The 245,331-nt window shown below is 38.0% G+C and overlaps 2 protein-coding genes across 4 annotated transcripts; one reads left to right on the top strand and one right to left on the bottom strand.

Annotated features, from left to right (window-relative positions):
• The first annotated feature begins 17,775 nt into the window (after nt 1-17,775).
• Spt5 (Transcription elongation factor subunit Spt5) lies at nt 17,776-128,550 on the top strand. 3 transcript variants are annotated; one of them, XM_083133169.1, is made up of 22 exons: nt 17,818-17,846; nt 24,330-24,424; nt 26,856-26,947; nt 31,064-31,375; nt 33,057-33,292; nt 34,217-34,357; nt 38,149-38,383; nt 39,925-40,015; nt 49,801-49,925; nt 64,708-64,891; nt 69,357-69,577; nt 70,549-70,802; nt 77,883-78,078; nt 79,750-79,875; nt 86,222-86,438; nt 90,472-90,590; nt 91,984-92,095; nt 94,842-95,009; nt 108,729-108,854; nt 109,373-109,537; nt 116,380-116,495; nt 128,116-128,550. In XM_083133169.1, the coding sequence occupies exons 3-22, from the start codon at nt 26,873-26,875 to the stop codon at nt 128,347-128,349; spliced, it is 3,453 nt and encodes a 1,150-aa protein (XP_082989295.1). In that variant the 5' UTR covers nt 17,818-17,846; nt 24,330-24,424; nt 26,856-26,872; the 3' UTR covers nt 128,350-128,550. The 3 variants fall into 3 exon arrangements, with proteins under 3 accessions (XP_082989294.1, XP_082989295.1, XP_082989296.1); XM_083133168.1 differs by lacking the exon at nt 24,330-24,424 and having other exon boundaries at nt 17,776-17,846; nt 128,116-128,549; XM_083133170.1 differs by lacking the exons at nt 17,818-17,846; nt 24,330-24,424 and adding an exon at nt 17,852-17,906.
• Nucleotides 128,551-130,740: 2,190 nt separating this feature from the next.
• On the bottom strand, nt 130,741-204,035 carry LOC145996261 (glycine receptor subunit alpha-3-like). The gene is made up of 9 exons (XM_083132687.1): nt 204,031-204,035; nt 199,157-199,248; nt 193,155-193,222; nt 189,365-189,597; nt 165,945-166,027; nt 165,375-165,500; nt 164,147-164,348; nt 155,941-156,163; nt 130,741-131,114 (listed from the first exon to the last, which is right to left on the bottom strand). Exons 1-9 carry the CDS (start codon nt 204,033-204,035, stop codon nt 130,881-130,883), a joined length of 1,266 nt encoding a protein of 421 aa, XP_082988813.1. The 3' UTR covers nt 130,741-130,880.
• Between the last annotated feature and the right edge of the window lie 41,296 nt (nt 204,036-245,331).

The raw sequence follows: 245,331 nt of genomic DNA, 5'->3' as shown, positions 1-245,331 counted from the left end.
AACAATATCCAGGAAACAACAAAAAAAAGTTCTCGAGAAATTTGTCTAACCCTTGAGAACCAAGAAAATGTTAATGTCAATCTATTTTTATCTAACTAACTAACTCTCTAGCCTTCTTAAATCCAAAGGTTTATGGTGCAGCAACACAGGCCTTCCATCTGTCCCTATACTGAGTCAGTTCTATCCACTATCTATTTTAAACTATTTTTAGGATTACGGTATGCAATGTGATGTTCCCATGTGGCCTGAGAGGGAGGGCAAAATTACGTCCCCCAGCAGATAGAGTTTCATCCCTTTATAAAAGTAATAGACATGCTACTGTATGGTAAACACCCTACTTTTTGAAGGAAAACACTCTTGATTAGTTTATGTTGTTATAGTAGATATGCACACATTTAGTTGTTAATTATTTTACTCTGATGCCAATAATTTCTTCACTGAAGTAAGACTCGAAATTAAAAAAGCAGAAGCAGAAGATGAATCTTCCCCTCACAGAGTGCTCAGTGTTCATTATAATATCAATTCACGTCCTGTTTCACCGTTAGGGAATGCAAGCTGTAAGTAAGTAATGTAAGTTGCACTTATAAAGTGAAATTTGATACTTTAATGAGTGATTTCGTACTTCATCCATGTTAAACACCGATGCAAAAGCTATTTTGTTACAGATTTGAGAGAGATTGTCTAGTAACAGGCATGGATTCAATTCCTGCCAAGAGAATGACACAGTTACTTGGATTTAATTTTTAAGTCCTGATTAGGCTATCTGATATACAAGCAGGTTAAAATATATATCTCTTCCTATTTGCCTTCATCTTTAATGTCATCTTTGCGCCTTTTTGGATAATGACAAAAATGTCAAAGCCAGGATTCAAATGTGGAACCTTTGGTGGTAAGACTTTGCATCAACCACCCAACCTGTCACTCTATTTATTACTGTAGAAAATGCTGTAGTTCCTGTGGTGGGCGATGTGCCCAAGGGAGGAGGTCGGTAGGGGTCATAACCCTCCCCCATTGGCACAATATTCCTAAAAATAAACTCAAAGGGAGGAAAAAGTTCTTAAATTAGAAATGACTAATTAAAAATTTGTATACCCACCCCTTTCAAAAATCCTGAGCATGCCACTCAGTGCATATCATAAATAACTATATGTATAAAAATATATATATATAAAAAAAAAACAAGTTTCTGCACAAGTAGTGACTCGATAGGGCTCTTGAAAGGGGAAATGAGTGCCATTTACAGAAGCACCCACTGCTTCTTCCCTTCTCTCCCAATATGCGCCACCTTGCTCCATAGATTCCTGGGACAGAGCATAGAGTTTTGTTGATGTTCTCCAAAAGTTATTTTGAAATATCAACTCGAGAGTAACATGAATTATTAAGAGGAAATGCATTTGAATAGTTTTATCTTGTAATTTTTCCATGTCCTTGTAGAAGAAAAACTGCAACTGGGATTCCAATCAAAATGTGGAACCCTTTCTGGACATCCACCCACATCCGCAGACATTTGAAAATAATCGTACCAGTGAAGATCTCCTTGAAGATGAGAGCTCAGGTAATGATATTTGTGCATTTTTAGGATTTCATTTGTTAAAACCTAATTTTCATTAAAGTTATTAGCTGCGAAGATAGTGGTTTCATACAAGTATTATTTAATCTGTGCCTCTCCATTAAGTAATACTATCTTACTGAAAATTCTTGTTTAGAGTCAATCCATATGAAATCAACACAGCCCACAACCTGACCATCTCCGATTTTCATGAAATTTGGGAAGTTGATACTATGCATGGAACTTAGTAACTATGGAAATTTTGAGTCTCGTGCATCTTGTAATTGTTAAATTATTCAAGGTCAAAGTTCGCATAAATTGCCCTTTTTGAGCCTGCTTATCTATACTAAATGTGCTGTAACTCCGCCCCTATTTCACCAAGGAAGCTCAAATAAAGCTTATTGTACAGGGAATGGAACAAGCTTTCCAGTGATATATAACAAGCCTACCTTTGGATAAAAATATAATTTTGTCACGTGACCTTGATATTTGACCTTGAATATCTCAAAACATGTCATCACCAAAAATCGTTAAAAAAATATATTTGGTCCCTCATGCCTTACTCTAAAACATATAAAAAAATCATTGTGGGACTCCAATGGGATCAGAAGATACAAATTAATATGTGTAACTATGTGACTGATAAAAGCCTCATTACATGAACTATGAACACCCGTGCTCACGCCGGGATTCGAACCAGGTACCTCTGTCGTCTTGGCGCACTGTGCAATGCAGAGTGGATGATCCAAATAACGTACACTCTACTGTCATAACAGTGCCGATTAGTAATTCAGACTACTGTTTATTACATCTTGAAAAATGCTGATAAACATTTTAAAATAATTTTGTCCAGAGACCATTCGATGTTAAGAGTTTTCAAATGAATGCTAAACATTTCCATTGACACAATATTAAGTAGTTAGATAATAATGAAAAAATACAATAAAAAAAAATAGTTTTGCAGGTTAAGTGGTAGAGCAGCCACAGCCTGAATTTCTACCACGAGGACTTCACCAACTTATTTGACAAAATCTGTGTTGATCTTTTAGTTCCTAATGCACATTGCTGTTCGTGCGATAAATTATACAATGCAGTGGCCATTAAGAAGCAGTATATTTGAGATTGGTAAAGTTACGTCAGTCAATATTGCTTATTGTAGCATCACATAGCACGAGTTGCATGAGCGCGAAGAGCGAAGAACCAGGTAGGAATTCTAACGCTGTTGTCTGCTTCAGAAGGTAGAAAAGGTCATATGAACCAATGAAGGTCATGTGACCTTGTACGCTGGCGTACGAGAGAGCATTTACGCGCATGCTGTAGAAATCGAAGCTTTCCCTCGAGTAAGGCAGCAAGGAATATACAGTCCTGTACGCCGAACCTGCTCGGTGTCCAGCCAGGAAAGGCATTGAAAAAGATGCTAGAACGAGTGTTGAGAGTGGAGCGTTGCAAGCGGATCGTGAAACATAGCTATTATAATGCCATGAAGGTCAAACATATATGAAATTAGTCACGTTTTACTTTATAATCACAACATTTAAGCATTTTTGAAATTTTAAATCTGGGAACGCCGGGCGTACTATAACGCTACGCCACTGGTCCTGATGAGATAAACTGAGAATTGAGAAGAACTGAGATAAATGAAAATTTGAGAAAAAGTGGTTAGCACATTGCGCTATGACGCCAGAGGTCCCAGGTTCGAATCCCTGCCTCAGCATGGATGTTTACGAGTGTCCATTCATCACTTTCATCATATCATCACTCATCTCCATCTTCGCAAATTAGCCAAAAGTGGCACAAGCGAAGTAAAATAAATCAATCAATCAATGTAATGATAACGTGGTGACTGTATTGAGCATTTTTTTTAAAGACATGGTTATCAAATATGTTTTGATTGATTTCAAACACAGACCCATACAGCACAAATCTCCCAGGGATATCCATTAGATATCCACAATGTCCAGATCAGATCCATGGATATCCATTGTATGTCCATTAGATATTCCTTTCTGGATATCTAATTCTGGATATCCATTGGATTTCTATAGGATGTCCAGAACTGGACATCTAAAACTCAACATATTCATAAAAAAAAGGCTGGCTCGTGAGATAAAGGGGCAGATGCCAGAATTAGTTTTAGTTTTTTTCTACCCCTGGTTATGATTGTCATTATACAATAATAACTATTATAAACTAATGGATATAAACCAAATTTATTGTTTATTATAGTAGTATATATTTGGGAAGACTAGATTCGATCCACAAAATGAGAGAATACATAGCACAACTGTTTTTCATTATTATTATTATTATTATTTTTACATTTTATACAGTTAGTGTTCTGAAATACATAGTCTATTTTGGTACTAACTTTTACATGCAATAGTTGGATGGAGATTTTAGTCATAAAGTTTGTGTTGTGTGAACTCTCACATAAGATTCTAATTTATGCAATTTTGAAAACTGTGGAACCATTTTTCTTTGAATTAATGGTAGAATATAAAGGCATGTTTTCAGTCAGAATTTTAGATAAGGGGATATTTCCCCGTATACATAGAAGGGTACAAAATGGCCTTAAGTGCCGATGCACCCAAAAATTTTAAATCAATCAATCTAATTCCTGTATTTTCCACTAAATATTTGCAATCTAACCCTGTTTTGTACTTTGGTTATACTGTTGGATACTAATTAACTGAATTTTGTTTTGATTATTAACAATAACAAGCTTTCTATTTTTTGAAACTGAAATGAACGATGCCAGTTTCCAGCATTAGTGCATCATTCATCTACAGCACCGCTATGGGCATCAGTGCAACAACTGCAGGAACCATCACTCTTGTGTTTACTTATTCATTGAAAATGTCCACATTTTCATTCATCCCTGTTGGAGGCAAGAAAAAGTGAAACTAGGCATGAGCAGTTTATTAGCTTTAAATACATCATTGTCAGCATCAGTTCGAACCTCCCTCCTGACACCCATGGTCAAGAATTCAGAACACTTAGATTTAGAATTAGAAATTCTTCATCCATGGGCGAAGTTAAGCCTGTGGCTGCTCTACCACTTAACCTGCAAAATGTAGTACAATAAAACAAATAAAATAAAATACTATTATAACACAAGTATTCCATTACATTTATCGCTTCTAAATATTTCAGTAATTGTCACTCTAAAAATATAAAGACAATTTTACTCATTCACACACATCAAAATGTTCATCTTGGGTTCAAGCCTACTCATTATTTTGGTTTATGATTTCAACGTAAGCATGCTGAATCTAGTCATGAGGCTCTGTTCCTGATCATCTAGAAGTACATTTGTTACTACCTTTTAAAGCTGTTGTATGTCGCACATGCAGTGGCGAAGCGTGGTGTCGCTGGAAGGGTAGGCACAGGCGTGTAAGTTCGTGTTGTTATTGGTGAGGACCTTTAAAGTTATTTTTGAAAATGTTACAACATATTCTTGCATCTGTCAACGTACCTGAATAGTAACGCTTGATGTGTGCTAACTCATAAATCGTATTTCATGATTTTATTGTAAATTGATGCTTTAGATGTCATTCGAGTGGCAGTCCTCAATGTCCTGATGGCCCTTCTTTCTTCCTATGTTTGGTAATAGGCTCTTATGCGTGCTTTTGTAGCATTCCAGAGTAATATAAGTCATTATTCCGCTTTCTCACTTCACGCACACAACAATGAAATCCGACCCCCCCCCCCCCCCTGGCAGGGTGGTTAGCACATCGCGCTACAGCACCAGGGGTCCTGGTTCGAATCTCATCCTGCACATGGATATTTCTTGTCAATTTCATCATATCAACACTCTTCCCCATTTTCGCAAATTAGCCAAAAGTGGCACAAAAAGCGAAGTAAAAAAAACAATCAAAGAACAATAAAAAAATCAATGAGCGAAAAGAGAAAAACAAGATAAAATATAACAAAAAAACAACAAAGCAACAGGAGTAAATCGAGAAACTAACGAAAACGCAGAACACTGGGAGAGAAACATTTTTTTCGCCCTCGGAACAAGTTGTCTTTGCTTCTACCTCAAATTCCCTTTCCCTTCGTTGGAAGCCCAGTTTGTACCGTGTGTCCAGCATTGCCAACCTCCCAATCAGGAAAGGTGTGCTGATTAATCTCTTAAATTTTGCTAAATGCAACTAAATTGTGCTCAGATGACTTAGGTCTTAAGTTCATTTTATGCATCTATTTTGGGGGTAGTTGTGACGTGAACATGCGTTGTTGATTAGTTAGACAATATTGGTAATTTCCTCTATTAAATTAGTTACAATGGTTTAACCAATATAACGCTTGAAAAAGTTTGAGATAATTTGACGACTACAAAAGGTGGCAGCTTGTTTTATCTGTGACCCCAACTTTCTAGCAATTTCCTTCAATAAAATGTTTCTCGTGAGCTAACTAACAAAAGATAAAGAAAATATGAAAAGAAGACGGTGGACCAGATGTAGCTGGATCGGCATGCTATCTTTTGTTTGAAACAAATAAGATTTGAGATTTTATTTAAAATTATTTTTGCAAAATATATTCCTCTGATTTCAATTTATCGGTCTCCCAGGGGCGCATGTTTATAGATGTCAAATAAGTTGGTGAAGTCCTCGTGGTAGAAATTCAGCCTGTGGCTGCTCTACCACTTAACCCGCAAAACTATTTTTTTTATTGTATTTTTTCATTATTATCTAACTACTTAATATTGTGTCAATGGAAATGTTTAGCATTCATTTGAAAACTCTTAACATCGAATGGTCTCTGGACAAAATTATTTTAAAATGTTTATCAGCATTTTTCAAGATGTAATAAACAGTAGTCTGAATTACTAATCGGCACTGTTATGACAGTAGAGTGTACGATATTTGGATCATCCACTCTGCATTGCACAGTGCGCCAAGACGACAGAGGTACCTGGTTCGAATCCCGGCGTGAGCACGGGTGTTCTTTGTCAGTGTCCCTTCATCAATATCATTACTCATATTCATATTCGCAATTAACCAAAAGTGGTAGAAAAGCGAAATAAAATTAACCAAATTAATCAGTAGTTGGATCATCCACAACAATTTGTGCAGAGGCGCTTATGATTCAGGTAGGTTTTTAATGACTTGCGTCATGCAGAAAGGTATAAAAAAAGGTATAAAACACCAGAGTTCAAAACATTTTTGGCATAGTAGGGCATCTAATTTTCTAGCTAAAACATGCATGGATGATGTTTTATTGAAAACCCAGCTGACTTCAGGCAAATAAACAAAACCTGTGGCGACTAATACCATAAGTAAATTATTAAGCAAGAAAGGGCCGACCCATCCTTCGGACTTGGCGTTCCCACCCGAAATGTCTATGCTACGCCACTGATCAGGACAAACACAAACATCCATGTCTTACCCGGTATTCAAACCTGGGACCCCTGGGTTCCCAGTGTGTTGTGAAAACCACTCCGTGACGGGGTGGGCACCTTATCATTAGAAAGTGATGTGATGTCAAAGTTCGACTTATATGACATGACTAAAAAGTTTGATACACATAAGGCGAGAAATTGTAAGTATGAAAGGTAAACTATATGATTCTTGCTTTTATGGTATTCTTCCTGTTCTCCAGAGGAGTTTTCCCACTACGTTAGTTAACAAAGCCATACGAAATGTTCATAATTTTACAATACCAATGAGAATGTGTGAAGATTGCATAACACACACACATTTATGTAGTAATTATATGGATATACACATATACAAGGTCACCGACGTCAGTGATGGAGGAGTTAGCACAGCACGCTACGACGCAATGGCTTCCGGGTTTGAATTCCAGGTGTTTTTTGGGACTATTACTTCATAAATTTAATCTTATTATTCAGCCTCATCGTCGCGATTAGACAAAAGTGGCACAAAAGGGACACTAAATAAGAAGGTGACATTTTGAACCACCAACTAACTTTCACAGTGTAGAGGACGACAATGCGAACAACTTCCTTGATAACCATTTGTTCCTTCCACTTCAGACCTAAAAAATAGCTCAAAAATAGCATTTTTAAAATCCTGCATGCTTGCGCTCATGCATCTAGGGGAACCTGTCCTAAAATGACATACTGTATGGAAAAAATGCTGTAGCAAGTGTATTAATTGCAACTCTTTGTTTATTTTTTACATATTTAGAACTCAAAGCATTTCCTTTTATATTGTACAGTTAAAAATAATATATGTTATGTTTTGTGCTCTTTAAAAAGGTTTTTTGAAAAATGCAACAGTGTGTCATTTTACCTGAGGTACTTAGATAAAATGACATACCCATTTATAACACGTAATTGAATCTTACATACCCATTCATATAACACGTAATTGAAACTTTTTACTTGCATAAATCGCAAGTAAATGTCCTTGATGTCTTTGGTACACCAGCACACTCATTGTCCGCCCACATTGAACATTGTATGCACTTCAGCCATGTTTCCTTAGGTTTTGAATGACTGAATAAGTCGTTGTAATAGATGCATGGTGCATCGTCATCACTATCATGTAGCTCAGAATCATCATCGTCATTATCATCAAACCAAAGTTTAATCTTGGCTTGTCGAGCTGCCCGTCTTGATTCTAATAGTTTCTTCTCTGCAACTTTTGTCTTCACTTCGGTGAGATATGGGCTACCTGTTAAGACTTGTGGTCCCTCATGCTTCCTTTTTCTGGAGGACCTGGCCTGGGATGTAGAGGGTAGTGGTGATATGTCGATTGGTCTGAGCAATGAGGGTAATGAAGTGGCAGTTACAGATGTGGTACCACAAGGTGATGGCATTGCAGATGGCGGAGGAAAAGATTGTGCAATTTCGGTTACAGGAGTCAAAGCTGGAAATGGTGATGATTCGGCTGCAGTTTCAGGTGTATCAATTCCTGGCTGGGTCCCACCTTCCCAACGGCGGAAAAGTTGTTTGGTAACGACCCAATCGTTTATCAACTCCAACCACCTGCACTCTCCTCCGCAGCGTAGCCTGGGAATGCAGAATGTCTTGGATGCACGTTGCCAACCCATTTCTCCATTGTTTATTGCATTTATAGCACGTTGCATACTGTCCTTATGCCATGACTGTCTGTCAGTTTTTCTTACATACTCTCCAACCATTATTTCTGTAGCCTAAAATAATAATAAAAGAAAACATTTTCAGTCTGCTTTCCATAATATCTACAATAATTCAGTTGCAATAGTGATTTATTTAATAAACTGTAGCCATTACTGGTATTATTTACACATTGAACAACTTTCAACACTTACATATTTTACGCCTTGGCAATAATATAATAGCTATTAAATGTGTAGGTCCACAAAAATATTTACTCTGGTAAAATGACATACTATGTCATTTTATCCTAGTTAAGAGTATGTCATTTTACCCTCTGTCATAACCTCAAACAGGTGCGTAAATTCTCACGTTTATGAATACTTGCAAGATTTTACAATGGGTTTATAATATGCACAATATAACTAATTCCTTACCTTATTTATACAAATGTTGGCCCGCTTATTTTAATTGTAGAAATCTGGCATCAAACAATGATCACCTCAAACTTTTACAACTCCGTAGAATTACGCTCCTGTTCCGAAATCCTTTACACAATGGCACCGCCACTCACACAGGTTCTTTGTTGTCTACTGCAGTACACAATCAGAGACTGAAAAGTACTGCCCCTTGCGGCAGTAACGAGAAACTCAAGGTATGTCATTTTATCTGAGTATGTCATTTTAGGACAGGTTCCCCTAATTCATCGTTTCTACTAGCATTTTTTTCTGTTGATAGAGGACAGAATCTTTAGTAGCTGTGGAGAGACAGGAAAGGATTGCCCTCAGTGTATGAATATGTCTGAATAAAACTTAACGTGTCTTTAATATATGTCTGAATAAAACTTAACGTGTCTTTAATATGTCTGAATAAAACTTAACGTGTCTTTAATATAACAATAATTAGCAATGCAACCTTGAGCCGAACATTCAAACATGTAAAGGGTTTTACATTCCAAAACATGTAAATTTTAATAACCCTGGAAATTTTGCCCTCCTCCAAGTTACGCCTATGACGATAAGCAGCAATGCATGAATTAAGCGAAAGGGAAATCTCAGGGGGTTTTCTCCTGTCTGCTGGCATGATCCCGTTTACATGGAGTAAACGTATTTTTATGTTATTTGATAGAAAAAAATGATCATCTACGTATACACAAGACCAGCACTCGAAGTGGGGAGGGGTGTCAAACGCAGCAGGATGTTAACACCCTCAGTTGAACAAGTTTAGAGAGCATCCCGTTAGCTAGGACAATTTGAACTGTAAAAGTAACTTCCAGTTACTTTTGGGGTACATGTAACTGTAACTGAGTTACTTTTCAAAATGAGTAACTGTAACTGTTACTTTTTTTAAGCAAGTAGCTGTAACTGTAACCTTTTTTAAAGTAACTTTCCGAACACTGATTCAAGCTGTGTACATTATTCATCAATATATGAGCAAGAGGAAGTAGCTCAAGACAAGCCCTCAAGGATCCAAGGATCAGACACCCCCGTTCTTTAACCTCTCTTTCAGCTTACGTGGACTCTTGCAGTTAAAGTATCATGAATGTGTTTTGCAAGTGTCCCACTCCCACAAAAGAGAGGAAGAGAATGAAATACATGAGGAAGCAGAGATTGAGTGAAAGAGACTGTGATAGGAAGTGAAAGAGTAAGAGGAATATGAAAATGAGGGGAGAGAGAAAGATGACGAAAGAGGAATTAATTTTATTGTCAGAAATAATTTTTTGTTATTACACGATTAACATTCGGCCATTGCAACTGTCATTTCCGGATCCGCTACTGCTACGTAGGCAATGCACACTAAAGGAAAAGTGAAATGCGGTATTGAAGGGAAAGTGTTGGTTTGAATGTCAGTTTCTATTCAGCTGAGTGCAAAGTCAAAATTCTAGTGCACAACTGTTAGGAGACGAAATTGGTGAAAAGAGGGATACTAATGGGGATGAGTGATGATATGATAACATTGACGAAACTCACAATACCATGCCCAGTCCGATAATCGAACTCGGGACTCCTGGCATCATATCGAGGTGTGCTAACCATGGCACCATGGAGGTGATGTCGGTAACTGATTGTAGACTTGCAAGAAAAACTGTTAATATTAATTTTCAATATAAATGATTATTGATGAAGTCAAGAGGGACTGGAAGGCCTCAAATGTGGCGTCTTAGCTTCAATACAAAGGAAAGGACCATATTACATTATTACGGTACCTCCAGCAAAGTTCCTTGATGTGTTTGCCGCCTCCCTGGGGGGAACTAGGACTATTCTCTTTGCTTTATGACAGGAAGTCGGTAGAAAAAGCAAGGTGACAAACAACAGATGTGTCCCTGTTCCTTGTCAGCGAATTTGACTGGTATCAATCTTAGCTTGATGAACACATTTTTCTGAATCAAGATATTCAACTGTGTGATGGAGGAAACGTTCTTTTCACAAGTTTTCATAGCATTAACATTGTGTCATGTCTTGCTGTACCCGTTTGAAATAGGTTTCCTTTTTAATGTAGTCGCCGGTCTCCGTGGTGTAGTAGTTAGTACCGTGCGACGACCCCTGGGTTTGAACACCGGCCGCTTGAGCATGGGTATTCTTTGTGAGTGCCCTTTCAAAATTTCACCCTATCATCACTCATCCTCATCTCCGCGATTTGCCAAAACTGAAATAAAGCAAGTAAAATAAACAAAATCAATTTATCAAGATTTTTATGTAATAGGTATGTTATATAAATATATTAAATATATATTTATGTATATTTTTAAATTGTGACAATGTTTTATTTTGTATTATTTGAAAACGGAATAACATTTTTCCCCCCAGCGTAAAAAGTACAACAAACCAAATTAAAATGCTTTTTGCTCGTTTTTTAGAGGGCAAGTGCCTCCACTTTCCACTCACTACGTATGCTCTTTGGTCATGTATTGCCGATCTGCATTCCTCGTTTTCCTGAAAAGTTAAAGTAAGTATTTAGTCACAAAATAGGATTAAAATGAATGGCCCTGGTCAAAGCAAACTATTGCAAGTTTGATATCACCTTAGAAATGATGTCTGAACATGATAGTTGAATAATCAATGCTGTAAAAGTAAGATTTTTTGAAAAGACGATCGTCAACAACAGAAAATTTATGCAACCCAAAAAAGCTTAAAATTTGCACAGCACTTGTTTACGTCATTTGCAGTTGTGAACAGAGTGCGAAATCTCCGCAGGTTGGTGGGGGGAAGGAGCAGACAGACAGACAGACACACACAAATACATTATATATATATAATGCCATTAAATGTGTCAATTATTAAATAATCAAATTATATTGCAAAATATACAATATATTATATCAACTGTCCTTCATTCAAAGTGTAATTGCAAAAAGAAGATTTTTATGTTCTACTGATGCTATGAACAATGATTTGCCTAAGGAGGGGTACAAAAATTAAGAGACGTTAAGAAGATATTAGTTTCCTGTATAAATTTCACATATAACTGCCATAACGTGTTTTATTAATATATTTATATACTTCGCGGTTGCTAACGAAAGGTGATGAGAGAAGAAATAACAAGTCCGTCTAATTTCTGTGTTCTGGGGATTATAGTCGACGCGCTAGCTACGTTAACGAGGGGCTGGCTTTGAAGTCGACGGAGCACGCCCACCAGCTCCAACATCTACATCCACAGCACGGTTGAGACTCCACGTGGACTTGACGAGCGTAATGACAGCTGCGCCCATTGGCTGAAGGACTCTACGTGGAGTAGTCAAGCAGAATGACAGTTGCGCCCATTGGCTGAAGGTTGAGTGTGATTGAATAAAAACAACTCGCCCGCTATTTATCCCCACCCACGTTCGTGGCGATATCTCGCTTCAGATTTTACACGTTAACCAAGTAAACGCGTCAACTATACTGGGTTCAGTGTCCTTAGAGATGTGGCTCTTTGTTGTCCGTGCTTTGTATGTTTTCGATATTATTCCAGTCAAGTATATTCGAATCACAAACTAATTGTTTATGTTTCTTGTTAAAACAAAACTCTCATCTCGGAAGAGTTTGGTGGGGGGGGGGGGGGGTTCAGGACAAGATCGATGGTGGGAGGGAATTTCCCTCTGTCCTCCCCGGGATTTCGCACCCTGGTTATGAACCCGGTAAAAAATCATGCATAATAATTCCGCGCGATATTACTTTTATTTTTATAGACGTTTTTAATAACTGAAATTTTTCACGTGATATCATACTTTTCCACGTAGCTAACCTTTGTTTTATACACACACATTTATCGTCAAGAATTCGCGATTAAAATTATCCGATATGCCATCTGGTGAGATTTTCAGGAACCACTCCACGTAGGATACTTCGCTGTGTTGAAGCCGTTCAAAGCATCGGGAACATGCGAAAAAGTAATGTCTACTGTTAAGTTTTTTGCTCTAAATCGGTTTGTGGGTCAGGACAAGTGAAAAGCTTACATGTGTTTTCCATCCCGTGGTATCAACAAAATTAAATTTGTAAATAAATCAGGGAAACAGAACTTATTTGCAAGATTGGCATAACTGAAATGTGGCAAGGAAATTACGTAAGCTTGGAGGAAATAAATGAAAACATGCTGTTGCAGTTTTTTTCCCCAAAGAGGCAAGCTGGTTTAATAACAACACCGGATAATGATAATAATAATAACAATAACAACAATTTCATTGAGGCTATTTTCAGTCTTCATTGAAAATTAACATACTGAATGAAACAGCAACATTGGCATGTCAAGTATGCTTTTCTGACTTACCTTTATGATTACGGACATTAATTAATTCTCAAACTATTTTCGTCTTTGAACTTAATCGACTTGCACCTGTTCCAAATTACATACATAATACATTGTTTTCGAGAAAAGTGTTATATTCATAAAGAACAATTTAAAACTTACTTTCATGGCAATAAAATCATCTTTCCGAAAGATTATTTCGGAAAATAGAGTGAACAGACTCGTACATTCTTCGTAATTTCCTTGCCGCATTTCAGTTATGCCAATCTTGTCAATCAGTTGTTTTCTCTGATTTATTTAAACATTTCATTTTGTTGATTCCACAGGGTGGAAAACACATGTAAGCTTTTCACTTGTCCTGAACCACAAACAGGCCCGTAGCTAGAGGTGGGCAGAGGGGCAACTGCCCCCCTGAGAGCCTGCTTTGCCCCCCCCCCCCCCTGTGAAAAATACAGAACACATTCCTACCTGAAATTATCTCAATGATCTTTACAATTATATCATGTGTTACTCTAGCAACATAACAAAGACACTTATTGATTTTGTGATTTATTAGGGTGTATGTGATTCCGTATAATGTCGTATCATGGTTGGGAGGAGCCGGGGAATACCCTTCCAGATTCAGACTTCAGAAAATGATTTCGCAATTTTCAGTATCTAGAACAGTAGTCTTGTATTAAAGGTGCCTAAAGGTGTCGGATGTTGTTCTTGGATGTGTTGCTATGAACTTGGAACTGCTTAAATTTTTGTTTCCCAAGTCTACCTTTTGGTAATAGTGATTCATGTGGTAGAGAGAGGGAGTGGATATTTGATTTTTGTTACTTATCGTTGCTTTTCTGCCACTTCTAGCTAATCGCAACAATGAGTGATGACGTGAAATTGATGAAGATACACTCATAAACAGTGCCGCAACCACATGGGGGCAGGGGGCATTCCCCCCAACCTTGGACGGAAGTTCATTCTAGGGGAAGCAAACATTGTAGTAAAAAAAACAAGACTAGGAGAATCTAAGAATAGCAGTACAATTGGATACTCATGATGGAATTACTTTTTACGTGTTCCTTGCATTTTTCTTCCAGACGGCCAAGGACACTTGCAAGGGGCACAGAGGGGCAATTGCCCGCCTCCATTTCAAATTTTATACAAATAAAAATACATTTCGTAAAATTTTCTTGCTCGCTTCGCTCGCAACATCTGCTGTTTTTATAGTCCACTTCTGAGCCATAGCTATGGGGTGGCGGGAGTCGGCCCTAGGAGCCAAACGATCTATAGTAAAAAAAATGTTAAAGAGAATGCCATGTCGTCCCGTCAAGTTATTTGCGCCCTATTAAAACAATTTCTTTCTATGAAACTTAATATGAAATATTAATGATGACACTGTAATCCAAGAAAGTCATTCATCAATCAAGGGATTCCTATATTTGTTTGTCAGGTGTCAAAACATGTATTTCAACTATAATATAATACAATTCACACAATATTTTGCAAAGTGGTTAACGTAACCAGTAGGCAAACATTGTCTGTACTCTGTAGTGATGCAAGAGTCTCCCCTTTCAAGGAAATACAGTCCGTGGTGGACTAAGGGGCCCATGTTTTAATGTTTATCATCAAAGTGTAGATAATATGTAACCATTATTATTTAATTAATTCGATTTTTCTTGCATAACACAACACAATGGTGTTGTTGGATTCACGTTAGATTCCTTTGTGAGTAAAAGTCTTGCATACTGGAAACTAGAGGGAATCATTATGAAGCATGAATTATAAAGGACTCCCTTAATCAATTTTGCAGAGAGGCCCAAAGCTGTTGGTATACATATTAATCATCTATTAACATTATGGACCTGTAAATATCAAGTAGATACAGTCCCTATTAGCTTATTTATGCTAAACTTTATATTCTTTGCAGTGGCGTGCCCAGGATTTTCGAAAAGATGGGTTATGTCTACATTTTTAAGTAGTCAGTCCTCATTTTGCCATATTTTCCTACCTTTGACGTTCTTTGTTTTAAAATATTCGACCAAAGGGGGTATAACCCCCACCAGTCCCCCCCTTTGGCACGGCACTGATTCTTTGGCAATCTGGAAAGATCATTATCGAAATATTTCTATTTGATGTTGCTCGAAGTTTTATTGTTCGTTGCAGTTTCAATATATCATCCGTTTCCTGTTACTTATCCCTTTTGGGTGAGGGGGCAAGTGCCTCTGTGTACCCTGTTATATCTGCCAATGCGACACAATATATTAAGAATTGCCCCCTCTAGGATTGACTTCACCCCCCCCCCTACAAAGAATTCCTGGCTACGGGCCTGACCACAAAAAGATTTAGAGCAAAAAAACTGAACAGTATACGCTACTTTTTCGCATGTTCCCCATGCTTTGAACGGCAACAACACGGCGAAGTGCAGCGAGGTGTCCTGCATGGAGTGGTTCCTGAAAATCTCACCAGATGGCATATCGGATAATTTTAATCGCGAATAGCAGTGCTTTGAAGAATCAGTGCGTATACATTAGTTTCGTCTGCGTTTTCTGTGTTATTTTTGCCTATCATAATTAAATGCTTCGCTCTCACAGCTTCATCTTTGTTATAGTTCCTGCGATTCACATAGCATTCGCAATATTTAAAAATATCGCGTAATTTAAGCATTCCTTCCATACCAGCAATGACAACACACTGCTATTACGTACTATTACTGAATGTAAATAAACATTTATCCTACATAGAGCGGCCATATTGGAGGCGACACTAGCGCTCGTGGTAATTTTAATCGCGAATAGTTATTACAAAAAATATTTTTTCTTGTTTCATGTCTCGCAACCTCTAGGGCTATCTTATTTACAGAAATTATAATTTTAAAATTGTTGTTACAGTGGGCCCGTTCCAAAAGTCGCACGAGTTTAACGCGTTAAACGAGTTATGGTAACTGGCCGTTCCGTAAGTGCTTCCGTGCGTTTCGTGAGGTTCATTATGCTGTCCCAAAAGTCGCATTCCGTGCATCTCGTGCAAGAACGAAATTCACCAAACGCACGAGCCAGGAGGTTGGTTTGTTCGGTGAGAATCGTCTGCTACCTGCAGACAACGAGGGTGCATGATGGCTTCAAACTGCACTAGTTCGGGAATTGTATTATAATTTTAACAGAGAGCGTTATGAAGCAACATGCACAAGATGAGTGTGCCTCAACTGTTCTTACAATGTGATTAAAATGAGTAACAGTATCCGCAGTAGAGTTTATTTCTGTCAGAAGTAAATGCCTTCAGCTGGACGCCATGCGGAAAATTTTTATAAACAAAATGCTACGCCTGCGCTTTCGTCTAGAGCGTCCCATAAGTCTGTAAAATAACTGGTTTCACCAGGTTCACGAGCCCAGTTACTTTCGTTCGATTCGTTCGTTTCGTTATGACTTTCGGAACGCACCCCAAGAAAAAGGAGGACGAAAATACGAGGGCAGAATGTCTACTTAATACAATGAGAACATAAGTTATAAATTATCGGCAGGGCATAAAATCAGTCAGTGTGTAATAATATATATCATGCGTTTACGCACTTAAAACAGTTTCATTATAATTTTGGGAGTTTCTTCGATTCCTACTCCCGCCCTTGAATTATTATACATGCTCGCAACCAGAAAAGAAGGAAAGCATAGAGTAAAAATCTAAATTTTTGTATTATCGACCCATGGCAGCTAGAAATGAAACTACCCAAATGACGTCAAGTTTACTGTTCTTTGTGCATAAACTAGGGGTGTGCTGGATCCCGAAAAGTCGGGACCGGGATCGGGAAAAAAATTCCGGTCCCGATCCCGACTTCGGGAATTGACTTCCCGACTTTTAGGGATCCCGAGCAGTCGGGAAATACCGAATGGTCATTTTGAAAAGTTGTTAATTCTCGACGTTTTCTACATTGCAAATGTCTGTAACTTATCGGAAATGGTTTGTTTTTATTCCAGAAATGCAAAAACAATCACTTAAGTTGAAAATTACTTGTAGAATTCGAGATTTTCAGAGCTTCTGGAAATGGCGAATTTTTCCAGTCCCGAATATCGTGATTATAAATATTTCCCGTCCCGATCCTGTCCTGACCAGAACAATTCTGTCCCGCACAACCCTACCATAAACGTACTATATTTAGCTCGTTTTCGCAACCATTCCGTTGCGCTTTAATATATTAATTCTTAAGTTCAGAAGGGTGTAATTTTCGGAAACGTGTGACTGGCTACATAATCTTAAAGCTTTACTAAACCCATTTGTATTATCGATTTACACGAGAAATTCATACTTTCGTTGAAAATAACGTTTGAATAGCCATCTCAGCTCCCTCTAATGTAAAGTTTAGGGCAACCAAATAACGAACGAAATTATTTATGGACACAACAGGGATGCGCCGCCACCGGAAAGGTTTGGCGATGAACAGCCTCACTGTGTAAAAAGTTCGTTGTAAAAGTACATTGTATTTTATGTTGGTTACAGTCTGTGACTGTCACACGTAGTTACAGTAGACTGTGACTGTAATGCAGGAAACCTAAATAATAAGTAAGTGAATGTATTTGACATTCGACGTGAATATATTTTTTGAATTTGTGGTTTTACGAGGTAAAAGCAAATTTAAATCACAATGCATCTGAGTTGCTTATATTTAAGAGTAGATTTGTGGCTGAACGTATCTATAAAACTTATGCCAGCAAGACAACGTAATTGAGGTTTATTGTGCTTGAGTTTTAATGTAGCACAATATTGTTTCATGAGATGGCCAAATTGAAAGACGTTTTAATCAAGTTTTAATACGATCCCGCTAAAAAATGTGTTAGAAAATCGCGATTTTCTACTTTTTTTTTTGCAACTAATTGACTAATGTAGATGAAGTTTGTTGTCCATATATAATAGTAATTCGTGGACAATAATATTGTTTCATTTATTTGCACTGTTTTTTTGCAAGTTGCACAGGATTCCACATTCCTCTCCCTGCACTTTCACTAATAGTATGCAGGCAATTTTAATTTTTTATTCCTTGATATGTAGGGAATATTTGGTGTTTGGTCGGGTATGGAAATGTGGCTTCTGGATGAGAATGGACGCACAAAACTCAGGGTTCGTTCCGAAAGTCGCACGAGTTTAACGCGTTAAAGGAGTTATGGTAACTGGCTGTCCCATAAGTGTTTCCGGAGGCTGGTTTGTTTTGTGAGAATCGTCTGCTCCTTTCAGACAAAGCGCATGCTGATAAATTCAAACTCAACTAGTTCGGAAAATGTATTATAATTTTAACACAGACTGATATGAATAGAGTACGGTAACAGTAGTATAAGCCGGAGACACATTAAACTCGCTTGTTTTCAAATAAAAATCATTGCTACTTACCTCATATGCATAGCGGAAGATTTTTCAAGCTGGCGATAACTTTTCTCCATGAAAAACACGTTACTTTTAACATTATAATCATTTATTGGTCATTGCTAATTCGGCGGGCAAATCTTGACTTACGTTGTCTATCGTCAGCTGATGTGCAGTGTTTCCAAACTTATGAACCGATAAATGCCGCACAAACTATTCACAAAAGGTTTCTAAGCGAAAAGTCGAGGTATGCCTACGAGGTTAGGTTAGGCCTGTTAGGTTAGGTTCCATTAGCACTCATTTCACCCCTAAATATGTGCTTCATTATCTAAAAAATTCCTTAGTATGTTCAATTACGCATATCCGGACAACATCGGTTTTTCTCGATTTACTCCTTCAGGAAATTTTTCCTACCTTTGGGATTTACGTTGTTCAATTCCTTATAAAATAAGCTTTCCAACGATATATGACACGTATTCCTTAGGAAAAGGACGTAAACTAGAGTGTTACCTTAAATTGGAACAAAAAACCCTCTCACACGTCATCTTGTAAAACTACCGCGTGGTTGCTACACTGTGAGGGGGTTACATAACCGAACGCACGGAACATTTGATTCACGTAGTCGACGGTAATGGCGGCACGAGCTATCGCACAACGGAGATGCATGATTGACGAAAAATACCTTATTTACAGGCAAAATACGTAGCACGATTCTAAAAAACAATGTCTCCGGCTTCAGAAAGTCCTCAAGAAAACAATTCTGTAAGTACTTTCTCGTCTTTTCTCCTGTAAATTTCAAGAAATCCGTCTCCGACTTATACTACTGTTACCTAGAGTACTGCAAAGTCTAGATTTTGCCTACCCGTGCTGCTTGCCCCGCGAGATCAGGTTTACCTGCTCGCCTGCCCACGGCAACGAGTTGACTTGCATCTTTACCCGGGTTCCTCATCTTCAAGGTGCTCTGGGCTTACAAGGTAACTGGGCATTCAACAAGACCCGGGTGCCTGCAAAACCTGCTGGAAGGAAACAGCCCTCTGGTAGCGTGTCGCTCCAGGCGTTTCTTCACCATGTAGACAGCTGCAGCCAGTGTTGCCTACTTACGTAGCTCCAAAATCCTACGAAGTCCTAGGAGGAGCTCTCGCAGCTTTAAGGAGAATTTACAGTATATACTTAGCGATTTCAGTTCATTGTGAGCAGTTTTTATGTTATTGCCAGGAAATGCACACAATATTACAGCTTCATTTATTTAAATGAATGATCGGGCAAACAAAAACTCCTCATCGAAAACGAATTGTTTTTCATTACATGGTGTCTTAACCAGGCACGCAGTGGCACAACCACAGGGGCCAGGGGGCATTGCTCATTAACTTTCAACACAAATGAAGTCTAGCGGGGTTGTGCAAGGGGGCAAACATTAAAGTACAAGAAAAACTAGGCTAAAGGCTACTCAAGATGGAATTAGTTTTCATATTTTTGTTGTATTATTCCTTCCAGACGGCAAAGGGCATCTGCAGAAGGGAACGGAGGGGCAATTGCAACCCCTTGATTTCAAATTTTATGAAAGTAAAAAATATTAAAGTATATTATACAGTCTCATCAAGTTCAATGCCGTAGCTAGGGGGTAGCTGAGATCGGCCCTGGGAGCCGAACGATCTAAATTAGAAACGTTTTAAAACAGAGAATGCCATGGCGGCCCAATGCCATCATTGCTATCGATGTTGGTTTGTTATGAGATTGATTATATAATGTATTTAAATATGCATTAAAGAAACTTTGAATACGTACACAGTGTTAACATGTTGCATATGTATTTTCTTATTTTGCGTCGCTCTATGTTTCATATGTCGGTACTATTATCGTATGGGTGAAACACCTACGAATCATATATTTCGGACTTCTTTACATTGCTAACGTGTTGCGGAACATTTCTTAAGGCGAAATAATGCATTTCTAACTAAGATAATGTTTATTTTCTCTATTTACGAGTACTTACTGTTACTTGTTGTTTCGAATCTGTAACACATTATGGCCGTCATAGCATACAGGTTTAGGGGGCGTTCTGAGAGTGTTTTGTCGTTTTATGCAGTGGTGCAACCTCGTTCACCGGAAAATATCTACTTTCGTGCCCCTATTTGAAATTATGCTAATACGTCGCATTTACGCGTAGAACTTGTAAAATAACCTTGCGATTTACCACGTTCATTGTCCATACACAGCAATTCGGAACCATCTTTTTTTCGCAATTCGTTAATGCTCTTCCTTTATGCACAACACTCTTGCAACCTTGAATATTGACGTCAGACGAAGAATGCCTACGTGGTTAGGTTAGGCCTGTTAGGTTAGGTTCCATTAGCATAAATACAAAGAAAAAATAATATTTTCGCTAAGAGACGCATTACCTTTGTATTGCCTAACATGAAAAAGGTCTCTCCTGTGATGTCAGAACACAATGTTGCTAGAGTGTTGTGCGATAAGTGACACCCATTCGGGTCGGAACCATATTTGTTTCGTAATTCGTTAATTCTCTTCCTTTACGCACAACAATGTTGCAACCTTGAATATTGACGTCAGACGAGGAATGCCTACGTGGTTAGGTTAGGCCTGTTAGGTTAGGTTCCATTAGCATAAATACAAAGAAAAATTGTAAAAACAGCTCCCTCCTGTGACGTCCGAACACAATGTTGCTACAATGTTGTGCGATAAGTGACACCCATTCGGGGAAAATGGCTTGTTCCGAACTCGACAGGTGGTTCTAGTGAAAACACGGCGAGGCTGAAACACTGGCTACGGGGTTGTATCGTCTTAACACACGGAACATTGCACTCTCATGCAAAAAGCAAATGGCGGGAGCAGAAACAGCGTGTCGGACAGAGATTTTCGCAGAAAACAAAACGCATTCACATTAAAATGGATTAAATCTACATTCAGGAACTTCCAAAACGCTCAAGAAAATGATTTCCGTAAGTACTTTCTCCTGTAAATTTGAAGGAAATTTGAAGGAATCCGTTTTACCCATACGATAATGTTACCGCATCTACCCATATGTATTCCACGTAGTACACCCTGGACTGCAGACTAACGAGGCTCTGGCGACTGGCTCCATGGCCAGTATAATTTTGTTTGTGTTGTCCTGTGTTTTGTCCTTATTTGTGCTGAGTGCTCCTTTACAGCCTCAGCTTTTAACGAAAGTCAGAAGATTTTTAATATTTTATGATTTTAGTTCTGCAACGTTAGAGTTGTTATTTGTAATGATAAAGGGCTGGGCCCCGTATAATGTGACGGGTGCTAAATAGCCTTAGTGCTAACGCACCCAAAATTTTAGATTCAAATTCATGTTTCATATGTGAAAAGAAAATATTTTACATGAAAATTTTACATGCCGTATGAACATTCGGAATGCATTTATCATGCACTTTCTTTCTTTCAAAAACAGTTTGTGTGCTTGTTTTCCATTATTAGCTAATGTGAAATTAAGGTGTTGAAAATAAATATTTCAAATCCTTCGTTTCAAGCAACGGCGATTGTGCATCAGAGAGATATTTCTCTTCAAATATACATGAATTCCCGGTGAAATAGATTCCACAAAAAAGGAAATACCTCCACGAACTTCTAAATGCTACGGAATCTCATTTCCGTAAGTAGTTTCTTGTCTAAAAATGAAGAATTCGTTGGGATTGTATCGAAGTGTTACTCAGTCGCTTGTCAACGGAAAATACCTTGTGCCATGGGAGTGCACATCCTTACATAGGGTAATAAGTTATTTTTTCAACAAAATATAATGTTTTCGAAATCCAGACAGTGCTCATTCCTTGAAGGAAGGTTCAAATTTCGTGTGACAATGATTGCCAAAATTCTATGATAATTAGTCTTCCTGATAGGCAAATTTGAAAAACATCATAAAACAATCGTAGCCGTTACCTATTTTTGTAAAAAATTGACTGGCCAGAGCATCACTGAAATGTTTTTTAAGTATAATTTTTGTACACCATCTCAGTGCATGTGCACACACACACATACAAAAGCATTCAGATATTTGTTGATGGGAAGTGTACCAATTACAATCAGCAGTATCATGTGTGTTTATTATTAAATAAAAATGTACCACAAGTGCTATTGGTGGTTAAGAAGCACAGATTTGGCTTTTAAAATTTGAGACTTCATTAGAAGTTGTTGGAAATGATGTTCATATAATACAGGCAGTGATTTTAGGTACACTTGACCCTCTGTACCCCCTAGAGAAAGTGAAATATATTGCATGGTTTATGAAGATTTTGTTATTAATGAACGTTTTCAATTGATTTTAGCTCTTGGAAATGTGTTATTGTGAAGTAAAGTACGTCTGTTAACCTTAGGGTGTTACTTTACTGTGAAGCAGAACAGCCTGAAGGCTTTACGCAAGTGAATATAGCACACAAAACGACTTTCCACAACAGCAGCTATAATTTTACGTTGTTAGGTTTGATACTGATAGTTATTTTCGGCATGTTCTTTGGTTATTTTAATAATACATACAAAGGGTTTTGACTAACAACTAGTGCCGAAAACACTTCGAAATTGTAGGTTTTAACTTACGTGTGCAATTCTTTGGTATCAAATATCTCCGTTATCTCTTTTACATTACATAGAACATTGAAATCTGTCGATTTAAAAAAAAATCAACGTAATTTCTTGAGGTTGTACAGTGGGGTTATGATTTGGTCACCTTTCTTAAGACTTACTTTCTTGAATGCATGAAGTTCTGTAAAAATATTAAATAAAGTTACGTGACCATTCCCCATCCAGGATGAAATCTGAAGTATTATTTTTTACATGCATTAATAATTAACTCTTAGATGCCGAAGCTGATTTTGCAAGCATTTGCACTAATGCCGAGTGTGTTTTCAGCGAGAAATTTGAAATTCTGCATGCTTCTAAATGAAATTTTATATTTCCGGAACTAAGAACATTAGAGATACAAATGATACCTTGTTTTATTCAGTATACTTTGGGCTACAATCCTGATGGAAAAAATACATTTTCTGTAATCAGTTAGAAGAAGGAAAGTAACTTTTTTTACACTAAATTTGAAATTCAATGGACCCCCACGCAGGCTACGTCAAGATGTGAATCTCCAAAAGATACCCGCATAATGCCTGGTATTGATGTGGAAAAATGTACAGACTTATTGCTAATACTTTTTTTTTTTTAAAAAAAAAAAAACATATTCAATGCACTAATGCCGAGCATGTTTTCAGCGCAAAATTTGAAATTCTGCATGAAATCACAATTTTTCGGACATCGCCCCTGCCTCCCAAATAGTAACAATGAAATTAAACTTTACTTAATTACATACCTCTAGACTCGTGCAGAACTCAAAACATGTATCTCCAATCATTATCCAAGTTACAGTATGTTAAGAACGTAGAATACTACGAGAAAATGCCATCCTTAAAGGAAATACCTGCTGTGACATCCGTGTCATGGTCCATCCGTTAAGGGTTAAAGCAAGTCTAAATATCTTGGTAAAGTACACCTTCAGTTTTCATCTTAAGCAGCCTTGTGTTTTCTTAATTTCAAACTATTCGTAAGTAGGGTCCAATTAAACAAATGTTAAGAAAAGGTCAAGAATTTTAGATTAGTTATTTTGGTAGACACCCTGTTATCTTTAAAATACCATTTGTTTTTTCTAAATCTCAAACTTACTTCCAGACTCATTTTTGGTTCTCTGGATGCTTTCATTATACTTTGGTACAACTTTAGAAAATTGAAATTGGAACTCAGACCAAATAGTGTGTTTGATACAGGTAACTGAAAGAAGTTATAACATTTGCCATGTTTAGTTGCCAATTACAAAATTACACTAATCATGTTCTATTTTTTAGCACTGTAATTCAAAGACATGGTACCAACTTTCACATAACACAAAATGTAGCCAACTTTGTATAATGTAGTATAATCACATATTCTTCTTGTAAATGTAAATATTGAAGGAACTCTGATAATAAATAATAAAAATAATAAGTGTCACCTGGTAGCCACCAGCTCCCTACATACTTGTAGTGCTTACCAGTTATACATTTTGAGAAGGCTTTAATGTTTTATATCTTCTCATGTTACTCATTCTTATGTGATTTTGCTATAATATCCTGAGTAAGGCCTAATTTTGGTAATGTGTTTTATGTGTGTGTAATCCATTATTGTAGCATTGTATTTTAATGTATTGGCATGTGCTATGTTTTGTACATGCAGTAATCCTTGGGTGCAAATAAACTGAACTATACATGTATGTGTGTGTGTGTGTGAGAGAGAGAAAGAAGATAGATTGTATAAATGTACATGCACCAATCAGTTGTGTAAGAAGCTGAAGTTCTGTTACGTTATCAAATATAAGAAGATAATTTCATCGTGTGAGAACTGGAGGAACGTGGCACCAAATATGTGGTGTTGAGTGTTTCTTAACATATCTGCTAGAGTCTTGCATGATCAGTTGCAATCATTCGAGTGCTCCACCCTCGAGCATGCTATCATCTATTTGATTTTCATATATAAGATAGACTAAACGACATTTTAACATCATGATGATGTCTATGTTCACTTAAGTTTCAATATCACTGCATCTTTCACTTCACAGTACATATTTGAGGGTCCACTTCAACAGACAAATGATGGTTATACAGGGTGACACATATTGTATCTACCAACTTCAAATCACAATGGAAAGACTGTGATTGCTTGTACTAACTTCATGTAGTTATGAAATAAAAATATACACATAGTAATTTAATACAGTGTACAATACAGACATCAGTGCACCATGAAAATAACATCCTCTAAATGTCCTTCTGCTTGGATGCACTTTCGAGGTGAGGCAGGAAGGCTTTTATGACATGCATCTCAACATGTCCTGTGAAATAGCACATATTTCATGGCAACTGACAGTTCACATTACCCATGACCCTCCACTGTCTAACCTACCTCAGAATGGTGTGTGTGTCTGGAACGCGTGCATGGTGATGTTCATTGTTCCACCACAGTGCCTGGTAGAATATAAGTAAAGTGCTCCCCTGTGCTTTACACCATGCCATGAAGGGTATAGGTTAGACCTCACACTTTCTTAATCACGGCCGAAGGTGGGGGTGACGTGATCAGCACCATGCCCCTGGCCACTTTTATCCCCAGAGTTTCCTCCAAGTACCCACTTTATACGACGCTGGGTCGGTGCCAGAGCAGATTGAACAGGTGGAAAAAATTACGGCTCTCCCCCACCAGAAATCGAACCTGGGTCTCTCGCATAGTAGTCAGATGCCTAACAACTGAGCTACCGCAGCAGTGCCTGGTGCCTGTTTCAGTGAAGGCTTCCACGGTGTCTGCATCTGCACCGGACAACACTCCATGGTATACTAATTGCCCGACTACCAGCTCTTCTCGAATGTAGGAATCCTACGAATTTGCATTCTGGCAGGGTTGTCAACTCAAATTGGTAGATACATTATGAGCCACCCTGTACATGAACTGCCGGACTTCAAGTGTATGCCGTTCGATACACGGTGGAGACACACAGTGGTTCAGACCCCACTTTAAACTGTAGGTCCAGTCCCGATTAGCCTTACTGTGCATAAAGTGGGCTTGAGAAACCAAATCAACCATTAAGTTTATGCCACTCATTTTGCCTGGTCAGGTGCCTCACTTTGAAGAACTCTGTTTGGAGTGAGATTGCCTCTAAATATTTTTTTTAAAAAAATTATTTATAGATATGTCAATCTGAATCCATATAGAGGTCTCGAAAGTAAGTAGATACATTAAGAAACAATCTGCATTTTTGGAGTTAAATTCCTTTGGTTCTCACATGTAGTTTTTTTTAATATATATATATTTTTTTAACATATGGACGGGTTAAAGTTACAGTGGTGTAAGTCACTTTTTTTTTTTTTTTTAAAAAAAAAAGACTTGGACACAGGAACCAGATCTATATAAGTCAATTTGTTAACAGAAAATGTGGAGTACATCAGAGATTCATTCAACTGTGAACAGATGACAGTTTAAGGTCTAGTGATAAAGGAAACAGCTGTTGTGTTGATCAGCAGAGTGCTGTAAGTCGGACAGTTTTTTTCTTTTTAAAAAAGTGACTTACACCACTGTAACTTGAACCCGCTCAATACTGTAATTTTGAATCTGTCTTCAGTAATTTATGTAAAATTGAACCCATCTAATGAAACTTTTCTACATATTTTGCAGATTGAGAGTGTTCAATTATGTCAGATAGTGAAGCTAGCAATTTCTCTGACAATGAAAGTGAAGACAAAAGTTTTAAAGGAAATGATAGTGAGGTGAGCCTTATTCTCTTTGTTAATAGTTAGAATTGTCTGTATTAAATAAGATCATTGTGCCGCTTACAGAGCTATATTCACTAATTTGAGCAGAAAGAGCTTCAGAATCATCAAATTATTTATGAAAAATTTTGCACCCTGAAATTTACTACTTTACAGATATTAGGAGATTTATGCATTTATAATAGATTGATAATTATAATTATTAATTAAATTTTATGAAATATCTCATAAATGCAATTTGAATGCAAGAAGTTGCTATTTTCAGTGCAATAAATGCTGTTCTTTGATTATGTATGCATAAAAAAGATGCAATTTTTCCAACACACAAAGTTTATAATTTTTTGAAGCACTGCAGGACCAATGTTCTCCATGATGATGTTCTTCTGGTCGTCCCTGAGTAGGCGCTTGCACATGGAGAACCTTCTCTCCACATTGCGGGAAGTTATTGGTGCAAACTTAATGCTTGCAACTGCTGCTTGTTCTCAAGGCAGCTTCACACTTATCTTCTCTCCTTGATAAATAGGGTGTGTATTAGTGTGGAAAAGTAAGGGAAAGTCTTTGAAATGTCATGGATTTTTACTGTTTCTCCATAAGATTTCATTAGAGCTTCAATGCTTCCAGTTTACAATATCGTTGCCAATCATTGTGAACGATATATTCAGTTTGGAATATGGAAATGCGCTGTGCATTTGTGAAGTAATTTGAAAAATTATTAGGTGAAAAAAATGAATGCTGTAAATGGGAAAGATACTTTTGGCTCTTTAATACAAAGTGTAACAGTAGTTTCCTTAACAGATATTGCACCTCCCCAATGCTGGTATTGGAACACTTGTTTTTTTTGTGATTTCATTTGATTTCGATGTAATTTTTATTATTTAGCATCACCAGGGTGGCTACTCACCGGGAATTATACGGGAATTATTGGCTCCGGGGATTATGTGTGAATTCTACGTGAATTTTTCTTCGTAGAGGTGAAAAATTGCAACTTTCATTAATCCAAATCCCATTCAATTTATATATATTAATAAATGCCCTGAGGCAAGTTTTTCCCAGTTTAGCTTTTATTTTAATCGAGGAAGGAAAAATAAAGGATAGCAGCATGGAAAATAATCCATTTACTTTGTTAGTGTCCTTTGCACTATCTATCTGACTAGTGCAGGATAAGATATCCTGAAGTTGATTAGGTAAATTTGAATTTCAAGTTCTTTTAAAATTAAAATTTTTCGTAGGTTAGTATATCCCGTAACATTTTGGACTTACGTTTATAGATGTAATTCGAATTTGAGTATGTGAAATGGCAATATTCCATTTCATTGAATTAGAATTTTTAGATAAACTGGAATTGCGCAGACCCTTTATATTGTTAATATATTTGTGTGTGTGTATGGGGGGGGGGGGGGGGTAGTGGTTGTAATACGTAAGGCTGAAATTGAGAATACATCTGCTTGTACCTTTGAATTTTTGGAAAGTTCGCCTTAGAAACCTACACTAATTATGAATAATGAAAATCCATAGATTAAGTTTCGAAACCTGGCATTAATATGGACAATAGATGTCTTAGATTTTGATTATTATTGATTACTCATCAAAAAGAAAATCTTAAAAATTCTCTTATCCAACTTTAATAAACAATATGATATACAATGTACACTCAATAGATGTTACAAGTAAACTTTTTTCAAGAGTTGAGGTGTTGATAGGGATAATTGGCTCCAAGGGCCAAAATAGGCAATGTCAGGCACATTTACATTCACTGACTTGTTGGTGTGTCATTTCATTATGATGTCATTGTATGTCATTAATAGAGCCCGGAAGTTCAGGCATTTTTTTTCCGTTAAAATAGGCAGGCAAAAAGGCATTTATAATGTGGAAAATAGGCACTAAAAATGAAAAAAAAAAAAGGCAAAATAAACCGAAAAAAGGTACATTTGGAAGTCACTTACTTTTATCTATAACTTCTGGCAACATGTTAAAATCTACATTGGGAAGAGCATTTCAATTTTCTCCGTCTTGATTGCACACAACTAGGTGTTTTTTTAAGTTCTCAACATTCATTGATAGTCATCTGTCAGAGAGAATGTTTTTCATAATAGAAAATGATCTTTCTACTTCGATAGAAGTTATTTGAGCATACATAAAACAAGCTAATGTAGCTGGACTCATTTCGGTAACAGCATTTTCACCTTTTAGAATATCACAAATTGTTTTCAATTGTTTCAAGTCCTCATTTGCACTCACTACCCGTTTGCACTTTTCCACAACAGCTGATCCCTTTTCTCCTGGCACTTCCATCATCTGCTGCATAGATTCCTCGAAGATTTTCATGGATGTCTCTGGCAATGCACCATAATGTGCAACAATAAACTTGAATAGCACAGGAGTTTTTTCACTTCACGAATTGAAGCCGCTTCATTTTCTGGAAGAGCATCTATCATCTCACTGATTTTTTCAAGGTTGTTAGCATAATATATAGCTGCTGATATCCAGGTTCCCCATCTGGTCAAGACTGGTTGCGGAGGTAAACTAAGTTCAGATGAAACTTCCTGAAATTTTCGGGTTCGAGAGGGAGATTTCAGAAATATCTTCTTTGTGTTCGAAATCAACCTGTCCACTTCAGCAGCCAATCATGCACAAGGAAATGTTAACCGAAAGGCAATATCCTAACTGAGCATAAAATACTTTTTTCTCACACTTTTCTCCTTCAGTAATGTTGAAACATGCGCGAGTTCAATATTACTTAAATAAGGCAAAATTATTCACATAATAAACGGAAGAAAAATAAATGCCAACAACGGTTTTTGGGAGAAAAATAATTTATATACACATTTTTTTAAAAAAAATTGTCAAATTTCATTGAAAAAGGCAAAAAAAAGGCATTATAATTAAAAATAGGCAGTGGGGTCCTAAATAGGCAAAATGAAAAGGCTTCTAAAACATTCGAAACAACATAAGAAACTTATATCCGGAAAATTTTTATCAATATATGCAGTAGTTAAAAAGAGGCATTTTGCCAAACTTCCGGGCTCTAGTCATTAAATCCCACTTTACATGGAAGCATTTCCTTTTACATTTGTACTAGCATAAATGATTCCAAAAATCTTGTAGTATTTTTTAATGCAAACAGTACTATACACCCTGTACAGTTTCCTGTAACACCCTGGTTAGCATTTTGCAATTGTGGTGCGAGGCATGTAGGAAACAGATAATATATACAGCGCAAAAAGCACACCAAGCTACATGGTTTTCATTTAAAAATTAATTTAAAGAGGAAGGAATGAAATGTATGAGATAAAATTATTATTTAAGTAGTGACAACATGTAAACAAACTGATGCTGTACACATTTTTTTTTTTTCATAAATAACCATCAACCTCACCAATATATTGAGATATTTCTGTTCAAGGGCCACTGTCCGGTGTTTACAATGGAAATGAGTAATGTATTTTTCGATCCGTGCAGTGCATGCACTACAAAAATATATTTATATTTAAGCAGTGCCATTGGTTTGTACCTAAAACTGTTACCAAAAAAACCTTTTTCTTTCGATTTGATTTTTGTTATTTAGCCTTGTCGGCCGTCAGTCGGTAGGTACGCCCTGTGGCCATCAAGGGCTGTTGCTCCAGAGGTTACTATTATACAGGTGTTAGGGGGAGACCTTCACAGAAGTCAAGTTCTCTTCCACACTCCCGTTAACTCCAAATTTCTGATCCACTCTTAGCTAATCTTGAAGCTGAGGGATTAAAGTGATGAGCAACCCATTCCCAGCCTGGGATTCTAACCTTCGACCGTGACGTCTTAGCGTGCTGTGCTATTCACTCTTGTCATGGAGTGTGGCATCTTGACCTATGGCCGGTATGATTCTCTGTATGGCTGTGTGTGTGTTATCCTGTGTTTTGTCCTTTTTGTTTGCTGAGTTCCCCTTTACAGTCTCAGCTTTAACCTAGAGACAGTGATTTTAGTCCTCGGAGACATGTATAAATTGTAGTTATATTATGGAGCTTGGCCCCGAATAATGTGATGGGTGCAAACAACTCAAGTGCTGAGGCACCCAAAACTTTTCGATTGAATCAATCAAGCATACCCTGAATATTCTTGTCGCTGTCTCTTTTGCAGGCTGAGGGAGATGATAAGTCAGATGCAGGGGATGATGACAAGTCTGACGCAGATGAGCGATCAGAAGCAAGATCTGATGCTGAGAGGTCAGATGCGGGCGATGAGAGATCGGAGGCTGGAGATGAAAGATCGGAAGCTGGAGATGACCGATCAGATGCTCCAGATGACCGATCAGATGCTGGAGATGATGACAAATCTACTGCAGACTCCCACCGAGACGATGAAGCAGAAGAAGCCGGTGCTGGCGAGGAAGATGACGAGACGCAGGAAGAAGAGGAGGAGCCTGAGGGAGAGGACTTAGGCTCCGAGGATGTGAGTTAACGCTTACTTAAATTGAACATAGTGATATCTTTAACACTCTTTAAGCTGTTTTTCCAGGTGTTTGCATGAGAAATTCCACATTGTTTTAAATATGAATAGTGGAGTTGCAAATCATACCTCCTTTAGTTCAATACAGATTGAGCTATAAACCAATGTTTTAAAAAAAAATCTGTATCAAGTAGAAAAACAAGATGATCAGAAAAACTTTTTTTTGGGCAAAATTTCGAATTCAGCTGACCCCCCAGAGAAGCATCGCCCCAATGTGATAAGTTAAAAATGGTACCAACATGCTTCTGTATATGTGTTTCACTTGGACTGCCAATATTAGGCAATTGTTATTGCTAATTTTGGAGAAAAACTATCCCAAAGTAATACATGCCTCGTATTTAACCAACCAAAAGTAAGTAAATACTCCTTCCCCCAGTATACCCAGAATACAATTTCGCTTCAGTAATTACTAACGACTCAAGACTCATGTAAAGATCTGAACATTATGTGAGTCACAGTATGCACAAAAAGTCACCTACTATATGATGATGGTGACTGGTGCATATTATGTACCAGGTACACATTAGTGAAAATACCTGGTGGTACATATTTGTACCAGCTGGGCATTTCAGGGTTAATTGGAAGATTCCATTTCTTCAAACAATGTGAGATGTAGAATAAAAAAGAATTAAAATAGTGGTAGACAAACAGGATTTCCTAAGAAAATATGATCATGTTCATTGCCCATTTGTATACCTTGTTTGTGGAGTACCAGGGGTGTGTCCGTGTGTGTGTGTGTGTGTGTAGGGTTGGGGATGTACATACACAATGACACACCATGAGTTCACCAAGTATAATGACCTGAATTCAATATAGCATGCTTAAGTGAGTTTGTTAGGAACTTTGCTGGAGTTTTGAGGTGTTCCAGGTTCTTATGGTACTTGTAATGTGCAGAACAAGGATCTTCCATTGCTTACATAAAATGAAATCATTGTGCATAACTTGCAAAAAAAACATAATTTATTTTACACGTATTGATACCAGTGAGACACTGCCACTATTCACAATACCACTGTTGTTTGAATGGATGCTTGTGAAAAAAACAAACCTGCTAGGGTTCTTTTCCATTGGTGTAAATTGAGCTAATTTTCTTATTAAACTTATACAACAATTTATTCTAACTGGTAATTACTTCTTTTTGATCAACTCCATATTACTATGTGGGGATGTAACTGTACAAGGCATGTCCATTGGTAATAAAACGAGCAAAAGAAGTTAGTTTTACAAAATCTTTTAGCTCTGAAAATACTTACCTTGAGTTGTTTTTATACATAGGCACCCATGGTGTATGACGAGAGTATACAAAAACATGTCCATGCTACGATAAGTCCCTCAGTGCCATGGGTGCCTATGTAGAAAAATTGCTCAAGTTATGTACTTTCAGAGTAAAAAGGTTTTATTAAAGTAACTTCTTTCTTATGTATCCACGTACCTGTATATTTTATTCAATTAATTTTAATGATCACAGTCACCATCTACATCAGAACTTGAATTTATTGAATGAAATGAAAAGGTATGCAGATATGTAAGCATGTTTCATGTGCATATTAATATAATAATTCTGGTTGTGCCCGTACTCAATAGATGCATGAACAGTAAGATGATATGTTTTAATTTTATGCAGGAGGATGAGTATGATGAAGAGGAGGACGAAGATGATGATGAACAGCCTCGCAAGAAGAAGAAGAAAGATCCGCTGAAGAGTTTCTTCTTGGAAGAAGCCGAAGTAGACGATGAAGTGGATGAAGAAGATGATTATGAAGAAGGATTTCAAGAATATCAAGGTGTCAATAATGATATCGAGGAAAAGGGATTGACTGCACGGGACATTGAAGGGCGGAACAGAAGGGCACTCTGGGAGTAAGTAGCTGCAAGTATAATGCAGTACAATATTCAGTTTTCTATACAAGCTTGCTACATATTTTTTTATCAAAATATTTTGAATTAAAATTGATAAATAATGCATTGTTGTTTTTTTAATGAAGCTGAACAATGAATAATGAAGCTGATGATACTACTTGAAAATTGTAACGAAACAATAACATAATAATATTTATCAATATTATTGTGTAATATTCCACTGCAATTTATATGCATCAAATTGTTTAAAATATTCAAGAAAACATATCAAAATATTAAAATAACTGGTATAAAAACACAAAATCAAATTTTTCCACAGTGTCATTCCATGTCAAATTAACCAATGGCCTTCTGATCCTTGACATCTCGGAAATTGATACTGTAATTGGTAGTACCAGTAAAGTTTACAAATACTGTAAAATTTCAGATTTTTTGGGTGGGTCTTAATTTTTGAGTTATTGACTTTCAAAATAACAAATATCGCCAAAATTTAACATTCTGAAATCTTTCAACAGCTGTAGATCAAAAACTATTTCACCTAGAGAGCTCAAATTGCTGTCACTTCTGTTTTAAATGAGCTTTAATTTGAAATGACACATGAATGTGCTATTTGAATTTTTCAAAAGCTCAGAATTTTGTTTTTGCAAAATCTCAAAAACACCCCTCTTAATTTTTTTGGTATGTTTTAAAGACTTCAAGTCATTATAATCAAATAATTATTTGTGTGCCAAATTTCATAATTGAACGCCAATGGGTTCCGATGGAAAATTAAAGTTTTTGTATTTAAATGTGATGAAGTGCTAAATTTGTTGACTTCCATATTAAACCTGTAACAGTAAGCTGAGTGGTTGATGTTCTGATCTTCACATTGATTTATTTTATAATTTTTGGACTACAGATATATGAAAATCTTTGTTGTTTCAGCTTGTCACAACGAGAGGAGGAGATTGAAGATTACTACAGGAAAAAGTATGCAGATGACACGGCAGCTGCAAGACGCTTTGGTGATGGAGGGGAGGAAATGTCTGATGAAATTACCCAACAGACTCTTCTGCCTGGTGTTAAGTAAGTTTCAAACAGTAGTGATATATTGTAATAGTGTGCATACTAATCTAATCATTTAGCAGATAATTGCAGAAATATTTGGATTTGTAAAATTATTGGAAATGTTATCAGTAAACTGAATGGGTTCTCATAGATCAATCTGTGAGTAAAAAGTCACGAAATAGGGAATTTTGATAATATAGTGTGCCATGTAGAATTACTACCAGTAACAATTTAAAATATTTCCTAAACCAATAATGGTAGAATGATGATTTCTGTTTCTTTTTGTGGCATTACTATCAAAGTTTACCACTACCCATGCTGCACGTTACTAAACATGGTGTCTTTCACAGTGTGACAGAAAGTTGAATGCCATTGATTTGCTGAATTTCAGTCTCCGATTAGAGTGTTTCTGTCTTTTAAATTTGTGAGGGCATCCAATCTACACCACAAAAAAAGTCCTAAGCACACACAGAAGAATTAGGTATACATGACCTTCGACAGAGAATAATAGATGCTTGTTTATCCGTTACACCACAAATGTTGCAAATCACTTGGCAAAATTTCCTTAACAGTTTGGCAAAGAAGAGACATTTAAACCCACGATTGGTAAAGAAAGTCTTCATGAATTAAGTAATGATAATTGTATAAGATTGATTACTTTGCAACTTCAAAGAATTTAATTGTGAAAAGTACCACTTTTAAACATAAAGATACCCATAAATATACCTGGTCTTCTCCAGATGGTAAAACTCATAATCAGATAGATCATATTCTCACTGATAAGAGCAGGCATACTAGTATAAATGACGTTCGTTCACATAGAGGTGCTGACTGTGCCAGTGACCATTATTTAGTAATTGCTGAATTAAGAGAAAGACTCGTAGTGATATATCATAAGCAACACAATCTAAAAGTTCTAAAATTTAATACAGGAAATTTGCTGATGAAAGAATTAAGAAAGATTACCAAATTAAACTGTCAAATATATTTGATGTTTTGCAGGATTTAAATGATGATAAAAATATAAATGAAACAGACGTAAATAAGAATTGGGAGCACATACGTAATGCAATAGAATCAGCAGCTAAAGAAAGTATAGGATACCATAAACCAAGAAAAAATAAGCTATGGTTTGATAATGATGATACAAATCTAAACAATTATAATAGAATAAAGCGAGAAGTTAACTGCATGTTTAGAAGTAAAGAGAAAGAGAGTACTTGAAAAACAAAATTAACGAAATTGAGGCAAACAGCAAAAACAAAAATATCAGTGATTTATATGAAGGTGTAAATGAATTTAGAAAGGGGTGGCAACCTAAAGTAAACTTGATAAAAGATAAAGACGGTGATTTTCTAGCTGACCCAAGTGATATTCTAAATAGATGGAAGAACTACTTTAATGACCTTTTAAATGTTCATGTAGGAGATAAATCAGAAGTAAATGAAGTACACACAGCAGAACCTTGAGTTCCAGAACCTAACTTGACTGAAGTTAAAGATGCAATTAAAAGGCTAAAGAATAACAAAGCACCTGGCATTGATTTAATACCAGCTGTGTTTATTTAAAAATAGTGGAAATTTGTTAATATGTCAAATTCATTAATTAATTTGTTTAATATGGAATAAAGAAGAAATCCCTCAACAGTGGAAAGAATCCATAATTGTTCCTGTGTTTAAAAGAGGTGATAAAATTATCAATAACAATTACTGTCAACAACATATAAAATATTATCTAACATTCTTTTAACAAGACTAACCCCATATGCTAAAGAAATTATAGGCGATTATCAATGTGGATTTAAACGTAACAGATGAACTACAGATCAAATTTTTCACATCAGACAGACACTTGAAAAAAAGTGGGAATATAATCAAAATGTCTTATCAGCTATTCATTGATTTCGAAAAAGCATATGATTCGGTCAAAAGAGATAAATTATATAATATATTAGTCGAGTTTTGAATACCTAAGAAGCTTGTTAGTATGATAAAAGTATGCACCAGCGAAACAGAAAGTAAAATTCGTGTTGGTATTAATGTGTCTGACAAATTTACAATTCCTGATGGGTTAAAACAAGGAGATGCATTATCTCCATTGCTCTTTAATTTTGCCTTAGAATATGCTGTTAGGAAGGTAAAAGATACTAACGAAGGACTAAAATTAAATGGTGTGACTCAGTTGTTAGCGTATGCAGATGATGTAGACTTATTAGGGGATGATATAAATACAATTAAGAATAATGCTAAAATATTTTTCAAAACTGCTATAGAGATAGGTTTGGAAGTTAACAAAGAGAAAACTAAATATATGCTTACAGGCCTAAACCAAGTGTTAGGTAATAATCAAAATCTAATTATTGATTACAACTCATTTGAACCAGTTTCCAAATTCAAATACTTAGGAGTAATACTAACAAATGAAAATGTTATTAAAGAGAAAATAAAAAGCAGGCTTAATTCAGGAAATGCATGTTACTTTTCCCTTCATAAACTTTTGTCTTCTTGTTTAATATTCTAGGAACTAAAAGTTAAAATATACAAAACAGTAATTTTGCCTGTAGTATTATATGGATGTGAAACTTGGTCCCTTACATTGAAAGAGGAACATAAATTGAGAGTATTTGAAAATAAGATCCTTAGGAAAATATTTGGACGTAAAAGGGATGAGGAGACAGGTGAGTGGAGAAGGTTACATAATTTAGAACTACATAATTTGTATTCATGTCCAGATATTATTAGAATAATTATATCAAAAAGACTTAGGTGGGCAGGCCATGTGGCACGAATGAGAGAGGAGTTTACAGGATTCTTGTTGGGAAACCTGATGGTAAGAGACCTATAGGAAGTCCAAGACGAAGATCGAGGGACAACGTTGAGATGGACCTAAAGAAAATCTGTACGGATGGAAAAGAGTATATAGATCTTGCTCAAGATAGGGACAGATGGAAGGCCTGTGTTGCTGCAGCCATGAACCTTCGGGTTTAAGAAGGCTAAAGAGTTAGTTAGTTTCCTAGTCTAACATTACAGAGGAACCTCAATTTTATATTCCTGGATTTTACATTTTCCTGCATTATACATGCATTCAGTCTTGATGAGAAGTCAGGATGTTTGCTTTGTCTGTGGGATCATTATGGTGAAGCTTTTTTTTCCCCCTCCATATTACCTGTAATTTAAATATCATTCATTAGCTACTGAACTGGCTTTGCTTTAAGATTACATCGAATACTTGTGAATACAGTGGATCTCCAGTTTTAATTTTTTCGAATTATACATTCAATTCTCATGGTCCCAATAGAGGAAAGTGCTATAAAATTTTTCCGCATTGTAAGTTCTTTCAACTTGGTCCCCAGAAAAACATAAAATCGATATTTCACTGTATACGTTAAAATTGAATACAGTCCAAACTGACGCACATTGTAACAATTTAGCAAACATTTTTCCAGTCTGATCAAAGGTTATCACATTAGTTGTTATTGATTTTTGCATTATAGTTGAAATATTACCCTCAAGAAAATTTACTACACTGTTACGGACTTAACAAAATGTAATCTTCTGTGTTCGAAGATTCTGTACTGCTATCATTAGTTTCCTTATCTGACACGACGATGGGAAAATTATGCAATGAAAGATTGTAAACCAATTTTTGGACTGAGAAATAAGTCCTTTGAAATTCTGATTCACTTTCATCAACGTGGCAACTATCTAGAAATGTAAAATCCAGGGAAGAAAACATGAAGGTTACCCAACTTTAATATCTCCAGAATACCATATTATAGTACTTACCGTTTTGTTAATTGTTCACCCCAGGGATCCCAACTTGTGGATGGTGAAATGCAGGATAGGAGAGGAGAAGAGCACAGTGCTGCTGATCATGAGGAAGTTCATAGCGTACCAGTTCTCCAACGAGCCCCTGCAAATCAAGTCGGTTGTGGCCCCGGAGGGCGTCAAGGGCTACATCTATATTGAGTCTTATAAACAGACGCATGTGAAGCAGGCTATTCAGAATGTAGGAAACCTCAGGATGGGCCAGTGGGCTCAGCAGGTTAGAGATTTTAGATTTTATTTCATCACCTGTGCATACATTCACATGTTACCTGTAAGTTAACCCTAGCTTACCCAAGGATATTCAATTTTAAAAGTATGAATATTTTTATAAAAACTGAAAATAAATTACATTCTTCCATAAGGTTTTCCCAATGTTGTTGTATTACTTTTATGTTAATAAAATTATAAAGCTAATGTACATCGGAGGAAAAGTCACACGGTGGGCCTATCAACCCCCCCCCCTCCACCCCATCCCACATGGAGCAAATGTAACAATCTCTATAAATATTCATAATGCTCCTTTAATTTAATCAGTAAAACAATATTTACCTGTTACACTTGTATTTATCTAAAGAAATCTGTTTGGTTTTATAAACAGAAATGTAGGTGATTCTAATCCACTTGCAAACCACTTTTCCACGTTGTTTTTTGTTCGCAATCAATTTTGTTACCTCTGTGGTAAATGTCAGGCCCATTCTGTTTCATGTACAATTTACATTGTTCTCTAATGTTCTTCAATACATTTCAGCAGTGATCAGAAGGTTACATATTAAAAGTAGCTTAGCTGCAGCTACTCCTGTATGCTACTTATTACTTCATTCTTTTGCATGCAAAATTATACAACTGTATGAATATTCAAAAGAAGCCTTCAAGAGTTATACTTAGGTAATAGGTTCCATTATTTATTATCATACATGATATCCATGATTTGAGATATTTTGAAAGCAGTATTACCATCTCTGATTTGTTATTACTAGTTTTTTCTACTCTTGTTGCTAGTTTTAAAAAATGTAGCACCGCTACAGCTACAAATTTTGTAGCTATAGTACTGCTGCAACAAGTGGCATGCTACTTCTGACCACTGCATTTCAGTACGTTCGCTTGTCATGCAACATGCAAGTGTATGCAGTTATGGCAGCAGATATAAACATGTGAAAAAACAGAGTGGAGGGAATATATTTTCAGAAGGGCCATTACCCCTAAATTCCATACAAAAAAACAATCACCGAAGAATGTAAGGTACTTTTTATATTTATTTGTACAACAGCATATCACACAGATGTATCTATGAACAAAAACATAAGATGATGCAAATTGTCATGAAAACTCATATGTGAGGGTACTGATTTGGGTGCATGCTAGCCTATATGGTCAGAGTGAGTTCAGGAAACTACATTATTATTCTGAAAATGTTGTAGTTTACTTACGTTGCAACCAGAATTACTACTAATTTCTATTATGTAAATTTTTGCTTCCAAAATATGAAAATATGATGATCATTTAAAGGTATTCATAATTTCTTGGTAAAGATAATCATTCTAAAGAGACAATCCACAACCCTCTGTAATTGTACATTGAAGGATGAAGGAAGCAGTCATGTGTTGCTTTTCAAATGTCTATCTGAGAAAGGATACAGATATTGTCAAAAATAACCATAAAAAATATCCTTTGTGTTTGAAAACCTGTAATTATATTTAAACTTTATCATGTTTTTAGTAGCTGTGGAAATTAATTGATGTGAAATATTTGTTTTTGTAGATGGTGCCCATCAAAGAAATGACAGATGTCCTTCGTGTGGTGAAAGAGCAAGTGGGGTTGAAACCAGGACAGTGGGTTCGTTTGAAGCGTGGTATGTACATTATACAAAATGGAAAGTCATTTTAATTTCTAGCATTATCTCTTGTGTTAAAAATGTAGTATTCTATGGAATTTCCTGAAGAAGTACTTGGAAATGAACCTTAAACAGTGAAATGGGAAAAATAATCATCATCTTTTGCAGTTTCCTGCTTCTGGCTGGGTTGGTTTAGAAGTCAAGCCTCTCCATTTTTTCTGGTTTTCCACCACTCCTCTCCTCTCTTTCCATGGTGTTCCAATCTTGTCCTCTTCTCCTAACACTCCGCTATCTGCTCTTACCACCGACATCTTGGTCTCCCCCTTGACCTTATTCCCACTCCTTGTGCATTGTAAGCTCTTACTGGTAGTCTTTCTGCATCCATCTTCTTCATGTGTCCGAACCATCTCATCTGTGCCTGATCTACCCCGTGCTGAAGCTTCACCACCCCCACTGTCTGTCGGGTCTCCTCATTCGTTATTCTATCCCTTCTAGTCTTCACCAATATACTCCTTAAAAATTTCATCTCCACTGCCTGCATTTTTCTTTTGTCTTTCTTTGTCATTGTCCAAGTCTCTGCTCCGTACATAATTATTGGCACATAGTATGTGTTATACAGGGTGTCCAGCACCAGCACCGACACTACCAATAAGAAACTTGTATAACTAAGCAACAAACAGGTTTATTGACATGAGGTTTTTTTTCGTCCAAACAAAATTCTCTCTCCTGCCAGGTGTTTTCTAGCAGCACTGACAATCCTCCGACGCAAATCTTCCACATCCAGTACTGGGGTTCTGTACACATTGTCCTTGTCCTTTATGCAGCCCGAAAGGAAGAAGTCCAAAGGGGTAAGATCTGGGGATCTAGAAGGCCATGTGATGGGACCACCACATCCAACCAACGACCTTTGAGGATTTCACATGAGTGGCATAACACCACAATCTTGTTGGATCATATATCCTTCCGGTATCTGAGGTAAGGTAAAATTATCAAGCATGTCCAAATAAACATCTCCATTGATTGTTCGTTCAATAAAAAAGAATGGACCGATGACCTCTTGCACTGTGAGATCACACCAGACATTGATTTTCTGACTGACTCGTTCAACTTCTCTCACGATATTTGATTCTCGGACCCCCATATGCGACAGTTATGTCGGTTCACCCCACCAGATACGTGAAATGTGCACTCATCGGAGAACACCATACAATGAAGAAATTCATTGTCACTATCAATCTTGGTTAGGATACTGGCAGCGAAAGTGTATCTGGTAGGTAAGTCATTAGGCTTCAACTTCTGAACCAACTGTATCTTATAGGCATGAAGACGCAGTCTTTTTGGACAACATCATTAACAGTTGATCCAGGCATACCAAGTTCCCTACTTGCACAGTGAATGGACTTGGTGGGGCTTCGCTGGAATGTTTAGTGAATTCTATCGACATCAATCAGGGACACCTTTCCACACGATTTTTTCTTTAACAGTGATCCAATTTCAAGGAGAGTTCTATGCCAGGTTGTTACTGAATATCTTTCTGGTGGTTCCTGTGTAGTTCAATGGCGAACACTGGGGGTATTTATGATAGGCCCCCGAAAGTTCACAGCAGACGCCATTGCATATTTCCGGCACACATCGAATGGCGACACATTTCGTACGCTGGTTGCATGTGAAAACGGAAGGTGTACCGTGCTGCGAACACTCCAAGAAGGGGAACAGTAAATATGGCCACTGGTAGGATGAAACTGTTCACAGGTGGCCTGGCAGGTTGCTGATCCACAGGGGTGGGTCTCAACACATTTGGGTCGTTGACTGTACCTGGAAAGTTCCAATATGTGGTGAAGTACACTGCCTGGCCTTACAGAGCAAAAGGGGACGATGTTCATGCTTCTTCTTAAGGGGGTTAGAGTCGTGGGGGGGGGGGGGTTTGCTCTGTAAGATGACATTTCTTCTGATGTTTCTGACGCTGTTCCGATCCTGGGATGTTACTTGGAATAGGATTTTCGGTGCTGCTACGTGACATACACCGCTGAAAACCAAAGGAGGCTGGTGAGCTCCAAAGCCTTCAGGAATGCGTTCTTCTTCCGGCCTCAAAAAAATCGCTGGACTACTTTCGAAATTACTTGAACTCGTGGAATTCCCGAACAGGGGAGGAAACAGGTTGGACATGGGAAAAACTACATTGCTCTCAGTCATTCAATATTAAAAATATATAAAAAATGTGTAAAGTAATCGTCTTTTATAGGCAAGTGAAAATCATGAGTAAAAATAAGTAAAGTAAAATAAAATAAACTGCCCAATAAGTGATATAAAGTATAAAACAAAGTTTGAATGAAGGCTAAATAAAATAAAAGGCGGAAAATGTCATTTGACGCCTTAACACTGGAACACCATTAACATGAAAATATGACTTCATCAAAAGTAATATATGTATATATTGACTAAAGTATATATATAGCCCCTGACTTCTCCCAAAATATAAAATAATGTGCAATATAAAACTAAAGTTATGATATATCACTAAATGCCCTGTGTTGGGACATGATCAATATACAGTGAAATAAACGAAAATATCTAGAATTAAATATTGATAAATACATAAAAGTAATATGTAGATGGTATAAAATATATCCCCTGGTATCAGAAAAATAACCCGACGAAATCCATTAATATCATGTCAGAAGTGTCAAAGCATTGTAAAAATGAGGAACTGACGAAAAAAAATAATTACCCCAAAATTTGGTAACGTCACAACTGTTAAAACGGACCTAGGCACAAGTAAATTCGGGATCACTAAGATATAATAAAAGAGTAAATGACATGGCTCCAATGACGTTAAGATCATTAATTACGAAAAATACATAAAAATGGATGAATAAATCAAGGCGACATAGTGACGCACTGTTAACGCTCACTAGTCAAGGTTGGTTTGCGCTTTCATACGCCTGACGTATAGCATAAATAAACAGTTAAAATGAAGTTCCAAAGTAGTAATAGGATAACAGTAAATTCAAAACTGAAACTAAACTGGGTTATTGATTTAGAAAACATTTCTTGGCTATCTGTGAAGTAAATTTACGGTTCTGAGAATAAAGGGAAAAAAAATACATAAGGCATTGCGTTAAACAGAAAAGAGGAATAATAATAATGCTATAACCCGTCGTGGATTTTCTTCGTCACTTAGCATAAATGCTCGTCGCGTAAGAGATTACACTTGACCCATGACAACTGTAGGCATCTAAATCCACTCTTTTGAGTTTTTAGCCTAATAAGGTAAACAAAACTACTTTTTATGGTCGCCTTAGGAAAAAAAATTGAAACGGAACCGTAAATGAACATCATGACGCCGGGAGAAAATTATAGGATTTCGTATGATATTACTTCAACTAAAGTCTATGACGTGTGGGAGATTAAAATATAAGCACAATTACTCACTATTACCTACTTTACAAAGATTAACATGAAATTAATCTGTAAGAAGTAATTAAATTTCATTCGGGAAACTTTTGAAAATTCTGAAGGAACGAGAAAAACGCATAAATAAGCACCCTTGAAGAGACTCTGATTCTCACCTCGTTGGGAGGCTAGGAATTTCAGTGTCGACGCCACCTGAGTGTAATCTACAACAAAGAAAGGTGTCATCAAATTCTCTCTCTCCGAGACTGAAATAAGATATGTTTCTTCCGCTAACTCGAATGTGAAAATTTCCGCACGGAAATCTGGCGACTTACATGGGAGGAAAATCCTGGACTTGAGTCTTGCGACTGCACATATCCTGAGTTCGAAGGAACAAAAGGAAAACAACGAATGAATCGTGCTTTCGGTGCAGAGATTAAACTTGCGTGTTTAAACCTATCGTAAGCTGACGGAATGTAAACGTGATTATACCTAAGGGGAGGGCTTGATTGATTATACTATTCGCAATACTTCATCGTTATTTAATGAAAAAAATGACAACCAGTTTTGCCTTAATTTAAACAACCTTTTTAACTTTTATCGCTATTTAGTGATTTGCGATGCGATTAAATAACCACACGAAATCTGTTGAATAATGCTGAAGAGTGTTTATTTAAACATTAAGGAATGCCGTAACTTGAAATATAAATATCATAATATAAATACACATGAAATTTAAGGTATTTAAAATTCAAAGCTAGAAACGCAAAAGGAGGAATATTAAGCTATCCTTTAATAAATAGCTGAAGGAGACAATAAATATATGGATAATAACAAAAAAATCTCGTTAATATGTGAAATACTCCACGCCTTGAATACCGCTTACGTCTCGTTCTACTTTTCATTACAAGTTGGCTTACGCCTAACTATGGTGTTTTAACAAACTAAAAGTCATGCAGACTAAGTCATTCTTATGTCATTGCGCTACAATGACAGTGTCATTCCTCTTGCTACGGGTACCTCTGTGTACACAATTAATTCGTAGGGGAAGACGTAACCTTAAAACTAATGGAAGGGAGCATCACACTTACTACCTTGAGTAGCTGACATCATTGCTCCTCTATTCCTTAAAACATATATATAAACACTTGCGCACTCTTTTATATTTCACTACCGGTATTTCTGCTCGTACAACTAAAAACACCTATTATTAATCCTTAGCTAGAACATTGAATCAACGAGCGGGTTATACTCTAACCGAATGGTAGCGTCACTCTTACTACTTACGCCAGCGTATAGTAGCGGACATATAATTGCTCCTCTATTCCTAGAAATATAATTAGCGTTTCGTTTTTTCACATATTAACTTTACTTTAGTAAAAAAAATATTCCTTAAACAAGGTAAAAATAAAAATGCTCTGCGACTGACTCGTGTATTCTCTCGACTATCTCCTTATCAATTTGCACTACAATTATTAGTACCAAGCCTCCCATCTTTGGGGCGAGGAGATTTCAGTCATTTTAAATTACGAGTGAGTCGACCACTGATCCTTGTGCATTTCAAAACAATATACGTGATCCTCCTTGCGATAATCTTTAACAGTTTAACTTAAAACACATAAACACAAACGGCGTTACTTTTCGGATCATTAACAAGTTACGGTCTGTTTTAAAAATATATATGAAATTGAAACTTTAAAGGACTTTAATTAATTAAAAACACAATTAACTTCAGCAATACTCTCTGCTGTGACCCACTAAGTACACACACCATGGTGTGATTGAGTCGTATCGTTTATAGCCGAAATATCATAAGTTACGCACCAAATTTACGTTAAAAAAAAACCAAATTGTTCAAGAGACTACTGCAAAAACAAGGGTCATCAAAATCAAGTGCCACTTTCAAAATTTAGATAAAATCCTGGGAATTGATGAAAATTTCCCAGGTGGTAGTTCTGTCATAGCCATCAGGGCCTGACCGAAGGTACCGGGTTCGAGCGAACCACGGCGTTACTAGGAGCGGAATGACAAGGGCTCGTCAGTAGACATGCCCGGGCTGGCCAAATTCTGGGCAGAATATGACACTCGAATGTCCGACATCGAACCTTCCGGCGCGCGGAATGACGGACGTACCTTATGCCACATCGCACCGACGCGGAAAACCGCGACGAAGCAAGAGCGCAGAGCTGTTGCCTTATTGCCCGTGGCTACCAAAGGAAACATTCTATTTTCGTTTCCTCCGCATTGTAATGTGCTTTAATGCAGCGGGTGATTAGCCTATTGGGTGGGTGTGGTGGGTAAGGACTGAATTAAAGCTGATTATCCACATTAACCATCATTAACATTAAAACTGCGTGCTATGCAGCTTTCCCCAAAAATAAAGATTCGCGGAGAAAAAACAATTCTGACATGTCACTATTTAACAAATTTCAATTTTCATTTATTTCAGAGTGAAATAAATGAAAAAATTCCGCAACTCCACTACGTAGCGTTCCTCTGAACGCGGGGATCTTAAATAGGGATGTAACTTGCCCCTCCCGATTAGTACTTGTTGATGGTAGAGACAGCCCTGAACGGGCAGGTACAAATATCTAACTATTCATTAAAATAGACTCATGATTCGTTTCTAGACTGAAGAGAGCAATGCAAATGGCAGAATGGGTGTAGACTAGCTTACCCTGTTCGGTTTAGAAATAAGACCAGTAGCTCCTGCTTCTCCGATGATTCCAGATTAAAAGACCTCGTGTCGCTCTCATGCACACCTATTTAAACCCTCGCTTGGCCTCTCGTCACCTCTTGCCAAATTCCAGTGTTCTTACCATTTCCTGTAGAAAGCTTATTCTACACATTTCTGAGCAGGAGCTGACAAGGTCTGCCAGGGTCAATATTTCTTAATCGAACAGGGCATGGTACGCCTGCTGGTACTTTTGTCGAAACATGCTCTGGGCAGTTTTCGGAAACTTAAATTCTGCTAACCAATAGCAGCATTCGACTTTTTGCTGCACTGTAAACACCATTTCCACACAAAACAAACGCATGAGAAAATTCCGACCGAGTGAATACGCAACAGGCTAAGAAATGAACAGGCACGTTATCGCTTTCAAAGGACTTGCATTGTTGCCACTGCCACTATAATAAAACTTGTTGAGTTTCTCTGTCTTTTAAAAAAATCCGCATGTCAATAAACTTGTTTGTTGCTTAGTTATAAAACTTTCTTATTGGTAGTGTTGGTGCTGGACACGCTGTATATAAGCTTCTTGCATTTCATAGGTACATCCCTGTTCTATATTAATATTCGAATGCTTTGGTATAGTCCACCACCCATTTGTTCTCTTCTGTTTACCTAATTTATTCTTACACTTCTCTCAATTATGCTTCCTAGTTATTTGAAGCTATCTACAACCCTAATCTCTTCCATGTCCATCTTTATTCTTGGTTCATTTCTGGCTCTGTTTCTTGTTGTTATTAGCACCTCGCTCTTTTCTGCACTGAATTTCATTCCTGCTCTTCTGATTTCCTCATTCCAACTATCAAGCTGTGTCTGTATTTCTTGTTACCTGTTTCCCCTTATTACTAAGTCATTACTGAACAACAGGGCCTTCATCTCTTCCTCTCCTATCTTCTTCCCCACCCCTTCGTTAATTGCATCCTTTGTAATTATGAAGAGCAGTGGGGAAAGAGCACTTCCTTGTTTTAGTCCATTACTTATACTGCACCACTCCGTTCTTTCCACTGGTGTCTTCACACAGCTCTGGTTGGCCTTGTATGTGCTCTGCATTCTACACACTATCTCTTCCTAGACTACTTTCTCTCTTGGAGCCTTCCAAATCTTTGTTCTGTCCATGCTGTCTTATGCCTTTTCTATATCTAGGAATGCCATAATCAAATCATTTCCATACTCTTCCATACTTCCTTTCCTGTATTTGCCTATGGTGAATATCAGGTCTACTGTTGATCTGCCTCTTCTAAATCCATACTGTTCATCTCTCTCATGTTCAGCTCTTGTTACTTCCCTTATTTTTTTCTCTAATATTTTCTCATACACCTTTGCTGAATGGCACATAAGTGTTATTCCTCTGTAGTTTTTACATTTCTTTCTATCACCCTTCTTGAATATTGGAACTATTAGTTCCTGTGTCCAATCTCTTGGCACTTCTCTCTCTTGCCACACTGTTTTCAACACACTGTATCCACTGACCACCAATCACTCCTGCTCCTAGTATCATTTCCACTGGCATCTCATGTACTCCAGGTGTTCTACCTCTCTTCAGAGCTTCCTCCACTTCTTTCCATGTGAGATTCATTTTTCTTTCCTGTTTTCTTTTTCTTTTCCTCTCTCTCTCACTACTCCATGCAATACTTTCTTGTTCCCATCTACATCTTCTTCTAACATTTTGGCCCATTCTTCCATCCACTTTCTTCTTGTCCATGTACTCTTTTTGTGCATTTTGTGATTTAACTTTAAACCATTTTTGTTTTTCACTACCTCTCTAGTTCTTTCATTCCACCATGGTGTTTCTTTCTTCTTTCTTTTCTTGCTTGTCCTTCCACATACCTTTTCGGCTGCCTCGACTAATTCTGTTTTAAATCTTATCCATTCTGTTTCTACTCCTTCTTGTTCATCCCTTGGCACTTTTGTTCACACAGTATTTCTTGATATTTCTCTTTTATCATTTTATCCTTCAATTTCCACACTCTTATCCTTCTCTCTTGTTCCTCCCGTCTATCTTTTATTTTCCATCTCCTCACATCTCCTACTAGTAGCCTGTGGTCACTGTCTAAGTTCTCACTGGGTATTACTTTAATGTTGTTCATTATCTTTACTTCCTTGTTTACCAATATATAATCTATTTCAGACTTTTGTTCATTATTCCAACTGTACCTTGTAATTTTATGGCTGTCATATTTCTTCTTAAACCAGCTATTACCTACTAACAATCCATCTCTTTTACAAAAGTCCAGTAACCTCCTTCCCTCCTCATTCCTCTGTCCCCATCCATCTGCTCCAAGTATTTCCATATACCCTTTCCTGTCTCTTCCCACTTGTGCATTAAAATCACCCATCACAATTTGCCATTCCTTTCCTACATGTTCTTCCAAGTCGTCTTCAAATTCTTCTTTCTCCTCCCTTGTACATCCTGTTTGTGTGGGCATACACTTGAATTATTTATATTACTTTCCCTCTTACATTCATTTTTAGTTTTATTATTCTGTCATTTACCCTTTCTACTTCCTCACTTATTCCACCTGTTCTGACTACTAATCCAACTCCACTTCTCCTGCCCTCTTCAGTGCCTGCCCAGTACAGTTTATATCTTTCCTCATTTTCATTTCTTCCTTTCCATTTTGTTTTGTTCATTCCAAAGATGTTGATTCCTCTTCTCTCCATTAGATCCACAATTTCTTCAGTCCTTCCTGTCAGTGTTCCAATATTCAATGTCCCTATTCGTAGCCCATGTAGTCTCCAATTTCCAGTCCGGCTTGCTTCTTTCTTTAATCGTGCCTGTCACAGCCTACACCTGGGTGGTGGGGCTGCCACCTGTTGGTTCTCAGGCACACCCTTGTCTTCTCTCAGGGTTCCAACTCCCTTAGCCTTTCTGGATCCCTCCAGGCCCACAAGGCAGTGGGGGCAAACACTTTTATGGCAGTGTTTACTTGCCATGACACAAGGTCGTCGATGGGTATGTGTGGTATTTGCTGAGTATGTCCATGCCACTGGACACCCTCCACACCTTGATATCTTTGCTGCCTCTGTCCGAGACTGCTTATTTGGGTTTTCCCTTATTCGCAGCTTCCCCTCATATCTGAGGGAGGTTTCACTATCCACCACCTGTGACCCATTCAGCAGCTGAGGCTTGCACTGGAAAAATAATATAAGTACATATTATGTTTTCTGTGCATATTAATTCTAATCATTCTTTGCACAAAGTGAGAACAAAACCGGTAAGTACCATAATTTAATAAAACTTAGGTATTGGACAGATTAATCAGTACTCTTTCAGTATCGGTTGATATATCCACCTCACTGTATCGGTAAAATTATCGATAATTTAACTGATCCGATATATCTGTAAATATCTTACAATATTGTGCCATTTTGTTATAATTTTTATGAATATAAACACATGATCTCCATTCTGATACTTTTCTTAAGAAATAAATATCTAGAAAATGCAGTTTATTTTGCATTGCAAAGGCTTGGTTCATCAGATAACATACATTTATTAAGGAGGTCAATGAATCACTTGGAATTTTATATCAGGTTGGTAGAATATCGGTTATCAGTATTGGCATATTTAATGTCGGTACTTTATCTGTATTAGCCTAAATTCATATCGGTTCATCCCTAGTAAAATACAGTATTGATTTTTCCCCGCTTTAACTTTAATAATTTATTTTGTTTCTCCAAGGTTTATACAAGGATGACATTGCCCAGGTGGACTACGTAGACTTGGCGCAGAATCAAGTCCACTTGAAGCTGTTGCCTCGTATTGATTACACGAGGCCAAGAGGTGCATTGAGGACAACGCAGACAGTGAGTATTAGACAAGTTAGCATAAGTAATTGATGGTTCGATTAATATAATGTAAAATTCTGAAATTATGCAACCGTCCATGCTCTAGTAATGCTTGAGATATGCACTAAAATGTAAATACCAGGTGTGCTGGTTAATAATTCTTAATTTCGTCGCTGGATGGTTCTGGAAGCAAGGGTTGGTGCACAGTCTCAACTGTTACGTCAGTGTGTTGCCAGGACAGTACCTGCCAAAATGCCGTGGATGTGCAACCAAGTGCGAGTGATCATGATATTGGGTTTGTGTGGGAAACATGTTGACCTTCAAACCAAATAAGGAGCATATGCGGCACGTCCTGCTTTTCTTGTTCATTCAAAAGAGAAACGCGAGTGAAAGCCATTGTATCCTTGTGGAAACGTACGGTGACAATGTCCTGACGCAAGATGCGTGTGTGCGTTGGTTTCGACGATTCAGAAGTGGTGATTTCGACTTGAAAGACAAAGATTGCCCGGGCCAGCTGGAAAAATTCCAAGATGCCAAATTGCAAGCACTGTTGGACGAAGACGATACGCAAACGCAACAATAACTGGCAGAGAAGTTAAATGTTGGTCGCCAAACGATATCTGATTGTCTTCATGCCATGGGTAAGATCCAGAAGGCAGGAAAATGGGCCCCACATCATCTGAACGACAGACAAATGGAAAAGCGAAAAACGGTGTGTGAAGTGTTCCTTTCTCGGCATGAAAGAAAGTCTTTCTTGCATTGGATAGTAACTGGGGACGAAAAATGGATCTACTTCGAGAACCCTAAATGCAAAAAGTCATGGGTTGACCCAGGACAACCTTCAACATCGACGGAAGGAAGAAAATGCTGTGCATTTGGTGGGGTCAGAGGGGTGTGGTGTACCATGAGCTTCTGAAACCAGGTGACACAGTGAATGCCGTTTTCTACCATCAACAACTCATCAGTTTGAACCATGCATTGATCGAAAAGCTGCCAGATTGGGCAAGAAGACACTTGAAAGTGATTTTGCAGCACAACAACGCCTTATCACACACAGCGAAAGGCATCAGAGACACCATTTCTGCACTTAGCTGGGAATTCTTGCCCCACCCACCATACTCACCAGACTTAGCCCCTTCGGACTACCACTTGTTTTCATCGATGTCTCAGTCACTTTCCCAGCAACACTTCAACAATTATGAAGATGTCGAACAATGGCTTGCTGACCAGATCACCTCAAAATGTGAACGATTTTTCTGGACGGGCATCCACAATTTGACGGACAGATGGGCACAATGTATAGCGAGCGAGGGTGCATACTTTGAATAAAGCATTTGTTACCGTTCTCCCCAGATACACTTGTTTCCTTTTGGATCAATTAAGAATTATTAACCGGCACATCTGGTACAGGGCAATTCACAAGTGATGGTCCAAACTATAAAGGTGAAAGTTATGCTCCAGTTGAGGCAAATAAGTGTCATGTAAACATGAGTCCTGAAGATAATTAGAAATGTATGAATGTATTGTCACAATAGGCATTTGTGCTCATCGTGCATTGTTCTCCTTTCACTTGTTTCACACTTGTTCACTAGGATCTGTAGTAATTAGGGTAGATTCAATACCAATTTTTCTGTATTATACCGATGGTATCGGTACCGGAAAGTATCAGTTGGAATTTATTTAGCGATACCGGCTGATACTTTTCCGGCATTTTAGTCTTTTATGGGCTCAGCAACATTTTTATGTAGTCTAATTATCCTAGAAATTTTCCAAATTCGAAATTTCTTTTTATTTTGCACCAAATTTGTATGAACAAAACTAAATTTTGTGGTAATGTAAATTTTAATGTTCTGATGCAATTCTTGAATATTTTAAATCAAATTTCTTGGTATATTGCTGCACATGATTAGAGTGAAATATTTGCACTCTGACATTAATTGATATTTTCAAATACTCTTAATATTGCAATTTTCAAGCATCGTTATCTGTGGGAATCAACGAGAGTTTCGGTATCAGTTGAAAGTGGTATCGACTCAGCCCTCGTAGTAATACCGTAACTAGATGAAGCAGCATTTACTCATGATGATATTGTTAATTTCCATAATACCCATGTGTGTGTGATGTAAACCCACATGCAATGCATGAGTCACGACATCAGCTGTGTGTCTTTGAATGTGTGGATAGGAGTGCTAAGAGATCATCTAATTGGGATCACACAACTAAAAACTAACCTACCTATCTTCTTGTATGATAAATTTCAATTATTTTCTTTCATCTGGGTATTGATTGAAATGAACTGTGACTTGTGATGAAAGACTTGGATATTCTTCCACAAAACCCTCGGCGCATTCGTGTAGTTAGTTATTGCTGCGTGATCTTCTATGCCTTCTTGAGGATACTTCGTTCAGCAATGTCAGAGTATGTGGTTTGTGCATGATGGTGCACTGGCACATTTAGCTGTACACCTAGTATACAAGGAGAGCATCACACAGTAACCATGGGTACCAACAAACCTGTCAGTGGTGGATCCTAGCAATACATTCGTACATTCCCAAATCTCACAAACGGCTATTTGCAGACCCATGTTTAGAGACTTTTTTTTTTTTTACTTGTACTAGTTGTAACGTATTAGGTGGGCTAGTCGAAAATAAAGAAATAGGGATGTCGCGACTGAGGCCGTGGGATGAAAACGGCGACCAAAACCGAAAAACCCAATAGTTACAAGACACAAGGGAGAAGCTTTTGACGCGTGATTCACCTCAGTCTCTTGCGAGAACCACAATTCAATAGATTAAACAAAAGGGCTCAAATTACAATCGTCGACGAAGACCACAATATGTGCTGTGGCTGAGTAGTCGCACGATATAAAGTTAACAATTGATCTCAGCATTCATGAATATCTCAAAATGAGTACACATTCAATTCGCAACAATTGCCACTGTGAAATTTACTACAGGTTCGATTGTACTTTGTATACCTCTGATATCCTAATATTTTACAATTAATCATTTGAAGAAACACAAAATATGTCACAGTGGAACATAATTTAACTGTATAACATCTATAACTATAATGAGACCAAATTTAACTGTATAACATCTATAACTATAATGAGACCAAATTTAACTGTATAACATCTATAACTATAATGAGACCAATTCAAGTTAAATATGGAACTCCAAATTACAATTTGCGACCATTGGCCAATATTTATTATAACAACCGGAAAATGTCGTAATTGGCTGTTATTTTCCAAAAAACAAGTACAGTATAAATATTCAACAGTAGTCATAAACAGCAGATGAACCAGCATCTTTTGTTTTCCGAATCAGCCAGCATTATTCTGGCTTTCTTAAGCTCAACAATTCAAAATACATTGACCAATAGTTAGAGGCACATATTTTTGGTAAATAAAAAGATAAAATTTCGGTACAAAAACTGAGTCAATTTCGGGTTCAAAAGCGGTAAATAAAATAAAATATCGGTGTTATAGCGGTGAAAAAATGGATGAAAAGTGGTATATAAAAAGACATATTGGTTTTAAAATTGTGAAAATAATCCTAAATTTGATTTAAAAACTACACTTATTCCACAGAATTAACATTTCACTTCTAATAGCACATTTATGTAGTTATCAGAGCATTAAGTTTATTTCTGTGTAAAGGAGTCCATTTTTGCTTCTCCAATATTAACAGCAGAATTAATCAATTTTCCGGGAATTGCATAACTCTAAGGATAATTCAGACCTCTGAAGGTCTCGCGTCGGTGAATAAACCCTGAATTTCGTGTTTGAGTTAATTTCGCTTTTTGCAGTTCATTTCGCATTATTTCGTGACAAAATATGGTCACAAAATGCACCTCACACCTTTCAAAAACATGAAAAATTAACACTACAATGTGTTTTTTCAAATTTCGTTTTTTCGTCAAAAACGAAATATGCATGCCCCTACCAATAGTGCTCCGCATCTCAGGCACGTATCCAGGAATTCCTTTCGGGGGGGGGGGGGGCTCAACACCATTTTTTTAAGGGATGTAGTAAGAACCTCACAATTGTATGTTCAAGACCAGTGGTGGCAATTGGGTTCCAAAATGGAAAGGGGGGGGGGGTGCGGAGGGCGTTGGAAGGAAAGTTTACTTTCTCTTGGTAGACAAGGCTTAACATTAAGAGGCCATAATGTTGAGGCAAGAAAATAAGAAATGGGGAGCAACTATCCCTTAAATCGTCGCCACTATAAGGCTGTCATTTTAATGAGAACGTGAAATCGGAACATTTTTTACCACTCTACTCCTCTGTTTCCATGCATTAATATTTTGTGCCGGAACCATCTCGGTATGTGTGTTTGTCCATTTCTTCTCATCAGGCATAAAAACATCTACGGTGTCTTTGAGTGTTTTTACGAAGCTGTTACACATGCACGGGATGGACAATCCACTCGACAACACGAGATTCAAACTATGTGCTGCGAACTGGACGCAGACAGCTCTCGAATATTTCACTCTGATTCGAGCCTGAACACCACTAACGTGTCTTGTCCTCCCATGTTTGCAGCTCTTATAAAAAGCCGATTCAGATTCAGGCCTTAGCACTCACAAGTGTTCAAAAATGACTGTCACAGCTTCCGCTGTCTTGTCATATATCGGCACGAAACAAAGGAAGTCTTCTCGAATACAGGTGGATCACGAAACAATTAATGCACAGTGAAAACCCTTCCGTTCCCAACACATCTAATGTTTCGTCTCCCAGTTTGATCAAATGCTTACTCATTTATCTCCAGTGACGGTCCCAAGGGAGGGTTGGTGAGGTCATAACCCCATTTGACCCAGTATCCTTTTTTTTTAAAAAAAAAAAAAAAGAGGAACTTCAAAGACAGGAAAACAACGGCAAAATCAGGACTGACCACCAAAAATAGTATGCGTAACCCCTCTCTCCCTTCCGAAAATCCTGGGCATGCCTCTCTTTATCTCGGACACATTTTTTAAAAGCAACTCGCCAGAAGTTTTTATCATTCCGTATTGGAGATTGAAGTAAGATGTGTTCTTCCTGCAGGTTTGGATATGATCCTTTAGGGTGCTGTCGTCTGCCTGCTTTCACACCTAACCTTAACAAGGCCCTAATTTTCCATCCTTGTGACTTGGATTTTCAAGACTTAAGCAGGTTTCAGACCGAAGGGACTTGCGATACATGTCTATTGGAATGGGCCAATCAACAGCAACGTTTCACACCGTAGCGACACAAAATGCCGCACAAACCTAATCTTCAGGCGACATGGTGTGAAATCTCCCTTATTAGGCCACTGTCATTGTCACCTCGAAGTAGTAGCTCTGGTTGACCACAGAAAAAAATTCTCCTCAACCGGTGAGAATGCTCCTCAGTTTTCTTGTCTCTCCCATATATTCTGTGCTTGTTCACTATACAGGCAACACCTTACGATTTGATATACACAGGACATGTACTATGTAGACATTTTAATGAATAATCGGTTGAAGTCAAGGATGGCTAGGTGGCTCAGTTGGTAGAGCCCTGATTTGGGTCCTGGTAGAGCCTGCAATTTCCACCTAAAATGTCTACATATGCAACATCTTGCTTTCTCTTCTCGACATTCATAAAATTTTCTGCTGTCTCTTTATGGAAGTTAAGTGTTTGAATGTATTTCGAACCCAGTAGGCTTAAACAAAAGTATTTTTTATACCATGAAATTCTCGGACTGCATATACGAAATTTAGTTCTGGCAAAACTAAATCATCACTCAAAACTTTGATTTTCAGTTGATCTATGCAGCTTATTTCTGTTTTAATAAACCACTCCAATATCCGGTACTGCTGAAATATTCACTTTAAAGAAAGAGAGAGAGAGGCGCCTTGATCTCTTCGGCCCTCGAACCGAACTAGCACTACACTGAGGCCCCGGAAGTTCTGCTGTCGTCAATGTCATCCTGGGCACGCCTGATCTGATCACCAATCGACTGTATGAATTGTCACACTAACCTCTGAAATCTCATTAACCGATTCTTTGTACAGATCAACCGAAAAATTGAATCCGCGTATTTATATCCTCATTATATTCTAGAACGTTCCACAGATAAAACGATTCGTTAATATTGCCAGTAGTTGACTCATTCTCTCATTCAAGAACGTACCCTCTCCCGCCTTCCAGGGATTAGAAATTACAACGAATCGCCCTACGTGTGGCGCTACCTTTGTTGTGTAGCTTCCAAATGCTGACAAGTCTCTACATAGTGCTCAAGTGCGCTGCAACAACACCGAAAGCGCAAGAAAAGTTTACGTGCAATGTTATCAACAACAGGGTTATAGAACATTCTCCATCTTGCCTCGATAATTGTCTATCTCCTTAAATCATCGTCACATTATTCAAAAAGCCAAAAACCTAATTTTATCTAGTGTTAAATAAACAATTTCCTGGGGGGGAGGGAGGCTCGAGCCACCTCAACCCCACCTTGGATATGTGCTATTAACAAAAACAGGGTTATAGAACATTCTCCATCTTGTCTCGATAATTATTTCTCCCAAATTATGATCACATTATTCAAGAAGCCAAAATCCTAATTTTATCTAGTGTAAACAGAAAAAAATCCTGAAAGGGGGCTCGAGCCTCCTGATTCCCACCTTGGAAATGTTCTATTGACAATAATAAGGTTATAGAACACTCTCCATCTTGTTTGGATAATTATTTCTGTCAGATTTATAAATTTATTATCTTCACATTATTCAAGATGCCAAAAATCTAATTTTATCTAGTATAAATTGAAAAATTTCCTGAGGGGGGTTTCGAGCCACCTCATCCCCACCTTGGATACGTGCTATTAACAATAACGGGTATAAAACATGCTCCATCTAGCCTCGATAATTATTTCTCTCCTTACATTATTTTCACATTATTCAAGAAGCCAAAAACCTAATTTTATCTAACGTAAACTGAAAAATTTCCTGGGGAGAGGGTCGAGCCCCCTGTGTCCCATCTTGGATACGTGCTATTATCAATAACAGGGTTTACGGAACATTCTCAGTCTTGCCTCAATAATTATTTCTCTCCTTAAATTATTGTCACATTATTTTATTTCACACCACAAGAAACCAAAAACCTCATTTTATGTAGTGTAAACCTATAACTTTTGGGGGGGGGTTGCTCGAGCCCCTTTAACCCCCCCCCCCTCTGGATACATGCCTGCCGCATCTGTCTTTTCTCGAGTACACAATTTAATAATTTTAAATAATGTAGTTCCTAACATGATTTTCGAAATGAAATAACTATTTGTGATTGTTGTGGCCTTTGTTACCAAATTACGAAAACGTTAAGTCTAAAATGGTGCTTTTACATTGAGTCGAAGATATGTGTTACATTCACAATATATTACTTCTCATCAAATCATGGAGATGATCACAATACCAAAAATGATATGAAGATACGAATTTCAATAAACGTCCCCATTTGTTGCCTTTGCCTAATCTCGACGATGAATATTTTAAATTGTCTAGCAAAAGTATTTTCAAACAAGTTGGGGGGGGATAATTCAAGGACTTTACTGTTTAATCGTACTATTATTTTCCTGTAGTTTACGGTTATTACAAGCATAAGAAAACAGTTTTTTCTTTGTGACGTTTCAGGAGAACACACGCTCCTTTCATCAGACATTTATTTTCATTTTGACTAAAGATACAGTTATAACAATGGTTAGTAATTTTTAAACAAAAAGAATCTGTTATATAATGGATGTTGTCAATGTTACATTGTTGTAATATAGCAACTTAACTGTGAAAAAAGCAGTCTATTTTATTTTTATTTTAGAATTTTTTAAATTATGAATCACAAATATCATCAGGTAATTCAAATTCATCATTGTTTTCACAAAGTCTCTTGATGTTTTCTGTTACATTAAATTTTAAAGATGGTGGCTTACTCCATTTGTGAAAAAGAAAACTCCACACTGGATCTATGTTACCATTTTCATTATTTAATTTATTCCAGTGTTCTTCTGCAATGAACGAGGCTTCCCAGACATTCAACTCTGTGTTTCCCGTTAATCTTTTTAAAACCCTTCTCTTTTTAATCAAATGCTTCTCTTCGATGATATGAGTTGACAAACCTGTTCTTGGGTTTAGATTTATAATGTCCAAATCATGTTCGTGCCATCTTATTGCCATTTTCCTTGCTGTTTGTCCCACATAATCTTTTGAACATGAACAACTTATATTATATATTCCTGTGGTTTCCACATCTGGTAGCGAGTTTCTCATTTTGAATTCATTAAATGTACATTCCAAACTTCTTGGTGCTTTAAAAACAATTTTGAAATTAAAACTTTTAAAAATTTTTGCAATTTTATGTGAGAATCCCTTGTGGAATGGAATGCACACAAATTTCTTTTCAACAGATTTTTCATCTTTGTCTGTATTTCTCTTTTCCTTTATTATAACAGATTCTTTTTGTTTAAAAATTACTAACCATTGTTATAACTGTATCTTTAGTCAAAATGAAAATAAATGTCTGATGAAAGGAGCGTGTGTTCTCCTGAAACGTCACAAAGAAAAAACTGTTTTCTTATGCTTGTAATAACCGTAAACTACAGGAAAATAATTCTATCATGCAAGCAATGCGTACATACAAGAAAAACTATTATTCATCTATTACGGGGGGAGAGGTACGTACATTCCAGAAATATCAAATCAAGATTCAAACGACACTTCAGAGAATCAGATTTTTGAGAAGATGCAAGTTAAACAATATAGTGCCAAATTTTTTGAAGTGGAAAGTTCGAACTCGTAATACCTACACCAGTGATTTTAAAGGAAAGCTACAAATGTTAATGATAGGACGCCTAATCAGGGACTCGTACTCAGAATTGGACAGCCTTTCTCGAAAGACATATGATCTCCACATAACATTGTCAAATTCTTTGCACCCACTCATATGGGATAAAGTAAACAGAGCTACAGAACAAGTTGTAGAACACTACAGCAAGCTTTCAGAAAGGAGACTTGATAGGAAATTCTACCAGCTAATTCAAGAAGAACAAGTTATATACAACAACAATGAAAGAAGGGAAGCAGTTAATGTCACTGGTAAAATAGAAACTAAGAACATTGACAACAGATTATTTATAAATCTTACGGATATTGAGGTACCTGATGAGTATATAGAAATTTTTCAATTCGGAATGAAATTTTCAGTTGGTAGTGCTTATATACACAAGGAAGATTTCGTGATTTCAATAGAGAAAGCACTGAATTTCTTAGATGATGAGGAGGAAAAAAGAAAATTACGAAGTCTCACACATGATGCTCTTGATGAACGTTTAAGTTTTGAATACAACAGAAGAACTAACAGAGGTCCAAAATACACAGAACGGGAGAAAGAGCATATAAGGTTGGGAAAAAAAGTTCATGGTTTCAAGATCTGGTTGAAAGAAAACGACATTTTCTTAATAAAATCGGACAAGGAAAATAAACCTGTCCTTATCCGAATTAAGGACTATAAAGAAAAAATGGAAGAATGTTTCAAATTAAACAATTTCACAGAAACCTCTCGAAACCCTATAACTAAAATAATAAATGAGGTAAAGAAAGTAATTGAAAGCAGTATCACGATACCAAGAGAAATGAAGAAAAAACTCATTGTCAAAAATTCAACCCTGCCGATTGCCTTTGGACTACCAAAAACTCACAAACCGGGAACTCCAATACGACCCATCATTGCAACTTTCACACATCCTGCATACAAACTATCCAAATATTTAGTTGAAAGACTTGCTATAATTAAACAACAAACACCATTCAGTGTTAAAAATGCATATGAAGTCAAACAGAAACTGAAAAATATTGTTTGGAATAGTGAGTATCATATTGCAAGTTTTGATGTTGAAAATTTATATCCCAGTGTCCCAATAGAAGGTGCCACAGATGCATTACACAGATGGCTTATTGAGATGAAGGTTAACCCAGTAGAATCATGGGAAATGGTTCGATGGTTTACTGTATGTGCAAATTACAATTACTTTATATTTGATGGCAAAATCTATCAGCAAAATAATGGTCTATCAATGGGAAACCCAGTATCCGGAATCATCTCCAGCATTTTCCTTCATTACATAGAATCTCCAATTGTTAATGCGATAGGTGCGGATATCAAACTCTACATCAGATATGTAGATGATGTGCTAATTATTGCTAAAAATGAGAACACCATCATGGACGTATTTAAATCGTTAAATGAATCACATCGTCGCATAAAATTCACTTGCGAACCCATGAATAACAATGTAATTTCTTTCCTTGATCTGCAAATTAAGACAACTGACTCAACAATTCAAACATCAGTCCATAGAAAAAAATTAGCGGGGGAAAAATACATCCATGCCAAATCAGAACATTCGCGTATAACAATGGATAACATATTTTTAAATTTTTTCCTGAGAGCACAAAGACTATGTTCTAATAATGAGGATATCAAAAATGAAGAAGAAAGGCTCTTTAATATAGCAAAAGAAAATGGCTTTCACACTAACAGAATAAACCAAATCAAAAAACAAGTTGCAAGAAAACTAAAGGAAAAGAGAAATACAGACAAAGATGAAAAATCTGTTGAAAAGAAATTTGTGTGCATTCCATTCCACAAGGGATTCTCACATAAAATTGCAAAAATTTTTAAAAGTTTTAATTTCAAAATTGTTTTTAAAGCACCAAGAAGTTTGGAATGTACATTTAATGAATTCAAAATGAGAAACTCGCTACCAGATGTGGAAACCACAGGAATATATAATATAAGTTGTTCATGTTCAAAAGATTATGTGGGACAAACAGCAAGGAAAATGGCAATAAGATGGCACGAACATGATTTGGACATTATAAATCTAAACCCAAGAACAGGTTTGTCAACTCATATCATCGAAGAGAAGCATTTGATTAAAAAGAGAAGGGTTTTAAAAAGATTAACGGGAAACACAGAGTTGAATGTCTGGGAAGCCTCGTTCATTGCAGAAGAACACTGGAATAAATTAAATAATGAAAATGGTAACATAGATCCAGTGTGGAGTTTTCTTTTTCACAAATGGAGTAAGCCACCATCTTTAAAATTTAATGTAACAGAAAACATCAAGAGACTTTGTGAAAACAATGATGAATTTGAATTACCTGATGATATTTGTGATTCATAATTTAAAAAATTCTAAAATAAAAATAAAATAGACTGCTTTTTTCACAGTTAAGTTGCTATATTACAACAATGTAACATTGACAACATCCATTATATAACAGATTCTTTTTGTTTAAAAATTACTAACCATTGTTATAACTGTATCTTTAGTCAAAATGAAAATAAATGTCTGATGAAAGGAGCGTGTGTTCTCCTGAAACGTCACAAAGAAAAAACTGTTTTCTTATGCTTGTAATAACCGTAAACTACAGGAAAATAATTCTATCATGCAAGCAATGCGTACATACAAGAAAAACTCTTAATCGTACTATACAAACTATACTGATAGTAAGGTACAAATTATTCACAAGTAAGTCACTGCTCATGTTTCCACTTCACCAAAAAATATCAATCACATTACGTGCCTCCATACTTTCAACTCTCAGAATGCATTTGCGGCCTCTGGATTCTCAGCAATATGTATGTCCTTCTTGTTAATTTATTCCCATCGACACCTTCATTCTCTTGGCACAGTTGCTCGACGTGACTTCAAGAAAAAATATGGTCCAATGCAGTCACGTTCGGAAATTGGCTTCGCGACGTCTTCACAGGTTGAACATGACAAAAGTCATTAAAAAACCAACGTGTTCATTTACTTCCATTTTCGAGCATACGGACTTTCTAGATGCATTCAATCGTTCTTCATAGTCACATGGGTCTCTTGAAAGAACGACGACCAATTCTTCATAATGCAAAACTTTCATCGTAACCTATGGGCATGTTACGAACACTGTTCCTTTTTTTAAGCAGCAACACACAATCCCAATTACTTTGTGCTTCGGGTTCTTGGTTTCGTCAAAATTGAATGGGAAGAATCAGAATTGCATGTGGACACAACTTCACCGTCAGTTACTTCTCTTCGTACAACCGTTTTCCTCGTAATGTAATGTTCACTCGAAAATCCTGCTACATTTAAATTCATTCACTTCACAACATGTTTGTTAACTTCGAGACAATCGTAGAAAGAAAAACCTGTCTCTTGTAGAAGGAAAGGTTCTTCCACGACATGGTTCGAATAACATAACTGACACGTACACGATATTTCTATGTCTCGAACAGGCAGATGAAGATACAAGCGTGGGTGATTGCTTCCGTAACTTGCAGAGCTGTGGAAGTGTGTGTGACAGCCGCATTGCGTGAGCAGCGATGTAAGGTTGAGACCTCTGACAGCCGCTTGAGCAACTAAGTACTCGGCCAATGGCAAAATGCTTAGCATACTGCAGAATGCGGAAAATTGTGCGATTTTTTCTATGCGTCGAAAATAAAGTAGTTGAAATTAATTATATATTCTCGTGCACGTAAGAAAAAATGTCACATAGTGAGTACTTTTCACCCTCACAGTGAGGATCATCACTTATGAATCACCTTGTACATGCAGGAAGAAAAGTGGTAATTTATGCATGTATATTTTATTTTCACTAGTGTACTAACCATATCCATGATGGGTAAATCAAATAGGTTAAAGAAAAGAAAACTGGAAAATTAAAGAATATATTCTGGCTACAATATTTGTGACACATTAAACAAGTATTTTCTTTGCTTGATTTCATCACTTTGTATGTCCCATGCTTCCAATGAGTGCCATCAGAAACAAAAGAATGTTGACATTATGTATTTGATATTTCTAGGAAAAAGACGCAAGAGATTTCATTGCTGTCTTCAGGTGTTCTTGTATAAAGGAGGGGTGAATTCTGGCTACTTTTAATGTGCAAGTTTACATCAAACCAGTCCATATTACTTGCTTCATAAAAACAATAAAGTTTTTGTTGAGAACTGGCAACACTGCACTAAGGAAAATAAATCATGCTTACCTACATTATATAACATGATCTGAAACTACAGTGTTTTCAGGCAAGAAATGTAAATTATTTTAAGCAGACTGTACTTTTTTTCTGATTGCCTTTTCATTCCTTCCAGAATTTCCAAGCACACGCCTGACATGATTTTCTGTTTGAGACCTCACTTGCTGGACATATGCCGTGTTAAAATTCTATCGTAAAACATGCCAAAAGGGATATACCACAAAAAGCTCCTTCATCTATTGTCATTGTAGAGTTCATTTCGCCCAAGATGAAAGAATAAAATTGTTTTAAGTACACTAGGGCTTAGCCAATACTCCTATCGATTCTAACTAATGCTTGGAAATTGTAAGAATTAAAAGTTGTTAAAATATGGATTAATATTAATATGTAAGTATACCACTGCAATTATATGCATCTGTTTTGTTTAAAAATATTCAAAGAATTGCTCAGAACTATTAAAGTAGTCACATTTGATAACAAAATCTCTGTGGTAACAGTATCGGCTCAACCCAAGTACATATTGCCTTACACATAAAATTATAAATTTAGTAAGCCCTCATATTTGGCAGTCATGCTGATGCCTTGCATCAGTGTGCACAACCACCATACAAGAACCAGTTTCAAATTTAATCTCCCACACAGTGGCCCATAGGCATATCAGTTTTCCTTTTCATTTGTGGCTGGAAAAACCTGAAATACCCTACCTAACAGCATGTCAAATATAACTAAAATACAATAATTTCAAAATGAAGTAAAGAATTTCCTTTCTTATAATTTAGTGCAAAATTCTACAATTTTGTTGTAATTTTTGTGGATAATCCCCATGCCATACTTTTTAAAAAAGTAAATGTCTAAATATGCAAATTCTTTTGCACTGCACTCGCCTCGAAACACAAAATTTCATATTGGCTCATCTGTAGTTTAAACATTATGACATAACTTGTATGCTTATGTTATGGTTTTTATTTATATCTTATTTTTTTTTTATTTCTATGTATTTGTCTTTTCACATTTTTGTTTATATAGTTTTATCCATATGATATGTATAACCTAGTATTGTGTAGCTGAATCGTACACTTTATATTAGGGATGTGACCGATTAATCGGTACTCTATCGGTATCGGCCAATATAGACATATCGGTGTATCGGTTTATCGGTAAATGTACCGATTATTTTACCGATCCGATATATCGAAAAATATCTCATAATTTAGTGCAAAATTCTGCCATTTTGTTGTAACTTTTATGGATAATCTCGATGCCCTACTTTCTAAAAAAAAGTAATTGTCTAAATATTCAACTTCTTTTGCACTGTAGTCACCTCGAAACACACATTTATTAAGGAGATCAATGAACATTTCAGGTTCTTCAAGGGCCATTTCTAATTTTATATCGGATCGGTAGAATATCGGTTATCGGTATCGGTAAATTTTATATCAGTACTTTATCGGTATCGGCCAAAATTTCATATCGGCCCATCCCTACTTTATATTATACTGTATTAATATTGTAACTGCATATCACAAGTGTATTTAAATGTACTCAATAACACTTTAGGTGGCCTCAGACTGAACCTCACCCACTCAAATAGAGAAAAAATGTTAAAGAAATAAGCTTTAAAGTTATTCTGTTTGTGAAGTATGCGAGCACAATATGTAATTTTTGCTTTATCATAAGGTATAAGCCATAATATGAAGTTAAAATCAACAAGTATCTTTGCCCACCATTGAGTGTATTCTGCTTTAACCCCACAATTAAACAAAATGGTAAATATTCGCTTTTGTTTTTATAGGATGACTTGAACAAGAGAAAGAAGAAGAGGCGGCCGGCAGCCAAGCCGTTTGATCCTGAGCAGATCAGAGGAATCGGTGGAGAGGTGACAAGCGACGGAGACTTCCTCATCTTCGAAGGGAACAGATACTCCAGGAAGGGGTTCCTTTATAAGAACTTTACTATGAGTGCCATTATAGCTGAAGGTCAGTGTTAGCTTTTATTTATTTATTAATGAATCAAATTTTAGACAAACATCTTCTTCTTCTTTTCTGGCACTACAGCCCATCACAGGCCTTGGCCTCCTTCAAAATCTTCCGCCATCCATCTCTATCCAGCGCCTTCCTTCTCCAACTCCTAACTCCCAGCATACTTAGGTCCTCTTCTACCGAATCAACCCACCTTAAAGGTGGTCTTCCTACTTTTCTCCTGCCCTCCATATGCATAAACGTTATCTTTTTGCACATCGAGTTATCTGGCATTCGGTATATATGTCCTAGCCACCTTAACCTTATTAGTTTAATTTCCTTCACAATATCTATATCTTGGTAGAGTTGATATAGTTCATTATTGTATCTTCTTCTCCAAAATCCGTTTTCACATATAGGACCATAGATCCTGCGCAGGATCTTCCTTTCAAAACTTCCGATCATTGTCTCAGCATTCTTAGTTATAATCCATGATTCACCTCCATACATTAAAATAGGTCTTATTAACGTTTTGTATAGCTTAACTTTTGTTTTCCTTCTGATATACCGGGACTTCATATGTTTTCCAAGTCCAAAGTAACTTCTATTTGCCATACTTATTCTATGCTGAATCTCTGTCAGAGAATCTCCTTTTTCTGTTATATACACACCAAGATATTTAAATTCCTGTACTCTCTCAAAGGAGAGCCCGTTAACTTCAAAATGTGTGGTACTAGTATGCACCTTGGTTATTTCCATATATTTTGTTTTAGCAGCATTTACTGCAAGCCCCATTTTTTGTGCTGCTGTAAGGAGATTAGCTACAGCTTCACGCAATGCTCTTGTTGTTCTAGCTATTATAACCACATCATCTGCATATGCCATCATTTGCACTGACTTGTTTATTATAGTTCCTCTAATGTCTATGCCTGATTCTCTGACAGCCTTTTCTAGTGCAATATTGAATAGCATACATGACAGGGCATCTCCTTGACGCAATCCTTGTTTTGTTTCGAATTCTTGAGATAGCTGATTTCTTATTTGTACTCTACATCGCACTTTTTTTAGAGTCTCTTCTACTAGATTTACTAATTTCTGTGGGATGTTGAATTCCCTCATGGCTTCAATCAGCTCGTTCCTTCGTATGGTATCATATGCAGATTTAAAATCTATATAGAGGTGATATGTATTTATTCCAAATTCTTTTGTCTTTGCGCATATCTGTCTAATTGTATGTATGTGGTCTGAGGTCGATTTTCCCTCTCTAAAGCCACATTGGTAGTCACCTATTATTTTGTTTACATACGGGGAGAGCCTTTGGAAAAGTATATTGGAGAGAATTTTGTATCCGGTGTTAAGTTTGCTGATGCCTCTATAGTTTTCTGTTTGTAGGCGATCCCCCTTCTTATATATGGGGTATATTATACCTTCTTCCCATTGTGATGGGATTTCTTCATCCTTCCATATTTTATCTAGTAGATTTTGAATGCTTCTCAAGAAATCCCTTCCGTGAAGTTTCATCATCTCTGCTGTTATTTTGTCAGATCCTGGCGCTCTATTGTTTTTCAGCTTCTCAATGGCACTCTTAACTTCTTCAAGGCTAGGTCCCTGCTTTTCCTGTTCATTAAGCTGGGGATTTGTTACATTCTGATCTTCTTCCGTATGCTGATTCTGTTCTTGCTCCATTCCACTTCCATTCTGGTTTTGTTCATTCAAAAGTTCATTAAAATGTTCCTGCCATCTAATTAAAATATCCTGGTCATTACTTAACAGTCGTCCGTCTTTATCCTTACATATATATGCTCCAGTTTGGAATCCTCGCATTTCATTGACAGTTCTATAGAATCTTCTACTCTCTCGTTTTCCATTAAATGATTCCACTTGTCTCATTTTACTTTCCACACTCTCTTTTTTCTTTCTCTTATGTATTTTCTTTTCCTTCCTTCTCAGTTCTCTATATACTTCTAGCTTTGCTCTTGTAAAATAACTTTGTATCATATTTCTGTATGCTTCATTTTTCTGCTTGGTTATCTCCTTGCACTCCTCGTCAAACCATTCATTACGGTTTTGTTTCTTCATTTCCCCTATTTCCTCATCTGCTACTTTTATTATTACATCTCGTATTTTACACCACTCTTCATTGGGATTGGTGTTGTTCACGCCATCTTCCAGGTTTTTCAGCCTGTCAGTAATCTTTTGCTATGTTTTCTTTCTGTCTCTTTCCTTCAATTTATATATATCATATTTTGTGATTTTGCTTTCTTGCCTTTTGTGTATACATGATATTCTATTCTTGATCTTAGCAATCACCAGGTAGTGATCTGTGTCCACATTTGCTCCCCTAAAACTACGTACATCTAAAATGCTTGATTTGTGTTTACTATCTAAAATTACATGGTCTATCTGGTTACTTGATCTCCCATCTGGAGTTCTCCATGTTGCTTTATGTATATCTTTGTGAGGATAAAAGGTGCCTGCTATGATCATTTGATGCCTATTTGCAAAATCAATCAGTTTTATTTCATTATTGTTACTCTCATTGTGCAGGCTATGAGATCCTATCACAGGTTTAGCCCAGATTTCCCTGCCTACCTTTGCATTAAAATCTCCAAGAATTATTTTGATATCATATTGGGGGCATGAATCGTAAGCCCTCTCCAATTTATCATAGAAAGCATCCTTTTCTTCCTCAGATTTATCCTCTGTTGGTGCGTGGGTTGTTATCAAGCTGTAGTTATGGAACTTTCCCCTAACTCTTAAAATGCAGGTTCTATCATCTATTGCCTTAAAATCCATTACAAGATTTTTCATCTTCTTCTTTATTAAAAAACCTGTTCCAAACTCATGTTTTTCTCCACAGCTATAATATATTACTGTGTCTTTCTGCTCCAACACATCCTTCCCAGTCCACCTAATTTCCTGTAATGCAAGAATATCAAGCTTGTATTTATTAAACTCTTCGGTAAGGTTTCTTAGGGCTCCAGTTCTGTATAGAGATAATACGTTCCATGTTCCTACTCTCATATCCTTATTCTTGCCAGTTCGTCTTACATATTCCAGTCCGGCTCTCTGATTTGAAGGCTTCTCAACAATAGGTGCTTTTACTGGGTAGAATGGTCAGTCCCACGCCAAACCCCCAAGCTTGGGGGACCAGGATTTTTATTTGGGGTTTACTCCCCTAGGGAGGCTGGCTTCACCATGCCTAAAGAGTCCTCCCTACCCTTGGTTTTCTGTTAGGGTTTCCTTCCCTTAGCCTTTGGGGATCCCTCCCCTCCCTGCAAGGTAGCAGGGGCAGTGCTTATTTAATGGCGGCACTTTCTCGCCATGACACAGTGCTATCAAAGGGGCTTTTCTGGGTTTTTATTGAGGATGGTCCTGCCAAAAACCAACCTCTCCCAGACCCTGATAGCACTGCCGCCTCGGTCCGGGACTGCTTATTCGGCACTGCCTTATTCGCAGCTAACCATCATATCTGATGGCCGTTCGCTATCCGCCACCTGCGACCCGCCCAGTTGCTGAGGCTCGCCTCGGAAAAGAACTCATCTGAGCTCCTACCGCTGGGTTTAGACAAACATACTCATATATAAAACGTAACTTACACCACATGTCATCATTTCACTAAATAGCAGAAGTTAAAAAGGATGTGGATGCCTGGCTGACAAGTAGTCAAGATGGCTGTTGTTGGCCATTTGTTTATTGTGATTTGGCTGTCATTTGTTTACTCTCTTTGTTTTATGAAATAGGAGCTTTAGGAATTGAAACAAAATACAAAGGAAGCTGCCAAAGGGGGGTTACATATATGACCTAAACTTCAATGCAAAAATATTAAGTGAAAAATTCATATGCAGTAAAACTTCTCCTAATGGACACCTCTGAATAGCGGACACCTCTAAATTACGGACATTTTTAAATTTCCGGCAGAAATACATGGGGTTTAATGGCAATATTACTTCTTGATAACGGACGCGGATACTGAAAACTACCTCCCCAATGCAAATAAAACTTCTTAGTAATGGACAGCCTGAAAGAAAACTGTCGCAATTCCTGGAATTCAACACAACAATGGCCAGTATTTCGAACTAGCGTGCATTGTTTCATGTTACACCGAACATATTACTTAAGTAAGGGCCTGTCCCTTAGACTCCATTACAACCCTGAGTGGCAGTTTTGGTCTCTTCGAATGTATATAGGGATACTTTAGTAAATTTAAATTCACCGTATGTAGTACAGTATTTTGTTCCTTGAATGTAGAGGGAAAAAAACATTATGTTTGTAAAGTACGTACTGTAATATGCTTATCCTATTGTGTAACATCCTACACTTTTTTCTGAATAGCGGACACTTCTTAATAACGGACATTTATTTTTCCCCCAGGCCTGTCCGTTGTTGAGAAGTTTTACTGTATCATGTTTGTGAATTTGAATTGCTAAATGATGCTGTTCTTAACTCTGAATTTAGAGAGTTCCAATTATTTCTTCCACAGGCGTAAAACCCATTCTATCTGAGTTGGAGAAGTTCGAAGAGACCCCAGAGGGGATCGACATTGAGTTGGCACCCGCAGCATCCAAGGATGAGGTGACCCACAGCTTCTCAACTGGTGACAATGTTGAAGTGTGTGAAGGTGAATTGGTCAACTTGCAAGGAAAGATTCTAGCCATAGATGGGAATAAAATCACGGTGTTGCCAAAGCATGAGGATTTAACGGTAAGGATATTTTTTAGTGGGTAGGATAAACAGAGCGATGGTTCATGTGTATCATTGCTGTTCTATCAGAAATTACTAACTTATAAAATCATTTGCATGTAATCCTTCTCTTGAAAGCAGCTTTTAACACAGCCTGGAATGAACAGAAAGTTTCCATTTAATGTTTGAAATCAAACAGATACTTTCTGATAGTAATAATTCATCTTCCCATAGAGATATATATGTGAGATTGCAACACTGTGAACTATACTGCACATGGGTGATTTTGTGTAGCAGAACGATGTTTATCTATCTTTGTTCTAAGCTCAAGTGTGTTATTGTGTTGCACTTCTAAGCCAAGTAAAATTATTAAGATAACATCAGTTGCCTGTTTAGGGAACTAAAAATGTAACAAAAAAAATGTCAAAGTGAGAAAGACAGAGCACACAACAGATTCAGATGTTATGAAGAAGTGGGTTAATGAGGAAGTAGAGTACATGTAGGTGTGTGTGTGACGAAAGTGGATATAAAGTGACTGAAAGTGAACATGACGCGGCTTCGGTTGTTATGTATTTAGGCACGTGGGGCATTGGACAGTACAGCAGAACATTTCAGCTGATTTTAGAAGAAAGTTGCAGTGGTCTAGTCGGTAGGGCATCTGACTGAAGGCTGCTGCCTAAGCATGGTGCTGATCACATCACTTCCAAAATGGCTGAGATCGAGAATGTGCAGGCCCTATCTCCACATCCCCTAAATGTGCCTTCATAGCACAGTGCTATCTGAACGGGGAACTTTACCTTTTTACCTTAGAAGAAAGGCATAGAAAGAACGATCAGCACACATGTGCAGTATAATTCACGATGTATTTCATACCTTAAAGATGGTTTATACCACGTGCCTATGCATGCTACAGCAAATGACGCGACTAATGGAGGGTTAATCGCTTGCTTGTGGATTCAATGTGAGTAACATACACTTTTGTTTGTCCACAGGAACCACTCGAATTCCAAGCGAGTGAACTGAGGAAGCATTTCAGGATGGGTGATCATGTGAAGGTAATACACGGCCGCTACGAAGGAGACACCGGCTTGATCATCCGCGTGGAAGAGAACCGGATCGTGGTGTTCTCTGACCTCACCATGCACGAGCTGGAAGTCCTTCCGAGGGATCTTCAGCTCTGCTCCGACATGGCCACGGGGGTGGATTCCCTTGGACAGTTCCAGTGGGGAGACATAGTGCAAATAGAGTAAGTAATGTATGAATTTCGGTTTTATTGAAAATTTGGGAACTTTTAAGTACCACACTGTATCTAGTTTCAACACTGTTACTTGTAACAGTGTGTCCAGAAGTCTGGAAATCCTGGAATTTACTTTTTCTGGAAAAGTCAGGGAAATGTACCTTGTGTTTCAAGTTTTTTCCATGGTGCCCAAATCAAAATGTAGCCCTATCTAACAATTGCAACGCTCAGTTAGAGTGATTAGGAAGAACATATTTCAAACTCAGAAACATTGTACATGTAATAAGCACATATTTGGAACAATCATATCTAAAACCATGTGTAGAGTAACAAGTAAGCGTCATTTCAGTGAAAATGTTGAAACATTTCACGGCACTCCTGTAACCCAGCCACGGCAGGGTGCCGCAGTGAACACTTTGGGAACCACTGGTCTCTTGGAATTGACAACTTCCTTATTGCAATTTCTGGATTGTGTTTGGTAGACATTAGGATTAATACAGATATTACTAAATTTTAACATAATAATATATTATTGATGCCATAATAATGATTTTTTATGTAAGGGAAGAATTCTTTGTTAACCATTAGTTGATATGTTGACTAACTAACCACTAGTTAGTTAAAACAGTCGATTTATGTAGCTTTTTCCATCTCATTATTACGTTTAACATGTGAATTGAATATTCTAATAATTTGGTTACGTGGATTTACAAGTATGGTGTTTAACTAAGATGCAGTGACCTTCTGACACGTGTGTTTAATTAAAGACATCTAATTATTTTTTCGGGAAAACCTGAAGAAGTCAGGGAATTTGTTCTTATGAAATTGTACACACCCTGTTGTAATGCAGTTACAAGTAACAGTTATTGATTCTTTTTTATAAATTCTAACTGTAACTAGTTACTTCTAAAAGTAAGTTACTGTAACTGTAAGAGCTACTTTTTTGCAATAGAAGTAATGTTATCAGCTGTTACTTTCAGAGTTACGTTACAATACTTAAATAGATAATTTGTAACATGGGGAAGACCTACATTTGGCAACTCTATTTCCAACCACATGTTTCCACTGGATGCTTAGGTGAAAGGATTTTCATGGAATCACCTAAGCCAATGAAGCTAGGCCTTGCTGCATGCTAAATTTAGAACATCCATGCTCTTTTTCAATTGTTCCATAGTTTTTTTATTTGTTGTAATAATATATGAAGATGTCATATATTATGTACCACAAACATAAATACAATACATGCAAGTCTTCATATATTTTTTCAGTGGTTGAAGTGGAAAGGGGAGATGGATTGGTAATGCTATTCCTCAGTTGAGAAAATTTTTGTAAAGCAGCTTGTTATCAAATTGTAGTTATGGATCCCAAATATCATCAGGTAATTCGAAATCAATCTCCTTTCTACAAAGAGTCTTGACCTCTTCCGTAGTATTAAATTTCCAAAGATTATGTAGGTCAAAAGTCAAGAAGAGTTGCAATAAAATGACACACACATGATTTAGACATTAGAAATTTAGACTCCATAACAGGTTTGTCAGCTCACATCATCGAAGGGAAACTTATGACTAAAATGAGAAAGGTTTTTAAAAGAAGAACAGGAGACGTAGATTGAAATGTGTGGGAGGCATTGTTCATTGCAGAACACTGAAAGAAATTAAATAACAAGATTGGCAATAGAGAGACTGTATGATGTTATCTTTTCCAAGGGTAATCCATCACTTTTGGAATTTAACCTTTACTCTGCCGAGGGGAGGGTCATAAAATAACTCCAGTTTCGCCGAGGCTTTTGGCGCAAATTTTAAATTCGTACACTTATTTGACTAAAAATGTTATAACTCTTAGACTATTTGACCAATCTACTTTGGGTAACTTTTGTTTTGCAACTAAAACATCAGGACATGCAACCGTGCAGAAATCAAAACGCCAAAGTCAATAAGAGGGGTTGGGTGGGCCGCAGCCCCCAACTTTCAATGAAAAAATCATAAAAATGGGGAGTTTGTTTCACATATTCTATAATGTAATGCACCCAGGAACATGAAATGACTTTCATTCGGTTGAGAAAGGACCATTTTTTGAAAATAAGGCTACAGTTTGCCTCCCTTCCAAAAATAATGGGGGAAGAGGGGGCAAACTCCCCATTTGTATGATTTTTCATTGAAAGTTGGGGGCCGCAGCCCACCCAACCCCTCTTATTGGCTTTGGCATTTTGATTCCTGCACGGTTGCATGCCCTGATGTTTTACCTGCAAAACAACAGTTACCCGAAGTAGATTGGTCAAATAGTCTACGTGTTCTAACGATTTTTCAGTTTCGCCGAGGCCTTTTGGCATAAATTTTAAATTCGTACACTTGTTTGACAAAAAATATTATAACTCGTAGACGATTTGACCAATCTACTTTGGGTAACTTTTGTTTTGCAGCTAAAACATCAGGGCATGCAACCATGCAGAAATCAAAATGCCAAAGCCAATAAGAGGGGTTGGGTGGGCCACAGCCCCCAACTTTCAATGAAAAAAATTATAGAAATGGGGAGTTTTTTCACATATTCTATAATGTAATGCACCCAGGAACATGAGATGACTTTCATTCGGTTGAGAAAGGATCATTCTTTGAAAATAAGGCTAAAGTTTACCTCCCCTTCCCAAAATAGGAGGGGAAGAGGATGCAAACTCCCCATTTTTATGATTTTTTCATTGAAAGTTGGGGCTACGGCCAATCCAACCTCTCTTATTGCCTTTGGCGTTTTGATTTCTGCACGGTTGCATGCCCTGATGTTTTAGCTGCAAAACAAAAGTTACCCAAAGTAGATTGGTCAAATAGTCTACGAGTTATAACATTTTTTGTCATATAAGTGTACGAATTTAAAATTTGCGCCAGCTTCCATACATAACTTTGGAGTCGAGGGAGAGGGGGTGCATCCACATTATGTGCCAAAGCTTCGTTTAACCCACTGTAAGTGTTTCCGACCTAAGAGAAAAGTATCAAGATAATAAAAAACAGGAGTTTTGTAATAAGCTGCATGGTCGATATATTGACCAAAATACGAGTAGCACCTTATATTCGAAGGTCGATATATCAAGAAAGCTGCACTTAGGCCAGAATCGCTTACTAGGCCCGCCTGGCTGGTGAGTGGGCAAGTAAAACTATAAACCTGGGTTTTGACCCGTCAAGCATCAAAAGCCCACAGGTAACTGGAAGGCCTTGCAAGACAAAGCTCGCTTATCTTCAGCGAACGCTCATTCCGGTTTTGCACCGTCTCCAGATACATGAGCCACGCAGTCACCGTTGCCAACTTTTAGATTCTAAACGGGTCAAGGAGAACTTAAAATTTTTATCAATTTGAAATTGCAGACATTTATTCCTTGGTAGAAACATTTGTATCACTCACACCCAGTGGCGGCGATTGGGTTCCAAAACTAGGGGGCCAAGGTGCAAAAGTGGGGGGGGGGGCAAAGACAGTATAATTTCCCTTGGTAAATGAGGTTAGCGTGGTGCAAAAATGGCAAAAAGTGTGGGTTGGGGGGGGGGGTGGAACTGCACCCTCTCGGCGCCGCCACTGCTGACACCTGTAAAGGAGTACTAACCAAGTTTCGCAAGAAGTGCCATCGTAAATGTTTTGTAACTTTGTGTGACTGGTGGTTGTTCTACATTATATTTTTTTTGGAGGTGCTCCCCTATGACGCAGTGGTAGTGTCGTCTTGTAATCAAGGGATCCCGGGTTCGATACCCGGTGGGGCACATGGTGGTTCGGATCCCACTTTAAACTATAGGTCCAGTCCCAATTAGCCTTGTTGTGCATAAATTGACCAAATAAATGAATCAATCAATCAAACAGATTTTCTCTCTGGTGTAATTTTGCCAATTCAATATCCGAATTAGTTGCTCAAGATTCCCCCCCCCCCCCTGAACACTAAGGCATGATGGTCCATAAAATGAAACATGAAATCAGAATTTGCATTGTAAAAGGTTTTTGAATATTGTCATCTCTTTCAACAAATCGTTGTTTGCTCATGTTGTTGCTAGTTATCTAGTTCTACAGACTGCATTGATAGTAATACGATGCAAAAATATAATTGTTAGCTTGTATCTTCATAAGGGTGCAAATAGCAGGCAACATTTCAACAAACAACGTAAAAATGAAACCGAGATAAGATATACGATTTCAAGACAAGAAAAGTGACATAGAATGAACAAGACACACAAACCTGTTTCAAGACCTTCAAAACAAATTTGGAAAATATGTGGTAGTTGGTTTGACGTAATAATTAAACTAATTTGAGAAGTTACAAAATCTTAGGTACAGTGGCGTAGCAACATATCGCGAGGCCCTGACCGAGATTAGAATGCAAGGTGCCTCATCTGTTCTTTAAGTATGAAATATCAATGTGAATCGATACACAGTCATCAAGGAAACATCAGCAAATTATCATATTTATACAATAGCCTATAATAATAATTAATTTCTGACGAAAATTATATTTAATAGTACGCGACAGAGAAATTTACACTTGGCAGATCTACAGTAACATGCTGCTGGAATTTTCATTAACCAAAGTAGTAGTAATAGTGTATTCCTATGTACTTTATAATTTTAACTTAAAATAATATTTACAGTCTTTGTAGCTGAATTTTAGTGTTTTTAATGATAGTTAGCCAAATATCAGCTGCCATATTTATTTACAGTTTAATGAAAATGACACTATTTACGGTTTAACATTATTAGTATTTTGTATATTATTCTATTTATAAAAAATGTGCTATTTTTGCTTATAAAAATTATTGAATTTTAAATCAAGTGAAATTTAAGTTGTTTTTTTTTCTGATGACATATTACATTTACTTCCGTATGAGCTTCACCCCATCAGTACATATATTTTGATTCCTTTATTCCCTTTCTTAGAGCATAATAAACATTATTAAATGATTACGAGATTAATATACTTTCACAAAAAGTGATTCTGATATCTACAAATTTCTTGTGTACATTATTCTGTAATTTTATTTAAAGTGATTTCAATAAGTGATTTTTAAAATAGAATTCCCCAATTTAAATTAAGTCAAACCACCTTGCTTAATAGAAAGCTGGTTTATAGCGAATGACACTTTACTTCACAACATCATTAGATCTTGCCCTTTCATCGTTCAATAGTGAGATTACTGAGTCCGCTAAATTTGGGCTGAATGATCCCATTCTTTTTTTCGTGGTTGTTACTTGAAGAGTAGGAAACAAACAGAAGGTGGTAGACGATACAGAGAACACTGGAAGCTAGTGTAGAGCTAGCTATCAAGGAGAAGAAACTTTGCTAAAGCACTTGATTGAAGATTTAAACACATTCCTGAAACGTAGAACTTGATCAGGAAATTCGGAAGATAAATCATCTTCATTCCCGTTAGAGAGGGCAATAGCTGCATATTAAGTTATAGGAAGGAAGGAAGGACTGCTAATATTATCCATACCCTTCTTCAGTTTAAGACACCGGAAGCATTTAAATGCTCTGTGGCAGTTTGAGGTGCTTTATGATTAATATATTAAAATCTGGTAGGCTATGCATGGTCATGAGATGGAAGAAAAGCCAAGACAAAGCTCTTCTTATTCAAGATTTGATTTGTTTTGGTGTTTTAAGTCCACTTTATGCGCAGTAAGGCTAATCGGGACTGGACCTACAGTTTAAAGTGGGATCCGAACCACTTGTGCCTCCACCGGGTATCGAACCCGGGACCCCTTGATTACAAGGCAATGACGCTACCACTGCGCTATTAGGGAGGCCTCTTCTTATTCAAGAAAATAATAAATGGATAGAAATGTCCAAGCAATTTTTGCGTTAATGTTTCACATGAGAAATGAGAATTATTTTGACTTTTTTGGGGCCCCTTAGGCCAAGAGCTCCCGCCTGCCTCTGATTTGACGTATTCATTGAAATTATAATGTTCAGCTAGAATATAAAGCCATATAAAAAAAATGTTTTAATTTTATTGCCCACAAAAATTACCCTTTACTATCTTTTTGACTTCCATTTATTACATTTTTTGTATCAACCTCATGGGACATGAGGCCCCTACATGCACGAGGCCCAGGCTGGTCGCCCACTTCACTCACCCCTTGCTACGCCAATGGTTATTCAACCTCAAGGCACCTGCGCCTAGCAGAAATTCAAATATTTCCATGCGTAGTGAAATATAATGGCTGTTGGCAACACTGACAATAGTGCTCGCGTTTACCTGCAAGAACTACATTGAGTCTCACGGGTCTTCTTAAGACCTGGGTAATAGAAAAACCTGGCAGGCATCGAGGCCTGTGCACAACTGTGACGTGAAGCTCGCTTTCGTGATGTCGAACACCTGGGCTTGATGTGCGTGTTGAATATTATTGTAGGTGTACCCCCTCGCAGATGGGTTTTTCCGGGTCTTGTGCAGGTCTGTGGATATATCGACCAAAATACGAGTAAAGGTTAATCCTACAGAAGATTTTTGAATCGCCTTATGATATTTGGGATCCATAATTAAAATTTGATGAGATCTTCATCTGAAATAGTAATAATAATCAAATAATAATAAAAAAAAAACATTGCTTATTTCACAGCCAAGTTATGTTCCAACAATGTAACATTATTGTGAAGATTTTTCTTTTTCTTTTTTTTATATTTATCTCATTGTTATAACCAGTATTCAAAGTGAGGAGAGATGTCGGGTGGGGGGGGGGGGAAGGTACCAATCCTAGCCAGCAAAATTTTTGCAAAGCATATCCCCAACTGTCTCATCATTGTTACCATGTTAAACCATAGAAGCTTTGCCCAGTTAACCCCAAAGCTCGACCAAACATCCCTCCAGCTAACATTTTCCACTTCAAGCGCTGGTTATAACTGTAACATGAACCACACTAAAATAAAAGTCAAAGCTGAAGTGTTCTGCTGAAACGTTACATCAAAAATTATGTTATGTGTGTGCTTGTAATAACCATAAACTATAAGAGAAATCATTTTAGGATATCAATTGTGGGAGATATTTGGGAGCGTTGTGAAGCCAGAGTAAAGGTTTCTTTTCACGACAATATACAGGTGTGTTTATTTCTCTTTCTGCCTTTTCCTTTCAGTCCCCAAACAGTTGGTGTGATAGTCCGACTGGAGAGAGAGAATTTCCACATCCTCAACATGCACGGCCGAGTGGTGGAGAGGAAACCTCAAGCTCTGCAGAAGAGGAAAGAGTCACGTTACACGGTAGCTCTGGATTCAGAGCAGAACACTATACAAAAGAAAGACATCGTGAAGGTCATCGATGGTCCACATTCTGTAAGTGAAACTTTTTTTTTACATAAACATTTATTGTAGGGCTGAGCTGAAACCAATTCCCTCTGATACCTATAACTCAGACGAACATATTTTTGGTAAATGAAAAAACAAAAAAAAAATAGGTCGAAAACAGTCAATTTCAGGTTCAAAAGTGATAAATAAAATAAAATTTCGGTGTTATAGCTGCAAAAAATCAGATCGAAAGTGTTATATAAAATTGACATTTTGGTTTTAAAATTGTGAATATAATCCTAAATTTGATTTAGAAACTGCTCTTAATACACAAAATAAACATAACCCTTCTAGTAGCACATTTGTGTAGTTACCAGAGTATTAAGTTTATTCCTGTATAATGGGTTTCATTTTTGCTTCTTAAATATTTACAGCAGAATTAATCAATTTTCCGTGATTTGCATAACTCACAGGATAATTCAAACTTCACATTGGTACATAAACTCTAAATTTCATGTTTAACCCCCTAAGTGTGGTTTTGCTGGAAGATGTAGTTTTTTTTTAGTCAAATTCAGTATACGCCCTCCGCATTGTGCTGCTGTAGTGCGGAAGGCATATATATAAGCGTTTGTTTCAACTATATTCGATTTACTGTGGCGTATATAGTCACAAAGACGTTTGGGGAGATAGTTCTAGCTGTAGTAGAAACAAAAAATAGTAGCAAGAGAGGAAAAAGATGAAAAAGAAGAAGACAAAAAGAAAGAAGAAGGGAAAAATTAGTTTTATCTTTTTCCTCTCTTGCTACTATTTTTTGTTTCTACTACAGCTAGAACTATCTCCCCAAACGTCTTTGTGACTATATACGTCACAGTAAATCGAATATAGTTGAAACAAACGCGAATATATATGCCTTCCACACTACAGCAGCACAATGCGGAGGGCATATACTGAATTTGACTAAAAAAAAAACTACATTTTCCAGTAGCGACTTGTTCAACAAATTTTACACTTAAGGAGTTGAGTCTTATCTCACATTTTGCAGTTCATTTCGCATCATTTCATGACAAAACAAGGTAGCAAAATGCGTTATTTCACATTTCATGTTTTCGTCAAAATCGAAATATGCATGCCTCTACCGATAGTAATAATAACAAAATTTTAACAATTAAAAGTTGTTCAAAATGTTGGTTATTCCACTCCAATCATAAGCATCAATTTACCAGTTTTGCTCTAAAATATTCAAGAATTGAAATACCTGTTATGTTATCTCAAGCATACATACAGTTTTACACACAATCTTGGTGCAAAATATAGAAAAACCGAGTTTTGCATAACTTTCAGGATAATTATACTCCACCAAAGTGTCAACATGGAACATTTGAGGATCTCATGAAACATCAAAATGCCGGAAAAGTATCGGCTGATATTGATAAAACCCAACCGATACACCCGTACATCAACATCTGTATCAACTCAGCCCTAGCTTTTGTGCATGTAAATGAATGCCTTGAGTTTTTAAAATAAATTTTGAAATGCACAGTTATCACCTGATTAAATACATTAAGAGGGAGAATAAACCATCTAAGCTCTTGAATTGAAAACAAAATTAAACATCAAGAAAATGGAATGGTAAATTTGTAAATTTAACACGGAAAACATAAATTCATGCTTCTAATTTTTATCTATATACAGTAAAACCACTTTTCTGTTTCATTTCAGGGCCGTAGCGGAGAGATCAAGCACCTCTACAGAAATTTTGCTTTCTTGCATTCTCGCATGATGCTTGAAAACGGAGGGATTTTTGTGTGCAAGACGAGGCACCTTTTGCTGGCTGGCGGGTCTAAGGTAAGTGCTGGTGGTCCAATGAAATTTACTAACATTACATATTTCTTATTTAAATATATGCACGTGTATCTGAAATATCTTTTGAAGTTCAGATATAATCTTGCAGTTGCACATTACACTGAGTATATAGTTCATACCATATACGAACTAGGTCTTTCCATAATATTATGCAAGCTAATGTTGCAAGAATTTAACTCTTTCGGTGCTGCTTCAGTCTATTTTTTTCAATATAGGTGTCTTGCAGAAAACGACTGCAGTCGATTTCAAATATTCTTGCCGATGCTCGTGTCGAGCAAAGTAAGAGTAAGAAACAGCATTACTAGAACATGATGCCATCTAGAGTCTGGCGTTTGAACTGTTTACCAAAGAAATAACTTACTTTGGTTCTGAACAAGTGAAAAATGTCTACCGATGTATGTATGTAAACAACAATGGCAACAAGGATCATTTATCCACTCAGTGCCATGCCCAGGATTTTTTTAATGAGTGTGGGTTACATGTAAGTTTTTAGTAGTCAGTCCTCATTTTGCTATATTTTCCTGCATTTAACATTCTTTTTTTTTCGTAATACTTGACCAAAAGTTAGGGTTATGACCCTGCCCCGCTTGTGCATGCCACTGTATCCACTTCATTAACTATGGAAATATGCCGGCCCCCGTGGCAGAGTGGTTAGCACATTGCGCTATGATGTCAGGGATCCCAGGTTCGAATCTGGCCTGGGCATGGATGTTTGTGAGTGTCCATTCATCATATCACTCATCCCCATCTTCGCAAATTAGCCAAAAGTGGCACAAAAAGAAGTAAAATAAAGCAAATCAATTAAAATCAATCAATCAACAATGAAATTGTAACACCAAGGGGGACTCCCGACTCTGACCCTTTGTTCAGAATACTTTTCTACAAATTAATGCAATTCTGAAAATTTCCCCAGAAAACTATGCAGTGAAAGCTATATCAGTGTGTCAGAATCCCTCAGCGAAAGATTGATTGATTAAATTTCTGTTTTAACTCCACGTTATCCACTAATTGGGACTGGACCTACAGTTTAAAGTGGGATCCGAACCACTATGTGCCTCCACTGGGAATCGTACCCAGGACCCCTTGATTACAAGGTGGCGTTGCTACCACTACGCTGTTCGCGATTAGAATTATCAGATATGCCATCTGGTGAGATTTGCAGGAACCAGTCCACGTAGGACACTTCGCTGCGCTTCGCCGTGTTGAAGCCGTTCAAAGCATGGGGAACATGTGAAAAAGTAACGTATACTGTTCAGTTTTTGTGGTTCAGGACAAGATAAAAGCTTACATGTGTTTTCCACTCCATGGAATCAACAAAAAGAAATGTTTGAATAAATCAGGGAAAACAGAACTGATTGACAAGATTGGCATAACTGAAATGCGGCAAGGAAATTACGAAAAATGTACGAGTCTGTTCACTTTATTTTCCAAAATAATCTTTCGGAAAGATGATTTTATTGCCATGAAAGTAAGTTTTAAATTGTTCTTTAAGAATATAACATTTTTTTCGAATAAAATGTATTATGTATGTAATTTGGAACAGGTGCAAGTTGATTAAGTGCAAAGATGAAAATAGTTTGAGAATTAATTAATGTCCGTAATCATAGAAGTAAGTCAGAAAAACATAATTGACATTCTAATGTTGCTGTTTCATTCAGTAAGTCAATTTTTAGTGAAGACTGAAGATAGCCTCAATGTAATTGTTGTTATTGTTATTATTATTATCATTATCCGGTGTTGTTATTAAACCAGCCTGCCTCTTTGGGGAAAAAACTGCAACGGCATGTTCACATTTATTTCCTGCCCAAGCTTTGCAATACAGGTGAATTGCTTTATTTTCAAATAATTTCTGAGAGCCTCAATTAGGCAGGTACAACCGAGGTGCAGTGCAGATGAAACAGCACCGCTTTGAAAAAACAGTTAGTTTGGTCTCCGTTTTCAGTGTTATTTTTATTATCATAATTAAATGCTTTGCTCTCAGCACAGCTTCACCTTCGTTATAGTTCCTGGAATTCACATCGCATTCGCAATATTTAAATATAACGTGTAATTTAAACATTACTTCCATACCAGCAATGACAACACGCTGCTATTACGTACTACTACTGAATGTAAACAAAGATCTATCCTACGTAGAGCGGCCATATTGGAAGCGACACTAGCCCTCAGGTGATAATTTTAATCGCAAATTGCAGCCCAACCACAGCGAAAGAGTTAAAACCACAGTTTGTACTACTTAAGCTATTATTTCACTTGAAATAATCCTTTACAAAATTTACTGTACATTTTTAACACGAAACCAATCTTCCTACTAAACAAGAAGCAAATTGAAATCTATAACTTTACAACATTCACATTGATACAGTGTTTTTGAACTAAGCGGCTCTGTGTTAATTTATAAATAAATGTACTCTCACAGAAACTTCTGGGATGTATCGACCCTATTACCTTTCAACTGGATCTTTACAAGCCAGAAGTGTCCGTGACTGTTCAATAGAAAAGATATTAATTCTTATTATTTGAGAGTGTAGAAGATGGTTAAAATTAGGGATGGGCCGATATGAAATTTTGGCCGATACTGATAAAGTACCGATATAAAATTTGCCAATACCGATAACCGATATTCTACCGATCCGATATAAAATTAGAAATGGTCCTTGAAGAACCTGAAAGGTTCATTGACCTCCTTAATAAATGTGTTGTTTCAAGGTGACTGCAGTGAAAAAAGAAGTATTTAGACATTTACTTTTTTGGAAAGTAAGGCATGGAGATTATCCGTTAAAATTACAACAAAATGGTAGAATTTTGCACTAAATTATCAGATATTTATCGATATATCGGATCGGTAATTTTACCGATAAACCGATTCACCGATATGCCTATATCGGCGAATACCGATAGAGTACCGATTTATCGGTCCCATCCCTAGTTAAAATCTTGGCCTCTGACTGAATGAGGCTACAGTTAGCAATAAGTTTATCTGATGTCAGATAGGCATATTGTGTTATGCACTTCAAGTTTCACTCTTTAATTCCGACTGCATGAAACTGCTATTTCTTAAAAGAAAAAAAATAGGATGAAGATGGGGAAAAACATTTAAAATGATAGTTTTGGCCTATCAAGATTTCCATTTGCATGCGTCAAGCATGGAAAATTTGTCAGCATTGTCAGTAAAAATCCAATTTTACTTCTTAGTCTATAATTTGTCAGTTTTTTAAAGAGTGATCAGTAAAGACTGCAATTTGATATTTTGTTATTGCATTCTGGTGATACATGGTAACTCTCCATTAAGATGACAGATTATTTTTCAGTTCATTTAAAGATATTCCCCCCATTTTACGTTCCCTGGTTTTTCATTTTCTCATATTATACATTCAATTTGATGGTTCCGTCCCAATAGAGCAAAATGCTATAAAATTTTCCCCGATTTGACATTTTCCTGCATTTTAAGTTCTTCCACCTTGGTCCCCTGAAAAATGTAAAATGGAGGTTCCGCTGTAATAACTATTTTTGCATAAACAAGTAACATATTTATGAAAAATTTTCTTTAGCAATGTCTCTCCGTAATTGCTGAGAAGTTGATATATTTTGGTTTGAAGGCCTAGGTTTTCTTCTCTGGTTCATATCTTATTCACCACTCAATGTTACCAAGTCACCTTAGTTTACTGTTCATTAACTGTCTACTACAAAATGAAAATTTAATAGTACAATAATGAAAACCAGTCTAATCTTCATAAAAATTTTAGTTTGGTGTGCCATGACTGTGCATGGAGATGTTGGTTGCTAGATAATACTTTTTTGCATTTTGGTCAGTTAAATTGGTCATTTGGACCCTATGATTAGTTTCCACTAGGGATGGCCTCAAAATCTGATGACAGATATCTGGATTTCAAATTATCCGATATCTGTTACAAGTGCAACAAATAATCCAGATCTTCAGACAATCCAAATATCTCCAGATATCCATACAATTGGATAATCTGAATATCTGTAAATGCAAGGTACGGATTTTCAACAAATGTGTTGAGTTTGTTTATATGTTCTATGAATTCTCTACATATCTTTTATCCAAAATGTTGTTATCCATTATCTGTAGGATTAATATAAGATTTTATACATAATATAAAATAATTAGGGCTGAACCGATATACATACTGATACTCTTACAGATTCGCACTGATACCATTCTTGAAAGGGCCTCCCCTATGGCACAGTGGTAGCGTTGTAATCAAGGAGTTCCGGGTTTGATTCCTGGTGGAGGCACAAAGCGGTTCGGATCCCACTTTAAACTATAGGTCCAGTCGCGAATAACCTTATTGTGCATAAAGTGGACTTAGAACACCAACTTAATCAACCAACTCAATCCAATACTTGAAAATTGTAACGATTAGCTAAAAGTTGTTCAAAGTATCAAGTTAATAAAGCATAATATTAATTGGTGAGTAGTCTACAGTGAAACCCTGATTTTACGTTTTCAGATTATTAATTTTCCTGCATTATACATTCAGTCTTGATGGTCAGAAACATGTTATAAAAATTTCCTTGATTTTACATTTTCCTGCATTTTAAGTTTCTTTAGCTTGGTCCCCTGAAAAACGTAAAATCGAGGTTCCACTGTACTTGAATTATAAGCATCAATTTACGAGAGTTTTGCTTCAAAATACTCCAAAATTACATCAGAAAATTTTCACATGATATTGACACAAATCAATTGAAACTTTGAACCAAGGTAATTAGACTCCGTGAAAGTGTCACGTGTAATTTTTGTGGACCCTGCAAGTGATCAGGTCACCTGAAAAGAACCTTCTGATACAACAACATTGGTATTGACTAAGCCTTAAAAATAATTTGGATATTCAGATGTTGAGCTGTAGTACCTCAGTTGGTAGAGCATTTGTCTACAATACAGAAGAACTCTGGTGATCTGGACAGGTAATTTCCCTGTTTCTGCATGTCTCTGAGGCCCACCCAGCCTCATATAAATGGGCACCCTGGTTAGTAAAGATGACCAGGCATAATGCTGATCACATCATCTCAACTATGGCTGAGATTAAGAACATGTGGAGCTCTATACCTCCACATCACCCCATATGCCTTCATGGCATGTGTGCACATGCACAGAGTACCTTTCCAGGGTTTGCCAAGCTGGGTTTTTTGGGTTGGGCCCATTTGAAAAAAAAAAAACATTTTAAAACCCAGTTGGTTTTTTCATTAACTTTGTTATTTCCATGATTTCTGAAATGAAGGAACGTCATAGAGGTGTGTACTTATGAAGATTGCATTTTAGATTCTTAGAATGCGATCACAACTGTCATTATAACTCTGAGATTAAGTTTGCTATCTAAAATGCACAACACTTGTAATATTGAAATGAAGTAGAATGAAATATCAGAGCTCAGTACACCAATACAAACATTTAATCTTTATTAAGAAATTACATAGGCCTATATTAAGCTGTAGATTCTGCAGGTACTTTAGAGAAATATCAATTCAAACATACAAACTTGCTATCCACAGAGGCACAGAGTTAACCAGGAAATTGTAAGAGAATAAAGGATAAAAAATAAACATTACTATGGTGTAGTAGTTGTTGTGGTCTGCTAGTTGGTAGGTTAGGCAGCAATTACAAATGTAAATTATATTACATGTATTCACATTTAATTATAAAAGCTCGACAAAACCCAATTAAACATGAAAAAAAACTGTTTTTTTTTCTAACCCTGTACCTTTCCCTATTCAGATAATCCTAATTTGCTGAAGTCCAGATACAAAATTATCCAATATCTGAATAAAATTTTATCTGGATAAAGTTTCCATCCCTGATGCCTGAGGAAGCTCCCAGAGTGCCTCCAAGCCAACATCCGTAGCAGAGTGGTTAGCACAGCATGCTTGATGCCAGGGGTTCCAGGTTCGAATTCAAGCCTTGACATTGGTGTTCTTTGTGAGTGCTCACCAATTTCATATCCTCATCATTGTGGTTAGCAAAAAGTGGCAGAAAAGCGACTCTAAATTACAAATTGAATCAGACCAGGTTGATTGGTTGAGCTTGTTTTTAACCCCACTTTTATGCACAGAAAGCCTAATGGGAACTGGACCTACAGTTTAAGTGGGATCTGAACTGCTATGTGCCTCCACCGGCCATCGAACCTGGACCCCATGATTACAAGGCATTGAAGTTAACATTTACACCATCGAGGAGGTCCTACTGATCAGATGAGATCAGATTCAGTCTCGCATGAAACAATACATAAGTTGTGTAAGATGTATTATGATACGTATCTTGAGTTTTTTTGTTTTTTTTTTAATTGATTTGATCTTGTTGTTTCAGTCATCAACCGGGAATACTCTCGGTGGAGGTTTCGGTTTCATGTCTCCTCGCATATCTTCCCCTGCACATCCTGCAGGTGGTGCTCCTGCTGGTGCAGGTGGCGGTAGTAGTGGTGGTGGTGGTGGAGGAGCGGGCCGAGGACGAGGTGGCGGTGGCATCAGGAGAGACAGGGAACTGATTGGCCAGACAATCAAGATCACTGGAGGACCCTATAAAGGTACGTGTGTGTTTTTTATTAGGTATGAAACAATATGAAATATTTTGCCGTAAACCAATTTAGTACTGTAAAAATTACCGAAACTGGTGTTCTACTGATCTGATATATAATTGCAGATGTCCTTTGAAGAGCATGAATCGTTCATTAATCCTTATATTCCAAGTCATGTTCTATGCCATTGGTTCTTCAACTGTGGTCCGCAAAACCCTCCCAATGTTCCACAAAGGTTCGGAAAAATAGTGATCTCTGAAGGGGGTCTGCAGTCTAGGAAAGTTCAAGAACCGCTGTTCTATGCAATAAGGCCTCGATGCTGAGTGCATTTTCTGCAGGAAGTTTAAACTTATGCAAGGTTTTAAATAAGAATTTATACGGTAACTACAAATGTAGTCACAAATTGAGCTATTTTTCCTCCAGTACAGATTAGGCTATAAGCCTATGGTAGAAAAAACAAATTTCATTTATCAAGTAGTATTCTATTGTTCTATTCTCATTGCAAGAATTGCACACGCACTGCTGGTACTTTTGCAGAAAAAAAATCTATTATGTAAAAGCTTTTTTTTTTTATTATTTTTTTTTCCTCGATGGGAAATTCTCCCTCCCTTACCTCCAATATAGCTAGAATGAAACTTTGCTAATATGATGCCTCAAGGCTCGGGTAGCATTCAAGACATGTATCTCCCAATTTTACCAGTCACGGTATGTTCCAAACATTGAAAATAATTAAATGTGACATACGTGTCACATCTCGGCATTGGCAACTTCACCTAAATGTGACACACGTCACATCCCGGCATAGGTTAATCTTCTTACTTAATTTTTCTTGTATATATTAGGGATGGGACCGATTAATCGGTAGTCTATCGGTATCAGCCAGTAGGCATATCTGATAATTTAGTGCAAAATTCTGCCATTTTGTTGTAATTTTTATGGATAATCTCCATACTCTACTTTCTAAGAAAAAGTAAATATCTAAATATGCAATTTCTTTTGTGCTGCAGTCACCTCGAAACACATTTATTAAGGAGGTCAATGAACCTTTCAGGTTCTTCAAGGACCATTTCCAATTTTGTATCGGATCGGTAGAATATCGGTTATCGGTATCAGTAAATTTTATATCTCCATCGGTACTTTATCGGTATCGGCCAAAATTTCATATTGGCCCATCCCTAGTATATATGTATTGTTTGAATTTTAGAATTATTTCTCATGTAGTTTACTGTTACAAACATACAAACACATTTTTTGTTGTTTCGGGAGAACACCTGATCCCTTCACCAGACATTTAATTTTAGTTTGATTCATGCTATACTTATAACTAGACGAGATTTTTAGGTCCCTAAAATAGGCTCTAGAAACCTAAAATAGGTTCTAAAAATATGAAACTAGACCTGAAAAGCATCCTGAAGTGGCTTCCAAAGAACTTAAAATGGTTCAAAATTCCGGAACAATACTGATTAGGTACAATTGTTAAAAACAAAATTTCAAAGAAACCGCAAAAAATTTTAATAGGTATATTGTGTAACTAGAGGCATGCATATTTTGTTTTTGACGAAAAAATGAAATTTGAAAAAACACATTGTAGTGTTAATTTTTCATGTTTTTGAAAAGTGTGAGATGCATTTTGTGACCATGTTTTGTCACGAAATAATGCTAAATGAACTGCAAAAAGCGAAATTAACTCTTAAACACGAAATTCAGGGTTTATTCACTGATGCGACACCTTCCGAGGTCTGAATTATCCTGAGAGTTATGCAATTCCCGGAAAATTGTTTAATTCTGCTGCTAAAATTGGAGAAGCAAAAATGGACTCCTTTACACAGAAATAAACTTAATACTCTTATAACTACATAAATGTGCTATTAGAAGTGAAATGTTAATTCTGTGGAATAAGTGTAGTTTTTAAATCAAATTTAGGATTATATTCACAATTTTAAAACGAAAATGTCTTTTTATATACCACTTTTCATCCAATTTTACACCACTATAACACCAATATTTCATTTTATTTACCGCTTTTGAACCCAAGATTGACTCCGTTTTTGTACCGAAATTTTGCTTTTTTATTTACCAAAAATATGTGCCTCTATGTATAACCACCAAATATTAATTTTCTAACCAAGTTTTCATTTCTATATATGTATCATTTTCAAATTTATCCACAAATTATTGTAATACTAATACTTGTGCTGTTAGCAAAAGTTCTGTGTTTAATGAAAAATGAATTATGTAAATTTCAAGAACAATATATAACAATCTTTTTCATGTTATCCTGAAACAAACTCTGCCTTTTATCTCTGAGGATCATCTTATATGCTGAAAATGGTCTTTCAATAGAAACACAGTCAGTGGTGCAAGTTTGAAAGTGAGCAAGATCATAAGGATCAGAAGTTTCCACTTTGGAATATGCAGACAGTGGTGTGTGCAAGGAGGCTGGTGGTGGTCATAACCCCCCTCCCCCTCCTTTTGGCCCTGTATTCCTAAAAAAAATAAGCATGAGAGGCATAAAGAAATGGCAAAATGAGGATGAACTACCAAAAAAAAGCCTACATAACCCTTCACCCCACTTCCGAAAATCCTAGACACGCTACTGTGTGCCATTCTTGATCCCTTCTTTTGTCGTGCTTCCCTCCAAATTTGGTTCATCCAGTATCCATAGGGTCAAGCTATAAGCGAAATTCCGGATATTGTTCCGTAAGCTGTCAACACTGCTGCTCTTATATGTTATTGTTTTTTACCTATGCCTTATGCCAATTTTCATTTAAAAATTTCAATTTTCTTTTTCTTTTTCATTTTACACTAATCATTGGTAGGCACAGTGTATAAATTTTACCACTGCTAAAGAAAGAAAACAAAATCGATTTCATCTCTCTACAACAATTAGTTCTCGAGCTACTATTTTCTTTTCGTATTTTGGAGCAAATTTGAAAATCGCATGCTTGAAAATGACCCATCTGCAGAGGCTATCCGGGCGCACTAAGCTGTGTCCGCTAAGTGAAAAAGTTATTAATTTCTTCCAGTGTTCTGCAATGAACGAAGCCTCACAAATTTAAATCTACGTCTCCAGTCACTTGTTTTTAAACCTTAAAATCATATGCGTAGCTACGGGGTGTGCTGGGTGTGCCTAGGCACACCCTAATGGGCTTCTTTATCAAAGAGAATTAAAGACAGATATTTCAATAAGAGGGAAAATAACCGGCAGTTTATAAGAAGTTGAAAATGTCATTACTTGGTACAAACGTGTGCATTATCGCTGATGAAACGAGTGTCTATAGATTTTCGATTTTTTGATGTCATTGGAGAAAGAAGATATTTACCGCATTCTACTCTGTACTGCACCGCCTTTCGTCTGTACCTGTCAAAGCTGCACGTGTGAGAGAGAGCTTTCTCCAAGCTTACTTAAGTTAAAACTAAATTAAGAGCAACTCAGAAGCAGGATAGATTGGAAGCCCTGCTTTTGCTATTTGTGGAACAGGAAAAAGCTTAGTCTATTGATGTAAATGAAGTTATTGATGAGTTTAAAAACATTGTACCTTTTGACAGACGTCTCTTGTTATAGATGACGTGTATTTTGATGTATTTGTTTGTAACATTTATGAACATTTTGTGTGTGTGTAATTTCTATGCAATTTGATTTTTTTTTACTACATATATTCAGAAATTTTCAACACTGTCATTTAGTGAATTTATATTCCTTTACAAACATCAGTGCAGTTAAAGAGCCAAGTGATTGTGTTGCAAAATATGCTAATAAAAATGTACAAGACCTCGTTTTTTTTTCATTGTGCACACCCAAATATAAAGTTCTAGCTACGCCTATGCTTAAAATTAATAAAAATAATAATGATAATTGCTTGTAGGAGGTTTCTGATGTTGGGTATTTGAGTGTGCTAGTGTCCCCTTTAGAGCAACCATCACAGACACACCAGAATAGGGATCATGAAAATTATATTTAAATTGATTCTTTGGTGTTTCCTAATTTTTCTGTGTATTGCATGTGGTTTGTACATAAGAACATCAATGTTGTTTTCTTCAGGTAATGTGGGCATAGTGAAGGATGCTACGGAGTCCACGGCCAGAGTGGAGCTTCACTCGACTTGCCAAACCATCTCGGTGGATAGATCACATATTGCAGTTGTTGGGGCACCAACAAAGGTGAGAATTGTTTTCTGCTTATGGGACTTTGATGCAGTTACTTTTTTGGTGTTCAAATATTCTTTGAAGGAGCGAATGAAGGGGAGGTACTGGTTAGACCTTCTTGTGTAAATTCTACATCAACCTTATTCCAGCGGTTAGACTTATCTCCTTTCTTAGAACTACATATTTATATTGATTTAATACTTAAATCGCACTACAAACGGATAAAACAAAAGCAAAATTTTCAATAATAATACCTGTCAATCTCTTGTGTCTACCAGTCACGAAAGTCAATAAAAAGTCAAGAAATTATATTTGTGGTCAAGAATTTTTCCTATCACAATGATTGGTTGATTTACTTTATGATGAGATCAATGATGAGGATGAGTGGTGGTAAGACGAGATGGATGAAGGTGCAAACAAAAATATATAGGGATGACAACATGAGGCCCACTTAAGGTTATACTGGCCATGAGTCCAGACACCAGAGCCTTGCTAGTCTGTCTGATGCAGTCCAGGATGCATTAATAGATAAAGCAAATCTAATTCTCTTGTTAAATACAGCTTCAGTTCTCATCTTAACTGGCCTTTTGGTAGGGGTTTTCATTAAATAAATATTTATTTTCTTAATTACTAATTTCTAACATTACCTAAGTAGGAGTCAAATAAATAAAGGCTAAGAAAAATTAAAAAATATCAAGAATTTGGATTTGTTATTTTGGTATTTACCCTGAATCTGAATTAAAATAGCAATGCTTATATTAGCTGACATCTGTGGCAGATGGCAAGAGGCTGTGACAGGGGCTGGACCCCATATAATGTGACGGGTGCAAAATAGCCTAAGTGCTGAGGCACCCAAAATTTTAAAATCAAACAAACACACAGAGGTTGTAGGTTCGAACCCTGGCCTGGTCATGAGTGTTTTTGTGAGTATCTTCATTAATTTTATCATGTCATCACTCATCCTCATCGCCAAGAGTGCCAGAAAAGTGATGCTACATAACAAAAAATCAGACAAACAAGATCAGTGCTTGTGTTAGTATTATGAAATTGTTATAATTATTTCTTTTTTCTGGTGTAGCAAAGTTTTTTATCTTTGGCATAGTTTTTCCACATGGTACTCAGGGTTTACAATAGCTACTTTTTTTTCTGGCAAAATTTGAAGTCCTAGTCTGTAAACTGCTTGATCCAAAAACACACACCCAAAAAACTGATATGAGAACAGACATTTCATGAAATTTTTCCCATTGTTTTTTAAAGTGGAGGTTTAAATTTTGTGTTTTTATTCAAACCTGATTTATTAAAAATAATTGGACTTAATGCTTGTAGCTGTCGGAATTGCCAGTCAGTAAAATTTTATGTTGGAAGATTTTCTAGCAACCAAGAGTTCATGAGGTTTTCTTGTTTTCAGGGAGGATCTTTCTCCAGCTACAGTCGTACTCCAGCGTATGGTGGAGGACAGACACCTTTGTATGCAGGAGGGAAGACTCCTATGTATGGTTCTACCACACCTATGTATGATGGTATGTAATCAGTTACATGTTATTATTTCTTGTTGAACCTTTGATCAAAGAATATTAAGTTTTCAGAAAGTCCAAAATTCATGTTTCCGTTTTGTACACCACACAAGAAAATATTGTCATATCCCAACCCTAAATGAAAACAAAAAGTTGTACATGGCCAGATGCCAAGAACCACATCTGTGTTGCCTTATTCATAGTCTTCTAAACCTGTTTCAGGAATTAAAATTCAGAAGGGAAATACATGATACTGAAACGAGGGAAAAATCAAAACTTGAGCTTCCAAAGCACATGCTCGTGCTTTTTGAAATATCTTCTATCTATTCGACTACAAGGGCATGGAATGAACTTTCTCCTCCCATAACGTCCCTCACTAATCGTAACAACTTGAAAGACAAACTCAAAAATCTATTGTTGGATGACTGATGCTGATCACATCACCCCCACTCACGACCGGATCAAGAAAGTGTGGGGCGTTACCCCCACACCCCCTATACGCCTTCATGGCGTGGTGCTATGCACAGGGGAACACTTTACTTTACTTTACTTTACAATATCTGTGTTGCAGCACTTATGAATAGTAGCTCCCACTTCTGAACGAACTTCCTAAAAACAACTATTGTTATTTTCCCTCTTTACTTTCCCCGTTATGTGTTGCCAATCCTTGACTACATTTTCTCCTTTCTTGCCTATTAAAAAATATTTTTATATTATCTTAATTTGTATTAGTCTTACCTAAATGACACCAAGCACAATCGTGTCAATTTATTTGTGTATCCTGTGTGTATTTTTCTCTTCCTTTCTTTTCTTTTGTGTGTAAGCAAACCTTTGTTCTCACTTTTTTTTATGTCTTTAATACATACTAGCACATTGTCAAAAGTTTGTTTGTTTTTCACGTGGGAAACAGTGAAGCCGGAGAAAAAGCCTGAAAAGCCAAGTGAGCATGGGTGGGCATATGACGTGCACTCCACCTGGTACATACATTCACACAGGCACAACACATTTTGACGAGGCACAGTGCAATTATGGTGGTCCGTCATGGAGGTCGACAAATAGGCCATGCGTATCTTGTTACGACATTATTGGAAAAAAAGTGGGGAAGCTGCAAATGCTGTGAGTAAAATTTGTGTGGTGGAGTGAGGGCACAGTACCAGAAGTACCCAACATTGATGCTTTGGAAGAGAGCCTTGTGGCAATGCCCCATGTCACCAGTCACGATTTGTTACCCAAAAACTGCAGGACTTGAAGGAATTGAAGTGTTGCCTCATCCCCCGTACAGCCACATGATCTCGCACCATCCGATTACCATTTGTTTCACTTTTTCATGCATTTCCTGCAGGACGACAGTTCAACACATTGGATGCTGTGGAAACAGGGGTACGCGAGTTTTTGGCCTTGAAACCAGCTGATTGGTATTGTCGTGGGATCGTGGCTCTCACGGAACATTCGCAGAAGACCATACAACAGAATAGCCTATACCTTGCTGAATAAGTCCGATGTCACGCCTTGTGTCTCTAGTCTCAATGTCCATGTGCAAAAACAAACAAACTTTTGATTCACCCTGGTATATGTATCCATTGGGGTTAGGTGGCAGAACAGCCGCAGGCTGAACCTTGCCCTTCGAATGTGATGTTTAAATTAACCCTATGCGAAAACTGTGATTTTATGTACTTCACCACATTCATGCACTGAGAAAAGTTCTTGTTTGCACTGATTTGACCAGTGTGCTCCAAAGTGCGGAATCACTGTCTTCCGGGCATCCTGTAGTACAGCACATCCTTCGTCTCGTGTCCTTACCAGCCAGTTCTGAAGTCCCCTTCGGCTGAGTCCCCAGTCATGTGCACATAAAGGGAACGAAGCAGCCAAGTCTGCTCATGCAGACGGCGGCGTTCTTGTCCACCTTCTGCCAGCTAGAGATCTGCAGAATGTGTTTCGTTGCTTGCTCCCTTCTTGACACTTGGCAGGTAGAGTGGGATGAGGTAATGGGGAAGAAGATTAACACCATTAAGCCATTGGTGCATGATATTCCTCATTTCATCCCTCACGTCGAGATAGGTTGTTTTAACCCATCTTAGAATTGGACACAGCCGTCTCACCCATGGTTGTTTGCTGCAGGGGCTAAATCTTCCAATGTGTCATGTATGTAATGCTGTTTTAAGTCTTCGGCACATTAGAAGGATCGGGTTGCCTTCCTGATTGGATGTGGGAAGGGTGAGGGAACTGAAGTGAGTGGCTTTAAAAACGCATACCTGCATGATCTGTTCCACCACTGGAAACAACATTGGCAGAGAAAACTGCTTGTTCCTTCCTGCTTTCTGTGCTGTACTTGGCAGAGGTAGTGTTACCACAAGAAAGAAATTTTCCCTTGGTGAGTGGAAATCCATGTCCAGTTTTTGATGACAAGAGAAATTTTATGAAAATTACTGAATTTTACAGAAAATTTGAAGTTATCGGACTCATGTTTTTGTTTTACTTGCATGCCTGCATTGTTGGTTTAATTCTATTATATCTTAATTCATCTACATAGGGGGGTGTATAATGAATGTATACAATAAATAAGAATTGTTGCTGTAAACCACATCAAATTTTCAAGATACGCTAATGATGTAAAATCATTTATTTTTTTTTTAGTGTTTTTCCAGTTCCACAGAATTACATTTGTCTTTTTGTGAAATGATGTACCAAACTTTTTGGTATGGTGCCCCCAAACTAGTTGATGCATTCTATGAAGAGTATTTCGTCATTTCAGGTTCCAGGACACCTCACTATGGGAGCATGACCCCATCCCACGATGGATCTAGAACTCCAGGGCAGTCTGGAGCCTGGGATCCAAATATCACAAACACTCCAGCACGAAATGCAGATTTTGAGGATTTCTCGTATGACGAAGCCTCGCCTTCTCCAGGATACAACCCAAGTAAGTACACACATGTAAACAGCACTGAATTATCATTCTGAATTTCTTAAAGTTAGGGGAAAATTTCTGAAAGCAATATCACTTTGTTTTGAGGTAAAGATGTGACAGTGCGAATTGTTTATTAATATTTACGACTATACTCTCATTTGTGCTAAAAATTACCAAAATGTAATCTAAATACTGAAAATATTATCTAAAATTATTGCTAAACATTATAAAGAATGTTTTTATTACGGCAGAAATGGCACATGGCATTCCTTGTACTGACAAAAGTAGGATTTATTAAATGTATCTTTTGGAATGTTTGACGCCTTATATATGATCAAAAATATGCATTTATCAGTCCCGTTCGTTAATCAAGCTTCTTAATTATATGCATGAAATGGATTCTTAAATACCAAAAAGTATTAAATATGTAAATACACTAGGGATGTGCCGATATGAAATTTTGGCCGATACCGATAAAGTACCGATATAAAATTTACCGACACCGATAACCGATATTCTACCGATCCGATATAAAATTAGAAATTGTCCTTGAAGAACCTGAAAGGTTCATTGACCTCCTTAATAAATGTGTGTTTCGAGGTGACTGCAGTGCAAAAGAAGTTGAATATTTAGACATTTACTTTTTTGAGAGTAGAGTATGGAGATTATCCATAAAAATTACAACACAATGGCAGAATTTTGCTCTAAATTATCAGATATTTATCGATATATTGGATCAGTAAAATAATCGGTAATTTTACCGATAAACCGATACACCGATATGCTTATATCAGCCGATACCGATAGAGTACCGATTAATCGGTCCCATCCCTAAAATACACTATATTGCCAATAATGACTGGACACCCGTAGCAATGTGCTTACCTGGAGCTGGTCTGTTGAGAGTATGGGGTAAGTCTGCCATTCACCACTCTCAACAGCCTCTACCCTTTCAGAAAGACTTTCCACCAGGTTTCAGTAAATGTTGGCCGATAGTCGCTTCCATTCCTCCTGCAATATTGCAAATGGCTCTGTGATGGTGTTTGGCAGTTTGGCCTGGATCACAACCGGTCTTCTAACTCATCCCACAGATGTTCAATGGGGTTGAGATCAGGGCTCTGGGGTGGCCAGTCGAGTTCATTCACTCCCCATGTTGTCACACCACTCTGTTATGGCCCTTGCTTTATGGATGGGAACGTTGTCATGCTGGAAATGTAAAGGGCCACTTCCGAACTGTTGCCACAAGGTGGGGAGCACAGAGTTGTCTAATATTGCGCAAAGTCGTCGGTTTTCAGGGTTCCTGACATCAATACCAGATGCCAACACCATACCACAAAAAACAGCCTCATACCACTGCAGCTGAAATTCATGGTGGGACAATGCACTCCAGTAACAACCGCTCTCCGGGCATTCACGACGTCCATCTTGTCAGTCCACAGAATAATTTTACATTGTTCTAGGGACCACCGGCCTACGTTCTTTGCCACGTTTTAGGTAGTAATTATTGGCTTATGTGCTGCAGCTCTTCTATGGAATCCCAATGCCACCGCCACTCACCGGATGGTACGAGTACTGGCGTCACTTCCTGATGCCATTCTAAAGGCTGTAGCCACAGTGTCCAATGAAGCCTGCCGGTTTGACTTCACCTCCTGTCAGAGCACTCGCTGATGCCTATCGGTCAATATTTTTAGCTTCCTGGGTCGTGGTTTTGGTTTTATCACACCCTCAAGTTTCCATTTCACCACTACATCACTGACTGTTGTGTATTGTATCTGGAACCTGTCCAAAATCTCATGGATGGAATGCACGAATCAGTGGGTGTTGATAAAAGTTACTCATACTACCTTCACTGATGTTCTGTATGCCAGACCATTCAGCTCACGTCATTTGCTAATTTTGACTGCTGGCAGCAGTGTACCCATCTACACTGTCCTTCATGTGCCATTGTAGTTGCTCGTGACCTGTATTGATAACATACGAGCAATTCTCTTTTACAGTTCAAGGGTGTCCAGTCACTATTGGCAATACAGTGTATATATTTAATTATTTTAATCAAAATATGGAATCAAATTTTGACATACAGTGGTGATAATGGCAATTTTTATTAAACAAGAGGCTTACATAGCTAAATAAAATGCATTACGTTACGTGGCATTAACTGCAATGCGAAATTCAAATACAAAATGAAATTTCCTTTTTGTGACCCAATCAGTTGATTACCAAATGTGAATCTCCTGTTGAGCCTAAAGACAAATTTATATTGACTGTAGCGCTTGAAGTAATGGGAATATGTTTAAAATATGCAATGAATTTCACTGCAAAACTTGAGCTTGCATTCTGTTGTTGACAAGTGTGTTGACAACAACAGATACATTGTCTATTGTCAAGATTTAAAATAGACAGTACAATAAACAGAATACAGATGAACAGAAAAAGAAAAAAGTAGTAATAACATGAATATGAAAAATGTGTCTGAAAATGTTTTGAAAATATGGAAATTATGTAAAAGCAACATAAATATATTCTGAAAGCTAATACATGTAAAACTATGGAAAATAAAAACATAATTCTTAAAGTTTTTGTTGCACATTTTGCAAAGATAATACAAAATAACATTGCTTTTAGCATCATATGAAGATATGTATATTTACATATAAATCTGGTCTGTGATTATATCGCATAGGTAACATGCCTGTAAGTGTCGCATGAATGATTTCAGTATGTTTTATTTGACAAAAAAGGGCATTGGTACTATGCTACATAAAATATTGTTGCAGGTTGCCAACTACTAAATGTGGATGTGCATTACTCCAAATATTGTTCACCTGTATATGACAGTAAAGTTAATATATTGTCATATTTATATTTGAAATAGTAGGCTAAGTTCAGTGTTCCACATTTGTGCAATAATAATAGTAGTTTTGGTCAGATGATTACTCCAAATTTATTCATATAATGCAATTAAATGTGTGTGAAATTACTATTTGACCAGATTTTAAATGAAATTACTATTTGACCAAGTTTTAATAAATATAATGTTTAATTTAGAAAATTTGTATAGTAGGACAAAATTATCAAATTGTACAATACTTTAAATTCCTATTTATAACTTATTTTTTTACGTATAATATCAAAAAACAATTTCTTCAAACATACCATATTTACTCATGTATAATGCACACTTTTTTCCAAAATTTTTGCCCCCAAAAACTGTCGTGCGTATTATGCACGGAATAATTCAGACACCCAACATGAAACCATACAGGTCATTCCATGATTTTGGGACACTTGCATTGATGTTTCATGTTTACGGAACCCTATCATGTTATATATCGTTGTAAAGCTTGAATCCTGCAGTTTCTGAATATGGAAACAGTATTCCATACAAGATAACGACACTAATGTGAAATGCGGTTGAAATAAGTGCATCAAAAAATGAAGAAACGTTACGATTTTTATGGTACTTTGGATGAAAGAAAATGTAAGGAAAAAGATAATAAAAATTAAAATGTATTATTGGCCAAATAATATGACATACATGGAATGTGTAAATTCCTTAATGGAAGAAATCTTGTGCTGCTAACTGCTATTTGGAAGGTCCTGAATGTGCCTCGTATAAATGTTACATTAGTCACAGAAAGAAAAAGTATATATTTTGAAAAAGAAGGAATGAGCAATTGAATGGGTATGATGTCATTCACTCTTGATCAGCATAGCAACAGATTTACAACCTACAACTAAGAAAGCCATTTCTTGAAACTGGATTGTACTGCGCATTATATACGAGATATAATTTTTTGTCACTTTTACCCATCCAAAACCAGAGTGCACATTATACACACACCGCTATACACGCTGTAACGTGATGGTTGCGTGCTTAATAAATAGTCAAGATTTTGTTATTAAAAGGGATAGCGTGAGGTCCGTGGATTTTTTGTACTAGCACGATTTTTATAGAAAAAAAAAAGAAGGGTGGAACAACCAATCAGTCACCAAAGTCAGGGATTGTGGAGGTTAATGACAGTTTTTTTTTTTTGAACCGTCGCCTCAGTCTCAAAATGAGAACCAACTCGACTAGACACAGAAGGTAAAACGAACTCTTTTATCAATTTACAATCGATGCCATCGTCCGTCCGAACACAATTACCGTCTCGTTGAATCAAAATTGAATTAACACTCTAGTCTTATTCACGAGGGATAATTACATACACTGTATTCAATTCCTTGTGACATTAGTCCACATTTATTATGCCAAACCCAACAACGTCAAATGGTAGGCATCCTTCAAGAGCAACACATACATGAATAATTTATAACAATTGTTCCCTTCAAGTCACAACTACAATAAACTCAAGTTCGTCAACAATTTGGTTTACAGACCAAGAACATGGCGAATAGATGAATTAAACATTCCAAATAACAGTACAATTACGCAATTCAAACCAATTGAGTAAAAATATGCAAGGTCAATTTTCAGTTACATTATTTTTCGGTCAACCCTTCCATTTATATCCTTTCTTTGTCCAATAGAAAAAAACCACCCAATTAAGAAATTGATTACGTTGGTGCTCTTGGTACTTTCTGACGCGTTATACAAAATTTGTCTCTCTCTTTTTTTATTTCTTTATTTTGCAAAAAAAAGGAGGGGGGGAGGGGTTGCGTGATCAAAAATCGTTCGTTCCCTTTTCTTGTGTAGTATTTTCTGATGTGTCAATCATAGCTTGGCCGCGTGAAAATCATCCATCACTAATCAACTAGTTCTATTACGGGCGATGCGTCGTTCGGACGTTACTCATTAAACTCTTGAAACCAATTTATCGTGCAACGACGCAAAAATGGGAGACGGAGAAAAAAGAAGAACGGTGAGAAGAAAAAAATAACATTCTAGTCCGAAAACACACGTTCACTGTTCACTTATCAAATGGATCGTAATGTACATACCTCAGTTCACCGAACCAATGACTCCGTCGGATTAACAGGGCAATTCCTCGGGATCTAGAACAATGGAAAGTACGTCATCCAAATCGGCCATCAATCTCTCCCGGAATGGTATCGTCCTCTATTTCCTCGTCACTTCCTTCATGGCAACAAATTCCTTCCTTCCTTCGTGGTTCTTGTCTCCACCAAACACATCAAAGAAGGTTAAGTCCGGTCAAAATGGTCCGTCGTTGACTACCCTCCAATTTTTTATCGCCGTAATTACCGAAACTCGCCTTGCAAAATTCCCAGCTCCTTTGCCGACGAACTACCAGTATGCAAAAATCAGAGCGTCATTTCCCCGTATTGTTCGAAGAACTTAATTGTGCCTCGCTACAAATCATGGCACGGAAGGAGAGAAGAACTGAGTTCTGCGAGTCGCTATCTCTCTCCTTTTTCCACGAGTCCACTCCAAGAATTTCCTCGCGACCCGCAAGCTGAAACGGAACTGGTTTTCCTGTAGAAAGTGTTAGAGAAGCGGAGGAACGTCGCTGGTGACCTCTAGCGGTCGAACAAATAAATAGAAGAGAAAACACAGACGCGAAGCGTACCGGAAGCATGAGGAGAATTGTGACGATATTCGACGCGTATTTTAGCATTGTACTTGAATTTTCAAGTTCGCGTAAGAAAATCGTCACAAACTCCCCTGCCTGGCAAAAAAAAGAGTACGCCAAGAGGGCACACCACCCGTCACAATTATTACGTGGCACAAATAGTAACCCAAGAGCACCATTTTGAAGTAACCCGTAACCATTTAAGCATATATATAAATATGAAATAACCCATTAATGACCTTGAACAAAAAACCTTTAAAATTGACAATAAATAAGTCAAAACACAAAATTGTGATTACCAACAAATGACTGCCTAATAGAATTATTATTATCTAATAAATTGGTACTTTCTGGAAAGGCAATTGACTACATATAAATTAATAATTTACAACAATTGAAATACACTAAATAAATACTTTCAATAAATATAATAAAGATGATGTAAATGGAGGTGAAAGATCGATTGCAATCTAAGATGAGAGCGAACAAATCGTATAAAAATTTTAACAATTTAAGAAATGATCATACATAATATCAGCTTATTACAACACAATTACAATAAGTGCCGATAAAGTCTGTAATTGGGCACCAAAATTGTATGCAACAGCATAAGGGTAGAAACCTGATACGTAGCACTTAATTGGGGGGGGAGGTGTTCTGAAAAAAGGTCGAGTATGACAACAATTGCGACGTAGATGAGGAAATATATATTATTGCACAGAGAGGTTGTCGTCCATAAGATGCCTCAATTCCACTTAATCCAAGATGGTATATAATTATGAGATTCCTCGAAAATCATGAAAAGAAAAAAAAAGGAAATACATTAGAAGAAGGAAATAGAAGAATAAACAAAAGGATAGGAAAGAGGAGAGGAACCAAAGGGAGGAAGGGAATACAACGAGGAATAAGAGCACCAATTACAGATTTTTATAACAATTTCCCCCAAAATGTACATGTACTGTGAAGCAGGTATAAAGATTAATATCTAATTTTAGAAAATGAATTGAATATTGGCACTTGAGTAAGAACATAATATGCCTTGCTTTGATGAACTTTCCGTAAATAAATATTTATAGGATACCCCAGTAAGAATTCAAAACAATACATAAACACAGGTAAATAAGCAAGGATATAAATAGTACAAATTCCTAAAAAGAAAACCTTAACATTTCAAAATACATAAACACTTTACTACCCTACCATACATGTGAGGGTAATGCCTCAATTACCTTGGAACAGTCGGATTACGAGAATTGTAATCATGCTGAGAGGGACGACGGCGGCAGTGAAACGTGGAATGTCCACTTCGGTGGCAAAAATTGCAATATAAAGATTGAGATTGACGCAAGGGGCGATTGAAATTCCTTCCTTCCATAGGATGCAAGACAGAAGCTAGTTGTGTATCGGACAAGTCAATATCAGGAGGAGGATCATCCCGAACATAATAAGGTTTAAGATGTGATATATGAACTTTGCGAAGAAAAACCTCAGTTTCGGGATCGACTAAGAGAGCCGTTACTGGACCTAAGAGCTTAAACACTTTGGCAGGACCAGCCCATCGTTGTTGGAGTTTGGCGGTAATGTTCTGGAAGGCCTTACTCTGAGGGTAGGTTTTATATAGAACCATATCTCCTACTTTAAATAAAGAAGGCTGCCTTTTAGGGTCATAACGATCCCGCCGTGTAGCCCACGCCTTTTGTAGGTGATGAAAGGCTTGAGCCCAGCATTTTGCACGATCGGCCGAAGGAGGGCCGACCAAGTCGGAATCAGATGTGAATTCCCAAAAAAAATTCATGGGGCCATCAATGTCTCGTCCGAACATTATTTGTGAAGGAGTAGTTTGAATGCTCTCCTGTACTGCGGTATTAAACGCAAAGGAAATAGCATGTAAATGGACGTCCCATTTTGTATGGTCATCTGAATGGTACGCTATCAAGGATGCCTTGAGATTGCGAATAAATCTTTCTGCCAATGAAGGGTTAGGGTAATATGAGCTAGTATAAATATGTTTCACCCGAGATTCAAACAAAAAAGAATTAAAGTGACGGGATCGAAAATATGAAGCATTATCTGACACCAGTTCGCAAGGAGCCCCAAACACAAGGAATAAAGATCGAAGCTTTTCCACTATCTGATTTGATGTGGGTCCTCGAAGAGGATAAAGAGAAACCCATTTTGAAAAGGCATCCACCACTACTAGAATATACGAATGACCCTTTGACGAACGCACAAGAGGACCAACAAGATCTATATATAAGCGTCGCCAAGGATGTTTTATGATTTCAGATGACAAGAACCCCGGAGGCTTTCGTATGGCCAATTTGGCCTTTTGGCAAGTATCACAAGACTTGACATATGCTTTAATATCTTGAACACAGGATGACCACCAAAAGACTGACATTATTTTCTTAGTACACTTTTGAATACCCAAATGGGAACCTCCCATAGGCGTATCGTGATAATAGCGACAAATCAGATGTTGAAGAGTGTGGGGTACAACAACCAAGGAAGCTTTGGTGCGTGGGGGTTGCCAAACAAGTAAGTCATGATACAGGGCGTAATGTTTATATTTTTGTCCTGCACGTAATTGTTCTACTATTGGTTGTAAATTTGCATCTTTTTGTTGAAGGTCAAGAATATCGGATTTACTAAAGGGGATAATTTGGAATTTAGGAGCCGCGCAGGCAAGAGAGGTAACAGGGAAGGGAGAAATCTGGAATTCCTCAGGTGAGTACATTCGTGACAAACAATCGGCAACAGGATTAAGTCGAGAGGCGATATGCTCGACAGAATATGAAAATCGCGACAGGTACAGCAACCATCGCCCAAATTTGCCATATTGCTCAGGGTGTCGTAAAAGCCAGGAAAGAGCCTGATTATCGGTCTGAAGTGTAAAATGCTTCTCTGTTAAGTAGGTCTCGAACTTTTTGAATCCATAAACGATCGCGCAACATTCGGCCTCGTATATGGATTGTCGACGTTCTATATCGGTCCGCTTACGGGAAGCAAACGCAATAGGGCGTAAAGACCCATCAGGCATACGTTGATTAAGAGTAGCCCCCAATGCCAATCCCGAAGCGTCACATTGGAGGACAAATTCCTTGGAAAAGTCCGGTAAAGCTAAAACCGTATGTTCAAGAAAAACCTGCTTAAGGTGATCAAATTGTTGTTGGTCACTCTCTGACCATACGAAGGCTATGCCCTTTTTCTTTTTATCTGTAAGAAAAGAAGTCAACTCCGAATATGATGGAATGAAGCGGGAATAGTACCCCAATAATCCCAGAACACGCTGAACAGCTTTAAGGTTCCTAGGGGGAGGTATATCCTGAATCGCCGAAATGCGGTCGGGGTCTAAGACAAGCTGTCCCTCACGTAAAATGTATCCCAAGTATTTGACTTCCCTTTGCATCCATTTGGACTTAGTGGGATTGACGGTTAACCCAGCTTCTCGGAAAGCCTGAAGAACCAATTGAAGATGTTGCAAGTGAGTTTCCTCATCCGGACTAAAGATCAAGACATCATCGGCATATGTGACGAGGAATTTAAATTTAAATGGACCCAAAATTTTATCTAAGGCACGTGTCAAAAGTTGAGTACCCAGATTGATACCAAAGGGAACCCTGGTATACCGGTATTGACCGAAAGAGGTGACGAACGCCGTTAAGTCTTTACTAGGCTCATCTAACCGTATCTGATGGAAACTTTGACAGAGGTCCAAGCAAGAAAATACCCGAGCCGATTGTAAATGTTGAAATATCAAATCAATACGGCTTTGGGGAAAGTTGTCATAGGCGATGAGTCTATTTAGATGCTTATAACTACATACCAGGCGATGTCCACCATCCTTTTTGTCAACAAGGAAACAAGGGGATGCGTAAGGAGAGGCGCATGCCTCTATGATGTTCTGATCCATCAATTCCTGGATTTGTTGACGTAGAATGGCCGTTTGTGTAGGATTTAACTGAAAGGGCTTTGAACGAAAGGGGACATTAGTGATTAAAGGAATAGACACTGGTTCCAGTGTACAACTGCCAACACGTTCTGTAACCACATCATCATATTCATGTAATAAACTTATTATGTTAGAGGGAACCTCAATCAAATGAGGAGGGCCGTCGACTTCCGGAGACCGTGCCTGTTGTAGCGTTGTAGGAGGTACGGTCGAGGCAAAAGGAATGGGATCAGAGGAATAGGGAAAAGAAACAAGTAAATGTTCAAAGGAAATAGTACCCTTAGTATGGGAAAAAAAATCGGAACCAAGGATAACAGGGAAGGGTAAATTTTCTGAGATCCAAAAATTCCATTTCCAAGACAAACCCTGGAGCTTCAAAGTCAATACAACACTTGTGTCCAGGCGTATGGCCTGACTATTGACCGTTTGTAACGTACGAATAGTGTCTTTACGGACGGTGGGTCTGGGGCGTAAGCTGGCCAAAAATCCCCTTGCAATCAAGGATACGGAACTTCCCGAATCGAGAAGAATACGACTCGGTATCGAATTCAAGGTGGCATTGATAATCGGCACCGCTGTCTCAATAATAGTCAAAGGGTGTTCAATATGCGTTAAGGTGGTAACCGCTGGTACCGAAACTTGTTGAGTACCCAAATGTGAAAACAAGGAATTCGATAAATGAACACTAGTCTGTGGATCCGCATTGGAAGGAAGATCGTCTGACGTAGCAAAGGTTGCCAAAGGGGGGGTAGAGGAAGGAAATGCAGATCTAGTCGGTAGTGGGTGTTCTACAGGGACAAGTAACGGGGTTGGTGGTGGAGCACCCGAGTGTGAGGTGCATTCTTCCGCCTGTTGCTCTACGCGACGTAATTCCATGGGCCATATTTCTCTAGATAAATTTATAAAATTGACTATAGAAGTGGGCCGATTAAAACCCATTAGAAGTAAACGGGTGGCATCCTGTAAATTCAGGAAGACCGATTCTAAAAGACTTGATTCGGACCAATCAATGGGTAATATATGAAAGGCGTCGAGAATTTCATGCAAATAGCTGGAAAGGAATTCATCGGTTTTCTGAGGACGCGTTAGATATTTGTTCAGTAATATCTGCAATTTGGAAAAGGGAACCAAACGATACCAAATAACTCGTATGAACGTTGGCCATGGAAATTTCTCAATAAGAGCATTGTACCAAACCTCCCGAAGTTGTCCCATAGTGGATGAAAATGCCATTAACAATAAGGATTCTAAATCCAAAAGATTAAGTTTGAGGGTTTTATATATAGTTAATAAAAAATGAAACAATTGGTCTGGGTCTGAACCATCAGTATGCGGTAAAACTTGTAAAAGTTCTATTGCTGCGGAATATCTAATGTGGTTTGTAACATGTGAGTAGTCGGGGGGTAAGAAAAGTTCTCTGGGTGTATGAAGGTGCGGGGTCTGCTGAAAGGGGGAAGGTTGTATATTCACAGGCGGAAAGGGGAAGGTCGACGAGCCGTACAAATGACCCTGTAGAGGGGTTGACATTATGAAAACCTCTCGAGAAGTTTTTTTCAAATTCAAAAGAGCAAATAAACAAAACAAAAAGGTAACGGGTACTATCACATACGTGGTACCAATACGGGACTGCAACATAAGGAAATATAAATAATTGAAAAATATATAGATATATATAATCAACTGCAGACGTTTTGTGAAACTAACTAGCACTCTCAAATATGACAAGACCCGAAGTCCTGGAAAAGGGAAAAGGGAGAAAAAATTTCTAGATGGGGGGGGGTGGGGGGGAAAAAATTTGTTAAAAAAAAGGGGGGTGAATCCAAACTATTCTTACTTTTAACACGTAAAACGGAGAAACGTATGTATGCAGAACCAGATCTGCTACCAAAAACTTTGTAACGTGATGGTTGCGTGCTTAATAAATAGTCAAGATTTTGTTATTAAAAGGGATAGCGTGAGGTCCGTGGATTTTTTGTACTAGCACGATTTTTATAGAAAAAAAAAAAGAAGGGTGGAACAACCAATCAGTCACCAAAGTCAGGGATTGTGGAGGTTAATGACAGTTTTTTTTTTTTGAACCGTCGCCTCAGTCTCAAAATGAGAACCAACTCGACTAGACACAGAAGGTAAAACGAACTCTTTTATCAATTTACAATCGATGCCATCGTCCGTCCGAACACAATTACCGTCTCGTTGAATCAAAATTGAATTAACACTCTAGTCTTATTCACGAGGGATAATTACATACACTGTATTCAATTCCTTGTGACATTAGTCCACATTTATTATGCCAAACCCAACAACGTCAAATGGTAGGCATCCTTCAAGAGCAACACATACATGAATAATTTATAACAATTGTTCCCTTCAAGTCACAACTACAATAAACTCAAGTTCGTCAACAATTTGGTTTACAGACCAAGAACATGGCGAATAGATGAATTAAACATTCCAAATAACAGTACAATTACGCAATTCAAACCAATTGAGTAAAAATATGCAAGGTCAATTTTCAGTTACATTATTTTTCGGTCAACCCTTCCATTTATATCCTTTCTTTGTCCAATAGAAAAAAACCACCCAATTAAGAAATTGATTACGTTGGTGCTCTTGGTACTTTCTGACGCGTTATACAAAATTTGTCTCTCTCTTTTTTTATTTCTTTATTTTGCAAAAAAAAGGAGGGGGGGAGGGGTTGCGTGATCAAAAATCGTTCGTTCCCTTTTCTTGTGTAGTATTTTCTGATGTGTCAATCATAGCTTGGCCGCGTGAAAATCATCCATCACTAATCAACTAGTTCTATTACGGGCGATGCGTCGTTCGGACGTTACTCATTAAACTCTTGAAACCAATTTATCGTGCAACGACGCAAAAATGGGAGACGGAGAAAAAAGAAGAACGGTGAGAAGAAAAAAATAACATTCTAGTCCGAAAACACACGTTCACTGTTCACTTATCAAATGGATCGTAATGTACATACCTCAGTTCACCGAACCAATGACTCCGTCGGATTAACAGGGCAATTCCTCGGGATCTAGAACAATGGAAAGTACGTCATCCAAATCGGCCATCAATCTCTCCCGGAATGGTATCGTCCTCTATTTCCTCGTCACTTCCTTCATGGCAACAAATTCCTTCCTTCCTTCGTGGTTCTTGTCTCCACCAAACACATCAAAGAAGGTTAAGTCCGGTCAAAATGGTCCGTCGTTGACTACCCTCCAATTTTTTATCGCCGTAATTACCGAAACTCGCCTTGCAAAATTCCCAGCTCCTTTGCCGACGAACTACCAGTATGCAAAAATCAGAGCGTCATTTCCCCGTATTGTTCGAAGAACTTAATTGTGCCTCGCTACAAATCATGGCACGGAAGGAGAGAAGAACTGAGTTCTGCGAGTCGCTATCTCTCTCCTTTTTCCACGAGTCCACTCCAAGAATTTCCTCGCGACCCGCAAGCTGAAACGGAACTGGTTTTCCTGTAGAAAGTGTTAGAGAAGCGGAGGAACGTCGCTGGTGACCTCTAGCGGTCGAACAAATAAATAGAAGAGAAAACACAGACGCGAAGCGTACCGGAAGCATGAGGAGAATTGTGACGATATTCGACGCGTATTTTAGCATTGTACTTGAATTTTCAAGTTCGCGTAAGAAAATCGTCACAACGCGTAAATACGGTATGTGTTCTTCCAAAGAAGCAAGACAAGAAACATTCAGATTTATAATTAAATTTATTGAAATTGTCTACATTTGCATTGATTGCTTCAAGGTTTATATACAAAGGTCAACTCTTTAAGATTGTTCAGTGTATAATATGATGTCATTCTTGGTATTTTATTTTGTAACAACTACAAAAATGGTAATTGTAGTTTGATGTTGTTTTAACTTTTTTTTCTTTGTTATAACAATATATTTTACATAAAATTAGTCATGACTGTTTCAGTACAAAAATTATATTTCTTAGTAAATGTAAGACAGTGATACCTTTTCAGCATGTAACCGTAGCTCCCTACTGTACTACACATTTATTTGAATTCTGATTGTATGCTCTTTCATATCAGGCAGTTATATGATGTGTCGATCAGAACTTCAGATATAATCGAGAGCATTTACCAGTCACATTGATTGTGGTTTAAAAAGTAATTGGTGAGACATGATGTAATAGAATTGGTTGACCACGCTGTCTTCTCTCCTTTCTCTGTCTTGTGGCCTTCGTATTATGTATATTAGACATAATGTTGTTTACTTTTTTTGTAGGTACTCCGGGCTACCAGCCAGAAACTCCCCAGGGACCATACACTCCTCAGACCCCTGGGACAATGTATGGATCAGATCATTCCTATTCACCATACCAGTCGACACCTTCACCTACTGGTTATCAAGGTCAGCTATGTTTCACATATGTACAGGATTGTTTATTATATTTAAGAAATTGTTTCATATTCTATTTATATTCCAAAACCATTTGACACCTTGTTGTAAACAGTCATAATAATATTGAGCATGGTTATTAGCATAATCTGGCTAATTACTTGGGTGCATATTTATAGGCACTAAAATAGTCATTGAACATGATCTTGTTTATTTCAACTTTCTTCCAAAGCACAGTTATACTGTATTAGCATTACAATTTATCATTTAGCAGTTTATACATAAAAGTCTGCTAACGATACACAAACTATTAATACGATTTCGAATTAAATTCACCTTGTAACTGTCCCAAGTGTGAGACAGTTTTGTTGCAATATTAAGTAAAATATCTACAAATGTCACGTAACGTACTATAATCATAAATAAAATACAAATAAAATACCTGGCTTTTGAGAGGAGAATATAATTAAAAGTTCTTATTAATTTCATGTTTTGTTCTCCGAAATATTGATTCTTAATTTTTGTTACAGGTACACCAAGTCCGACAGCTTATGTAACGACTCCTAGCCCCGGAAGTGGCTACCAGCCGAGCCCTTCCCCAAGCAATGCTTACGGAACTCCTTCTCCTATTGGCTACAGCCCAATGACGCCTGGTGGAACTCCTTCACCCTATAATCCTCAAACTCCGGGCTCAGGTGAGTACAGGGCAAAGTCAACACAAGAAATTAGATTTTCTTGGGCCGTATGGCTACAGAAATACAGGAAAACCTCGTTAATACGATATTGGTTAATACGAAGTACCCTTTAATCCGAAGTTCTTCCCATTCCCCAGCCGATAAGATAGGATTTATAATGTATTTCAGTACGGATAAATCGAAATACGGATAATTTTTAATACGAAGTTGTTTACAAGACCCTTCCGCAAAACTAGTTTCGCTTAATTCGAAATAGACAATAGAAGATAGAAATAGAAATTCAAATAGAAATAGAAGATCGAATGTGGAAAGAGCTTGGACGTTATTTTAACTTGACCTTGACATGTTTCCTTGTCCTAAGAGCTGCTGACAACTCGAGGGAAGCAGCCCGAAATGCCCGCATGGGAGGTCAAGCTCTTTCCCCGCTGAATGCGCCACCTTGGAAATATTCACCAGTGACAGATGAGAAAAGCGAGATAAGATCGCAGGAATGTTCCAAAATACAAGACGCGTGGCGCCTGGAAGTCTCACCAATCTGTCTAGCTCTGAGCTAGAGATACAGCAATTTCCCGTGAGCGAGCAACTTTTGGCCTGGTAGAAGACAACTTCCGGTAACCACTTTCATTAAAAGCGTGTTCTTTGTGCCCTGTAGAATTTCATAAAGAAAGGGAAACTGTTACAGATAATCAAAGCCGCATAGGCCAACTAAAGATCGTCAACCCGCGTAATGCGTTGACATCTAGGTTTCCCGCAAAAGTTGACATCGATCTTACGTATGTTGCAACTCCAGTTTCCTGCTTCATACGTTTCCCAACTGTGCCGGTCATAAAATTTGCCAAAACAGTATTTTGTTGTCCGAGTGACTTCTCCCCTTTATCTATCAGCTAACGGGGGGGGGTCCGTTGCTAATTGTTTCAGCCACGATATTCTTGCTCCTCGTGTGCGCACACCGGCTCCTTTGGCGTCTACAAAAAAGCAAACAGTACTGAAAACCTTCTTTAAAACCTTCTCCTACAACAGCTCATTATCCGCCACTGGTGTGCATGGTAGTGTGATTTTTCACACTGCTGATAACGCAGTTGTCGAAGACGGAACTTTTATCTTTAAAATGCCGATGATTTCCCTTCTGCCACCTGCTGCTCTAACTTCCAGCCTGTCTCATTGTGTTTACGCTGCAGCTGGCGCCAGTGTTTAGTCTAGCGTGTGGAAACCTCTGGCTTGCTGATAACTGCAGTGACTCATCCAGTGGGAAGGAATAAGCTTCATTGTTTTGAATCTCGCAAAGCCATATAATCCCCGCTTTTCTTCAGAACCATTAGCGTGCTGCTGTTAAAAAAAAAAAAACGCAATGCTCAATGTAGGAATACGAGAGGAAAAGTTTTGGCGGAGCGAGTGTTTGACCTCCAGAATACTCCTGAAACCTACAATAAATTGTCGATTAATCTGAAAATACGCAAGTTTCGTAAAACTTGTTTTTAGTTCATTTTATACTGCTGAACTAAGCGGGACTAAATATAGTTTAAAGTGGGATCCAAACCAGAGTGATTATCGAGTGCGGCACTGTTTAATGTGTCCTAGGATACACATTGGGTGCAAACATCGCAAGTTGTGGGTTTACTTTTTCAGAGTGGATTACAATGCAAGTTGAGGAAGAGTTTGGACTGCTCCCTGAAAAAGGGGAGGGGGGCGAATATGAAGTTAACTGAAGCAAAGAATACGTGACTTTTTTTTACGATGTGTTTTAGACAGCCGAAACAGAATGAAATTTACAGGCCCGATTTTTTTGTTTTGTTTTGTGCCAGGGAAAGGTTGTGTTCTCTCCCAAGAGAATCTTCTCTTACCAGTTAATCCTGCAACGGACAATGTTCTAGTACATAAAATATAATATTCATTCTGTTCGATTATCTCCCGTCTCTTGCTCGCGTGATATCGTGTGACTACTGTCAAGATTCACTTCTTGCAATAAACGATATTGTTTTCTATTGTTTTCTTTTCCGTAGGTCTCCGTGCAAACGGGTTTCTTATGAACTAAAATTGTAAGAATTTCGTGGAAGAGCAACAACTTTGCACAATTAAAAGAAAATACCGTTTTTTATAAGACTTTTTGCCACAACATGCATCCCGTGCATAACCGGTTGTATAACTAGGCAGGATAAATGGTGTTAACCGACTCCTTGTAATCTTTGTGTCCGCGTTAAGCTCCGTGTTCTCATTTTGTGTAACATTTTTTACACTTCCTTTAAAACGTACAATATTATTATATAGTACATATAAAGCTTATTTTCTGAGCTACCACCAAGTATAAAATATCCTTTGTGGGGCTAATTTATACTCTTCTTTATTTACACCTGAAAACAGGCACCATCTTGAAAAGTTTGGATAACTCGAAGTCGTTTAATACGAAGTTGACATTTTTTGGTCCCTTGAACTTCGTATTAACGAGGTTTTCCTGTACAACAATATGTGCAATCTGGTTAATTCTAATGTTTTGCTGATTGGGACTTGAACAAATAAAGAGAACTATGCAGGAGAATGAAAAGTCAGGGTTGTGGTGTATGTGCACTCCTGTTCACATAAAGTGGCACATTTAATTGAGTTGAACAGTTCAAATGTATACCACTTTATGTGAACTGGAATGTACAAGGCTTGCGCAAATATGAATTATAATGCGTAAATAAATCCATACCTGTAATTTCTTTATTCAAACCAAAGTAGCTAATTTTATAAATAATCTTTGGTTGTAAATACACTTGAGCCAGTCAGCTCTCCGGAAGCTTGCAGATACCCTTCAGGAAAATGCTACTCACACTACCTTCATTGATGTTCTGTATGGCAACCAACGCGCACACAGTTATTCATTTGTTCTACCAAATGTCTTCGTAATCACGTTCAGTGTTCTCGGGTGTTTACAGCCTGGTTTGGTGAGGAAATTGATTAAAATGTGCTGTTCCATGCTCAAGTGCACCTTTTCTTCACTCATTCTCAACACTAACTCACTGCACCATAACCAAAAGAGGCGCAACTTCAATGCTAAGAACTGTATTTGCTACAGTGTAGCTTATATATTCATACAACAGCCTTCGTGTTGTTACTACGGCATTTATATTTTCTGTCAGTTAAAAAAAAAAAATACAATGATGCTTATACAACCAGCTTTTCTGCCTTTTACAAAGTTTGTATTTTCTTTTGTTTAAAAAATGTACAATTACATTTACATGCTGGTTACTAATTTAGTTTAATTAAAGGACCTGGAACTTGACCGCCAGCAATTTAAACGGTCCTACCCGGTATGCTAGTTAGGTCACACTCACAAAATTCCGAACTGAGTTTCGGGTAATTTTACTTCACTTCTCAGAAAAATGATTGTAGTATTTGATCCATTTTAAATGGTTCGACTTTCAGTCTGACCACTGAGTTGCCAGCTTGAGTCTTGGTCTGAGCTTTTTGAAAGTCATCAATAGGCTTCATATAGTTATGCCCTAAAAATCCTTTAAATATGCTCTTAAAATGCTGGAAATATGCTCTTTAAATGATCAAAATATTCATTTAAAATTTATAAACTTTACATCAAACTCAGAAAATTTAGACATAGCTTGTAACTATTTATTAATTCCACTATTTACATAAGTAAAAATTTTGTTTGGCTTACCTTATTGACAAATGACCATATTTTAGGAGGGGTGTCCCATAAGTACCAAGCCTAACATAGAAGGGAACAGGATGGGACTACAATAGCAACCAATTTTTTTATGTAGTCTTCCTGCAGGTCCACACACTTTTGCCAACGCTTCTGCAGTGCTTTTATCCCAGTCTCATAAAAGCTTTCCTCATGGCTTGCAAAATAGTCACCCACAGCATTGATGACGTCATCATCACACTGATAATGCACACCACCGCTTTTTTTAGTTAGGGAAGAGATGAAAGTCTGATGGAGCAAGATCAGGTGAATAAGGGGGATGTTACAACAATTTGAACCCACAATCACGGATGGTTGCCATCGCAACAAGCGATGTGTGAACCCGTGCATTGTACTGATGGAGAATCACCCCTTTAGAGAGCTTTCCCCGTCGCTTAGTCTCAAAACACCCCGTAATTGCGTTACCAGGGAAGCATAATGCTTTCCTGTCATGGTGTTTCCCTTTCGGAGATGATCGACCAACAAAACATCCTTAAGAGTCCCAGAAGACTGTCGCTTTCTCAGCAGAGAGCCCGGACTTTGCCTTCTTTGGGGTGGGGGAGCCGGGGTGTTTCCACTGTTTTGATGCCTGTTTTGGCTCCGGTACATAGTGATGAGCCCAAGTTTAATCAACAGTCACAAGTCGTTCAACAAATCTGTCTGGATCAGCCTGGAACAGCTCAAGATTTTGTTCTGAGATCATGGGTCTTGTCAACTTTTGTTCACTTGTCAGAAGTTTTGGAACCCAACGCGAAGAAACCTTTTCCATCCGCAGCTGGTCATCCACAATGCGCTTCACTGTTGATTTGGACATCTTCAGTTCCTCTGCAATGTATCGCATAGTCACACGTCTGTCTGCAAGAATAATCTTGTACACTTCCTCTACATTTTCTTGTGCCACCATCTCCATTGGCCTGCCTGGGCAAGGGCCATCTTCCACACTCACTTTCTTCCGCTTAAATTCGGCTACCCATCTCTTCACTGTGGCAGAGGATGGAGCATCCTATCCTAATGCTGTCACCATATCCTCATGGATTTCCTTGGGACTCAACCTCTTTTTCAACAGATAATTGATCATTGCTCGTATCTCTTCTCTCTTAATTTTTCTGACGTTATGCACTTAGCACACTTCTAGCTCCTGCAAAGATGAATAGGATGGTTCAAACTGTACACCGTTTTGCATGTACACTTACAAAGAATTGCTATTTCAAATCCCCAAATTATTTTTAGGTTGAACTATGGGAATCGTATCAGGCTCAATACTTATGGGACACCCCTCGTACATATGGTTTTTGTATATGTATCTTTATCATAAGTTCACTAACTGTCTCTGACTTCACTGAACGTCATGATTAGCAGAAGGTGGAATTTCACCAGCTGTCTCTCATTCTACTCAGCATGAAATGTTACTATTGCACTTAATAACTACGTATGGTTTCAGATGCTCAAAAGTAAACTTATGCCTGTTTCTCTCCACATCACAAGAAACAATAGGCGCATGTTGTAATTTCAACAAATCGGAAATGTGCAGTTCACTTGGAATACCATCCACATTTTGTTTCCCTTGATGAATAGAGCAAATGTCCTTTAGGAGCTTGTAGCCAGAATTCTTTGCGAACCCATACTGAATCATGTTTCTGAATTGCTGCAAAGGAAAGGAAACTACAAATTTTCAGACAGAAACATCAGATTAGGCATTTGTAATAAAAAATCGTTAAATATGCAATATATCCTGATGACACTGAAAATATGCATTTGCATATGCTATGTGCAAAATGGCATAACTATCCGAAGCGTAGTCATCAATTTCAACTAATCTCATCCTCATTGTCATAATTAGCTAAAAAGCTGCATGCAATAAATAACAAATTGTACTTTTTGGCCCCACCGGCGCCCACCCAGCGTCGAATAACATGGGTACCTGGGGGAAACCCTGGGGGGTAAAGGCGGTCAGGGGCGTGATGCTGATCACATCACCCTCACTCACGACCGGATCAAGAAAGTGTGGGGCGTTACCCCCACACCCCCTATACGCCTTCATGGCGTGGTGCTATGCACAGGGGAGCACTTTACCTTTTTTTTTTACTTTTTGGCCCATGCATCAAGTGATCCAACCACGTGAAACCATTGTAACATCAAAACTCCCATGGTCCCAGGTTCGATACCCAGAGGAGGCACATTGTACCGTAACGTAGCTACATCACGTAACACAATGTTACTTCTACGTTTGGGATCAAACCAAGAACCTTTAGATTGTATTGGGTGATGTAGCTATTCCTCATTCATCTTTCAGATGGTTATCACTCGCTTGGCCTAAATGTGATAAATGCGAGAGGTTACCTTTAAAGGAATGGCGATAGAAATTAACTTAAGTTAGATTTGGGTTTTTGTACTCTCCATGACTGAACCAATATGGATTGGTTTAGAAAGGATATTACTTGCCTTACAATTAAATGAAGATTATTCCCACACTTGTCCTCTCAAATGTCACTTGCCTGACCTCCCTGTCAGACATCAATCTCATCACACACCATTGTCCTAATCGTTCTCCACTTCGCTTCTCTCTCACAATCTGCCGTCCTTACTCTCTCTCGTATTCTCGCCAACTGATCTCACTCCCTGTCAATTCCAACACTCCAAGCCTCCTCGTCTCCCAAGTCAATCACCTAATGTTTGCCTAATTGCATATTCCGCATTTCTTTCTCTGCTTCATGCTATGCTAAGACTTTATACTTCTTACCCAATACTTTGGGTACGATACGGTACAGTGCTTTGGATCCTACTTAAAACCGTAGGTTCAGTCCCTATTAACCTATCTATGCATAAAGTGGATTTAAAACAACAATTCAAACATCAAAATATACATATTTTGGAACGTGCGGGACAAATGATCGCCCACCTCTTCCGAGTCATGTGTGAGCAAGGGACCCGCAATTGGTATGTAGGCCCTGGCCATCAAGGGCTGTTGTGCCACCAATTATTATTATTATGGCATCATTTCGTACTGAAATCGGTTCAACCTATTACAAATGTTCGAAAGAAACTACATTTTCCCTCAATTTTGGCATGACATTGATAAATAAATTATCAGGAGTGGAATGCTGCATTTCATATTGTGGTGGTTTCCTATTGATTTTGTTTCTTAAGTAAGGAATCTGTTTTGCAGGCATAGACCAAGCTCCCATCCAGGAATGGCATACAACTGACATTGAGGTTCGGATAAGAGACACACATGATGACCCAGGTCTTATTGGACAGACTGGAGTTATCAATGGGATATCTGTGAGTATAGGGAGGCTTTTGTGTAGAGTTAGCTCATGCTTTCTGTGACCCTTGATCTGACATTGAGTGCAGGTTGTCATCGTTGGTAGATTTAGCATGAAGGGCATGGGGGCAGGTGCCTCTCCCAAATTGATAACTAGTATTATAAAAAGTATTGATAGTAATGATCAACAGATGTTTGAGCAATTCTTTTCCAGATAGTAAAAAGGTAAAACAAAATCTAACTGGGGTGGCTACTTGCCAGGAATTCCAGGAATTATGTGTGAATATTTCTTCGTAGAATGAAAGTGCAATTTTTATTAATCCAAATCCCATTCAATTTATGCATATTTATGAAATCCTGAGGCATGTTTTTCACAGTTTAGCTTTTTTTATTGAGGAAAGAACACGGAGCTGCATTGAAAATAAAACAGAATTCTCTCAATCCATTTACTTTGTTAGTGTTCTTTTGCGGAACAATCTATGTGACAGACGGTAAATTATTGCAAGATAAGATATCTTGAAGTTGATTAGGTAAATTTGAGTTTGAAATACTTATACAATTAACAATTTTTCGTAGATTATAATGTATCCTGTAACATTTGTGACTTGTGTTAGTAAATGTATTTCGAGTCTTGAGTATGTGAAATGGCAAATGTAAACTCTACGCCTTAAATTAAATTTTAATTTTTTGGATGTGTATGGGTGGTGAGAGGTGGTAATGCATAAGGTTGAAATAGAGAAAACATCTGCTTATAGCCTTGAATTTTTGGAAAGTTCGCCTTGAAAACCGAGAATTATACTTGAATTTTATCATGGTCCTAGAGTGGCCACCCAGAAGTGGCGTAACTCCACTTTTTGTGGAAATGGAGTCACATGTATAAGTTAGAACTGTGAAGTATCAACAAGTAAAGCCTTATGCATTACATAGATGAGCCGGATCACAATTGTAAGTCCATATTTTGGTTAAAATTACTAAATATGTATTCACATATCTAACACTTTTTTGGTACACGTAATTCCGTTCCCTCATCTTTACATTACAAACAGTCCAGAAAGTTGTTAAAAAATGTGTGGACAATTAGGAAATTTTTGGCAAAATTGATGAACTTGAAAGAGAGGCTTGTTTTGCTCAGAAAATCAAACATCTTTACGTTCATATTTTGCTCATTAAATTTTCATCCTCGTGGAAAAATTGACACAGTATGAGAAATGTGAAGCTGTTGAACTCCTTCCAACCGCTACAACTTTTTCCGTTTGCTGGCACTTTTCGTGGTTAAACAGAGTTGCACAATAACTGAAGAAGTGGGGATTTTATTAAATATGCTCCGAGGAAGGAGGCGAGGGAAAAAATGCAAAAGCAGTGGTATTTGCAAATGGTGTAATCACAAGGGAAGAAAAGTGAGGAGAGAGGCAGATCAGTTGGATTGGGGAGTGTGTGAAATGGAAAAATAAGGTATGAAATTTATGCTTCATCCTTTCATGAGCCAGCCACGGTTACCCCAGGGGCACACGTGATCAGCGTTAATGAAACCAACCATTGTCAGCTCACGTCATTGCAGTCTTGTGATTTTTTGTTACATTGTTTTTGTTGCAGTTTATTTTTTGGAACTATGAAATCTTTTGCATGTGGCCAGTGTGCTTTCACAGCACTAACTGTCTACGAATAACTCTTCTCCTCCGCAGCTTGATTTCTTCCATGCCACACGTGATGCCAGTCAATGGGTCCCCTCTTCGGAAGAAGGATGAGTCCGCTTTTCAAAAGAAACTTAATCCTGCCGACAGAGAAAGGGCCATATCAGCAAATGTCTACTATATTGCATTTCGTTGAACATTGCTCACAATGAATTATTATAGGTGCTAATGGGACCCAACCTGCTAACCCCACCGAGACACTTCCTAATAGCTCATATAAAATTTGAAAGCATACTTCTCCAATTCTCTTACTATCCTTGAGGAAAAAATCCTTTCACACTCACTTTTCAACATTTCCAAAGGATTCGAGGCAGTTTCTCTCTTCCTGGCTCCAGAGATCATTGCTTGAGTGCAGGTAGAGGTTAGTGAGAAGCCCCACAACTGCGTCAAAGTCTCTACCGTCTGTGGGGTCCTCTTTTTATTTTAAGTTGGAGAGGGACGCAAGACTGCTTGCACCGTACGGCCTTCCGTCAGAGAACCAACTATTCTGGTGCATCCTCTTGCCTTGAAAGTAGGCTTGTTTATTTTGGTTTTTCGAGTTCATCCAATCCACGAAGGTTTAATTAAAATGTCTTCACAGCGTATATTTCCCCATTAAGGACTTCTGAATACTACCCAAGGGAAGAGGAAACAGCTGAAGTACATATGATAATAGCCTGTATGTGTACTTATTATAGTGAACTGCATTGTTGATAACCTTAAATTTAAAAAAAATCATTTTAAAAACTCTCAACAGATGGCACGATATACGCATGCTAAAATACACTGACTGCTCACTGAATTGCGACCACCTACCTAATACTTTGTTGGTCCACCTTTGGCTCTGCGGACGGCCTGGACACAACGTGGCATAGATACCACAGTGCTGATATGTCTCCACGGGGATCTGACATCATATATTCCTGATGGCATCCCATAACAAGCCAACTGACGTTGGTGCAGGATGCATGGTTCGAAGAGCTCGTTCTACAACATCCCACAAATGCTCTATGGGATTAAGATCAGGGGGGTTAGGGGACCAATTCATATGCTGCATCTCTGTGGAATGTTCATCCAGCCAAACAAGTACAGTATAGTCTCGGTGGCACCGTGCATTGTAGTCTTGGAAAATGTCGTCCCCGTGTGGGTAGAAGTGTTACATTGTGGGGTGTAAGTGGTCCCCTAACACCTCCGATACACAACGGATGTCACACGGCGGTCCATACACACCAATGGTCCCAGTCCATGCCAACAGAAGCAACCCCACACCATACAGCCACTCCCACCTGCCTGTGCAGCACTCACCATGCAGGAAGGGTCCAAATCCTCGTGCTGTTGGTGCCACATACGCACACACCAGTCACAGTGCAGTGGCGGCGATTAGGGGGGCAAGGAGGGGCAGTTGCCCTTCCCCCACTTTTGCCCCTGCACTATGCGAAACCTTATCTACAAAGGGAAATATACTGTCTTTGCTCCTCCCATAGTTTTGGAACCCAATCGCCGCTACTGAACAGTGGTGTAGCAAAAGCCATGATTCATTGGACCAACACACCCTTTTCCAATCATCGACGGTCCAATCAGCATGCTCGTGGGTCCAAGCGAGACAAAGTCAGCAGTGATGCTTCGTGAGGAGTGCGTGACGAGTGGGTTGTCTGCTGTGGAACTTCATGCGTGCCAGTGTACGCCGCAAGTTGCGTGGGATATGGGTGTTGTGCATCCACTGTTGTATTGGTCCTGTAATTTCAGGACACTGATGGTGCGTTCAGCTGTCATGAGCCGTTTGACTCGACACTCTCCCTGCTGTGTCACCTTCTACAATTCTGCCTGTTGGTGGTCGTTGCCTCGTTTTCTTGCCACTCTCTGTACACATTCACTACATCTGACCAGTGTCGCTGTCTGGGTTATTGACACACCTGATGCTCAGGCACCCACAATCATACTCTTTTGGAATGACGTTAAATCCTGACCACCTCCCATTTTAGCGTGTGCTGTTCGACTAACATGTAGCATTGTGTCTATACATTCACCACGATACTTCCAGTCGGTGGTGGTCATTTGATCAGAGCAGCTGCTGGGCCGTTCCTTGTTGTTTCGAGGAGTGGTCGCAATTCGATGAGCACTCTTGTGTATATTCCTTGAATTCCAATTTCTTCACAGTAAAATTCGAATCAACAATGTAATCGAAAATTTCTACCGAACTTTAAAGAAAACTATAAAAGAATTGATTTTTGGTTTTTACAAAACTGTAATAAAAATATGATAACTGCTAAGAACTCAGGTACAAATATTTATCATTTGCATATAAGAAAACACAGGAACGTAGTGTAATTGAGCAAGTCTATCCGTACATAAAATCCGCCCGGCCAATGAATGAACTTGAGGAAACCTAGACTTTCCGCCTCCAGTTCAAGGGGGGAAAGCGGTGTTACTACTAGTTGCTACATGCCTGATATTTGTCCAGTCGTGCACGACAGCTCTTCCAGTGGGTTGCCCCCATCGCTCGCATTTCAGGAAAAGGCAGGGAATCGGATACCCATTCACTTGCTGCGCTGCGGCAACCATTAGGCTTTGCCGTGCTTGATCTTATTGTGGGTGTCATGTGTTTACAAAAGACTGAAATTGAAAATTCGGCAACACAGAATACTACGAGAATTTCCTCTCACCACGGCAACTTTACAAAGCCGATTGGTTCAGCGGTTCATGTGACCCTCCCTGGCTTTCGACAGAAAGGACAAAAATGGAATTTCCAAGACCATTCTTTGGCCGGAACCACTTTAGGCGAAGAGTTTTTTGAGCTCTCACCCTAAGTAATTGAGAGCGTGGACTTCGTTAGTGCAATGCTCGTCCTTCCCGGGAAGGCTCCAGGAGTAATCACTGTCGTCTGTTTTCACCCAAAAATTATTTGAAACATAACTACGCAGGGAAGACATTGTCTTAAGTTTTACCATTTATCAAATGTGTGTGAACTGTTGACACTGATGTTACGTCTGTGCTCCCACAATAATAGTTGAAAAAGTAGTAGCAGATTTTTGTCTTGACTCACACTGCCATCTATGGTTTACTAAAATTCAATGTTAAAGCTATTGAGTAGACAATGATGTTTGACCCAAGCTTTATAGTGTCAGGACTTTCAAGGCGATTACTTTCCCCATGTATTTTCAATATGATGTGAAGGTAACGAAGTATTTTTGAAAGTGGACAACACATTGTCCAAGTCCCGCATTAATATACGTTTAATTCATATTGTTTTGCCAAAACTATTTTGCATTCTACTCAGTACAATGATATGCTCGTACCTCCATGAATATAATAAATAAATACAATGTACATAGAGTGAAAATTAGCAGTACTTTGATGCAAATGTGACAAAACTGTTCTGTTCTTGCATTCATTATATTCATAATATTAATGTGTATTTTTTTGTCAGACCCTGAATAACTACTGTATAAATGCAAATGAATCATGCCCCAATGCTACTTGTACCTTTATAAATATGTATGTGAGTGCATTACTATTTCAGTTAAATATCTTGCTACTTTTTAAGAAGTTTGTATTTCATAGGCCCTGTTGGATGTCTCAAGAAAACTTGATTTATCTTTAGCATAAATTCCACGCATGCTAACTTATTACTTCATGAATCTGAAATATTATTATGCAGCTTGATATTTATATTTTTCGACAGACTAAATGGTGACTATGCCATTCGAGGTAAAATGTGGTATTTTATACATTGACATGTGCTTTTTTAAACTTCTGTACTCACGTGTTGCAAAAGGACATAATTTTAATTAGAAAAACTAAAATATATGGTTTTGTGTAAGATCACTACAAATATCTAGAATCCATTGATGTACGGAAAAGAGAAAATTAATGTGAGTAATCTTTTGATGTACAGGAAAACCTCGTTAATACGAAGTTCAAGGGACCAAAAAATGTCGACTTCGAGTTATCCAAACTTTTCAAGATGGTGCCCGTTTTCAGGTGTAAATAAAGTAGAGTATAAATTACCCCCACAAAGGATGTTTTATACTTGGTGGTAGCTCAGAAAATAAGCTTAATATGTACTATATAATAATATTGTACGTTTTAAAGAAAGTGTAAAAAATGTTACACAAAATGAGATCACGGAGCTTAACGCGGACACAAAGATTACAAGGAGTCGGTTAACACCATTTATCCTGCCTAGTTATACAACCTGTTATGCACGGGGTGCATGTTGTGGCAAAAAGTCTTATAAAAAACGGTATTTTCTTTTAATTGTGCAAAGTTGTTGCTCTTCCACGAAATTCTTACAATTTTATTCATAAGAAACCCGTTTGCACGGAGACCTACGGAAAAGAAAACAATCTCGTTTATTGCAAGAAGTGAAACTCGGAAGAATCTTAACGGTAGTCACACTGGCACGAGCAAGATACGGGAGATAATCGGACAGAATGAATATTGGATTTTATGTGCGTTCACTAGAACATTGTCCGTTACAGGATTAACTGGTAAGAGAAGATTCTCTTGGGAGAGAACACAACCTTTCCCTGGCACAAAACAAAACAAATCGAGCCTGTAAATTTTGTTCTGGTTCGGCTGTCTAAAACACATCGTAAAAAAAGTCACGTATTCTTTGCTTAAGTTAACTTCATATTCACCCCCCTCCCCTTTTTCAGGGAGCAGTCTAAACTCTTCCTCAACTTGCATTGTAATCCACTCGGAATACACACAACTTGCAATGTTTGCACCCAATGTGTATCCTAGGACACATTAAACAGTGCCGCACTTGATAATCACTCTGGTTTGGATCCCACTTTAAACTGTATATTTAGTCCCCCGCTTAGCTCATCAGCATAAAATGAACTAAAAACAAGTTTTACGAAACTTGTGTATTTTCAGATTAATTGACAATTTATTTATTGAAGGTTTCAGGAGTATTCTGGAGGTCAAACACTCGCTCCGCCAAAACTTTTCCTCTCGTATTCCTATTTTTTTTTTATTTTTTTTTAACGCTAGACTAAACACTGGCGCCAGCTGCAGCGTAAACACAATGAGACAGGCTGGAAGTTAGAGCAGCAGGTGGCAGAAGGGAAATCATCCGCATTTTAAAAATAATGCAGTTGTCGAAGACCGAACTTTTATCAGCAGTGTGAAAAAATCACATTACCATGCACACCAGTGGCGGATAATGAACTGTTGTAGGAGAAAGAAGGGGGGTCACTTTTCTTTTACTTGTCATGCGGTTTTTGTTCGTTTTAAAGAAGGTTTTCAGAACTGTTTGCTTTTTTTTTAGATGCCAAAGGAGCACGTGTGCGCACACGAGCAAGAACATCGTGGCCGAAACAATTAGCAACGGACCCCCCCCCCCTCCTGTTTACTGATAGATAAAGGGGAGAAGTCACTCAGACAACAAAACACTGTTTTGGGAAATTTTATGACCGGCACAGTTGGGAAACGTATGAAGCAGGAAACTGGAGTTGCAACATACGTAAGATCGACGTCAACTTTTGCGGGAAACCTAGATGACAACGCATTAAGAGGGTTGACGATCTTTAGTTGGCCTATGCAGCTTTGATTATCTGTAAAAGTTTCCCTTTTTTTTATGAAGTTCTACAGGGCACAAAGAACACGCTTTTAATGAAAGTGGTTACCGGAAGTTGTCGGCTACCAGGCCAAAAGTTGCTCGCTCACGGGAAATTGCTGTATCTCGAGCTCAGAGCTAGACAGATGGGTGAGACTTCCAGTCGCCATGCGTCTTGTATTTTGGAACATTCGTGCGATCTTATCTTGCATTTCTCATCTGGCACTGGTGAATATTTCCAAGGTGGCGCATTCAGCGGGGAAAGAGCTTGACCTCCCATGCACATTGACAAAGAATGTCAATGTCCAGCGGGCATTTCGGACTGCTTCCCTCGAGTTGTCAGCTGCTCTTAGGACAAGGAAACATGTCAAGGTCAAGTTAAAATAACATCTAAGCTGTTTCCACATTCGATCTACTCTTGTCGACTTACGCAGGTGTCTACTTCGAATTAAGCGAAACCAGTTTTGCGGAAGGGTCTTGTAAACAACTTCGTATTAAAAATTATCCATATTTCGATTTATTCATACTGAAATACATTATAAATCCTATCTTATCGGCTGGGGAATGGGAAGAACTTCGGATTAAAGGGTACTTCGTATTAACCAATGTCGTATTAACGAGGTTTTCCTGTAGTCTGTCGATATTTCAAGTTTTTTTTTGTGACATCATGTGCTTGAATCAAAATCTGACATAAGAATTCAGCCTCTACTTAGGACTTATGAGTCATTGGTAGTGTATTCTACATGCTAGGTATTAATCAGATTATTGAAGTTACTTGACATGTCTGGTTAATTATTTGTATAGTATCTAATTAAACACTATTTTTACCTGGATTTGTTTTAGATTAAATCTATACTTATCTTTTTTTCAACAACATCGAGTAAGCTCTACTTCCATAGCAACTGAAAACAATTGATTAGTGATTGTTAAACTGTTGAGCATTGTTTTTTCAAAACACGGTTGTTGTTATGGATGTATGACTTTGACATCATATACGAGTACTCGCGATCCATTTTTCTTATTTTCTTCAGATTTTCCTACAAAATGACAGTGACTACCAACAGCTGATTCTAGTACTTCGAAAAAGAATTCATATAAATTTATTTATTGTCATTGCAAATTTAAAATTATCACTTCCTCATCAATTATTGGTAAATTTGTCTGTTTCTACGTAATACAAAACCAGGGTGGCCACTCACCGGAAATTCCTTGAATTCTGGGAATTGTGCATGAATGATTGGTCCATGTGTCCAAATCATGAAGAGGATGGATGCAGAAAAACTACCATTAAGAACATACAATGCACAAGGATACTATATATACCATTTAATTTAATTGAATTATATTTTTTGGATACATTAGGATTGCAGACCCCCTTTATATTTTTAATACAGGGTGTCCCAAAAGTCCCTTAACAGCCGTCCTAGAGACGTGTAGTGCAGAGATTGACATGATTTGAGTATATAGTAATACTGTAGGGGTAGGGGGAACATGATTGCTGTGGGTGACCATGGCGGCGGCCATCTTGGTATCCGCCATATTGGATGGAGGTCATTTACGTAATTTTAGGCTAGAATTGCACCAGAAACAAGAATATGAAGTCAGTTTTCAGATATCTTTAATCTGTGAAAAGTTATTGATGCAATGTTGAATAAATGATGACGTATGATAAAGTATGGAAATTGTGATAACTGATATCATATCTCTTTTGTTGCAAGTGTAAGTGACAAAGAACATGATGATATCCAATGAGGAACGAATTGAGATCATCCTCATTTCCACCGAAAGGAGTTCACGGGACATTGCCAATGGCTTCAATCAAAGACATCCGTTTAGGCCGCCAGTGTCGCATGTTATTGTGGCCAATGTGATGAAGCGGTTTAAAGAAACGGGTGCAGTGCACGATAGATGTCGATCGGGAAGACCAAAAACAGCCACGGATGAAGAAACAACAACGGCAGTTCTGGCATCATTCGTGAAAAAAATATTCGACGACTATCCGCCCAATGTGGTGTTAGCAAGAGTTCGATTAGCAGGATTATGCCAGAACACAAGTGTCATCCCTACAAGATGCAAACGCAACAACATCTCAGTGAAGATGATCTTCACAGGAGGGTGGAATTTTGTGAGTTGTGTGTCGTGCAACTTGAACGTGAACCTGACTTCTGGCGAAACATTCTGCATAGCGATGAGGCATTTTTTTATACCATTGGTGAGGTCAACCGTCAAAACTTGCGGTATTGGTCCTCTGAGAACCCGCACTGGGTAAACCCGGGGAACGTGGTTGGGCCAGCAAGAGTTATGGTGTGGTGTGGAATTTGGAATACCCAAATCATAGGTCCATTTTTCATTGAGGGGACATTGAATGCAGAGACCTACCTGCAGTTGCTACGCGATCTTGTCTTACCTTCAGTGTGTATGCCGGATGGGTCTTTCCCAGAATTTTTTCAACATGATGGTGCACCACCTATTTATGGGAACATTGTTCGGCAGTACCTTGATGTCCAATTTCCTGGTAGGTGGATTGGCAGACGAGGACCAAGAGAGTGGCCAGCCAGGTCCCCAGACCTTACTCCTCTTGATTTTTACTTGTGGGGCCATCTTAAGGCCATGGTTTATGCAGTTCCAATACGTGATATGCGTCACCTTCGTCAACGAATCATTGAGGCCTGTGCCGCTGTCACTCCCGAAACTCTTTTGAATGTTCGCGTGCATGGGAGACTTGCTTACGGATGTGTTTACGGGAGCATGGAGAGCACATTGAGCACATTTTGTAGCGCAATAACTTTTCACAGATTAAAGATATCTGAAAACTGACTTCATATTCTTGTTTCTGGTGCAATTCTAGCCTAAAATTATGTGCCACACATATACCTTCCCATTTAAAAAAATTGACCTCCATCCAATATGGCGGATACCAAGATGGCCGCCGCCATGGTCACTCACAGCAATCATGTTCCTCCTACCCGTACAATATTACTATATACTCAAATCATGTCAATCTCTGCACTACACGTCTCTAGGACGGCTGTTAAGGGACTTTTGGGACACCCTGTATATTGAATAATTAATATGTAAGGTTGAAATAGAGAAAACTTCTGCTTGTACCCTGGAATTTTTTTAAAATTTTGCCTTGAAAACTGGGAATTATACTTGAACTTTATCATGTTCCTAGAGTGGCCACCCTGCTGACACAAATACATTAATTGGGACTAGATTTACTGCACATTTATAAGTTGACACATGAAATCAAATCTAGGACTTATTGTTCTAAGTCACATAATTTCCGATGTTTCTGACAATTTCCCCTGAAGAAACAAACTCTCAACCTTAGCTCTTTCTTCTTGTAATCGTTGTTAATACAAATTAGAAATGGGAGAGATTAATTGGTACTCCATCAGAATCACCTGATTGATATCTTATGCCTACATAGGCCAAATTCCCTAGAGTACCGATTAACCAGTTCGATTTCTAAGAATATTATAGGTGACGATATATAAAAGGACGTTAAAAACTGTACTTTAATTTTTTAACGTCCTTTTATATTCTGGAATTGTGAGTAATACGCACCAAACCTACAAAATGGTATAGGTGACGATGGTATGACTATGGAGGAGGCCATTGAAAAATAAATTAAAATAGTAATATGACAGTAAAAAACTTCTTACGTCACGTGCCAGCAACACATACTTGTTAAAAACAATTTAAGAGTTTGTCCAAGTGGAATCATCATCAGGGCTGGTCGAGATGGGGACTTGGCTGGCGTCATTCGCCATGTCAGCTGGAAGATGTCGTTGCAGTCTTGCAGTGTTGATAATGTTCTTAGTTTGTTGAGATTGTTGGCTGAGGGAGATGGGTTTTTAAGTTTGACTGTGTTGGCCAAAGACATCATACAAACCAACTACCAATTACCACAGGATTGCATTTCCTTTTTTCCACATGTTAAATGAAAAATAGAACTGGATGTTAAGGAAGGTGTACACCTGATTAAAAACACAAATAATCTTTATTTATCATGGTATAACACGGTCAAACTTACAATCCCATCTCCCTCAACCATCAGTCTCAACAAAGAAAGAACTTACCAACACTGCAAGACCGCAAAGATGACATCCGGCAGCACAGCGAGTAGCACCAGCGTAACCTCAACTGCATCCCCTTTGCCATCTCTCAACCAGTCCTGATGATGATTCCCCCTTGGACAAACTCTTTAAAGTGTCTTTTACCATCTGTTTGTGTGTTTGTGTTGCTTTTTGACAAGTAAAACAGTAATGTACTGCATAATGAGGACTTTAGAAAAAAACTGAGGATTCTGAGGGAAAATGTTTACGGTTCATCTGGGAACCCTGTCAATGCTATCTGTTATCAAATGGTTCACTTAAATTCTTTCTCATTTCTTAATAGGGTGGCATGTGCACCGTGTACTTGGCGAAAGAGGACCGGGTTGTAAATATTGTAGCAGAGCACTTGGAACCGATTGTCCCCTCGCAAGGGGATAAAGTGAAAGTCATCCACGGGGACGAAAGGGAAGCTTTTGGAATACTTCTGTCTATCGACAACATGGAGGGAGTGGTTCAGTTAAGCCAGGGAGACGTCAAAATGGTCCAGCTTCGGTACTTATGTAAAATGAGATCCTAATTGTTGTATCTGTGGAGTGTAAGACTTAAACATTTTCAGTAATACATTGAACTTATCTAAGTGGAATAGAGAAATTCAGCAAAGTGACTAAGCAAAAGAAAAATGTACTGGAATAAACTTTACGCAGTCAAACATCGTGTGTATTTATTTCTTTGTGTGTTGTTTGCTAAATAATTGTAAGGTTTTAGGATGAAATACATGTCACAGTGACTTTACACTTGCAATATGTTTTCTTCTGCTAGTAGTAGTTTGGGATGGACCATGTTAGTGCTGACGTCAACAGCAGACAACTGAGCACAATTGAGTCCAAGCAAAGTAGTCACATGGTTTTGGCCTATTCTGTAACATTGGATTTTTCATCGCAAGTGGTAGCTTTAATAATTGTAACAGCAATTATGAAGCAAAATTGTGATGTGTATAGTACGTCCATGTATAGATGAGATTTCAGAGAATATGTCTATATATCACATACCTTACAGAGAATAAGGTAAAAAATAACTGAAGTAAGAAAAAACACATTTTTAAAGAAAATCTAGGCATTCCAGTTTCAAGCACAGCAGAAGCCGACCCGAAGCTCAGCCAGTCTCAAGTGCAATCATGGTGCCGCTATGGATGATGGGAAACCAGCAGCGACACCACCCATTGGCTGCGATTCCGAACTGGATGCTGCTAGGAGCATTCACTTTTATTTGATTCCCTAGTCCATTTATCTTTACATTGATGCATGATACATGTCATAATTTGGTTTGATAACGACAGTCTCAGTTTTTTGAAAGTTACCCCTTTCAATGGAAACCCAATGTTATCACATAAGGCAAAACCACGTGTGAAGATTGTTTGGACTCAATCTTGCAACATGATGTCACACTAATATGGTCCATTCAAACATGGAATGTGCTTTTACAAATAAACCATTGTATTTTCCATGCCAACATACCAACTGGAATTTAAAAGCATAAGAACAATACATGTTACCATCTTCCAATGGAAGCTCTTATTTGACAGAGCAGTGTACTCAATTGCCGGACCGTGGCCCAGTACTGGGCCCTGGCATCATGAGAGGCTGTCCTGAAATTTGTCATTCCAGTTTGCTTAGCAGTTTTCATTGTATTTTGTAGTGAAAATATTCTGAATGAGTCCAGAGCTCGGATGCAGATCGTCTAAATAAAGGATCGAAGCCACTTAGTTTTGAAAACTGCATACATATTTTCTCTCTCACTGCAGTATTTCTCCAACCAACATAATTAAAATCAAATTAATATTATAATTAGTTTTCAAACAATCAGAATAACATAATAATAATAATAATAATAATAATTCCTTTATTTAGTGGGCAAGGTTCAGCCGTAGGCTGCTCTACCACCTAACCCTTGTCATGAGCTACATAAGAAAAAATAAGTACATATAGAATAATATGATAATATATGAGTACAGATGGAAAGCTCGAGTACACTAAAGAGAAATAAAAAAAAATTACATTACCTACAATTATGAATATTCTCATTAAAGTAATATTAGTCATAAGATAATATAAATGTGAAAGGACAAAGAAAATAAACAAAATATATAAATGTGAATATTAACATAAGGTACAAACTTTAGGTTAAAAAGATTAAAAAATCGACAACTTACGTGTGTGAGTATGAAGTTTGGGTACAAAAACTTCATACTCACACACGTAAGTTGTCGATTTTTTAATCTTTTTAACCTAAAGTTTGTATTTAATTGTGAGTAATTCGCACATTACCAATATGTTATTAACATAAGGTTGCCTTTAAGTAAATAATAATAATAATTTGAAGATAGTAATAAAATTCCAATAGTTACAGTTATAGAATATAAGTGTTTTGCCGTTTGTTGAGTGCCAGTATACTTCTAGTATGTGCTACTGTTTCTGTAGAAGCATTTCTTTCAATTAAACACAAAACCAGTATATCAGGATGTTGAACAAGCACAACTCAGATGGTTTGGACACCTCAGCAGAATGCCTGAACATCGAATACCTAAACAGGAGGCAAGAATGGGAGGATTGGATGTGAAGAGACCGAAAGGAAGACCACGTAGGACATGGAATGAGGGAATGAAGGATATCCTGAGCAGGAGGAACATCTTGTAAAGTGAAGGAAGTAAGTTATGATCGTGACAGATGGCGAGCTCTCTCTAAAACCTCGACACCAATCGGTGTCGGCCTAGACAAAATCAAACTATTACTCGTGATTATTCCATAATTTATTAATTAATTTTTAATTTCAAGTGTATATATTAATGTATAATGTAGGTATTTTAAGGTACATGTTAATGAATAAGGTTTGATGCTGATTTAACCAATTTGTACTTAAACCAATTGCTAATGGAGCAACGTGAAGTTACACTATTCTTGTACACGTGAATTTTCTTCTTCTTTCAGCTGGGAGTGATGTGGGCATAAGAAATAATGACACCTTATATGTTTATGGGATTGGTAACCTTTTACAAGCATTGCAAATTATACATATCATAAATTAACATTTTTACATCTTTTTTGGAATAGACTAGAGGGAAATATCGTCCTTTGAGCGGAGGGTGCTTTTGAGTTCATTGTACCTCAATCGGACGAAGTATATCCAGTATACAATGTTGAAGAGAAGAAAGCTGAGAGGAAATAGAATAAAAGACATGAAGTCAAGGTCCTCGGCTGCAGCCACATCTAATGCTCTGAAAACTGTTTTCACCATCTTCCATGATGCTTTATACCCACCATATTTCTTCTTTGCATCAAGGACACCCTGTTTGTAAGAGAAATAAATGTTATCTATGGAGTATGCATACGTTGAAGTACAGGGTGATTCATATAAAATCAACACATTTTCTTCTAGTGTTATTCCAACAGGAATAAATCGTAATGTTCCATGTAATTTCAGATGGCACAGGGAATTTGGGAGATTCATACATTCTCAAGAGAGTGCATGGCTATGCAGGATTTGATAGCTGTATGTCAAATTTAGTTCTCGTATAAAGTCTAAGAGCGGGGGATCGTAGATAGGCTATGACAGCCTTTAGCCACTCGCTTGTTAGGCGAGAGGAACGTTGTAAAAGGAAGGGGGTAGCTCTGGAGAGCACGTCGACACTAAACTACAAGGGGACTAGCCCCGTAAATAAGAACACACGGACATATATTTAAACACTACCTTTGACTGAACAGGCAGGGGAAGGAAAGACAAGGAATGTTCGTTACCTGGAGTTCTACGGCGATCTCTTCTCCGCTGGTCCTTGGATCGACGTGGTCCTACTCTGAAAGAAAACGGACGAGGGAGCAACTCCGGGCTCCAAACTCTGTACTTTCGCCGACCGATATTCTAACGATAACTTTAACTTCCCGATAATTCGTTTGCTCCTTTTTCTGAACTTATGATCCCTGTGGAGCTCTCTCGCGTAAACTGCAAACAACTAGACACGGATTTCTTTTGTAATAACTACTTCATCTGACGGAAGACAACTAAGAAAGATATTTTCTCACGCGACCTATTTATGTGAAATTCGAACTATCGGCCGTTACGACGGTTGCTTCGATCGCGTCCTCTCGCAACGGCAATCCTGCGGAAGAACGCTGATTCCTGATGTCATTTTCTAATGCAATGTCAGCGGAGTTTTTCCAACTCCGCTGAAGGACGCTGTCGCTATGAGCTTTTAAGAAGCTCTTTTTCAATGCTTCAGCGGGACCCTTTTTATAATGTGATTAGCTTATTTATTTATGATACCCGGGTCCTAGGTTCGATTCACGTCTGCGGCGTGATACGGCACACCGCTCTGGGGCAAAAAATTAAGTTCACGTAGGGAAGTTAATTTTTTGAAAACCTGCTGCTTAAAAAAAATATATAATAAAAAAATGGGCGCGACTATTCATCCTGGAGGGAAGTTAATTTCGTGTGTAGACCTGCTGCCTAATTAAAAAAAGTCGTGGCTACCCATCCTGTCCAGTCAAGGATAGAAGAAAGTATATTTGAATAAAAACCAAAGAACATACAAAAAGGCAAGAATGGGTATAGAACCAAAAAATAAACACAACATCATATCATGCAGAACCTAATTCTAAACTGCTGGGTTACATACTGAACCGATTTGCGGTTCGCGAGACTGACGGCGTGCGTCTTATGAATCTCGGGTGGCGCTGATAGAGCAATCTCTCGTGTCAGCGCTGACGACGAACTTATTTATCACATGTCACTCGGCACGCGCTGAAGCACTTGCTGCTTGCCACTAGAAGGGAGTGTGGAAGTTATAAATAACTGAAACGTAATATAAACGGTACCGCCGAAGGGCGGGTTATTTCATCGTGGCTAGCCAAGGGAACAGTTTTGTGACTGTCCCCAAAGGATTACCCCAAACGCTAATTACCTGGGATTAACGTAAGAAACTTCGGAAGGGAAATGGCTGAGCCCCTAAGATCCAATCCCTGTATCAAGAATGCTATTCAAACAACAACAAAAAATAAATAAATAAATATATCGGCACGGATCAATTGAATAAACGGCTGTCAACTGCCAAGGAAAAAAAAACAACCAAAGGGATGCCGTAACCTTAGAATGAAATGTTCGAAGTATAGCCTCATTCCACGAGATGAACGTGAAAAAACCCAATGTGAAATATCCGCTTCCATAACTTTGTATTGAAGTATATCTAAAAAAAAACTCTGTTCTTAGAAAGTGAACGAATAGGAAATGGTCCCCTGGTTTGCAGTGAGTGCTATTACGGAACCCGGGTACAGAATGCAGGCTGTCAAGAGGATACTCGGCTCTGTTGGTCGTAATTTGAGTCCGGAATTCCGGGACCTAAGCGGAACGTGAGGTTCTCAGGCGCATGCGAGGTCCGAAGTCCAGAATGCTGCAGGCGACAATTCGTTCAACTCGTCTCGAGCGAAGTTGGTTCCTTGGCGTGGAAAACTCGTGGGTGTTTCTAGAACTAGAACGCGATGGCTGGCAACACTAACTTTGGCGATAAAGAAGATAAAGAGAGAGAGAGAAAGATATCTCGGTCGCGAAGGACAGATCACCGAGCAGGTGCCTGTGGGGAGGGGGGTGCACGAAGTCGCCAGTGTCGTTGGAAGACACGAGCGGAGAGAAATCCAGACCACAAGAAAGGCGACTGATACTCAGTTCGTTAAAAAACAAATGGGACCTGGCAACCCTGAACGGATGCCTCTCCGAGCAAAGGGCAGTTATAAGTTTTCTGCAGCACATAACAAGATCCGAGCAAGACATCGCGGGCACCTCGCGAGAGGTTTTTCCGTGCGGGAAGCGAGACGCCAGAAGGGGGGGATTGGCCGGTAGACGTTAACTGCGCGGAAAAGGTTGCGTGCCAGACCCGTCGCCTCTGGTTTGCCTTATGACGTAGGCAACAATCAACCGTACATTTAACAAAATGAGCCGTTTTTAGAGCGAGCTGACGGTGGCGCTCGCGGCGTGGATTTCAATCGAGGTGCCTCCAGATTACCAGGCTGGGGACGAGGAAAATAAACAAAATGCTAGTCGGCGTTCAATGCAAGTTTAGGGCACCATTCCTGGTGGGAGAAAATAAGCCATCCCAGAACAACTTTGGATCCGAAAAACGATTTAAAAGAAAGATAAGTCATCATACGAGGAGTGGGCAATAAAGGCTATCGGCCCATCTCTACTTCGAGGACGGGGTAACGGCCGATCAGCGGACAGGTCACGCGCCTGTGTGCGGGATACCTCGACGGAGGCGGGTGGAGCCTGGTGCGAACTACAGACTGCAGGCTCCACAAGTAAACTGACGGAAGAGAGTGCGCTTACAGGTTGCGGCAAGGGCGGAACCATGACTGGGGCCTTACGTCATCGTGCTGAAGTAAGATTGGAGTAGTATAAAATACGGTATTATTAACACAAAATTTTTCTTGTATCAAAATTAGCCAAAATGCCTATAAAAGTTTATTACTCAAGTGTCCCCCTCTATGAAATTTAAGATTTTTTGCAATATTACTGGGATGAAGAGGGAAGAGAAAAGAAGACCCCCCCAAATTGATGTGGCTAAACCTAAATTTGCTAAAATTGCTGTTTATAAATTTGTTAAAAATATGGCTTTTCTTGATATTGTTTTGACCACACTTAAAACTAAGGCAAAATGTTTATAAAATCTTATTGCTACTGTGTAAAACCTACGATTTTTGAGCTTCTGAGAAAGGATGACCTTTTTTTTAGATTAATTTGGATACAGCTGTATCTGTCAGATTGTTTTTTTTATAAGATTGTTAAAAATATGTCTCTCTCGACACTATTTTAGCTTTACTTAAAACTAATCCAATAAGCTCAAGAGTTTTTTGATTACACTGTAGTATACTGTAATATAATCTTAAATACTTGTTTGTTTAAAATATTTTTGTACTATTATGTTAATATGTTAACTTGTAATATTCTGAATTAGGACTAGGCTTAATTGATATATCTAATACTAAGAAAATATAATATGCAAAATTCTTCTAGAATTGCTCTGTCACTCTTTCATTTCTTACATTATAAACATATGATTTTTCACCTATAAGAATAACACTACATATGGTATCATCAGGAAGTGTTTCATGGAATTCACAGATAATTTTAATGTTTGTCCTATCATTAACCACAACTTGTTTTCTTTTTGAGGTGTTGATGACAAACATGGGTCTCTGTGTTTTGAATTCATCTGGTGAGTAATACATGTCAGTATTCCTAATTGTGACCCTTTTGAATGCTGTAAATGCCTCATATAACTTAAGAAAATCATCCTTGGACATGTTTAAATTATAACTTTCTCTAGGGAACACCTCATTTCTGCCATTTTTAAGATATATGTTTTTGATGTTGCAGTTATCAAATTTACTTGAATTTTTTTCTTGATTATTGTGTCTTCCAGTCTGAAACAGTACCACCACAAAATCTGGCATGTCATATTGTATACTGGAGAATGAGTTTGTAGCATCAAATTCATAATAGCTACCAGTGGCAGGCTTCTGCACACATTGATATGTATAAAATTGTAAAGGCACCTGTGGATTTTTTAGTATATCTGCTTTGTATTTAAGAGCATAACTGGCTTCATATTCAACTACTGGAATTCTTAGCTCCATAGTCTGAATAAGGCATTTGCCTTCATCAGGTAGGGTATTAGGCAGAGCTGCCCCAGTAGAGTTTAATGAACTGTACCTCATCAAAGCATTATTATCATTGGCAGCTCTTCTAAATGTAATTCTTAAACCACCTTTCCACATAATTTCTTTATAATCTGAGAAGAATCCTGGCAACAGGCGCATAGGAAACAGTACTGTGTGGCTTTTAGATATAATTTTATCACCAGCCTCAAATCCACCTATTTTGTAGTAAGAAGCCTCAGTTTTAGATAACTTTAGTGTGGCCAAAGCTGTAGAGGTAATACCAGGGTAGTCTACTCTGTTTATAACAACACCATGTTTTCTAATCTCGATTTCAGAGAACAGATGGGGCACAAAATTGTCTACCAGTCTTATATTTGAGTTATCTGGATAATCTATACCATCGAGTTTTACAACATCAAATTCAATATATAGGTCTGCTCTGTGAGGGTGTATAAAGCCATCCCCTACATCAAGGTCAACCTCAATCTCTGTGTTGGCTTGATTTAAATTTGCAAAAGTCCTCCGGTTTGGAGGGAATGATTGTAACTCATAACTCTCAATATTTTCCATTTTATTTATTTATTTATTTTTTGTATGTATTTTTATTTAAATATTAATTTCTATGATAGCAGTTGTTGTGGCTCCAGCAAAATCAACTAATTCTTCTTTTTCATTAGTGACCATCAACTCAATATAATCTATTCTATTATGGCACACAGGAAAATATAATGTTGGTGATGGAGTGTAGATGATCGGTTCCATAAATTCAGAGTTAGGTTTGAATGTTGCAATAATACCAGTTTGTTTGTGAGTGCCTATGCCATTTGATTTGGTGATCATACCCTCGGCTACATTACAGTGAATATTTAGAGTTTCTATGGCTAAGAATTTAGGTATATTAATAGCAGTGTGTTTAATAGCTGGTTCAAGTTTTGTGTTGTTCTCGAATCCTAATAGTTCTCCTATAGTACCCAGATCTACTGTCTCTGTAGCAGACACAATTTCTACTCTGTGAGTAACAGAATTTTGAGTTAACAATATACCTCTAGGTAACTGAGCATTTAGAGTGGACAGGACAAATTATATTGGCCTGGAGTAATGAAAATTTTTTTGGTCACCAACTGCAATTGTGTTGTTGTGGTGTGTAATATTGGGGATCAAGTACATGCCATAGAATGCTCTGAGAGCTATTGTTTTGGGATACACTATATCATCATGTAGTTTGAGTTTCAATATTGAATTTTGGCTGGTAAGATGGAATACTCCCATGATGTTTTAGATACCACAAAGCTTTTTGAAAATTTTCAATTGATGGTTTATTTATTTGAGACAGATATTTAAGAACAGATAAACACAAATGTCCACAATTAATATCTTTGAAATTTTGAACACGGGTATTATTATAATAAAGATTAGTTGATTTTAGATATTTTACTAAATTCTCAGGTGGAATACCTCCAAATGAATCAAACACAAATGCCTCATTGTTTAAATATTTAACATAACAAATCCAGTGAGTGCCCTGATTTTTGTACTTATCCAAATTGACTATGCCACACTCTTTTTTGAGTGGTTGTTCTGGTAAAGAATCGGACATGTACACACCTCTAAAATGTTTGATGCCCAGTGGTTTGATTAAAGCTTCAATATCTTGGTTGGTAAGCGGCTCTTGTTTTTTTTAAACTTATTTATAACTCTCTTAAGACCTTTGCCTTGTTTTTCTATGGCCAGATTATGGCGCTTTTGTTCATCTAATTCTGCCTTATTTTTCTTGGCATCTATTACTGTTTTTGCTATGGCAGCCGATCCCCCAGTCAAGCTCCCCATGGCCTCCAATGCTGCTAAAATAGCTGGGATACTAAATATGAATCCACCTATATGTGATTTTTTTCTAGATTGCTGTAATTTTTTTAATTGTGGGGTACTAAGTAACAATTTCATACCATGTCCCTTGGCAAGACAAGAACTTTTCTTCTTGTGCTGCTTTTTGGTTAGAAGACTATCAATAGTTTTAAGAGATTTAAGACCTGCATAAGGTATTTGATACATAACACCCTTGGCCTTCATTTTTGGTTTATTATATACATATTCTGGGATTAACTAGTTCAATTAAATTGTATCTAATTTACTTAATTTATTACAACCCCCACCCCAGTTTTTGTTTAGTGTTCCCCAACGCTGCAATTTTTTCACCTAAAGAAGCATCTTTGCTTACAAATCTACCAAAAGCAGCTTCTTCTAATTTTTTGTCTGCTACATGTCGCTTGTCAAGATCAGTATGTGTGTTGTATGCTATGTCATGGTCTCTGCAAGCAGCATCTAGAGGATTAACACCAGGGTCACCTCTGTTTAATCTATGGTCTAGTTTGGTACCTGGACCACAATACTGATAGCCTGGTATGTGTAGCTCAAATGGCAGCTTGTTTATGATGTCATTAACCAGCCCTCGACCCTCGGAGATATTCCAAAATTTAGGTGGTAGAGTATTAATAATTTTTATAAGATATCCAATGCCCTTAGTGTCATTAACTATAAAATTAGACAATTTTGTGCTTATCATGTCCATAATTCCAACCTTTTCATTGTAAAAATTGTGGTTACCGGCATTTTCTTCCCCAGCTATTACTAGTAATCTATCTACAAGTTTCCTGACATCGTCAACCCAGACAAATTCTTTAGGCAGAGTGTTGTACTGTTTGATTCCACTACCTGTTTTGATTTGTGTCCATATAGGCTTGATTAAGTTATTGTATTTTGCTCCACTGCTAGACTTGACTCTTTTTTGTGTGGGATCATTGTTCTGGTATAGAGCATCTGATTTTATTAATATTTCTTTGTAGTGCTCATAGTCTTGATCTGTATAGCTACCAGGTCTCTTACGAGTCATCAGTTCCCACAATCCAGGTGTTCCAGGATACTTAACAAAACCACCTCTTTCTCCAAGATGAGATTCTGAATATACTATTAGATCATCTCCCATAAATGTTACCCTAAAATTGCCAATTCTATGTATGATGCTACCATCAACCTCTGTATCGGCATATAAACCAAAAACCTCATCTTTGTTGTCTTTAGGTGTGCTTAAATATTTCTGAGCAAGAAGACCCAATTCAATAGGATCCTGAGTAGCTTCAATTCTTCGAGGAGCAACAGGACTAGGTGTATGAATACTAGAAAGTGGGGTGATTGGATAATCTAATATGTTCCTAGCAGCTACTGGTACAAGCTCTGTGATTAAATTTTGATTTTGCTCTGTAACAGTTTTGATATTTTTACCTAGTTCACTAATAGCATCAATAATCGGCTGTTCTGTGCGCTTGTGTTGTTCATAGATACCTCGGTTCTCTACTTTCCATCCCTTAAATCTTTTTACAAGATAGTCTCTTAATTTAAGATCATCAATAATTGGTCTTTTCATGGTTATTTATATATGTTTCAATGTCTAGAAAATTGTTAATTTTATTTCTGTATTTACCATTATTAGGTTTTCTTGTCATATCAATTGTAACAAACCCATAACTATCCTGGTTCCAGCACCTACTGCAAAACTTAGAAAAATTATTGTAGCTTAAGTCACCACCTACATATTCATCATGTATGTGTTTGAGGTTGGTATGGTCTTGATGAAACACACATATAAAATTGCTGTTGTCTCTTATTAATTGTTTTGGTATTTTAGAAAAAGTTTGTGCCAGGTAGAAGCAATCTATATTTTTGTGTCGGCCCTGTGTAAAAAAATTTCTAACCTTGTTTTGGTTTTCCAATATAATATCATCAAATACAACAACAGAGTTATCGAGACATTCATGAAGTGGTTTAACATCTGATTCAAAAGTGGCTATATCCAGTCCATCATATAGATTCATCAACTGCTGATATTTTATTTGTTCTAAACTCTTAGAGAAGACATACAAGTGCCTATTTTTCCAGTCTAACCAGTTGGGTGCCAATATAAAATTATCAATCATTAGTGTAGTTTTACAACAGGCCGATGGCCCAACAATAAGACATCTAATATTATCAGGCAGCAGTTTGCCATTTCTCTTATTCTGCTGTTCAGGATCTGGTAGTCTTTTTATAACATCCCAGGTGTTCATAGTATCACTTTGTCTGCCTCGATCCAGCTGTGTTCTTGGAGTCCTAGCCATTTGACAAGTAGCTTGTTGCCTTTTTTGCGGATGACTTTTTCTATGAGATATGTGTCAGGCTGTTTAGTTTTGCTAAGTTCTTCTTCATAGAATCGGCCCTTGAGGATTTCGTTGTGATGGTCTTTTATTATATATGTATTACGAGCCCCAGGTTTAACTTGAACCACTGTAAATAATTCAGTACTCCAGTTTCTGGTAAAGCCTCTTTTGAATATGTGCTTATATTTACTGATTCTTACTTGATCACCCACCTTGTATTTGGCTTTTCTTGTTGTTGGCTGGTATCTAGGATAATAAACAGTACTGATCAATTTTTGCTCATCAGATGAAGTTACCTCAGAGGGCTTCATGTTGATTGTAGTGTGAACTGAATTATTATATCTATCTAAAAGTTCTGGTAAGATAGTAAGCCACTTATAATTACCTTGAAGGGTAAATTGTTTATACATATGATTTTTTAGAGTTCTGTTGAATCTTTCTACAATAGAGGCCTTAAGATCACTGTAACTCGAGTAATGTTTTATTGAATGGCTTTTAATAAATTGTTGGAACACTAAATTATAGAATTCTTTGCCATTATCTGTTTGTAGATAGCGTGGTGATCTTCCACTCTGATTAATAATTGTCCTGAAGGCTTCTGTAACACATTTTCCGGTCTTAGATTTTAGCGGCAATGCCCAGGCAAATTTTGAAAATGTATCTATGACAGTAAGTATATACTTGTATCCTTTGTTGACCTTGTCTAAGTTTTTCAACTGTCCCGCCTTTAGGCGAGGGGCCATTTCCACCAAGTCACACTGCCATAAATCATCTATGCCTTTTGTAACCACTGGCAGTCGCTTATAGTTACGTCTAGCTGGTTTGTGTAATTCATCAACAATAATTTGTCTAGACATAGTATGTAAATAAGAATATTGCAACTATAGGGTGTTCAGCAGCAGATACTACAGGATTTTCTAAATATAATTTGTCTCCTATATGTATTTTAAATTCCAGAGATCCATCATCTTCAGCATAAGATGTTTCTAATGTATTGGGATCTGTAAAATCCTCTAACTCTATTTTAGTGATTTTTTGTTTGTTGTCAGCATTTGTTATTGATAAGGTAGGGTAGTGGTGTGGTTGTAACCAATATTTAATCTTGATTGGTCTAAGTGTGCCCCCAACAAAAAACTGGTAATAAAATTGCGCAGGGGACAGCTTATACAGTTTACCACCTGGTGTAAATGGTGAATTATATTCATTGTTAGGGATACTGTTTAATTCAAGGATTACTGTATGCTTAGGATTCTCGATTAGGCCAGTTATTTCTCTTTCTGCTGTAAGCAATCTACTTGTTACAGATTCAAGATGCTCGTTAATAGTCCTAACAATTTCATCGTGGCCTGGTTTTATTCTTATGTCTACAGCAAGTTTTTTGTATTGTTGCACAATCTCTTGAAGCTGGGTGGCAAAAACAGACAGAGTATTTGCTTGGTTGGATTCCATGGTCCCTAGTTGTTGCTTGATGTTTGCTACAATTTGCTGTAAATTTTCAACAACTGCCAATTTAGAATTTTGAGCAGTAAGATCATGGACTTGTCTTCTGATATCCTCAAATAAAGCATGCAGTTCATTAATATGTTGATTAGTTGGTAGAGTGGCCACTGTCTGAGTAAGCTGTTTGATCTCTGTCTGGATATTCTTAATATCTTCTGATTTTAGTATGCGATTCACTGCTCTCTTAATATTTTTAAGTTCCTGTGATGTAGGTAGATTGGATACAGTATTCTGCAAAGATTCAAGTGCCAATTTCACATCATTTAATTCACTAGCGTTAGCCACACTACGCATAGCATCTTGAAGCAGGGTTATGTCTGCCTGAGTAGGTGTCGATTGTAAAATTTCAAGTTTTGTTTGGATATCATCAATCAAGTGATGAAAATGAGATAGCTCAGATTCGGTGTTGAGGTTTTCAAGTTTGGTGATCTGTTGCTGGACAATGACAAGAGTGTCTACAATACCAGGCAAGCGGGATTCTAGAGTTTCTTGTACATTTGTCAGATCACTTTGTACTGCTGCTATGGTACCCTCAAGGTGGGTTATGGTACTCTGAATTTTTCCAAAATCTTCATATGTTTCAAGTTGCAGTTTGATGTTAGCAACACTGCGAGTTATAGCACTTAGAGCATCAGAAGATGGTAAGTTGTTCATAAAATTTTCAAGTGTCTCAATTTTTTCTTTAACCTCGGCTATGGCATTGTTCAAGGGGTCCAGATTAGGTATTTGTAGTGATTGAATCTGTTCTTTTAGAGTGGAAATTACTAGATCAAAATCTTCTTGTGATTTTATGCTTTTGACAATTGTTTGGAGTTGTGCCTGGACATTATTTATCTGCTCTTCCAATTGTTGTTTCAATTGCTCAGAGTTGGTGGCCTGGGTCTTAAATTTGGCTTGAAGAGCTGCTACAGCCTCCTCTAAATTTTGAAAATTATCCAATGTTGCCAAATCAGTATATTTTTGAAGCAATAATTTAAGTTCTGAATCAATTTTAAGAAGAGGGTCCATGCATTGTGATTGTAAATTTGTAATTTCTAGTTGAAGACTAGCATTGAGTGTGGTTTGTAAAGCTTGTAAATCACTTCTTAATTTTTTCACTCTGACATCAAGCATCAGAATCTCATCACTGTGATCTTCATGTCTTGTATGGCCAAATATATCATTAGGCATTTTTATTTTTTGTTTTAGGGGTTATTTATTATAAAATATCTAATTCTTAATTCTATAAAAAAAAGGTATAAGTTTGTCATAATATCCCGGGACCTCAATATATAAACAATCACCGGCAGAAACGGTATATACAGTGCCAGAAATCATGTTTGAGTGCTTGATTCTATAAATATTTCTCCCTACTGAAATTTTGACATCACCCTCGGGAGTTGTAATAAATTGTAATTGACCACCTATAGGTAATTGGTAATGATTTAAATTATTATTAAATATATATAATGTTTTACCTGTTTTATCATCAACATCTGTAAGTATGCTATTGAGATGAATAATTAGCAAACCAGTTAGTTTAGATATTATATCAGGAGAGGGTGCTGGTGTCGGCGAATCCATAATAGTTGTTGTTTTAAATCCAAATAAATTCATTGGCATGTTTTATTTATTTCAAATTATGCTCTGTAATTGGGCATTGATTACCATTTATCAAGTCAGAATGCCCCCACGGTAAAGTATGTATGCCACATGATAAAATACATCTCTTATTGTCATGTGGGTCTAGAGCTACTTTTCTTACAATATTGCTAGTTAACAAGTGATCTTTACTCTGAATTCTATTTTCCGATGTTCTAATTAACCTCTGTGACATGAGACAATTTTTATAATCTTCAAATTCAAGCTCTTTATCTACAGTATCTCTACCAACGCCCTTAGCTTTTTTGGCAACAGCGCCACTACATGTTTTAAAACTATACATTTTAGCTCTTAACCCAGCAAATCCTACAATAACATTGCCAAGTGTCTCATCTTTTAACTTGCCAGGCACCTTTTTGTTGTGGGGTTGAATATTCAGATGGCCTGGCAATTCACTAGTATCAAAATATTTAATTAATTCAGGATGTGATATATCTTTATAAACATCTTCTGTTTGAATATTAAGAATAAAGCTATCTGTATCCATGTACATTAATTTTATACTATTACCATAAAAAGGTTTCAACACATCATAATATAATTTTAACATATGTAATTTCGCCAATTCTAATATCACAGCCCCTACATAAATAAGTTTATCAAACTTAATTTTTGTTTTTTTCATGTTAAAAAGTGCCATATTCTCATCATAAATTTTTCTATAATTGAAATTCGGTTTTGCCACTAATTTTTTGCTCCGGCTAGGGTCGGTAACTAATTTAACATTACTATGCTTTCTAACATTTTCTATAGTTTTCCCATACACTGAATTAACCATTAATTTAAACAAAGTTTTATCAAATTGGCTTACTGCAGCTGTTCGAAGCTCGGTGTTCGTATCAATATATGGTTTTAACCATCTTGAGTGCCTAAACCTCAACACTTTGCCAACCTTAGTTACTTTAACACCATGACGCATCAGAAACTGCAAGTTTTTGTAATATATTACATAATCCTGTTTTGATTCCAAAGTCATCATCAATTTCTTTTGTTTAGAATTAGGTGAACACTCAACCTCAGAAATTGGGGGCAAATCAGAAAACTTATTGTGTAAATCTTCAGGAATTGTCAGATCAACCTCTAAGAATAGACCATAGTGACTGTCATCAAAATCCTGAAGATTTTCAATACTAAAATTTTCAACCCACTCAAGTCCTGCATATGGCAATTTACCCATCATAGCATACCCATACAAATTATTAGCATCCACATAAAGTATATAATTTGATGGCAATTCTGGATCATATTTAGAAATATATTTATTATTAGCTCTGGCATATCTCTGAGAACATTGCACCATCCCTCCTCTTATACACTGTTCCATAAATAGATACATATCTTGATCTTGGATTAAATTTAACTCCATTTTAGTATTTAAAAACATTGCCGACCATGCTAGGCCTGGAGCACTATAGAAATAAATTGGATCTAGCTTATAATTTTCTATTGAAGATTTTCTAAATGCCTGAAGTATATCGGCTAAAAGAGTTACATCTAGTTTTAAATATGCCTTATGATAATCACCAAATGTCTGGCATTTTAAGTTGGTCCACATTAACTGAGCATGGTGATAATCTTCATCAGTGATTTCGGATGCCCTGAGTTTACTATAGAATGCTTGTTTTGGTGGCAGAGCACACTCATCAAATTTAGAAAAATCAGTAACATGGTCATACGGGTATACACCTTTTCGCCTAATTAATTTCAAGTCCTGATTTGGAAACATGTTACAAGTAATTTTAAATTGATCATCTGATAATTGACTGGTCAGAGTAGCCAAGCTAGCCGACAAAATTCTGTAGGAATCAAGAAATCTTAAGTGAATAGGAACACCATTAACTTTAATTATCTTGCTAATAGCTATATATTTCTCATCATTTTCTGCTAAAATATTTAAATTCTGCTTGTCAAACCCCTCGTACCTGATCAAATGATGAAAATCATAATTGGATGCACCATGGCGAAATATGGGGACAAATTTTGGTCTCTGGATCTTAATATTACAGCTATTACACAGGGCCATTAAGAATTTACCATCTGTATGGGAATGGTGATGAACCTTGATATTTGCATCTGAAAATTCAGAATCACATACCGGGCATTTTTCTGCATTGTTGAAATCTTCAATCTGTTCCTCTGTTAAAGGCAACATGGGTTTTGATTTTAATAAGACATTAGATGCTATGCAACGGCACTCATTTTCTATTCTTTGTGCAAATTCTTTGATGGCATCTGCTCCCATGTATAAATCTTTTTTACTAACAACCCCATCCTGTACAACCACATAATAAAAACTAGAAGTTTCATGTAACTGGTACGATGTACTTGAAGATTCCTCAGGATCTGGGCTACATTATGCAAGAGGTTTCAGGTTTGACTCAAAATCACAGACTATATATGCTGGGTGTTCCAACAAAGCTTCAAATTTTTTGAATCTGGCATTTTCAATTGGCATAGGCATAAGCATATGAACAGGTTTATGATTCCCACAATATTTTAAATGTTCAACTAACTTGTTTTTAGCAATTTCTGCATTCTCTTTACGAACACCATTTACTATTTTTTGACCATCAAATACAGTTAAACATCTTCGGCACAACTTGAATATTGTATTAGATTTATTTATTTGTCTTCTTACTAAAGCTTCAAGATTGCGTATTAAAGTGTAATGGTATGTACCATCCCCTTCAATTAAAAGCAAATCAATCTGAACAGCAAAATCATCATCAAGTGCACTAATTCTCAGATGTTCTATCAAACAATTCCCAGCACCAGTGGAACAAATAAATACATTAATAGATAATGGTTTACCATTGATATCTCTGGCCTTTTTTTCAAATTTATCAATATTTTGAACATACATTGGATATTCTAAGCCCTCCATTGCGTCATCAAAATCGTGTTCATATTTTTTATAATTACTTATTCTTTTTGGATTATCTGAAACTGGATACAAAGCAGCTAAAATACACCACAGAAAACATTTGTCATCATTATTTTCTATGTTAACCACGGCTCTTTTGTTTTTAATATTAGCAGGTAATGGCACATATGTCGAACCTTGTAGTGGGTTAAATTTAGAAATATTAATATATAACTTGTGTGGACTTCCACATAAACTCCATCCGGATTCTTTTGCCGCAAATTCAGAATGTTTAATAATCAATTGCTCTATCAAACTGTTTATTATTTCGTCGAAATTTGTATTTGAATATATAACTACAGTTTCAGTTATGTGTGGGTGTGTAAATTTCGTTCCATTTGGCTTTTTATATTGTACAAATAATTTGAAAGACAGTTTATGAGAGTTATTTTGTACATTTAGAATAGCTTGCATATCAGGATTTATATTGTTTAAAAAATTCTCAATATCACATTTTGGAGCTGATATAAAACGGTAATCACTTAGTTGACCATTAAAACTGCTATGAATAGGTGCATAGCGTGGCAGAAATGCAGAAAAACGCAAGTTCTGCTTGCGGGCCGTGTTATAGGAAAATAGGGCGGGGCCAAGATACATATCCCAATTCGTGTGAGCATTATTTACAAAGTTTTTAAGAATCTGCTGCAAGGAAAAATGTCCTTTTTCCTGGAGGCCCAGCGGATTATGGCACGCCGTGGGCGCGAACTTGAGGTTCACTCCGAGCTTTTCATTCAACTCCTGAAAAAGCTTAGAGGTGAATGCGCTTCCTTTATCGGTATGGATGGTCTCTGGGATCCCAAACCGGAGGATAATCTCTTCATACAGAAAGTCGGCAGCCGTTTGAGCCGACACGTCGGGAGTCGAACGTGCGACCATATACCGGGTTGAAAAGTCAGTCGCCGCGAGTATATATTTATGTCTGAGCGGTTCTGAAGCGGGATAAGGGCCACTGAAGTCAATCGCGATGGATTGGAATGGTTTCTGCGGCGGATAAGTTAATAACTCGCCGGCCGGATAACAGGGCGGCTTCTTATTCGTTTGGCACACTGCGAATTCCCTGATTTTCCGCTGTATGAAGTTCTTCATAAAGGGGAAATAAATTTCTTTGAGGGCTCGATTGTAAGTTTTGGAAAAACCCATGTGGCCGCCTCCGGTCTGCAATGAATGGAGAGATTCAATCACCATGTCACGGAGGGCGGTCGGTATGCACAGAAGCTTCTGTGCACGCGAGGCCATTCGATGGAGCCGATAGAGCAACCCATTCTCGATGGAATGGTAACACGCCTGCCGTTGGAGGGGGGCGGGGGCTTGGCTGCCCTCCCCCTGTGGATCCTCCAAAATGCGAATGATACTGCCAAGGGTTTCATCCGCGCGCTGATGAGAGGCAATATCAATGGTTTTATCCTGCATGAATAAAACCTTGGTCTCTTCCAGTTCTGGCGCGTCGTCGGTCGGTTCGATACCAGTATCCCGGGACAAGGGGTCCGCCGGATTTTGAGTACCGCGGCAATGGGAAACCGTAAAAAAATATTCATCTATCGATAAGGACCAACGTAAGAGTTTAGGGGAGAGAGATTTAGCAGTGCGCAGATACGTTATGCTTTTGTTATCGGTAAACAAAAAGAAGTGGCGTCCTAAAAGATAGAACCTGAAGCTCTTTAACGTATAAAGAATGGCCAGCAGTTCAAGTTCGATGATCCCGAGCCTAGTCTCGTGATCTTTCAATTTTCGTGAGCAGTACGCACAAGGGAGCCACGCCCCTTCAGAGTTTTGTTGCATCAATATCCCGGAAATCGCGGTAGTCGATGCATCAGTATAAACCCGAACTTCTTTGTCAGGCTTATAAGGCAAGAGAACGGGGGCCGTAATAAGAGCCTTTTTTAATGCTTTAAAGGCGTCTTGTTGTTCCTTTTCCCATTGAAAACGCTTATTCTTCCCTACCAAAGCCTGAAGCGGTGCGGCAATGTCCGAGTAGTTTTTTATATACAGCCGGACGTAGGAAGTAAGACCCAAAAAGCGGCGCACCTGACGCACGGTTTTGGGCTGGATGTAATGTGTAATGGAGTCGATAATCTTATCCGAGATAGAAAAACCGAAACGGCCAACCCGGTTCCCGAGGGCGATGATCTGGCTATAACCGAAGGAACATTTAGAAGGGGTAAGTTTCAAACCGGCCGCCTCTAAACACTTGAACAGTTGTTCGAGGGTGGTCAATAAGACCGAGAACTCGTCGGCAAAACAGTACAGATCATCCATGTAGGAGGCGAACGTGGAAGGATCCATTTGTGCACAAGCCAGGTGAATCGACCTTGTTAATCCGGCGGGACTCGTGCTGGCGCCCATTGCAGCAAAATTAAGTTCAAAATGGCCTTTTCCTGGCACTGTGAATGCCGTATACGGCTTGCTGTCTTCCGACAGGGGTAACTGAAAATACGACTGGTGCAAATCAAGATTACAATAGAAACGTTTGCCGCCCGTTTGATATAGAGTCTCATTGAGATCGTTCATACCAATCGCATCAAAGATCGTGTTAGAATTCAGTGCACAAAGATCCTGCACCATGCGGTATTTCCCGTTATTTTTGCGCACGAGAAACACAGGCGAGTTGTAAGGGGGCGTAGATTCCCGGATGATCCCTTGCCGTAACAGGGAGTCGATTTGCTCGTTCATTTCTTTTCTCAAATGAATGGGCACCGGGTACGGCCTTGATCGGAAAACAACATCGTCTTTCAGGCGAATGTGGTGTACGTAATTTGTAGCTCGACCCACGTCAGTTTCGGACCAAGAAAAAACGTGGGAATAGTTATTCAAGAGCTGCAATAATTGTTGTTTTTGGATGGGCGTAAGGTCCGGATTAATGTCGAACTGCTTGTCAACCGGAGATGCGTGACTTGCATCTTCAGTTTCTGTCGTGACATTCACTTGAGCCGGGGTGGGAAATACACCGGCGGTGTCACTCGCACATTCCCCGGTCGGGGCGACCGGTGCCCCGGTGTGGGTAACCGGGACGGGGAGTTCCCACACTTCAGCAGCGCCGATACGCTGACCTTTTGTAATTGTAATTCTATGCGTCAATGGATTGCTAATCCAAAGAAGGTTGGTCTGAGGATTTAAAATAGCCCGAGGTATTAATAAGCCAGATTTCTGTTGAAACGGCACGTCAGGTTCCAGTAACGTGTCGGAATTGGCAATACCATTCACCAAACGCACGGGAATACAAAGGTGAGCGCGAGGTTTCACTACTATCTTCCTCGCCGCGACAAATTCGGGAGTGAGATTAGCCTTTATCATGTGCGCGAGCTTGATAGACACGTCGAACGCCCTGTGGGTAGTGGCCCTAAGAGTAGATTTTACTGGAGATCCAAAACGATACAGGGTGAGACGATTTCTATGGAAGTCTAAATTAGCCCTCTGTTTCGTTAAAAAGTCGTTCCCCAGAATTACACCCTGTTGAAAATGTGGAAGAACACGAAAGGGATGTCGGAATTGATATCCACCTAAGGAAAACGTGAAGAGCGCGATCTCTTTTACCGCAAGGGGTGTGTTGGACACACCCTGTATGAGAGTGGGAATTTGGAAACGTTTCGCAATGGCTGGAACGTCCTTCGCACCAATTACAGAAATCATAGATCCGGTATCAAGAATGAACTTCTGTGATTGCCCGTCCAGCTCTGCACTGACGTAAATTAACTCCGAGTGGGGAAAAGTCTTGACGGAGAGACATTTAATCTTGGGGGCTACCTGGACGTCTCGTCTCCAAGTAGCTACTGGCCGTTTAAATCACTATCGGTGGCCTGACATACATCCGAAGTGTGATAGGGGTACGAACACCGGTTACAGCGGACTCTTCGCGGCGTTCCCCTTGTTCCACCCGTCCGCGTCGCGACGCAGATGATTGAAAACTGGGAGATGCAGACCGCGAGTTACCCCACCGCCACTGTTGGCGTTGGTCATTTCGGTCAAACCTATTGAAGTTATTAGACCAGGGACGGTATTGGCCTTGGCCGCGAACAGAAAATGATCTATTATTATTATTATTATAGAATCTTCTGTTTGTCTGACCGCGATAATTATTGCGGGGGTGGTAGAAGTCATTCCGTCTTCCGTCGCCCGGCGACTGCTGGCCGTGAGACGGACTGGATAGCTCATCCAGCCGAAGAGTCAGACTCTTCAGCTGATCTTCAAGGCCCGTTTCTTTAGGGACAGGTTGCGGGTTCGATGTGGCCATCTGTTTGTGTTGGAGCGCGTCGAGTTGCGCTTGGAGGGCCTTCACCTGGAGATCAAGTCCCGGGGATTCGCGTGAGCGTGCAACCTCGGGAGAGAGCACCGGCGCTTCCTGTCGTAAGTGCGTGCTGTAAGGCGGCGCTCGCAGCTGGGCGAGGAGGGAGTCGGTGTTCGCTTCCGACAATAAATCTTGGATTTTGCGCTTCCGAATAAGAAATTGCAATTTCTCGAAAGCCTTTAGATCCTGTACAAAATCCGGGACGGAAGCATATTCCTTTTTATATGTCTCCCGGATAAACTCTGGCTGAAGGCCTAAGGTGAGGTGTTTAATTTGGGTGGCAGGAGTCATCTCGGGATCGAGTCGGTACAACATTAGGTGTTTGTCACGGATGTAGTCCGTGACGGCTTCTCCGTCCTTGTGGAGGCGAGCTTTAATCTGATCCTCCAATTGCAACTTGTCTACGGAGCCTGTAAATTCCGTAATCAGCTGTGTTTTCAGCTGATCGTAGGTAAACACCCTACCGGCCTGCGCTGTTTTCCAGGCTTCGAATAAACGAAGCGCCGGACCTGCCAACAGCGCCGGAACCATTTTGAGTTTCGTCGGCGTATCCCAATCGTTAAGGGTGGCGAGACTCTCGACACGGTCAAAGAAGCGGCGAACGTCCTCGCCGGTCGTGCCGTTAAACTGCACGCCGTCGAGCATAAATGGGTTCTGAAATCCGGAAAAAGCCATCCTCGGGCGGCGCTGTGGGACTCGAGCCAAGATACTCGCGGGACGCTCCCACGTGTGACGATTAAGCAAGATGGGGCTTCGAATTGGAGTTGATGTGGCCGTAGGGCCTGTGTCGTTAAGACGAAAGCTGACCGCGTTTTCGGCTAGAATCGCGAGATGATCGAGCGTCTCATCTAATTCGTCCGGGAAGGGAAGAGAACGAAAGGTGTGATTAAGAGGATCGTCTACCTCGTTGAACGACATGAAACATACTAAAAGGAATAAAATTCGAACAAGAACAACAAAAAAGAAAGGGAAAGTTACTCAATTTTAAAAAAGAAGCTAAAAAAAATAACAACAATAATCTCGTTCATGCATTTCATGAGGGGAAATGTATGAAAAAAAAACCGCGCAAACCTCCACCACGTATAAAGTCTAAGAGCGGGGGATCGTAGATAGGCTATGACAGCCTTTAGCCACTCGCTTGTTAGGCGAGAGGAACATTGTAAAAGGAAGGGGGTAGCTCTGGAGAGCACGTCGACACTAAACTACAAGGGAACTAGCCCCGTAAATAAGAACACACGGACATATATTTAAACACTACCTTTGACTGAACAGGCAGGGGAAGGAAAGACAAGGAATGTTCGTTACCTGGAGTTCTACGGCGATCTCTTCTCCGCTGGTCCTTGGATCGACGTGGTCCTACTCTGAAAGAAAATGGACGAGGGAGCATCTCCGGGCTCCAAACTCTGTACTTTCGCCGACCGATATTCTAACGATAACTTTAACTTCCCAATAATTCGTTTGCTCCTTTTTCTGAACTTATGATCCCTGTGGAGCTCTCTCGCGTAAACTGCAAACAACTAGACACGGATTTCTTTTGTAATAACTACTTCATCTGACGGAAGACAACTAAGAAAGATATTTTCTCACGCGACCTATTTATGTGAAATTCGAACTATCGGCCGTTACAACGGTTGCTTCGATCGCGTCCTCTCGCAACGGCAATCCTGCGGAAGAACGCTGATTCCTGATTTCATTTTCTAATGCAATGTCAGCGGAGTTTTTCCAACTCCGCTGAAGGACGCTGTCGCTATGAGCTTTTAAGAAGCTCTTTTTCAATGCTTCAGCGGGACCCTTTTTATAACGTGATTAGCTTATTTATTTATGATACCCGGGTCCTAGGTTCGATTCACGTCTGCGGCGTGATACGGCACACTGCTCTGGGGCAAAAAATTAGGTTCACGTAGGGAAGTTAATTTTTTGAAAACCTGCTGCTTAAAAAAATATATATAATAAAAAAATGGGCGCGACTATTCATCCTGGAGGGAAGTTAATTTCGTGTGTAGACCTGCTGCCTAATTAAAAAAAAGTCGTTGCTACCCATCCTGTCCAGTCAAGGATAGAAGAAAGTATATTTGAATAAAAACCAAAGAACATACAAAAAGGCAAGAATGGGTATAGAACCAAAAAATAAACACAACATCATATCATGCAGAACCTAATTCTAAACTGCTGGGTTACATACTGAACCGATTTGCGGTTCGCGAGACTGACGGCGTGCGTCTTATGAATCTCGGGTGGCGCTGACAGAGCAATCTCTCATATCAGCGCTGACGACGAACTTATTTATCACATGTCACTCGGCACGCGCTGAAGCACTTGACACCAGAGCACACGAAAGCACTGTAAGCACACGGAAGATAAAATGTATCCTTGATTCCTGGGCAAGGGTAATTCCATTGCGCATCGTTCGGAAAACACGGAGATTGTTTATACCCCTTTAACGGGGGGATGTCTATATCACCTATAACAAAAACTAAAAAAAAACTTTGTATCAATACCCAAGAAAAAAAATCATGCAATATGATACAAAAGTAGAGACCTGAAGGGTTCACAAGCAATGATATTTTTAAATATCTTACACAAGGAAGGTGAAATTGAAATATTTAATATATGTACATGGGATGATTTGCTTCCCAAAAAATCAATGTCTTTTGATTTTTATACACAAAATTTGAAAAGTATTAACATTAGTGGCAGAAATTTACGTTCAAATTGTTCAAGTCTTTCTGCCGGTCTGAAAAAAAACTGTTTCCCGATGGTACACTGCAAGTTTGTGTTTTTGACATATAGTCAGAGGGAAACAGAAAAAAAAACACTTAGTTAACGTTCTTTATGCACGGCTGAAGGATACTCCATTAGCAATCGCGATGGCGAGCGTTCATTGGAAATGGAGATCGGCGAACTGTTCTTGCAGATCCGGCAACGGGAGTCGAACACATGAGCACACGACGATGCGACACACACACACACGACACACGCACAGCTGAGATCCTGGAAACTGGAACGAAGGTTATCCTATAAGTCCGGATAACGTCACCGAAAGGCTATTCCTGGAAGAAAGTTCTGGCTTGCGTACAGTGGGAGTCCAGGAGGAACAGACACGCGAAAACGGCACTGGTAGAGCGTCCATTTTCACAGATTTTGGTATACGGCGTGAGTGAACGCATGAGTGAGCGTTCGGAGGTCCACCAAGAAGTGGCCGTATGAAGGTCGAAGGTCGATGAGGAGACACGAACACACGAACGCGCGCGATGTATGTTGGGCAAGCCTGGATCAGGTGTCGAACCCAAGAACATGTATGAAGAATCTTGGCAATATGGAAGAAGGGGGGGGTAACACTGTTGACTGCAAAAGTAGGTGCTTCCCGCTGGTGTCGAAGTGGAGCACTGGACGACGCACTTGGAGGAGAGATGTGGTGCGGAGATGTGCACTGGGTCCAAATGGTGAACACTAGACGAGGGGGGGGGGGCGTCGTGAAGATCCTGGAGTGGACAGACGAACAGCGGCGGCAACGTGAATCCTGAAGTGTGACGTTAGCACATTGGTGAACTGATGTGGGGACACTGGGCGTTGCTGGTCACGAAATTAAGGACTCAGGAGGGGGGTTCCGATGGCGCTGGGTCCTCCTTGGCTCGGGAACCTGAAGAGTAGTGGTGGGGCCGCTGGTGATATCTGGTTACAAGCCACTGTGGGAAGGTGTTAGCCACACACCTGGGATGTTAATGGGGGGGGGGTCGCTGGGACGAACGGGTGACACTTGGGGGGTCATCTGGCTGCTACTGTTCTGGAATGGGGGAATCCATTCGGGGGTCCTGGTGAGTGCAGGCACGAACAACCACTGGGGCTTGCTAATTCTGGACAAGTTCCGGCTATTGCGGCCCAGGAACACGACGCTTAGCATGATGAGCCGTGGAGGGGGTTGAACGATGCACTTTTGTCCTGTGAGAGGGGAGACCTCTTTTGTAGTAGTCCTGGATAGTCTTCTGGCCGTGACGTAAGGGGAGGTCACAGCCTCCTGGAGCACTCTGGAAGTCTGGAATCCCATCCTTCATGGGGCGCCGGATCCGCCCGTGAAAGTCCATGAATAAATCCGGGCCTCAGTGGGTTGCGAGGTGGCACGAACATAGGTTAGCGTGTAGGAGAGAGAAGTTAGTAAAAAACAAAAGAGGTGATACCTGTTCAGTCATGATGGGGGGTCTATAAACTTATAAATATAAAAAGGGGTTTAAAACCTAAAAACCGTAAGCAAAACTCAAACCATGTATCGCGACTTGCACGTAGACGGTTACCACGGAATTTAGTCGGAAGGAACCGGTTGGTTCCGGGTTCGGTAACAGAAATACAGGAAATATCCTGTTAACGCTGCATTCCAAAAAATTAAAATAAACAACTGTAACTGGGAGGTTGGAAACTAAAACGTCATGGAGTGGAATATCGCGATTGAGGGAATTATTCAACTGCTGTAGCGCCAGCGTCATGTCAGTCCAGTCCGGAAAAATGAGGCCCGTAAAGTTAACAGATTCGTCCTTAAACATTTTAACAGGTCGGGGTTCTATGTACGCGTCGGCCATAGGGCGAGTGTGCATAATTTCATCGTCAAAAATGAGTTGGTCAAATTGACTGTAATTCAGGAAAACAGTGTGACCGGGAAGTACTTCAATAGTGCGACGTGTATGGATTTTACCGTTAAGAAGCTGAGAGGAAATTAACTGTTTTCACCATCTTCCATGATGCTTTATACCCACCATATTTCTTCTTTGCATCAAGGACACCCTGTTTGTAAGAGAAATAAATGTTATCTATGGAGTATGCATACGTTGAAGTACAGGGTGATTCATATAAAATCAACACATTTTCTTCTAGTGTTATTCCAACAGGAATAAATCGTAATGTTCCATGTAATTTCAGATGGCACAGGGAATTTGGGAGATTCATACATTCTCAAGAGAGTGCATGGCTATGCAGGATTTGATAGCTGTATGTCAAATTTAGTTCTGTATAAAATAATGATTTGATCTTTATTGGTTTTGAATGAATGCATGCATTATTTCTTGCAAGAGACCTAACGAAGAATTTGATTTTTATGAAGAGGCTTGTTACCCATTATGTGGTGGTGGATGCAAATAGCCAATGTTCTGACACTTCAATTTTAAAAACACAGTTGTTTCTAATACTTGGACACATAGGCGTAGCTACGGGGTGTGCCGGGTGTGCCTAGGCACACCCTAATGGGCTGCTTTATCGAAGAGAATTAAAGACAGATATTTCAATAAGAGAGAAAATAAGCGGCAGTTTGTAAGAAGTTGAAAATGTCATTACTTGGTACAAACGTGTGCATTATCGCTGATGAAACGGGTGTTTATAGATTTTCGATGTCATTGGAGAAAGAAGATATTTACTGCATTCTACTCTGTACTGCAGCGCCTTTCTTCTATACCTGTCACAAGCTGCACTTGTGAGAGAGCTTTCTCCAAGCTTACCCAAGTTAAAACTAAATTAAGAGCAACTCAGATGCAGGATAGATTGGAAGCCCTGCTCTTGTTATTTGTGGAACAGGAAAAAGGTTATTTATTGATGTAAATTAAGTTATTGATGAGTTTAAGAACATTCTACCTTTTGACAGACGTCTCTTATTATAGATGACGTGTATTTTGATGTATTTGTTTGTAACATTTATGAATATTTTGTGTGTGTGTAATTTCGATGCAATTTGATTTTTTCTACTACATATATTCAGAAATTTTCAACACTGTTATTTAGTGAATTTATATTCCTTTACAAACAGTGCAGTAAAAGAGCCAAGTGATTGTGTTGCAAAATATGCTATTATAAAGGTACAAGGCCTCATTTTTTTCTTTGTGCACACCCAAATATAAAGTTCTAGCTACGCCTATGCTTGGACACAATGGGAGAAAAAGCAATTATCATTACTAACCCTTCCTGCAAGGGGGCGATGGCCACGAAGGATGAATAACCTAGTGGCATCAGATCTACGTTGCAGGGGCGTTGCTTTTGCATTCTTCTTTCTCCAGGATGTCTTCCTTCTGATTGAGAGGAGCACAAACAGATACTCCAACATGGCAGACACCAGATAAGCGATGCAAACGATTAACCAAATTTCAATTGGTTTAACTCGAACAGATCTGGGAATAGTTTGTCTGAAACAAGATGTAACAATATGAATCTTAATTTACAAACCATATGCACCTTTATATTTTTCAATTACCCTCAGGTCACCGGAAAAAATTCGATCTCCATGATGGAGATTTCATATTCAGAGGACTGTGTCGTCATCACGAAGACTGATCAATTGACTGCAGTGTGTCCATTTTACTCCTATTATTATTCAAATAAAAACAAAGTGTTATGAGGGAGGGGACTGTCTCCATATGGGCAAAATTTCTTGGAAACTGACAAAAAAAATTGAAATACGGTAAAATCTACACCTAAAAAAAGACTAACGTAACTACACCTCATAAGTAGCTTACGATATATTTAAACTTTTTTTTCTCTCCTGGGCATTGACTGAAGAACATAGCCAGATGTCAGGCATACCTGCTACTGCCCTCTGACATGACCAATGTTACCAGTATACCTCGTAGTTTTGAAAAACTTACCTGTTTTTATGAATATCATAAGTAGACCTCGGTTTTTAGGTTTTTAACCTATTTTTTTCATTTACAGGTATGTAAGAAATAATAAGTTATCTCAGCATTTTGTTAAAAAATCGCAACAACTGGTGAAGTTTTATAGTGCCTAAAAAAACTATTTTGCTTGTTAGAACCTATTTTAGCTTTATGCACCTAAATGAAGCATTTTTCTAGGTTTTCATATATTTTAAAGGTTTTACAGGATTTTTATCTCACGCAGAGGCATTTGCTTGGGTCACGAAAAAATTCAATGATGAATGTGTTTGAAACATACTTTGTCGATTTCCCTTCCTACAAGTCCATGGTGATTTTTCAAAGCTCTACACAAAGCAAAATGTCTCGTGCCACTATAACCTGTACAATCCAAAGTGGTCTGATCTGTGTGGTCTTGCTAACTTTCGCGTCACTTCGGTGCTTTGTGGCATTCACGCCTTGCAAACTAACATTTCAGCATTGAAGTTTGCACCATTGACTATGTTTTTGTTGTAAGATTATTTTCAGCATATGAGATGATCAGGCCCGTAGCTAGAATTGATCTCTAGGGGGGGCTCAGGGTTTATCAGGGGGGGCTCACGGTTTATCAGGTGACTTTTTAAAAAAACGTTTCACATTAAATAAAGGTAAGCTATTTTGTGTGTGTTCAGGGGGTCATTAAGTTAATATAAAGCATTAAAGAAATAGAAATATAATACAAATAATACCCTCTTCTTCAATATCTTCTAAAACACGGTCATCTCTCGAAGTGTTAATTGAATGCTACTGACCTCATTCCTTACTAAACACTTCATACACTTTTGATTACACAAATATTTGTATCCCATATGAAAAAAGCATGTTACTTCTCTCTTCATAAACTTTTGTCTTCTCGTTTAATATCTAAGAAACTAAAAGTTAAAATATACAAAACAGTAATTTTGCCTGTAGTATTATATGGATGTGAAACTTGGTCCCTTACATTGAAAGAGGAACATAAATTGAGAGTATTTGAAAATAAGATCCTTAGGAAAATCTTTGGACCTAAATGGGATGAGGAGACAGGTGAGTGGAGAAGGTTACATAATTTAGAACTACATAATTTGTATTCATGTCCAGATATTATTAGAATAATTAAATCAAGAAGACTTAGGTGGGCAGGCCATGTGGCATGAATGGGAGAGGAAAGAGGAGTTTACAGGATTCTTGTTGGGAAACCTGATGGTAAGAGACCTGTAGGAAGGCCAAGACGAAGATGGAGGGACAACGTTGAGATGGATTTAAAGGAAATCGGTAAGTATGGAAAAGAGTATATACTGTAGAACTTGCTCAAGATAGGGAAAGATGGAAGGCCTGTGTTGCTGCAGCCATGAACCTTCGGGTTTAAGAAGGCTAGAGAGTTAGTTAGTTAGTTAGTTAGCATATGAAAAATGCACAATATTCAATAATAGTGACTACAGTACATACCTCTGCCTTAAAAAAGTTGGAGTCGGCGATTCTTCATGTTGTTGAACCTGTGAAGCAGTCTCGACATATCTATGTTCGATGCTCGTTTCTTCTCAAATTCCAGAAAAACAAGATTTGCCAGGCGCTTGCTGCACATTGACAGTCTCTGAGGGCTATTGATGCGGGTTAACACAGAGAAAGTGGATTCACACAACGCTGTACTGCATGCAAAAGTTCTTATGCCAGCAAGTAGAGCATAAGTGTCTTCGTAGGCCATTCTAGTTTTGTACAGTTCTTTAAAAGTATCAGGGGAATCCAGTTTCTTGAGATATGCATTGGCAACAGTTAGTTCCTCTTTTGACGGAATGGTGATTCCAAAGGCTGATAAATATTCAATGTTGCTAAATTGAAGGGACTCAGCCGATGATATAGCCTCCAATAAGTCGTCGTTATTGGTAAAACGTCTATTTATTTCTGTTAGCACAAGATCTAAACATTCGTAGAATATTTGTGTGAGAGATGTGAGCTTTTCCTCTCCTAGGACGTCAGTGATAACGAAGTCTTGCAACTGTGTATTTCGTTTTCTCTTTCTCGTGGGGTGCTCAACAATCTCGTCATGAATTCCATCCTCTTCTAGCAGTACATTACTTTCTTGCAGAATGCCTTCGTACACATCTTCCTGACGCATGCCCCTTAATGTTTCTGTGGCAGCTTCAATCATCTTTCTACCAGCATCCAAATGAACATTACGTGCTTGAAGCATTTTATCAACTGGGCTTAATATTTCAAGGATCTTTTTCATGAACACTAAGCAAAACCGAAACTGAGGTTTGCTAATGACTACAAGCAAACCAACACTTGCTGCTACGTCATCACCGTTAAAATTTCCATTTTTCACCAACTGCAAAACATGAATTATATCTCTGTAGTTTTCAAATATTGTTCTCGTCATTTTTAAATGTCCTGACCAATGTTGTTCTAAAAGTCGCGAAAGACTTCTCCCCTCGTATAACATGGCAACTTTTCCCTTTTTTAGAAAATTGTGCAACATGGAACTCTGTTCGAAAAAGTGTTTAATTGGAGAAATTTCATCCACACATTTAACAATTACCAGATGTAACCAATGGTTAAAACAATGAACGTAAGGAATTAGATGCCCAAGCCGTTGCTGGATTAAAGCTTGCACACCCCCTTTCTTCCCACTCATAACTGAAGCCCCGTCAAAACACTGGCTGAGCAATTTCGCACTATCCAAACCATATTTCTGAAAAATATTTAGTGATAGATCTGCAAAAGACTCTGCATCAAAAGCTGACAGTGTTTCTATGCACAGAATTGATTCCATGACCGTCCCATTCTTTACATAGCGGATTCCTATGGCTACGTTTTCTGTGTTGTTTTTATCTCGTGTACCGTCTTCAAGCAAAGTATACAAAGGAACATCTGCACTGTTAATGTCACTAACAATGTTTTCACGTACGATGTCAGCCATTATTTCAATAATGTCATTTTGAATTTCAGGGGACAAGTAAGATGCGTTTTTAGGTACCTGCTTAAAACAATCTGCCAGTTTCTCATCTTTTCGAAGCGTGAACTCGAAAAGATTTCGAAACAGGCTTTGTTCCTCATGTTCTTCTAAGTGGTACGTTCCCCTAAGAGGCAATTCGTTTATTGCAAGGAACTGAATAACTTCAGAAATGCTCTTGATATAATATTGATTCTTTTCAAGAACATTCTGATTGACTAGTGTAGAAATAGATTTTCCCACCAACGAACGGTTTTGCTTTTCTGCCCACCTTGACATTGCTTCTATGTGTGTAAGTGTCGCATCATGTTTCACTAGCCCTGCTTTGGTTTTATCGAGAGCTGCCTTCCAGTTCTTAAAACCTTTAGATGTAAAGGCCACTTCTTTGCATCCGAAAGGCCGATATTGTCTACAAGCATAGCAGAATGCTGCATCTAGAAATTGTGAATACTCTAACCATTTGAACCTTTTAAACCAGTCACTTTGAAAACACCGTCCATCAGCATTTCGGGGGTAATGTTTGAGTTTTAGCTGTTTAATTTCCTCACCTGGTTTGGAAATGTCCTTTACTTCTGTAGGCAAGAAATCCTCTTCTTGATTGGAGGCAGCCGTAGATGGGGAAAGAGTAGGTACGGTGGTCGCCGTGGTCAAAGATTCAGATGTTTTTTTACGAATTATAAATTTATCCATGGTGCTGGGGAATCGTTAAAATATCACAACACTACACACCAAGGACAAAACATGGTTATATTATTCGTCACTAAAAACACTCACTATCACACGAATCAGTTTTACGAAGATACGAAACACAATAACACCTGCGCAAACGCGAAACCTTCTTTACACGAATGAAGAACTCTACAAAGTGTCTTTGTCAATGTTTTTCCCCGACAGGGCATGGGCAAGCCCTTATATTCCACCCCCGACCGGGCAATAAAACTTCCCTTCGCAAAACTTGGGAGCCGATGACCTTTGATGCAGATGGGAAGGACCTGCTACAAGGGAAAGCCGAAAGAGGGGGAGCGAAGGTGCATAGATCCCCTGTGGAAGAACTTTAGAGAACCTTCTAAATACTTCCCGTTACTTAAACTTCGGTTTATAAACAAGATGAAGAAATGTGATAGCTGCTCTTCATGTACTGTGAATTTATCCTTCTATCAAGTTATGAGCAAATAATATCCACACTCTACATTTTCACTTGTCACGGCAAACAAATTATGCAATAGTTTTACCTAATACCAGGGGGCTGACGACAACGCCAGGGGGGGCTGACGACAATGCCAGGGGGGGCTCAGCCCCCCTGGCCCCTGCCTAGCTACGGGCCTGGAGATGATCCTCACAGACAAAATTGCGGAGTTTGACTGGATAACAAGAAAAACGATTGTTGCCTAACTATACGGCGAAGAGTGGATTTTAATAGCAAATTTCCAATGATAAGTTCTGCCATCCCATAGAGTTAGGCAACACACATAACGTTATGCAAAATAGTGCATATTTCAGGATATAGGTGTCCTATTTTCATTGAGGGTGACTATACCTAATCAGTATTTTTCATGAATTTTGAACTATTTTAAGTTTTTTTTAACCCACTTGAGGATTTTTCGAGCCTAACTTAAGATATTTAGGATCAATTTTAGGATTTTTAGAACCTAGTTTAGGGTTTTTTAGTATTTTTAGAACCTATTTTAGGAACCTAAAAATCCGAGGTCTGGTCATAATTAACTCCATAAATCATCTGTAATGCATAAAATGTGTAAAACTTTATTGTTTCTTTTATCAATTTGACCTGCAGAGACCATCGACATCGAAAATTATTGCAAGTGACTCCACTGCTACCTTTCATCCATATTTCTTTTTACTTCGTACAAAATCTCTTTTTTTTACGTTAGTACCTCTTCCTCCATACTGAATGTTCATGTAGATAATTATTTTCTTGTTTAATGTTTAAAAAATATCCACATAGACAAAGTTAATATCCAGTGCATGGTTCATGTCTCTATTGCTTTTTATACAAGAGTTATATACATTCAAAGTCTCAGCGTGACTTTTCAGATACCCTGTGCAGAGTGGCCGGAAAGTCCCTTTACACTGAATTTGAATTATGTGTAGGGTTACCAGACGTCCGGTTTTCTCCGGACATGTCCTACATTTTAGCCTTATGTCCCGCGTCCGGGAGGAATTTGAAAAATGTCATAAATGTCCTACATTTTGAGCGTCACATAAATTAATTAGGAAAATACGTAACAAAAAAATCATGCAAGTTACAAGTCTATGGACTGTGCTTCCAAACTCAATAGTGAAATTTATTTTGATTTAGTCATAGCCCAAAAAGAAAAAAAAAAGTTTGTCCTGCTATTAAACAAAAGCGAAAACTGAAGCAATTAATGAACAAAGTTTTGGGACAACTTTTTGATAATGTCACTGTTCAATGCCTGAGCAGAATTTCTTGCATTAGGGTTTATACTGCTGGAACAAGGTGTTGCCCATTCTTATTCAATATAATTTGATTGTAAAGCAGGGGTATAGAGAACAAAGTTATTCAGGGTGTCTGCCAGTCAAGAAAGTCATGGAAGTCAAGAAAAAGTAAAGAAATCAACAAGTATGTCAAGAAAGTCAATAAAAAGGCAACAAATTATTCTTGTGGTCAAGAATTCTTGCTATCATAATGACTGGTTGGTTGATTTAGTTTATTTTACTCCACTTTTTTCTGCCCCTTTGGCTAATAGCGAAAATGAGGATGAATGGTTTTACGATAAGATGGATGAAGGGATAATCACAAACATATAGGGACAACAGACACAAGCCCCACATAAGATTATACTGGCTGTGAGCCCAGACGCCAAAGCCTCGCTTGTCTGCCAAACACAGTTCAGGATGCATTAATACGAGAAAGCAGATCTAATTAATTCTCTTCTTAAATTCAGCTTCAGTTTATATCTTAACTGGCCCTTTGGTAGGGGTTTTCATTAAATATTTATTTTCTTAATTACTACCAACTTTACCTAAGTAGGGGTCGAATAAATAAAAGTTAAGAAAAACGGAAAAAGAGGTCTAGAAAAGTCCAGAATTCTGAATGTGTTATTTTGGTAGACACCCTGTTATTGAACTAAAAACTACCCAAGATGAAACTTCTGGAACCATTTTAAATTACGATAATTACTGAATATTTGTTTGCCATTACAGGTCATAATTCAAATGTTGAGAGAGTTATTTCATTATAATCAACACAACAAACTCATAAGAGAAATTATTTTTTCATAAAGTCTGTAAAATGTTTGGTAGTGGTCCCTATAATTTCAAAGAGTTTGACTGTCCACTCTAAAATAAATATATATAATAAACCTAACATTTTGATAAAAAATGACTTCTCTGAGAAGTACCACTTAAATCATGTAGTAAGAGGTGCATTGATTAGTATGATTGCAAGTTTTGAAATTTTGCATTTAAAAATTCATTAAGAATTCATTTTTTTAAAACTGAAAAGTGTCATTTTACAACTACTTTCTAACGTGTTCTATAGAAATATGTATTATTAATTGAGAATGTTTTGTGTCCTACATTTTGGGACAGCATGTCCTACATTTCCCTTACAGCGATCTGGTAACCCTAATTATGTGGTTATGCATATGGCTTTTCTCCTTACATGACACCATGTCTGATAGTTTATCCGCAACAGCATACCAGGGACAGCATCTTTCAGCTGCTCGTTGTTGGTGTATCGGCATTTCCGCACCTCTTCTTTCACAGGACCCCAGAGTGCATTGTCAGGTGTGCTTATGTAGGGGTTTCTTATAGGCCAAGGCAATGGAATTCTGCTGATCCACATCAGATCCAGCGTCTGCAAATGGACAATCAAAGCAAAATGCGCTGGTGCACCGTCTTGTTGCAACCAAACAGTACCGGCAATTTCTTTTGCCGTCAACTGTACTGTGCTGATTAACAGAGCCATCAAAAAATAAGCAGCAAGCAAGTGTTCTACTGTCACCTCTGCCCAAACCATAACATGAGGCAGATGGTGCTCAATTTCCTAAAAAGTAAGGATTTTCTTTCACCTAGTAAAAACCTTCCGATTGCGTGAGCTGTGATAAATGGCACACTCGTCAGGGAACATGAAGATCTTGTCATTTGCACTAGGAAATCGTTGCAGCAGTAACTGAGATGCACTCTGGGTTCTTGTGAAAGAAGAGGTGCAGAAACGTCGATACTCCAACAACAAGCAGCTGAAGGATGCTGTGCTTGAAGCATTTCAAAATGTCACCCATGGTATGCTGTTGCTGATAAACAACCGGACATGGAGTCAATTAAAGCTATGCTACAAACGCGAAGGAACCCACATAGATGTTTTGGATCTACAGGAATAAGATGTGCACATAACTACATAATTCAAATTCAGTGTAAAGTTACTTTCCAACTACCTTGTATGGAAGGTGGGGGGTGGGGGGGGGCAAGATTCACAATATTGTTAACCCTGGGCCTGCATTTTAGTAAAAATGGAAACAGAGTGACACCACTTGAAATCCAATGAGTTAAATAGAAGTTTTCCTTACCTGAGAGAGTTGAAGAGTGTGATAAGAGTTAATAGACTTGTGATGATCAGCACTATCCTCCCTGGAACAACATCTGGAGAGATGAGGAAGCTGCCCCACGAGATCCCTACCATGAGGCCGCTGGGGAAGTATGACATGAGTATGTAGCTGGTGAGGTCTCGGTATAAGATGAAAGTGAGTGAGAGCACATTTGGATCATCGCCTGCAGAAGAAAGTGAAATTTCAACTCAACTCGGTAAACAACAAACAATATAAGGAGGGAAGGATAGGTGAGAACTCGGAATCAGGCACATATCTAGAAATATATTTTGGAGGGATTATATTAAATTTAAAGTAAACGTAAAGTTCCCCATACATGTAGCACCATGCCATGAAGGCACATTTTGGGGATGTGGGCTAGGGCCCCACACATTCTCGATCTCTGCCAATTTGGAGGTGATGTGATCAACACCATGCTCCTGTCACCTTTACTCCAAGGGTTGCCCCCAGGTACCAATTGATTTGAGGCTGAGTAAGCCCCGGAGCTGCTTTATGCGGGGACAAGGCTGGGAAATTTCCAACCTTAGATCATCCACCCTGGAAATCAAACCCAGATCTCCCATGTGGCAGTCAGACTCCCTACCGACTAGACCACCGCAGCTCTATAAGTAAATTTTATATGTTTTTTATAAATTATTTTTATATGGTTTATAAATTTATTAAAATATGTAATTAATTAATATTATATTGTAAGACAGTATAAGAATGGAGATATAACAACACATATTCATTATCGAGCTTAGGTGTAGTTAAGATCTACAAAATTTGTATCAAAACAATTGCTCTGGCAAGGAAATTAACATTCTGTAATTCAAACCCATATCATCTCAATATAAACCTACCCTTCCAATATGGTAAGCAGAAATAACACTCGATTATACAATAAATGCTAAACAAGTATATTTTAATTAGTATTTAATTTTAGTTCTTGATAAGTCTGTCAGCAGGGAAGAGTCCGGACTCTGTCCCAAAATACACTCTTGCTCAGAATGGTTAGTCTGCATAAGAAAGATATGGTGGAATACCCTTAATTTCATATGAAAATAAAATTTATTGCTAAAGATGCATCCAGTATTTGTTTGGTACCCATAATATGTGACAACTGCAAATAAATTATGCACAGTAAAGTACAGTGAAAGTGAGGAATACTGAGGAGAATCTGAATAATAGAGAAGAAAAAGCAACTTACTTTGCATTTTGCAATCTGTCTTGTAAACTACTCTGAATCCAGACATTTCTACCTCGTTTCCTGTCAGTTTCTCTCCTCTAATAGCCTTTTGATCCCACGTTAAGTTCAGAACATTGCCAGGGAGAACTGGAAACAAGCATTCTGTTATTGGACCACTCACTGTGGTGGTACCTGTTTGGGGACCACATTTTTCTTCCTATCTTATCTACTATATTAAGTTGCACAGATGTATGAATATTAAATATAACCTTATAAACTATATTTTCATCTTGAATATCACACACTAGAGCTTCTTGACTTTCAAAATAGTACAATAGTTGCAAGCAAAATATTTTAAAAATAATAATATATAAAATCATATAAAATAATTTTCAGCACTATTTATTTTACTTTTCAGCACATAGTGTGTTGTTTTGTATATTTTTATCTTTTTAAATGTCAGTGAAACATGCAATACTGACGATTACAGTGAAATGCAGATGAAATTTCAGTTAACGTCAACGTGAATAGTTATGTATCATAATGAAATTATGATTATTCATATGAATATTGTGAGAGCTATCCACTTACCAGTGTATAGAATCCAGTTACACTTTTGAACATCCATAGGAAAGTACCCAAAATCCATCTGGCATATTAAATTGACTGAGCAGCTGGGGAAAAAACAGCAATTTCAAAATCACATGTAAGAAGAATCTGGCGCCTGGACCCACAATCAGGATGATCATCTGTAGGAATTCCTTGTATGTATTTTCAAGGGTGCCCGCAGATTTTTTTCTCTGGGTGGCAGTAGTGGCCAAAGTTGTGAGAACGTGTAGTAATGTTATTCCCCAGTTATGAAAACTCTCATATTCCCCTACTATGATAATTTCATAGGTGTCCACTCCCCCTATCCACTGCATTTTCTCATGTTGATCCATACACGTATCCCCCCACCTTCCCCAGAACTAGGCAAAGGAATGAATTTTCACTTTTAGCACTGGCGAGCAGAGTAGGGTGACCAACTTTCGACCATGGATTTGAGGGAGATTTCTAACTTGCGCATTGAATTTAGTCCCGATAAATTTTGCACATTTTTAGCATTGTAGCGTCACTCAGGCACTTATGTTCATGGGATAGATAATATTAAACAAAATAATTAATTTACATTTTATGGAACATACATGTCTCAATACAGAATAAAAATTTACAAATTTACATGTTTCTTAGTCCTGACCTAAATGTAGTTTTCCACTGATGCTGCAGAATGAAGCATTATTTTCTCATTATTTTGTGCAAATTTCAAAAACTCTTCACAACTATAGTCACAATTAATAGCTTTGTACTGTTCGCTGAACTCCCATTATATTGGAATGAATTTAAATTTTGTGATCTTCATTGTTAATGAAATATATGGGGAAAATAGAATGTCAATACAGGAGCCTGCAAGATAATAGAAAAAAGACCTAGTACGGGAGTTCAAGGGAAATGCGGAAGTGTTGGTCACCCTAGATCAGATTTCATGTTGCCTTTCACTCATAAAAACCCATATTTTATGTTTTTTTTTATTATCATTTTTACAAATACAAGAGTTGAAAATACCTTGGTGGTGTTGTCAAGTTCAGACTTGAGTCTAAAGAGAGAGAGAGAGAGAGAGAGAGAGAGAGAGAGAGAGAGAGAGACCTACCTTGAGTATTTTGTCTTTATAAATGTGCTGAGTGCCTCATCACAGTCTCAGCTTATATCACCAGTATTGACATTTTAACCATCAGATAGAATATGTTTAAGTATTTTAGTATTTTTGTTGGGGGGGGGCAAGTACCAGAATAAACTTACCAATAATAATATTGGTAATAGTAGTAATAATAACAATAACAACAATAATGACATTATTATTATTATTACAAGTGGTAGTAGTAGTAGTAGTAGTATCAAAGAATTTATTATTGTCACAAATTACGCAAAAAGGGGCTAGAAATCTGTGCTAAAGCATTTGTTTGGAACAAATGATTTCAAACACGTTCATTTCACATTAGCTAATAATGGAAAACAAGCACACGAATACTATTTTTGAAGGGCAGAAAGTGAATGGTAAATGCATTCCGAAGATAATTCTTTTTTTTTTACATAAGATGTATAAATTTCATGTATACAATATGTTTTACACATATGCAACATGGAGCGACATAAAATAAGAAAAATACATATGCAACATGGTAACACTAAATTGTGCATGTAGTGAAAGTTTATTTAATACATATATACAACACATATTATTTAAATACATTGCAGAAAACAACCATATTGCGAAGCGAGGAAGAAAATTTTTAGATCCAATTTTTGCAAACTGAAAACAATATTGATTTAATAGGGTGCAATAATTTCACAGGGCGCCATGGCATTCTCTCTTTTACATTTTTTTTCATTTAGATCCCTCGGCGTCCATGGCCGACTGAACATGACAACACAAAAGGGAGGCATTGCGAGCGAGGCGAGCAAGAAAATGTTACGAAATGTATTTTTATTTGCGTAAACTTTGAAATTGAGCGGGGCAATTGCTCCTCTGTGTCCCCCTGCAGCTGCCCTTGGCCCTCAATGTTTGCCCCCTTGTCCCCCCCCCCCAGAATTGACTTCCGTCTAAGGTTGGGTGCACAATGCCCCCTGTGGTTGCACCACTGCAGGTAATACCCTAACCCCTCCCTCCCCTTTGGCCCAGTATTCCTAAAAAAGAATGTCAAAGGCAGGAACAAAAATGGCAAAATGAGAGCTGACTACTAAAAAAAAAAAGTATACATACTCCCTCCCCATTCGGTTTGATTGATTGATTGATTTGTAGTTTTAAGTCCACTTTATGCACAGTAAGGCTAATTTGGACTGAACCTACAGTTTAAAGTGGGACCCGAACCACTATGTGCCTCCACCGGGGCCTCCCCATTTGGATATCCGGGACACACCACTGTTTGTGTGACTGACCATGAGGCAGCACATTACACTGAGCCATAATTACATGGGTGTGGCCCCAGGCGTCGAGGCAAAGAGGGGACCAAAGGAGCCAAAATGGAAAAACATTTGAAAAGAGTAAACATCGCTAGCTTTTTAAATTAATAATTGTCAGTTTGCCAAGAAGTAAATGTGGAAATTTTATGGCTCATTTTGCTCACAATGTAACAGCTTCCAAGTTTATACATCAGCCTCGTAGCTAGATAGGCAGGATTGTATTTTGCCCAACCCCTCCCCCCCCCCAAACAACATTTTACAAACTTTGAAATGAGTAAACAAAGAAAAACTCGGTTATATTTAAAGATTCGTAGATTGCATTTCTAATTTAAAAAAAAGTTTACCATATTTAGGAATATTTCAGTTGTCTTAGTGTCCTCTCCCTTTACCTCTGCCAAGTATAAATTCGTCTGTTGAATATTCTGACTATGTTATCTTCTTATCTTTTAAAAATAAATAGGCTCTGAATGATGCCCTACGCTTCAGCCCCCCTAGCCTACCCCTCACAATGGGCCTGTTATACCACCAGAAATAGATATGTTATGGACGTTTCTGGATCACTTTTGGACATATTTTAGACATCAAGTGGGACGTTATCTCGACATATATGCTACGATTTAGATATTTTTGTACATGATTTGGATATTGTATGGATGGGAAAAATACATTTTTTTAGACTACATTTGTATATTATAGAGACATTATTTAGATACGAAAAGAACATTTTTTGGACTTGTTTTTTAGCATTGTCTGGATGTTATTGGGATGTAAAAACAGAGTATGTGGTAAGAAGGATGTTTTATTGACTAGATTGGAACATATTCTAGACATTGGCCTAGCATTATATGGATATAACAGGGATGTTTTTAAAGATTATATTATAACCTTATTAGGGCACCATTTAGACATAAAATAGATGTCTCCTGGACTGAATTGTACAAAAATCCTTAAGAAATCGCATGGATACGATGTTGTTTAAGAGGGCACCAGTTGAGTCAGTCGGATCATGTGACAACGAGTTGCCAAGTGAGGGAATTGAATGGATGTGCCCGAGGTGTGTAGGTCTACAGTCCAATATGGCCAATACACATGTGGCAAGTGCACAGAGTGGCGGTGGTAAGGGGGAAGAAGGCACTCTTCTGGAGATAATATCTGTGTTAAGGCAAGATATTGAAACATTGCAGGGTGAGAATGCACAGTTAAAGAAAGACCTGCAGTTGGGCAAGGGATTCTCTTGTGGTGAAGTGGTGTCAACGGCTGAACTTGATGAAAATGTGTGGCAAATTGTTTCACATGGGAAGAGAATACACTCTATGAACCAGAAGAGGAATCATGTAATGGGTGATGGTGTTGTTAGTGATAATAGATATGCAGTCTTGGGCAGAGAGGAGGATACATGTGGGGATCAGGTTGGTGAACTAGGGCTCACTGGGAAAGTTGAAATAGGTGAAGTGCAACCTAACCTACAAAGAAATAAGAATAAAAGAATGGGTAGGATCGAGATATACTCTGATAGTCATGGGCGTGGTTTATCTTCAATGCTAAGAACTTCTTCAAAACATGCTGATAACCTAAAAATTGAAAGTGTTGTGAAACCAGGTGCAATTTTTGAACAGGTGGTAGGGAACAAAGAATATTCAAAATTATCATCTCATGACTTTGCCATATTAATTGGTGGTGCAAATGACGTAAGCAAAGATCAAACATTTGATGCTGTAGCTACACTGTGAAAGACCTTGGGGAGGCTGACTCACACAAATGTGATTGTAGTAAATGTTCCACACCGGCATGATCTCAGAAGCTGGTCTATTGTCAATAAAGAAGTAGAAAAAGCTAATAGCATGTACAGTAATGTATGTAAAAATTTTGAAAATGTAACGGTTATTGATAGTTCCATACTTGCTAGAGAAATGCATACCAGGCATGGCCAACATTTGAATGCAAATGGAAAATTGGAATTGTGTAAAATTATGCACAGAGTTATTCAGGAAAGGCTAATTGTTAGACAACATATGAATAATGCTGTAACTGATCGTACACGGAGCAGGGAGCTGTAATAGTGTCCTAGTGAAACTTGGCCTATATCTATATCTACAAACCAATCTAACTTAAGTATGCCTAACAATATCATCAGTAAACCTGAATGTATCACTTCTTCATACCCTGAACAATCAGGTGTTCATTTTGGTTTTGATAATTCTCATGGGGAAGTTAGAGAATGTTGTTCTAACTCTCACACTCCATTGGATTTAAGGATAGGTTATCTCAATATACAGGGATTCGGCAAAAAACATGCTAGTCATAAGTTAGATTTTGAATTCCTCTGTAGTGAATTAAACTGTGAAGCCACAGGTTTATTTATTAGAGACCTCAAACTTGTAATAGTTGTGTTTTATAGATCACCAAATGGGGATCCTACTGTTTTTCTTGAAAAACTTGAGGAAATGTTAGATTTTTTCAGTAAGTCTCAATGGAAACACTTTAGTATCATAACTCTCATTTTGATGTAACAGAAGATAAACAAAGTGTGACTGGATTTAAAAATCTGCTTAGTCAGTTTCACTATATTAATAATAAACCCACTAGGGGTTCAGCGTGCCTGGACAATATGTATTTACAAACATAAAAACATCTCGTGTAACATGTGATGTAACTGTATTTGCATACTCAGATACATAACTTAAAACCGTGTGATTGTAACTGTAAGGAATCTAAAATAGTGATCTCAAGACCAATAACGGATGATAGAATATTAAACTTCAGGAACTTGCTTTGTAATATAAACTTGCTAGATCTGTTAAGTAAACCTCAGTCCTTGGATACAGAACACACATTGGCTGATGTAACATTTGAAAAGTTTCTAATGGTATTTTTCGATATTTATGATAGGATCATTCCCCAGAAAAAGTGTAAAGTTAGTCTCAAAGTTAATAAGAAGAAAATACCAAAAAAGAATGCTGATTGGTACACTCCTAAGTTAGCTGGTATGAAATGTAGGTATGTTTTTTTATTCTTTGATATATTTAAGAGGGATAAGACAGAAAGGAATACAAATGGGTTATAAATGAATCAAAGAAATTGTATAATCTAACTAATATTGAGGCATCCAGGAATAAATGCAAGACTGCCTGGAAATTAATTAATTCGATTGCGAAATACAGCAAAAAAGATGTTATAGAAATCTCCCCTAATGACTTTAATAATTTTTGTATTCATCTGTTGAGGAAATTCGTAACAACATTGTACGACCCTCTGAAACAGTTTCCGACTTACTTGAACAGTATAGTGTAAGACATTCTGAAGAAAAATGTGTTTTTTTCTGAAATAACTCCAGAGATAATTATAGATGTTGTGAAAAAGCTGAAACCATCAGGTAGTGTAGATATCTATAAGTTCCAACTTAGGACATCATTCAGCAGTAAGAAGACACTAAGAAGCATACTATCAAATACCAAACCAGAGAACCCAATACAGTTTAGCAAAAACCAATGAAAGATAAATTTATGAAATTTTAAGAAATACCTAACTCTTTTAACTAATTAACAACATGTACCATATAAATATTTTGTAAAACGTAAAGTGCTCCCCTGTGCATAGCACCATTCCATGAAGGCGTATAGGGGGTGTGGGGGTAACGCCCCACACTTTCTTGATCCGGTCGTGAGTGGGGGTGGTGTGATCAGCATCATGCCCCTAACCGCCTTTACCCCCCAGGGTTTCCCCCAGGTACCCATGTTATTCGACACTGGGTGGGTGCTGGGGCCGCTTCCAAAGTTAGAAAAGTTCCCGGATTTGAACCGGCCGGGGTTCAAACCCGGGACCTTTAACATGGTAGTCAGATGCGTTACCGACTGAGCCACCGTGGCCACTTTTGTAAAATTGCTTATAACTTTTTGTTAAAAAAAAGAGTTACAAAACCGTTACATCTGTTCCCAAGGTGGCCCATTGCTTATAGTTTCGTAGAAAATGTTGCTTGTGCTCCAGAAAACATATTTATTCATGTTTTATCATTTTTTAATAATTTATTAAGATTGGTGACACATATGTACAGTAACTAATTATTGTCTTCGATATAAATAAAAGTGCCACTTCCGAAAAAAAAAAATATCACTGAAGTATAAAACATATAAACCCAACATATTAGTAACATTTAGTGATTCATGAAAGTCTGTGCAAATTTAACATTTTAGGTAATTTTAAATAAAACTTATTTTAATGTGAAAAAAGTGTAAATTCTAGAGGGCCCGCCATGGGCCACTTTGGAACTCGCCTCTGGACTACGTTTTCAACCAAAATAGGTATCGTTCCTATGAGACAAAAAAACATTTTTACAATGCAACTATGTGATCAAAAATATAATTAAACGAGCTTTCAAAATATGTATAAAATATTAACATTCATTAATTTCAAGGACGCACACACACACACATTTCTTACTTATCTTAAAATGACAACGACAACTAATCTTCTCGATCCCTGACACAACAAGTTACATAAAATAGCTGCTGGCAGCCAGAGACAGTTCATTTCCTGCATAGTGCACCACAGGGGGACTGAGTGCATCGATGTAGTCCCATTTGTTAACTTTGATAATACTAATATGATTTTCGTGAAGTGGGCCACCTTGGGAACTATGGCTCACCTACCTTACTACACAAAGAACCAAATTAGAAACGAAGAAAAATCAAAGAAGTAGCCTTCAAAGCAATGCCAAAAAACTAGATCAGTCATCCCAGAGTAGAATTCAAGTAAATAATGTCCCTCTCCTCAGAAAATAGAAATAGTTCCGTAAGGGAAGCAAAACGTAGTATAGGGTTCCATTGGGTGCTGTAGTTGGTTATCGCGCCGGATTTATAGTAAAATCAGTCTGACATAGGTTTGATCCAAACCACCATCAAAAAGAAATTGTCCACCTATAGATGGGAGAAGAGTGCTATCTTGAATCGTGCTGTTAGAATAAGTATAAATGAAAGCATTAGATAATGGATAATGTCCAGTTAACATTGCATGCTAATGTATAACCATTGTCCCTGACATTCACAGAATCAGTTGGGACTATCCAGTATTGGCAGATATATCTTTACTAGTCTCATACTTCCTATATACAGACACGCACCGAATTCATCTTTGTAAATTTTCGAACGTCAACCCTTTGCAACAACACTCATTGTTTGAAATTAGAAGTTTAAAATATGCGTATTTTTCTAAATTGTTGAATTAGTTCTTTCCTGTATTTATCGTTATTGTGAATTTGTCAATTGATTGTAGGCATTACTAACTTAAATAAGTTTCTTTATATATATAAAAGAAATGCATCTATAAATTATACTTTAATATTACTGACTGTGAAAACTAACCAACAAAGCTTGAAGGTTTGTGACATAATCATTCCTCCAAATATTGTATGTAGATTATTTCGAAGTATTATTAGAATGATTGAATCAAGAAAACTTAGGTGGGCACGCCAGGTGGCACTAATGGGAGGGGAAAGAAGAGTTTACAAGATTCTCGTTGGCAAACTGGATGGTAAGAGACCAGCAGGAAGGCCAAGACGAAGATGGATAGATAACATTGAGATGGAATAGAGTGGATAGAACTTGCTCAGGATAGGGACAGATGGAAGGCCTTGTGTTGCTGCCATAAACCTTCGGGTTTGCTAGAGAGTTAGATTATTTCGAAGTTTCAATGTAAGCGTCTGCCAATGAAAGCGCTTCCTCAGCATGTGACTTCACCGTGTTAAATAAATCATGACTCAACGGTCTGTTACAGTAAAATTAGCTAAAGAGCTTCCGAGCAGAATCTTTATTTTATATACTCTCTTACGCCTGTGTCTTCAGTTTCGTCCACTTTTCTTTATTTACCTTAATAATGAAAAATTATCTTTCCTGCCTCGCTCGCACCAGCACAAGACAAGAACGCCGTTCACAGTCATAAAATAAAGTCAATTACAGCTCTTCATAAAAACTATTGTATGCTCGTGTTTCTCAACCTTTTACAGCACCCACTCTTCTTTGATGCCAATTTCGCGGTGACGGAAGGCGTAAAATTATAATAATAAAAAAGCTTTCTTTCAAGAGCAAAAACTTGCAGAAAACTTAAACGCAAACAGTAACTTATATATTAATTTTGCTGTCCGTTTCTTGAGTCCCGTCTACAAAGAAAGCATTAGAGAGGATAAAGAAAACAGGTTGAAGCTTCGGTTATAATTTTCGAAACTCGATATGACCAATTAGAGAGTCTACCAACAGCATAGAGCGTCATCAAGATGGTTAGCGATAGGTGTAGGGTTGAGATGACGTCATCGGCTCGCTTGTTGATTGGTGGCGTCGGGACTGATCACTCGCTTCCAAGCTCCAAATTTAGAACAGCCAGGGATTTTACGGAAATAATCGCACTCTAGCCGCCATAAACATTTGATGTGTTATAATCAGAAATTTATTAATAAATATATTTGTTTCGTTGTACTATATTCTTGAACGAACTTGACACCCACCCGTTGCTGCAGTCCCAAAGTATTCAGACGGTATACGCTATAGAGCGTCTCAACCTTAAAAGTCAGTATGGGTTAAATGGAGCGCAGCATTCCCAGATCAACAAGCGGAGGCGCGTCGAGTCGCTGTTAATCGCTAATGATTGCGACAAATCTACTTCCTTAATACCGTATAAGAAATCTTCAAAATCTATGTATTTGATGCATTTTGGAAAAACATATAGTTACCTCAAGATTTGCATGTAAAAGTTTATATTTTGACACAACTATTTACTATTTTACATTTGCATTATATGTGTGATACACGAAACTATTGTTACTTCTTTCGTTGAATGTTGTATCCTTTACATAAACAGAATTAAATAAATGCAAAAAAAAATAATAAGATATATTCGGTAACGAACTGTCATCATTTATCCTCCTCAATATTAAATTCAGAGTGAGTAGAATGTTCTCGAAAAGCAAGGAATGAACTATGCGACGCAATCCACTTTGCACTATGACATCGTATTTTCTCGTTCTGGCATTATTCTGTTTTCCCATTCTTTTAGACTGCTTTTTTGCCGCCGTTCTGAGAAAACCTTCGGTTTCTGTCGCATTCTGTATACAAGACGTTCAGAACTCTCGGTAACATCAGCTGTCGTCTTCACCGCCTTGCTGATTATCATTGACTTTAAAATGTGATTTAACACGCACATAACTATTATGCGTTCTTTACCTCGAAGTTTACCAATACTGTGTCTTTTTCCAGCTTCTCTATCCATTATTAAACGAAATATGTAACTAACATGCAATCCACAATTATCACACATAGCACACTGCACTTCCTACGAACCGCGACACCTGCCTGCAACTGAATTGTAACGTGGGTGGCGCGCAATGAATTTCATACGCGAGACAGCCCGGGTAAACAATCTACGATTTTACAGAAAATAACGGGGCTGTGGAGTAACAATTCCTTCTAAAAATAACTTCAAACATTGGTCAACACTTTTCTCGCTTGGTCTGCACGTGTATCGCGACAAACCGAAAAGTTTCTCGCTAACCAACTTTTTCGTGTTACGGTCTGATGATTTATACAAAATATCCAATGTGTATACGAGGGTCATCCAGAAAATAAAGACAGTTTTGTTATACAAAATGAAAAACACAATATTTATTGGAAAAAAACAATTGTGTTACATAGAGCCCATCATATCTTTGCCGTTGCGCACATACCAATTTTCGTTTCGTCTCCCTCTCTCTTAGCATCATGTGTTCTACGCTGCTCGCCAACCTTCGCCATTGTTGCCATATTGTTATTTCATTCCTGGACACACTCGCGTAAACATAATTGAAAACAATTGAATAGCGCTCCAGTTCGCAGTTCACACCGTTCGGCAGGGACGGTAATGTGGCAATATAGCATGACGAAGTGGTTGCTTCTTTTATGCAGTGCATGTTTATTGGCTAGCTAGTAACTAGTGTTTGCCAACTGTAATGATGTAGCACTATTTCTGTCACGGAAGGATAAAGGCAGTTAAAGTGACGGTGAGTTTTGTTGGATTGGAAGCACCATATTTTTATTTTATAATAAGTATTTGACCGGTTTGACGTTGTGTGCGTGTATTGCGTGTGTATGTGAAAGTGTGTGTTTGTTAATGAACGTTAAATTCCATAATGCCTCCAGTTCTGTCAAAGTTGAAATCAAAAACCTTGCATAGCCAAGCTCGGGAAATTCACAAATTGTTCGTATTTCATAATTTTGGAATTGTTCAAAAGAAATAAATTATGTGGCTCCATGAGTATTTCAACTCTTGACTCCGGCACGTGTTCTTGTAGAAATTGCAGAGGAGGCTGTCTTTTTTGCTGCTTAATGCTATGCATATTGTTTTCTGTGTTAAAATTGCTATGCTTTGATGGGTGACAAGTTCATAGCAAAAAAAAAAAAAAAAAGCCGCGCAGATTATTGTCTAGTGGCAGTATATGCACTTGTTATTGTTGTGGAAGCTGGCATCGTTAGTAAATGTACAACAAAGGCAACCGACTGTCGCCGATCACAGAGAGGCAATCCAATTGGCATGTAATTAGTTCTCAAAGCAGTGGTAGTGTCGGTCGTGTATTGCCGTTCCGTCAGGCCCGTAGCTAGAGGGGGGCAGGGGTGCATAACACAACACAATGGCGTTGATGGATTCTCGTTAGATTCCTTTATGCGTAAAAATCTTGCATACTGGAAACTGGACGGAAACATTATCAAGCACGATTTATAAAGGGCTCCCTTAATCAGTTGCAGAGAGGCCCAAAGCTGTTGGTAGTACATATTAATTCGCCTATTAACATTATCGACCTGTAAATATCAAGTAGATACAGTCCCTATTAGCCTATTTATGTTAAACTTTATATTGTTTAGCAATCTGTAAAGGTCATCATCGAAATATTGCTATTTGATGTTGCTTGAAGATTTTTTTTTTCGTTGCAGTTTCAAGATATCATCCCTTTTCTGATACTTACATCTTTTGGGGGAGGGGAAAAAAGTGCCTCTGTGTACCCTGCAATATCTGCCAATGCGACACAATATATTAAAAATTTGCGCCTTCTAGGATTGACTTCGCTCCCCCTACAAAGAATTCCTGGCAACGGGCCTGAGTTCCGTACCAGTGTAGACGGGTTTTGGGAGTGAACAGTTAGAACGCCACCAGTGCATTAATGCAATGGAAAATAATAGTGTTTATTTTGTTTGAAATCACTCAAATAAGGAATCACTATGAAGAAGTTTACTTTGCAGCAATATTGGTAATTTTACGTAAGTTAGTCCATATTTTGCGAATTTTTAGTCCATATGTATGTAGCTACATACAAAGCCACTTGTTAGTACATATTAATCCTAGTCCTGCTATAATGCATGACGTTTAAAACTCAACGTTAGATAGACCTGAATTCTCTAATTTTCTTGTTGTTCGTAACAGCTGTGCATCGGCGCACTGCAGCGATTTTTCTATCTGCTCTATTAGCAACACTGCTTCTTGAGTTGTGACGCTCATCGCACGGCAGAAATATGTGTGTTGGGCTCTACTTGAAGCTTCCTTCACTTCTCTACATAATCACCTTCTACATTTAAACATTTGTCGTATCTGGGCACGAACTTCAGAATTGCCATGTTATACTTTTCTGCCGCCAGTTCATTAAGCCAGGTGGTCACTGCATTCTCCAGCTCTTCATCACTTCCAAAACGTTTACCGCCCAGAAACTCTTTCAGCTGAGGGAAAAGGTGGAAATTGCTAGGAGCAAGGTCCGGACGATAGGGTGGATGATCAAAAATTTCCCATCCGAATTGATCCAGCAATTCTTGAGTTGCACCAGTAGTGTGAGGGCGGGCATTGTCGTGCAGAAGTACAATTTCTCCAGAAAGCATTCCTCGCCGTAGTTTTCTTAGTCTCTCACAATAACGATTTGCATTGATCGTAGTGCCTTTTGGCGGAAATGCGCGAGCGGTCTTTTGTATGAATGCAGTGACACCTGCATGGGAATTCTGAAGCTCGTGCCCAGATACGACAAATGTTTAAATATAGGAGGTGATTATGTAGAGAAGTGAAGGAAGCTTCAGGTATGTAACAGAATTGTTTTTTTCCAATAAATATTGTATTTTTCATTTTGTATAACCAAACGGTCTTTATTTTCTGGATGACCCTCGTAACTCTCTTCGTAAGAAAATTCATTCATTCAGGCGAAGAACATCATATCTACAAACACTATAGATCCCATGGAAAAAAAAACTGGCAAAGTTGTTCAAGCGGTTTGATATTTATGGTTTTTGAAGTATTTACTAGAAAAAAAATTAAGCGTTTTGCAAAATTGCATAATTATGTAAATTTCAGATTACATGAATTTATGACAGGTTATATAATGCTGTCAGTAAATAGAGCATAAAAAACTCTACAGAATAATGATTTCACCGTTTGAAATTTATGACTTTTACATTTTAAAAATTTTGTAACATCTGGCAACGCAGCGGTCGTAGAGAAGGACAGAGCTATTGGGAAAACTCATGTATTAGAGAGAGAGGGAAGTACTCCATTTACTTCCATACTGACTTTTAAGGTGGAGACACACTATAGATTTCGTGAAATCATGTTTGGATTATGATTAAATATGGATGAAATCACATAACGTCTGGCAAAAAAATGCCATTTGTGGTGGAACGCTGATGATGAATTTGAATATGAATGTAAAATTTTGAGAGCGTCAGCACTTGGCAATTTTGCCTCTTCACGTTATACAGAGTCCACCCCCTTACCATATCTAAAATAACATAACTGTAAGGTAGTATAATTAAAATATTCTGACTTCGGTTAAAAGCTGAGGCTGTAAAGGAACACTCAGCACGCATAAGGCGAACGAAACAGGACAACACACAGAATTATACTAACCATAAGGCCAGACGCCACAGCCGCGTTAATCTGCACAGTGCAGTCCAGGGTGTACTACATGGGAATGAGGTTGACAATTGGGTGTACTACGTGGAAGGTTCACCCCTTACATCTCTGCTGCTGATGATAATTAGCATAAATCATATTACAATGGAGAAAGTATTTCTACAATAAAAAAAATAAGAAACTCGTAATTTAATGATTGCATTGGAAGGTAGTACAGGCTACAGCAGTATTTTATAGTAACCGTAGAACATGTTATTGTATTTTATTTTCGTATTTATATTGCCTTAGTAAATTATCAGTTTGTATACTTTCAATAAATTCAATAATGCTGATAATTACACAAAAACTGAGAAACTTGGAAAAATACTTACATGAAAACAGCCTAAATCAACAGAAAAAGCAATAATTCTCTCTTGTTTTGGTTGTCTCCATTTTTAAAATTGTAATAAAACGGACCACGATAACTGCCGTAGATTCATATGGTGCCGTGCTCTTAGCGAACGTGCTCTTAGCGAACACAGTTACGGAAGGATTTGCAGGTGCGTGCTATTAGCGAACACGCAAACTTGTCCTGTCTTATTTGTTGCCAGTAATAAGCCTACAGTTTTAAGCAATCTGATTGGCTGACGTGACGTCATTAGTGACGCTAGGTTAGGTTAGGCTGGGTTGGGCAAGATAGAAGAAGAAGAGAGTGTGTTGTGGTACTAATTCCAACCTAAAAATATATAGCTAGCAGTTTCAAACACAAAATGATTATAAGGTATTAATGGCAACACTTGCATGTTGACCACTTTCAAGGACAAACAAGACAGGGCAAATTTGTGTGTTCGCGAACAGCACGCAGCTGCAAGGTGCAAATCCTTTCCTTGCGGTGTTCGCTACGGGAACTGAATCGATTCATATAAAAATTGTGTCTGCATTTAGACTCCTGAAAATAATATAACACTGTTGCATTTGAGCGAAATCGGACAACGCATTTCAAGATGGTGAACTTTAAACACACATAACTGGAAAGGAGAGGCTGGTTTACGGTATATATATTTATTTTTTTCTTCACTCATACTTCCACTGAAAGACCAAAACTGACAGGAAGAGGATATGGAACCGTTAAACTATTCCCTGTACATTCTGTGTGTGACATCACGGAATCTTCCAGTTGAAGAAATACGACAAATGTTTGTCAGTTCAAGAGAACTTCCTAGAACGTCCAAAATAACAAAACACAGGAAGTACTTTTTTTCAGTATGTGATTGCCGATCCTTTTTTTAAATAAATGCAGAACAGATTACAGAGCTTGCTGCCGTGCACAATGCATGTCGTCAGTCTCAAACCGTTTCATCTTGCGGACAGCAAATGGCTTCCTCTCTGTTCCGTACTGAACATGTCACAAGCGATTCAGAGAAGTACGACTGAATTAAGATATACGGAGGTTTGCCCCGATTGTTTCATGTTAGGCCAATGTTCCATTTTCGTGAACACCAGCAACATCCAGTTACTGGATGACGTATAAAGAAAACAAAAGTAAAGGCAATTGGACAAGAAGGATGGGTGTGGATTTAGAAGAAGGCACAGATAAAGCATGCGAATCAGTATTATTATTTTGAACATAGCGACGGAAAATTCAAGTTGTAAAATAACAAATGTAAAAAAAAAACATCAAAATTGGAAAATACGTTAACAGAGGAAGAAATACAATGAGAGACAGGCCCGTACCCTGGATTTTTTTGAGGGAGGGGCCAGACTCGAAATTTTATATATATATATATATATATGAGAGAGATATATATATATATATATTACAAGATAGTTCAAATACTTCGGTTTTCCACAAATTATCAGTGTTTTCAAATTTCCTTCAATTTTCTTATAGTAGTGCCGTCATGATAATTCTATGTTTAGAAAGTAATATATTTATAAATAATTAAAAGTTGGGTATTACCGATTATTGTTACACAAATAACATGTCTAAATGTGAGTTAACAACAAAAAAAATAATAAAGAGAGATTTTCGTATCACGACTCCAGTTCGAAAAAGTCGTGACGGGGATTAAAAGTAATGGACTGTCCTGTCTAAATCGGTAAATCGGACGTCTGGTAGCCTTGCATCAATGGTAATAAAACTAAAAGTGCCCAATATTGCAGACTGGAAACTTCTACACAAGAAACACATTCATTTATGCAAGAACTATATTGAAATTTTTACAAATTTGAAAAATTGACGGTTATTTTCGTAGTTTTTTTTTTAATAGGATCACATTTAAATATTTCAGGGTTCGAAAGGGGGGCATGGCCCCTCCCCTGGTTACGGGCCTGGTGAGAGATATAGCAGAGGCAGAAAGCAACAAGAAAGAGAGAACCGAGGAAGTAAGAGAGTGAAAGAGGGATAGCAAATGCAGATAGAAACAGGGTAGAGAGAATGAAAAGAGGAGGAATGGAAAATAGAAGGTAACAGAGAGAGGGACAGAATGGAGGAAAGGAACATGGAGAGGTTGAAAAGGTAGAGAAACAGAGGCAGGAAGATACGAGACAGAGAGAGAGAGAACAGAGGAACAACGACAGTGAGAGAGAGAGAGATAGCAGAAGCAAAATAAGCAAGAAAGAGGGAGACAGAGAACACACGAAAAAAGTGAGAGAGAGGTAGCAGAGGCAGAAAGAAAAGAGAGAGATGAAATGGAAAAGAGAGAACAGAGTAAGAAAGAAACAAGAACAGAGAGAGTGGAAGGAGGAAAGGAACATAGAAAGCTAAAAGAGAGAGATAGGAGCAGAGAAAGAGCAGGGGAATAAAATAATGGTCGTGATTACAAAACCGAATGATAGCGATGTTAAAACAAGAACCCAAACCTCTGACCTTGAAGTTTTGAGTGCTGCGTTCATTCTGGCATGGCTTCTTAAGTTGCAGATTAAGTGTGACTATCCAGAGACAAAGTTTTTTCTCGGTGGAAGATAGGAGACCCGTGTTACACAATGATATCTCGAATTTTCATCGTTTTGACAATTCGAAGACAATGTACAATGTTTTCAACGACATGCGACGACCATATGAAGCAATCTCGAATGTACACGTTTATATTTGTTGTAATAAGACAATGAAAAATGGCGACTTATGGTGCTTGATGTTGTCAAAGTAGGATCACGGTCATGCTTAACGTTGGAGAAAAATGGGTCGAGAAGAGAAATGTAACATTACAGGGTATGTACGACCATGAGTTCTTAGTTGCCTTGTAATAAACAAGTCCCGGGTTTGATTTACGGTGGAGGCAAATTTCAATGGTTCGGATCCCATTTTAAACTGTTTGCTCAGCCCCGATTAGCGTATGTGTGCATAAATTTGCCTTAAAGGAACGAATCAAACATAACAAACTAACGTGAGTTGGAAACCCTTTCCGCGCGCATGCGCAGGAATCTCCCACGTTTCGACAAGTCCTTTCATGCAGGCGTTTTCTGAGGTAGACGGCAAAAGTTGTTGCGTTTTGCAGGTGCATTTTATGCAAGCAACATTTGCCGTCCGTAATAAAACAGTAGTAGTGGAGTGGGGGTAGTCAAATGGTAGCAGTGTTGCCATCCCATCACTTTTTGCATGGAGTGGAAGGTGGATCCGTGCTACTCACTCCTCCAAAAAGATGTGCTATTCACTCCACCACTCTTCTAGATTTATAATAGATGGAGCATTTCGTAAGCTCCACGGGAAGTTAAATCACGAGAAATGGTAACGGGAGCTTTGATCTACAACTTTGGTTATTCCAGAGTTCATTAATGCTTTCCTTTGAAAAAATTGATTTCCTCAAACTTTCTGAGGGGCAGTAGTCCATCAGACACCCTTTCTTTCTACGTACGTTGATGATTACAGGTGACTGTACAAGTACATACCTGTAACTCAAAATCTTCACAATTCCAGTTAGAATGCTCTTCTCTTGAGCTATCCTCAGTCCTCAACTTGGCTAGTATAGTGTGGTTTTCCGACAACGTAGATGCCTACACCGGGCATCGAATCAGCGATGCCTTGATTACAAGATGACAACGTTATCACTACGCCATCAGAGTGACCCTTGTGCCGGACTTTTGAAGCACCCTGTGTGTGTGTGTGTGTGTTGAAGAGGGCGTAAAGTTCGTCAATCGTGTCCCAGCAGTGGTAGCGTCGTCGCCTTGTAATCAAGGTGTCCCAGGTTCGATACCCGGTGGAGGCACATGACACATTGGTTCGGATTCCCACTTTAAACTGTAGGTCCAGTCCCGATTAGCCTTAGTGTGCAATAAAGTGGACTTAAAACACCAATTCAAACCCAAACTATAAGAACTATACACGGAGAAATACCTTATAAATTCAATTTAGTCACGCCCTCAACCAGTGGCGGCGATTGTGGGGCAGTTGGTCCCCACTTTTTACCCATTTTTTTCTCCTGTACTACGGCATTATAATGCTAAACCTTGTCTACCGCAAGAAAAAGTAAACTGTGCTTGACCCTCCCCCCCCCCCCCAGTTTTGGCACCCAATCGCCACTACAACCCTCAACTTCTTTTTGTATCTGCAAAGGATCATTGACTCCAAATGAAAACATGGTTTAACTATGCAATAATTACAGAAGTAACACAATCATAATAAATTTAATGGGATAACAAGTTCTTACTAATGATCGCCTAAGTATAATCAAACATCTTTAAACATTCAATTCGAAATAAAATTGAAAGGATTGAAAGGTTGGACGGCAAACAGTGCAACCATCTCTAGGAGAATGAAAAAAAATATTTAATACTTAATTGAATATTATTGCTACTTAAGCTCCAGAAAAATAATTACACTTTCCAGTCAGGTTCTGTTTAAGGTGAACGAAATATCGTTGTGTCTTAGAATGAAAAGGTTTTCTTAACCACAACTGCCTTTCCTGTCCACCAAGCATGATAAAGCGAAGTATGTCGTGTCTTACGAGAGGCGTTCACGTAGATCGTACCGGCAGAGAAAACACTTCCCTTTTCGCCAACAGTTCCAGTGTATGCCTCTACGTTAAAAATTACTAGGGACATTGAATTTTCGCGATGCGCGAAATCGCGAAATGTGAAAAAAAGATGCAATTTTGAACATTTTGCACGTAACTACACCCCAATGACGAAATATGCATGCGTTTTATTCGCGAAGTAATGCGAAATGTGTGCTTTTCCACGAAATGAACGCTTTTTCGCGAAATAACCGTGAAATATCATCAAATTAAGTAGAAAACACGCAAAAACCGGCAATCGAGATTGTGCGCGCAAACTGTAGATTTGTAACGAAACGTTTCCTACCACTTGCAGCTGAAGAACGTTCTATCTTCGATCACATCAGGAAGACGCTGCAAATTGGGATTTCCCATGCACATAATCTCAGTTCGAAAACTTCGCTCCCTGTCAAGTTGCATTCCTTTCTTCCACCGAATGTCTACTCAACTTCCACTTTCATTGAACTTGCTATTAGCTGTAGCAGCCATAAGATTAGTCTGTTCCCGCACATCAAGGGAAACAATTTTGTCATTTGTGTTCAGTCATGAATGAATTTTGTTTATCATCATGTGATTTTCAACATGTGTTTGTGTATGTGCAGTAGTGATTATTTTATTTGTTGGACAGCAAGGATATCCTTTAAATACATACAATGAATAAATCACTTGAGATATGCAATTTAGAAATGAAGTGATTTTGTGTTGATGTTTTCTTTTTGGTTGGACAGCTAAGTACTTGTGTATATGTACAGTATATAAAAATGAAGTAGTTTATCAATTTATAGCTCTTTTGTATGTTGTTTCCTCTCATGATGAAAAAGTGTGTGCCAATTCTTTTTTCCACCGCTGGTATATACCGCTGATCTAACATTTTATTTACCGCTCTCCTCAGTTTTTATTTACCATAAATTAGTCTCCCTATAAATTACGTGTATGGTTTACAAAAGAAACGAAGAAATAGCACCGTTATTATTGAAACCACAAACATGGTGGTGTTATGTGGATTTGCATAAAAACGTTCCGGCCTTCATTCCTTTTTTCACTAAAAACATGAAGTTCCTGTTGTTATTAATAACTGCCCTGTCGAAAGTGAACAGATTTGTTTGTAGATTTACCTTTCTTATTAGAAAACGTTAACGTACTTTATGTTCTTTTAGGGATGCATTGACGATCTTGATTTTAATATTCTAACAGTTCATTCCGTACAGATTTTGTTTCTTATTGTTAAGGATAACGCTGTTCTCAAGTATATTTTATGCCCATCCATGCTAAAAGCAACTGTACACTCAAGTTCAAAGAAGGTGCATAGAACACATATATCACAATTATTATATGGAGCCTATCAGCTTACACGAAAATAAAAAAAAGTATTCTGTTGGATAAGATAACATCTGGTCTGTCCAAAGTTTTCTTTTCCTGAACTTTGCTTTCCACTAATCAAAATGCACGAAAGTTGTGCTGGACAATTCGCGTACATATTTTTGAACTTACGATAGAATCTGCAATTATTATGAAACAAACATGAGCTCATTTGAAAAAAAATCATTAATTAAAGTAATACGTTATCGATGAGGACAGGCAGTTTTTGTCTTTTTAAACGTAAAGTTTGGAGGTCCGGTTTTTAACCTCATGCATTAATTAAAATTTACATTTGAAATTAAATATTAATAAATAAATGAAGGCATAATCATAACTAATAATAGTTCCATTATTGATAAAATTAGGATTAAAATAGTTGTCAACCAATGGATCTAATGAAATCTTAAAGTTTCCTTAGGCCAACATCATTAAATTAATTTCGAAACTGTTGATTTCCTGTAACATGTTGAAATTAGATCATCAAAAACTTTCATGGCGAATTTCTCTGAAAACTGATAACTGTATATTAATTTAAATTTAATGATGTTGGTTGGGAAAAACTAGCGAGAAAAAAAATATGGCATGTAACTTCAGTGTTCAAATCTAAATTGCTTGGTTATTTTATGTAGAGGATCTGTGTCTGAGCTTTCGACTCATTCAATATTACTCTCAGAATATTTCCCCTACAAACTATAATGTAAATTGCTGTGCAAACTAAAATTACAAATCGCGGCCTTGTATAATCGATGTTAGGGCCCATTGAAATATTCCTTTGCATTACAACGGAGAAGGTTAGTCGGTTAGGTTGACACTGAAATATCCTTACATAAATGCATGTTATCATTGTCGGTTTTTAAATAACGCTACAAATTGCTGTAAAAACATGTTCATTTACGCGCAAAAGAAAATAATCAACCCTTTGATCTCAGAAAGTTTACTCGCCTGAGGAAATCATGAATCATACAAAGTAGTAAACAAGTAAAATATGACAGTCGCAACGTCCAAAATGTATGTAAAGTTCACTTCTGAATGAAAACTTCATGGCTTTTTAACATGAGATATGACACGGAACACCTTTCCATTCTCCCTGCGTATGCTCTTGGATTTTTCAAGGGATCCGTTAAGCAGATTTATGATTCTGAAGCCTATGTTCTCGGATGGAGTAACTGTAAAGACAACGAAAGTCTTAGGCGAACGCACACGTTACGCCTTGGAATGGTGCATGAGAAAAGAGTGTTCGAAAGTCTTCAGAATAGTTTCCGTCACTACTAACCACTGGCGTACGCAGTTCATAATATCATCACTCATCCTCATCGTCACCATTAGCCAAAAGTGGCAGAAAAGTGACGCTAAATAATAGAGTTAAATCAAATCACATCAAATTATTATTTTTCATTTCTCTGCAATATGCAGAGGTTGTTATTTCTTAAAGAGAGTTCAAAATATGTAAATACTTTTTTACTAACTCAGTCAAATTTCAAAACTTGTCCCTCATCTTGCATCTTAGAATGTTAATGAAAAGGATGACACTCATTTTCACCCACAACAGGCTGGGTGAATAGGTTATCACAGATATTGGAACGACTTGTCCAGATGTCCATAGCGAAAGAGGATACCTCTGCCAAAGTTTCAATCAAATATTGCGGCTTCTTATCAAGTCTATCATAATGTTCTGCAAGGAACGTGGGATCGAACCAGGAACCTCAAGCGTTCTGGTGATGTAGCTCAAGGTATCATTCATCCTCTGTAATATGAACACTCGCTATTCATGGTAAGAAGCGAGAGGTAATAATTACACACATATGAATGGCAAAACACAACACTTGAGTTTTAAACCCCTACAGACTGGATCAGCATGGCTCATGAAAATACCTGTCTCTCACCTGTGTGGAGAACCACGGACTTGGTTAAGCGAAGTGTCCGTTTGTGGTGCAACTCTGGAAGCGCAGACTTCACTCCCTTCTAGACTTTCAACTCGTACTTCAGCACCCTCTGACTGATAGTTTAGAATTGACCACTGACCTCCGTTTCCCCAGACATTTATTCCACTCGAATTTACTCAATAATGCCGATTCAGTTACCTGAGTCTCTTCCTTGATTGCCATTCTTTACACCTGTTTGCAATGATGGCGATCAAGGAAGCTCAGGGAGGCTCAGCAATGTCTGACAAGACATTCCTTAGATGTTTCTAGCTATTTCCTGACTGAAAGGTGATGGCTAAATGTCTGAGGTTTGGAGTTATTTGTACTTTACATTTCAGAGATTCTACGGATTGTTACGCCATATTAGCCATATCCCTCACGAGCTACTGGAAATCAACCCGCAAGCTACCGGTAGCGATGAACCCTGTCTAGGGTACTTTGGTTAAAAGAGAGAAATAAAGACTATAATTATAAGGTAGATGGTCTGTAAAAAATCTCTGTAGACTGTAATGTGTCATTTCTAGCTCACAATGAATGGGCGAAATCACAACCGCAGTTGAAATTTCCGCCAACGATACTTAAGCTTGACGCCCACTGAGACGCGGCGAAACACGGAAATATCCGGCAACAGAACTTCTGTTGTCTGCTTCTATTGAAATCAAATGGTGTAACGCCCACTCCGCGCGTTTCCCTGTAGTGGGCGTTACATAATTTGATTTCAATAGAAGCAGACAACAGAAGTTCTGTTGCTCTCTTTTCCGGCGATTCTCCGCGTCTCAGTGGGCGTCAAGCTTAAGTATCGTTGGCGGAAATTTCAACTGCGCCAATTAAACGAGCAATCGGGGCGCGCATCGCTGCAGGCTTCAGTACTTGACTCGTGGACTCGTTCATTTGTTTGAAACCATGTAGGTAGAAAGTCAGCAAGTTGTTAGGTGAAGTAATTTTGTGTGGAAGTGTATGTATGAGAACATTTTTAAATGCTATGTGAAATAAGTGTTTAAAACGCAGGAAGAACAACTGATCGTATTTGGCGCTGCAGTCGAAGTGCAATTCGAAAGACTTTCACTTCCAATCTACGACTTCAAGATCGAACTGCGAAACCATTCTCGGAGGATGTTCGCTTCAACTACGGTCCTGCACCTTTCGGATTTCACCAGCGTGTATCAGACTGGTGCACCAAAAATGACGTCAAATTCGGTGAAATTAGGAAAGCTGAAACAAATGAAAGTTATATTCAGAATGCTCACGCATATCTACGTTTATCAGGAAAAAATCACCATCAGTGACCAAATCACACAACATATTTCATGAATTATTTACACTTAACGACATCTTATTTTGCATGTGCACTACGAATTTAAGTGGTATTATTTTATAAAGATATCGAATTTTTCAAATGGATGCTTTCCTGCATGTTGCAGCAGAAGATGGACGCATGTTTTGATGCATCGGCATACTTTATTTCACTTTGCGTGGAAGTGAAGGAGCAGTAGTATTTAAAATGTCGACAGTTTATGTCTGCATCCAGTTTATTCTCCCTCCGTGCAACAAAATCGGCGTCGCATTCCGTACTATTGCCTAGAGGACGCATACCACGAATCAAAACAAGCTTCAGTGCAGACGACGACATTTTGATTCACCAGCTTTTGAGGCTGGTGTAAATTGATGACGTCATGGTTTAACCTGGTGAAAGACTTTGCTTTGGTGCGCCCCAGTGAAATACGGAAAGCCGAAGCGTCCATCAGCGGTGCACCAGCCCGTCCACCGGTGAAATCTGGAAAGCGCGGATACATATAACACTGGCAGCTCGTGATCATATTAGCAGAAATGTAGGTGGAGAAGTTGATGGACAGACACTTACCTTACAAAATATTTAAGTTTGCACCCTCCTCCTGGTTTGTAACAAAACGCGATGGCGTTCTGCTGCGTGCTCATTCCTGTTCTCAGTTCAAATTCCTTCACGGGTCGTACCTTGACAACCGGAAGCCAGAGTTTGTCGATGGTGGATCCTGTAAGTCTTTGCATAGACTCCTCCTCACATACAAGTCGATGGTCAGTCCAGTCGAATCGAAATGTGCTTTCAACGACTATGATCTGCCAAGAGACATCAGAATTGTTCTCGCTTTGTAATGTTTAGCAGCATAATCATATGTCAACAGCTATTAAATATGAAGGCAATTTTGTATATTAATTTGAATTGTGACGGATTATGAAACTTTTCAGAATGATTTATTCCTAGAAAAGGTACATCTTTATCTACAACCTAACTTATTTCAAAATCTTGACATCATAAGACAACAATACGACGTTAATTCTATAAAATTTCATCTCAATATAGTTTAAAAATACAACAAGGTATATTTATATACAGGATATGTCACTCGCTCTCGCCCCTTGATTTTTGCTTATAAAAATCAAACTATGTAATGAAATTTGCTACGGACATATCTCGGTGTACGAGAAGCATGGTGACGTCACAGCGAATATTGGAAGTGGTCGCCATTAGCATTAATGCATACCTGCACCCGCCTCTCCATGTTACAGAAGGTAGCCACTGACACATCAGGAGTCACAGCGTCAATTTCCCGCCGAATGCTGTCTTGCAGTTCAATGAGTAGTTCGTGGCTTGTTGCGATAGATCTTTCCTTTCAGCACGCCCCATAGCAAGAAATCCGGTGGGGTAAGGTCAGGCGATCTGGGTGACCCAAGTCCTTTGGGAATGACACGATCTTCAAAGAAGGACACAATTTCTTGCATGCTGGCTTTGGAAGTGTGGCAAGTGGAGCCATCCTGCTGAAAATAGCCATTGTGGAGTTCCCCGTCATCCAACAGATTTACAAACTCGTGGACTCCAACGAAGACTTCTGTACTCAATGTTGTGTCGAAGAAGATGGGGCCAATAATGCTGTGCCAATGACGTCACCATGCTTCTCATACACCAAGGTGGCCGTAGCAAATTTCATTACATTATGGCCAATAGTTTGATTTTTATAAGCAAAAATCAGGGCCGAGAGTAAGTGAGACACCTGTATAATGAGCGAGCAACTACCATGGTGGCAAGAGGTGGCAAACATTGAAGCAAGAAACAAGACAACAAACAAGAGTAGTCTGATGAAAGTTCAATGTCACGATGGAATTAATTTTAGGGAAAACTGACGCCTAATATCGACTATCGTCTTAAATCGTACGACTTAACTGTCAAGTCTCTTCACGTGCAACCAAAGAGGCTGGCGCAAATGAAGCGCCCGTTAATTGTTCGGAATCGTGACGTTCTTTGTTTGTGACGCATATCCAAAAGTCGGATTTCGTGCATCTAGGCCTCTGTTTCGTGGCACTGATGAAGAGATCAAAGAAGAATGCCTATGCAAAAATTGTCATATTTGAAGAAGGGAACAACCGCACCAACGTTCAATGAAAGAAATGTAAGTAAAGCAAATGTAAACACACGGCTATGAAATTAGGCGGGTGGCAGAAGTACGCCATGTTGCCACTTCGGAGCACAACCTAGTGTGTTCGGCGAGGTTTGACAGAATAAACGTAATCGTTACGGAGTCGTAGAGTTGGTCTTTGTAATCTATGTGAGACAAATTGACAGTATTTGCTCTAAATATTGTTCTGTATCGAAAGGGACTCGAAAGCGCCCCGGAGAGAGGTCGGTCTGATGCTCGAACTAGGCAACGCAGCCCGGTTGACGTTGCCACACAGTGCGCGGGAACCAGCGACTTTTGTCCCGCTCTCGCTTTGCTTTTACCATATGTGGCAACAGCGCAATTCTGCCCGGCCGATATTTTCATGGCCGTGCGTTCGACTCGATCAATCATGAATTGTTATTGGCCAAACTGTATCACTATGGCGTTACCGGAAACGCGTTAAATTGGTTTCGTTCATATTTAGGCAACAGAAAACAACGTGTGAAATATCGGGAACAGGAAGTTACGTACTCTAAATGGTTAGCTGTTCAACAAGGCGTCCCTCAAGGAAGTATATTAGGTCCATTACTATATATGATTTACGTAGCTGATTTCGACCGTGCTGTCCAAAATTGCCACTACCATCAGTATGCTGACGATTCTCAAATCTATATTCAATGTAATACAGAAAACTACGATAATGCGATGACCAAACTGCAATTCGACCTTGATGCTATAGCAAATTGGTCGCGGAGGAACTTCCTTCAATTAAATCCAACAAAATCTTGCTTCATGATCATAGGAACTCATGGAACACTTAAAAAACTTCACAAAAATGCACTTTTCTCCAACTCTCGGCAGTATACCGCTAAGCGAAGTGGATACATGCAAAAACTTGGGGATTGTGTTGGATAGACACTTAAATTGGGAGGCACAAGTAGAATGTATTGTGAAAAGCTGTATGGGGAAACTTAAATATTTGTATCATTTAAACTATACTCTGGACGCTAATGTTAAAGATCGTCTTATGCAAGCACTCGTTCTATCTACACTAGACTATTCCGCTCCCAGGGCCTAAACTATAAACTTCAAAAAATTCAGAACTGTTGTATACGTTTCATATTTAACCTAAAAAGAGAAGAACATGTATCCCCCTACTTAAAGAAACTTTCTTGGCTAAACATTAATAATAGAAGAAAATACTTAACACTCACCTTGATGCACAAAATACTTAAGAGTGGCCCCCCAAAATACTTATTCGATAAGATATGCTCTCGTAGAACTTCGGTCGAACATAATATCCGCAAGAAGCACAATCTAAAAATCCCCAAACATAAAACCGCCACCTATAACAAGTCCTTCATTGTTACAGGGATCAGGGAATGGAACAAACTGCCTGCACCATTGACTAACATTATTTCCCATCAAAGTTTTAAGACACAACTAAAGAACTTACTATTGTCCCAACATTAACCTTCATATGTAAACAATTACACCTGCACTTACACATCACACAATGCATACCTAACCCCCCCCCCCTCGGCCACACACAATGAACTACTGAAGACTTATTACTTATATTTTATTTTTATCAATTCAATGTATCATTTTATTATTGTATAATCTTTAGATTATCTTTATTGTATTATCATGATCAATGTGTTTTTTTCCTATGTTTTTATTCATTTATTGTATCTTTGACAAGGGTTGGTTGTAAGAACGGACCGCGAGGCCGAAACACGCCTGCTTATATAAAGACCATTCTATTCTATTATATTCTCTATCAGGCACAGGCAGTAATGTCAATGGCGGAGTGGTTGGTACACCGCACTATGACGCCAGGATTACTGGGTTCAAATCCCGACTTGGCCAAGGGGTTTGTGTTTGCCACAACTTTTTTTGGGGGGGGGTAATTCATGTATATATTTTTCATTGCTCACCACGCCTCCCCTGAAATTCTCCAACGCCTCCCCAGGGGGCGCGCCCCCCAGGTTGTGAACCCCTGGGCTAGGATTTAAATTTTATGTTGATGTAACGTAAGAATCCAGAATTCCTTACAAATCCAAATAAATATGATATTTAGGAAGTTACTGTTTCTACTACAAAAGATCCACGCCGAAACGGAGAGTTTGATTTTTACAAAAGTATATGTATACATTAATATTGGATTGTTAAGAAGCAACGGGTATTTGCCCCCCTTCCCCGACAAAAAATTGTGGATGCGGCGCTGTATAATCTTACCTCCTCCTCTTCCTTGATTTCTGGATCTGTCATAAACCTTATGTACATTTCAAGGATTGTAGGTATTCCTGTAATAATAATAGAAATCTTCAAATATTTATATTTCAAATTCAATACACGGTACAATTTCCCTCCTGATCTAATCTACCCTAATTATTTGGATAGTAAGACTTAATCCCATATTGGAATACTATACGTCTCTTTTCCTCGCGTCCCCTTTTTAGATAATAAATAGGACGTCCGTGGGATTTTCTTTTCAGATTTAAATATTTCCGAGTTCTCAGCAAATTCTTAAAATAAATTTAAAGCGTTGAAAATTATAGTTTTGTGTGAGAGCTCAAACAACTTAAACTTTATTACCAAAATTTCCCACAAGCTTTTAAAGCTTTTTCTTGAAAGAAGTGTGTTAAAGTTAATAAGAAAATGTAATAAATATGCATGTCAGTACAACTAACTACATGTAAATCTAAAAAGATAATGAAAAAACAGCTATGTTGGATATTCACTCATGTGGTGGATCGAGTAGAAAAGTCTCCATAATAGTATAATAATAATAATGATAATAACTATAATAATAATGAACAACTTGGAATGAAATTGGTTTATTTTGATTAGTTTAAAGTACTTATTATTTTATAATAAAGCAGTGCTTTTTTCCTGTCCGTACGCAACGGTACGCCATATCGATATCTTTTTGAAGGTGAGAATAAAAATTATTGAAGTTTTATTGTAACAAAATAGTGTGTGTGTGTGTGCGCGCGTGTAACTGCATGAATGCACAATCATTATGAACGTACCACATTATTTTTGAGTAGTTACTACATGGGGGCCTGCAGAAAATTTTCCAAGGGGTTGTCAAAACGAAAAGCTAGATATACACATATACATATATAGACATCATGTTTACATGTCGTCATAAGAAAGATGTGTTTACAGGGAGATAGGAAGAAATAGACACAAAAGAAGGTATAGAGAATGGGGAAAAGGTAGATAATTAAAGATCCTGACAGAGAGAGGAGAGAGAGAGAGAGAGAGAGAGAGAGAGAGAGAGCAATAGAGAAGCGAAAGAAACAGAAAGACATAGAGGAGCAGAAGAAATAAAGAAATGATGAAAATAAAAAGAGAGAAATTGAAAACGGGAGAGAGAAAGAGAAGCGAGAAATAGGAGAGAGAGAGAGAGAGAGAGAGAGAGAAGAAACATTTATAAGAAAAGACAAGCACAGAGAGAGAGAGAGGAGGGATAGGAATAGCAGAAGATAGAGAGAAAGAAGAAAAAGAAACTGACAGAAAATGGGGGAAAACAGAAAACCTTTCAAGAACAGAGGAAGTAAGCACGAAGTAATGTGTACTAAAACTGAGAAATGGTCGCAAGCTTGAAAGAAGATACAAGGAAATAAAAGGACAAAAGAATTGCAAATAAAAGTGAGAGAGGAAGGAGAAATATGCAATTTTTCCTTATATTAAGGGAAGTCAAGCGAACCCACCCTGAACCTCCCTGCGGATGGCCATGAGTTCTTTTGAACCAAGGTACCTTTATAAGGTATGCCATTCCCGAGGTTCCGAGATTTTCTCCCATGATTCTGTGCGCGCTATGACGTCGTTAAGAGGACAGAATGGAACTTACTTCGTTATCGTATACGGAAGCTTGAGATAAATGGGTCGATTATTTACTTATACACACTTTTTCTTGAATGCCGGTAGAATGAGAACAAATCAACCTGTTTGTGCTCTTGCCACGTGCAATAATAATAGAAGAAAATCGCCTGGAATAAAGTGATCATCGCTTCCCAAAAAGTTGCTGTAGCAGGATTGATTCAATTTGTTCCTCCAAATTTCGGACTTACTTAGTGGTGCAACCACAGGGGAGGGCAGGGGCATTGTCCCCCAACCTTCGACGGAAATCAATTCTAGGGGGGGGGGCAAACATTGATGGCCAAAGCCACCTGCAGGGGGCACAGAGGAGAAATTGCCCCCTTCTATTTCAAATTTTATACAAATAAAAATACATTTCGTAAAATTTTCTTGCTCGCTTCGCTTGCAGTGCCAGCTTTTCTCAGTCTCGTCAAGTTCAGAGACGTAGCTAGGGGGCGTCGGGAGTCGGCCATCGGCGCCAAATAATCTAATTTTTTAAAAAAATGTGAAAGAGAGAATGCCTTAGCGCCATGTGATATTATTTGTTCCTTATTAAATCAATATTGTTTTAAATTGCAAGAATTGGATCAAAAAATTTTCTTTCTCGCTTCGTTCGCAATATAATTGTTTTTTGTAATGTGATGTATTTAAATAATATGTTTTGTATATATATGTAATGAAAAAACTTTGAATACGTACATAATTTAATGTTAGCATCTTGCATATGTATTTTCTTATTTTATGTCGCTCCATGTTACATATGTGTAAAACATATGAAAGTTATACATGTTATATGTTCAAAAATAATATCTTCGGCATGCATTTATCATTCATTTTCTGTCATTCAAAAATACAGTTTGTGTGCTTGTTTTCAATTATTAGCTAATGTAAAATTTCTGGTGTTGAAAAAATATTTCAAATCGTTTGTTCCAAATAAATGCTTTAGCACAGACATCTACCTCCCTTCTGCGTAATAACGTCTTTGATACTACTACTACCACCACTAGTAATAATAATGCCACTATTAATGTTATTATTATTACTATTATTATTATTGGTACGTTTATCCTGGTACTTTCTCCCTCCAGATAAAAATTCGTGGTTGCACCTCTGGCCTTATCTTCCACACTCGCCTTTCGTATCATCACGTATGCAACTTTCAAAAACCTTTATACAATCGGAACTCAGTTTCTAAGTATTGCTTCATTGAATATTGAGTGCAAGATAAGATTTATTAGCTTTGAAGTTGAAACATCGTCCGCGAAAATAATACTTTGAACATCTCGTAGGTAGCGAACACTAATTAACAATTGCACTGTGTTACTTTACTTTATGTGCGTTTGTTGAGAAATTGTGCTGAAAATATAACGTACGATTTACAGGACAGGCGTTTCTCCCCTGCACATCCTTTCATTCTTCTCTTCAATCAATGAGAAGAGCTGTCATGTAAATAATGACCAAAGAAGCTATTCAATCAGGCCCGTAGCCAGGAATTCTTTGTGTGTGGGGGGGGGGGGCGAAGTCAAGCCTAGAGGGGACAAATTTTTAATATATTGTGTCGCATTGGCACATATTATGGTAGGGTACACAGAGGCACTTGCCCCCCTCACCCAAAAGCTATAAGTAACAGAAAACGGATGGTATCTTGAAACTGCAACGAACAAAAAAAAAAAACTTCGAGCAACATCAAATAGCAATATTTCGATAATGACCTTTCCAGGTTGCCAAAGAATATGAAGTTTAACATAAATAGGCTAATAGGGACTGTACCTACTTGATATTGCAATTGATTGTTTTGGTGTTTTAAGTCCACTTTATGCACACTAAGGCTAATTGGGACTGGACCTACAGTTTAAAGTGGGATCCGAACCATTATGTGCCTTCACCCTACTTGATATTTACAGGTCGATAATGTTAATTGATGACTAACAACAGCTTTGGACCTCTCTGCAGAACTGATTAAGGGAGCCCTTTATAATTCATGCTTCATAATGATTCCCTCTAGTTTCCAGTATGCAAGATTTTTTACGCACAAAGGAATCTATCGAGAATCCAACAACACCATTGTGTTGTGTTGTACAAGCAAAATCGGATTAATTACATAATAATGGTTAGGATCTGCACTTTGATGAATTGTGGAAAAAATTGTAATACCTTGCTAGAACTACACTGAGGCTCCGGAAATTCCGCTGTCGTTAATGTCTTCTGCTTTGGACCCGAACTGGAACTAGTAGTAGACTTCGTTACTTTATGGTATTTAGTCCTTTTCATTTTCGAATCACTAGATCTTATAAAGCCACCAATAGACACTGACTGATCACTAATCGACTCTATGAACTATCACACTTACCTTTGAATACTCATTAACTGATTCTGTTGTACAGATCAACCTGGAAATTGAAGCCGTGTATTTCAACCTCATTATATTCTAGAACGTTCCACAGATAAAACGATTCGTTAATGTTGCCAGTAGTTCGACTCCTTCTCTTATTCAAGAACGTTCCCTCTCGCGCTTTCCAGAGATTAAAAAATTACAATGAATCGTCCCTACGTGTGGCGCTACGTTTGCAGCTTCCAAATGCTGACAAGTCTTTGCATAGTCTTGCGACAACACCGAAAGCGCAAGAAAAGTTTTAATGCAATATTCTCAACAACAGGGTTATACAGGGCGGCTCAGTCGGTAACGCGTCTGACTACCATGCTCAAGGTCCCGGGTTCGATCCCCGGCCGGTTCAAATCCGGGAACTTTTCTAACGGTGGAAGCGGCCCCGGCGCCCACCCAGCGTCGAATAACATGGGTACCTGGGGGAAATCCTGGGGGGTAAAGGCGGTCAGGGGCGTGATGCTGATCACATCACCTCCACTCACGACCGGATCAAGAGAGTGCGGGGCCTTACCCCCACACCCCCTATACGCCTTCATGGCGTAGTGCTATGCACAGGGGAACACTTTACCTTTTTTTTTTACCTTACAGGGTTATAGAACATTCTCCGTGTTGCCTTGGTAAGTATTTCTTTCCTTATATATTATCGGCACACTATTCAAGAAAACAAAAACCTAATTTTGCCGGACCCTGTGGCTGAGTGGTTAGTACATCGCGCTGCGACGCCAAGGGTCCCGGGTTCGAATCCTGCTCGGCCATGGTTGTGTGTGAATGTCCATTTATCATTTTCATCATTTCATCACTCATTCCCATCTTCGTAAATTAGCTAAGAGGAACAAAACGCGAAGTAAAATAAAATAAATCAATCGGGGGGGGCCTCGAGCCCCCTAAGCTCCCCCTTGGATACGTGCCTGCTGCGAGTGTCCCTTCATCAATTTAAACTAATAATCACTCATCCTGTTCGTCACGTTTAGCCAAAAGTGGATGAAGACGTTAAATAACAAAAAGAAATTTATCCTCATCGTGGCGATCAACTGGAGAATCTGGAAAGTAGTGTAAAAATATTAAAGGGAAATTCCAGGACATTCAGTAAAAATTCATATCAGAATATGCCCGGACAAGAACTTTCCTTAGAATTAGTCATTTAAAATAAATGCAAAAGGTTAGCTGGAAAGAAAAGCTGGCAGTGGAGTACAGCCTACAGGGACAAGATATCACGCATATAATGAATGAAAAATAAACTAAGCATTGTTTCGGAATAAGTGTATTCTTCTATCGCGTATTTGATCTCTTGTTGTCAAATTAAATTAACAGCTTTGGTGTATAATATCAAAAGATCCATGAAAACACAGCGTTTCATGGGCCATCTGCTACATTCTACGCATAGCTTTCTTCCGCTCGTGTCCGCTTGGTGACGTCACAAGCTCTAGCCAATAACGTGCAAGTCGCGGAGTGGCCCCCTCTGCTTTTGAACAGTATCGAAATATTTCTTCCCAGAAAAAAAGCACTCATCAAGAGCATGATAATTATTATTCTCATTCCCTCCCCTCTACTATTGAAGATTTATCAATGGTCTGACCCCAACCTTAAATTTCTGGCGTAGATAAATAAAAGTGATTGTGGTTATCTCGGACAAACGACAAGGTAGAAGGAAAGGGGGGGGCATAGCCTCAATACTTGAACAACAAAAAACGTACCACTGCAAATTCTTATTTGTACAGTGGGATCCATGAGTATTACCGTGCAAATTGTCCATGACTATTTTCATTATTATTTTTTTTAAAACCTATGTGTTTTTAAGCGTCGGATTTTTATGTATGCTGGTGAAGAAGTTGTCAACAGCTTGTTTTGAGTTTTCTTTTAATTCTTGAAGCTGTTATTGGGTCAAATAAAGTGCACGAACATGGTGATGGACAATTTGCAAGGTAATACTCATGGATCCCACTGTACTGCCCCTAAGAGTGAAGCTACTTCACAGAATACTTACCTTCGTGAATCGGTGGATTTTCTTCTTTGTCATAATCAGGAGGTATGGTAAATATTTGCGTTCCCTCCGACTGCCTCGAATATATAATAGACCTGCAAGTGAGAATTTTAGAAAATTTTGGAAAATGTTTGTGCTTTAAAAGTTTGCGTCATTGAAACTAGTGTTGCCCAGGAGACGAGACGAGACGAGAGATCCAAGCTCCAAGTCTCCAAGAAATGCCGTCTCATCTCGAAAATATTCGCTTGTCCTGTCTCGTACCTCGACTCGAAAACGAAACGAGACACGAGACAAGACGGGAAATGTCTTGTCTCGCGAGCAATACTAGTGTTGCCCACGAGACGAGACTATGATCTGTCTGTCTTGTCTCGGGTAAACGCCGTCTCCAAAATATTCGTTTGTCACCGGAGGCCTCGGTGGTCTAGCCGGTAGGGTGTTCAACTGCCACGCGGGAGACCCAGGTTCGATTCCCGGGTTGGGTCATCTAAGGTCGGAATTTTCAGACCTTGTCCTCTCTTAAAGCAGCAGCTCTGGGGCTCACCCAACCTCAATCAAATGGGTACCTGGAGGCACCCTGGTGGGGGGGGGGTAAAGACGGCCGGAGCGTGGTGCTGATCACATCATCTCCAAAATGGGCGAGATCGATAGAATGTGTGTGGCCCTACCCCCCCCCCCCCATGTATGTCTCGTGGCGGATATAAATTGCGCGGGGAACTTTACCCGTCTCGTGAGCAACACTACTTCCTATCGTCGTAAATCTGAAACTTTTGGAAGTTTATTTTCCACTAATAAAAATGTTAATTATGTACTTTATTTGCCGTAAAACATTGAAAGATTTCAAGGCAATGAAATCAAATTTTAAGTTTAAACATGAAATTCCTTCGTTCTTAATTGTAAGCTTTATAAAGAGATTACGTTAAATGAAGTTAAAGATAAAAAATACCACGATTAAAAATAGCTAATGATAACTTTACTTACAAGAACCATGTTACAATTTTCCAGGAATAGAAATAGTGCTTTCGTGGCATTCTTCCTCAAACATCCAGTTTTCTTATTATACACCTAAGAATTAAAAAAATAGTGAAAATAATTCGTGTATATTATTGTGTACTGAGACTAAATTCTGATTCACATTGGGTTTGCAATTACATGATCTCAATAAATAGGACTGAAGTAATTTTTATTATATTGTCATGTTTATTATATTATAATTTTTATATTTTATCCACCGAATGGATAAAATTAAATGTTGGATAAATTGAAGAGCTGATAGAGAAGATAAGACAAATTACGCATTGTAGTACATCTCAACTCATTGGTCTTTGCTCGATGAAGTTCAACCAATGCTGGTCTGCCAACTACAATGGGCGTGGCCAGAATTTTCTTGTGGGGGCAGGTCAGGTCATTGCTAAAACTTGTAAAATTGAAATGATGTATTATTATCACGGATATAATTGTTATTTTACAATAATTATAAACTAATAAAAATAAACAAATTTTATTCCAAATTTATCATTATTCACCAGATTAGTGAATATCCAGCACTTTCCCCTCATAGTTTTTATAAATTTCATACAGTAACCCGTGTGGCAACAGCCCACGAGGGCCAGGACATACCTACCTCACTCTCACATGCCTCAGCAGAGGTGGGCGATCATCCAACAAGTTACGGGGTGACGTGAGGTCAGCACGACGAACCCCCAGTCGTTGGTGCAGGTTTCCATGACCAGGTTACACTACTCATTCGTAGCTCCCCAATTTCCTCATTGGTGAGCACAGCGGCCCCATACACTGGCCGAAATCGCAGTAGAAAAGTTGTTACGTCCTCCCCCAACCCCACCCAAGGAGACTCGAAATTCATACAGTTAGTTGTAATGAAATTAATAGTTATTGCATTTTATTAATAACTTTACACATCTCGTTCAAGAAATGGTGTTAAAGGTTTTGAGAGAAATTTTCTCATAAAATTTATGTTGTACGACCTCTCACTTAAAACTATATAATTTTTTGGAATTTTGGAAACTGTAAAACCATTTCTTCTTTGGATTAAATGGTCGAATATGAAAATATAGCCTGGTCTCCTTTATGTACAATTTATACATCCACAACTCCAAATCGAATTGTTGTTGGCCATTCCTAATCAATAAATAAGTAAACACAGCGGATATTCTTACAGAGAAGTTATCTTTAAAGCATGTTTTATTGTTGCATTTTCTTTATGCCAGGGTTATTAAAGTCCAGGAATTTTAAATAAATTCAATTCCGGTCCAGGAGAGAAAATCAGCAGGCGTAAATGGATTCTGGACCGTGAAGAACCTTTTTATTTGTAAAGTGTTTCAATTCGGTCCAGGAACATTCCTTTCGGATCAGTTGAAATATGATCCAGGAACATTTTTCCCTGATGAATTTAACTACGGTCCATGGACAGTTTTTTCAATGCAACAATACGCAACTTGGACCGAATTTAAATTGTGGGAGAAAAAGATTCCGGTCCTGTTGTGGAACCCAATAGAACCCATTAGAATTTATGGCTTCTTGGACCTTTAACAATCCTGCTTTGTACTGATCATTGTTGCATTTATTGTTAACAAGGCCTGTCCCTGTAGTAGATGAAGAGTGGAAATAACACCAGAATATGTACTCATACTTGTCCACACACACACAAATCTCTTAACACTTGTGTAGGAATTTAAATCAATCACTAATCAGGCAATTTAAAGTCTACGAATCTAGTTAGAAAATATTACCTGTAAATCTTTATGGGTAAGTGACTGGCGTTTGTGCCCTCGCAGCAAATTTCTCCGTCCCAGTGAATGCCCATTGAAGAAGCCTGCTAAAAGCTCTGTGACGTCATAGGCGTCTAGAGATAATATCAGCTCTGGCGCGTGTTGTAGGTCTTTTAGCCATTCTAGAGTAATTGTTATAGCTTCGTGCTGATACATGTTGTTTCAAAAATGGAGTTTTTGCGCACGGTTAATGGAGTAATGTCATCTACTCTGATGCTATACCTCATCGTGCGTCGATTTCAAGGAAAACAATGGAAGTAGATTTGTATCATCGCATGCCACTAAACCACAGCCACACCTTGATTTTAAGCTATGTTTTTTTTTTTTGTATTCGCAGAAAGAAAGGAATCGAAGAAATACTAATCAGTGGCGTATACTGGGTGCAGCAGTAGCGTACGCAGGATTTCATCAAGGGGGGGGTTATATCTAAAACTTTTTCCAAATTCACAGTACCACTGTTTTATTAAACTTTAATTAATTAATAATATTCATAATTAATAATACTGATAATTAATTAATTAGTTTAATTACTACTAATAATACTATTAATGCAGCTGCTGTTACTACTAATATCACTACTATTATTAAGTAGTAGAGATCTACATAAATATATTTATGAAAGCAATAGGACAAAATTATTTTCTAGTCATTCGATTGTTAACAAATTCTTGGAGTTTTTTTGTTTCTTTGTTACGAAATATTTGTCTAGTCAATGGTTATTTATTTATGATAGTCCATAAAAACAATCAAATATATTAAATTAATTGAAATAATCAACATATGAAACTCAGCCAAGGAGCCGCAGCATGGAGCCGCGCTAGTCTAGTCTGACAACCTCGCGGGAGATCCCCGGAATTGGTTGGAATTTATCCAGCCTTGTCCCCGCACCCAGCATCATATCAATGGTTACCTGAGAGCAACCCTGGGGGGATAAATGCTGCCGGAGCATAGTGCTGATCACATCACCCGCAAAATGGTCGAGATTGAGAATGTGTGGAGTCCCACCACACCACTACACGTGCTTTCATGACACGGTGCTATATGCATGGGGGAATTTACATTACCTTTACCTATGGGAACTCGCCCAGGATGATGATGAGGCAGGAGAATACATGTTGCTAAATTCCACTCCACTGAGTGTATGTTTTTGTTCAAAAGTAAGTTTATAGACATTCCAACACATTTATCACTTCTAGGTGATTCACAAAGCACTTCTTCAACATTATTGAACTTTGCGGCCGCTTAGATTGTTTAGACATATCGACGGATCCCAAACTACACTGTAAAGATTTATGAGAAACACGCCAATACCGCTCTCAAAATCTACTATGCACAGGCACTATAATTCACACCTGGTTGTCTCGTTGTTCTTACCAACAAAACATTTCACAATAGTTAAGCTTATTGTAGTTCGAATTCAGAAATTCAAATGGACCGCGCAAACAATGGGAAGGTGGACTGGTGATCGTGTGTTCTTGTAGGGCGAGCATTTGTCTACATTAGCAGCTTACAACGAACCAAGAACTTTATTTAGTTAAAGCTCATTGTTCACAGAAAAAAAATGCATGTTCTTTGAACATCGTTGCAGCTGATGTACAAAACAACTTTTTTCTTTTAAATCATAGTTGCCCTCATATTTAATTTTCAAGAATTTGTGTTTATTTTCAAGGCATTCACTATTAAAGATGCGTGTGTTTGAAATGTTGTGCTTTTCTCCATGCTGCATGGGAATAATCATTCAAATTATTATTATTAGTATTGTTAATATTATTATTATTATTATTACTATTTTTATTTTTATTACTGTTGCAGATCTTTGTGATAAATTAGCCATTTTTAATTTTTTTCTACAGCATTTTCCATAATATTTCAAAAGCTCAAAGGGGGGGTTTAAACCCGGTAACCCCCCCCCCCTTGCGTACGCCACTGGGGTGCAGAATCTGGGCTATCTCACTGTATCAATGTTCGAATGGACATTGTGGGGAGGGAGGGGGGTTGTTCTTAATTTTCCTGGATTTTGAAGTGATGTGATATTGTGAAATATTTATGTACACCTAGACGCGAGAATAAAATTCATAATAAACTTCTTACCTCATACCTTTTTGAGTCTGAGACCTACATATCTTCACGATTTGAAGCTTGGGCCCTGCTCGTTGGCGTAGTGGCAACGTCGTCGCCTGAAACAAAGGGGTCCCGGGTTCGATACCCGGTGGATGCACATACTAGTTCGGATCCCACATTAAACTATAGGCCCAGTCCTCTCTCTGTGCACAAAAGGGTACTAAAAACAAAAATTCAACGACGATTTGAAGCTTATCCTCATGCGTAAGCCGAGTAAATTGCTCGTTAATTATGTTATTCATTTTGTTCACTACACAACACAGCACACATCATTCACAAAAATATTATCCACGCAGACACTCCCCACACTACACAGCGAGCTGCCTTGAAAGGAAAATGAACCCAACGCGTTTCCAATACAGAACAGAGTACCTGGCGTCATTTGTCAGTTCGGATATTTTTAGGTGCGGTCATAAGCATATACCAATACCATAATCCGACAGCCAACAAACTCCCCAACTTCCCCTCACCCCCGCATCTACTCTGGTTGTTTGAAGAGGTCAACGGCCTCTCCCTCTTGTCGTAATTGTCTGCAAGTGGTGTGCTTGGCCCAGAGGGGAAATTTTCCTGTCATAAGTGAAAAATTTCCCGTTCCAGTGAAGATTCCACGCTGGGAACAGGGGGTTCGCAACATTGACGGTATTCATGCTAGAAGAAAGACTGCTATGCTATAAACTCATGTGCTTTAAGAAAGCGGGCAAGATTGCCAATTCCTAAGAAATTAGTGTAACAGCTTGTAAGAAATAAGTGTGCCAACTCCTGGAACGCCATCATCTTCATTTTGAAATGAACAATTTTATATACATTTTTTTCTGATCGATTTTCCTTCTCTTCTGAGCTTGGGCTTTGCAGGTAGCTTAAATAGCCTAGAATATACGCCTCTGATACAATACTTATATAACCAGTGTTCGAATGAAGGGGACTTCTGAATTTTTTAAAAATATAAAAGTGGGATATTTAGTATTATAGCCTATCGAATAGAGGCAAACAAGTGTTAGTATTTGACTTATACCAAATTTATTATTATTGTTATTATTATTATTATTATTATTATTATTATTACATAAATGGGGAGAATTTGCTACTCAATCCACCAGATGAATGAATAGACAGCACAATTGTTTTACATTATTTTATTTGACATTTCATACAGTTAGTGTAATGAAATTAGCAATTATTTAGATTTAGCAACTCCTTATTAAGGCTCCTTCATACATTGACGAAAACGCGCAGTGCAGACGTTCCGTTTTAAACAGATTTTTCAGTTACGAGCAAAGATAGGACCTCCGGGTTTATTTTCTATTCTTCAGAAAATATGGCTGCGTAATTCCTACAAAGCAGAAATTTAAAAAAATACCCTGCTTAATAAGTAAATTGGGCATAAAAATGGGAAAAACCGCAATTTTCACATGCAATTATCTCGTTAACCACACAAGCTTATGGAAAACTGTTTTGTTGGGGCCATGCAATGTTCATTGTACTTGACATTAACATCATCACTCTAGAAGTCAGTTTTCCTATTTTGAGACTGTTTGAGGAAAACGAAACCCTTGCAATACGTAAAAGTGTCCCTGCACTGTGGCGACATCTCGTGCAGATAGTTAGAAGCGTTCTAAACCCCACCCACATTAGAACGCGGAGGGAGACAACAAAATAGCTCGTGAAGACAAAACACGATCGCAAGAGACAGGGAAGTGTGCTTGCGTCAACTGGACGTGTTCAATTGCAAAATATGGGTGACGGCAGCAAGTGTGTTTGGCGTAAGATGTGGGCTCCGAGAAAATCGTCTGCTGCAGAAACAACAATGAAATTTCAAGCGCTACAAAATCGCCGGCAAAATAAAGGTTCAGAATGAAATATAAATAATACCTATCCGTTTACTACATCATCAAATGGGGAAGTATTTATCGGTTTCCATTAGACGTTTACATTGTACGTACGTAAACCAGTAACGTTATTTTGAGCAATTCAATTAAACCGGCGGTGTCCTTGGCAAATATTACGCTATAATACGTAGAACAAGTTTGCTGGGGGTCCGGACCCCCCCGAAAGGATTATGAAGTACTAAAATTAAATAATATAAATATACTCCTTTAGCAATATTTGCATATTCGATGGATAATTTCCTCTGAACGCGTATTGGAGGGAAGGATTATAGCTATAAATATAATACGGCTTTGAAGTATAGCACCCGAAATACTTATCAAGTACTGCTATTTTTACTCTGAATATTTTGGAAGGCAATGATTAGGATTGACATCATAAGGCTTTGAAAGACATAAAGGATTTATTTAGGGCGTCTGGACCCCCTCCCCCAAACGAAAAGATTACCAAGTAATAAAATAATAACAATACTCGTTTAGCATTTGTTGTATATGATGGTTGTTAGCTTTATCTGAAGAGACTGAACTTATTGGAAGGCAAGGATTATATTGGGATAGCACGGCTTGGAATGATATTACAAAGAAGGTTTATGCATACTACAACTCATAACAATATGTATACAATATCTATCAGAAACTTCACTGTATCTAACATTTATTTCGTTATGCAATTATCGAAATTAAGTGTCCCTTTTCTGTCAAACATGTAACACCTGAACATGCCATCAAGACGAAGAAAGTAACTTTCTGGAAATTTGACGAAGAGCTTGACGCCAATATCGTGAACACCACACATAATTACTATTACCACGTGTAGGGTAATAGTAATTATTACACGGAGAAGGTACTGTATCTTTGGTCTGTGGACACAGAAAGGTGTTAAAATAGAATACATCCAGAGAGATGATCAATTCTGGAAGAAGAATAGGAAACGCAGCTACAACAATTCTATGTTGAGTGTCTACTACCAAAACTTGTCTATCCACGGCACACATGTTCAATGCAGATCCGAAATCCCACGAGAATAATCCAAGCCCAAAATAGAAGGGAAGAAAAAAAAACCACCGGCAAACTGATCAAGAAGGAGAATCTTTCTAAACGAGGTAACTTTGTAGGTAACGTATGCACTGTTTGTGGCAAGTAGTACAAAATTCACCCTCCCCCATATGTGTGTGTATATATATATATATATGGGGGAGGGTGAATTTTGTACCCCCCCAAATGCAAAACGTTCCTGCGCCACTGTTCACATACAACGATGCCCAGGCTAGGATTCGAACCCGGGACCCCTGGCGTCGTAGCGCGATGTGCTAACCACTCCGCCACGGGAGCCGGCAATACATTATTTTTATTATATACACACACACACATACTACTTAAAACCAAGTGTCACAATAATAATAATTATTATTATATTTAATTAAATATGTAAATTAATTAATAATGAATTATTATTATTACATGAATAGGTAAAATATAGTAAAATAATATAGATATAACAGCACGTATTCATTATCTAGCTTACGTGTAGTTAAGATCGCCAAGATTTGCACAAAAACAACTGCCCTGGCAAGGAATTTAATGTCAAATAGAAAAATGATTGAATATTTATTAAATAACAAAAAAGGAGTTTGATCCAATTAATGAAAAGTAAAGTTCCTGATTAATATTTTATGGATGATATTAGTAGTGTCCATAAATGTTTGGAACCCTTCAAAGCTGTATGCGTCAAATTCCTTGCCTTCCAATACGTTCAGTGGAAATAATCATCGAACAAAAGCTAAACAATATTTTGATTATTTACTTTTACTACTTGGTAAGTCTTTCGGAGAGGGGGATCAGGAACCTCCCCCTTAAATACGTCCTTGATATCTAAGTATAATGTGAAATATTATATTTTAGAACAACACACACGGATGTCCTGTTATTTAATGCATATTTTGCATAAATATTTTTTTCTTTGTTTTTCTTAGAATTAAAAAAAAAAAAGATTTTAAAACCAGATAAAAATTCTGAAACATATAAAGCTCTGGACCTCGTTCGGGTTTTGTTTTAATTTAACGGAACGGAAAATCAGGAGTTTTAAATGTGAAAATTGCGAACAAAGATACATCTATTCATTTTAATGCAGGTTGAGATTAAAGGGGATGAGGAGGATCTTGGGCCACCCCAACCAATGGATATAGAAATTACATTATTAAATATATAATACTTATGGAGTTCCACTTCAGTTCTTTTCATTCTAATTTTAAAGTGCCATAGCTACGCATAAAAATATCTTAAACAATTTATGGCAGATGTGTACCACATCCAATGCCTTTTAGAAGCCATGTATTTGGTATTTTCTCAGACACCTATAGGGCGTTGTATTAAAAAAGAAAATAAAACTAGAGTTGAGATGGTTCCCGATCAACTCGTAAGAAGTCTAAGTTTGAAATATTTGTGAAACATTTGACAAAGCATTTATTTCTTATATAATTACAATTAGCTGTACCTAATGACACTCTACAAGCACTTTATCATTACATATACAAAACCGAAATCCTTCAGATCTCAGACGAAACAAGGAAAGTTATATGCTCAAGACTTTTTTCTTCTTTTCAATCCTTGGTGGACAATATGAAGAGCCGGCCAAGGTTTATTTTCGTATGTAATGGTATTAAATGCAGGTGCATGCGTGTGTTTTTGGGTGACATGTCAATTTCTCGTTTATGTGAAAAGGTAAACTTTAATGTAAGCAAAAGCATGTGCGCGTCACAGTTAAAGATTTTCGCATCTACAGAGAAAATCCAAAACGCATTCCCACCTCGCCGGCCTCCGTGACGATGGGGGTTAGAATAGCGCGCTATGACGTCAGAGGTCCCAGGTTTGAATCCCGGCCTGGGCATGGGTGTTATTTGTGAGTGTATATCAATTTCATCATATCATCACTCATCCTCATCTTCGCGATTAGCCAAAAGTGGCAGAAATGCGAAGTAAAATAAATAAAATAAATGAATCAAACACCTTGTGAATCCATCCAATCCAAAATATACCAATAGAACCTGCAGTGAATCTCATTTATGTCGTTCATTCATCTGACTAATGTAATGTACAGTTTGACTTTAGGGTTTAACTTAAAATGGCGTTGTGTTTGTGTTGCATTCGATATCACAATTAGATTATAAGCAATTAATATCCAATTATAAGTATACCCTAATACATAGGTAAAATAAGTCCCCCTGATAAAGTCGCAAATTGCATCCTGTTTAAATGTCTAGGAAAAATATAATTTCACCTAGGAATGATATCGCTATGCGATGAGTCGAGAATTGTCACAGCCTCATCTCATCTCCTGTGTGGTGAGGTCCTTCTCGTTCTTGTTTGTGCTTATTTTTGTTTCGGTTTCCACTCTGAAGTTATTAAAACTTATTCTAGATTCACTTCATGCTCAAATAGGCTAATCGGGACTCTATTTCCAAAAAAATATCTTAAAATATACGTTTAAGTTTAGTTTTCCGTACACCATCTTACAAAGTTATGAAAAATATGGGTGAGGTACAGGAGTACATTGTACCCCCCAAGTTGGTCTGTCGTGTCTCGTCTCGTTTGTGTAAATATTTCGTTTCGAAAAATTACATTTTAAACATTCAAAAGAAAATGGAGTCAGTCATATACTCTTCTGATGAAGATTTGTATCTTATCTTCGAATCGACGAGACCACTTCTTTAGCATTCGTCTGCAGCATGATTTTCTGAGAGCAAATATGGTTCCATCGTTGCACACACATTTTAAACAATTTTCATCTCCTTAAGGAGGTTACCAAGAACACAGGTCAATGAACTAACTAGAGTGCGCGTCAAATCTCCTGCATATGGCCTTGAACGACTGAACAGCCCCAGCGAATCACGGACGTGCGGCGTTGCCTAGTTCAGAAGCTGTTTCACCTCGCTACTAAATCGTGTACCTGGCGCTCGGATATAAATAGATTATTTCAAGTGTCAGTAGTTCAACAGATGGAAAGATAATGAATTTGCGAGTATGTACGAAAAACAAGCGTGATTGTAGCTTATACCGTTCTCTCTGTAGAAGCAATGTTATTATAAACGTATTTGCATTGTATCCTTTTTGCTCTCCCTTCGTTCCTGTTGCATTCTGAAACTTTCCGATTAGCTAAGGGAACAGGGCACGTTCGTTCCCAGTGATGGTAGAAGAAGTTGACGAAGAGGATACCGTCATTGTTCGTTTTTTTCATGTGTTTAGTGGGTGTGTGCAGCATGTCGTTGAGTAAACCAAGTGGTAGTGATGGCGAGAGAAGAGAGAAAAATACAGTGTTGTACGAAGCCAGGCACGACAGGTGATTTTTCCGGTGTACAATTTTTTTTAAAAAAAAGTGTTCGAGTGACGAACAAAGAAGTAAAATTGACTTTAAGAAGTGCCAGGATCTAACAGCTCAAGCGTGTGGTGTGAATCAAGCTACCGTTTCTCGGATATGTTCGGGGGCAAAACAATGTGGATCGGGGCCTGCTCCAATGTTTCAATAACCTAGACTAGAAAGCACATTAATATACCGAAAAGAACGACAAATTTAGATGACTTTGAAAAAAGACGTAGTTCGTAGAACAGTCTTTGAAATTTACGATCGTGGCGAATTTTCTACTGCCAAAAAGATAACGTACTCTTTACGGGACAAAATATCTTACAACTTCCACCTTGAGAATATTGAAAGAATTATGCAGTCCCTAATCAGGTATGTTCTTTTCTCCCATTAAGTTTATTATATGTTAGCTATATTATCTAATGTTCCGTGCTCTCCGTGACAAGGCGTTTCGCTCAACCACGCTGTCTCTTTTCCGTGTGAGATTTCGACATGGCACCGCTGCAGTGCGCTGCTATTGGCTATCGCCATATGCAGGAGATTTGACGCGCACTATAGTAGCAAGCACAATGTAGTAGAATAAGTTTGCAATGGGTTGAATTTCTGTGGTAAGAAAGATAATGCTCATAAATTATAAACAATATACACTTTTTTTATTGGGTGAATTGAAAATAGGTTCTTTTAACAGTAGCACCTTCCGTCTGCTGTAAAATTACCAATGGGGGGTACAACTCGATTTACGGGGGTACAGTACCCCCTTTAAAAATTTGGGGGTACAATGTACCCCTGTACCCCCCCCCCCGTTCCTGCGCCACTGTATGTGAGTGTTCATTCATCATATCATGACCATCTTCGCAAATTAGCCAAAAGTGGCACAAAAGGCGAAGTAAAATAAAGCAAATCAATCAATCAATCAAAAAACAATGTATTGTTATTATTACTATAAATACTAAAATCTAAACAAACTTGAAACATCTCGTGACAAAATTCTGCGTACGCCAATTATAGTTACAAAAATTGTAATTTTTATTTAGGAACTGTAGGTACAAAATAGGAACAGTTTTCGATTTTTCTTTCATTGCTCTTTATGGAAGATTAAAGAGAGAGAGAGAGAGAGAGAGAGAGAGAGAGAGAGAGAGAGAGAGAGAGAGAGAGAGAGAGAGAGAGAGAGAGAAAGTGCCTTTTCCCCTCCCTGCCTCTCCCACATAATGATATATCCAAGATTCAAGACATGAAAGCGCGGCTGTGTTTACTATCTTCCATTTCATGAATGTTTGAGAATCTTTTGTCATCAAATTACGGATTTACTATCCATGAAAAATTCGTTACGTGTTAAAAGAACGATAATTCATGTGCTTTCTTCGCTCGCCTGCGCGCCAGATTGTCAACTGCTTCACAACAAACAAATTCTCCTCCTTCCACCCTTGCAAGCGATTGTGTAAGTTTCCCCTCAGGTACCCACCCCACTCCAACTACTCTCCCGTCAACCGTGAACAGTAAACAGCAAATGCCTACCTTCAACGATCTCATATGAAGATCTGTTTCCATGTGTAGGTAATCTTTTATACTTTTTAAAATTATTTCGCTGTTTCTTTAACATAACTTGTGTAGGTTCGTTAGGGACTATTTACTGTGTCGGAGCTCTACGAGGAAGTAGAAGCTGAGACCCAAGCAAACTGTGAAGACTGCCAATCTCGTGACGTACTCGGTTACGTCCGAGATACGTTACAGAGTAAGCCACGCAAAAACCAACCCACATGACCCTCCTTTTTTCTTCTTCTTCCTCAGATTCGACTTTCGTCAAATGTATGAAGGAGCCTTAACTACTGAGGACCAATTTTAGTTTTTAAGAAGTACGATTTTGTTGAAGTACAGTGGTGGCGCGGCAATTAGTGGGGGCGTCGGCAGACCTCCCCCCCTCCTCGCACTATGACATCCTAATGCTAAGCCTTGCCCACCAAGAAAAAGTAGACTGTCCTCGCCCCTCCAGTTTTGACACCCAATCGCAGTTACTGCTCAAGCATAAATTACGGTTCCACGGTTTCCATTCTTTACATAAAGATGTGGCATGCTTCTAGTACAATAGGATGCATAAATATCAACTGACAAATTGTCTATAATTATTTCCGTTCTTATTTATTTTTTCCTAGTTATTATATTGCAAGATGCCAGGTTCAAAGTTTTGTTTTTATCAAGGGGCATGTTGCAAATTGTAAAACCGTGAAAATAGCCAATATGCTGATGCACCCAGAATTTTAATATCGGCCTCGCTGCCCTCACAAAATATTCTCGCTCCTTCATCAACCCTGCCTCTTCATTCACAATTTTCTGGTCTCATCACAAGTTCGAGATGGTGGAATTTTTATGTTCCACCTTATCTATTGAAACTGGAGATGCAAGTTATGCTATTTGGAAGGACAGTACAAAATGAACCCAGCTTCCTCTTTGTTGGAATATTAGGTCCTTTTTATTTCGCATTTCTTTTAACACTTTTACTAGCATAAATGCAATGTAAATGCTTCCAAAAATCTTATAGCAGATAGTACATTATACGGAAGCATTTCATGTAAAAGTTCGGTAAGCTTTTGCGATTACAATGTATAATATATACAGCACGAAAGCACGTCGAGTTCACCATCTGTGGTGAGTGCACGGTTTTCAGAATTGAAACAACTAAAATGTTCTTCCATGCGTGTACTGTATACATTATAAAGCATGTATTTAAGCAGCACCGCTGCTATGTATCTAATACCGTTTTATAGGAAACGTTATTCCTCTCGGTTGAATAGTTATCGGCTTTTAAAAATGTGAAGCGACACATTGTTTACATCTCACGCGGCCGCCATTACACCTGCACCCGTGACCTAGAGGTCGCTTCTGATTGGTTATGCTACGAAAAAGGCTATTTAATAGGACCAATTCTATCCTTGAGAAATGCCATGGCATCTGAAATGCCTTAAGATTTTCCACTTTACACGGTAACACTTGGTCATGGCATAAATATTAAGAAGAGTGCTAAGATATATGTTTTCGTGTAAAGCAGGCCTTACTTCACTTTTCTGCCACTTTTGGCTAATCAGGAAGTTAAGGATGAGTGACGACATGATGAAATTGATGAAGAGACACTCACAAAGAACCCCCTGACGCCGAGATTCGAATCCGGAACACATGGTGAAGCAGGATAATAAAGAAGTTTTGTAAGCTGTTTTTCTTCTTGCCCTTATGAGAAGAGTGTCACTTGTAACGTTAGCTTTGACCACTTATATATCTTTATCTGTGCTTTTACCTTAGGAATGGGAAATTTGTACTTACATAAACTTTCGCTTTAAGTTCTCGTTATTCTAGTGTGTGTACACAGTGGCGCAGGAAGGGGGGTGGAGTACAGGGATACATTATACCCCCCTAAATTTGTGGGGGTACAACAGTAACCCCTAAACGGCAGATCCAAGTTGTTCCCCTTGTACCCCCCTCAAAGAATTTGATAGATACAAGGTGCTGCTGTTGAGGTAACCTATTTTCTAAGAACTCAACACAAAAGTTTGTATTGTTTACAAACATTATTTTCCTTCATAAAAGAATTTAAATCACTGGAAACCTATTGTACTCGTACTTAGCTCACTTGATATTTGCTCTTGGTAATCTTTTAAGTTAAATGAAAATTGTTTCAAATGAGTGTGAAAAAATGGAATCAGATGAAATTTACTTTCAGGAAATCGCGCTGCAGGCTAATGCTCCTTTGTGTGTGTGTGGGAAGGGGGGGATTACACTTTTCTAAGAATTAGTCGATTGAATGATAATGTATAAATCTGCTAACGTCTGCTCTTCCAAATTTTTCAAATGGAATTTTCCCAAATTAAATACTTCCACATTTGTCACAATAATAAATTGTAGGAATCCATCACTACAAGCAGAATTTATTTTTATATTTTTCCCATTTTATGCTTGCATAAATTTATTGAAAATAACATAATTTTATCAGAGTACAAGAAAATAAATCAGCTGAATAGACTAGATGAATGGGACTATTCCTGTATATGATGTCTCTCCAGTGGCTTTGCCAAGGCTTCTGTGATGTTTAGACTTGATCCATTTTGTTGCAGATTTTTCAACACGGAAGCAATGGATTGGAGGTCCATTTATTGAAAGAAAAAGAAAGTGTGAAAGTGTTGCAACTTCTAGACGATTTCTCTGATCAGTTCAGGTTAGATTCATATCACTGAACACGATTTGAAGACTAAAATTGGTAAACGCTGTAAGTGCCACAATAATTCAAACACCGTTTTCCACTTTAAACTGTGAAATGTGCCATACTTTATAATGTGGTAAACGTGAAATGTGGCTGGTTGCCCTCTAAGTAGTTCAAAGGGCGTGTAAATAGGTCACTAAGTGTGAACGTTCTTACGGGCTGATGTGCGGAACGATGCGATTTCCCAACACTTTCGCTTTTGGCACTTACAATGTTTACCACTTTTAGTCCTCATTTCACATTCAACTGTTGAAATTGGTAAAATTTCGATTTGATACGCAAGGTTTTTGAATAAGGTAACAATATGTTTTGGACTTTCTTTGTAGATGTGAGAAATTTTAACAAGTGGCCTGCTTTCGCTTACATTAAAGTTCACCTTTTCACATACGCGAGGAAAAAAGACGACATTCATCTGAATGGCGTGCATTCAAGGTAAGCTACCGAAGCACTGCTTCGGCAAAAATCTGGTCATGTATCTGCATTTAATACGAATATACCTGAAAACAAACCTAAGTTATGAAAATAGCTATTCATATTGTCTACCAAAGATTGAAAAAAATATGCTAAAATGTCATGTAAATGTAAAAATCATTCTTCTAACTTCAGAACTACAATCATTATACACGGTGAATCAATTGTTTTCAATGTTTCAAGAGTTCTAAAGCTCTCGCCACGAAAATAGTCCAGTCAAGGTCACGCCACCCACCTACAGTGTTGTCAATAAGCAACAATTTCAACCGACGAAATCAACCGCATACGTACAAAGCGCGAAGTGTCGACCGAGCAGCTTAGAAGAAGTGTGGCAACCCTGGAGGGCCAGGGGTGTGGAGGAGGCAAGGGGAAGCTTCGATCTACACTGGACTGTTTTCGTGGCGAGAGCTTTAGTCATGGCAAGCTCTTATATTGCTCTAAGAATCGAAGGGTTTCGGTTTTGAATACATAATGATAGTACTTTTAGTATTTGTGTTTGCAGTGCAGCCAACTCAATTAATATTCACCAGGTATTTGGACCTGTCTCCTTTAAAGTATTCCGATAAGTACGTACTGTCTGTAACAAGTATCGTGTGAGGCGATAACTAGCAGATGGGTAGCCAGTCCAGCGTCGCCTCACGCTATGGGGGCTATTCACCGGATGTTTACATTTCTGTGCTTCCCTGGCGCGTGCGGGAACTTTACTTCCGGTTTTCAATAGAATAACATGGAGTTCAAGATGTAAATGTAAGAAAAGGCGACAATCATTGTGTGGCTTTTGATTACAACAAGAGATTGGGAACAAATGTTTGTTCTCGGGTATCTATACATAGTTTTCAGACAGATCCGATACGGAAAAAATCAGTGAGTTCAGGCAATAAAGCGAAAAGATTGGACACAAACACGAGTAATTCAAATGAAAATATTTTACGTGTTTCGAAAATCATAATTGTCTAACGCACATGTGTTGACTATATTTAAAAATTGAAACTGTTTATAAGCATCCAGAATTCCAAAAATTATAATTTTATAATTTAATGTAATCAATGTAAACTTTATTAGTAAAATGTTTACTAACTTCTAAAGTCTTTTCTTGAACGACACTTGCAAAAGTTAATAATAAAATACCATAACTGTGTATTTCAGTATTGTAACTGTTGTGCTGGATATGCACTCGAAACATTAATAAATAAATTTAGGATAAAATTTGTTTATTTCATTAATTTAGTAATTATTTATTGTATAACATTTATAAGAGTTGTAATTATTATTATTATTTCTACTATTCTACTTTTATTACTGGCCTTAACCCCCTACAAAAATTTCTGACGACGCTCTCTCTAACATCAGCCATATGATAACATTAAAGGGGCTGAGTTTGACTACACAATGTCGAAAATTATACATTTTACTGTTGTAATATTGAAGTATTTCAATGTTTATATTTTATGTAAGCTTTATTTCAACATGCAGCAGAAGTCTTAACACGAAACTGTTGATAAAGATCAACACTGTCTTGGAAAAGACTACTATTTTTCCGTAAATCTTCATCCAAGGGATAAGGGAAATTGCCAATCTTTTCTAGGTATCTTTTCCCCTCTATATCACTCAAAAATTTCAAGTGATCCATTTTGTATCCGATCTTTTGTAAGAAAATAAGCTCGGTGACGATCTGTATTCTACTTGTTTACATTGGAAAATTGCCCAAACCGGAAGTTCTTTCCCCGCCATCTATAATCGAATTGTCTGGTCGATTTTTTTTTGTTTACTCAGGAATAACCGCCATACCTGTTACCGTACTTGTCGGTATTCTTTTGTTCTCACAATACATTGCGCAGAGTAGACAAATCTAAAAAGATGGACGAGCAATTTGAAGAACGTTGTAGGAGAAATACTGATGTATTAAAAATTAAACATTAAAAGCATGGACTAGAAATTGGCTCGAAAGCAAATATGGTAATCAATGCGTACTGAAAAAGCTTTTTAAGGAACTCGGGTATGCATATTCATACACGAGATTCGAGGCATTCATTCATTAAAAATATATTTTTTCAACTAAATATATAGAACATTCAATGCACTTGTTATAATAAGGATTTCATTATCGGCTAATCATATTTGCCACGTATAAATTTAATCGCTTTGCATAAATTAAATACCTATCGAACTGAAGAGAAGAAAACAAACCAACACTCGGGAAATACAGACAAGAAACTTTCCGTCGGCAAATTCACAGATTATCTTCACTAGGCCAAACTTCGCTCTGATTGGCTGTTCCACAGAATCCAGTCACAGGATTCCTGTTCCACAGGAAAGCCAGTTGCAATTAGAACATGACTTGTTCCTCAAAACCAGTCAGGCAGCCATCACTTCCAGTCAGTTCAGCGCCAACTAACTGAAAATACAGTTCCGTGTGATTCGGCCCTTATTCCCTAACGAAGCCGCAAAAGGGGTTGAATTCGGCAGCAAGTGAACGGGTAGGCGAGGTTATACATTCAGTGAAAACAACACAATAAGTTATTGGATTAGCAAAATTAAAGAAACGATCAAGCGCATTGTTGGCACTGAATATAAAAGGAAAAACGTTGCCCGGGAATTTAGAGCTGCGTTCACAAGTTTTCGAGATAGACGTGTAAAAACACTGAGAATAGAAATAGTGCCAAACAATGAAAAACGCCAAGTATCTTGTGTCGCAACTCTTCAGTGATGTCCTCGCGGTCAAGACGAGGCTGGAAATTCTTAGTAGGGAAGCAACAAACATATCTCTTCACCCCATTCGAAGGAAGCTTCTAGCAACACTTTACTTTAAGGTAATGAAGAAAATAAAAAAAGCAGAAACTTGCTTAGCAAAATGTTTACGTGACGATGACTACTCATATGCTGTGTGTCAGATACAAACAAAACCATTCTTCACTCTCTGGAAGTTTAAGGACTCAGAAAACAAATAATTTTATTTTCCTAATCAGTATACAAGATATGGTTACATAGAACGATTATTATTTTATGTATACGGATAAAAGTAGTCAAACTACTTTCGGAGGTATGCGCTTATGCCCTGGTACCTGAAAATTAACCCAGGGCGTCAGTTCCGCGAATTTTCTACGGATTCCCTCGCTTTTCTTTGATTCATCCTTTATTTACCATTTTTTTATTACAATAATTTACTGTGGCAAGAATGCTCCAGTGTGAAGAACCAAATTTGTTCGGTTTTCCTGAACAAAGTTGGTTTTACATCATTCTACAAGGTAAGAAGATTAAGATAAAGGTTAGAAATAGTGGGAAGTAAATAAGTGTTAGTGTTTAACATTAATATTATTTATGATCACAGATACGAAATTACATAAGTGTGTAATTGGGTGGGTAATGTTTTCTTAGGATAAGTTTTATTGTTATAAAAAGATGACAGTCACAATTTCTAGCAATTGAAACTAGAAATGTAAGCAGAGCAGAAAATGGCAGGTTGCAGCAAGGCTACGCGCATGATTTTTCTAAGAGAGGGCAGCAGTGCTTAAAATAGGGCAAATGGGATGGGTGATGCTTTACCGCAATTCTCATAAAGCATTATCAGCACTAGAATAATTTGCATAGACACTAAATCTGCTGTCTTTAACGGCACCCTTCGTGCATAATTTCGCGCTAGAATTTCAAAATTGGAATTATATGAAGTATTTCTAGACTTCTCAGTGTGTGTGGGGGTGGCACGTTTCCCCCCTGACCTCCCTTTGCGGGTGCCCTTGGGTTGCAGGAAATCACCATCCAAGATTAATACATCATATTAGATTATAAATGCCGACCAGTAATCCAGAAACGATGCATGAATTCAAGAAAAATATGCTGTTTTACTGACATTATACACAGCTGGAACACACACACACAAGTTGTGTATTGGAGGTGGGTGGAGGTTGAATTTTGTACTCCCCCCAGATAAAAAAACTTGCCTGCGCCACTGTTTGAGTGTGTGTGTGTGTATGTATGTGTTTCGTTTAATTTTGCCTATGTATTAGCTGGCAAATGCAAATAACCTAAATGCAGTTCCACGATTAACAATACTTCATTAAATCAAACTGATAAAAAAATCGGAATTAATTTTATCACTGCAGAAAGTCCAGATATGAGTTATCAATGTTGTCTAAGATTAGGAAATACCTTTATCAGTTACTGATAAGAAGTCACTTATCATTATCAGTTTTTCTGAAATCTTACCTTTTCACGAAACATCGCCTTGGATGTGAACCATCTAAGAACCATGTATATTTTCAGCTGGCATATAATATTGTGCCGTAGCATGCATGCTTCGTCAAATACATCGTATTAGTAATACACATGCAACACTGAATCAACGTTCATTTGCAGGTAAGTTCCAATTGATCACATTTATACCATTTTCAGAACACAATTTCCTTATACTGTTAAGCTCCACAATGGACATTTCCACTTTGACATGAAAAACGTTTTAAATCCATTCATTTTACGGATAATGAGATGTGCAAAATATCTCGGTGATATTTGTTTTAGTTCTCGAGAAACACGCCTTCAAACACCGCTGAAATTCACCTCCTACGTCACTGATTTGAAAACGTCCTCTGCACAGACTAGAGGTACTCTGACGTCATCACTTAGATATGCGTGCAGGCAGGGCTTCTGCTCGTCCCGTCAACTTAGCATGAGCCTTGAAAGCGACAGCAACGTCACTTGTTACTGTGTAAAACCAGTATCTTGTAACTTCCAGTGCAAAAATGTGTGTTCCATTTCTTTGACATGGATTATGTCCTAAAAGTATAGAAGTATTTACTATAATTCAGCCACTCGGTAGAGGGTTTTCCCATTAGGGTGACAAACCAAAACTTGTAACAGTCAATGGCTGACACGTGAACAGCGTTGTTCATTGTGAATACATAGGTTGGTTCTGACTGGCAAGAACTTATTGTTATAGGAATGCCTTTTCTGGAATTACAATTAATTTCGTCATAATACTTTCTTCGCAAATTTTAAAATAACAATAGGAACACTGGTTTACACGCCAATTTCTGCAATATAAGAGTTTTCTTCGGTTAATATATATATTGCAATTTTTTGTATTTATCCTACTTTTACGTCGCTTTTTCGTCACTTTGTTGAACCGCAACGATGAGAACGCATGGTTAGTTTAGTACGTATCTTCTCTAATATCAAATTTCTTCCCACTTTTGGCTAATCGAAACAATGACGATGAATGACTGCAAGCAATATTCGAAGTCGGGGTGCAAGAGAACCCCCTACACACACACACACTACCACCACAAACAACCAGCTAAATCTAAGTATCACCCAACCTGCCACGATACGAGACGAACTTTTTGGTCTGTCCCATCTCATGTCGAAAACATTCGCTTGTCCCGTTTTCTTTTATGAGATGAGACGGGAAATGTCTCTTATCGTGAGCGACACTAACGTTAACAATAGAAACATCCCCCTATCTGTCCCCAAAGTATCGAGCAAACACCCCCATGTAACAATTTCCAGTTCAATGAAATGTAACTCACAAAGAAACAGTCATGCCCAGGTCGAGAGTCAAACCTTTAACATGCGACTTCCTCAGATAAATCATGAATTTTGTGTATAATAATTACAACGCCAGTTCATTCGTGGTAATTCTGAATCTGCGGTTTGGTTTGCATATATAAGCAGGATAATATCCAGTTTTCGAGGACTCGTAGCGTCGAAATGAGGAGTCAAACAAACAAACAAAAGGAAATCATTAAGGAAAGTTTTTATTATTATTTATAATCTCTATGGATTGGGGGAAATGGGACTACACTTTTCGAACAATTTTTCAGTAATTTTCCCTTTCGTCACAGCAGTCGTGCTAATTGGGCATATGACATTTGCATAAAAAAATATTACTTTTGTACGACAGTTATTGTAGGATTTAGGATACTGTAGCTACGATCTGATCTTTATCTATTCTAATATTTACTTCTACTTCACCTTTAATTCACTTGACTTGTGCTGTTTTGTGTTCATTCTTATCTTGGACGATCACCCATTCAACTATCAGACGGGACGCTCATTGACTTTATGAAGCCTTATTCTGATTGAATCTTTCAAGTTCCCTTGTGTCGTTCTGGGATTTGGTACTTTGTATAAAAAATGAATGTGTAACATAACCAACGATGTGTAATTAATGACATCACCGATTTATTTGTATATATCGTCGGTAGCGTCGTCGCCTTGTAATCAAGGGGTCTCGGGTTCGATACCCGGTGGAGGCACACGGTGGTTCGGATCCCACTTTAAACTGTAGGTCCAGTCCCAATTAACCTTAGTGTGCATAAAGTGGACTTGAAACACCAAATCAATCAATAAATTATTTTTATATATTTCTTTTCTATTGGTTAAAATCTTCATTCCACATAAAAACATGCAAATAGCTGCCATTAAAACGAAACGTGTTAACGGCAAGAGTAATATTGCATTATTTCAACAGAACTGTTGGAAAGCTGGCAGAAATAATGGACAATTACGGGGAAGACTAATGGGAAAAAATACTACTCAATTCAACCACTTATACCCAAAGAACCTTGGTATCAAGATACTAATCTTTAAAGAAATTCTTTAACAAGTCTTCTTTAAATGTCGGCTAAATTATACCCTAGACTAAAGAAATAATATATGTACGTACTTACCAACTATATTATAAGAGAAAATATTTTATTATAAAATTATGAAATTGTAAAATTATGAAATGTAGCTAAAACAAATGTAACTGGTGCATAACTGAAAACCTAAAACCAAATATATATTTATACAAAAGAAATATTCCATTATCGCAAATATTGGCTCCCCCTAGATTAATTGAAAAGATATTGCCAGGTCATTGCATTTTTAATAACGCCGGAGTTACATAAATAATTGTATATTCCCTAGAATATACTGAGCTGAAAAACGCGAGTCGATTGATTTGGTTGGAGCTAAATTCCAGTCGTCAGATGGCTCTGTAACAGATGTTATGTACCTATGGAAAATGTAACACATCCTGGCCTTCATAGTCTTTGGAACCAACTAAATCATATTTATTTGTTTGAAGCTATAGGGCTTCTTTGGTAAGATTAATACAATTTATAATATTCAGTAGAACTGCCAAGCGATTTCCTTGTAAAACAAATACGGTAATGGCTCCCAGTACTAGAAAATATGAGTGTAATAGTAGTTATTTTTTAAAATATATATTTATTGTAAATAACCGACAAATTGAAAACTATTAACATCATGCATCAGTCTTACAGCAATTTCTTTTTGAACAATCAGTGTGGGGAAAAGGTCTCCCGTTTGATTAACATTGGGGCATATTTCATGGGTACGGATCCAATTGTAAACTTTTAAGTCCAATGCCATTTACGTTGTTGGCATAAAGTGATGTGAAATGAAGCTTTCCTCTTGCAAGTTGTTTTTTTACTTTATCAAAATAAATAAGACATCGATGTAAAGTCACCGGCAATAAAAATGGGACACCTAGATCACAAACAAATGTATTTTTGTTTGTTTTCATTATTATTATTAATTATATATATATATATATATATATATATATATATATATATATATACATATATATTGGGACAAAGGAGAGTTATGACTCCCATCAACCCCCCTTTGGCACGCCTCTGATCACAAAACTGGAGACCATTCGCGGAGTCACTATTTTCATCCTGGAACACGACTATTAACATTTCTTCTCCGGGTTGATTTACTACTTGTTTGATTTTTCCCACTTTAGAACGAGCACTTTCGAAACTTAAGCCAATAAAATATTATCTGCGAAACAGTGCTTTTCTTGTATCTTGATTGTTCGATATGTGTTAAATACACATTCATTACTTGTTTCACTGTAAAATGCAAACTTCTGTAAATAAAGATCAGCCACACGATGTTGATTTTCTGAATTAAAAACATTATAAGCATGCACTTCATAATTGTAACCGTCTGGCTGGGAGGGGGGAGGCAAAAACATGAGACAGGGCTGGCCCTCCAACGTTTTAGTTACGACAGTGATTTTATCATGACATACTATATGGTAGGACCGTAGTTTGTGAGGGGAGTGTGCTGGGCGCCGTGATAAGTGTCCGCCACCTCCGAGAGAACTTCTTTAATCCGCCACTGCCTTACAGTTGCATCCATATAGGTCTGTATATTAATTGAAAACATTAGTGCCTCCAATGCAGTACCATATAATACGCTTGGCGATGGAAGGAAAGTGCTTCCGCGATAATGTCACAGAATTCTGCGATCAAAACACACGAGGGTTAGTAGAAAGCGCAGTTATGAAGAAACTTTCTCAGGCAGGGAGGAAGACTACCATTGGACGTACCCTGTCCTCAACTCACATTCCCCCACGATTGGTTGATTTGATGGTTGATTTGATGTTTTAAGTCCACTTTATACACAGAAAGGCTAATCGGTACTAGACTTATAGTTTAATGTGAGATCCGAACCACTATATGCCTCCATCGGGTACACGCATGTCTCTTTTGAGGTTACAGCAGAAAAAGAACGTGGCAGCAGACACTACCTACTTTTTATACAGAAGTGAAAGCGGGCGCCTCCAAGCGGAGGATATACAAACTTCTTGCAGGCGCTCTTGCGACCTCTTTTAAAAACGCATCAGTTTGCTGCTTGAGATACATATCTGCCTATTACCTTTGTGCCTCGATCCTGAAATACTCGCTTCCCTGCAAGGAGTCATGTGTGTTGCCTAACTATACGGCGATAAGTGGATTTTAATAACAAATTTAATTTTCAATGGCAGTTTGTATCACCGCCGTTGAGTTAGTCAACACACATTGCACCTTGCAGGGAAGCGAGTATTTCAGGATCTAGGTCTCACATTTTTATTGCCGGTGACTGTACACTATATATATAAAGGGAACACAAATGCAAATGCCACTCAAATGCACACGATTACCTAAAATCTAAGGATAAAATGGTAAATATTTTGAAAGAATCAGAAACACATTTCCTGCACTGAGGAAGAACATACCAACCCAGCTATAGAAGTGGAAACTATTAGGATGGCAGGATGTTTGGTCGATACTTGGGGCTAGTTGAGGGATGGTGACAATGAGACAAGTGAGGGGATGCTTTGTATAAATTTTGCTTGCTATGGGAATGCCATCCTCCATACGTTGAGTACTAAATGAACCACAAAATTGTGTACGCAATCATCTATAAATCCACATTATGCTGAAAAGCTAATCACTAGGGAAAGGATTTTAAGGTGCAAAATTATGGCCGGGACAGGGAAAAATGTTTTCATAAAGGTGCAAAAAAAGGTGCTGATAAAATGCCTTTATTCAATGCTCTCTTTTTCTCTGCCTTCTGTATATAATGTGGTTCTGCCGATTACGTTTTTTTAAAGGTTTGTTTTCTCTCGTGGCTTTTGCTTCATTATCTTGGGAACTATTGTGGCTGCAATGATTATATTTTACCATTTTTATAGCTCTTGTTCTGCTCTACAAAATGAGACTAGGATTTTATGTAGCTGCTCAAGAAGAGTGAAAATCATTTATTTTTCTGTCCAATTTTTTAACAAGACATGATAGGAAAGCAAGGAAAAGGGTGCTGAAGCACCGAAGAGGGTTAAATGTGCCAATCTCACGAAAAGGTGCAAAAAGGCGCAACAAAGTGTGTTCATTCGACTTGATTTCATGTCCTAAAAAACATATCTCAAACGATCGGTATGAAAACAGCTACTTTTTTGGAAAGGTGCACCTTAAAATCCATTCCCTACCAATCACAAGTTGACAAAAATACAGTTTAAAGTTGGATTCCATTCTATTGAATGTGCTCCTGTTGAAAACCATAAAGGACCATTTTATCCAAACATGCAAAATACAATTTGGAAAGTGAAAGGAGATACATTATTCAAAACCAGGGCGAAGCGAAGGGATGAGGCGAATTATTTTCTGGATGCTGCTAAGTTTTATTTATTTATTTATTTATTACGTCTTGTTTATCCTTAGGGATGTGTATGTATAAAAATATTCTTAACCTGCGGAAGAAGTTACTGGGAATTTGTAAACTACCACACTGTGCACAATTCTAACTTGATTGTTAATAACTAACATTAAAATCATAACAGATGTTCACACCTAACTATTGAAATGTTTAAAACTTGAAACTTTATTTTATACAATTTCTTTTCCTTTCAGATATATATATGAAGAGAGAAAGTGGAACAACAATAAAATGGGTGTATGGAATCCTTGTCGAAAAATCGACAGCTGCATCCAAACAAGGTTTAGAACCTCTATTGTTCTATCAGTTATATTTCTTGGATTTTGTTACGCTCTCGCCTTGAAGATGTTGCTAACTTGCATGGATTCGTACGACACTTCCTGGACAGATGGCGCTGAGAAGATACACTCGTGCCCCGTTCATCGTGGAATAGTGACAGTTGAACCTAGTGAAAGTTTAGAAGATGCAGTGTTTGAATATTCTTCCGTTTGGATGATAGCGTCGTTGCTGGAATACAAAGCGTACGTTCCTCAGAAGACTCATTTGATGCTCAGAAGTGTGTTTCAGAACTTGAGTGTTCCTTCTTTGGAAATCATATCGCACTGTGATAATACTTTAGGTCGATTTAAAACGGTATTTGATAGAGAAAAACTGTTTCCCTTGAGCAACATATACAAGAAAGTAAGTCACGTATTGCTAGAACGGTTCATTATTTTACCCGAGGTATTCCTTGCTCAAGAGGTATACTTAAAAAGTTTATTTCAATTCCGGAAAGTTTACCTTGACAGCGTAGATGATGTCTTGACTCAAACCCGTGAGAAAGTCCTTACGAAAATGGGAAGTGCTGATTCTCCGTTGACGTATGTAGGGGTGAGTGTGTGTAGAAGGTGTGACAAACGACATTTTCGGGCCAAGGAACCTTTTCGTCTTCCCGCCATAAGGTTCTACAAACGTGCAATGAACTGGTACCGCCAGAGATATTCAAATGCCGTGTTCATGGTTGTGAGTGACGATTTGCAGTGGGCAATGGATCATCTTGTATTGAAGACTCCGCGTTCATTTTATGCAGGGCAGGGACGAGAAGGATATCCAGGCCACGACCTAGCCCTACTGTCCAGATGCAATCATACAATATTCGATTACGGAACTTTTGGACTGTTCGGAGCTCTGATGGCTGGTGGTCATACTGTCGCCTACGATGTGACAAACACGTCAAGTCCTTTGGCGAGTTTCCCTTTTTACTTTCCTCGTTGGACATGGATAACGTGACACTCTCCATAAGCACAATATTGCATTTTTCATGATTTTTTCTTTTGTTTCTTTCATCACGATGTATTTACCACAACTTATAAAGTTCTAATGTGCATTGCCCTTGTCAGATAACGTTATGATATTAATATGGATGCAAACTTTAATATTTCCTTCTTTATTACTATACACGCAATTCATTGGCACACTTGAAATAAAATATAAAAAAGGTCATAATGTTTCCGAACGTCATCGATAGTAGCCAATGTGAATTCACGACCTTGCTATGGGCAGGGTGCGAAATCCTGGGAGGATGGGGGATTTTCCTCCACCAACAATCTTGGCCTCAAAAATCCCCCCACCAAAAATTTCCGGCGGGGAGAGTTTTTGTTACAACAAACAAAAAATATGGAATTATTTTAAATTTCAAATATACTGTAGTAAGAATATATCGAAAACATACACAAATTAGTGTAGTTGTGAGTGTTCAATGCTTTTTCTGTCAAGAGATCATTAACATATCTACATCAATACGCACAATAAAAGTAAAAAAGAGAATGCGAGACAATAATAACTATGAAATCTAATTGATTTATATTAACATAAAGCAAAACTAAATAAAAACTTACACATAATAACTCCACTTCAACTATTTCATAATTTATTAACATCTTTAACCAGTTAGTAAAGGAAGTAGTTTGCTACATTATAATATCTGATATACATAAAAGTAACTATTTTTTTGTGTAATTAATAATAATAATAACAATATATTTTTAATTTAGTAACTTATTTTTACTTTTAATAACATTATAAATATGTATATCGTATAATTTATATGTATGTTTGTGGGGGAGGGGGTTTGTAGATTAAGATCTTTCTCCCCCCCACCACCACCAGTCTAAAATGATTTCGCACCCTGGGTATGTGAGTTCTTATGTGAATGTCCCTTCATCAATTTCTAAAGGGTGTCCCAACAAGAACGCCGGATTTAATAACATGGAAAAAAAAACTTGTATGTTTATTGAAATGGCACATGTTTCTACATCATTACAAGGGTACGTGTTCATGTTGGCAGTTAAGTTTGAAAAACAATGTCTGTCACATGTGTTCCACGACTTGCTCTGATGAATCTCACACAAACTTTCTCTTTGATTTGGTCTATGACACGTCGAATTTCCTCCTTGAGTTCTGGTAGGGTTCGGGGATTGGTTTCATAAACCTGTGATTTCCAATATCCCCAATGGAAGAAGTCGCAGGGTTTCAGGTCACATGACCTCGCTGGCTAATTCTGGTCGCCGTTGCGCGAAAGGATTCGATCCGGAAAGTGTTAGTGCAGCAAGGCTTTCGTCTCGTAGGAGGTGTGTCAGGTAGCGCCAACCCAACAACAAGACAACAAATAAAAGACAGCAGTACTTAAATATATAAGAACACTGCCGCCAACCCAACAACAAGACAACGGTGCAATTCAAATCCGGTGTTCTTGTTGAGACACCCTTTATTAATCATCATCCTCATCGTAAAATAATGAAAATACAAATTCAAGCTATCTACATCGTGGCATTAAAATTTAACAATATTTCTCTTATTTACCTCATAGAGATGTAAATATTTAATTTCAGGTTACGCCACTAATTAGCCCATGAACAAATTTAACGCACACTTCAAGACTTCATTTAAAGTAACGTGGGGGAAGATTCATGGGCGTATATATAGTTCACGTAAGGGGGGGGCTCAGCTTTTGGTACGATTAGGGTTGCTATATTTCATAAGTGAAAATCCGCGACACAGCTGACCTGAAGTTTGTTGGGGAGCGAAGAGGGGGGGAGGCAGGGGAGGTGCTGGACCCGACAAACTTGTGTGTATGTACGTACATACACATTATCATATTCTTTACACTTCTTAAAAAGAAACAGAAATCTATTTCTAGGTATATCATTGACATAGGCGTGCGTAGACCCTCTCATTAGGTGGGGGGGACAAAAGCCTTAATGAAAGTTTAGTCTGGAAAGAAAAACCTCATTTTATCTCACTCTTTCAGTTTCATTGCATTGAGGGTGTGTGTATATATATAATATTATATTATACATATTATTTAAATACATTACATAATCAATTCATCCTCCCCATAAGAAATCAACAGCAAAATCGATAAAAATAGTCTCCGAAATGTGCGCGCACTCTTACCTCCGAACAATTGATTGATTGATTTGTTTTATTTTACTTCGCTTTCTGTGCCACTTTTGGCTAATTTGCGAAGATGGGGATGAGGGATGATATAATGAAATTGATGAATGGACACTCACAAACATCCATGCCCAGTCTAGGATTCGAACCCGGGACCCCTGGCGTCGTAGCGTGATGTGCTAACCACTCCACCACGGGGGGCGGCCTCCAAACAATTGTTCCTGCATTTAAGACAAAACTGTTTAGCAGAAACAGTCTGAACTTCTTAGTTGTTATTATTTCTCTCTCTCTTTGTAGTAATTTAGAATGCAGTAGAGGGAAGAAGTAAAATGCGAGCGAAGCGAGCAAGAAAAATTTGTCTTCTAAATTATTGCAAACTGAAAACAATATTGATTTAATAGGGCACAAAAAAATCATGGGGCGCCATGGCATTCTCTTTACATTTTTTTCATTTAGACTGTTTGGCACCGAGTGCCAACTCCCGATAAAATTTTAAATTGAGTGGGCCATTACCCCTCTGTGCCCCACTGCAGATTCTCCTGGCCGTCTGGAAGAAATAATGTCAAGAAAGACGTAAAAACTAATACCATCTTGAGTGTACTTTTGTCCTGCTACTCTTAGATTCGGCTAGCCTTGCTTCCTTTTACTTAAATGTTTGCCCCCTCCCCCAGAATTGATTTCCTTCTACTGCACCCACCCCCTTACCCCAGTGACGTGCGGTGACGTCGACACTTGGGGTAGCAGTCAGTGGCTCAAAGGGGGTGGGGTTGGTGTGGGTCACACCCCTCCTCCTTTAGGGCCCAGTATTCCTAAAAAAAAAGAATGTCAATAACAGGAAAAGATTGCAAAATGATGAATGAGTACTAAAAAAAATACACGCAAACCCCACTCACATTCGAAAATAAAAAACTATTTGAATTGACTACTAAGCCAGAGATCCTGGGTTAGAATCTCAGCTTGGCCATGGGTATTCTTTGTGTGTGTCCCTTCATCAATTTTATCGTATCATCTTCGCGATTAGCCAAAAGTGGCGGAAATACGAAGTAAAATAAACCAAATCGAGCAATCAATCAAGGATTTGATTTCATTTTTGTTACTTAGCGTCGCTTTTTGTCACATTTGGTTAATTGCGAAGATGTTACGATAAAATTAATGAAGGGACAAATACAAAGAACGCCCATGCCCAGGACGGGGTTCGAACCCGGAACTCCTGGTGTCGTAGCGCGCTGTGATAACCACTCCCACGCAGTTGGTTGATTTGGTGTTTTAAGTCCACTTTATGCACAGAAACAAAACAGGAAACAAAACACACTTTTTTTGTAGTTTCTTCAATAATATTAATTTGGCTTTTTGAGTTCTGAGATACATTTTTCATTCCAAATTAATTCATTATTCACTGCTGAGTACAACACATAGGACAAGAATGCGCACTCATCACGGGTTCGAATCCTGGCCTGGATTGGCCTGGTCCCTTCATCAATTTCAACATATCATCACTCATCCTCATTTTCGCGATAACCAAATGTGGCAGAAAAGCAAAGTAAAATAAACCAATCCAACAACAATATGAACGCCCGTTCTCTTGCCCAAATAAATACATCCGTATTTATGACTGTTAGATGCCAAGAATAGTATATTTAAATAAAACACTACTAAAACGAGAGTGAGAGAGAGCCCGAGCACATATTTGTAATTTAATCATTATATATTCCATACTTGAAAAAAAAGAAAGAAAGCATAACATTATTGTCTGCACATAACACGTTCCCATTTCATAAATAATAAAACCACATCCCATATTATACATACATATTGTACAACGTGTAAAATGTTGTGTAAATACAGAGAACATAAGTACTGCAGAAAATTTTACCCTGAGTCCTTTAGAGGATTTACAAAAAAATCTATGAGAAACCAATCCCCTATCTGTCCTATAGGAGATAGACTGGGGGACCTGAAAGCCTGGGCTTTCAACCATTGCAGCGGGGGGGGGGGGGGCGAGGGGGCCAGGGAGGAAGAGGTAGAAATCTTCCTTTTCCTTCGGGAGGCCGTTTCTACCTGGAAACTGGTCTGGCGGAAGAAGAGCGAGCTAGGGTATCCAGCCAGCTTTGCCTGCGGAGAACACCGATGGACGAGAAGAGCGTGGAAAAGAAGGTGTTGCATATGAGCTGTGGTGGCTTTAACAAGACAATAAATATTGTGATTTGAATATAATTCGAGATGAGATTGATTGATCTATCTCTGCTAGACTAGCTACTCCTCAGTGCACGTCACTGCCTTACCCGTAGTTGCTTTGAACTTTCATAAGCTTGAAAATATAATATCCCTTAATAACGGCAATAAGATTCCTCTACGCTAAATTTCTAGGGGAAAGTATAATATAGGGAAATGGACATCTGGAAGGGGGACAAGAATGGCCACACTTCCACCTTAGAAAACGAATATCAATCTAAAAGTATATATTTCACACGTATAATTTGATTTCAGTTACAGTAATTTACATTAATTATTATAATGGGGATGCGAGAATGCGATAATTTCAAATTCAAGTGCTGTATTTTGAGGGAGCAACACTATTATCAGGATAATATGCCCCATGGAGAAAATACCTTACTAGTTCCTCCTTGGACTTTTTCAAAGATTTTTTCAGGGAAATTATTGGATTCTCCCCAAAACCAAAACTCTCTCGTACACTCAAGACAAAATACAGTTATAGTAATTTTTCAAAATGTATGTGCGTTGCATGTACTATCTCTACAGGGTGAGTCAAAAGTCCCTGACCACCCCTTATAAAATGAAAGGGAGTGTAGATTGCAGCAATTGGTCATGTTAATAAAATGTTAGGCCTAGGGGGAAACTTTTTGGTGCATGTCATGACAACGTGAACCCCCTTACGTGAACTATATATACGCCCGTGTTGGTACTACTGCCTTAGACGAGCCACAACACCCTGATTCAATTCATATTACGTGATCCACTGTTGTGGCTTTGTTGTTACTACGCATATCCATGTATCATTATCTCAAGTCAGATCTTAACTCTCTTAACTCCTAGGAGAAAATACTTCATAAGTACCCTGCTCGATTCCCCTATTTTTATAAACATTACCGAAATTAGTGGCTACTGGGATTGAACTAGGGTCTCTCATATACCATTCAGACTAATGGGTACCATAATTCTACACAGCCGGGACTTAAAGATCGATTTTATTATTCAATTTACCAACATTGTGAATCGAACCCACAAGCGACCGCACAAGCCCTCTGTATGAAAAACGCAAGCAGTCATCTTGTTTGTGCTTCAATTTAGATACACATGGTGAGTCAAAAGTCACTGACCACCCCTTATAAAATGAAAGGGAGTGTAGATTTCAGCAATTGGTCATGGTAGTAAAATGTTAGGCCTAGGGGGAAACATTTTGGTGCATGTCATGATAACGTCCGCCATATTGGATCCAACTTCATTTCTTTAAATGGGAAGGGGGGGGGGCATGTGGAGTATGGTTTTGGGCTAGAATTTCATCATGAATTCAGTGGTGAAGTCAGATTTATGAAAACTTTAATGATAAGGAAGTTATGGGCATATGAAAGTGATAATTACGTATCATTTGCAGGTGCTGAACCATGCCATTGACCAAGGCCGAACGAGTCCAGATCATCAAACTGTGGGGGGGGGGAGAAGTGCCCGTGCTATGGCTCGTGATTTCAACGAACGGAACCCTCGACGGAATTCAGTGTCGCACTTTAAAGTGTCCCAATTGCTGACCAGGTTCAAAGAGAGCGGTACAGTCCAGGACAGGCCACGATCTGGTAGGCCCAGAACTGCCACTGACGAAGGAATAGCTACGGCAGTGCTAGCATCGTTTGCCAAGTCTCCGAGCGCGGCACACGTAGAATGTCTGTGCAATGTGGTGTCAGCCAGAGTTCCATTTGCAGAGTGTTAAAGATGGTTATGTGGCACCCGTACAAGCTGCAGCTGCAGCACCATCTCTCTGAGACGACCCGGATAGGAGAATGCAGTTTTGTAAATGGGCTGTGGAGCAAATTCGCCAGGACCCACACTTTGCACTGCATATTCTGCATTGTGATGAAGCAAATTTTTATGTGAATTAGGATGTGAATAAACAGAACATGCGGTATTGGTCCTCTGATAACCCGTTGTGGAAAGATCCGAGGTATTTGGTTGGTGCTGGGAAGGTTATGGTGTGGGCCGGGATCTGGGGGACACATCATTGGCCCATTCTTCATTCATGACAATTTAAATGCAGAGGGCTACTTCCAGTTGTTACAAGAACACATTTTAACATCAGTTTTGATGGAGGATGGTAGTTTCCCCTCATATTTTCAGAAGGATGGGGCACCACCTCAGTTTGGGCGACAGGTTGGTCACTATCTGGACCTCCAGTTCTCTGGTCGATGGAATGGTCGACGTGGGCCAGTGGAACAGCCTCAATGATCACCAGATTTCACCCCACTCGATTTTTACCTGTGGGGTCATGTGATGTCAATCGTGTATGACGAAAAGATTCGGGATGTGGGTTACTTGGAGCAACGGATACTGGATGACTGTGCTCAAATCACACCTGAGATATTGCTCCGTGTCCACAGAGCATGGGAGAACCGTTTCAACATGTGCATAGCACGAGAAGGACAGCATTTTGAACACATTGTGTATCTTTCATTGAGTAACTTTCATACGCCCATAACTTCCTTATCATTAAAGTTTTCATAAATCTGACTTCACCACTGAATTCCTGGTGAAATTCTAGCCCAAAACCATACTCCATATGCCCCCTTCCCATTTAAAGAAATGAAGTTGGATCCAAGATGGCGGACATTATCATGACATGCACCAAAATGTTTCCCCCTAGGCCTAACATTTTGCTGCCATGACCAATTGCTGCAATCTACACCCCCTTTAATTTTATAAGGGGTGGTCAGGAACTTTTGACTCACCATGTGTATCTAAATTGAAGCACAAACAAGATGACTGCTTGCGTTTTTCATACAGAGGGCTTGGTGCGGTCGCTTGTGGGTTCGATTCCCAATGTTGGTAAATTGAATAATAAAATCGATCCGGCTGAATGGTATATGAGAGACCCTAGTTCAATCCCAGTAGCCACTAATTTCTGTAATTCTATAAAAATAGGGAAATCGAGCAGGGTACTTATGCAATATTTTCTCCTATTTTCTTACTTCTTTCAATCCTTTTTTTCAGGCTTTTGCTTTCATATACACACAGGGATCTCGTATAATAGGGGAACTAGAGGGAAAATGGACACGTGGGGAATATGGGCACAATTAAGGTTATTGCGTCAGAGCGCAAGCTGTGTGCGATGAAAAAATCAACTGTAGGTAGACAACATCGATGGAGTCTTGATTGTCACTTGTTACTGCATTCACATCTGAGATGGCGAAAATAAGCGTTCTGGGCCTGTTCAAAATAAAGTAGTTCTCGAAATTGTACTAAAAAAGACAGCTGATGTTATTTTTGACTACTAGGAGTTAAGATCTGAGCTGAATATTACTTGAGATAATGATATATGGTTATAGTAACAACAAAGCCACAACAGTGGATCACGTACTATGAATTACATCAGGGTGTTGTGGCTCGTCTAAGGCGGTAGTACCAACATGGGCGTATATATAGTTCGCGTAAGGGTGGAGGGTTCAACATGGTATGATTAGGGTTGCTATATTTCATAAGTGAAAATCCGGAACACTGCTGACCAGAAGCTTGTTGGGGAAGGGGGGGGGGTTCTGGACCCGACAAAGTTGTTTGTGTGTATGTACATATCGATTTACACTTCTTAAAAAACAACAACAGAAATCCACTTCGAAGTATATCATTAATTTTGCAATTCCTTTTCGGTGCAATAATGAAATAAGCTGCTATCTCACAATCTCGAAACTATATTTGAGAACTGCGAAGTGAACAGTGCGGGAACCCAAGCACTGACTGTTTAAAGTAAACACCTTTCTAATTATATGCAATGGAAGAGATTTGCAACTGCAATTGAGTGCTGCTAGCAGACGGCGGCGCTATCGTGAAGTCAAATATCTTAGCAGCATCTTCTAACTCGATAACTCTTTTATTATTGAGAGGGAGCGGTTCAAAGTTCAGTTAGATTGTTTAGTAAACTGAGCATTTTAATATTACGCATTTAAATATAAAGTTCAGGAAATATAGTGTTCATCAGTTCTTCTTTCCCGCCCGATTCCAGGACATTTGTGCATCCAGAAGAAACTATTCGGGACGCCAGGACAAATGATATCATTCCGGGATTGTCCCGGAAAATCCTGAGTAGTATAAAAGTATATATTATAAACCCAGGAAAGTATGAACCCCCCTCAAGCAGATTTGGCTACACTTAAAACAAGCTCAACATGCCCATATGAGCTTTTTGCTCAAGTGTGGAACCCTGTCTAATCCAAGATTTTTGTAAAAAAATGCCCTCGGGAATTTCTCGGAAAGTATGAACCCCCTCAGATTGATTTGCCTATACTTATAAAAGGCACTTCTGTGAGATTGTTGTCCATAAATTTGTTAAAAATATGCCCCTCTTGATATTTTTTTTGCCCACACCTAAAACTAAGCCAAGCTGCTCATAAGAGCCACACCCATACCCACCCACACCCACCCACATACACCCACCCACACCCACCCACACATATTTACTTCCGGTCCACTTCCGGTCCACTTCCGGTTCACTTCCGGTCCACTTCCGGTCCACTTCCGGTTTACTTCCGGTCCACTTCCGGTTCACTTCCGGTTCACTTCCGGTTTAAGTTCAATTGGACACCAGGCCCATCTTGCATATCTAGTACTAAGACAATGCAATATGCAGAGACCCTCTAGAATTGCTCCGTGACTCTCTCATTTCTTACATCATAAACATATGATTTTTCCCCTATGAGAATAACACTACAAATGGTGTCATCAGGTAAAGCCTCATGGAATTCACAGATAATTTTAATGTTTGTCCTGTCATTAACCACAACTTGTTTCCTTTTTGAAGTGTTGATGACAAACATGGGTCTCTGTGCTTTGAATTCATCTGGTGTGTAATACATGTCAGTATTGCCAGTAGTGACCCTCTTGAAGGATGTAAATGCCTCATATAATTTGAGGAAATCATCCTTGGACATGTCTAAATTGTAATTTTCTCTAGGAAATACCTCATTTCTGCCATTTTTAAGATATATGTTCTTGATGTTGCAGTTATCAAATTTACTTGAATTTTTTTCCTGATTGTTGTGTCTTCCAGTCTGAAACAGTACCACCACAAAATCAGGCATGTCATATTGAATACTGGAGAATGAATTTGTAGCATCAAACTCATAATATGTACCAGAGGCGGGCTTCTGTACACATTGATATGTATAAAATTGCAAAGGAATCTGTGGATTTTTTAGGATATCAGCTTTGTATTTAAGAGCATAACTGGCCTCATATTCAACAACAGGGATTCTTAGCTCCATAGTCTGAATAATACACTTGCCCTCATCAGGTAGGGTATTGGGCAGAGCTTCTCCTGTAGAGTTTAATGTACTGTACCTCATCAAAGCATTATTATCATTGGCAGCTCTTCTAAATGTGATTCTTAAACCACCCTTCCACATAATTTCTTTGTAATCCGAGAAGAATCCTGGCAATAGGCGCATCGGGAACAATACTGTATGGCTCTTGGATAATATTTTATCACCAGCCTCAAATCCACCTATTTTGTAGTAAGAAGCCTCGGTTTTGGATAATTTTAGTGTGGCCAAAGCTGTGGAGGTAATGCCGGGATAATCCACTCTGTTTATAACAACACCATGCTTTCTGATCTCAATTTCAGAGAACAGATGCGGCACAAAATTGTCTACAAGTCTTATATTTGTATTTGCCGGATAATCTGTTCCATCGAGCTTTACAACATCAAATTTGATGTATAGATCTGCTCTGTGAGGGTGTATAAAGCCATCCCCTACATCAAGATCAACCTCAATCTCTGTGTTGGGTTGATTTAAATTTGCAAATGTCCTCCTGTTTGGGGGGAATGATTGTAGCTCATAACTCTCAATATTTTCCATTGTATGTATTTTTATTTAAATATTAATCTCTATGATGGCAGTTGTTGTGGCTCCAGCAAAATCAACTAATTCTTCTTTTTCATTAGTGACCATCAATTCAATATAATCTATTCTATTATGGCACACAGGAAAATATAATGTTGGGGATGGATTGTAGATGATGGGCTCCATAAATTCAGAATTAGGTTTGAATGTTGCAATGATGCCGGTTTGTTTGTGAGTGCCTATACCATTTGATTTAGTGATCATACCCTCAGCCATATTACAGTGAATATTCAGAGTCTCTATGGCTAAGAATTTAGGTATATTAATAGCAGTGTGTTTGATGGCCGGTTCAAGTTTTGTGTTGTTCTCAAAGCCCAACAGCTCTCCTATAGTACCCAGATCCACTGTTTCTGTAGCAGATACAATCTCTACTCTGTGAGTGACAGAATTTTGACTTAACACTACACCTCTGGGTAATTGAGCATTTAGAGTGGACAGATTATATTGCCCTGGAGTGATGACAATGTTTTGATCCCCTACTGCAATTGTGTTGTTGTGGTGTGTAATATTAGGGATTAAGTACATGCTGTAAAATGCTCTGAGAGATATTGTTTTGGGATACATTATGTCATCATGTAATCTAAGTTTCAATATTGAATTTTGGCTGGTGAGATGGAATACCCCCATGATGTTTCAAATACCACAAGGCCTTTTGAAAATTTTCAATTGATGGTTTATTTATTTGAGACATATATCTAAGAACAGATAAACACAAATGTCCACAATTAACATCTTTGAAGTTTTGAACACGGGCATTATTGTAATAAAGATTAGCTGATTTTAGATATTTTATTAAATTTTCAGGCGGAACACCTCCAAATGAATCAAACACAAATGCCTCATTGTTTAAATATTTAAGATAACAAATCCAGTGAGTGCCCTCATTTTTGTACTTATCCAAATTAACAATGCCACACTCTTTGTTGAGTGGTTGCTCTGGTAGAGAATCAGACATGTACACACCTCTAAAATGTTTGATGCCCAGTGGCTTGATTAAAGCTTCAATATCTTGGTTTGTAAGCGGCTCTTGTTTTTTTTAAACTTATTCATGGCTCTCTTAACACCTTTGCCTTGTTTCTCCATGGCCAGTTTATGGCGCCTCTGCTCATCTAATTCTGCCTTATTCTTCTTGGCATCTATTACTGTTTTTGCTATGGCAGCTGATCCCCCGGCCAAGCTCCCCACAGCCCCAAGAGCAGCTAAGATGGCAGGGATGGTAAATATAAATCCCCCCACATGTGATTTTTTTCTTGATTGCTGTAATTTTTTTAATTGGGGGGTGCTAAGTAACAATTTCATACCATGGCCCTTGGCAATACAAGAGCTTTTTTTCTTGCGCTGCTTTTTGGTCAAAAGACTGTCAATAGTTTTAAGAGATTTGAGACCTGCATAAGGTACTTGATACATAACACCCTTGGCCTTCATTGTAGGTTTATTATATACATATTCACAACCCCCACCCCAGTTTTTGTTTGGTGCTCATAGCTATGGTGGTTCCCAATGCTGCTATTTTTTCACTCAAAGATGCATCTTTGCTTACAAATCTGCCAAATGCAGCCTCTTCTAATTTCTTGTCTGCAACATGTCTCTTGTCAAGATCAATATGTGTGTTGTATGCTATGTCATGGTCTCTACAAGCAGCATCTAGGGGATTTACACCAGGATCCCCTCTGTTTAGTCTATGATCCAATTTTGTGCCTGGACCACAATACTGATAGCCTGGAATGTGTAGTTCAAATGGCAGCTTGTTTATAATGTCATTAACCAGGCCCCGACCCTCAGAAATATTCCAAAATTTGGGGGGTAGAGTATTAATAATTTTTATGAGATATCCAATCCCCTTAGTGTCATTCACTATAAAATTAGACAATTTGGTGCTTATCATGTCCATAATTCCAACCTTTTCATTGTAAAAATTGTGGTTCCCAGCATTTTCCTCCCCAGCTATCACCAATAACCTATCTACAAGTTTCCTGACATCATCAACCCAGACAAATTCTTTGGGCAGGGTGTTGTATTGTTTGATTCCACTGCCAGTCTTGATCTGTGACCATATGGGCTTGATTAAATTATTGTATTTTGCCCCACTGCTCGACTTGACTCTTTTTTGTGTGGGATCATTGTTCTGGTATAGAGCATCTGATTTTATTAATATTTCTTTGTAATATTCATAATCTTGATCTGTATAGCTGCCAGGCCTTTTCCTAGTCATCAGTTCCCACAATCCAGGCATGCCGGGGTACTTAACAACAGCACCTTTTTCTCCGAGACGAGATTCTGAATATACAATCAGATCATCTCCCATAAATGTTACTCTGAAATTGCCAATTCTATGTATGATGCTGCCATCAAGCTCTGTGTCAGCATATAAGCCAAACACCTCATCTTTATTGTCTTTAGGTGTGGTTAAATATTTTTGAGCAAGAAGACCCAATTCAATAGGATCCTGAGTAGCTTCAATTCTTCGAGGAGCAACAGGACTAGGTGTATGAATACTGGAAAGTGGGGTGAATGGATAATCTAATATGTTCCTGGCAGCTACAGGTACAAGCTCTGTGATCAAATTTTGATTTTGCTCTGTAACAGTTTTGATATTTTTACCTAAATCACTAATAGCATCAATTATGGGCTGTTCTGTTTGTTTGTGTTTTTCATAAATTCCTCGGTTCTGTGATTTCCATCCCTTAAATCTTTTTACAAGATAATCTCTTAACTTAAGATCATCAATAATTGGCCTTTTCATGTTTATTTATTTATATTTCAATGTCTAGAAAATTGTTGATTTTATTTCTGTATTTTCCAGTATTAGGTGTTCTTGTCATATCAATTGTGACAAACCCATAACTGTCCTGGTTCCAGCACCTACTGCAAAACTTGGAAAAATTATTGTAGCTCAAGTCCCCACCTACATATTCATCATGTATGTGTTTGAGGTTGGTATGATCTTGATGAAACACACATATAAAATTGCTGTTGTCTCGGATCAGCTGCTTCGGTATTTTTGAAAAAGTCTGTGCCAGGTAGAAGCAATCAATGTTTTTGTGCCGCCCCTGTGTAAAAAAATTTCTAACCTTGTTTTGATTATCCAGTATAATGTCATCAAACACAACAACAGAATTATCGAGACATTCGTGGAGTGGCTTAACATCTGGTTCAAAAGTGGCAATATCCAATCCATCATATAGCTTCATCAGCTGCTGATATTTTAATTGTTCCAAGCTCTTAGAGAAGATATACAAGTGCCTGTTTTTCCAGTCTAACCAGTTGGGTGCCAATAAAAAATTATCAACCATTAGTGTAGTTTTACCACAAGCAGATGGCCCAACAATAAGACACCTAATATTATCAGGCAGCAAGTTGCCATTTCTCTTAATCTGCTGTTCAGGTTCTGGCAGCCTCTTTATAACATCCCAGGTGCTCATATTATCACTTTGTCTGCATCGATCCAGCTGTGTTCTGGAAGTCCTAGCCATTTGACAAATAACTTGTTGCCTTTTCTGCGGATGATTTTTTCTATGAGATATGTGTCAGGCTGTTTAGTTTTGTTGAGTTCTTCTTCATAGAACCGGCCTTTGAGAATTTCTCCTCGGTGGTCTTTTATTATATATGTGTTAAGGGTCCCGGGTTTAACTTGAACCACTGTAAATAATTCGGTGCTCCAGTTTCTTGTAAAGCCTCTTTTGAATAAGTGCTTATATTTGCTGATTCTTACTTGATCACCCACCCTGTATTTGGCCTTTCTTGTTGTTGGCTGGTATCTAGGATAATAAACAGTCCTGATCAATTTTTGCTCATCAGATGAAGTTACTTCAGAGGGTTTCATGTTGATTGTGGAATGGACCGAGTTGTTATATTTATGTAGAAGTTCTGGAAGAATATTAATCCATTTATAATTACCTTGAAGTGAAAATTGTTTATACATATGATTTTTTAAGGTTCTGTTGAATCTCTCTACAATTGAGGCCTTGAGGTCACTGTAACTCGAATAATGTTTTATTGCCTGGCTTTTAATAAATTGTTGGAACACTGAATTATAAAATTCTTTGCCATTATCTGTTTGCAAATAGCGCGGTGATCTTCCACTCTGATTGATGATTGTTCTGATGGCTTCTGTAACACATGCCCCAGTCTTGGATTTGAGTGGCACAGCCCAGGCAAATTTTGAAAATGTGTCTATTACAGTGAGTAGATACTTGTAGCCCTTGTTGATTTTGTCTAATTTTTTCAACTGCCCACTTGCCATCTCAATCAAGTCGCTCTGCCATAAATCATCTATGCCCTTTGTAACTACTGGCAGTCTCTTATAATTATGTCTGGCTTGTCTGTGTAATTCATCAACAATAATTTGTCTAGACATAATATGTAAACAAGAATATTGCAACTATGGGGTGTTCAGCAGCTGATACTACAGGATTTTCTAAATATAATTTGTCTCCTATTTGTATTTTAAATTCCAGAGAGCCATCATCTTCAGCATAGGCTGTTTCCAATGTATTGGGATCTGTAAAATCCTCTAACTCTACACTGGTGATTTTCACTTTGTTATCAGCATTTGTTATTGATAAGGTAGGGTAGTGGTGTGCCTGTGGTTGAAGCCAATATTTGATCTTGATTGGTCTCAATGTGCCCCCAACAAAAAATTGGTAATAAAATTGTGCAGGGGACAGCATATATATTTTGCCACCTGGTGTAAATGGTGAATCATATTCTTTGTTGGGGATGCTGTACAATTCAAGAATTACTGTATGTTTAGGATTCTCGATTATGCCTGTTATTTCTTTTTCTGCTGTAAGCAATCTGCTTGTTACAGATTCAAGGTGCTCATTGATGGTCCTAACAACATCATCATGGCCTGGCTTGATTTTTATGTCCACAACAAGTTTCTTGTATTGTTGCACAATCTCTTGAAGCTGGGTGGCAAAAACAGACAGAGCATTTGCTTGATTGGATTCCATGGTCCCTAGCTGTTGCTTGATATTAGCTACAATTTGTTGCAAATTTTCAACAACTGCCAATTTTGAATTTTGAGCTGTAAGATCATGGACCTGTCTTCTGATATCCTCAAACAGGGCATGCAGTTCATTAATATGTTGATTAGTTGGAAGAGTGGCCACTGTCTGTGTGAGATATTTGATCTCTGTCTGGATATTCTTGATATCTTCTGATTTCAATATCCTATTCACTGCCCTCTTAATATTTTTAAGTTCCTGTGATGTAGGCAAATTTGATACTGTATTTTGCAAAAATTCAAGTGCCAATTTCACATTGTTTAATTCAGAAGCATCAGCCACATTTTGCATAGCATTTTGGAGCAGGGCTATATCTGCCTGAGTGGGTGTGGATTGTTGTAAAATTTCAAGTTTTGTTTGGATATCATCTATCAAGTGATGAAAATGAGATAGTTCAGATTCAGTGTTGAGGTTTTCAAGCTTTGTGATTTGTTGCTGGACACTGACAAGGGTATCTACAATCCCAGGCAATCGGGATTCTAGTACATTTGCCAAATCACTTTGCACTGCTGCTATTGTACCTTCAAGATGGGTTATGGAACTTTGAATTTTTCCAAAATCTTCATATGTTTCAAGTTGCAGCTTAATATTTGCAACACTCCGAGTTATTGCATTCAAAGCATCAGAAGATGGCAAATTGTTCATAAAATTTTCAAGTGTCTCAATTTTTTCTTTAACCTCGGCTATGGCATTGTTCAAGGGGTCCAGATTAGGTATCTGGAGTGACTGAATCTGTTCCTTTAGAGTGGAAATCACCAGATCAAAATCTTCTTGTGATTTTATGCTTTTGACAATTGTTTGGAGCTGTGCCTGGACATTATTAATCTGCTCTTCCAATTGTTGTTTCAATTGCTCAGAGTTGTTAGCCTGGGTCTTAAATTTGGCTTGAAGAGCTGCTACAGCTTCTTCCAAACTTTGAAAATTATCCAATGTGGCCAAATCAGTATATTTCTGAAGCAATAATTTAAGTTCTGAGTCAATTTTAAGAAGAGGGTCCATGCATTGTGATTGCAAATTTGTAATTTCTAATTGAAGACTGGCATTGAGTGTGGTTTGTAAAGCTTGCAAATCACTTCTTAATTTCTTGACTCTGACATCAAGCATCAGAATCTCATCACTGTGATCTTCATGTAGAAGATGGCCAAATATATCATTAGGCATTTTTGTTTTAGTGGTTATTTATTATAGAGTATCTGATTCTTAATTCTATAAAAAAGGGTATAAGCTTGTCATATGATCCCGGGACCTCAATATATAAGCAGTCACCAGCAGAAACAGTATAAACAGTGCCAGAAACCATGTTTGAGTGCTTAATTCTATAAATATTTCTCCCTACTGAAATATTGACATTTCCCTCAGGGGTTGTAATAAATTGCAATTGCCCACCTACAGGTAATTGGTAATAATTTAAATTATTGTTAAATATGTACAATATTTTGCCTGTTTTATCATCAATATCTGTAAGTATGCTGTTCAGATGAATAATTAACAAGCCACTTAGTTTAGACAGCATATCAGAAGAGGGTTGTGGTGTTGGCAGGTCCATAATAGCCTGTTTTTTGAACCCAAATAAGTTCATAGGCATGTTTATTTATTTCAAATCATGCTCTGTAATTGGGCATTGATTGCCATTTTTCAAATCACAATGACCCCAAGGTAAAGTATGTATGCCACATGATAAAATGCATCTCTTATCATCATGTGGGTCCAGAGCTACTTTTCTTACAACATTTGTAGTCAATAAGTGATCCACACTCTGAATTCTATTTTCTGATGTTTTGATTAAATTCTGGGATTTGATGCAATTTTCATAATCTTCAAATTCAAGTTCTTTTTCAACAGTCACTCTGCCAATGCCCTTGGCTTTTTTGGCAACAGCGCCACTACATGTTTCAAAACTATACATCTTGGCACTTAACCCAGCAAATACCACAATAACATCACCAAGTGTCTCATCTTTTAACTTGCCAGGCACCTTTTTGTTGTGGTGTTGAATTATTGTATGTTCACTGGTATCAAAATATTCAAGCAATTCAGGCTGGGTCATATCTTGATAAACATCTTCTGTTTTAATATCAAGAATAAAACTATCCGTGTCCATGTACATCAGTTTTATATTATCACCATAAAAAGGTTTCAGCACATCATAATACAATATTAACATATGTAATTTGGACAATTCCAATATCGCAGCCCCTACATAAGTAGGTTTATCAAACTTAATCTTTGTTTTCTTCATGTTGAAAAGTGCCATGTGCTCATCATAAATTCTTCTATAATTGAAATTAGGCTTTGCAACCAATTTTTTGCTCAGGCTGGGGTCAGTAATTATTTTAACATCGGTATGTTTTCTGACATTTTCAATAGTTTTGCCATACACAGAATTAACCATCAATTTAAACAAGCCCTTATCAAATTGGCTTTTTGCAGATGTTCGAAGCTCTGTGTTTGTATCAATGTATGGTTTCAACCATTCTGAGTGCCTGAACCTCAAAACTTTGCCAAGTTTGGTCACTTGGACACCATGTTTCATCAGGAACTGGAGGTTTTTGTAATATATGACATAGCCTTGTTTCGGCTCCAGAGTCATCATGAGCTTCTTCTGTTTAGAGCCAGGTGAGCACTGAACCTCGGGAATTGGGGGCAGATCAGAAAATTTATTGTGCAAATCATCAGGAATTGTCAGATCAACCTCTAAGAAGAGGCCATAGTCACTGTCATCAAAATCCTGAAGATCCTCAATATTGAAATCTTCGACCCATTCAAGCCCTGCATATGGCAGTTTTTGCATCATGGCATGACCATAGAGGCTGTTTGCATCTACATACACTATATAATTTGATGGCCGTGCTGGATCATAATCAGGCATATATATGTTATTTGCTCTGGCATATCTCTGGGAACATTGCACCATCCCTCCTCTTATACATTTCTCATAAACAGATACGTATCTTGATCTTGGATCAGATCCAATGGCTTTTTGGTGTTGAAAAACATTGCGGCCCATGCTAGGCCCGGGGCACTGAAAAAATATATTGGGTCCAGTCTATAATTTTGCATAGAAGATTTTCTGAATGCCTGTATTATATCAGCTAAGAGGGTCACATCAAGTTTCAAATATGCCTTGTGATAATCACCAAATGTCTTGCATTTTAAATTGTTCCACATCAATTGGGCATGGTGATAATCTTCATCAGTGATTCCAGATCCTCTGATTTTGCTGTAAAACTCATGTTGTGGAGGCAGGGAACACTCATCAAATTTAGAAAAATCTGTAACATAATCATATGGATATACACCCTTCCGCCTAATTAATTTCAGGTCCTGATTTGGAAACAATGCACGTGTGATTTTGAATTGATCATCAGATAATTGAGTAGCCAGTGTAGCCAGGCTAGCAGATAAAATTCTGTAAGAATCAAGAAATCTTAAGTGAATAGGAACACCATTAACTTTAATTATTTTGCTAATAGATATATATTTCTCATCATTTTCAGCTAAAATATTTAAATTCTGCTTGTCAAAACCCTCGTACCTGATCAAATGATGGAAATCATAATTGGATGCTCCATGGCAAAATATGGGGACAAATTTTGGTCTCTTGATCTTAATATTACAGCTATTACACAGGGCCATTTTGAATTTACCATCTGTATGAGAATGGTGTTTCACCTTGATATTTGTATCTGAAAATTCACAATCACATACCGGACATTTTTCTGCATTGTTGAAATCCTCAATCTGTTTCTCTGTTAAA

The sequence above is a fragment of the Lepisma saccharinum genome, chromosome 12 (assembly GCF_977018435.1).
Source record: "Lepisma saccharinum chromosome 12, izLepSacc3.1, whole genome shotgun sequence".
NCBI lineage: Eukaryota > Metazoa > Arthropoda > Insecta > Zygentoma > Lepismatidae > Lepisma > Lepisma saccharinum.
This window is presented reverse-complemented; position numbering and strand designations above follow the sequence as displayed.

Bases quoted from the DNA above. Each gene is read 5' to 3' on its own strand.
- Spt5 (XM_083133169.1), top strand. From the start codon at position 26,873: ATGTCAGATAGTGAAGCTAGCAATTTCTCTGACAATGAAAGTGAAGAC. The intron at 49,926-64,707 runs GTGAGTATTAGA...TTGTTTTTATAG, and splicing joins CATTGAGGACAACGCAGACA to GATGACTTGAACAAGAGAAA. The intron at 92,096-94,841 runs GTATGTAATCAG...TCGTCATTTCAG, and splicing joins TACCACACCTATGTATGATG to GTTCCAGGACACCTCACTAT.
- LOC145996261 (XM_083132687.1), bottom strand. The intron at 189,598-193,154 runs GTAAGATTATAC...GTCTCTTGGCAG, and splicing joins AAATCAAGGAAGAGGAGGAG to ATCATAGTCGTTGAAAGCAC. The intron at 166,028-189,364 runs GTAAGTGTCTGT...TTTTTTCCCCAG, and splicing joins AAACTTAAATATTTTGTAAG to CTGCTCAGTCAATTTAATAT.